Source organism: Colletotrichum truncatum (assembly GCF_014235925.2).
Source record: "Colletotrichum truncatum strain CMES1059 chromosome Unknown Contig_0010, whole genome shotgun sequence".
Classification (NCBI taxonomy): domain Eukaryota; kingdom Fungi; phylum Ascomycota; class Sordariomycetes; order Glomerellales; family Glomerellaceae; genus Colletotrichum; species Colletotrichum truncatum.
Genome location: NW_027222407.1, coordinates 1,460,008 through 1,708,241, shown reverse-complemented (window position 1 = coordinate 1,708,241; position 248,234 = coordinate 1,460,008). Strand labels below are relative to the sequence as shown.

At 50.0% G+C, this 248,234-nt stretch overlaps 70 protein-coding genes across 70 annotated transcripts; 39 read left to right on the top strand and 31 right to left on the bottom strand.

Moving 5' to 3' along the window:
- Positions 1 to 3,188: 3,188 nt before the first annotated feature.
- CTRU02_213910 (uncharacterized protein) lies at positions 3,189 to 4,035 on the bottom strand (the record flags this gene model as incomplete). The annotated part of the gene is made up of 4 exons (XM_036724466.2): positions 3,189 to 3,505; positions 3,553 to 3,669; positions 3,724 to 3,837; positions 3,921 to 4,035. 4 exons carry the CDS (start codon positions 4,033 to 4,035, stop codon positions 3,189 to 3,191), a joined length of 663 nt encoding a protein of 220 aa, XP_036583585.2.
- Positions 4,036 to 4,760: 725 nt separating this feature from the next.
- Positions 4,761 to 6,914, top strand: CTRU02_213908 (RNA recognition motif containing protein; the record flags this gene model as incomplete). Its single annotated transcript, XM_036724465.1, has 6 exons — positions 4,761 to 4,764; positions 4,839 to 4,895; positions 5,016 to 5,057; positions 5,217 to 5,306; positions 5,357 to 5,653; positions 5,710 to 6,914. 6 exons carry the CDS (start codon positions 4,761 to 4,763, stop codon positions 6,912 to 6,914), a joined length of 1,695 nt encoding a protein of 564 aa, XP_036583584.1.
- Positions 6,915 to 8,238: 1,324 nt separating this feature from the next.
- Positions 8,239 to 11,526, bottom strand: CTRU02_213909 (Ribosome assembly protein 1; the record flags this gene model as incomplete). Its single annotated transcript, XM_036724464.1, has 2 exons — positions 8,239 to 11,403; positions 11,464 to 11,526. The coding sequence occupies 2 exons, from the start codon at positions 11,524 to 11,526 to the stop codon at positions 8,239 to 8,241; spliced, it is 3,228 nt and encodes a 1,075-aa protein (XP_036583583.1).
- A 1,040-nt stretch (positions 11,527 to 12,566) lies between these two features.
- Positions 12,567 to 14,171, top strand: CTRU02_213907 (Eukaryotic translation initiation factor 3 subunit L; the record flags this gene model as incomplete). The annotated part of the gene is made up of 3 exons (XM_036724463.1): positions 12,567 to 12,878; positions 12,968 to 14,005; positions 14,088 to 14,171. 3 exons carry the CDS (start codon positions 12,567 to 12,569, stop codon positions 14,169 to 14,171), a joined length of 1,434 nt encoding a protein of 477 aa, XP_036583582.1.
- A 6,637-nt stretch (positions 14,172 to 20,808) lies between these two features.
- Positions 20,809 to 21,201, top strand: CTRU02_213906 (uncharacterized protein; the record flags this gene model as incomplete). Its single annotated transcript, XM_070206151.1, has 2 exons — positions 20,809 to 20,977; positions 21,029 to 21,201. The coding sequence occupies 2 exons, from the start codon at positions 20,809 to 20,811 to the stop codon at positions 21,199 to 21,201; spliced, it is 342 nt and encodes a 113-aa protein (XP_070060183.1).
- A 1,297-nt stretch (positions 21,202 to 22,498) lies between these two features.
- Positions 22,499 to 23,661, top strand: CTRU02_213905 (universal stress protein family domain protein; the record flags this gene model as incomplete). The annotated part of the gene is made up of 2 exons (XM_036724462.2): positions 22,499 to 22,912; positions 22,987 to 23,661. 2 exons carry the CDS (start codon positions 22,499 to 22,501, stop codon positions 23,659 to 23,661), a joined length of 1,089 nt encoding a protein of 362 aa, XP_036583581.2.
- Positions 23,662 to 24,416: 755 nt separating this feature from the next.
- CTRU02_213904 (Golgi pH regulator) lies at positions 24,417 to 26,042 on the top strand (the record flags this gene model as incomplete). Its single annotated transcript, XM_036724461.1, has 1 exon — positions 24,417 to 26,042. One exon carries the CDS (start codon positions 24,417 to 24,419, stop codon positions 26,040 to 26,042), a length of 1,626 nt encoding a protein of 541 aa, XP_036583580.1.
- A 371-nt stretch (positions 26,043 to 26,413) lies between these two features.
- Positions 26,414 to 27,858, bottom strand: CTRU02_213903 (peptidase M20 (amidohydrolase); the record flags this gene model as incomplete). Its single annotated transcript, XM_036724460.1, has 2 exons — positions 26,414 to 27,387; positions 27,489 to 27,858. 2 exons carry the CDS (start codon positions 27,856 to 27,858, stop codon positions 26,414 to 26,416), a joined length of 1,344 nt encoding a protein of 447 aa, XP_036583579.1.
- A 1,486-nt stretch (positions 27,859 to 29,344) lies between these two features.
- Positions 29,345 to 29,704, top strand: CTRU02_213902 (BTB/POZ domain-containing protein; the record flags this gene model as incomplete). Its single annotated transcript, XM_036724459.1, has 1 exon — positions 29,345 to 29,704. The coding sequence occupies one exon, from the start codon at positions 29,345 to 29,347 to the stop codon at positions 29,702 to 29,704; it is 360 nt and encodes a 119-aa protein (XP_036583578.1).
- A 589-nt stretch (positions 29,705 to 30,293) lies between these two features.
- CTRU02_213901 (AT hook motif family protein) lies at positions 30,294 to 31,526 on the top strand (the record flags this gene model as incomplete). The annotated part of the gene is made up of 2 exons (XM_036724458.1): positions 30,294 to 30,599; positions 30,684 to 31,526. 2 exons carry the CDS (start codon positions 30,294 to 30,296, stop codon positions 31,524 to 31,526), a joined length of 1,149 nt encoding a protein of 382 aa, XP_036583577.1.
- A 1,184-nt stretch (positions 31,527 to 32,710) lies between these two features.
- On the top strand, positions 32,711 to 34,439 carry CTRU02_213900 (allantoate permease; the record flags this gene model as incomplete). The annotated part of the gene is made up of 3 exons (XM_070206150.1): positions 32,711 to 32,919; positions 32,970 to 33,879; positions 33,933 to 34,439. 3 exons carry the CDS (start codon positions 32,711 to 32,713, stop codon positions 34,437 to 34,439), a joined length of 1,626 nt encoding a protein of 541 aa, XP_070060182.1.
- Positions 34,440 to 35,065: 626 nt separating this feature from the next.
- Positions 35,066 to 35,923, bottom strand: CTRU02_213899 (fungal cellulose binding domain-containing protein; the record flags this gene model as incomplete). The annotated part of the gene is made up of 1 exon (XM_036724456.1): positions 35,066 to 35,923. One exon carries the CDS (start codon positions 35,921 to 35,923, stop codon positions 35,066 to 35,068), a length of 858 nt encoding a protein of 285 aa, XP_036583575.1.
- Positions 35,924 to 42,335: 6,412 nt separating this feature from the next.
- Positions 42,336 to 46,534, bottom strand: CTRU02_213898 (ABC drug exporter; the record flags this gene model as incomplete). Its single annotated transcript, XM_036724454.1, has 2 exons — positions 42,336 to 43,712; positions 43,775 to 46,534. 2 exons carry the CDS (start codon positions 46,532 to 46,534, stop codon positions 42,336 to 42,338), a joined length of 4,137 nt encoding a protein of 1,378 aa, XP_036583573.1.
- A 1,203-nt stretch (positions 46,535 to 47,737) lies between these two features.
- CTRU02_213897 (C6 transcription factor) lies at positions 47,738 to 49,164 on the bottom strand (the record flags this gene model as incomplete). The annotated part of the gene is made up of 2 exons (XM_036724453.2): positions 47,738 to 48,859; positions 48,934 to 49,164. 2 exons carry the CDS (start codon positions 49,162 to 49,164, stop codon positions 47,738 to 47,740), a joined length of 1,353 nt encoding a protein of 450 aa, XP_036583572.2.
- Positions 49,165 to 50,683: 1,519 nt separating this feature from the next.
- Positions 50,684 to 52,837, bottom strand: CTRU02_213896 (uncharacterized protein; the record flags this gene model as incomplete). Its single annotated transcript, XM_036724452.1, has 1 exon — positions 50,684 to 52,837. One exon carries the CDS (start codon positions 52,835 to 52,837, stop codon positions 50,684 to 50,686), a length of 2,154 nt encoding a protein of 717 aa, XP_036583571.1.
- Positions 52,838 to 54,992: 2,155 nt separating this feature from the next.
- Positions 54,993 to 55,305, bottom strand: CTRU02_213895 (uncharacterized protein; the record flags this gene model as incomplete). Its single annotated transcript, XM_036724451.2, has 2 exons — positions 54,993 to 55,091; positions 55,144 to 55,305. Coding segments are annotated over 2 exons (261 nt in total), but the record flags the coding sequence as incomplete, so codon positions are not given.
- A 1,623-nt stretch (positions 55,306 to 56,928) lies between these two features.
- Positions 56,929 to 59,768, bottom strand: CTRU02_213894 (pectate lyase; the record flags this gene model as incomplete). Its single annotated transcript, XM_036724450.2, has 6 exons — positions 56,929 to 57,702; positions 57,757 to 57,857; positions 57,920 to 58,199; positions 58,261 to 58,627; positions 58,687 to 58,810; positions 58,865 to 59,768. 6 exons carry the CDS (start codon positions 59,766 to 59,768, stop codon positions 56,929 to 56,931), a joined length of 2,550 nt encoding a protein of 849 aa, XP_036583569.2.
- Positions 59,769 to 62,875: 3,107 nt separating this feature from the next.
- Positions 62,876 to 65,590, bottom strand: CTRU02_213893 (uncharacterized protein; the record flags this gene model as incomplete). Its single annotated transcript, XM_070206149.1, has 1 exon — positions 62,876 to 65,590. One exon carries the CDS (start codon positions 65,588 to 65,590, stop codon positions 62,876 to 62,878), a length of 2,715 nt encoding a protein of 904 aa, XP_070060181.1.
- Positions 65,591 to 67,877: 2,287 nt separating this feature from the next.
- Positions 67,878 to 68,842, top strand: CTRU02_213892 (uncharacterized protein; the record flags this gene model as incomplete). Its single annotated transcript, XM_070206148.1, has 2 exons — positions 67,878 to 68,749; positions 68,806 to 68,842. 2 exons carry the CDS (start codon positions 67,878 to 67,880, stop codon positions 68,840 to 68,842), a joined length of 909 nt encoding a protein of 302 aa, XP_070060180.1.
- Positions 68,843 to 72,749: 3,907 nt separating this feature from the next.
- On the top strand, positions 72,750 to 73,650 carry CTRU02_213891 (uncharacterized protein; the record flags this gene model as incomplete). Its single annotated transcript, XM_070206147.1, has 3 exons — positions 72,750 to 72,755; positions 73,150 to 73,194; positions 73,402 to 73,650. The coding sequence occupies 3 exons, from the start codon at positions 72,750 to 72,752 to the stop codon at positions 73,648 to 73,650; spliced, it is 300 nt and encodes a 99-aa protein (XP_070060179.1).
- Positions 73,651 to 73,779: 129 nt separating this feature from the next.
- Positions 73,780 to 76,719, bottom strand: CTRU02_213890 (uncharacterized protein; the record flags this gene model as incomplete). Its single annotated transcript, XM_070206146.1, has 3 exons — positions 73,780 to 75,994; positions 76,064 to 76,164; positions 76,285 to 76,719. 3 exons carry the CDS (start codon positions 76,717 to 76,719, stop codon positions 73,780 to 73,782), a joined length of 2,751 nt encoding a protein of 916 aa, XP_070060178.1.
- Positions 76,720 to 76,931: 212 nt separating this feature from the next.
- On the bottom strand, positions 76,932 to 77,042 carry CTRU02_213889 (uncharacterized protein; the record flags this gene model as incomplete). The annotated part of the gene is made up of 1 exon (XM_070206145.1): positions 76,932 to 77,042. One exon carries the CDS (start codon positions 77,040 to 77,042, stop codon positions 76,932 to 76,934), a length of 111 nt encoding a protein of 36 aa, XP_070060177.1.
- An 8,311-nt stretch (positions 77,043 to 85,353) lies between these two features.
- CTRU02_213888 (cytochrome p450) lies at positions 85,354 to 86,925 on the top strand (the record flags this gene model as incomplete). The annotated part of the gene is made up of 1 exon (XM_036731145.1): positions 85,354 to 86,925. One exon carries the CDS (start codon positions 85,354 to 85,356, stop codon positions 86,923 to 86,925), a length of 1,572 nt encoding a protein of 523 aa, XP_036577230.1.
- A 400-nt stretch (positions 86,926 to 87,325) lies between these two features.
- On the bottom strand, positions 87,326 to 89,630 carry CTRU02_213887 (fungal specific transcription factor; the record flags this gene model as incomplete). Its single annotated transcript, XM_036731144.2, has 7 exons — positions 87,326 to 87,847; positions 87,909 to 88,364; positions 88,426 to 88,715; positions 88,796 to 89,187; positions 89,270 to 89,385; positions 89,454 to 89,477; positions 89,595 to 89,630. 7 exons carry the CDS (start codon positions 89,628 to 89,630, stop codon positions 87,326 to 87,328), a joined length of 1,836 nt encoding a protein of 611 aa, XP_036577229.2.
- Positions 89,631 to 90,525: 895 nt separating this feature from the next.
- CTRU02_213886 (ABC multidrug transporter) lies at positions 90,526 to 95,265 on the top strand (the record flags this gene model as incomplete). The annotated part of the gene is made up of 6 exons (XM_036731143.2): positions 90,526 to 91,643; positions 91,676 to 93,206; positions 93,272 to 94,210; positions 94,254 to 94,493; positions 94,553 to 94,782; positions 94,839 to 95,265. The coding sequence occupies 6 exons, from the start codon at positions 90,526 to 90,528 to the stop codon at positions 95,263 to 95,265; spliced, it is 4,485 nt and encodes a 1,494-aa protein (XP_036577228.2).
- A 1,716-nt stretch (positions 95,266 to 96,981) lies between these two features.
- On the top strand, positions 96,982 to 98,623 carry CTRU02_213885 (cytochrome P450; the record flags this gene model as incomplete). Its single annotated transcript, XM_036731142.1, has 3 exons — positions 96,982 to 98,068; positions 98,144 to 98,407; positions 98,466 to 98,623. The coding sequence occupies 3 exons, from the start codon at positions 96,982 to 96,984 to the stop codon at positions 98,621 to 98,623; spliced, it is 1,509 nt and encodes a 502-aa protein (XP_036577227.1).
- Positions 98,624 to 101,170: 2,547 nt separating this feature from the next.
- On the top strand, positions 101,171 to 103,135 carry CTRU02_213884 (TPR repeat-containing protein; the record flags this gene model as incomplete). Its single annotated transcript, XM_036731141.1, has 1 exon — positions 101,171 to 103,135. One exon carries the CDS (start codon positions 101,171 to 101,173, stop codon positions 103,133 to 103,135), a length of 1,965 nt encoding a protein of 654 aa, XP_036577226.1.
- Positions 103,136 to 103,781: 646 nt separating this feature from the next.
- CTRU02_213883 (glutathionylspermidine synthase) lies at positions 103,782 to 105,200 on the bottom strand (the record flags this gene model as incomplete). Its single annotated transcript, XM_036731140.1, has 1 exon — positions 103,782 to 105,200. The coding sequence occupies one exon, from the start codon at positions 105,198 to 105,200 to the stop codon at positions 103,782 to 103,784; it is 1,419 nt and encodes a 472-aa protein (XP_036577225.1).
- Positions 105,201 to 107,121: 1,921 nt separating this feature from the next.
- CTRU02_213882 (uncharacterized protein) lies at positions 107,122 to 107,517 on the top strand (the record flags this gene model as incomplete). Its single annotated transcript, XM_036731139.1, has 1 exon — positions 107,122 to 107,517. The coding sequence occupies one exon, from the start codon at positions 107,122 to 107,124 to the stop codon at positions 107,515 to 107,517; it is 396 nt and encodes a 131-aa protein (XP_036577224.1).
- Positions 107,518 to 108,109: 592 nt separating this feature from the next.
- Positions 108,110 to 109,183, bottom strand: CTRU02_213881 (transcriptional regulatory protein ume6-like protein; the record flags this gene model as incomplete). The annotated part of the gene is made up of 1 exon (XM_036731138.1): positions 108,110 to 109,183. The coding sequence occupies one exon, from the start codon at positions 109,181 to 109,183 to the stop codon at positions 108,110 to 108,112; it is 1,074 nt and encodes a 357-aa protein (XP_036577223.1).
- A 1,058-nt stretch (positions 109,184 to 110,241) lies between these two features.
- Positions 110,242 to 111,424, top strand: CTRU02_213880 (isoflavone reductase; the record flags this gene model as incomplete). The annotated part of the gene is made up of 4 exons (XM_070206144.1): positions 110,242 to 110,316; positions 110,374 to 110,649; positions 110,716 to 111,063; positions 111,134 to 111,424. 4 exons carry the CDS (start codon positions 110,242 to 110,244, stop codon positions 111,422 to 111,424), a joined length of 990 nt encoding a protein of 329 aa, XP_070060176.1.
- A 1,441-nt stretch (positions 111,425 to 112,865) lies between these two features.
- Positions 112,866 to 113,606, top strand: CTRU02_213879 (uncharacterized protein; the record flags this gene model as incomplete). The annotated part of the gene is made up of 1 exon (XM_036731136.1): positions 112,866 to 113,606. The coding sequence occupies one exon, from the start codon at positions 112,866 to 112,868 to the stop codon at positions 113,604 to 113,606; it is 741 nt and encodes a 246-aa protein (XP_036577221.1).
- Positions 113,607 to 113,871: 265 nt separating this feature from the next.
- Positions 113,872 to 119,064, bottom strand: CTRU02_213878 (ABC transporter; the record flags this gene model as incomplete). Its single annotated transcript, XM_036731135.1, has 13 exons — positions 113,872 to 114,088; positions 114,147 to 114,608; positions 114,669 to 115,284; positions 115,343 to 115,407; positions 115,468 to 115,518; positions 115,582 to 115,777; positions 115,847 to 116,206; positions 116,261 to 116,423; positions 116,503 to 117,269; positions 117,337 to 117,570; positions 117,644 to 118,144; positions 118,233 to 118,776; positions 118,855 to 119,064. The coding sequence occupies 13 exons, from the start codon at positions 119,062 to 119,064 to the stop codon at positions 113,872 to 113,874; spliced, it is 4,386 nt and encodes a 1,461-aa protein (XP_036577220.1).
- Positions 119,065 to 119,952: 888 nt separating this feature from the next.
- CTRU02_213877 (uncharacterized protein) lies at positions 119,953 to 120,945 on the bottom strand (the record flags this gene model as incomplete). Its single annotated transcript, XM_036731134.1, has 4 exons — positions 119,953 to 120,273; positions 120,365 to 120,492; positions 120,547 to 120,651; positions 120,723 to 120,945. The coding sequence occupies 4 exons, from the start codon at positions 120,943 to 120,945 to the stop codon at positions 119,953 to 119,955; spliced, it is 777 nt and encodes a 258-aa protein (XP_036577219.1).
- Positions 120,946 to 122,178: 1,233 nt separating this feature from the next.
- CTRU02_213876 (C6 transcription factor) lies at positions 122,179 to 124,361 on the top strand (the record flags this gene model as incomplete). Its single annotated transcript, XM_036731133.1, has 3 exons — positions 122,179 to 122,188; positions 122,248 to 123,359; positions 123,420 to 124,361. 3 exons carry the CDS (start codon positions 122,179 to 122,181, stop codon positions 124,359 to 124,361), a joined length of 2,064 nt encoding a protein of 687 aa, XP_036577218.1.
- Positions 124,362 to 124,934: 573 nt separating this feature from the next.
- CTRU02_213875 (uncharacterized protein) lies at positions 124,935 to 125,883 on the bottom strand (the record flags this gene model as incomplete). Its single annotated transcript, XM_036731132.1, has 4 exons — positions 124,935 to 125,228; positions 125,296 to 125,393; positions 125,461 to 125,553; positions 125,625 to 125,883. 4 exons carry the CDS (start codon positions 125,881 to 125,883, stop codon positions 124,935 to 124,937), a joined length of 744 nt encoding a protein of 247 aa, XP_036577217.1.
- A 558-nt stretch (positions 125,884 to 126,441) lies between these two features.
- Positions 126,442 to 127,576, top strand: CTRU02_213874 (uncharacterized protein; the record flags this gene model as incomplete). Its single annotated transcript, XM_036731131.1, has 5 exons — positions 126,442 to 126,742; positions 126,802 to 126,945; positions 127,009 to 127,130; positions 127,196 to 127,286; positions 127,344 to 127,576. 5 exons carry the CDS (start codon positions 126,442 to 126,444, stop codon positions 127,574 to 127,576), a joined length of 891 nt encoding a protein of 296 aa, XP_036577216.1.
- An 813-nt stretch (positions 127,577 to 128,389) lies between these two features.
- Positions 128,390 to 128,962, top strand: CTRU02_213873 (uncharacterized protein; the record flags this gene model as incomplete). The annotated part of the gene is made up of 2 exons (XM_070206143.1): positions 128,390 to 128,885; positions 128,955 to 128,962. The coding sequence occupies 2 exons, from the start codon at positions 128,390 to 128,392 to the stop codon at positions 128,960 to 128,962; spliced, it is 504 nt and encodes a 167-aa protein (XP_070060175.1).
- Positions 128,963 to 129,657: 695 nt separating this feature from the next.
- On the top strand, positions 129,658 to 130,692 carry CTRU02_213872 (zinc-binding dehydrogenase family superfamily; the record flags this gene model as incomplete). Its single annotated transcript, XM_036731130.2, has 1 exon — positions 129,658 to 130,692. One exon carries the CDS (start codon positions 129,658 to 129,660, stop codon positions 130,690 to 130,692), a length of 1,035 nt encoding a protein of 344 aa, XP_036577215.2.
- A 7,137-nt stretch (positions 130,693 to 137,829) lies between these two features.
- On the top strand, positions 137,830 to 138,198 carry CTRU02_213871 (uncharacterized protein; the record flags this gene model as incomplete). The annotated part of the gene is made up of 1 exon (XM_036731129.1): positions 137,830 to 138,198. One exon carries the CDS (start codon positions 137,830 to 137,832, stop codon positions 138,196 to 138,198), a length of 369 nt encoding a protein of 122 aa, XP_036577214.1.
- Positions 138,199 to 138,261: 63 nt separating this feature from the next.
- On the top strand, positions 138,262 to 138,528 carry CTRU02_213870 (uncharacterized protein; the record flags this gene model as incomplete). Its single annotated transcript, XM_036731128.1, has 1 exon — positions 138,262 to 138,528. One exon carries the CDS (start codon positions 138,262 to 138,264, stop codon positions 138,526 to 138,528), a length of 267 nt encoding a protein of 88 aa, XP_036577213.1.
- Positions 138,529 to 140,000: 1,472 nt separating this feature from the next.
- CTRU02_213869 (maltose permease) lies at positions 140,001 to 141,968 on the top strand (the record flags this gene model as incomplete). Its single annotated transcript, XM_036731127.1, has 5 exons — positions 140,001 to 140,255; positions 140,348 to 140,602; positions 140,685 to 140,933; positions 141,007 to 141,319; positions 141,388 to 141,968. The coding sequence occupies 5 exons, from the start codon at positions 140,001 to 140,003 to the stop codon at positions 141,966 to 141,968; spliced, it is 1,653 nt and encodes a 550-aa protein (XP_036577212.1).
- A 1,283-nt stretch (positions 141,969 to 143,251) lies between these two features.
- On the top strand, positions 143,252 to 144,211 carry CTRU02_213868 (isoflavone reductase; the record flags this gene model as incomplete). The annotated part of the gene is made up of 1 exon (XM_036731126.1): positions 143,252 to 144,211. One exon carries the CDS (start codon positions 143,252 to 143,254, stop codon positions 144,209 to 144,211), a length of 960 nt encoding a protein of 319 aa, XP_036577211.1.
- A 5,245-nt stretch (positions 144,212 to 149,456) lies between these two features.
- Positions 149,457 to 150,506, top strand: CTRU02_213867 (pectate lyase D 3; the record flags this gene model as incomplete). Its single annotated transcript, XM_070206142.1, has 2 exons — positions 149,457 to 150,270; positions 150,334 to 150,506. The coding sequence occupies 2 exons, from the start codon at positions 149,457 to 149,459 to the stop codon at positions 150,504 to 150,506; spliced, it is 987 nt and encodes a 328-aa protein (XP_070060174.1).
- Positions 150,507 to 150,832: 326 nt separating this feature from the next.
- Positions 150,833 to 153,244, bottom strand: CTRU02_213866 (heterokaryon incompatibility protein; the record flags this gene model as incomplete). Its single annotated transcript, XM_036731125.1, has 1 exon — positions 150,833 to 153,244. The coding sequence occupies one exon, from the start codon at positions 153,242 to 153,244 to the stop codon at positions 150,833 to 150,835; it is 2,412 nt and encodes an 803-aa protein (XP_036577209.1).
- Positions 153,245 to 154,313: 1,069 nt separating this feature from the next.
- CTRU02_213865 (uncharacterized protein) lies at positions 154,314 to 154,802 on the top strand (the record flags this gene model as incomplete). The annotated part of the gene is made up of 1 exon (XM_036731123.1): positions 154,314 to 154,802. One exon carries the CDS (start codon positions 154,314 to 154,316, stop codon positions 154,800 to 154,802), a length of 489 nt encoding a protein of 162 aa, XP_036577208.1.
- A 3,530-nt stretch (positions 154,803 to 158,332) lies between these two features.
- On the bottom strand, positions 158,333 to 158,692 carry CTRU02_213864 (uncharacterized protein; the record flags this gene model as incomplete). Its single annotated transcript, XM_036731122.1, has 1 exon — positions 158,333 to 158,692. One exon carries the CDS (start codon positions 158,690 to 158,692, stop codon positions 158,333 to 158,335), a length of 360 nt encoding a protein of 119 aa, XP_036577207.1.
- A 2,139-nt stretch (positions 158,693 to 160,831) lies between these two features.
- Positions 160,832 to 160,966, top strand: CTRU02_213863 (uncharacterized protein; the record flags this gene model as incomplete). Its single annotated transcript, XM_070206141.1, has 1 exon — positions 160,832 to 160,966. One exon carries the CDS (start codon positions 160,832 to 160,834, stop codon positions 160,964 to 160,966), a length of 135 nt encoding a protein of 44 aa, XP_070060173.1.
- A 2,919-nt stretch (positions 160,967 to 163,885) lies between these two features.
- CTRU02_213862 (microtubule associated protein) lies at positions 163,886 to 166,424 on the top strand (the record flags this gene model as incomplete). Its single annotated transcript, XM_036731120.1, has 3 exons — positions 163,886 to 163,996; positions 164,055 to 164,307; positions 164,365 to 166,424. 3 exons carry the CDS (start codon positions 163,886 to 163,888, stop codon positions 166,422 to 166,424), a joined length of 2,424 nt encoding a protein of 807 aa, XP_036577205.1.
- Positions 166,425 to 168,316: 1,892 nt separating this feature from the next.
- CTRU02_213861 (Increased rDNA silencing protein 4) lies at positions 168,317 to 170,605 on the top strand (the record flags this gene model as incomplete). The annotated part of the gene is made up of 1 exon (XM_036731119.1): positions 168,317 to 170,605. One exon carries the CDS (start codon positions 168,317 to 168,319, stop codon positions 170,603 to 170,605), a length of 2,289 nt encoding a protein of 762 aa, XP_036577204.1.
- Positions 170,606 to 171,545: 940 nt separating this feature from the next.
- Positions 171,546 to 172,151, top strand: CTRU02_213860 (uncharacterized protein; the record flags this gene model as incomplete). Its single annotated transcript, XM_036731118.1, has 1 exon — positions 171,546 to 172,151. The coding sequence occupies one exon, from the start codon at positions 171,546 to 171,548 to the stop codon at positions 172,149 to 172,151; it is 606 nt and encodes a 201-aa protein (XP_036577203.1).
- Positions 172,152 to 172,330: 179 nt separating this feature from the next.
- CTRU02_213859 (uncharacterized protein) lies at positions 172,331 to 175,146 on the bottom strand (the record flags this gene model as incomplete). The annotated part of the gene is made up of 3 exons (XM_036731117.1): positions 172,331 to 172,976; positions 173,049 to 173,162; positions 173,225 to 175,146. The coding sequence occupies 3 exons, from the start codon at positions 175,144 to 175,146 to the stop codon at positions 172,331 to 172,333; spliced, it is 2,682 nt and encodes an 893-aa protein (XP_036577202.1).
- Positions 175,147 to 176,377: 1,231 nt separating this feature from the next.
- Positions 176,378 to 177,931, top strand: CTRU02_213858 (xylosidase arabinosidase; the record flags this gene model as incomplete). The annotated part of the gene is made up of 1 exon (XM_036731116.1): positions 176,378 to 177,931. One exon carries the CDS (start codon positions 176,378 to 176,380, stop codon positions 177,929 to 177,931), a length of 1,554 nt encoding a protein of 517 aa, XP_036577201.1.
- Positions 177,932 to 178,781: 850 nt separating this feature from the next.
- CTRU02_213857 (ArcA-like protein) lies at positions 178,782 to 179,421 on the top strand (the record flags this gene model as incomplete). Its single annotated transcript, XM_036731115.1, has 2 exons — positions 178,782 to 178,880; positions 178,912 to 179,421. 2 exons carry the CDS (start codon positions 178,782 to 178,784, stop codon positions 179,419 to 179,421), a joined length of 609 nt encoding a protein of 202 aa, XP_036577200.1.
- A 2,734-nt stretch (positions 179,422 to 182,155) lies between these two features.
- CTRU02_213856 (homocitrate synthase) lies at positions 182,156 to 183,810 on the bottom strand (the record flags this gene model as incomplete). Its single annotated transcript, XM_036731114.1, has 6 exons — positions 182,156 to 182,255; positions 182,311 to 182,788; positions 182,871 to 183,157; positions 183,226 to 183,299; positions 183,363 to 183,469; positions 183,630 to 183,810. The coding sequence occupies 6 exons, from the start codon at positions 183,808 to 183,810 to the stop codon at positions 182,156 to 182,158; spliced, it is 1,227 nt and encodes a 408-aa protein (XP_036577199.1).
- A 4,105-nt stretch (positions 183,811 to 187,915) lies between these two features.
- On the top strand, positions 187,916 to 189,089 carry CTRU02_213855 (4-hydroxybenzoate octaprenyltransferase; the record flags this gene model as incomplete). The annotated part of the gene is made up of 3 exons (XM_036731113.1): positions 187,916 to 188,093; positions 188,155 to 188,449; positions 188,516 to 189,089. 3 exons carry the CDS (start codon positions 187,916 to 187,918, stop codon positions 189,087 to 189,089), a joined length of 1,047 nt encoding a protein of 348 aa, XP_036577198.1.
- Positions 189,090 to 189,619: 530 nt separating this feature from the next.
- Positions 189,620 to 190,525, bottom strand: CTRU02_213854 (o-methyltransferase domain protein; the record flags this gene model as incomplete). Its single annotated transcript, XM_036731112.1, has 1 exon — positions 189,620 to 190,525. The coding sequence occupies one exon, from the start codon at positions 190,523 to 190,525 to the stop codon at positions 189,620 to 189,622; it is 906 nt and encodes a 301-aa protein (XP_036577197.1).
- Positions 190,526 to 191,760: 1,235 nt separating this feature from the next.
- On the bottom strand, positions 191,761 to 193,152 carry CTRU02_213853 (peptidase family m28; the record flags this gene model as incomplete). Its single annotated transcript, XM_036731111.1, has 2 exons — positions 191,761 to 192,692; positions 192,765 to 193,152. 2 exons carry the CDS (start codon positions 193,150 to 193,152, stop codon positions 191,761 to 191,763), a joined length of 1,320 nt encoding a protein of 439 aa, XP_036577196.1.
- Positions 193,153 to 194,439: 1,287 nt separating this feature from the next.
- CTRU02_213852 (ww domain-containing oxidoreductase) lies at positions 194,440 to 195,474 on the top strand (the record flags this gene model as incomplete). The annotated part of the gene is made up of 1 exon (XM_036731110.1): positions 194,440 to 195,474. The coding sequence occupies one exon, from the start codon at positions 194,440 to 194,442 to the stop codon at positions 195,472 to 195,474; it is 1,035 nt and encodes a 344-aa protein (XP_036577195.1).
- A 1,173-nt stretch (positions 195,475 to 196,647) lies between these two features.
- CTRU02_213851 (subtilisin-like serine protease pr1c) lies at positions 196,648 to 200,560 on the bottom strand (the record flags this gene model as incomplete). The annotated part of the gene is made up of 11 exons (XM_070206140.1): positions 196,648 to 197,586; positions 197,637 to 197,821; positions 197,876 to 198,300; positions 198,352 to 198,491; positions 198,541 to 198,620; positions 198,670 to 198,875; positions 199,241 to 199,297; positions 199,356 to 199,492; positions 199,549 to 199,673; positions 199,722 to 200,472; positions 200,528 to 200,560. 11 exons carry the CDS (start codon positions 200,558 to 200,560, stop codon positions 196,648 to 196,650), a joined length of 3,078 nt encoding a protein of 1,025 aa, XP_070060172.1.
- Positions 200,561 to 206,186: 5,626 nt separating this feature from the next.
- Positions 206,187 to 209,153, top strand: CTRU02_213850 (serine endopeptidase; the record flags this gene model as incomplete). The annotated part of the gene is made up of 5 exons (XM_036731108.1): positions 206,187 to 206,684; positions 206,747 to 207,078; positions 207,160 to 208,380; positions 208,431 to 208,655; positions 208,718 to 209,153. The coding sequence occupies 5 exons, from the start codon at positions 206,187 to 206,189 to the stop codon at positions 209,151 to 209,153; spliced, it is 2,712 nt and encodes a 903-aa protein (XP_036577193.1).
- Positions 209,154 to 213,734: 4,581 nt separating this feature from the next.
- On the bottom strand, positions 213,735 to 214,206 carry CTRU02_213849 (DUF636 domain protein; the record flags this gene model as incomplete). The annotated part of the gene is made up of 2 exons (XM_036731107.1): positions 213,735 to 214,076; positions 214,141 to 214,206. The coding sequence occupies 2 exons, from the start codon at positions 214,204 to 214,206 to the stop codon at positions 213,735 to 213,737; spliced, it is 408 nt and encodes a 135-aa protein (XP_036577192.1).
- A 1,801-nt stretch (positions 214,207 to 216,007) lies between these two features.
- On the bottom strand, positions 216,008 to 217,240 carry CTRU02_213848 (aromatic prenyltransferase (TdiB protein); the record flags this gene model as incomplete). Its single annotated transcript, XM_036731106.1, has 1 exon — positions 216,008 to 217,240. One exon carries the CDS (start codon positions 217,238 to 217,240, stop codon positions 216,008 to 216,010), a length of 1,233 nt encoding a protein of 410 aa, XP_036577191.1.
- A 1,192-nt stretch (positions 217,241 to 218,432) lies between these two features.
- On the top strand, positions 218,433 to 220,556 carry CTRU02_213847 (FAD binding domain-containing protein; the record flags this gene model as incomplete). Its single annotated transcript, XM_036731105.1, has 5 exons — positions 218,433 to 219,173; positions 219,235 to 219,360; positions 219,424 to 219,875; positions 219,959 to 220,110; positions 220,174 to 220,556. The coding sequence occupies 5 exons, from the start codon at positions 218,433 to 218,435 to the stop codon at positions 220,554 to 220,556; spliced, it is 1,854 nt and encodes a 617-aa protein (XP_036577190.1).
- A 521-nt stretch (positions 220,557 to 221,077) lies between these two features.
- Positions 221,078 to 222,106, bottom strand: CTRU02_213846 (zinc-dependent acohol dehydrogenase (reticulon-4-interacting protein 1); the record flags this gene model as incomplete). The annotated part of the gene is made up of 1 exon (XM_036731104.1): positions 221,078 to 222,106. One exon carries the CDS (start codon positions 222,104 to 222,106, stop codon positions 221,078 to 221,080), a length of 1,029 nt encoding a protein of 342 aa, XP_036577189.1.
- A 1,414-nt stretch (positions 222,107 to 223,520) lies between these two features.
- On the bottom strand, positions 223,521 to 224,725 carry CTRU02_213845 (tetrahydroxynaphthalene reductase; the record flags this gene model as incomplete). The annotated part of the gene is made up of 3 exons (XM_036731103.1): positions 223,521 to 223,786; positions 224,016 to 224,486; positions 224,617 to 224,725. 3 exons carry the CDS (start codon positions 224,723 to 224,725, stop codon positions 223,521 to 223,523), a joined length of 846 nt encoding a protein of 281 aa, XP_036577188.1.
- Positions 224,726 to 225,473: 748 nt separating this feature from the next.
- On the top strand, positions 225,474 to 225,835 carry CTRU02_213844 (uncharacterized protein; the record flags this gene model as incomplete). The annotated part of the gene is made up of 2 exons (XM_036731102.1): positions 225,474 to 225,668; positions 225,728 to 225,835. 2 exons carry the CDS (start codon positions 225,474 to 225,476, stop codon positions 225,833 to 225,835), a joined length of 303 nt encoding a protein of 100 aa, XP_036577187.1.
- A 629-nt stretch (positions 225,836 to 226,464) lies between these two features.
- CTRU02_213843 (polyketide synthase) lies at positions 226,465 to 230,234 on the bottom strand (the record flags this gene model as incomplete). The annotated part of the gene is made up of 4 exons (XM_036731101.1): positions 226,465 to 226,611; positions 226,688 to 228,466; positions 228,545 to 228,799; positions 228,867 to 230,234. 4 exons carry the CDS (start codon positions 230,232 to 230,234, stop codon positions 226,465 to 226,467), a joined length of 3,549 nt encoding a protein of 1,182 aa, XP_036577186.1.
- A 1,732-nt stretch (positions 230,235 to 231,966) lies between these two features.
- CTRU02_213842 (benzoate 4-monooxygenase cytochrome) lies at positions 231,967 to 233,619 on the top strand (the record flags this gene model as incomplete). The annotated part of the gene is made up of 3 exons (XM_036731100.1): positions 231,967 to 232,032; positions 232,104 to 233,379; positions 233,438 to 233,619. The coding sequence occupies 3 exons, from the start codon at positions 231,967 to 231,969 to the stop codon at positions 233,617 to 233,619; spliced, it is 1,524 nt and encodes a 507-aa protein (XP_036577185.1).
- Positions 233,620 to 235,467: 1,848 nt separating this feature from the next.
- Positions 235,468 to 247,583, bottom strand: CTRU02_213841 (AMP-binding enzyme; the record flags this gene model as incomplete). Its single annotated transcript, XM_070206139.1, has 6 exons — positions 235,468 to 238,403; positions 238,456 to 240,237; positions 240,295 to 243,255; positions 243,309 to 245,724; positions 245,782 to 247,077; positions 247,134 to 247,583. 6 exons carry the CDS (start codon positions 247,581 to 247,583, stop codon positions 235,468 to 235,470), a joined length of 11,841 nt encoding a protein of 3,946 aa, XP_070060171.1.
- Between the last annotated feature and the right edge of the window lie 651 nt (positions 247,584 to 248,234).

Sequence of the window (248,234 nt, the reverse complement as noted above, 5' to 3'; positions counted from 1 at the left end):
TTAGAAGCTCGGCTTATCGGAGATGCACTTGCTGCAGAACGAGTGACGCAACGTCAGCCAGGAATTTGTTGGATTGACGAAATGGGAGGAGAGATGCCGTCTAAGCCCTTGTCTGGTCTTGGGTGACTTCTGGGCGTGGCAGCTTCCCACACACACACTCTCTCTCACACACCACCTGAAGGTTCCAGTCGCCAGTGGAATATATATCCTTGCAGGGTTCGAGTATATAGCTTCTGTAGTACAGGTAAGGGATGGTTGAGACGTGGTCGTTTTTTTACGTAGTAACGGAGATAGGTAATAAACAAAATAATAGTAACGATGATGACGGATACTAGTAAGGCGGGTTGATAGAGCCAGCAAACAACACGGCACCCTTTTGGTTTGAATAACAAATGAGTTAGCAGAAAGTCTAGAGGGATGGATGATTTTGATTGGTAAGACAAGTTCTGTCCAGACCGGGCTAATACAATGAGAGGAACAGGATAGAGCGGCGACGGTGCAGGGCGGCCTGGTTAGCAAAGGAGACGGCCGGAGCTGCGGAATCCAGGAACAGGGCACCTGGGAATTTTGGCGGGTGGAAATGAACATCACCAAAACCCACTCTGGCCAGGGGGGGTGGGATGGTTAGGGTACTTTGACCGTAGCTGCAAATTGCATCCAATATTCAGGTACCCTTAGATGACAGCCGGAGCATGGCTATTCAACACATCAATTAGATTCCCACCCCCAGGAATGTTCCTCGCTTCCCGGCTAGTTCCGGCAGATACAGCGTGCCATTGGCCAACTGGCTCCCCCCAACACTGGGGGGGTAGGTATTAATTCATCCACTGTTTTTGTTATAATCCCGCTACTAATTACTTGCCGCCACAGATTCAGATCAATTGCTTGCATCAGAGGGGAGGGGAGGGGCCGTGCTTCCTCGCTGATTCATCGCGCTTGTGCATTGTTGGGGCGCCCGTACGGAGTACGATACCACCTGTAGCGCCGAAGCTAGGGCTGGTCTAACGCTTTAGCACGTGCAGTAACCGCCTCTAATCTCCAGCTTGCTCAGCCACTTCGCCCATGGGGTCCCTGTTCGATATCGTCATTCCGGACTTTTCGAACTGAACACCAGCCTCCGACGTGAGACTCAGACCTGTGCGACCTCGACCCCAACATGTTTAAATTATTATTATTTTTTCCAGGTCAGATAAGCATTGTCGGTCCCTGAATGCGCAAGGGCCTCACAACGGTCTTTTCTTTTCAGGATCCTTTGGAGAAGAAGGAACGAGTTGCGGCCCCTCGTGGTTCAACAAGGATCCTGATGCCTCACATCTGAATGTCGCTTTTCAAGACCCCTAAAGCACTACTGGTGTGCGTAGATTCGTGTTGATCTCTGCTGCCAAGCCATTGCCATCATCCATGTAGCTTACCACCTATGCAAACCGGAAGTTATTCCATCCGTGAGCGATCCACCAACCCTAGCTGGACGTCAAGGTGAGAATTAGAGTACGACAGGGTCCAACTGTGAACGAAACACGTGGTGAACCAGACTACTCACCGAGTCATGCCCTCAGTCGCAGAGTTCACTGGCAACGATGTGCTCTTGATTTAATTCGGCGGGGATAATGTGCTGTTATTCCACTGTGTGAAGTTCATTTCCAATTTTTATTAGGGTGTAGATCGCTCGACTGAGGAGTAATGATTTGAACTCTCGAGAAAGAAATGCGGCATGTTACTACTGCATCTATCGCTCCTGGCAACTTGTCGCCATTACTAATGATCAAACCACCAAAAAGTTCATTTTGCTGCGTTAGATGTCGACAGGGTTCGGGCATATTTTGAGGAATGTGCAATCCCAACCAAAATTGTGAATGCACCACATGACCGGCACTCAACGAGTATTATCTGCCTTGTTATGGAAGATGATGTAATTGCATAAGATTACATGTCTGTTTCTCTTCAGCAGTTGATTATTTAGACGGAATATAATCTCTTTATAACTCATTAGACCTTCGTCTCGCAGTATTTATTGAGAGGAATCGAGTTGAAATTGTCAGTTCCATCGTCGGCTTCGCGACTGGCGGTGCTGGTAAGTAATGCTAGCGGGCCTTCGGATGTAAACAGTAGTCGAAAATCAGGGTACCTACATAAAAACGTTGGATTGAGAAAATGCGAAGACGACTTTCATCGTCTCGAAATGGTATTTATGGCGAGGTGATTCGGCAATGTGGCGCCATGCAAAGAACCCGCATATTTCAAGTGTAACTCTTCAAATTCAAGAGTGAGAGCACTATAATATGTTCGGATCCGTCTGTGGCAATCGTGTTGGTGAATGGGAACTCTCCAGCCCGAACCTAGACAAGCTGGTTGAGCCCAGTGTTCCATCTCAGCCTTCTGTCGAACCAATCTCCAGAAAGCTTTCTCGGAAACGCCTTTGAAGGATAAGTTCCAAGGCTGAAGAAGTGTTGCCGCAGTGTTTACTTTTTTGTGAACCTGCCACATCCGAGTGAGAGTTGTCTACTCTAGCAGGCATTTGGAAGTCCTTCCAACTAAGCAATGCCTACATGAAGAGGGCATTTCTTACGAAATGAGCACTGAATTGGTGCCCCCCGGAAGCTCTCCGTTTATCAGCGCAATTTGTATCTATCTAGACGTAATCATACTTAACCAGTCTTGCTTAGGATCTCGTTCAGCCTTGCTCCCGCCTTACAAAGTCTCATCTCCCTAATGTAGTTTCCACTATTTTGAAAACCACTTCTTCTTTGCCTCGAATTTATAGGGGATGACACAGCGATTGTAACCGAACAAGACTTCAAGCTGAATAACCGTTGCGTTTGTGAGTCTACAGCCACATCATCTCCAAGAAAAATTCCCAACAATACAACCGGGCTAGCAACACAACAGAAATGAGTGAAGCCGGCTTGTTGTCGGGTCGAAGCGATGCTGCATCACAGACCACGTAATAAATTATGCGGATATAAGGAGCTCCGCAGTGTTGTTCTAGCTCAGCTACCTCGTTCGAAACAAAGACAAAATAGCGTTAAGAGACAACGTTTGATAGGTTTCATAATGACAGCTAAAGTGGGTTGGCCATTTACAAGGTCACCATCGAGAGAGGCCAAAATCACATGATAGTATTGTACATTGTTGCTACATTTAATGTGGTATGATGATTATGTGTACATGTAGTTGAAACAGGTTTAAGCTTAGTTCCTAGAACTAACTTGCCTCGGTTCTGATTCCTGAGGTTCAAGGGGTGCGGCCGCCTTAGCAGCCCGCAGTTCGGCGATCTTGTCGTCGATCAAGGCAATCTCGGCATCAATTCTCAACATCTTTTCGTCAATCATCTCGCGATACTCATCGTCCGTGAGCTTCTTAAGAGGACTCCAACTCGATTGGAAGAAGCTCTTCTTTTCCTGCTTGACCTCCGAAGTGGTACCCTGCGTGCTGTTGATGATAGCTTGACCGGCCCCGCCAAGCAGTGAAAAGACAATAACTCCTGGAATGATGTTCTTCGGACCGCCTAGAACTTATCAGCAGTAGTACTCGGGGGAGATGAAACGCACTTACGGATGAGACCGCCGACCATTCCTGCAGTGCCTCCTGCCAAAGCACTTGCCTTGACTTTTGAAGAGTTTGAAAGCTGACCTTCATGGGTCCAATAACCAATCGCCGCTGATCTCGACACTGCGGATTGGTTAGCATTTTCATCTCAATAACAGGGAGACTGAAGGTACTTACGCCAGTAGGTGGAACCCAAAGCAAACCATTGGACACCTGACGCTATCGCGAACAAGGCTGGGGTCGAGTCACGAATAATGCCAGCGGCGATACCGCTAAACAGACCGGCAGTTCCTTCAAAAACAAGCGTAAGCAATTGTTATTCCGAAGCTACCTGGAGAGAGCATGAGAGCGAATCTCACAAACATATAACATACCAGTCACGGCGCCGACCTTCAGAGACGGCCCCAAGAGGTTGACGAGCTCAGGCGGCAGCAAACCTCGACGCTGTCGCCTCTTATCTACCGGATCGTCTCTCGCGTCATCTGCCATATTGTTTGTGGCGGCAGGTTGCAGGAAAACGACGTCCGAACAACAGGCGACAGCTCAAATCAAGGGGATGAGACGGGCTTCTGGAAGCTTTCCTCAAACAGCTGGCGATATGCATCAAACGAGATTGATGACAAACAAGCGAGAATGTTTCGTGCGGCTCAAAACATCGCTGACCGTGCGACCCCGATAGATGCAAATGCAGCATTTGTGGTCAAACAGCGGGCTGCCCCCTCCCCCAAGGCTCCGAAAGCCCCTCTCGCAAAACGGGATTGTTCAATCACGGGTTTTCCCGGCTCTATTGGCCCGTGCTTCTTTGGCGGGGCGCTAGGTGAAAAAAGTGAACTAGGCCACGGCGGGGCTAGTGCCTCCCACCTCCTGGCCACCTCGAGAAAATTGTCCAACCCTCACAAACTTTCGACCACCCTTCCTGCGCGGGTAAAACTTCACCTTTTTCCAAAGACTACCGCCCCAGCAGAACAAATATTAGCTGGGCCCTTGCCAGTCTATCGCGCTCCTCTGACGCATCGCCAATCGACCCCCTCGACTCCGGCGACCGAGATTCCCCCTCCTAGGCGGCATCTCACCTTGCAGAATATCCCTCGGATATCCCACCTCCGCACCACCACCGCACCCCTTGCGAACAGCCGCCTCGTTCGGCTACTACGAATCCCAGCCTCGCGCATCGATCCGAAGTCGTTGCGCGAAGCCGCCTTAACACCGCAATCATGGGTGAGCAGCTCTCAGTTCAGGACTATCCTGTCGCCTCCCACCCACCTGTGCCCGTGCTGACCATGTCGCCATAGCTCCCAAGAAGAAGGAACAGCAGAAGATGTCGCTTGGCGACTTCCTGCAGGACCAAAGTCAGTCACCTACCCCTTCATAGACTTATAATGTCCTCCGAGGATAGACCGATCGACTCTTTACTATATCGACTATCCATCATCGAATATTTGGGGGCATGGTCAACTAACGATTTGCAGGCTACGGAGGATCGTGGGCAGATGAGGTCGAAGATACTTACAGTGAGTTTTTTTTTTTTTTTCCTCCCCTCTTACCCCCTCAGCGCCGTCAATCACAATGCACCCAGGAATTTTGCTAACACTCACGCAGCCGGTATGCGACAAATTTCCGTCTTCAGATTCGATTTCAAGGCTCTTTCGCCAACTAATATTTGCGTTTAGGCACTCAGGCACTTCCTCCTCCCGAGCGAGCTGGCTACCGACCCACCGGAGGTGGTTGGGGCAGCAGTGGCGGCGACCGCCCCGAACGCAGTATGTCCGATCAACTACACATACGTCATACAACTTGCTAATAATTGTAGGGGACTACGGAGGCTACTCTTCCATCCGCGAGAACCTCCCCCAGACGCTTCCCGACAAGCCTCCCTATACCGCTCATCTTGGCAACCTGTCCTACGATGCCACCGTTGACACCGTCACTGAGTTCTTTGAGGGATGCAACATTATCAACGTCCGTATTATCGAGGATCGTGAGCAGCAGCGCCCCAAGGGTTTCGCCTACGCCGAATTCCAAGACGTTGAGGGCTTGAAGCAGGCCTTGACTCTGGATGGCCAGTCCTTCCAGGGCCGCGTTATCAGAATCAAGGTTGCCGATCCTCGTAAGCACTCATGGTAGATCCAACAAAGATCTAAATAGCAGCTAACCTAAATATAGCTCGTGGCGGCGACCGTGGTGAATCGACCCGCGACTTTGGCGACTGGACCCGCAAGGGCCCCCTTCCCGACCTCCCCGGACGTGGTGGAAACGACCGCCGCGGCTCTGACTTTGGTGAGCGCCGTGCCCCTCGCGAGCCCCGCGAGCCCCGTGAGGACGATGGCAAGGTCCGTGACTTCGGTAACTGGGAGCGCAGAGGCCCTCTTTCTCCTCTTCCCCAGGAAGAGTCCGGCCCCCGTGAGGGCCGTGAGGGCAGCCGTCCCCGTACTAATGATGGACCTCGTGAGTTCCGTAACCGCCGCGAGTCTCCTGCCGCCTGGGGTGAGGGCCAGCAGCCTCGCCAGGACTCCCGTCCTCCCCGCCCTGAGCGTGCTCCCACCGCCGCTGAGCAGGACAACCAGTGGAGAACCAAGATGCGTCCCGACGCTGCCGCCAAGTCTGGCAGCCAGTCCCGTGACGGCAGCGAGGCTCCTCCCTCTCCCGCCACTTCTGCCGCTGCCCCCGTTGGTCGCCCCAGGCTGAACCTCACCAAGCGTACCGTGTCTGAGGCCACAGACGTTTTGTCACCTTCCGCTACCGACTCCAAGGCCAGCCCCTTCGGTGCCGCTCGTCCCATTGACACTGCCGCGAAGGAGCGCCAGATCGAGGAGAAGAAACAGCAGCTGCTCAAGGAGAAGCGCGAGGCTGATGAGAAGGCTAAGGAGGAGCGCCGTTTGGCCAAGGAGGCTGCCGCTAAGGAGGCTGCTGATAAGGAGGCTGCCGACAAGGCCCAGGAGGAGGCTGCCAAGGCCAACAGCGAGAAGAAGGCTGCCGAGGAGGCTCCCAAGGAGGAATCTGAGCCGGCGAAGGAGGGCGCAGAGAGCAAGGCCGATGGCGCTTCCGATGCCCAGAAGGCCCAGCCCAAGGAGCCCCGTGAGAACGCCAAGTCTCGTGCCAACGAGAGCAACAACTGGAGATCGGCATCCTCTGGAGAAAGAGGCCCTCGTGGCCCCCCTACTGGACCTCGCCGTGGCGGTCCTGGCGGCCCTCGTGGTGGCCGGTTCGAGGGTGGTGCCCGCCCTCCCCGCTCCAACGGCGGGCCTGCCGCTTCTCAGCAGCCTTCCACCCCCGCCGCTGACGGCGAAGCTGCTCCCGTCGAAGACGATGGCTGGACTACGGTTCCCAACAAGAGCCGGCGCAACGTTGGCCCTCGTGGCACTGCCTAGAGGGCTACTGCGCCTCCAATCATCCTGCAGCGTCCAGCCGGGCCCGATGGGGCAGATTCCGCATATGTCGCTGAGAAGATGCGCCCGCTTGTCTACATGCCGGGCATAGACGAGATTGCTCGTCACATATACCCAGATGACTCCGCATACGATTCTGACGAACGATTTTACGCCACGAACCGCATACTTGGAGCTTGACGGGGGGCACGATTCTCCTACTTTTCCCCGATATTTTGCTTTCCTCTCATGCGAAGAAACCTGGCTTATTCGGATTGCTGAAGGAGAATACTCTTTCCTTTTAACTCGGCACCCTCAACAGTTCTTGCTCGGATTGCCCTGTCATCCCTAGGGCAACACACAAAACGGTCTCCCCGACTCTCAACGACTGGAGAAGGTGCGTACTCGCACGCATTCGTCGGAGTTTGCGAAGTGGTTACAAAAAGTATGGGCTCATGGATGTTGGAAGGGAAGGGGTCATGACCAAAATGTTGTTTTTTTTTCTCTTTATTTTTTCTCCTCTCTCCTTTGTCCTCTCCCTCTGCTGCGCTCAAAAGCTCGCCCAGGGTCTTCTCAACGAACCAGCAAAAAAGTCGATCCGCCAGGATTTTCTGCTCCTAGTGACACGAAAAGGAGCACCGAGAATTCACAAATCACAATCACAAGTTCTACTACTATCACGTTCTCGACTTCCTCTCCTCCAATCCTCCAATCTCTCTTCTCCCATCCCTTTGCGGAATGCGACTGGAAATGCAACGATAGAATCCCCCCCTCATGAACGGCTGTTCTTCGTTTGATGATATTCTCTCCACCTCCTCACTCTCCCTTGTTTCGTGGTTTTCCGCGAGGCTGTTTTTGAAATGACTTGTTTGCTCTCTTATTATTCATGTCTTTTTTTTTCCTTTTCTTTTTTCTCGCCCCTTCTCAATCCCTCTTGTCTCTCTTCCTCCTTCGATACCAAAAATTCATGCGAGCTGTAGCCTACTTCTTCTGGGCCCGGACTCTTTTGTTTCCCTCTTCTGCGAATGAAAAAAAAGAATGGACGGAAAACGATTGGCCTGGCGGGGCGCTGGTAGGCGACGAGTCATGTCGTCGATGGCGGGAGGTGCTGGGTTGAGGGACGGGCAACCGTAAGATGCAAATAGACGATAGGCAAGTCGAATGAAATAAATTAGTGCAAATATTTGTGTGTGTATATCCTCACCCTTTGTGATCTGTATCTCGGCCCTTCAATGTAAAAAGAAGAACAATAATAATGAGTTGACGTTTCTTTGCTTTACTATTCCTATTATGCTACCATGTATCCAAACAAAAGAAATGTCTGTTTTTACCTCTTCAGCGTCTTCTGCTTCTCCGCGTCTCTAGCCACATTGCGTCCCTCAACCAACAGTCCCTTCTTCCTACGCACGCCGTCCATGTACCTCTTGGCCACGTTCTCCTTATCCGCCAACTCGCCGAGGTCCTCGAGGTCGTCCTCGGTAAAGGGAACCCAGAAGGGATCCTCGTCCAGGACCTCGTAGCCCGCAAAGATCAGCTGCGGCTGCGCGGCGCCGCTCGTCCTCTTGCGCATCTCATCCGCGAAACCAAAGGACTCGGCGACGGGCAGGACGGACTGGATCGTGAAGAAGGGCGTGCCTTCCTTCATCGCCTCCGACAGCACGCGGCCGCGACGGCGGGTGAGCACGTCGTAGACGCGGCCGAGGACCTCTGTCGACGCCTGGATTTCGACGCTGTACATTGCGAGCATCAGGCGCGGCGACCAGTCGAGCATGCCGGAGCGCATGGACGCCGTGAAGGTCTTGATCACTTCTCCCGTCAACCGCGGCAGTCTGTCGCGGGCGGAAGGGTTGGGGTCGTCTTCGGTGGAGTGGATGACCACATCCTCGACGAAGACGGCGATGCCCTGGACCGGCTCGTGGCAGAGCGGGCCCTGCGCGGTGGCGAGCTGGAAGGCGTAGGGGATCTTGTCGGCGACGTGAGACGGCCGGAGAGCCTCGTCTGCTTGGGGAGCAGCGCGCTCGTCGCGGTCGGCTGCCGGGGAGAAGATCTTGGACAGGAGACCGTCCTTGGTTGCGTCGACGAGGATGTTGGGACCCGTGCGGCGCGGCCCAAAGGCAGCGATGCGGTCGACGGCGGATTTGAATGCCTCCTTGCCGCGGCCTGTCTCGAGGAGCGACTGGAGCTTGGTCTTGAACTCATCCAGGGACATGTTTGTAGCCGCAATCAGGTCCGTGTCGACTTCGATGTTTTCCTCATTATTAGCGGCGCCAGATTCGGCTGCGTCGTTGGTATCATCATCTACAGCGGCTTTGCGTTCCGAGTACATGCGCTTGATGACGTCGCCGTTCTTGAGGAGGAAGTCGGTCACGTCTGCGGGCAGGGGGCGGACTTGAAGGCGGATGGAGACCTGTTTGGAAGAGGTGGTGCCTACGACGACGCCACGGCCGAGCTCTTTGTTGACGGGAGGGCGCATTTCCTCCGCGCGGACGATAGTCTCGCGGTAAGGCACAATGGGGGCGCCGGCCTGGATGTCGCAGCGGGCGAAACGCTCCTTGAGATCGGTGAGACAGCGCTCGAGATGCAGTTCGCCAGCTGTCAGTATGACGTGCTCGCCGCTGCTAAGCTGCTCGTACTCGGCGCAGGGATCGGACTGGACGAGAAGCTGAAGGCCGTGGATCATCTTGTCAAGGTCGGCGGGGTTGACGGGCTCCAGGGCGACACGGACGATAGGCTTGCCTAGGGTGGCGACACCAGCAAGGTTGACGGCCCCCTCTAGCTGGCTGCATAGAGTGCCGTTCTTGAGGAGGTGGCCTTCGAGGCCGCCGATGCCGAAGACAACACCTGCTGGAACACTCTCGAGTGCTTCGAGGTTGCGGCCCATGAGCATGTACAGGGCGGTGACGGTGATTTGCGTCGGCTTGGGAGAAGCGTCCGGGTTCGCGGGAGACCACTTGGGCGGGATAACCCAGAGAGAGTCACCGACGGAGAGTGTGCCCGAGTACATTCGTGCAAAGCCGATGAGGTGTTCAGGATCAATCTCTTTTTCTTCTTGCTCGGGGGCGTAGTCATCCAGGTTGACGTCCTCGAGAGCCGACGTGAGTTCGTTAATGCCGTTTCCGCCTGATGCGGCAGCTGCTTGAGCGCGAGCCGCTTCCGCACGCTTCTTCCGTGCAAGCTCCTTTGCCTCTTCGGCACTCAGCTGGCCCCTTCGCTTGTTCTGGGGGAGTTCGCTCTCGGGGATGGAAACCATCTTGCTGACATATGCCACAACAGGGTCTGAAGCAGAGGTCTTAAATGACACCATGGAATCCTTAATTTTCGTGTCGACGGCTTCGGCTCCGGGGACGTTGGCCAACATCTCCGGCAGTCTTGCTGCTTGTGCAGCTGGGGGCGAGGGTAGAGACTCGACAACAGAGACCAAAAGTGCCGTAGACAGAGGGAGCCACGAAGCAAAGACGGTCGTCAGGAGAAGTCTGGGGTCGCGGGCACGCAAGATGTGCGGCGGGATGGTGAGTCCGAGGGACTTTGTAATCTTCTCCAACAGAGCCGGGTCCCCCTTTCCGTGGTCGCCACCGACAGTGGCCTGATAGACCGTCCAAATAGGCTCCAGTACGAGCTGAACAAACATGGGCTTCAGGTTTCTCCCCTTGAGATGCTTTTGGCCCAGAATCTTCTTGGTCTTGGGGTCTAGGTAAAAGCTTCCCCACAAGACCTTTTCCATGATGCCCCTCTTGATACCGAGCTTCTTCTCGTACAAGCCTGCGAATTGGCGGACAGTGAAGGCCCATCCATCAATGGCACTGCTAAAAATGACGTTGTTCTTCTCCGGCGCGAAGTACAAATCTTCGTCGTCCCTTTCTTCGAATTGTAACTCTCCTGACTCGGTCATCTGCTCGACACCGGCCTCCTTGGCAGCCGTGGCCTGGACACGCTCCTCCATCCGCTCTCTCCAGTTGAGGTCCTCTTCCATGCGCTCACCCTGGAAAAAACTACCTAGTACCGCGTTGACTTGTTCGAGAATCTTGCTCAGATGGGTGTAAGCCTCATTTGGAGACATTTTGAGCTCAGTGACCAGTCTGTCGATCTTGTTGATGACAAGAAGCGGCTTCAGCTTCTCAGTCCATGTCTGTCGCAAAACCGTGACGGTCTGACTGCAAACACCCTCAACCGCATCGACCAGAACGACGGCGCCGTCACAAAGACGGGAGGCGGTAGAGACTTCACTGCTGAAATCAATGTGGCCGGGTGAGTCGATGAGGTTGATGAGGTACTCTTTCGGTTCCGGGGCGGCTTCCGGGGCCGATCTTCTCAGCATGGAGAAATAGAGTGAGATAGCGGAAGACTCCATGGTGATGCCTCGCAGCTGTTCGTCGGGTCGCGAATCCAGGTAACGAATCTTGCCGGCAAGTTTGGGTGAGATGATGCCGTTTGTCGCCAGCAGCGCATCTGTCAGTGACGTCTTGCCATGGTCGACATGGGCCAGGATGCAAATCTAGCCAGGACCGTCAGCTATGTTAACAATGGAAGATGGTGATGGTAGGGTAGGACTTACATTCCGGACATCCGCCGAGTGCCTTTGCAGGCTGCCCAGCTTCTCAGGTGTGACGACAGGCATGATGGGCAGGATTTAAGAGAAGGGTGAGATGAGGGGGGGTAAGGGGGGGTGAGATAACAAGAAGAGAGAATGGGTATCAAAGATTTAGGGACAGAAAGCAATAGAGTGTGAATGAGACTGTGAAATGAAGTAGGAAGAGAGAAAGGCGCGTATGCGTATGTATACACCTCTACGGGTTTATGCGGCGCAGGAGGTTGAAGTAGGGTGACTTGTCCGAGCAAGGATGTCGACCAGTTCACTTTTTGAGGATGATGTTTGACGACTAATTGGGCATGGCCTGTGACTAATAGGCTGGCCCGAACTGGGATTCAAACGAGTTCGAGTAACCTGGGTAAAGGCCGTTGATTCGCTACTTTTGTCTGATTGAATCTTTTGCGTGGGACACGATGACTCTTTTTTCTTTTTTTTTTCTTTCTGGTTTATAATGCAGGTCGAAGGGATGGATATGTGGTTGTGGAATGACCTTAGAACAAGCGTAGATTGCTAAGAGTGTGCTCTGCCGAGAAATGACGAAGATACTATAGTGTATGTATCATATGCACCCCTCTGGAACGGCCTTTTTTTTTCTTCTTTTTCCTTCCCTTTGAGTGGCTGTGAATCAAGGTCAAAATGCTGTGTGTTGGAGCAGCTGCAATTACCTCAGCACAGTCGCCTCTTTCCCGCTTGTACCCCGCCACAACCCCGCCAAAACACCGGTTAGACGCATTTGCCGCGCTAGTGCATTCTACCCAGTGGACCGCTCTATCGAGGATGGCTGCAAACCCTACTCAATTTTCCCACACTTAGGAAAGAATATCGCCGGCCGTGCCTGTGCTGAGAAGTGTGTATCCGAGAAGAGAAAATTTCCCACACCCCACCCCTCCTTCAGCCGACGAACAAGCGATCGACCGGAAACCCGACCGCCCATCTGTCCTCAACCTTTGCGACGTTGACGACAACACCAGCGCCTTTCCTTCTCGGTTCTCCGATCAATTTCTTTTTTTCCTTCTCCCTCTATTTCTTCTGGTGGAACCGGAAGAAACCCACAAGCGGCAGACACCATGAGCGGCTACCAGAACGGCGAGCGGCCCGTCCGCCTCGACGATGACAGCGATGTCGAGGAGGAGGCCCTCGTCAACGACTACAAGGAGCAGGTCCAGTACGAGGACGGCATCGGTGAGGACCTCGAGCAGACCAACTCCCTCAGCTTGGCTCAGCAGACCGACGACATCCAGTCGCGTCTTGCCGCCGCCGCCCAGCCCCTCGACTTCTCCGCACCTCTCGATGTCAAGTTCCAGAGCTACGACTCCTACTGCAGCCTGTTCCACTTCATCCTGAACAGCGAGGGTCCCGTCGACCTTGAGCCCCCTTCTGTATGTTGTCTCAACTTGATGCCGTGTGATCTTGCGCCGAGCATCGAGCTATTTTGAGAGCTACCCTTAAGCTAACCTTGGCGCGATAGTACTACTGGGCTTGGGATGTCATCGATGAGTTCATCTACCAGTTCAACTCCTTCTCCTCCTACCGCATGCGCATCGCTCGCCAGGCTTCCAACGAGGAGGAGATGCAGGTCCTGAAAGACAACCCGAACACCTGGGGTTGCTACAGCGTCCTCAACGTCCTCTACTCGCTCATCCAGCGCTCCCAGATCACCGAGCAGCTGGCCGCCATGCGCCGTAACGAGGACCCCATGGCCGTCGCTGGCGAGTACGGCTCCAAGAACCTGTACCGCATGCTCGGCTACTTCTCCATTATCGGCCTGCTGCGTGTCCACTGCTTGTTGGGTGACTTCAGCCTCGCCCTCAAGACGCTCGACGACATCGAGCTCAACAAGAAGGCCATGTTCGCTCGCGTCATGGCCGCCCACTTCACGACGTACTACTACGTCGGCTTCTCCTACATGATGATGCACCGCTACGCCGATGCCATCCGCATGTTCAACCACATCTTGGTCTACGTCTCCCGTACCAAGAACTTCCAGAAGAACGCCCAGTACGACTCCATCACCAAGAAGAACGACCAGATGTACGCCCTCATCGCCATCTGCGTTGCCTTCCACCCCACCCGTCTCGACGACACCATCCACTCCGCGCTGCGCGAGAAGTACGGTGACCAGCTCCTCAAGCTCCAGCGCGGTGGCCCCGAGTCCCTGCCCATCTTCGAGGAGCTCTTCCGCGCCGCCTGCCCCAAGTTCATCTCTCCCGTCCCCCCCGACTTTGAGAACCCCGAGTCCAACATCGACCCTGTCGAGCACCACCTCGCCATCTTCATGGACGAGGTCAAGACCAACATGTGGAGCCCTACCGTCAAGTCCTACCTCCGCCTCTACACCACCATGGACCTTAACAAGCTGGCTGGCTTCCTTGAGGTCAAGCCTGACGAGCTCCGCTCGTGGCTTCTTGTCAACAAGCAGCGCACCAAGCAGCTGCGCTGGACCGACGGCAGCCTGTTGGACGGCGACCTGGTCAACGTCAGCGACCTGGACTACGCCATGCAGGGTGTAAGTATTCCCTTGATGAATAGCTACAAGAGCTTCACATATGACATGATTATACTGGACGATTGGCTAATTAAATCTGCAGGATCTGATCCACATCTCCGAGGCCAAGGTCGGACGCAAGCTGGTGGACTGGTACCTCCGCAACCTGTCCCGCACATACGCTTGAGTGTGATTGGCAAAGAACTATGGCCCTATACCACCAGGAGGCAAGGTGATGTGCAGCTGGCTAAAGAAGCAAGGGAGGTTCGCAAAAGGAGTGCTCGAGGAGGCAGGGTGTTTGTATCTACCAGACCTGCCGTTGGAGGGGGGGAAACCAACTCTCTGTCACTGACGACACTTGTGGTCGAGGCAGATGACGGGAGAGAGAGAGAGAGAGTTGACAAAAAGAGAACTTTTATGGGAAGAAAAAACGAGGAAGGCCCGGAGATGGGAATGCTCGCATTGTTACGGCGTTCAGGCGTCTTTTGCTTCCTGGAACACTGGACCTGGTTGGCTGGGGGCGGGATGAAGTGAACCAAAGGGAATAATTAGAATTGAAGAAGAGTATGATCGATGTCCATTTTCCGAAGCATTCGAGGCCTCAGGAAACCGAAAGAAGGGAGAAGAGCGAGCGACAGAGAGAGAGATACGTGCCGCAAGCGAAGGCGAAGCAGCACAAGGGTGGGGGATGGAAACCTTCGGTCACCGTCCCCCCAAGCGTCCCCCTATGGAAAAAAAGGAAACAAGATAAAGAACTTGGATCTTGGAGCCTGGCGCCGCACAGCTGGGTAGGGGGTTTGTCCCGATCTGGGTTGCTTTTTTTGCAACAACCACCACCACCAACCCCCAGTTTGCAGCCGGGTAACGGTCCATAGAGAAAGTCAAGTCAAAATGTTTGGTCAAGAATCTTATTGTCCCCCCCCCCAAAAGCCGTCGCTAAAGAGAATGTCTGGATATGAAGATAAAAGATTGCCAAGCTTACGCCGTGTACTCTGAATCCCCAAAACCCCATTTGCCTGAATCGCAATTTCTTGTGCAACTCAAAGAAGCCAAGCCCTCTATGTCTAGGTAAGGTTGCAGTTCTCCTGCTTCAACATGTGCTTCTGAAGATGGCCGGGGACATTTTCCCACAAGACAGTCCAGACCCCGCGTTTGGTACATACCTAGTATCCGTCCGAGGCGGCTGAGCGAGCTGAAGTGAGCGCGCGGGAAGTGAGGAGGATAGACCTAGGGTTTGTCCTTGTGGCGGTAGTAAGGGGTCATCCTTGTCCAGGTTTCAGGAATCTGTTTGTATTGGGGGGGCGGAGGCTGAGTGAGATCTATCCGCTCATAGACAGATCCCCCTTCCCCCATTGCGCCACTCATCGCGGCTTGCCGCCTTTTGTGATTTGTATGATGGAACGCATCCCGCATGCCCGATGTCCGTGACGGCGAAGCGGAGTCCGCGGGGGAGATGCTTCCCCTTCTGGCATTGTGTCCGTCCTTACGCCCATCGGTAGGCCGGGGAAATCGTCGGGAAGGACGGGTTGGTCCGCGTGGGAGAGGAAAGAAAATTGGAGTATTGTAATTCCCAGATCACTATTTCCTGGTAGCATGTGCTACTCGCGCGAGGCTAGCGGTTTAATGTTGGACGGTGTCTCACGTTATTCTTCCCTAGTCTGCCCTAAATCTGCGCTCCTGTGTCTTGGCTAGGCTTCCCACGAGTCATATCATGCCATGCATGTGTGCGTGTGTCTGTTCCTCTTGTTCGTTGGAATATGCCAAGAAAGTTGGTTGAAGTGTGTTGTGAGAAACAACGACGCAGATCACGGGCGCACTTGACGTCGTCTTCCTGGATCGACCTGCAGCTCTGTCGACTGGGATGCTGGCACAGCTGATTGATGGCAGATGAGCATGTCGCTCGGCTATTGCAGGTGCATCGGCATGCAAGTCCGGCAAGCGCACAAGATTACGTTTGGACTTACGCAAGCGATCACAGAATTGAGATGAGGTTGCAGATGTGCACAATCTCTGGACTTGGCCGACAGGAGGCTTTGCTTCTGGATGGCTCCCGGCTGTAAGTTAGATAGGCAAAAGCTGCACGAAAGAAGCAGGTGAGGGAGGGAGAGACCGAGCTGGACGAGTGGCTGACTGCATGCCACAAGCAAACGTGAAAAAATATGCGTCAGGGGCCACTCTGTTAGATATTATTCAACATCTGCTGGCACTGTAGCTGCCATCCGAAGACACGATGATGTGGGTGCCATGGCTAGGCCATCCCAACTGCTCAGTCCGAAACTGGCGTAAAATTGACAAGTAACTAAGCAATGACACCGTTATAGCATGCTCGGGGCTGCGAGCTCTGTCAGTCGCTGTCGATTACAGCCGTAGGGGGCTGATTTGAATATGTATCTGGATGCCAAGTATCAAAGACGGCATTTTTGTTTTAAACGCCAACCGAGGTGAGATTTGATAGATGTCAAGCAGCCATGGGTCTCCATTACCCTCGTGGCTCAGATAAGAGATTTGGCTGGTCACTCGATTGGACGCTGATTGGAACCTTGCTCTGTTTGTTTCGGTGAGTCTGCACGGCGCACACGGCGCAGATTGTCTTGAAGGGTAGCTTGTCGGTGAAAGGTGGTACAGCAAGGGTGACAGCACTATCGATGACAAGGAATATGGCCGGAAAATCGGGACGAATGTCTGGGCGGAGCGGTGGGCTGCGAATGGCATCATTGCAACAGGAAATGGTCGCCGAATGGCGTGGAATGCTGAATGATGGGCACCATGGTCATCCTCTTGCATGGGCTGCCTCCAAACCGCTTGTGCCTGCCGGCTTGGCTTTGTGTCTTCGGAACACACTTCTACTGATTTTGCATGCTGCTTTTCTTGGGCACTCGTTGTTGTCTCGTCTTCAAATGACAGCGTAGTCTAGCGGGTTCCCCTCAATTGAACCCCAGTAACCAAGACGGCTCCTTGCAACGTTGATGGGTCCAAGCCAAGAGATTTGCGCGCCGAACAAGAGGGTGAGGGAGGGAGCCGCGGCGCCCACTTTAGTCCCTCAGGCCCTGCCTGACTTCAGGTCACACACCTGGAAGAAAAAAAAAAAAAGGTATGAAAAAGACCAAAAAAAGGAAGAGACCCCAGGGATAGCGGAGCAACAACATTGAGAGATATGGTTGTCTTGGCTTAGGCCTGGAGATTGGGCACAAAGTGTGGATTGGATGGGCAAGCTTGCGAGGTTGGTAACGGGGCTCATCAGCAAAACATGCCGGCTCATTAACGAGACGGAAATGAAAAGAAGCAAGGTTCGAATTGCGAGCCAGAGGAAACGGTTTAGGGCGGCGCGCACACCGACTCCAGCTTGCTGCAAGATATGAGGTAGACGGCAACTTTTTCCTCCATCCTAGGAGACGGGAAAGATGGTTAAGTGGTTTGCCAAGAAATATTGGTGGTTAATGAGTGGACAAGTAGTTAAGATGGAGGGGTGAGATTCACGATGAGTCGAGCAAGGGCTGCGAAGGGAACAGTCTTACAACTCTTAGCATCTGAAGGGCCGTCTGGGCAGACGTGGGAGTGCGTCAGTTTAATGCGATGTAGAATGCGCTGGTATAGCGATGGTTCTTGGTGTCTTGTACAAACCATTGGCGAAGAGGATTCTCTGGAGGTTTAGGGGCCCCGCCGACGGCGAAAATCAGCTTGGCACATCATACTGCCGCGTGCCGCCGCCTACGTTGGTGGGATTTTGGGGTTTCGGAGGTTTGTCAGACGGAAAGTATGGGAATGTGGTATGTTAGTGAGAAGGCTTGCTGTTTGAATGATGAGAGGTGGCGGTAAGTTGTGCGTAATGTGTCCCCTCCTAAGGTGTATCCATATTTGACGAGGGTACTTTTGAGGGGGCCTGCGGCATGCTGTTTGCTAAGAAAGAAAAGAAAAAAAAAATAGTTGGAGGCCCCTAACGCGATCTTCGATTCGTATTCTTAGACGTCAGGATCACTGATGATGGAAGTATTGTCGGAGGGACTGCACACACCCGCATGCCAACGCGGCCATGTCATGTCATGTCATGTCATTGCAGACCAGGGCGAGGCGTGACAGCAAGCACGGGCTCTCTCAACAGCGCATCTGGCGCCGGCGAAGTTCGTCCGTTGGAATCGAGTCGAGTCAGGATTTTAGTCAAGTCGTGTTTGTCGAGATAGGGTGTTAGTGTGCAAAATGTGCAGCAGTCCAGCCTCGAGAGAACAGGGATCGGGTGACTGCAGGTGCTGGGGAATGGGCCCCGAGAAGCTTGAAGATGAAGCAGATGTGTAATTAGAGGCGTTTAGAGGCATTAGAGCTTCTGGAGACAGGTGGGCATGATTGGGCTCGGTACTTGGTTGGTCTTGGCGAGTTTTACGTGGTATTTTCAGTAATTTTTGGGGCTCCTAAGAGTGTGCGGAGCTGGCGAGGTAGTCAAAGGGTTGCAGGGTCTCTGGTACGTTTGGTGTTGTCGTTTGGTGAGATTCTGCTGACTTGGGGAGCAAGGATAGACTAGCGTCATGGCTCTGATAACGGCTTAAGAGAAAGAAAGTAAAAGCATGCCGAAAATTGCGAAAATAGGAGGAAAAAGAAGAGGAAGACGAAGAAAGAAAACATACATGCACCCAGATCCCAAGTCTTGTGGTAGGAAGAGAAAACCGTAGTTTGGTGGGCAGCCCGCCATGCCGTTCCTTCTTAGTGGGAGTTGGAACTCAAATGTCCGCCAGCACAATTTTGGTGCGGCAGGTGCAGGAGGTACCGCAAGTGGCTGTAAGTGGTCCTAGCTCCCTCTCAGCTGCACCCTACTTGCCTTTAGCAGATGAAGTTACTTGGTGCCACACCCGCTTTGCAGCCAAGAGAAAGTACCTCTCTTTCCCCATGCCGTTCCTTCCAGTAGAGATATTACACGTCCGGAGTACACAAAGTGCCTTCCCTCTCCATATGCCTATGTATACTTTCTTCAAGGCGACTTTTTCAAAGGAAGTTGCTCTAGCTTCTTGTCATTTCCTTCCCACATAGATATTCGTGTTATGCACACACACACACACCAGCTACGGATACATTTCTTAGTGGACACCAGACTTGAGGCAACCGACACAGCACAGGATTAAGGTCTTGAATTAGTGTGCGCAGTACGTACTCCTCCGTCTCACCCCTGCCTTTTCTCCCCCGTCAATACCCAGTGCATGCTTCCCGAGCCCCTCCTCTCCACTCTTCCGCCGTCATCCCTCACCCCTTCCCCTTTCAGCACCCTGTTTGCTTGTGCCCCTCTGCCCTCCACCATGCCGACCCAAGCCAGGCCCAGACGAGGGCATCTTTTACCCATGTTTGCGCCTGAGCTACTGATGCTGCTGTTGTTGCTGGTGCTGCTTGCATGTTGTGCGTCACATTTCAAGATGTGTGCCCTCCTCCAGAGTAAATGTCCCTGCATCCGTACTCCGTACTTAGATAGAGAGACATCCTCCCCATGTGAAAGCTCTCTGCCTCGCCTTGCCTCATACCTTGTTGCGTGTCTCCAACCCAAGACGGCTATATATGCTTTTTTTCTTCTTTTTGCCCATAGGCGATGCATGCCCAGACTTTCCAACCCCATTCTTGAGCTTCTTCTTTTCTTAATTGTCTTATCCTCTCCCCATTCCACGAGTCCCACGTCTGTTCTCCCCCGCAGCCAAGATACTGGACTCATTCCGCCGTATTTCCGCCACGAATTTGGTCTCCTTTTGGTCTCTTGGCCATCATTCCTGAGTAAACGGTACCTCGATCCGTCTCGCAAGGGCCAGACTCAGCTTTCTGTCCGGCGCGCCACCAGCTCACACCATCAGAGGAACTCCCATCCCGGTCAACGGCGCTGCCCAGACGTCAGCTGCTCCCCCGACCCGGCCTGATACCACAAAGTCAGAACAGCCTCATGGGCCTATCCTGAGCCCTCTCGGTCTTTAGAGTAGCGCTACTACTGCCACTCCACACCCCGACCCTTGAGAAACCCCATCTCCCCTATCGACAGTTATCATCTTCGGGGCTTTCTGCGCCCTGTGAGGCCCCGCCAGCCTTGGCATAACCGCCTCCTGCACCCACCAAACCGCTTCCATAAAAGAAAGACCTCCTCGACGACGAGCGCGCGAGCCCACGATACCCTGCCCCCGTCAGTTTTGCTTAATCATCGCTACCGGCTGTTGCCTTTTGAGATTACCTTTCCAATCAACATATACTACGTCCAAGGTTTCTCGCACATGGCGAGTGAGCAGGCAAACACCACGTCAAAGTTCACCTGAATCAGCATCATCCGTGCCAACAACCACAAACCTACCACCCAATCCATACCCTCGTACCTGTCCCGGCCGTTGTACCTTACCCAGCCTACGCAAGGAGGAACCGCTCTGACCTTCTCCGTTCGATCACAAGCTTCAGTCGACAGACGCCCCTTTTCCATCTTTAGATCGTGTAGTCAGTCCACCATCAACTATCTCTCCGCCCCCAAAACACCATTCGAGCATTTGCCTTTTATCCTTTCAACCGTCGCAAGGCAGTCTTGTCCTGCGTCCTCCAGCACTCTCCCCCACGACTTAGAAGACCTGCAACCTTGGCATCGATAATCACTGGCCGCGACTTGTTGCCTCGAGTCCTCATGCTGATTAGATTTCCATAGCTTTTGTGAGGCCCATCCGATGAAGCCATCGGAAAACTGGCGTAACGTATTCTTGCTTCCGCGAAGCGCCAAGAAGAAGAATCAGAAGAACACAAAAGACAGCCCGTCGCCGCCGCCGCAGAAAGTGTCCCTACCCAAACCTCCTCGTATACAGCAAACGCAGATTCCCCGCCGACACACCATGTCGGATCCTGGTTCCCTCTCGACACTCCGGGTTCAAAGCCCCGATTCCGACATCTCGCCGAAGACGCCGGTGCAGCCAGCAGATAAGACCAAAGCGGACTACTTCTCCATTGAGAGGCAAAGAAAAGAGGAGGAAAATAAGGCGGGAGACACAGAGCAGTTAAGCCGTGCTACGACGCTGTCGAGCTTTGCAAGTCCGTCGCTTGAGAGCACAGCAGGGAGCTTTTCAGCCGAATCATCGAGGACCGAATCGTACGCAGAACGGCACAGGGGGTCGTCGATATCGTCGCTGACGTTTGCACCGCTTCGTAATCCTTCGCTACCGCAGGGTTCTCAGAAGAGAACGGATAAGGAGCGTATCAGGGCATCATCACCTCCGCATGAAAGGTAAGCGCAATCATCTTTCTTGGTTCGTCAAGTGTCGCATTTTCGTTGCTGGCTTGTCTGTGAGGAAATATGCCTTGAAATCCTCATTGGCAAAGTGCCCATGTTGAGCCTCCAAGTCAGGGGCAAGGCCAGGCCATTTGTATGTTTATACATACACAAACGTCGCCGGCAAACTCGGATGCACCAGCTGCAGTGTGGCTCGGGTGCAAGTCTGATTTATACGCGTATGCTGCATCACCTACCTTGCTTGTTTAATATGCCTCACGTCTTTCGTGGCCGCTCTCCCAGTCGAGCTCTTCCAGTCATTAGAAAACGTGGCTGGCCACCCAGTAATATCCAGCTTCTCCCGCGATATTCCCGCAGCCTAAGTCGCCCAGATTCTATCAGACGACAGATGATTAAAGAACCACGATTGGGCATATCGGGTGCCGCCGACATGTATCCACTTGGAGACTTCTAACAGTCCATGGAGCCGGATTGGGTTCGGATGCGGGGGAGGATGCTTCAGCCCGCCATTTGATTGCTGCAAAGGTCAGGGACACAGATGCTGACACCAGTCTCTGGGGCTGGGTCGGAATGGTGGGGTTGGGGGACATGGCCGCCACCACCGCCGGCGGACTGTCAATCACCCGGCCCTTAGTAATGACGGCGTCACTTACAAAGACCCCTTTTCTTTTGGTATGAAGCATCGTTTGGGGGCTGTCTTTGTCATTGCCAGGCACAAACGAGACGGTACCGTGGCAGCAAAGAGCAAAAGGAATTCACAAAGAGAGGGGATATGGTCTCCTTCGTTTCGACCAATTTCCTGGACACATCAGCCAGCAGCACCAATGTTGCAATTTTCCTCCATCACACGACACAACAGGAACCCCCGTCAGCGGAGGAAGCGCTGTAATTCGTTGGAGTAGGCCATCGCCTACCCCACTACCCCGCCGCATGCGCCTGTGCCTCTTCGTTTACCCTCTGCAAAGGGAACCAAGATGGCACCAAAGTCGCTCATCCCACAGCCACCCCTAGCCCAAACTGGACTGCAACCTGGAGGAGTCCCGCTGAAGGACTGCTGCCACTGTCACTGTTGTGGCACTCATTACCTTACCTATCCAGCCATTTCCCTACTTGTTGGCTGCCTCTTGACGAAAACACATCAACCACAATTTTTTTGCTACCTTGGCCAGTCGCCTCGTCTGCCTTGACTCTCCTCAACTCTTTTTGTTTTTTTGCTTCTGCCTCTTTGGTCAATATCCTGACCACCCTCTTTCCGGGCTTTACCGTCCTTACGCGCTGATCCTGTACATTACTTAATGGCAACGCTAACTCAAAACCCCGCGCCGGACAGGTTCCAATCACATGTCGCTTTCGATAACCTCCCGCTGGGTGAGGCGACTAAGAACAACACGCCCTCACTGACACTGAATGTCAGGCATAAGGGATATCAGGCTCAGAGAAGATCGCGCACTTTTATGGTCGGCGTTGACGAGCACGCCTATTCTGATTATGCATTGCAATGGCTGCTCGACGAGCTTGTCGACGATGGTGACGAGATAGTATGTGTGCGCGTCATCGAGAAGGAGCTGCGCACTAGCGACCCCAAGGCATACCAAGACGATGCCCAAAATGTCATGAACTCGATTCTCAGGCGCAATGGCGCAAACCGCGCCATCAGTATTGTACTGGAATACGCTTGTGGCAAACTGCACTCGACCTTCCAGAAGCTGGTGAGTGCTCATGACGCATCATGCTTGGCAAACCGTGTGGAGCACGTTGTGGCTAACAACACTTGCGATTCTAGATCCAAATGTACCAACCTGCGATGCTCATCGTCGGCACTCGTGGCAGATCACTCGGAGGTCTTCAAGGGCTGGTCAACACCCGCAACTCATTCTCCAAATACTGCCTGCAGTACTCGCCGGTGCCGGTGGTTGTTGTCCGTCCGACCGAGAAGCGGGAGAAGAAGAAGAATAAGAGACAAAACGACTCGGAACGGCAAACATACGTCAGGATGCTTTCGGCTACGGGAGGCAAGCACGAAGCCGACAGCGAGCGAAGCAGCATGTACGAGGTGGAGATTCGGAACACGGCGGACGAGGAGGCACACCAAGTCGCCAAGGCGCTGGGGCTGCCGGCCGCTTTCGATCCTACCATTAAGCCAATCGACCCCAACTCGTTTCTGCAGCCGAGGGGCTACAGCTTGTCGCAGACGACGTCTGCGGCATCCGGAAAAGCACCACCAAGCACGGCTGGCGATAGTGAGGACGACGACGATGAGGAAGAGGACGAGTTTGAGGTCATGTCGGGTGACCAACTCATCAACTCGAACCAAAAGGAGAAACTCCATAAGATGGAGGTTGGCGAAGCTGCTGCTCTCTTACAGCAGAACCGGAAGGACAGTCTCGACTCTTCTGGCAATGCAGACGATGACGAGGATGACGAGTCGAAGGAGTCGCGGACCAGTAGCGCTAGTTAATGCTACCAGCAGCGACAGGGAAACGGCGGTGATTGCGGTCGCATGAGTGGTAGGCCCTCAAAGACGCACACATGCATTATCTTATGGGACGGCGTTTTTGGTTGCCAGCGTGGGCAGAGTATCGTTTAAATGGGAGCATGCCTTTTACGAAGGGCACGGGAATGCATGCACCTATGTTTACCCCGGTTTCGTATAAGCATATAGCGACAGTCGCGCTCCCTACTTATTGTGCCCGCGGGTTGATACCCAAATTAAAAAGACAGAAATGATTACGAACCCTTCCCCACATATATATGCCCCTCTCGTGATGTTGCTCACTAAGTGACGTGCATACCAAGATGCTATTTACATCTTGACACACGGGAGTGAGTCTCCCGTCACCACCCATTGGCCTTTTCGTCTCATATTGCGGGGGCGGACGATGTGGCTCGTGCCCTTGGTGGGGTGGCTGGAGCTCGAGCTGAGGCCAGGTTGGCGTGGCTGAGGCGGGTCACTTCCGACACAGGGTGACGAGTACCGGTACGGTACCTATAACGATTTGCAGCTGTAGTTGCAACGGTTGTCCGTTCAAGTCAACCACATACCAAACGATGTCGAAGCCAGCCCTGCTGATTCCGCGTTGAGCACTTTCCTTTCATCACCATACTGTTGCGATCTAGGATGCATCTGTCGCCAAAGAATTGTAACAACTACCACCGCCGCCACCATATGCCTTTTCGATCCCGTACGAGCCACGACCCGCCAAGCCGCCCCAGATGCCCTGGTTCAGCTCCTCCTCCTGCGACGAGACCGCTTGCGCCGCTGTAGATCCCAATGCGCCGTCCACTCTGAGTCTTCTGCTCTCGTTGCTGCCGTTCATCATCACTTTTGTGGCTGTTGCTACTGTTGCGAACCGGACGATTTTCCCAAAACTTGCAAAGGTGCACGATGCGAATGACGGCGAGGACCATTTCCTCCCGTCGCACGCGCCGCCTAGCCTGCGACAGGCGCACGCCGAACACGGACAAAAGAGCACCAGACGGAGGATCGCCGCGGTGGTTTTCTGCGTGACGGTTGGCCTGGCTGCGGTGCTGGGCGAGTTGATACTTAGCGAAATCTCGGATGCTGTCAGTCCCAGGGCGAGAGAGGTGGCGTTGCGCTTCACGGTGCCGACGCTGCTCGTCCTGCTCGTCGGTGTTATACCCTTCCTGGAGATACAGAGCCTGGTGTCGGGCTTCGGGTGGAAGTTTCAGAGGAACAGCAAGGGCAGGATACCGAGGTTCGCATGGAGCGTGCAGATGCTTGCGTTTGCAGGGTGGTTGTTCGCTTTCTGGAGCCTAGGGAGCGCAGTCGGCCTCGACAAGACGACGACTGCCGGCGGAGGTATACTACGTGCTTGCCTTGAGAGGATCGGGGTCATCGGGATATCACTGATGGCGATGCTGAGCGGGTTCGCGGCGGTTTCGAGCCCTTGGCATACTCTCGGCACTGTTTCGGAACGAAGAAAGAGACCGGTCACGGAGACGGATGTGTCGAGGAAACAGGCCGGCTTGGACGCAACAAACGAGATGCTGTTGACCAAGCGACACCGTCTGCAGGCGCTGGAGCGCAAGGCTGCAGAGTCGCAGGCCGCGGCTTCCAGCTCGGGCGGCTTCATGGGCAAGATGCTAGGTGCCGTGCGCGGCATGGGTGGTGAAGAGGCCGAGATGAAGGCGCTTAGGTTGGAGATTGCGGGACTCGAGACAATGGAGGCGAACCTCAACTCTTCGCTAGGCATGATGCGCTCGCGTCAGGCTGCCGATGCCCGCGCCGCGACGCCACTGGGCAAGATACTGGCCGTCCCGCATTACATCTTCAGCCTGTACTGTCTATACCGCATTCTTGCCACGACGCTCGCAACACTGCGAAGGGCATACTACCCGGCCGCGAGCTTCAGCTCCTCTGACCCCATCAACCGGTTTTTGGGTCTGCTGGCGCGACACTGGGACCCGAAACTGGATCAGATTGCCTGGGCGAGGCAGATCAGTTTCCTCTTGTCTGGCGTCATCCTCGCGGCCAGCGCCAATAGCGTCCTGCAGACGTTTCACATCTTTTCCAAGTGGATGCCGGGCCTGTTGTACCAGGCACAGGCGAATCTTGCGCTGCTGATCGGGCAGATTGCGGCCGTCTACGTCATCAGCGCGGCGCTGCTACTTCGTAGCAACCTGCCTAGGGAGATGGGGAGTGCCGTCGGCGACGCGCTCGAGGGCGCACTCGAGCCGCGGTTCGTGGATTGGTGGTTTGAGGGGTGGTTCTTGATGAGCTGCGCCGTCACGGGTATTGGTGTGTGGATCTCGAGAAAGATCGGGACGGAGGAGTGGGATGATTATGCGGCTGAGGAGATGGGACCCAAGAGGATGTAGAGGGTTTTTGTAAAGAATACCACGACTGAAGGGGCTCATCAATGGCAACGGGAGGCCATGCCTGGAAGATTCGAGGGATGTTTTGATACGCAAATGTGTGAATACGGCTAGCGGAGTTGGGTGTGTATTTTTTAGCGACTAGGGATATCACGGGACCTTGTGCCAATATGACTGGAGTTTCATTTAGACAGATTCGAGCCTTGTTGGTGAGTTGATCGTGATGAGAGCGTCTTCGGGATCTTCTTTCACCACAGAACGATTTCAATATCAAAATATACTGGTTTTGTTTTCTTTAGGCATTTACTCGGACAGAATCGTACATGTCGTTATATGCACCCTCGACATTTCCTTTCACGCTCTCCCCCTCGCCCCTATTTGCCCACATCCTTCTTCCATGCCTTCTTCACCTCCTCCAACATCCCCTTCTGTGTGTAAATATCAACCGCAACAGCAGCCAGCGCCTTGCCCACCTTCAAACTAATCTCGAATGCCTCCCTCGTCCCCGCCGCCTCCGCGAACTCGGGGTTGTGCGGGCCCTGCCCGCCCTTGCCCGGCGGAATCCTGAACCCGGCGCTCAGGCTCGGCATGGCATAGCTGATGTCGCCCTGGTCCGTACTCGCCATCGTCCGCCCGCGGATCTCGTCGACGTCCGCATCCACGGGGATCGTCCCGTCCCCGGGCGACCTGGCCAGCGCGTTCCAGTGCTCCGTGTAGCTCCGTCCCAGCACGCGGTTCGGCACGTGGTCCATGTAGCTCCCGCCCTGCGTGATCTTGAGCTTGGCGCCGGTGGCCTCGGCTCCCGCTCTGAAGCACGCTTCGACCTTGGCCACGAGCTCCCTGAGCCGCGGCCGCGTGTCGGACCGCACGACGAACTGGCCTGCCGCGTACGCGTGGATGATGTTCGGGCGCGCGCCGCCGTTCGTGATGTTCCCCTGGATCACGTCGCCCGGCATCGTCTGCTGTCTCAGCACGGAGATGGCGTTGTACGAGGTGATGAGCGCGTCGAGGGCGTTGATGCCCAGCCACGGGTTCGCCGCGGCGTGCGCTTCGCGGCCGAAGAATTCCACCTTGAACGCCGTGTACGCCGACGTCCTCATGAGCGCCGTGTCGGCGACGATGCCCGGGTGGGAGATTAGATTGAGGTCCACGCCGTGCGCCGAGTACGCTCCGGCTTTGAGGAGGCGGATTTTGCCGCCGCCGCCTTCTTCGGCCGGGGTGCCGAAGAGGACGATTTTACCCGGGAGAGAGTGGCGTTTGAGCATCGCGGCGGATGCGAGCGCGCCGGCGACGGAGGCCGAGGCGATGAGGTTGTGCCCGCAGGCGTGGCCGATGCCGGGGAGGCAGTCTTTTTGGGGGTTCTTCACGTCAGCTTATTCCTTCGCCCCGAATTCAAGAACAACTATGAACGGCCGTGAACGAGACGTGAGAGATGCGGAACACACTCACCCATTTCGGCATTGAACGAGACCGTGGGCCCCTTCTTCCCGCTATCCCACAGCGCGACCCAGGCCGTCTTCATCCCGTACGCGGACGGCGTCACCTTCCAGCCCTCTCGGCCCCGCATGAAGGAGGTCAGCGCATCGTGCGCGATGAACTCCTTGTACCCCAGCTCAGGATTGTCGTGTATCTTTTTGTTGACGGGCCACAGCGCTTCTGCAAAGTCTGATACGATTGAGTTGATCTCATCGAGATAGGATGAGTACGTCGTGGGGTGGCAGTCCGAGTGTGAGATGAGGATGAAGTCGTCATCGTCGTCAAAGTCGTCGAAGTCCATTGTGAGATGCTTGCGATTCCGATGAGAATCCAATGGGGCCATTTTTGGTGAGCGTGAGCGTTGAGGATGACTTTGAGCGGTATGGGCGAGAGGTGAGGTTACCTAGGGTAGGTAGTGAAGGATGATGCGACATGGATAAGAGAGGTTGGCCCTGCTTGATGGGGCAGTGTAACCGTTGCCCCCCGAGCGGAGGAGCTCCGACCACCGGCCGGTTATCTCTCCCCCGGGGGGGCCAGCAGCTTGCGGAGTGCCATGTGGTCTCTACTGCCCACTTGGGTTAGCGCAATCGCTGTTGTAAATCAATGCGGCGCTATGTCTACATGTGGTAAGGTAATGAACGCAGACGGATCTGTTTGTAATGGTATGCACGCCCAGGCTTTTTTTTTACGATGACGATGATCACGATGATAAAGATAATCGAGCGGTGAAAAAGGTTCGCAATGGTGTCTTGTCTCGGACTTTTTTTTTTTTAAAAAGAAAAGTAAGCAGGTTACACAGACCGATGACCAAACTGACGTAAAGGTATCGGATCGTAAGATATTAATAAAGGAATAAACCAATCAGCCATGACGGCCCACAGCGACGGGTATTAGTATCTCGGACTGCCTGCATGTTGTTACGGTGAGGCTTTGATCTCGCATCCACCTGGCGAAGGGTACTGCGGCCGGAGGATCCATCTGGAAGGAAAAGAATGCAGTGCATTTGCCTATGGGAGGTTTTTTTACGATTGCTACCGTTGTGGTTTAGAGCTCCTGCATCGATCCTCATATGGAATGATGGCATTGGAGGGACAATGGTTTTCCTAAAGGGGAAGTTAGAAGTAGTCTCATCAACGCTCACTCAGAGCTCGGACCGGGGTTCGATGTGCGAGCTTGGCGCAGGGTTATAAAAAAAAAATTGTCCATAGCCTTGAGGTTGGAATTATCTTCTTCTTTGTTCATTTTGAAGGCCATGGTTTGCTTTTTGACTTTGATTAATTGATGCTTTCAAGAGTCTTGTTGGGGACAGATGAAAGAAAATGCAGATCTTGGGGTCAGTACTGCGACATCTGGCCAAGGTGGAAACCAAACCGTACTCTGTGAATCTCGTAAAGGGTCTCGAGAGGTATGTATACCGTTTATAAATACCGGGTCGCGTGCTGGAAGTTGATGGGTGGTCGGCCAAGTGGAGGTTAATCTTGCGTAGGTATTTTGATAGCCCAGAATACTCCGACGTCACGATCCAATGTCGTTCGAGAAACTTTTACGCCCATCGGATCGTCCTCGCCAGCCAGTCCGCCTTCTTCGCCAAGGCATTCCCAGATACTGATGTCCTTTCTGCAGCAGTAACAGGCGAGCCGGCGGTTCTCGGAAACGGGGACGGAGTAAGGAGACTCGTGCCGGGGAGCCAGCAGATACTCAACATGCACGATGAGAGCCCCCGAGTTGTCGAGGGGATCCTGTGTTTCATGTACCATGCCGACTACAGAGATGTATGGCTTGCAGATGGCACGTCACCGCCATCTGATGCTGTTGTTTTCAACTTACAGATGCTCGCTGCCGCGGACAAGTATGAGTTGCCGTCGCTGAAGCGGTACGCTGCGCAAAAGTTGAAAGCTTCGGCGGATGAGTTTTGGGATACGGAAGGGTTTACGAAGGCGATATTCCAGGCGTATGCGCCGAAGTCGAACGTTGATGATCTGGCGAAGAGGGTCTTGGTTAGAGTCGCGGCAAAGCATTCACCCGAGTTAAGCGAAAGGTCAGGGTTCCAGCAGCTGTTGGACAGATTGGGAAAGTTTAATACCGAGTTTACCGAAGCGATGGTCAAAAAAGAAGGGGATGAAAGTGGGCATTTACCATGTCTGTATTGTGGGTTTGTTAGTGAGGCATGTAAGTGCTCGAACATCTAGTCCAGCTAGCTCTATTTCATGATACCAATATGCACACTGTGGAACTATATTAGCTTCTATCTCCTTTGGGTTTACCTGTTGACTTTTGGAGTCAGCTCCGAATCACTTTACTTTGTGAATGCTCATTTCCTTCTTAAAATTCTGTATGTGGAGTTGTTTAAGGCGCCAATTGGTGTAGGCTGGGCTTCAAATCCTACATGGACTATTAATACAAGGGAATCTGCCAGGGTGTGCTGGCTCGATTGGTACTACAAGGTCACTACGATAGATAGAATCTGTGTTGTCAGCAAGGTGAGTGGGTAGCGGTGTAACTAGAGTTACATCCGACCACGGGTACGATGTAGGTAGTTGATCGATCTCAGGTGATAGTGTGAGTACTTATGCGTGAGTATGCAAAACATGGCGATGCGGGGCAATTATGCTCCTCCCTCATGAACCTTAAACGCGTCAAAGACGCGTATGCAGTCCGCAGGGAGAGCGCCCTCCCTTTCTTGCCTCCTACAATGCTCGTGGCTGGCCACTTTAGCATCACTCACCGCATTTAATCACTTAATAGTCACCTCGCCTTAAAGCCACGAAGACCGTCGAGATGGGGGACCGACCTGAACCACCAGTTCTACATCGCGGTGGCTTCCAGCTGTGCGGTGGCCAGATCACGGTGGAGGGCATCAATCGCGTCGAAGGCTCCAAGTTAAACCATTTGCTGAATCCCGATCCCGGGAAATACACGTCCAAAGAAGATCGAGATGCTTTTAATGAGGAGATTATATGGTTGCGCAACCAACCGAAAGGATTCTACGCCGCCCAGTTAAGATTTTACGGTATCAAGTTCTTGGAGTCAGACGTAGAGTCTATGCTCCAGACTTTACTGAGTGACGCTGCAAAGAAGGGTAAAGTAGGTATCCCAGTTATTCTTCCAAATCTGATTCTCGGAACCATGGGATATTCCCAAACCAATACTTACCGAATATTTCATTAGTGTAATCGAATGCCGAGACCAATCGTTTGCCTACATAGCACCATGCGTCGAGACTATAAACGTCTGCGGCAGGCATGGGAAAGAGAGGTTGAGGCCTGGGATACTTCAGGGATGCTAGCACCAAAAGCACAGCAGCGTGGCTTACCCGCAAACAAAAAAGGCGCTGCTCTCAAGAACAAACCGGCACCCCCGTTCGACATCGGGCAATGCAAGGGGTCCTACGTGATGAAATGCAATGCAGTGATGCATGGTTTTGATGTTTCACCCAAACAGCCGCTTACCCTGAACATAACCGTCGGCAAAGATGGCCTGCTCATTGCTGCGTATGATTTTGGGATGATTGAGGGTACAATGATTCTAAGTCTATCGGAAGAGAAATTAGACTCCGTGGTGGAACTCGATTCAGCCCCAGAAGATCGGGAAGAAGACTCTGACGAATACCCCGACTATTCTTCGGATGACGAGGAACATCGACCAGGGCAAAAGACTTTGAAAGAAACAGCAGCGTTGAAGAAACGAGCCGCAGGTAGCTTAAGTGGCCAAAGACTCGCGAAAAGATCAAAGAGAATGACACCTTCACTTTCTCGCCGGGTGTATTACAGGCTCCGAGGACGCGAAACGGGAGAAGGCGAAATCCTGTACGAAACCTCGTCAGGCCACCTCGATTTTCTCGATGCGGAGGGTAAGCAGTTTGCCGGTCTGGCTTATGAGTTCCCCTACATTGGAAAGAATGTCGAGTTTAGGGGCTCTAAGGTATCGGACGTGCCACTCAAAAAGCCTGAACCATGGGGCAGTTTCTCCGAACAAGCTTATGAATATGCTAATGTTGCAAGGTGGCACTGAATTATAGGTAGTTGGTTGTTCTAGTGTCTCTCTGTATTTTTGTAATGGTCGTTTTATGAAACAAGGAGACTTTGTATAATTAGCAATTGACTGCTTGAACTTGGAATCTGTCACATGTGGGTGGTGTGTCATGGGCTACAGGTTCCCAAATCCCGGCTTCCGTCTTTCTCAACTTTGTATAGGTACACAAGCATATGCCATCTGCTTTCATGGTCGGCCATCTCCCATTGAGACCAGTTCTTCCAACAGTTGTTAGGCTATGACCTTTAACCACGTTATAAAGGCAAATGAGATAATTGGGTTCGTCAAAAAACTTGGCTGGCCGAGTGTAACTGGTGCCACCCACAGCACAGCACTGTACTGGTTTTCAAGAAGCTGGTCGCAAACTGGCCTCAGAGTGAATTGTCTTTACTGACCAAGGACCAAACTTGATCACCATCGGTCAACAAGGAATGGAAGGAGCTCGACTAGATCTATGCAGAAATTATGCAAACTGTAGTCCCATTCCAAGCTTAAGGCGGCGATCGCTCAGATAGAAATGGGCGTGCTCCGTACCCCACACAAGATACCTACCCGATAGTGGATTCCATTCCTTGCCTCGACATCCCCGCAGTTACGTCCCAGCGCTCCGGTTACGCTGGAGACCATGTTGAGTTTTCCGAGGGCAGGATAACCTAAACTTCGGCCTCATAAGGAGGTTTGAGCTATGGAGAGATATCTCCACCAAGTTGAAATGTCGAGTATGGTATCTAGAAGGCGGTCTGCATCTCGGATCAGTAAGGGCCGTAACCGCCAGAACTTGAAGTATGTCTCGTGCCACTACAGCCAGCCTATGCCAGTCTGGTCAAGTGCCAAGTTACTACTTGAAGGATGAGTGACAAACACAATCTCTCATATCTAATCCTACCAACTTCATTTGCCGCTGACAATTTCTGGTGGGGTTGTTCGGAGAAGGAAATGACCTGAGATAAGACCATTGGATGAAAAACAATTGCCGATGGTCGGATGTCCCCCGATATCAGTTCCCCACAATCCTTGCACTTACTACCTTTCGACGTTCATAAAGCAGAAGAAATCTCTCAAAATGTGACTCAAGGAAGAATGCTTGATTGCGTCTTATTTAAATGTCAGAAAAGCCTTATTGAAAGAAAACTGGAGCTGACAAATAAACTGCTCAATCCGAAATGACAGCCACCGAAAAACCGGTCTCCGACCCCGAGAAGCGGGCCGCCGCCTCTGCCGACCCGACCATCGGCCCCTCCCCGGCTGAGGATGACCCGATCTCTAAGCACCACATCACTGATGAGACTGGTGACCTCGCCGCCTCCGCTCTCAATTCCGCTCCACTTTCAGAGGCCGAATCCAAAGCAGTGCTTCGAAAAATAGACTACAGGTAGTTTGGTAGTCAAGCCAGGAACTGTTCGGCTGCTTACACGCTTCCAGAATTCTGCCATTCTTGTGCATCACCTATGCTCTGCAGTTCATCGACAAAACCTCGTTGGGTTACAGTTCGGTCTACGGCATCATCCCCGATAACAAGCTTGTCGGCCAGCAGTATAGTTGGGCGAGCAGCATCTTCTATTTCGGATATCTGGTTGCGGAATATCCCGGCGTTGCGGTGCTGCAGCGCTTCCCAGTCGCCAAGTTCCTGGGCGTAAACATCATTCTCTGGGGGATGATTCTGATGACCACCGCAGCATGTAGCTCTTTCGCCGGCTTGGCCAGCGTGAGATTCCTCCTTGGTATGACCGAGGCAACCATCTCACCCGGCTTCGTTGCGGTAACGGGAATGTGGTGGTCGCGTCAGGAGCAGGCTGGCCGTTCCGCACTGTGGATATCGTTTCTCGGCGTTGGAAGTTTCATCGGCACGCTGCTGGCCTTTGGCATCGGGCACATCACCGGCTCATTATCGCCATGGAAGTACATCTTCCTCATCTTGGGTGCCATGACAGTTGTCTGGGGTGTCGTGTTCACCATCTTTGTGCCTGACGGCCCTGCCAAGGTGAAGTGGTTGACAGAGCACGAAAAGATTGTTGCAGTGCAACGCGTCGCAGAGAACAAGACCGGCACAGGCCGAAGCAGGAACTTTGTCATGGCTCAGGTTGTTGAGGCAGCAAAGGACCCTGCCGTCATTTTGCTAGGGCTCATCTCGTTTGTCAATGCCATTGCTTCGGGGGGTCTCGCTTTTGGATCGTTGATTATCCAGGGACTCGGATTTAACCCCCTGCAGACGACGCTTATGAACCTCCCGCTCTCTACGGTCCAGGCTATCGCACAACTTGGCGCTGGGTTTTTAAGCAGCAAAATCACCAGTTCCAGGTTGCATGTTGGCACAGTCGCCATGATCCCACCGGTATGATACACAGGCCTCACGCGCAGCACGGATGAAGACTGACAGTACCCCAGATTGTTGGCACATGCCTAATCAACCAGCTTCACTTGGACAACAAATGGGGTCGCCTTGTCGGTGTCTGGCTGCTCGGCTCCTACCCCGTCGGCTTCATGGTGATCCTCGGTCTGCTGTCGACAAACATTGCGGGTAGCACAAAGCGATCAGTGGCCTCGGGATGGGTTTTTGTCTGCTATTGCGTCGGGCAAATTGCAGGCCCGCAGTTCTTCAAAAGTACCGAAGCACCGGCATACCACAATGGTATTGTGGCCATGCTTTGCGGCTTCATCCTTAATCTAGTTATGAACCAGATTCTTCGGTTTATTTATGTTCGAGAAAACAAGAAGCGAGACAAGCTTCTTGAAGGCAAGTCTGAAGAGGAGATTGCAGAAATGCAACGAGAAGGAGAAGTATTTGGTTTTGAGGACGTGACGGACAAGGAAAATGTGAGTCGCACCATCGACCAGCTCTACCCAGTAAGAATACTAACGGAAGCCAAGCCCATGTTCCGATACGTGCTTTGAGTTGTACCTGAGTTCGAATGGAGCCTCGACTCATGTGGCGGATTACTCAGTCTCACTCCATCAAAGAAAGGACCTCGCCTGGTCTGCAATGTCGATCAGAGTTTCATGCTTGGCCAGGAGATTTGCTGCGAAGGTAGAATGGCGTTGGTGAATGTTTTTAGGCCGTGGGTATTAAATTCAAGAACCTGCATAGTGGAGCAGAAGTTAGCTTTCGTTCTCGTTTTCGTTCTCGACTCGAATGCGGCACCCAGTTTGCGAATAATTACGTTGGGGATTTGACTATTCTCCCAACACTCTTACATCATCTTTCAACATCATATGCGCACTAGATTTTGATACAAAATCTAAAATCATCTTCGTCACGGGAAACAATTTGTGTGTGAAGTACGAAATCAATTCGAATCTTATTTGCATCCGCTGTTTCCAGCAGCGAACTATGTACATTTGAAGTATACCTTGTCAACACCAACTTCCAGGTTGCATACCATTGTCGTCAGTAGCCAGAGAAGCACCTTAGAAATGGCTCGGAAGTGTTAAATAACCTAGTGTCAGAGTGGTGGGTTGCCTTTCTGAAAAGAGTAAGCCAACATCCACTCGTAGCCAAGCCGGCCGAAAATGCCGACTATTTAGTTCTTGTTGCAGGCAGGAGCCGAAGAGGCGCCTCCGTTGCCAGAAGTGGCCTTGGAAGATGAGCTACCACCGCCAACGGTCGCAGTCTTGTCGCCGCCAGATCCGTTGGCGCTGCCGCGGATGGTTCCACCGGGAATGACATCGGGGCCGGGAGCCTTGGGGTAAGAAGTCGCGCTGCCCCAAAGGCTGAAGTTGACGGGGGCATCAGACTGCTTGTAGACGCCAGGAATCTTGGTAGCGGTGCCAGGCATGCTGGTGGCGCTGTTGCCAGTGACCTCAACCTGGGCGCAGGCATAGTAAAACTCAGCCTGGCCGTCGTGGGCACCGTGGAGGCCAATGTGCTCGCCGCGAACGAGGTACTGGCCGTTGGGGATGGTGGAGGGAACGGTGAACCAAACGTTGTCCTCGCCATAGCTGCACCAAGCGCCGGAGCGAAGGAGCTCGGGGTTTCCAGATTTGCAGAGAAGAGACTGGTGGACCTTGTACCAGTTGCTGCCCTTGTCAGTCTTGGCGTTGCTCACAGGGCTCATATAGACCTGGGAGGGTCCGGGGTGAAGCATGCCAGTGCCGCCGAAAGCCTGCTTAAGACCGATCTTGTCTCCAGCCTTGACGGTCATGACCATAGGGGCGCCCGTGGCCTGCTTGTTGCAGGTAAAGTCGGCGTCGTTGGGAGAGATGGAGCCAGAGGGGATGTTCTTGAACTTGGTGGGCATGTAACCATTCTGGTGCTTGCGAATGTAGGTGTTGTCACCGCCCTTCTGAGCGCCGTTGACAAGGAGCTTGTCGAAGGTGTAATGGGCAGAGGCCGAGGACAGCAGGCCGAGGACGGCGGAAAGAACGACGGTGGTCTTCATTTTGTTGGTTGAAGGTAAAGTGAAAGAATGAAACGACTTCAAGTCGAACGAGTGAATGATACAATTCAAAGGAATGGAAGGAGAAGTAAAGAGTGTCAGGAAACTGATGCCGAAGTGAATTGTTCTCTAGCTACCTTGAAGATGCTGGCTTTGATGTTCCTTAAATACGCCGATAGCAGCCATCGACACCTCCTATCCAGGGCTTGAATGACAGCTTCAAGATGCCCCTATCCTTCATCTAGATACCACAGCTTTCTCCAGAATTCCCAGTGGAGTCACTTTCATCGACATGTTTCCTTCTTTCGTCTTGCTATGTTCGACATAAATTGTTTGCAGGATCTAAGACGCCAAGCGGCAAGCAGTGGACATGGAGTAGAAGCCCCTCTCGCACCTTCATTACCCTTTTCGTAGCCGCTGTTTGTGGAGCAGGACAGGGGCGTCAGCATGTAGCTGTAGCCGCCCTTGGAAGGATGTGTTCTAGGCTCTGATTGTGTAGAGCAGGGTGTGCTCATTTAGGAAAGGACGCAAAGGTCCCTAGTAGTCAATAAGTTGCATTCTCTCTTTTCACAGGAGTCTGTATAAAATGAAATGAAAACAAAAGAAGGCAGTAGTGATGATATTGGTCCTAGTACTGATTTGTTAGTAGATGACATTTAGATTTACAGTGTACCTCGGATAGAACGTCTTACTCTTACACTGGTCATAAGACGCTTGTGGATCTTCTCTTTAGGGCATTGGCCAGCCGATCTTAGTCAATCTCCTTATAGCCTCATCGGGATGTTCCAGACTGTGGCGTACCTTACGCCCCTGGCGTCTATATTCGTTAGCATGGTATGCCTGTGGATGTAGGTGGGATGACAAACAGGTTAATCATCCACAGTAGTCCGACGGCTTCGTACCCCCTTGCTTAACAGTAAAACGTCGATGAAGCCGTCCCACCAATTATTGAGCATGAAGTCGTTGTTCAATATGAATAACCACATCGTCACTGATGATAGAACCATTTGCAAAACAGTCACGGCTGAGCCCACAGCAATGACCACTTCGTTTACGGCAGGAAAACCTATTTTGATATAAGGTAAGTGGTGAAACAGGAGCTTTTGATACCAACATCAGTGAACTCTCTTATTGATGAGAAACCACACTGTGATGGCTCTGAGGCATTTGGATACTTCATTCGAAGTCTATCTCAATCACATTTGACCCAAAATAAGCTCTTCATCAGAGTACCTTAGCCTACAATATCCACGGCAAGCCATTTCCGTAGCCGAGCAATTCGCTGTTCGCGCCCAAGACAAAGCTCAATGGAGATTATCGTTTATTCTTATTAGCAAACCAATGAAGCCCTAGCACCGGTATCATAGATGTGCTAAACGTTATGTTCTTGGCGACCATACTTCTTTAGCACTTGCATTGATCCCTTAATTACTCCGTAGCCCTTGTGGAGCAGTAGGCTGTAGTACTGTGGCGTCGCGGCCGAACCGACAACATGGTTAGGGGCTATAAGCCGAGTAGACGAAGCGTATTCGGGGACGTTGCCGACATGCGAGCTTTTCGCACAGTTCGGGAAAAGCCTTTTGACAAGAGCGGACCAGGCGCCACAGGCCTCACTCTTCTGAAACGTAAAGGTGCGACACTGTGTTTCTTTTCGATCTTTCTGTAGCCATAAATGACAAGACGTAAACGCTAGCGATCGTCGTGCTAATACACGCTCCTATAGCTTTAGCGCATTTCCATTACCTTGTTCTTTCTTGCAAACCCACAAACCTAACATCATGCTATCTCACCACATAGAAAGGACATCATGAAGTTACTCTACTGCCATAAGATTTACTCACTTATAATTGTTAGCGAATGAAAAAGCTCAAGGTGATTTCGGACCTTTTTCTCCCCCTTTTCCTCGCTATCTCTCTCAAACTTATGAAGAGAGAACACATAGAATTTAAGCCGAGCTTTCAAGGTTTCGACATAAAGGAAACTATCCGGCAATCTCTGCCATCGCTGAGTTCCATCGATGCCAACTTTACTGGGTATGACTACATGCCATGCCGTCTAATAATTTTCAGTTAAGCAGACGCAAGTAACTTTACGTAAAAATAGGCAAAAGTGACGGATGCTTCCGAGAGGCGAACGCCTCGGATGAGCTCGACAAATTCCGACTATTAGAACCTCGGCGTACTGATATGAGCCCATGCATCGACTACGGATGCCAGGGCTCTCCACGTTTTTTCCCGTTCCAGCTCCAAATAATTGATCTTATAACAAGCTCCCACAAATCAGCACAAGAGACTATCCTGGTGCGATGTGGGATCAAGGATCAAAACGAATGTCTACTTGAAGCCCGATCTGCTGGTAAATGTCTTGCGATCCCTAATGAGAAGGACACAAATCTCCGCTACCAAAATCGGGGTTGGGATCCGCACCGGAGTTATACTTGGACGGAGATTTTCGTCGAGCGTCGGGGAGTTGCAAGCCCCTTGCAAGACTTGCAAGACAGGGATCATGGATGAACCACTTAGCAACTGCCAGTTATTGATGACCTGCCAAGTCATTTCCCAGGGGTCGGGAAATCGGAAAACTGGAGCAGCACATGAATGAACTGGTGGCCTCTAACGCATCAATAACTTTCACATCAAAACGAGTAACCAATTACGCTTATCCTTAGGCGGAGCTAGCTTGTGACCCCGGGCCCTGGTTGAGAGAAAAAGAAAAAAAATAAGAAATAAAGGTTACAAACCTCTGCAGCTTTGAATGTGGCGCGATTCCACACGGAGACTGGGGGCTGGGACCTTTGAATCAATAGGCCTGTTTCTTTGCACTAAAAAGATGCTTTAGTACCTGACCGTGTGGTAAAGCATGTGGAGAATTGATAAGGCATATTCTAGGGAACTTTTGACGAATTACTGATCCACTGCCTACTACGTAGAGGGGTTGATTCATCTGAAGTAGCTTGCTCGACCACCAAAGGCAAAGCCCCCGATAGTTCATCTCAATATTTCTAGAAAAAATTCCATCATTTCTAAATTTAGGAAATCAAGCTGTTTCTGCTTTTCACCTTGCTGTATTCATACATGGAGATAGAGTTCATGGTGAAAGGGTGGCGTTTTCAATGCTTTGTGAGCAGCATTCGTGCCATCCGGAATCCTCCTGTATTTTCAGTTCAGTAAACACCATGTGTGAATTGAAACAGGTTGATAGCCCAGGGCAGAAGAAAATGTCATTTTCTTTCGTTTAAGGACAAAATGCAACGGGTTACAATATTGGAACTATTCTGTATCAAGGTAATCCGAGCGAAGCAAACTAGGAAACCAGCATGACCCAGCTATTTGTGACAGGCTTTCAGTCAATGTCGCACCATTGTGGTTTTTGGAAGAGTAAAGACCATTCTTTCAATGTTCTAGACTGGGGAGAAAAAAAGCTTTGACTCCCTTCTAAACGAGCTTGACACTAAAGCCCCATAGCTTCAAAGGCAACATCTTGATAATGACGGGTTATGGCGGCCTTAAACAATCCTAGGGGTTTCGTCGATTCTGGTTCAACATGGGCCGCTGTACGGGGTTGGAATACACCTTGTGGAGGAGCCAAAGGCCAAAGGCTCCCATAGCGTGTCTGGCCGTTGAGTGCACGTCTCTGGCGCCCACATGCCATAACTAACTCCTAACTTTAACGATCCGCCCGCTACTCTGTCAGCGTCTGTTGGAATCAAGAGGTGGGCTGAAGGAGAGTTCGAATGGGGCCAGCGCGGGCAGACAAGCGGTCAATCGAATGCTCCATGATCATAACGATATCTTCGTCAATGTCTATGAGCGGCGTTCCCACCCTGCATTACTCAGATCTAGCTCCGGGCCAGTTCCGGTTCAGGGGTAATTCGCCAGTTCGGCGTGGAGTAAAGGAAGGCTGGCATGCATCGCATATTGAGAAAGCTAGACCGCAATCGGACTGATTCCGGATTCGACTGGCGCACAGCATAGTTTACAGTATTTGCCAGCGAAATCCACCCGAAACTAGCGTCCACAACATGATAGCAGTTTCATCAGTCGCCAGAGGCTGCCAATCCCGGGCCTCGACTATTCTGTTCGGGATACTCAGAGTACCAAGGCGCTTACAAGTTAGCGTAGCATCTATGACGGGGTTGTAATGCGTTGTGCGCCATACGTATATGGTAAAAATGTCTCGGTGTTCATCTCGCGCTTCTGGGTAGGTAGATTGATGGTAGTATAATCAGACTGCAGGGGTATTAAGAGAAACCCCCTGGAAACAACGGCGAAATCGTCGGCGATTATAACTCATGCTGTCTAAAATTGCATATTAAGGGTGAGAAAAGGATGGAGATAGAGGCGGTGATGATGCAAGTGGCTTTGGCGTGGATTTAGCCGGACTGCAAACGAGTTAGCAACCCACAATCAGTCTCTGTTGCCGCGTGTAGGTGAACATAGTGATTCACAGGGGATGGCTGTATCTGAATCGAGATCATGTGAGTAAACTTGGAAATTTTGAACTGGGAACAGGGTGAAGCATGCTTCGACAGCGAAGTTGCAGATTTTCAAATTCTTCGCCATCAATACTGTCAGGCATTTACCTTAGCCTCCCATTTTGGCTCTATCAGGCTGTTGCTTGATGCAGTCATTAAATTTTGGACAATTTTATGAGACCATAGAATGCAAGAAATAGCGCAGAAAGTATAAAGCATTTCGTTTGTGAAACAGCTGGTCTACTTTCATCATGAGTAGAGTTAAGCAAACCGGGATACGTCTGATCCTGAAAAGGAATGATCGGACACAGTCACACAGTCAAGGTTGACTTAACGCCAAAAGCAAGATCCAGGGGCTGATCCATGGGTCGTCGCAATGTCGGATGAAGGGGCAAAACATGCGTTCGCCTTGCTTGTTCAGCTTTGCCATGTTGCGGTCTGTGTGTGCACTGATCGCAAGCAATTGCCAACTCAGACCTGAAAAATTTTACGATTCTCGAGCTGAGCTGCTGCCAGTGCTACATCTCCGCTTGCGAGGAACAGGCAGGCCAGACTTCCAAATCTTGTGACGCCCTTGCAATGTTGTGGTTCCTGAAACTGGGTCTGCTGAGGCTTATCATGGACTGTGGCCGCCGGGAATGACAAAACTAGTAGTCATCAGCCATTGATTTGTTGCCCCGTATTCGGCATGGTTACCCAATAGATGTGTAAAGGATTTGACTCAGGGACACACCGCCTAGACTTCAGCGATGACAGTATCGCTGCTACGGAAGCACAGGTTCCTCCCGTCTATATTGGATTACCGCAAAACAAGTTCAAAGCCCTGTCGCCGTCCTTTCAACCCAGTTGTTTGATAAAATTGCGCTTGCAGCCCACTCGAAAAGACCTGTGATTTGTTACCTTGTAACAAGCGGTAATGGAATCACCCGCTCGGAGGTTTGGACAGCTTTCTCTCCACGGAAAAAGAATACCACGAGCCCATACGATGCGTCTCTTTACCCCTTGGAAGCTGGCCGTAGAAGGTTTACGGGTTGCTTCAAATGGAGTTTGTCACAGCTAACCTTACCTACTTGTGGCTAACGATCATTATCATGAAATCTTTGGCGACGCAGTGAATCGATCAGCCAAAGCTATGGGCGAACTCGCCGACTTCTCATCCAGATCTTGGTGTTCGCTTGCTTGCTGTAGGTACTTGAGCATTGGTAGGTAGGCTTGATCATCGCTACTTTGTTGCTCATCTTATACTGCTGCATATAAATTACCTTTTGAGAAGGCTGAATCAGCTTGTGCAATATCGCGGACGGGAATTCCCTGAAGGATCATGCTATTCGTTCCCAGGGCAATACACATGCGCAAAGTCAATCTGGAAATCGACCTTAGCGACGTAGTCAAGTCTATCAAGGACGCCGACTTGCTGGTCAAGCTGGCTTCTACCCAAATGGACGGAACGCCCTCCAGTAAGGAGCGCCCAGAAGCAACTCTGTAACAGTAATGGCACGGAGATCAAAGCCTGTTACCGGGCACACTCGGCTGCCCGGTCTAGGTGCTTCGAATCCCGCCCCTGTGGTGAACACTCTTTGCTCACAAACTGTCCAAATGGCGGGCTCCTCTAACACCGACTCAGTGCGACTGAAAGTACGGTGACAGATAGGGCCGACGTACGGCGGTGCATTGCTTAAGCGCCTAGAAGACGGCCGATTTTTGCCGGCCATAGCCCTCCATCATCCACTAGCAAAAGTCTTTGGCCATGTCCCCGAGCTTGACGATCTTGTCCCAGAAGGCCGGCCAATATCAGTTTATCAATAGTTGACTGAGGCATAGGTTTAATGGTAAAGTCTGCTTGAGATTATTTATCAATTTGTTGGGTTATCACCTCTCAAGGCTGGATGTCAATGTGCTGTGCCGCAGCAAGACATGCTTGGCTAAACTCCGACGCCCTGTCTACACCCATCTGTATTTGATACGCGAGAGCCAGGTTACAAACCAGATTAACAAAAAGTTGACGATACACCAGCCCAAGAAAACTGACCAATCTCTCCAGCGATCCGAGTAGAAGTATTCAAGCGTTGCAGTGTAGTCGTCTCCAGTAGTGTACTTGCAGTAGTCACAGAGATCAGTACCGTTGGGATTCAAGGCGTAGCCGGCACTCGTCAAAAGGAAAGAGGCCGCATATTCGTAGCACGTCTCCCCGGGCGGAGGGACGAAGCGCGCCAGGTCTTCCGGCGCACACATGACTTTGACGCCATTCATAGCCGTCGAGATTGACGCTCCGAAGTAGTATCTCATGGGGTCAACCCAGAAGAGCCAAGGCCGGTAAAAGTCGTTCATGCCACTGTGCGGCTGGAGCATGCCGGAGAACATGAAAAGAAGAACCCAGAAGAGCGAGTTTGCGTAGCCGGCTAGGGTCCGTGTGCCGAAGAGCGAAGGCATCAAGAAGCTGAAGCCTATGCAGAACAGCGACAGCAGGAGGTAGCAGAAGTAGCTGAAGCCTGCCTGCGACGTCGCAGCCGGGAATCCAATGGTCCAATAGTTGCAAAAGAAGACCAGCGTCCATAGCACCGCGGTCCAAGGGATTTCGATGGCAATGAGCGCAAATAGTAGTGCCTTGTAATCGTAGATACCGTTCCGTTCGCGCCCCTCAAAGATTGCCCAACGGTCAAACCATACGGCGTGATAATCTGCCGCGATGACGGGGATGATCCAAGCGATGAGAGTGATGCTAACTGCGCGATTCTGCAACGACGTGATATCGGTCTTGGCTTGAAAAAAGGAGAACAACAACACTAAAGAGTGGAATACGGCCTTGGTGAAACGACTTGCGTTGTAAGGGCCGTGGCGCCAGATCGTTCTGGCATGGCGGACTGTGACGGCATAGATTTGCTTCCTCAGAGGTCGGGCATATGCACTTTGCCCCGAAGACTCCTCACCGGTCTTAATGGACGCCGACAGCTGCTCGAGCTCACGGATACGTTGCCGCAGGTTGATAGCATCCTGAGAATCCTTCCAAGTTTGCGCCCAGTCGCGGCCTCCAGGCTTTTGACTCATAGCCGAGATGATGAACTCTGCCGGGTTCTCATTGTCACTTATGTGGTGTCCATATTGGGCGAAGTACTGGGTCAGCTTCTTACAACCATTCCCAGTCTCCCCGAAATAGACTGTCTTACCACCGGGGGCAAGGAGCAGAACGTGGTCAAACATCTCGAAGATGACACCCGACGGTTGATGGATTGTGCAAACGATAGGAATTCCCTCGGCGGCAATGCGTCGCAGAAACGAGACAATAGAGTACGCGGCTTGACTGTCAAGCCCGGACGTGGGCTGTACGGTGAGGTTTCCGTCAGTAAAGCTATTGCAACAAGAGTCCGAGGAAAGTAACTTACTTCGTCAAGAAACAGCAGTGCTGACGGCCGCGCAGCCAGTTCGACGCCAATGGTGACTCGCTTTCTCTCCTCGACACCAAGCTTGCCGTCCCCGGCCTCTCCAATAATTGCATCCGCAATGGATTCCAGCTCCAACAGCCTAATGATGTATTCGACGTACTCCATCTTCTCAGTATCAGGGACATCAGCGGGCTGGCGTAGGCTGGCAGAGAACTGGAGTGCTTCTCTCACGGTGGACAGTGGCTCGTGGATATCTTGCTGCATGCAGAAGCCACAAGATCGTGCAAAAGCAGGCGTGATGCCCCGCGAGTTCATCTGCATTTGTCCCTCGACATGCCCCTGACTTTTTCGCTGGGAGAGCACATCAAGAAGTGTCGTTTTCCCTGCGCCTGAGGCGCCCATCAAGGCGGTGAGCTGACCACTTTGCACGTAACCGTTGACATTGTCGAGTAGACACTTTGGTTTACCGTCGACATTGACAGTGTACTTGATATCCTTGAATGTGAAAACGTTGCATTTCCCATCCTTTGGCAGAGGTCTGTCCGCTGTAAGAGTTTTTCCGCCATCAGAATCAGAAGCGGGGTCGATACCGCGCTCATCTGAATTCTCTTGTTTCTCCGCGTCTGTCTCGCAGTTTCTTGGAGCGGTCCCATTGATGTGGGCTTTTGCGCCAGACTTGAAGACAGCACCGGAAGCGTTGCCTTTGCTCCGTGTCATGATGGTGAGGCCAACACCGGCGAGGATAGTGTAGATGGCCCACATGGCGATCATGATACCTAAGTTGCGCCACAGGTTTGCGTGTTCGTACCCGTAGACCTCGCGGAGGTAATAAGAGCCAGAGGTTGTGGAAGTACCTGGTTCAGCGCCGGGAAGGGGGCAACCTTGGTACGCAAGCTGTTCAAAGGAAGGGCCAGAAGGGACCATCTCATTCGGCTCGCAGTGAAGCTCAAGATGCTCAAACTCGTTGGTCATAAGAGCCTCCAGTGCGTAGGGAGATGGGGAGATACGGCGGATCCAGGAGCTCCATGCCAGCATGGTAGGCCATGTAGGAGCGTATCCGGCCCACGCCAGTGTCAACGGAGTTCCGCAGCCGCTCATGAGGAAGGCGATGCTGACGTTCGGCGCCCAAGCACCGAGCATTCGGAACATAGCTGTGTGGGAACTGTAATAAACGAAAAGAAACACCTCAAAGATCCAGAACTGGGCGGCAGTTCTTCCTAGTCCTATCAAGAAGTAGTACAGACAGCTGAACAAAATAGTCCGCAAGAAAACCATTGGGATCCCTCCAATTGTTTCGGTTATGACGTAGGCTACCGGATGAATCAAGCCCAGCTTTTGCTGTCTTGACAAGATATCTCTCGCCTCAACAGTCGCTCCAACTTCTGTCAGAGCATTGAGAAGGAAGTAGATGAAAGGGAAGAATACCGCACAGGAACGAACGTAGACACCAGTCGCCGTGGAGGGGATGTCATAGAATGACGAGCCGCAGAGGAGGGCATTAACGATGCATAGAACGAGAATGATGTAGAAGGACAAACGATTGCTCCACTGCAAGCGAAAGTATCTATGTAAAGAAACGTAGACCTGCTTTCGAAGCGATGAAACGATTGATCTGAAGATGCGATATTGGTAGACCGTCCGCGAGACTTCCTGTCGAAAAGCCGCCGTTGCCGGCGAGTTTGCGACTGTATTCTTGTAGCGTTCAATCTCTTCCAAGTTTTCCGCGTATAAATCACAGGATCTGAAGGCTGTTGCTAGGGAATCTGGATCGAGATACAACGGGCCAGAGTAGTCGGTGCGAATTCGACGCTCTTTGGGTGACGTGACTGCCGTGAGAAACTCGGGTGTGGTTTGCCGATGGAGATGTTCGAAGCCAAGGCTCTCAAAGTACGGCTTTGCTCGAGCAACGGGGCCAAAAAATATCATTCGGCCTTGGTATAGGACGAGGACCTTGTCAAAGCAGTCCTGGTACATCGACTCGGACGTCTGATAGAGGCTGACAATATTCGTCATGCCAACAGCCTTGGACAGCTGCTTGAGCATGGCAAGAAATTCAAATGCAGAAGAGCTGTCAAGGCCGCGGATAGCGTCGTCCCAGCAGACGACGGAGGGATTGGCCGAAAGGACCTCTGCCAGGGATATTCTCTTGCGTTCACCCCCAGAAACACCTCGGACGAAGGAGTTGCCAACAATTGTCTCAGCAGTATGCCGTATCCCCAGGGACCTAAGAATGCTATCTGTCATCTGACTCGAGAACTCATGGTCTGATCTATTGCTTGTGTTGGGGTTGCGAAGTCGGAGGGCGAAGTCCAATGTGTCTTTAACCTTTAGGTGAGGAATGTGTATGTCCTCAGGCCCGTTGTAGACAACTTCAGACTGGAGATCCGAAGACAGGTTCTCTGAAAGAATGGAAGCGTATTGAATATTCCCCTCGACTTTCGTGAATTCACGGCACTGGTTGGCAAGGATTTTGAGCGTTGAGGAACATCCGGCTCCTGGGTTGCCCAGCACGAGGGCTGTCTCGCCAGGGAACAAGACGCCGGTGATATCTTGGACAATGGGTGTAAACATTGCCTTTCGGTTCCCTGCGAACTGTCTGACTATTTCAACCGGCCAGGTGGCGAGCTTGAAGAGGAGGTGTCCGGTGTCGTCAATCTGGTGCTGCGTCCGCGGGGATCCTGTTGCTGTGACATGCTCGAAGAGAACACCAAGCCCACGCCATTCAGTGCGATAAAGAGGTAGATTCTCCTTGGGTTCCATTGAAAACGTTTTCCCTCGACACTGGTGAAGAAGTTTCCAACCGCAGGCTCTGTTTGTTGCAGTTGACGAACCGCTTTCCTGTCAGTCAGCACAAACTTGTCCGCGCAGGTTTCGTCAGAATATCGAATATGTTTTGAATCGGGGTTCAGTGTTACGATTGAAATAAATGATTGTACGTGAGGTTAAACTGCGATTTAATGAGGCAGGTAACTTTGAGAGTTGATTCTTGAAGCTATAAGTACAGGCTCAAGAGAGCCCTGCTTAGCTATCATCATGGATCTAGAAGCTCTTGCTTTGTAAACGCGGAAATATGGCGAGTCATAATTCTGGAGCGTTCATTGGCGTGAAGCTGGTGTTTGCTATGTTGTCCAGTCAGAGCTTTCGTGAATGATGACGGCCAGCTTTGGATTCGGAATTGTGCAACTAATTCCGCCCCACCTGCGGACTGATGGCATCGTGATAGTGCAGTCTGATGCCGTCCGCAGTGGGGCGGACTTAGGAGAGGAGACCCGTCCCGGGAACGGATCGCCGAGTTTTGCCATTGACACTGAATTACGTACAGGAGCATGGTAGTACCTAGAAGAAATGACAATGGAGTAGACGGCGTGTACCCTACCAATACTTGTGAACTCCCTTGGCATAGACATGTTTCTGGGAGGAATCTTACTTAGCGTAAGGCGGAAAATATTTGCCGCTTCCACCTTGTTTTGAACAAGCTTTGTGGGCGCTTGGCCACACCATGCATGCCCTGTTGCTTAGCAATACTGAAAGTAGTATTCTAACAGGCTTAGCTGAAAGAACAATCCAGCATCCAGGCCTTTAGACAGAATCCTGGTAATAGCGATTACCAGATTCATGAGCTTTTATTTGTGCTGATTTACTCTGTTCTCTTAAGCATGATCTCTGTCCCGACGTTGCTCCAGGTTCATCTAGAATATCGCTGAATACATATACACAGTCCAATGAGAAAAAAAAAAAACCATTATACAATTCAAAGAATGTGGCTTCCAAAATTTCCAAGAAAAGCATCACCATCTGCCACAGGTGGCAAAAAGGACCAGGTCCGAATATTCTGGACGATTGAGTCTTGCTCGCTTGCAGGGACCCCTGTTTGATTCTGGTGCGGACTGTTGATTAAACGTCGTGGATCAATAGTTAGCATGTGTATGTGCACAGAGAGAAAGTTTACCTGGCGCAACTTCCCTAATAGCTTGAGACATAGCTGATGGCTGAAGAAAGGGACGTGGTTGACTGGCATGGCAGGACAAGAACAAGGAGGAATGAGAAAATGACAATGACGTACCGGAGCCAAGGAAACTCAGCCGTGAACTCGTCGCATGCATCAGTAGCACCGAAACCCGTAGAGCAGAAGAGGACGTTCTTAGCCATTTGCATAATGTCGCTGCTAAGTGTCTTGCCGGTTGTTGGGGCGAAGTGCTTCATGCCATCCAGGCATTGGATAGCTTGTTCCACGGACGAGAAAGTGTCCTTGGCATGGAGAGGTGTTGTAGCCGGGTCGAGGACTTCGTACAGCAGAGTGATACAGGCGGCGATGATGTAAATGGCAAGCGATCCATCCGAGCGAGCGTCAGGCTGACGTGTAGATAGGCTTTCGTGCGCAAGGGTTATGATACCCTTGGCTGATTTTCTCGAGATATCAATAGAGGATTGTAGTTGGATGCTCCCCGGTATGTTTGATTGAGCCTCCGATATAGACGAAAAATACGTCGTGAAAATTAATGCTGGCCGATGAACGAGCATTCTCATAAACTGGTGTACCATTCCAATATGAAGCCGCTGAAGCTCTTGCCAATCGGTCCCAACCGGTGCCTCGAGTTTTTGAAAATCGAGATAAGCTGGCAAGTTGTTCTTGATGTTCTCAAGGGCCAACTCGCAGCCGTGAATGTTGGTTTCCATGAGGAGGTCTCTGGCGTCGGAAACCTTCTGGACTGAGTATATGCCTGACATGACACAGTCAGAAACGTGGCCCAGCTTCGCCATTATTCCAACAAAGCTCCAGTCTGTGATGCGTCCACAGGGCGGTATATCCTCAATATAGGTTGAACTGCTACTTGCACGAGAACCTTCGGGGTATGGGGTGTCAATATCTTCGTCTCGAAGACTTGATGGTCGACCGACAATCAACGCTGAAGTTCTTTCCATGATATAAGTCATCCAGAAAGCGAGCCTGAACTGCTCTTTCTTTATTCCAGGGCCCGCAATGACTGCAGCTCTATTCAATCCCAAGGCGATGCAGGTACGAGAAGCGCAGCCCACGTAAAAGAATGTATCATTGAACCGGTGTTCATGTAGCGCATACATAGCCTGGGCGATTGGTCAGCAGCTGCATTACAATTAAGTGAGACAGAGAAACGTGAGTTTGCAATGTGGAAAGCTACCTTCAATAAGAGGAGATGGACAAGTTGGAGAGACGGTTCTCTCATTGCATTGATGGGTATTTCTATAGCTTCTGAAAAGTGATGGGCCCAATACGCTGCAAGACGCAGGCCATCTTGACCAATGACAGGACAAACACGGGCGCCAACAGCAAGGGCAGTAAAAACGATTTCTTTACTCCATGAAGGGGGTGCCTCCATCGGCAACTCCCACAATCGAGCCCACTGTGCCATCGTCTCAGGGTAGGAAAGTATCGGAATTTGAGGATGTACGACCTTGAAGTAGTTGCGTAGAAATTGATCTCCAAGTTGCCGAGGAATGAAAGCACTGAGATTGGAGTGCCTAGAAGGACTGTCGGGCGCAGAGAAAAAGAAACGCTCTAGTTTCCAAGCTCGAATACCTGGAGGCACAGCTTCATCGGTTTCAACTCCGCTGCTTGAATGGGGTTGTTTATTAAGTCGCTCATAAGCCCGCTGAATGAAAGCCGGAAGAGACGAGGGACCTGGTGATCAGATGTTTTAGAGCAGGAGTACCGCTGAGGTCAGAGGCCATGTGTTTGCGAGTTTGTCACGCACCGTAGAATTGAAACGATGTCTTCGAGTTCGAGACGCCTATGCCTGCCTGGAGCTGAGTGTGCCAACCCAGTAGCTGTAGAGAATATGTTGCATTCTCTTGCGCAGGCAACATAGTATTCGGAGGCGTGCAGGGACGCGATGTTCGAGGCTGCTTGGGTAGAGCGCGAAACCGTGGGCGTAAGCGAGGAGGCCCGGGTCGGTAGATGCAAGACTCTTTATGATGGAAGCAGCTAGAGCAGGGCTGCGTGCCTTCACAACGTATCTTTCGACGTCTACACCTCTCGCAGGCTCGTGCAATTCGTGAGATTGTCGTTGAGCTGTCGTCCAAACTACCGGCGCCCCCAGACAGTGGACCCATAGACGTTGGTGATGTGGAAGAGTGTGATATCTGGCTGTCGGCCTGCTGTGACTCGCCTGAAGACATCCTTACCATTACTTCTGCAATGAGACGTTGAAGAAAGGATTGTGCTATCAAAGCTAGGGCACTCGGGCAGAATATTAATTTGAGTCTGAAATGTGTATTAAGTCTCAAGAGAGCATTACTAATCAGATAGCAACGGGTAGGTGGGCCAACTATTCGCTCCTTGTAGCACGATTATGTTCCCGGCCGTAGAATCGATTTTAGGTCGATAACTACAGCGCACGTAGTGACCATCTGGTTTAGCAATGTCTTGATGTTTAATCATTATAAACTTGATTGAATCAATTGCCATCACCTAGCAATGAAATTCAAAACATAAAATAGATGTTGGGATCACAGAATTACCCGTTAAGTGGGGAACTTTCAGTGGGACAAAACTAGTGTGTATTATTGCACGTACCATGACTGGGAATATTCCAGTTGGTCGCCGAACTTGGACGAATCCGCTTTGACCGAAGTTCCGGCTATTACAACAATACCTTCAAGCTTTGCCAAGATGTAATAGCCTCCAGAGTATCACCATGAACATTATCGGCTTTCTAATCCAACGATCAGTTGATTCTAGCGGAATGAGCTCTACTTAGGGCGCTTCCTTATAACTTCAACCCATTTTGACCTTTAGTCCACGCGGTCTAGCGTCTCATGGCCATAAAGGGGCGGAATCAACAACATCTTTAGTCAATGATTTTTCCTGAGCCTAAAACGACTATCGATTCTTCCTCAAATACTTTACTAGGTGTAATACTGTAACCTACTTTAGCCTAGAACGAGTTCCACATCCTGGAGGTCCAGTCTTTCCCAAGCGTCCTTCTGCACCCTGCCACACCCTTTTCGGTATGCGATCGAGTCTACCCAAGAGACCCAGAGGACCAAGTAGAAATCTTTCGTCTCGTCATGTCCATGTGCTCCAATTTCTATTTCTCTGGAGATAGCCACCAACTCTATCAGCGTTCCTTTTGAATCTTCCGAGATTAAATCACTGTCCTTATTACTCTGTAGCGTCATGTATCCTATTTGCGATCCGAGAGCATTATGAAGGGTCACTCGATGGACTTCATACTTAAGGCCTCCAGTTTGAACAATGCCCGGACGGTATCTTTTAGCCCTGAGCCATGATCGCTTGGTTGAGCATGAGATAAAAGGAGACTGCGGCGGAGTGACGTAAGGTGATGCCTCGGTAACTTTGGCGATTGGAATGGGATAATTGAACTTCTGTTCCCAGTCTCCATATGTGAACATATAATCGTGTGGAGCGTAAGGAGATGTTGCCTTTGTGCCACTGACATTCGCAGTCCATCCCTCCGACAACGTCGGGTTCATATGCTTGTACATATCGCGCCTGCTAAACCACGTTGGCTTTATGTGCAGCTTGGGTCCGCTGTGAGGCTTCTCACTAGCAAACCAATTCGTGATTGGTATGGTTTCCTTATTACGGTGCCAATATGAAAACCCTTCCTGGTGCCAATTAATGCCCACCTCACCGCGCCAGCCAATCCATGACCAGGAGGGTAACCTGGAGGAAGACACCTTGTGATGAGCGTGACCTGAGTCGATACGGCGTTGCAAGTTCCCAATCCCGAAGGGAGAACGGTTCCAGGCTAAAGCTGCGTCGAAGAACATGACGGGCAAGCCATAGAGAAATCCGCCCTCAAATGTGCGGCTGAGTATGGCGAGAAGGCCAGAGATTCCTGGGAGAGCATCTTCCTCGAAGGTGAATTGCCTCTTGTTGTATTTTCCGATTATAGTATTCAATGAGGCAAGGTCGGGGTACCCGCTTAGGATACTGCGAATGGGTGCAGCTAAAAAGTTGGGACTATCATCACTGCCCACTGCCGGCAGTGAAACATCTTCATACCATACGTCTTTCTGGCATTCCCAAGTGAGCTGCTTGTTCCGAAAAACAAGCCTCCGTTTTGACATCATATACTCCTGAAAGGTCCAACCGCGTTCAGAGTAAGGTGAGCTGGACAACATCGCAGAGACTCCAGTTGTCGATCTGCTCAGTGCTATTTGGTGATTTCCAGCAAAAGGGATGACTTTTTGTTCAATATCACGGGATTCAGAGGTGTCAGGGACTCCGATGAGGCCACTTCTGCTGTCTCCGTCCGCTCCAACAATCGTGAATACTGCCGTTGCGTAAATAGCAGCCATCATGACCAAATGCGCCGAAATCTGTTCTGGGTCGTCTTGAGTGATACATATGGCATCGACCCAGAGATACCGCTCGTCCATGTTACGTGTAAGGTGCATTGCGTGTCTCACGATCGGGGAGAGGGACGCAGAAACTTCCGGATCGACGAAAGAGCCCCGCTCTTGTAGCTTGGAGAGATCACCTTGGTGCGTTTTGAAGTCGTTGAAACTGCCCCATCGGTAGCTTAGTGCCACGTATGGGAGTTCACTTGTACCCGGTACAAGACAGTTGGTTGTAGTATCAATCAGCCACGCTGGCACAGCCGGCGCGACGAGGAAAGGATTGTCGCATTCTGACCCGTGGTGTGAATGGCATCGTGCTTTCCACTGACGAGCCAGGTCTAGATTCACCCATTTGGGATCCAGCGGAAGGCCACGGCCCGGATGGTTCAGGAGCGTTTCGTCTTGCAGAAGCGTCATTAGCCAACCCATGTGATTGTGCGGCTGTCCAAAGCGTTCTGATGATCCACTCGCCCGTACATCTACGAAAGCCGGATGCTCGCGATGCATACTAAGCACACCTGTCGCGGTTGTCTGGACTTCCCCGTTAACGAGGTCCCCTCTGATGAAGTCGATAAATCCTGAGTGTCCTTCACAACTCGTATCTGAAAGTAGGATGTCAAGGCCGTCGAATCGATCCTGTCCATCTCCCCGCACAAATACGTTGAGTATACGTGAGCAGATATCACAAGCTGGCGACATTGAATTAAATTCCTTCATCTTCCTTCATTTAGGTATCCCCAAGAAATCCGCGCAAATCACTGGACGTCTTGATTATGTGGTTCCGTAATGGTAATCAGACAAAGTATTAGTTAGAGGAGAGGACGTCGTCTATGTTCAGTGGCGCTCAACTGTGCGGGCGCGATCAGCATTTCCATTTGCTCGCGCTTATGTAGACAGGTCCTAGCTCATTGTGTAAGGTGATGACAAGCCCATGTGTCTCCACTAAGAATACAACCCAAGGCTATATTTATAGCCAGACTTGATGGAGGCAAAACCCTGATTGGCAGTGATGTGAGGGGCAGAGAGGGGGTAAAGTAAGCATAGAAATCGATACGGAACGAAACCACTCCGCCAAATAACTCAAGCCGTTGTAGCGTCTCATAACCAGGTAACCGCCGCCGCTCTAAGTATACTCATTGTGTCCTGGGAGCCGTGGCACTGCCTTGTTAGCGAAATCGTGCTATGGAATCATATGGGAGTTTGCTCCGATTATGTCTAGTGTATGGGGCCGTAGTAATGCTGTCGAAGCCAGCATCGGATGCCTTCAGCTGAGATCGCGTACCTTTTACTGCGGTAAGCTATCTGGTCCCGTGTATTCTGACGGAATAGCTACTATAACAGCAATTTCGGGGTGCCGAAATAACTGGTTAGGGCAGCCTGTCCTCAGCAGAAGCAGCATGTCCCGAGCTATATTGATATGACACGAGCTAAATTCTATCGCTATTCAGCGTGATTCCGGATAATATTGACGCCTTTAATCGAATTCATCTTAGATTCGGATTCCACAGTTTTCACATTGTTTTCCAGCTGAAGTTGGCATGTGAAGAAAGGGCTATGCTCTGTCTTGTTTCAACGTTTTCATCGCGGGTACAGTTGCAGGTCTTTTAATGAACCTAAGGCATGGCAGAACTGCGGGGATTTTATAGGGAATTTCCCTCGTTGCGAGTATCTAATGGGCAGTCCAATTTATCTGGGAAGGAGCACCAGTAATCTGTTACATATGATCGAAGAGATTAGAGGTTGTTTCGAATGTCCGATAGCAGAGATTGATGCTTGGGAAGAAGACTTTGTTTGGGGTTTGTAGACTGGCAGAGCTCCTTCCCTGTACGTAACACGTAACTTCCTGGAAAGCTCTTGTGAGCAATACTTAGTTAGGTCAGGCTGAAATAGGAAGATTCCAAGCCTGTTGTCAGTGAGAATATCGGGCCTGGGGAGTTTGGGGATGTGGGGATGCCCTATAACCTTGCATGTTCTCCTAATTGAAAGCTCATTAGTCAAGACTTTCGTCATGAGGATAGGGTATATTCTTTATTTTAAAATTTGGTATAAAGCGAGCATGTTGTCGTCATATGTACCGTCTTGATCTTGGATGTAGTCTAACACGCTTAGTCCGAGGAACCGTGAGTGTGATATCTTTGCTTTCGATGCATTTCGATGCACTTAGATGCATATATGCGTTTTCTATTACTATCTGGACGGTACAATGTTGCCATTATTTACTATTTGGAAAGAAGGTGCGAGGTCTACCGAAAATAATCAAAGCACATGTCTCTGAGATCTTCATTGATTCCTTGTTCCTGAATAGCAGTGAGCACAGTGTATAGCCATGATTTTACGTATATGTCTTAAGATATGCAGCTGTTTCCCATGAGGCATTCTCAGAGATTAGCCATAAGTATAAGCACTATTAAGCATGTCACAGTAAATTCTCCTCCTTTCCACTGGGTCATCGCTTAAACATTTACTACTATCTTTGGCTGAGCGGAAAGGAAGCTTCTAGAAAACTCTTCCACGTGGACTATGTGGCTAGAATTAGGCGTACATACACCGGTTGAGTTGATACAGGAGAAGTACACAAAACCAAGAGTAATGAATCAACCTTGTCAAACGATTTTTTAGCCTTTTGGTAGGCTCTAAGAATTTGAAAGCAGCCATTGCGTATTTAGTCTTATTTCTATCACAAGGAAGAATTCTAGAAATCGAGTTTCCATAAACAAGCAGCATTCTAAAACTCTAGTTCAATAACACGGGTCCACAGCCTCAGAACTCTGTCATGTTGTCCAATGCTTCTTATATGCGGAGACCTTTCTTCAGAGAACGAAGGAAAGGGGAAAAGAGACAAATATCTCCTACTTCATCAACTCATATCAAGTTACTGACCAACCCAACCGCATGTTCCGTGCAGGTGGCAGTGGTTAACGAAGTCTCGGGCTCGGGTGTGGTGCGGAGTACCATCCTCAACAATAACACACTTGAGGCAAGTGTTAGCTTAAACATGACCGTGCAGACAGGTCAATATTTACCTTAAGATCGCCGTTTCGGTTAACAAGATACCCACGCCCCGCGCACCCGCTTCTCGTGCCAGCATCGTCCGGAATTACAACCCCATTCCTCAGATCTGTGCAGTCACAGTCTACCTCCTGGCCCGGGTCAGGGAGCTGTGCAGCAACAGCAGTAGCCGATATTCTGATTGTGTAAGTAACAATTTAACATTGAGTCGTATTGAATCACCTACAAAGCTAGTGCAATAGTAGTGAAAGAGACCATCTTTACTTTTGACAAGAGAATACTTGTTGGATGATGATTGATAAAATGGCTTTTTTTTGATGGAGAATTCTTTGGAAACTGTAGGTATCGTTTGTAGCGGCCTGCTATCCTTTATACTTCTGCAATTTGTTCCTACCCTATTGAGCAGTGCTTATAACGAGGCTGTTGACAATATTCAGGAACGAGGCGTCGAGGTCGGGACAGGGCGCCTAACTTGCAAGACTTGAATGATAGGAACTCTAAAGAAAAGCTTATCCTATTATTTTCTTTTTCCCGCGTTACACCTGATCACAAATTAATTAATCGCGATGATCGCAAATTTTTCGCTGCTTGCATTTCTTGAATAGCCGCATCAACGGCACACGACGGACATCATTCAAGTAAATTAAGGTTTCGGATTTCCCGAGCGTCAGGTGAGGAAAAACTGGTACCACAACTTGCTAAGCGGTCAAAAGAAACAACATCACTCGCGAAGAAGTGCCTTAGGTTGGCCTATTTTGTTTCAAATGGAATACCTAGATTAAACCTATGTGTAACTACGATAAATCCTGACTCAAAGATTATGTTATTCCTTGGTTGGGTCCATTGAGACTTGCACTCACGCTGGTTGTATGATCACCATCGGGGTTTTTCTTATGCCCCCGATTGCCGGCACTGGCAGACTTTCTCCGACCCGCCCAAATTGAAATTGGGCCTTGAACTCTAAGTCTGAATTTTAGCGAGAGTTGCATCATTTACTGCGGTGAACGAGGCATTAACCTGCCACAAGATGGAGAGTGCTCATCATATCCTAGCTCTGCAGATAGAAATAAGGTAGAAAGCAAGGCATGTCCAAAATTAGGGGCGGTTCTGAAAGTTGGGAACCGGAAGGCACCGGGGTTGTGTAACTTAGTCAAGAACTGATCGACATCATAGAGACAATGACCTTGAGAAATCTTTTCAATGTAGTAGATTGCATTCTCTGTCTCCCTTGTCTTCGTGTCACCACCAGAGGAGCAGGACTTAGCCGCGTTTGTCAACAATTTAGCGATGAATTACACGATATATACTGTGTATACAAATTTGGAAGCACCTAACGATTCTTTTTAATTTGAATGATTGATCCCAAGTTGCTATAAACCTCGCCTCTTTCTCTTACCAAGGTACTCAAATTCGCCGCAGTCACACTCGCTGCAAGTGAACACACAACCAATGCCACGATAATCACCACACCACAGCCGAACCCGACGCTACTGTTCCGGGGAATCTACAACTCTTCTCACGAAGCCTTGACTATGTTGCTCAAAACGACATCGTGCAAGCTGGCACGCTGTGATATCCGTGTATTTGAATGGTCAGGCGGCAGGGGTACAGCGGATGTAATATTATTGACTTTCCACAACTGCCTCTTTCGAACATGGCTTGGAGGATGAATATTTAAATCAAAAAATCTCTTGATTGCCTCGAGCAGCTGCTCATGAGGTGATAATATTTGCGTTTGCTAAAATGTTCAGAAGAGAAAAAAAAAATTGAAAGAGGCTGGAAGTTCCAAGGGCACGCCTCTAAGCAGTCTCCGCGTCATCAAAGATGGCAACGCCAAACTTCCTCGTCCACGAGCTGCCTTCACTATCCTTAATACTGACGTCGAGGGACTCAACACCCTTCTCCGCTCCGGCCTCGTATGTCGCCTTAGTTCCAGAGACGGTAACCTTACCCTTTGTTGCACCTGCGACGGTGAAGGTAGGGTTCTTGAAGCCCAACGCCAAAGCAGCAAGATCAATCTCTACCGACTTGGAGGGGGACACAAAGGCGTGCGGATCAGCCATGAAATTGAGGTATCCTTCAATAGGAGTGTAGCCGTCGCCGCCGGTGGAGCCATCCCACCAGTCAGCAATGCCGTCTCCATTGGCGTCCCAGGTCGCCGAGCGCTTGGCCTCAGGGAAGCTCTCAAGGCCACCAGCGTCCTTCGGGTCGTCGATGAGACCCTTCTTACCGGACACAGAGCCGGTGTACTTGGCGGTGCCTGTCAGCGTCTCGTTAATGATGCGAGTATCATGCTCATCCCGGACTGGCTGGCTGACACCAGAGTCTGACAGGACGCGCTTGTAGGCCTCAGTTGAGAGCTGAGTGTCCACGTGGGGCTCGAAAAATGGCTTATCGAAGAACCTCTGGTAGGTCGGTGCGGGGGAGAAGGAAACCGCGGCGTAGCATGCAATTTTGGTCTTGATGGAGGTGCCGTCTCCAGGAGGGTACTGAACCGAGTCCTGGTCGAAAACACCGAACATGGAGTTGCCCGCGCAGTGGTACTGCTGCATACCGGGCATGTTATCCTCGTACTTCAGAAGGTCAGTTTCATCAGGTAACCGGGTATGTGGAGAAGTTTAGCTCACTGTAGCCTTCAAAGTGTAGGTGAGGGTGCTGGCAGGACCAGGCTTGTAGTAGTTACCAACGAAGTTGACCTTCTTGGCTCCGCCATCGGTCACACGGCCGCCTTGGGGAAAATAGGTGTTAGTCTGAACATTCTCTACACATAAACTGGCGAGTAATATTTACCAAAGTTGTAGACGACGTTGTTGCGAATATCAAGTTGGCCAGCAAAAGCAGCGTTGTCGTCAACGCCACCTCCCATGCTCCAGCTTCGGCCCTCAGCGTGAGCGAGGAGGTTGTGGTGGAAAGAGCCAACATCACCGCCAATAGTAGCGCTGTATCCGTGGGCTGTGCCCGCGGGGTAGTTCTTGTGACCGGCAACGTTCAAAGGCTCTGAGATCATGTTTCGCTGGAAGCTAATGTTCCAGGCCGATCGCGAGCTAAACGCCTCATCGATAGTCCAACCCTGGTTGACTGTGTTAGATTCCAACCCTTCCCATCAATCCTCAAATTCACAAGGGACGTACCATAGAGCAACGGTCAAAAATGCAGTGGTTTGAGCCTTGCATACCCATACCATCGATAGTCTGCCCGGAAACCTTACCCGGGCGAACTCGTACATGACGGAAAATGACGTCGGACGCGCCAGTAAGACCGAGAGGGAAACCTTGGATCACGATACCCTTTCCAGGAGCTGTCTGGCCGGCAACAGTGATGTATTGGTCGTTAACGGACATGCGGGAGGTTGTGGTGATGACGCCAGCAACGTCAAAGACGACGATGCGGGGACCCTTAGCGACGGTCAGAGCATAGCGAAGAGTGCCCTCATCGTTGGTATCCTCAAGGCTAGTCACCTTGATGACCTTGCCACCACGACCACCACGAGCGAGACGACTAGCATTTCCGTTAGCATCAATCAAATGAGCTATGGCACCCGTAAAGGAGAAACTTACCCCCAACCCTCGGCACCGGGGAAGGCCAACTGTGCCACGCGGAACATGAAGACGCGACCAGTGTAAGTTGCGTCGCCAGACACAACATCAACGCGCCAGTAAAACGTGTCAAGGGTGTTGAGTCCTTCATTCAGTTTAGTATCGGAATTCAAAGTTGACATCTCGAAGGAAAACATACCAGTCAAAGTAGCCTCGGTCTCGGTGGCACCCTCAACAACGCTCTTGAGCTCGGTAGGAGATGTGCCAAGGAAAACGTTGTATTTGACGCCGGCCGCCGAAGCAGGGGCGCGCCAGGAAGCCTTGAAGCTCTTCTCGCCGTCTACCTCGATGCGCTCGTCGCGATGCTTCGGTGTGGGGAAGCTGATCTGGTTCTTAATCTCCGGGCTGTCGACCTCGAAGCCGTTGATGAACGCGCGCTGGTCAGCGCCTTTAGGCGTATAGACCACCTTCACCTCCTGGGTTGAAGAGGTAACCTCAAAAGTCACGTATGACGTCGCGGCCTCCCAGATGTTGTCGACACGAGAAGATTGGTTGAAGCCAGTGTGAGCGCTTTCGCCGTCAACGGTGATATCAAGAGTTGCCGTGCTGTCAAGCTTGTCCCAGGCGTTGTGCCATGTCAACAGGCTGTGCTTTCCTGCAGCGAGACCCTTGATAGAGAGTGTGAGTGCGGCTCCATCCTTTGTTGAGGTGCTGATGCCCTGGTTTACAACTCGCTCTCCGAGAGAAGAGAGAAAACGCGTGTACTGGTACTTGTAATAATTGCCAGAAAGCTCAGCATTGTTTCCGGCAGTGAGAATAAAAGAAACACCATTATCAACTGTGAGGTTAGAGGTCGATGCCCCGGGGATGGTCCACGTGGTGTAGTCGGAATCAGCGAGATTTCGGACGTTGGCCGGATTAAGTCGGACACGAATAGGAGCGGCGGTAGGCAACTCGGAGCCCGGGGGCGCGGAAGCCTCGGGGACGCGGGAGGTGATCAATGTGGTCGGGGCTGGGCTACCTGTCCCGTTGGTCCCCGATTCCTGAGCTACAGAAGCCGTTGCGAGCGCAGCCGCCGCGAGGGCCTTGAAGAAGCCCTTCATCATAAAAGATAGAGAGCTAGGTGGAAAAGACAGACAGGGTGAAACGAATGAAACGAACAAGCGATGAAAAGCCAGGGCGACATGCGACGACAGGCGATGGGCGCGCGGGGAAGCCAATATGTAGGCGAGACTTAACCTCCGTCTTCGACCATAGCTGCCCCGAACCCACTTCCAAAGATCCGTTCATAAACAGATTCGCAGTAAAAAAAGGCTGATCGCACTCTTCTTTCGCACCATGTCCTGACGCATCTCATTCCCGATTGAAGGCAAATAGATGGAGTGTGGGCGGCAATGATGAGACGATGCACTAAACTCTTCTTGGCCTGCACGACGGGGAAATTCTGCACTGCCTGATTCCACGAGTAGGGGTTAGACCTATCGCCAATAGCAGTTAAATTCCATCTTGCGCCGGATATAGTATGTAAATGTTGCGGAAACTGGCAGGGTGACTCGCTGGGTTTGGGTGACATTTAAGCCCAATACGGCAAGTCGGGGAGAAGCTGCACGTCAACCCTGTTGCATGTCTGCCAGGAGGGGAAATTGAAGGGGTTTGTGAACGTGGAGACTCCCTGTCCGATCTGTGGTCCTGGCACGGATATGTGACAAGAACAAGTAACGTTTAGAGAGGGCGCCTAGAGTGGGTCGAACGAATAGCGTTCGCTGTCATCCGTATTGCAAAGTTCGTATAAGTAGATGAACGAATAGAGAGAATTGCTCCAACATTTTTAAAGGGGAAGGTGTACAATATAGACAGAAAGCGAGTGCTAGACAACATCTAGGAGAGATCGACAGACTGAGATAGCCATGACACATTTAGTTCGATGCAATCAATCTCCAGAGTGCAGCTCCAGTCTTTTGACCACTTAATCAAAGCTAACATACGGTTTCAATACCATCATTCTCTTCCCATCTCCGCAATCGTTGAAGTCTGGTAAGGACGCCACAGATTGTTGAAGACGTCATTGCAGCTCCATCATTCATTGCAATGTTGCTCGATAGTCTTTTTTAAACATTTTCCTGTGGAACTGTGGTGGGTAAGGCAATTATGCGCAAAAGCCGTCCGAACTCTCAAAAATGGAGAGAAACTACTGTTGTCAGCCGAGGCCGCTTACCAATACTTATGTTGCGTAGGGTCTTGCTCAAGCTGCAAACGCTCACCACTGCAGCACAGTTTAGCCATACGTCTCTACTATGAGCTGTTCTAAATCGGTAACCTCATGATACTATTCCCACTGCAGGCTAGCTTCGGAGAGAATCTCAGTGGAGCTAGAGCTGGTGGGGCGAACAAGGGCTCAGTTAATATTCTATGGTAACTGGGTCTCGTAAAGTACTTAATTCCGGATCATTTTTCTTCTTGTACTCACTACGTTACAAGCTGGCGATGGATACGAGTTATACACATAAGCAGGACTACTCCTTTCCTCTGAATCCTTCGCGATTCTTCTAAGGTCTTAAGAGGTACCACGTCTTGTGTGAGATCTTCCTTCCGAGCTGAAATCAATGTCTGTGATCTATAAGGGGATGGGACTTGCCCAATCTGTTGGTAAGAAGAATTTGTGCCATTCGACATGGTAGACTTCTCGAAGGCGGCTTGAATGCTACCCTGTAATTAGCGATGATCTCTTGAATTGTCTTACCCTATCATACTTTACAGGACTCTATTGACGTGTTGCAGCAAATCAACCCAAACACTTGATTGCACGTATAGCCCAAGTACACGATGGTTTGCTCAAAAGTCCATAAACCTTTTCTAAACCATTACAAAAAAGAAGTAGATCTCTTTGCTAGTCACTTCGTGGTATTTTTTTGATAACATGAAACCGATTCAAAGCCAGGAACACCTAATGACAATCAATATTTTTTTTCTTGGGTATGAGTTGTTATGCTTGTTTGGGGCCTTAATATCTAGCCTATGGGTTGACAAGAATGGAGTTGCATATGCCCATCACTTTCACATTCTTAATGCTTCAACTTTGGACAAGTTACGATTGAAGTGAGAATCAACGATCCGTGTCTTAATATTCAGAATGGTACAGATTGGGGTATGCTACGAAGCTGCTCCTCCAGCCTATCTTTCTGAGTTACAACACCAACACGTCCATCTGCTATGTTCGACATGGTAGTATATAACGTAATATCATCTTGCAAGGCAGAATCATGCTCCCACAGACAACTTTAAATTCATGGATGGTGGATACTTTAGCCGCTCGCCGACCCGCATCTCCCAAGGTTAGGGCGCAGCCGTGATTGGTCTAAGCTTTGTTCATACAAGCGTCATTTCAAGGAAAACTTAACTTGATAACATATCTGGCATCCAACCAAGTCGATGGGAGTTGCTCGTGTCTATTCATGTGTCCATAATCTCCAATGTGTTTTGCTCTTGGCCCGTCTCAGCAAGTAAACCCCAGAATACCGACTTTCGTCATTCATGGAGGCTATAGCCAGTGCAAGACAGTTATCTCAGCGGCTCTACTGGGCTCCGTCATGACATGAGTGCTCTGACTATTGTCGAAGCAAAAGTCAGGCCATAGCATCAGCAATTGAACGGATAAGTCGGTTGAGATACTCAAACTAACAAACTTATTAACCCCATAAAAAGCAAAGGCCATTAATATAATATAGTGAAAGATAATAACGGAGTGGAGGAAGGAAATTGAGGCTAAAATAACATACAAGTATTACATGACTCGCCATAATTCTAATCCGCGCGATTTCAGCTGACAGATCTCTTTTACTCTCTGAATGCAACCAATGTTGTCGGAGGTGTAGGTTTCACAGGGGGTGAAACAGGGGGTGAAACGGAATTCCGTTCGTCAATAACAAATAACAGTAAATTGGTTCTAATCGATGGTTCATGATGATAGTTGAAAGTGGTGTTGTTGACTAGAAGGTGGGGATATTCCCCCTTGGCCTGTCACGTGGGTCTGGGAGGCTTGGGCCTCTCAGCCTGGCGGGCGTGTGGCTGGAAGTGCCACACGGCTCCGTATTCCAACTATCGCAACACTGGAAACTCTCTTTTTATGGTGTTGAAGCGGTTGGAATACGTTGTCCCTATACAGTTCCGTCTCCTCGTCAATTCGGCCTCCTATCCCTACTTTCTCCCGTAGTTACGGTCTTGTTACCCATCCCTCCATACGTATCGTTATCGTGTTGCTATCAACGAATCTCTCGAGGGCTCGATTTGGTTTGCTCTTCGTGAGGGCATCAGCAGGGTTGTCTTCGCCGTTAATCCAACGAATTTCTTGTAGTTCTCGTCTTTCGTACGATTGTCTCAACGCCATGATATCGATCATGAGTCGCTTTTCTTTGGTAGTGCCCAGCTTCACGAGACACTCGTACAGCGAATAAGAATCGGTACAGACAACTGTCTGAATCGTTGGTAGGTTGAGGTGGTCAGTGATTGTCGCCAGGGTTGTGGCGAGGGCGTAGGCCATATCGACGCCAGCGACCATCCCGTAGATCTCTGACGCTAATACGCTGCGGGTGACTCGTTTACTCTTCGTAGAGCTGTAATGAACGAGGTTACCGTGAATCGTGAATTCTCCGTTGTTGCTGTCAGAGGAAGTGTCGTTGGCTAGGATGATCAGAAACCCTAATTGGGAGGAGAGGTCGTGGTTATTAGCGAACGACCCGTCAACGAAAACGAATAGCTTGGCTGTTGTAAGGTCGAGTGGGATAAACGTTATTCCTCGGTTAGGCGATTCTATTTGCCATCGAATCCGTTGATTCAGTGCTTTTATCGCTTCTGGCGAGGGGTCTTGGTGTTGGGCAGCAGTGGATAAATCGAAACAGGCCTCGGGTTGGCAAATTGACGCGATGTACGCCCCTCTGGCGCGTTGTTCGACATATTGCTGTTTTGGGTTGGGTTTAGTAGTCTCAATACATCGTAACTTCTTGGCTTGTCCCTTTTGCCTCAAATTGATCGAATTGTCGGTTGACAGCGCGATTATCCCTCCGTTGAATTGGAGGGGTTCGTCAATTGTGAGGATATTCTTCGCTTTTGCCGTAAAAGCCGCTTTTTCTAACTGTTCGTCTTCTAATTGTGAGAACGCCTTGTCTGACAAACCGAGGGTATCGTCGGTTTGCATGCCGATACAGCCAAAGTGTGGATTTTCGGTAGATGAGATCAATAGGCATGGATCGTACGAAGAAGTAACCATCTGGAGATTCTCTCTGTGATGCTTGTGATACGTTGCCCACCAGTGGGTTCCAGCTTCTGCGATTCCGTACAGAGGCTTCACAACCTCCATAATGGTCCCTTTTGGGTACTGGTCTTGAATTTGCTTCGGTGGGTAGGCGAGAATAGTACGATTGAGCCTTGTGGAGGATTGAACGTAGGCTTGTGTGATATCTCGAAGCCATAGTTGTTTCCCTTCTCGTAGGAGTGACGGGGTAATTGACAGAATTAGCCGTTGACTCGCCCGCTGAATCGTTGGCGATTGGGTCAATATAGCCTTCTTGCCATCGTCGGCGTAACCCTGTATTACAAGTCTCGATTTCTCGTAGGGTTCGGTTGTTTTACCCTTGACTTCGTTGACGATACGAGATCGGAAGATTCGTACGTTCTGGTGCCTTCTCTTATTGAACTGGGTGAATTTGAACACTCCTCTAGCGATGAGGCTGTTGATCTCTTGTTTAGTTGACTGTTCGAACGGTTCGCCTGGTGTAGTAATAACACCTTCTCGTCGTAGTTTGATTGCTAATTCTTCGTCTGCTTGCTCCTTAATCGATAGGAATATTTGTTGATAATCCGGGTCATCGTTGAATTCCTCTGTGAAGTGGGCGATTGGCAGTGGTCTCTTCCGGGGTCTGCCCGGGCGTCTTCTCGGTGGCTCCGGTGCCTCTTGCGGTTCGTCCGGTTCACTGCCTCCGCCGGCGACGATAATTTCGTCGCGTACTACTTCCTGCTGCGGTATCTCAGCTTCGGGTTCTTCTTCTTCTGGCGCGGCGATGGAATTAGGTGGTTGATCGGGATCTTCGTAGTATGGTTTGACTACGGTAGACCGGAAGGTCTTCGGACCACGTGGCGTATCGACAGTACAGGTTTCGCCGTTTATGGCTGCTAAAGTAAACGGTCCGGTCCAGCCCTTCTTTTCGCGTACATCGTACATATCGCCGCTGTATTTCATATCGTCGGGGTATAGTTTCGCGAATTCTGTTAATTGCTTTCCGATACGGTCTGTTGACTCGTATGGTTGGAAGTCTGTTAACGGAGAGACCGTGGGATGTGGCGGTCGGTACGGTAGTTGCCACTGTTGTTGTTCTTGTGGAGGAGGTGGCTGTAGGGTTGGTTCGACTCTTCCTCCTGTGCTGTTGGCTACTGTTGCCGGTCTCGTGATCTCTTCGTGGAATTCGGGGTCTTTTATCAGAGCCTTCAGGTTGCGATATCTCTTGACGCCTTGTTCGAGTTCTTGGGGTGACCAGTAGTGGAATTCTTCCTTTTTGAGGGCTAATGCCACGTTTTTCGAGATTTTCTTGCCATCCATTTCGACGTAGACGCCGTTACCGATTAAATAGTCTCTGAAGAATCGTAGGATTGGGGGAGGTACGTTCTGGAAGTCTTCTTCTGACCAGTCGGCGAAATCGGGAGAAACTTCGTTCCATAGCTCGAGGCCCGTGAGATTCCTCTTCTCATAGGTCTCAAGTAGGAAACCCATATAGGAACCCAGTTGCTGTGGGCTAGCGTTTGTAAGGTCGATTGCCCAGTTGCCCCATACTGCTGGATCGATCATACTTTCGATTCTCTGTGGGATGGGGACTGTTGATTGGCTTTTGGCAGTGACGCCGCTCGCGGGCGATCCTTCTCGTGAATTTCGCTCCATTCTGACAGTATAAAAGGATTACTTCTGTTTAGAATCTTGAATTCTAATCCTCAACAGCGTCAGCTGCGATTGGTGCAAGATGCAGGCCTGGAAGTGGGAGTCAAAAGACGATTCGGGATATTACGATTCTAAGGGGAAAGAATCGTGAAATCGGGGATTTTCGTCGGTTCGTCGTTTGTTTCCGTCGGCGCCGTTCTCGCTGATGTTCTCGAGGGGTGTGAGGGTATACACAGGTCTCGAATTGGTAGGGAGAGAGTTCTACCGTAGATTCTCTCGTGAATCTCTCTTTCTCGCTTCGGGCTTCGCTCCTCACTGTTGGGAAGTTTAGAATCTAGCGGACAGTTGGCCTTATGACGCCCACAACCACGTGCGTTTCTCCTAAGCCGCAGCCTCGGAGGCGTATACGTATAGCTGTATAGGCGGATTACCGCCGGTAGTCTCCGCTCGCCTTTCGGCGTGTTCTTCTTCTAGTGGGGAGGTCTCTTGTGGCAGGCGCCTCGCGGTTGGCACCTCGTCTGGGGATTTATTGAGAAACTAGCGGGCGCCTCGTGATTGGCACCGCGCGTGGGGGATAGTTGTAGTTGGGGAAGTTGTTATCCCTTGTGGGATTCGTGAATCTTCGCCCTTGTGGCGTGAAGAGGTTGGAGGACCGTCGATTCGGTAGGTCTCTTCTTCTGGTGATTGAAAACGCGTGATGGAACGCTCTTGCCAGCGATAATTGGCTGCGATTAACCTTATCCCGCCTAGGGTGAGCGTAGCAGTCCCTAGGTTACTCGAATAATCGGATTGCTGGTAGATTCGAGGAAAAGAAGCTTTCTTCTGCTGGTTTCCGTAGATCCCAGTTACTCTCGCTTCTTCTCTCGTTAGCACGAAATCCCTACTTTTACCTGGGCTTGGGTATCCAGTTCAAGAAGTCGTCTCTTCTGGTGTTGACCTTGCTGATCTGCGGTTTGTCCGTAGCAGAGTGGTAATTGTGAAGTTAACCAAATTAATGGCAACTGTGAGGTTTACCACTGATCAGTGTAGGTTTCACAGGGGGTGAAACAGGGGGTGAAACGGAATTCCGTTCGTCAATAACAAATAACAGTAAATTGGTTCTAATCGATGGTTCATGATGATAGTTGAAAGTGGTGTTGTTGACTAGAAGGTGGGGATATTCCCCCTTGGCCTGTCACGTGGGTCTGGGAGGCTTGGGCCTCTCAGCCTGGCGGGCGTGTGGCTGGAAGTGCCACACGACTCCGTATTCCAACTATCGCAATACTGGAAACTCTCTTTTTATAGTGTTAAAGCGGTTAGAATACGTTATCCCTATATAGTTCCGTCTCCTCGTCAATTCGGCCTCCTATCCCTACTTTCTCTCGTAGTTACGGTCTTGTTACCTATCCCTCTATACGTATCGTTATCGTATTGCTATTAACAAATCTCTCGAAGGCTTAATTTGGTTTGCTCTTCGTAAAGGTATTAGCAAGGTTGTCTTCGCTATTAATCTAACGAATTTCTTATAGTTCTCATCTTTCGTACGATTGTCTTAATACTATGATATCGATTATAAGTCGCTTTTCTTTAGTAGTACCTAGCTTTACGAGATACTTATATAGCGAATAAGAATCGGTATAGATAACTATCTAAATCGTTAGTAGGTTAAGGTAGTTAGTAATTATCGCTAGGGTTATAGCAAGGGCGTAGGCTATATTGACGCTAGCGACTATCTCGTAGATCTCTAACGCTAATACGCTACGGGTAACTCGTTTACTCTTCGTAAAGCTATAATAAATAAGGTTATTGTAAATTGTGAATTCTCTGTTATTACTATTAGAGGAAGTATCGTTAGCTAGGATAATTAGAAACCCTAATTAAGAGGAGAAATCGTAGTTATTAGCAAACAACTTGTTAACGAAAACAAATAGCTTAGCTATTGTCACAGTTCTATTAGACACAACAGCAGGGATGCCACAGTTATGGGGCTGCCAGTGTGGCTGCCAGTGGGGCTGCCACACGTGGGGCGATACTGTCGCCCTAGACCGCCCTATAGGTATATTAGACCACCTGTTCGCTAGACCTAGGATAGACCTAACCTAATAGACAACAATGACTAGAACGACTTATTAACTGTGACAAGTGGTAGCACAACCTACTTTGCGATCCCTCGCGACCTCATAGTTAATTTTTCAGCATGGGCAAATAAGCTACTTTTTTCAATCCGTTGAGAAACACCAGACCGTGGCCAATCCGCCCGCACCAGGCTAATTCTGCTGCTAACGCTGCTGCTAACGCCGACGCCGCCAATATGCGCGCACCAGCTATACTATTCGCCTCCCCTCAAGACCCTACGCGAGACCATCACCCCTCGTACCGTCAACGCCGTTATCCCTCTACGCCTACGCCAGCGTGGGACCCAACGGTATGGCCGTCAATTGACGACCTCAAGGCTATCCAGACCCGCCAACAGCGCCCAGAGCCCTGCCGGAAGTGTAGCGCTAGATTCCCCAGCAAGAACGCTCTCTTCCGCCACGTCTATGCCAATAGCTGTGGAAGCCAGTTTCGCTGTCGCATCTGCTATAGCGATTTCACATCTCGCAACGCCCTATTCCGACACCTACAACAGGGCTGCCAGCCCTCAGCCTGTAGGGCTAGAATCCCACAGCAGGAGACTGCTAAGACTGCCGAGATTACTGAGACTGCCGAGACTGCCGAGACTGCCGAGACTACTGCCGAGACTACTGCCGAGACTGCCGAGACTACTGCCGAGACTGCCGAGACTACTGCCGAGACTACTGCCGAGACTGCCGAGACTACTGCCGAGACTACTGCCGAGACTGCCGAGACTGCCGAGACTACTGCCGAGACTACTGCCGAGACTGCCGAGACTACTACCGAGACTACTGCCGAGACTACTGCCGAGACTGCCGAGACTACTGCCGAGACTGCCGGCCAGACCATAGAAGTTATAGAACGGGCTTCTGCGCCGTTTCTACAGACCCTCTTCAACGCCGCTAAGCATGCCCATATCTATACCGAAATTAGCCTCTGTATGACTATGCTACAGTCCCAACGACAACAACAGCAACTGCTTTTCCTACCAGACCCAGGGAGAAGATTCGCAGCCATAACGAACATTCAGCAACGATACGGAGTATTCTGGCCCGACGCCGACAGCAAGTACGGCAGGGAGCCTATATTCTATGACCAACAGACACTATGCTACCGAGACGTAGATCTATGGCTCTTAGCAATTGGAAGGAAAATCGTTAATCCATACGCTCGAGACGAAGTCCTCCGAGAATGGCAGAGCCTACTCAGAGGTAAAGCACTCAGCTGGTGGGAATATCACCTTAGGCCCGTGGAAAGGAACCGGTATAGGGCCCTAGGATGGTACGGCCTACAGAAGGGACTAAGTGCCCGCTTTGGGCCAACCCAACTAGTTAATTACAGCCAGCCAGCCAGCCAGCCAGACAGTTACGCCCAGCCAGACAGTTACGCCCAGCCAGTTAATTACAGCCAGCCAGCCAGCCAGCCAGACAGTTACGCCCAGCCAGTTAATTACAGCCAGCCAGCCAGCCAGCCAGACAGTTACGCCCAGCTAGTTAATTACAGCCAGCCAGCCAGCCAGCCAGACAGTTACGCCCAGCTAGTTAATTACAGCCAGCCAGCCAGCCAGCCAGACAGTTACGCCCAGCCAGACAGTTACGCCCAGCCAGTTAATTACAGCCAGCCTTAGGCATACCCCCCTATTACGCCTCGCACTAATAGAGGCCTAAGGAAGTCATGTTATTAAGCCGTTTAAAGTCATGTTTAGGCAGCCGAAACGATCGGGACGATCGTCTTTTTCGGGACGGGCACCTGTCACAGTTCTATTAGACACAACAGCAGGGATGCCACAGTTATGGGGCTGCCAGTGTGGCTGCCAGTGGGGCTGCCACACGTGGGGCGATACTGTCGCCCTAGACCGCCCTATAGGTATATTAGACCACCTATTCGCTAGACCTAGGATAGACCTAACCTAATAGACAACAATGACTAGAACGACTTATTAACTGTGACAGCTATTATAAGGTCGAGTAGGATAAACGTTATTCCTCGGTTAGGCAATTCTATTTACTATCGAATCTGTTAATTTAGTACTTTTATCGCTTCTAGCGAAGGGTCTTAGTATTAGGCAGTAGTAGATAAATCGAAACAAGCCTTAGGTTAGCAAATTAACGCGATGTACGCCCTTCTAGCGCGTTGTTCGACATATTGCTATTTTAGGTTAGGTTTAGTAGTCTTAATATATCGTAACTTCTTAGCTTATCCTTTTTGCCTTAAATTAATCGAATTATTGGTTAATAGCGCGATTATCTCTCTATTAAATTAGAAGGGTTTGTTAATTATAAGGATATTCTTCGCTTTTGCTATAAAAGCTGCTTTTTCTAACTATTCGTCTTCTAATTATAAGAACGCTTTGTCTAACAAACCAAGGGTATTATCGGTTTGCATATTGATATAGCTAAAGTATAGATTTTTAGTAGATAAGATTAATAAGCATAGATCGTACGAAGAAGTAACTATCTAGAGATTCTCTCTATAATACTTATAATACGTTGCCTACTAGTAGGTTCTAGCTTCTACGATTCCGTATAAAGGCTTTATAACCTTTATAATAGTCCCTTTTAGGTACTAGTCTTAAATTTACATCGGTAGGTAGGCGAGAATAGTATGATTAAGCCTTATAGAGGATTAAACATAGGCTTATATAATATCTCGAAGCTATAGTTATTTCCCTTCTCGTAGGAGTAACAAGGTAATTAATAAAATTAGCTATTAACTTGCTTGCTAAATCGTTAGCGATTAAGTTAATATAGCCTTCTTACTATCGTTAGCATAACCCTATATTATAAGTCTCGATTTCTCGTAAGGTTTAGTTATTTTACCCTTAACTTCGTTAACGATACAAGATCGGAAGATTCGTACGTTCTAATACCTTTTCTTATTAAACTAAGTAAATTTAAATATTCTTCTAGCGATAAGGCTATTAATCTCTTATTTAGTTAACTATTCGAACGGTTTGCTTAGTATAGTAATAATACCTTCTCGTCGTAGTTTGATTACTAATTCTTCGTCTACTTACTCCTTAATCGATAGGAATATTTATTAATAATCTAGGTTATCGTTAAATTCCTTTATAAAGTAGGCGATTAATAGTAGTCTCTTCCGGGGTCTACCCGGGCGTCTTCTTAGTAGCTCCAGTGCCTCTTGCAGTTCGTCTGGTTTACTACCTCCGCTAGCGACGATAATTTCGTCGCGTACTACTTCCTACTACGGTATCTTAGCTTCAGGTTCTTCTTCTTCTAGCATAGCGATAGAATTAAGTAGTTAATCGGGATCTTTATAATATAGTTTAACTATAGTAGACTAGAAGGTCTTCGGACTATATAGCGTATCGATAGTATAGGTTTCGCTATTTATAGCTACTAAAGTAAACGGTCTAGTCTAGCCTTTCTTTTCGCGCTATACTTATACTTACAACCATAGTAGTAAATTAACAATTAGCCTTGTATTAAGGCTATTATAGGTAGCGATAGCTTCTACTACCTATCGCCTTGTGTAAAGTTTATATACTTCGCTTGTCGCCTTCTTAATCGCTTTCGCCTACCTTATAACTTCGGGAGATAGCGGCGAATCGTTAGTAATTCGTAAGTATAAGCCGAATACTAAAAGTATTAGTACTATTCCGTTCAGGCTAGTAGTATCGTTAACTATTTTAACTACTATTTAAAGTATTGATTCTAGCATAATTATTAGGTCTTCTACTTTAATAATTTCGTACGCCTTTCTTAGAGGTATATAGTATCGTTTAACTTTCCTAATACTATTATAGGCTTTTATAGGAATTTCCTTGATTTTAATTACTATTCCTCTCGCCGCGTTTCGGAATTCTATTAAGCAGAAGTTTGTTCTAGCGTCGGTAACTAGCTAGTCTAGGGGTCTTTGATATATATCTATCTAGTAGAGGCGTAAGGCTTCCTAAGTAGCTTTCGTAGAAATATCCTTAAGGAACTAGGCGGCGTTAAACGCCGTAGCGGTATCGACGACGTAAAGGACCGGTTTATTACCTTCAAGGTATATTATGTTGGCGATAACCTTATAGTTAAATTCGTAATCGTCTCGTAACGTGAATTTAAACCGTGATAGCGCTAGTATATGTATTTAGTATCGATAGTAGACTTTCGATAGTTGCTTAATTACCGTAATTTTAATTAGGTAGCTAGCCTTTTAAAGCACTTTATATAATCGTTAAATAGATAGGTATCCGAAGCGATAGTAAACCTATCGTAATTTAGCGTTTGTAAGGTAGTTCTAGACGAGTAGTTTCTCCTTATTAAGTAATAACTATAGGTAGCCTTATTTACGAATAATAGGTACGACCTTGTTTCTTTAGATAAAGGTATTCGTAACGTTGTTAAAATAGACTTTTAATCGGTCTATATCTCCTAGGCATATAAGGAAGGGAGTATTAGTCTTAATAACGTGAAATTTAACGCTTCTAAACGGCGTTAGCACTTTAGTAGTCCCTATAGACTCTAGTAGTATCCTATCGCCGAATTTTACTATAACGCTGCTAGCCGCCTTAGTATTTAACGTAATTCCTTCGTAAATTTGTTATAAGGCTACGAATTGTAGGTAGCTAGCGGTTGAGAATCCTGCTGCGCCCGAGTCGGGCATGATCCCTTAGAAGTTCTAGGCAGAGTAGCGTCCCTCGAGTATAAATTACGAAGGTAGCTTTTTTAGTTCTAGTTAGTTACGGAAGAGGTCTTCTTTCGTAATAGCATAGCAGGTTAACTAGTCTGTTAAGATCGTAGCGATCCTATTGCTATTAATTACTATTATTGTTGAATGGGCTCTCTGTACGATCGTACTGTCATAAATGTAGGGTGAACCAAAGATTCTATTTTCCGTGATTACCTTTCCTAACTAGATGTTGCCTTCCGTACGAACAGATATATCTCTGTCCATACCTAGACACGAGTCGTGCATGACAGGTAATAAACCATGATCCCTTCCTCAGACATTTAGGTGTTACAGGTGCTAGTCATGCCACCTATACACCCCTTTGCCTGTGACAGCCTTGTCGTACGGTCATGTGATTATCGTTATTCCAACACTCACAACTTTTCTTTTTATGACCGTACGTGCCTATCCTTTGTCCAATTAGGTTGCGCTATTCCAGTTCGTAATAGCTTTACTTGATTAATATGTGTCGTAAGGGTGAATGTAGGAAGTCGTCTCGTACGCCTTCCTCTCTTGTCGGTTGAGTAAGTCGCGTGTCCTACGTGCCTTCCTCTATTGCTTCACCTCACTTTTTCTTGTTTTTTTTTTTTTTTTTTTTTTTTCTGCCTACTTAGGCAGAGCTTTCCGTATTGAAATGATAAAAACGCGTCTTTTCTTCTTTTCCTCTTACTTACCTTTTCTCCTCTTCGTACACCACTTCTTCTCTCTTCTCTTCGTACGTTGAACAATCATTCTCATTCAACGCTTTTTTTTTTTTTTTTTCCCTTTTATGTTTTCTAACCATGGTCTAGAACGATGAACGTAATGCTCTTGCCCTGCCGTCGCACGACATTGAAGTGCGTATGACTAGCAACATGAGCGTTCAAGAGTTCGTCGCCTCTATCATACGACGCTCTAGTTACTTCATCGCGATCATCATTCAGTCTCGAGGTCGTACGATGCCTGCTTGCGCCAGCAAGTGTGCGACCTCTGGCTCTCCTCGATTCCGGGAGTGTGTTCGTCTCAGGACCCTCTCTGATGGCTCGTGTGCGGAATGCGTCTAGCAGTCGCACGGCGCTCGTTGCTCTCACCGTGGTCAGGAGGATGGTTCGTCCGATTCGTCTGGTGGTAGCAACCATTCCGACAACGATGATGATGATGAGTCTCCCCGTCGCTCTAACTATCGGAAGCCGTACGCCCGTGGCGCTCGCCAGCCCGACCGTACGCCTGGTCGCAAGCTTGGTCGTGGTGTCGGCACCTCTGGCAGCTTCCTTGGCTCTTCTCACAACCCGCAGCTGATTGAGAAGGAGTAATTGGGGGATTGGTTCATTCGTACGGTGGTTATCTATGATCTCAAGGGTCCGGCTCTCATAGACTAACATCTGGTGGTGGATCTTGGTATTGGGGTTTTCGTACGATAGTAAAATCGCACGAGTTGATTGTCATTCGTCTTTTCCCCCAAGTCTATCCACGTACGCTTCGATTCTTATCCTGAGCTTGCTTGTCGTAATTAACTGCTCGAGCGCTGAATTTGGTGACTTCTTTGTGAAAGCATCTGCTGGATTGTCTTTGCCATCGATCCATCTCACTTCTGAGATTTCTTTCTTCTCGTACGACTCCCTCAGGCTCATGATATCGATCATAAGTCTTTTCTCATCAGTAGTTCCTAGTCGTACGAGGCATTCATACAGAGATCTTGAGTCTGTACAAATCACGACTGGAATTCCTGGGAGGTTGAGCGTACGAAGAATCCGGTTCAAGGTACTGCTTAACGATATGCCACTGTCAAAGCCTGTAGTCATTCCGTATAGTTCGCTAGCTAGTACGCTTCGAGTCACTCGTTTGCATTTCGTTGAGCTCCAGTGGATAATATTTCCATTGATCTCAAAGTCTGTCGTCGTACGAGCTGTTTCCTCTGCAAGTACGATAACAAATCCAAGCTGTGATGAAAGGTCTGTATTATTTGCAAATGATCCGTCTGTGAAGATATACATCTTTGTTCGTACGAAGTCGAGTGGAATATATTTAAGACCTCGATCAGGGTTGTCTATTTGCCATTGAAGTCGTACGTTCAGAGCTTCAATGTCCTCTTTACTTGGTTCTTTGATCTGAGCTGCGACTGCTAAATCGTACGATGCCTCTGGCTGGCATATTGAAGCAAGGTATGCGCCCCTTGCCCGCTGCGAAACGTACTGTTGTCGTGCATCAAGTGCATCTATCTCTATAGTATTGAGCTGCTTAACTTGTCCTTTCTGTAAGAAAGTAAAGTAGTCTTCGTACGACTGAATCCTGCCGCCATTGAAATCTACTTCTTGGTTATGTGATAGGATTGTTTTCGGCTTCGCACGAAGGCCCTTCTTCTCCAATTGTTCCTCTTCCCGTACGGAGAAACTTGCTGTTGCGAAACTCATTGTATCGTCTGTTTGCATTGCCGTGATACCAAAGTCGTCTGCTCCTGTCGTAGTATAAAGGAGGCATGGGTCGTACGTTGACTCTATCATTCCAAGGTCCTCCTTGTGGTGTGTAGCGTACGTCTTATACCAGTAAAGACCTGATTCTGCTAATCCGTAGAGCGGCTTCACGATATGTAGGAGTGTTCTTTCTGGGTATTTACCCTCGAGTTCCCTGGGAAGTCGTGCGATAATTGTTCTTTTTAATGGATCGTCCGATTGGGTATATGCCTGCGTAATATCCCTGAGTTCTCCTTGACACTTGAAGTCTCGTACGAGGGTAGGTCCAAGGGCGAGGAGTAGTCTCTGACTCATCCTCTGGATCGTTGGTGCCTGTGTAAGGATTTCCTCCTTTTCCTGGTCACCATATCCTTGGATTACTAGTCTTGACTTTTCGTACGGCTTCGTGGTTTTGTTTTTGATTTCTCTAACCATTCGTGTACGAAAGATCCGTATGTTGGAGTGTTTGTCTGGGTCGTACCGAATAAAGGTAAAGACTCCCTGGTTGATTAACGCGTCGATCTCAATCCTATCCGACTCTTCGTACGGTAATCCTGGTGTTGTGATTATGTTGTCAAGTCGGAGTTTTACTGCTAACTCGTAGTTGTCTTTCTCTTTCTGAGTGAGAAAATGTCTTGGGGATTGTCGTACGGCCCTTCTTTGACCCTTCTTTGGCCGTCCTCTTTTCCTTGGTTGTGGTTGAGGGATTTGCCGTGCGACGTCTGGTTCAGACTCTTCCTGGGGTTGTGTATCGTCCCTATAGTATGGTTTGACGTGTGTCGCCCGAAACTGTGTAGGTCCGTTTATCATGTTCACAGTTACATTATGTCCCTCAATCCCCTGTACTTCGTACGGTCCGGTCCATCCCTTGTTTTCTCTCCATACCATGACTTCGCTCTGGATAGGGAGGGATAAGACTTGTTGAATATTAGGACCGTTCCTTGTATTGATCGCACGGTTGATCTCAACCTCTGCGCGGATGCCTTGAAGTAACTTCCTTGCCTTCTGGGCGGCTTCTGCCCGTTGTACGATTTCTGGTGATGGTGGTGAATCCTTGTTAATACGTGGATAAGTACCGAATACCAGAAGTGTTGGTACGATTCCGTACGGTCCAGCTGTATCGTTTAACGCTTTGATAGCCATCTGTAGGATTGTCTCATCGTCTGTATTATGACTGAGTTCGGTATGAAGGATATCGTACGCTCGCCTTAAGGGAGCGTGAGCTCTCTCGACTTTGCCGACTGCCCAGTGTGCTTCTACTGGCATCTCATCGCACGTAATACCCATAATTTCGGCATGTTTGCGGAATTCAGTAGATGCGAAGTTTGTCCCCGGATCGTGTACGATATGGTCTGGTGGACCGACATAGGTGTTAATCCAACATTTGGTTAACGCATTCCATGTGTCTCGTGCGGAAAGGGATTTTAGGAATGTTGCTCCTTGAAAGCTTGTTTCCGTATCGATCACATGTAAGGCATTTTTGTCCTTCAGTCGTACGACATCTACCACGATTTCGTAATTGAAATAGCTCTCGTCCTTAAGGGAGAACTTAAATCTCCTTGGAGCTGGATCGTGCGACTGGCAGTTGTGACAGAACTTCTGGACCTTTTCTAAAATCGACTGGCTAATATCGTCGTGTCCAGCGTTTTTCAGAAGTTGGTATAGTCGTTCCGTACGAGGATGTCCAAATCGTCTATGTAAACGCCTTAGTTGTACCTCCGTAAAGAAAATACTTGACTCTCTTTTGCTGAGATTGAAAAAAGCATGGCCCCATTTGCGTACGACTGGAATATGTTTCCCATCTCGTCGTACGATAACATTCGCAATGTTGTTGAAGTATGCCTTTAGTCTATCTGCATCTTTTAAAGAGAATAAGAATGGCGTAGCTGACTCGAAGATATGGTACTTCACTCGTCCGATTGGATTCTCCATGATGATAGTCCCGATTGATGTGTTTAAGCGTCCGTCTCCGAATCGTACGTAGACCGACCCTGGTTTCCAGGATACTTTTGCTTGTGGGTTTTCCCTGAGGTATGCTATGACCTGTGACTTGCCGACTGTAGAAACTTTCGCTGCACCTGTGTCCCAAAGTTCCCCTTGGTAAACTGATGTATATGGGTCTTGTAGTACGAATTGAGTTGCTTCTACTGTCTTTGGAGCTGAGAAAATGTCTTCCCCTGTCGTACGGTGGAAGAATGCTGCTGAAGTAAGGAAAATTGAAACCTCCTCGTCTCCAGTATCATCATCGTCACCATCAGAAATATTTTCAACAGGGTTATCTCCCTCTACTTCTTGTAGATATGCTGTAAAATCATCGTACGGCTCCTGGTGGAGTGTATAACATGCTTGTAGGTATTGGTCTCTTGCATATTTGCGTTCCTCATCAGAATGGTTTGTCGACCAACAGCCTGTCTTCTTACAGATGAAGCATCTTTTGCTTGTGTTCGTACGGGTAGGTTTTCCTTGGGATATGTTCCCTTGGTCTTGTCTTTCGTACGTCTGTCCTTGAGGTCTTCGGTAGGGTTGTTGCTTATGTCTGCTTCTCTGGTTGGAATTATACCGCCTATCGACAAAGTTAATGTCGTACGATATTGTCTTCCTATCGATTGCAACTTGTAGCGAGGCTCGTAAGTTAGAGAATAGCTCCTCACATGTCTGGTCAGACTTGTGATTACTGAGGGCGTTCTCTAGCTCTGGTACGCCTCGGCATGCCTGGATAACTTGCGTGCGAAGCATAATTTCTCCTTGGAATCCTGTACCTAGTGCTCGTTGTACGAGAGATAACTTATCAAATAATGCTTCGAGGACCTCGATCGGTTTCTTGTCTGGTTCCTCACGTTTAACTCGTACGAAAGATAATGTTGTCCAATCTGTATAGTAGAGATTGTGGTTGATGTCTGTATTGAAATGTGCATCTAGCATCTTGTAAATCTCGTCCCACCTCTTTGTTGGCCCGATATGGTGGAGGTAGAATTCCTCCGCACGATCGGCTAAGATGTCTGGAAACACGGCATGGTATTGGTCCTCTGTTATTCGCAATCGTCTGCAGAAGCTGATGAAAATCTTGGCCTTGTCATACAGGATATCGTACGGTTTGCCAGTATAGTTCCTCTCTTTCTTCCATCCCTTCTGAAAGACCGCAATCGTGCTTGGTTCGCACGGTCCATTCTGGACTATGCGTCGTGGTGGAAGATCGTAAATACTGTTTGCTGTATAGATACTTGTTGTACGATCCTGTATCTGTGGGAAGCTCTCGATCTCCTGGGTATATCTTGCCCCTGGGGGTAGATTCTGTGTGCTTGATTGATCTCGAGTATTTGACTTCCTGCTTGCTCGTTCGGTATCGTACGAAGGTTCGATTGACTCTATCGCTGGTTCAGCTAAAGTCTGACGTGTAGTTGTCTCTGGGGTTCGGACCGGTGTGCGTGTAATAATGTTCGTACGGCTTGATGTTCTTGTCTGGGAATTATCCCGGTCGTCCGTAGAATCGAATCCTTTTGCTATGTCTGAGACTATATCGACTAATTGTTCTGAAACCGTCCTTGATTTAGGTAGTTGAAAGCCTTTTAGTTTAAGTAGTCGTGCGAACTCGGTTTTGTACGTCCGGTTAACTAAGTCCCATTGGTATGGCGACCATTGATGGAAGTCCTCGTACAATTTCGTAGTAAGTACTTCCTGTGGAGGGTCTAGGTGTATGATTTCCATCATTACGTAGCCGACGTATGTTGTTAATTGTTTCTCCGAAGGTCCTGTTTCGATATCGACTAAGTCTCCCCAGTATTTCGGATCTGTAGACTTCTTCCATATACTAATAGGAATAGTACTCTTTGCACTCATGTCTTCGTACGTGACCTCATAGTCATTTTCCTCCTCCTGGAGGAGGTCTTGCTGTACGATATCAGGTTCTCCTGATGTCGTCATGTTGGCAACCGTTTCGTATCGTACGGTATCTAGTTGGATGGTTGTTGAAATGTGCCGTTGCGCACACTATTTGCTAAAGTATTGCACGATAGGATTCTTGTCCGGTTACGACTCACCGCAGCGACAACAAGAATCTGTCTCGTACGATATTATAACAAACCGTCTTCTCAGGCTAGTTGTCCGGTTACGACTCACCGCAGCGACAACAACTAGGCTAAGGCTCTTAGCACAAGAGATTTCCTAGCGTGACCCCTTAGGTATTCTTTCGAATTTCTCGCCTCGTACTTGCGTACGAGACTACCCGGTAGCCCGGCCGTAAAACCTCGATCTTGTCTCTTCACTCTTGCTAATCTGTGATCGCACGATGCAATCACTCGTGACTGCCAAGCAATCACTGATCAGTGTTGAATGGGCTCTCTGTACGATCGTACTGTCATAAATGTAGGGTGAACCAAAGATTCTATTTTCCGTGATTACCTTTCCTAACTAGATGTTGCCTTCCGTACGAACAGATATATCTCTGTCCATACCTAGACACGAGTCGTGCATGACAGGTAATAAACCATGATCCCTTCCTCAGACATTTAGGTGTTACAGGTGCTAGTCATGCCACCTATACACCCCTTTGCCTGTGACAGCCTTGTCGTACGGTCATGTGATTATCGTTATTCCAACAATTATAGTAAAATAGGCGGTTACCTAGAATTGACTATCGCTGCCGGTCTCTTCCTCTTTGTTACTTTCACTAGTTTGTTCGGTTATATAGTAGTATTGCTAGGGGTCTTCGGCAGTAGGTTATAAGTCTAACCCGTCGAAACCCTCGTATTAGACAAGAAATTAGCTATATGCTAGAAGTAACGTATCCTAGGCATATTAGGTAGTTTTAAACTTCTTGTATGCTTTTCGTCTCTTTTCTATAGTATGTTTAGTTAACTAGCAGTTAGGTTTTCTATATACGTAGTACTTCTTAGGCGTTAGTAGTAATAAGGGTTTATTACGGCTTCTTCCTCGTAATAATCGACTTCGTAATAAACGACTATATCGTAAATAACGCCTTCGACCGTTAAAAGTTCTATCGGTCTAGTACTGCTTTAGTAGGTTGGCTACTATGTTGAATTGTTATTAGTTAAGACGGGTAGCTGTCTCGATCGACGAGATTAATTGGCTACGAAGTCCTTCGTACGTCTTAGCCGGTATAAATAACGCTATTATATACTTTAGAATATCTCTATAAGCATATAGAAGTTAGGTATAGAGGGATCGGTCGTTATGATCTTATTATAGTAAACCAGGCTAAATCTTGCTTAATTTATTATATAGTATATTAAAATACTCCGATTTAGTCTTTCTAGGGTTATCGCGAATGATTTAGGAAAGAGTAGTTATATTCTACTATGTAACGTATGCTTATTACCTTTCCCTAGTCTCGAAGTATGATTTTAATTAGTTGATTATAGTCTCGAAGTTAGGTTATAAGTTAATTACTTTAATCGAGGCGTAAAAGTAGGTTTTAGCTATTCCTTTTAGTATTAGGGGAAGTGCCTTGTTATATTAGGAGGTATGAATTCCTAGCATTCTATAGTAATCTACGAATACTAGCATCTTCTTTTCGAGTACATCGTATATATCGCCGCTATATTTTATATCGTTAGGGTATAGTTTCGCGAATTCTGTTAATTACTTTCCGATACGGTTTATTAACTCGTATAGTTAGAAGTCTATTAACGGAGAGACCGTAGGATATAGCGGTCGGTACGGTAGTTGCTACTATTATTATTCTTATAGAGGAGGTAGCTATAGGGTTGGTTCGACTCTTCCTCTTATGCTGTTAGCTACTATTGCCAGTCTCGTGATCTCTTCGTAGAATTTAGGGTCTTTTATTAAAGCCTTCAGGTTACGATATCTCTTAACGCCTTATTCGAGTTCTTAAGGTAACTAATAGTAGAATTCTTCCTTTTTAAAGGCTAATGCTATGTTTTTCAAGATTTTCTTACTATCTATTTCGACGTAGACGCTGTTACTAATTAAATAGTTTCTAAAGAATCGTAGGATTAGGGGAGGTACGTTCTAGAAGTCTTCTTCTAACTAGTCGGCGAAATCGGGAGAAACTTCGTTCTATAGCTTAAGGCTTATAAGATTCCTCTTCTTATAGGTCTTAAGTAGGAAACCTATATAGGAACCTAGTTACTATAGGCTAGCGTTTATAAGGTCGATTGCCTAGTTGCTTTATACTACTAGATCGATTATACTTTCGATTCTTTATAAGATAAGGACTGTTAATTAGCTTTTAGTAGTAACGCTGCTTATAAGCGATCCTTCTTATAAATTTCGCTTTATTTTAATAATATAAAAGGATTACTTTTATTTAAAATCTTAAATTCTAATCCTTAATAGCGTTAGTTACGATTAATATAAGATATAAGCCTAGAAGTAGGAGTTAAAAGACGATTCGGGATATTACGATTTTAAGGGGAAAGAATCGTAAAATCGGGGATTTTCGTCGGTTCGTTGTTTATTTCCGTTAGCGCCGTTCTTGCTAATATTCTCGAAGGGTATAAGGGTATATATAGGTCTCGAATTAGTAAGGAGAGAGTTCTACCGTAGATTCTCTCGTAAATCTCTCTTTCTTGCTTTAAGCTTCGCTTCTTACTATTAGGAAGTTTAGAATCTAGTAGATAGTTAGCCTTATAACGCTTATAACTATATATGTTTCTCCTAAGCCGTAGCCTCGGAGGCGTATATATATAGCTATATAAGCGGATTACCGCCGGTAGTTTCTACTTGCCTTTCGGCGTATTCTTCTTCTAGTAGGGAGGTCTCTTATAGCAAGCGCCTTGCGGTTAGCACTTTATCTAGGGATTTATTAAGAAACTAGCAGGCGCTTCGTAATTAGCACCGCGCGTAGGGGATAGTTATAGTTAGGGAAGTTATTATCCTTTATAAGATTTGTAAATCTTCGCCTTTATAACGTAAAGAAGTTAGAAGACCGTCGATTTGGTAGGTCTCTTCTTCTAGTAATTAAAAACGCGTGATGGAACGCTTTTGCTAGCGATAATTAGCTACAATTAACCTTATCCTGCCTAGGGTAAGCATAGTAGTCCCTAGGTTACTCGAATAATCGGATTACTAGTAGATTCGAGGAAAAGAAGCTTTCTTTTATTAGTTTCCGTAGATCCTAGTTACTTTCGCTTCTTCTCTCGTTAGTACGAAATCCCTACTTTTACCTAGGCTTAGGTATCTAGTTTAAGAAGTCGTCTCTTCTAGTATTAACCTTGCTAATCTACGGTTTGTCCGTAGTAGAGTAGTAACTATAAAGTTAACTAAATTAATAGCAACTATAAGGTTTACTACTGATTAGTATAGGTTTTACAGGGGGTGAAACGGAATTCCGTTCGTTAAATAACAAATAATAGTAAATTAGTTCTAATCGATAGTTCATAATAGTTGAAAGTAGTATTATTAACTAGAAGGTAGGGATATTCCCCCTTGGCCTGTTACGTGGGTCTAGGAGGCTTGGGCCTCTCAGCCTGGCAGGCGTGTGGCTGGAAGTGCTACACGACTCCGTATTCCAACTATCGCAACAGCTTCCAAGTTAGAATCGAAAAGGAGGGCTTTCCAAATTAGCCTTCAGCAGAACTATGCTGTAGTGAAGTAGTTCGTTCTGGACGATAGGGCTTCTGCATTTAAAGATGGCTCCACTGCCAATGGTAACAGTTGCATTTTGGTTGGTTGCGGTGTCAGGTTAGCCAAACAGTCTTTCAATTGTCAGTCTGAAGGATATTACAAGCCTTTCTGAGTCTACAACCGCATTTACTCTTCTGACCAAAGGAGTTGATACAATCTAAAATGCTGAGCTAGTCGTGTTTTGTAGAGTTTCTGAGACATTTCTTCGGAAATATGGCTCTCCAAGCTATGAAAGATCACTGCTGAGCCCTGGAGACGCTGCTGAAAGCGCAAGAGGTAGTTTCCGAGACATTGGAACACGCATAATTACGTGATGATAGCGAATTCTGATGCTGTGTCACTGTGCTATGGCTTTTTGTCCTTTGGGGCAGCGCTGGCTACTCGCTGGCGTTCTTCATATATTATCAATATGTGGCAGAAAAGATGTATCGAGGCTTACTTCAATTTACGATTTCCATGGTTACTATGTTACTGTCCGTTCATTTGCGGCCGGTTGGAAGTATCTTTGTCCTTAATTCGTAAGCCATCCCTGATATAGAGAAATGGCCTGGTAGAAAATTGGTTATAAGAAAGAAAATGACGCTATCGGTATTGCTGGCGTAGCCAGGGAGTCTACTGCTGCAAGATTTGCAGCGTCAACGGGCGTTTTGTGGAAACTACATCACTCACTCGTAAAATGCCAGACAGAACCTTTTATGATGCCTTTTTGTTGTGCCGTATTTGTTTACGTCTTGATTAGATGGACGTGGTATGCTTGTGACGAAACGTAAAAGACAACAGATGAATAAATCGAGACAAAAGGCCAACATATACCACTCAAAATAACTGAAAACCAACCACAGCGCCTTATACTCCTTGCCATTTGGTCGACCACCTGTGCTGTTTTTTGATTGTACCGCCGTCTCTCATTTGGTCTTTACATCGGGTGTCAAAAGCGGATGCGGTCTTGGCCCAGGGCTTGGTTGCTCGTGTTTGATTGGAGTCTGGGCTTCCTTCTTCATGTCAATCAAAATCTGCGTAATCTTTTGCAAACGCTCGTCGATTCGATCGATTTTGTCTCTACTTTTGCACCAATGGTTGTTAGTACGTTAAAAAAAAAAACAGTGAAACACTTTTTGGGCTACTCAACAGCACAACATGGTCACTTACTACTCTGGAGATATTAACACTCTCTGTGCGTGAGTTTTGTGTTGTAGGTGAAGTTTTCGCTCACAAGCTACCCCTGACTGTTGGCAGCCTGTACATGGGGAGCCTTTGCTGCAACGGATCTAGAAAGGAGATTAGTAAATTATTGATCGAAATAACCATAGTTGTGCGTTCGAGTAGCTATTAGGAACGTTGGGTGACACAAGAGGTGGCTGTGCAATGGCTTAAGCTGAAGCATCAGAGATAAACCGACCTTTCGGGAGCGGCACAAATCGCACTAATGTGTTGATTAGTATCAAAATTTAGTGTACGCATGGCTTTTGGCTCGTCGATTAGCTACTTAGTTGGTGCTTACCGAACGAAGCCCCGGTGACCGGGACTCGGCCTCCGCGTTCTCCACCTTCAGTTGGTTCATGTTAAACCAGCTTCGTAGCGTTTTCGAAGAATCAACGGACGGAGAAGGACAGAGAATTGGCCCGAAGGGACTGAATATACCAGCTGTCCAGAGACCGATTCTGAGTTAATAGATATCGACGGTCATATGGGTTGTGCCAAGTAAAAGAATACCGCATTAGTCTTCCCGCGCGTGGATTCGTGATCCTGTCATGTGGCGCTTCCGGGGCTGTCGGCGCCCGCGCATTCCGAACGCGAGCCGAGAGTCGTATAGTTTATGTACCAATTGATTAAATCACTAGTTAAATTCAAGACCAAGAGGTTGCCCAGAAACATGCGTCTACTACGTAAGGAGTGATAGGCCAATCTACTGTTTCTCCAGGCTCCGCGGATACACAACCCGGTTATACGGGGCCCAATAACAACCAAAGACGGTCCCTAAATTGAGTTGCACGATTCATGTTTGTTTGGAGTTAGAGAATGGATGGGGCGACACTGTCAATAAGAGCTGACATTGAAGGCTTGAGTTTTCGGTTCTAAGCATGTGTGAACTTTTTAGTATACCTACGTAACAAACAGTCCCAATCAACCCCGGAGAGAGCAGGTACTGAAGAGAACGAGATGACTGAAATCAGAGTCAGACTGTAAGGAAGCTAACAGCGGATCCCGGACCGTCCGGAGGCCGAAGTAGCGGGACTCCGCGGGCGTGTGGGGAATGTGGGTTACAACTGTTAAGATCCCGGCCTGCCGCGGACCCGGGGAAATGGTAAGACACGGCCAGAACATGGGGAGGCGCAAATGTAATAAATAGTTTACGACTGCCATCGATTCTTCTGGCCAAAACATGTTTTTTTTTTTTTTGTCATATTGGGACCAAACTAGGTCCGGTCCACCGCATGGAGCTTGGGCTGAAATATTGACTCCTCACAACACAAAGCTCCTATACTGGCAGCCTGGGTAGAACAAAGAAGCTTGGACCTCATTCTCTACAGAACCCTCTGCTGTGCCCCCTTGGCACAGCTACCACTTCTGTGTATGGAGAGACATCTGTATGGTTTCTTTGTCAACTCTTGCAACTTCATGATTACCATGGAATAATGCGTTGCCAGACATGACTCGGACATACCACGCTAAGTCACTTCGCAATGGCTTTGGCAGGGCTGAATGTGAAAAGACCCTCTCTTATTGGTATCCGGCAATAATGAGTGGGGGGAAATCGATAGCAGAGGGCTGCTATGATGTGGGGTTTGTCACAGGACAAAGAAGTGCCGGGAGACAAAAGGTGCTGAAGAGTTTGTTATGAAAGCAATTCCCCGAGGTGATCTTCGCCAGGACAAGCTTGTCAAAACTGGGATATTGAAACATGTTCCATTAAGCATTCTGATCGTCGTCGCCAACTGTGTAACGAAAATTCCCGACAGAATGGTTCTCTACTCGGGTGTCGTAGATCCATTCCTGGCAGCAGCAGCAGCCATCTTCCTCGGCATCATCGTCACAGTTCTGAGGTCGAAGAGACAACAAATCCCGCCCGGAACGATCCTCCCGCCGGGGCCGAAAACGAAGCCCCTCATTGGCAATCTCCTTTCCATCCCGCCGGTTCACTCATGGCTCGCCTTTCACGAACTCATCAAGGAGCACGGTCCCATCGTCAGACTCTCAATCCCGGGCCAAGAGCACGTCCTCCTCGGAACCGAGACTGCCGCCAACGACCTCCTCCGCCAGCGCGGCAACACCTATAGTGACCGCCACCATGCTCCCGCCTCATCGCATCTGCTTACTGACGACCATATGCTGTTGTTGCTTCCATACGACGAGCGATGGCGCAAGTATCGAAAGTTTCTGCACCAGGTGACCATGTCGCCTGTCGCACCGCATTATGAGACTGAGCAGAGGATCGAGGCCGTACGGTTATTGCGCGATTTGATCCGCGACCCCCACGACTACGAAGCCCTCTTTGAGCGTTTTAGCGTCGGTATAGGCATGAGGTTAATCTACGGCTTGCGCCTCGAGAGCGGGCATGATCGCGACGCCAGGATGATTCTGGATATTGTTCACGAACTCGAGCGCGCCGGCTCCCCCGGCGCGTATTTGGTCGACCTTTTCCCGTCACTAATGTATATCCCAGAGTGGCTAGCACCTTGGAAAAAGTACCTTCGGGCACGGAGGCGACGCGACGAAGACTTTTTCCAGGAGCTCATTGATCGGAGCAAGGCCCCTTCCTGGGCTCGGGTTTGGATGGACACCAAAGAGCAATGGGGACTCACGCGACGTGAAGCCAACTGGATGCTTGGGTCCGTCTTTCAGGCCGCCGCGACAACATCAGGCTCTGCTCTCGCGTCATTCGTGCTTTGCATGATGCGGAATCCCGGTTGGTTCGAGAAGCTGCAGAAAGAAGTCGACTCGGCCGTTGGGTCTGATAGATTGCCGACTTTCACCGATATCCCTCAACTCCCTCTTGTCAGAGCATGTGTCAAGGAGACTTTGAGGTACTACCCAATCACTGCAGGCGGATTTCCTCATCGCCTGACGGAGGACGACACATACAACGGGTATTTCCTCAAGAAGGGTACCGTGGTGCACGCAGTGCAGTGGGCCATCCAGCGGGACCCGGAGCTCTACCCGGATCCCGAAACTTTCAATCCAGACCGCTGGCTGCATCCATCATTTCCCACTTACAAAGAGCCTCTTACGGTCTATCCAAATTTGCAGAACTTCTCTGCCTTTGGCCACGGTCGACGTATATGCCAGGGAATTAATATTGCCGAGAGGAGTCTAAACCTCAAGATTGCGTTGCTGGCTTGGGGGTGTAACATTAATAGGGCCAAGGATGGCGACGGCAATGAGATCATACCGCCTCTTTATAACTTTGTTGAAGGGTTCAACGTCCAGCCTAAGAAATTCGATTTTGATCTCAAGCCAAGAAGTCTGGAGCGGGCGGAGTTGATAGAGAAGGCTTATGAGCAATCACTAAAGGAAGACCCCCTGCTTCGGTAGATTATCAGTGTTTTCCTACGAAATCACTTAATACAGTACGCGTTGAAAGCATTACATACAAGTCAGTGAGGTTGTCTTATGCTATTAAAATCGGACAAGATGATGATGTACCTCGGCTTTAAGAAGGGTATCAGGACGATACAAGTGGATAATCAAAGCTGCTCCAACCAGTGTTACGGACCTCAAGTCTCCGAATCACATTAGTTTGAATTATTAAACTTGAAAAACAACAATACAGTAACTCAATGAATAGCCGATCTATACCCCCTTTTTCCACATCCGATTGTGCCATACCGTGGTTCGCCTTGTCCCTGATAGTACAAAATGGCCAGTGGGTGTGTCAATAGAGTCTAGATCATCGCCTCATGAACCATACAATTAAAGTAGTTTACAAGCTCTCTCACATGCTTATGCCGACGCCAAGCATAGGAGTAGCCGCATTTGTTCCCGGCTCATTGATCCGTTTTTTCAGCTCGATGCTCAGGCTCTGAATGGCCCTGATTAACGGCACAAAGTCTCTCTCGCTCCTCGATGATATAGCCATCGCTTCTCCCAGTCGTTCAAGTAACTCAACGTCTTCGATATGAGCTCGTATGTCAGATGAGTGTATCACGCTACTCATCAGACACGCGTACGCGACGTAGAGGCGGTACATTCCGAACAAGACGCAAATCGCCTCTGGAAATGGGTTCTTGATGAGAACGAATTGGACAGCGGATAGGAGACGGCGCGAGGCGTCCACAGCAAGCGGCGAATCGGGGACGTCAGAGTCCGACATGACAGGCTGCGGTGAGTTGGATCGGAGGATCGAAAGCTTGCGCAGCATGAAAATGATGTAGGTGTAGCCCATCAGGACCACGTCGGTAGCCATCCAGGCCTCGCTTTTGCTTCCGGTATTCATCGTCTTTCGGTACCATTCATCCTAGCAAGAGCCCATGTCAGTGATATCGAGTGGAATTTTAGGGGAAGCTTGGTGGACTTACGATTCTCCATTCTTCGAACAGCTCAAAGACTTCCCGACATAGCTCTTCGGTCTTACGCCGAATGTCGTCGTCGCTGCTGTTGGTATTTTCCAGTGCTTGGAAGAATCTGGACACTATGAAGGTGAAACGTGACCCAATGATGAATGTCATAGTTGGGACGGCGTTCATATCCGGTGTTGCGTTCATTGACAGCCAAGGAAGATTAACCTTCCAGGAATTTAGGTTCGACGTGATATATGGCGGCTTGTTGAAGAGGAGTCTGTAGAAAAAGTCCATCTGTATCATTTCCCAGAACCCTTTTCGGTCATTGTCCAGTGTGGATTGGTCGACCAGAGCTGTGCTGGTCGTTGGGTTGGCGTCAAGGTTATGAAGGTTGAGTTTTTGGGCGTATTCACAAGCATAGGTGTACATTCGCCAGCTTAGCTCCTCATCAAAACATTCTGCGGCTGCGCGACACTAGTTTTAATTCATGTTAGTAAGCTAGCTCTGCAAAATAAAAGTGTGTTTTCGAGTTTACCATGAATACAGCTGCGATAAAATCCGTCGTTGTCCCTGTCGCTTCGCGTTGCCACAGGGGAAGAGAGCGGAGGCAACAGAGATACAACATGCGTACGTATTGTATTCCGTCGGCGCTGCCCTCGAATGTCGCTCCGAGAGCGCATCCATGATAGAGAACCCCAAAGTACACAACAAGAATTGCAGGGTCAAGATGAACATGCGGGAGTTCGAGAAGGTCGGGGATTAACTTGATAAGCTTGAGGTTTATCAGACTGACAAACATCTCCGTATGCATGTGCGTGAAGTAGTCTGGCGGCCGTATCAGTCAAATGCTGCAACATGGGGTAGATAGGAAAGTTGAGGGGTCATATTCGAAGTTGGATACTCACTTTCAATCCATTGCTTGCTCAGATCTGATGGAATCTTGACGTTTTCAGTAATGGCAGCAGTGGATATGCTCTGTAACCTCAGTCGTTGCACCTGATCGACGGCATCTTTAAGGATGGCGGCCGTATCAATCTCGGGCGTTGCGCTAGGTGTAGCAATCGACGTCCATGGAGATGTCGCAGCTCCACCAGCGGCACTGGAGGGACAAGGAGAAGGGACATTTGACGGTGTGCTCTGAGACACCGATGCATGCTGATGACCTATAGAATCAGGGGCGGGAACAGGGGGTACATCTCGAGTACCGAGTGGTTGGGTCGCGTTAGGAAGCGTGGTGCAGTGCTTCTCAACTCGCTGTAGCCGCTCAAGGATGGTGGATAGGGCGTCATCGGTTGTTCTAGAAGCCGACGATGACGGAGTTTGAGCCAGGGATCTCTGACCACACAACTGTAAAGAAGGGCTGCAGGGGCGGAGCTTACGATAGGCGGTCCGTCAGAGTCCGAGTTATTTTCCTTTTCACCCTTTGGGGATAAACACATTCTATGCCATGCGATTTGCATCTGTCGCAACTTGGCATCACCCGGCTGCACCGAACCTGTTTGTGTTGAAGAGATTGTAAGACAAGGCAACGTCAATACCTCTGTAAGTGAAATGTTTACTTACCTTTCTATGTTTACATTTTCTGCACTATAAACGTGTATTTGAAAGCCAATATCAGCCGCAAGTCAACAATACGGAATAAGTAACACCAGTTGCCAGAATGAGGAGGTCGGGCGATGGGCATTGGCAATCTCCGCTACATACCGAAAGCGGGTTCAGCTGTGCTGATTGATCCGCCATGGCTGACTAGTCTCTCTGGAGGTTTGGAGGGCGGAGAATTGGTCTCAAGGACAAGCGAATGCTGAGACTGCAAAGATTGAGGGGGGAATTGCAAAGGACAAATACACTATGTCAAGGCCCGCGACCAAACCCACCTGAGCCGCTCTATCCCACCATAGTTCAAAGAGTCTGGGACACAATATGATTTAATTCTCAAAGTCAAATTTGCTGTCCCTGATTGGCTTGGCAAAGGTGGATGTGACCTGCGCAAACCCGCGCAAGACCGTGCTACGGGGCCCGCGGACAGCTTAGAACGGAGTCCCGAGAACGCCGCCTGCTGGGCGGATGAGGAAAAGCTAATCCTCCGAAGACCAGAGATGATGTAATGATTCTATAGCCCAGCCGTTCGTAGCTGTCACCAGCTGGCCAAAAAGCCAAGGCAAGCCACATCAGCAACTTGAATCGTGGCTAGCTTCGATGTTCCAGATCGACATTAGCGAACTTAGTATGGGGATCTTGGCAGAGTCCGAATCTATGTTTCATAGGGCTGAAGTTCTCTTTAAAAACTTCTTAAGCGGACTTTCGGACTCTCAGCAACCGAACGTCCGTTACACTTAGCACCATCAACCAAGAAAAAAAATACTGTTGTTGGCAACAGACATTCAAGATGATTGTTAATCAAAAGATAAGCTCTTTGAGCAATTTGAATAAATACATATCCCACAGTCATCTCAAAGTTAAGATGGTACTCTTCTTCCTTACCGTTTCTAGGCAGTTCGGTTTCAACCGATGATTGTGCCACATTACTACATTGGACTCATTTTATACCACATCGTTATTTTTGTATTCAAAACTTTATCATTTTTCAAGTCTGTTCGTCTTGTGTCATCTGGTCTGAGCGACCTCTCCACTCGAAATGCGGTCTGACAGCGACACGGAGACAGAGAACGGCGCTCTGCCTCTCCCTGCTACAAACGAGAAGCAGCAGCAGCAGCAGCAGCAGCAGCGCCCGAATTCGGGATCGGCAACGACCATCGTAGAGAAAGAATGGGCAAAACACGATAGCAACGCCGAAAGCGAAGAGAGGATGAACGACGAGGTTCAACAGCTTGCTCGGCGACTTACTACGCAATCCCACGGTCCTCCAGGTTCTTTATTTCCCGTACCTGCTGAGGGCCCTTTGAATCCTAGTAGCGCGTCATTCAACGCCAGGAAGTGGGCAAAGGCGTTCTACGATATCCGGACAGATACCTCTGAAGGAAACCCACCCAAGACGACCGGCATCGCTTTCAAGAATCTCAATGTCTACGGTTTTGGCACGTCAACTGATTACCAGAAGAGCGTGGGCAATGTCTTCTTCGAGACGGCATCTCTCGTCAAAAAGCTCATGGGTGCCAAAGAGCAACGTATTGATATTCTTCATGACCTCGAGGGCGTTGTTCATGGCGGCGAGATGCTAGCTGTCCTGGGCCCACCTGGATCTGGATGTTCGACACTGTTGCGAACTGTCGCTGGAGAAACTCACGGGTTTCACATTAGCGACGACGCGACGATCAATTACCAGGGCATCCACCCCAAGCAGATGCGTACGGCGTTCAGAGGTGAGGCAATTTATACTGCCGAAGTCGACGATCACTTCCCCCATATGACAGTCGGTGACACGCTCTACTTTGCGGCACGGGCCAGATGCCCCAAAAACGTCCCTGAAGGTATCACGAAGCGGGAGTATGCCGAGCATCTTCGCGATGTTATGATGGCTATGTTTGGTATTTCGCATACTAAGAACACTCGCGTGGGTAATGACTTCGTCCGTGGTGTCAGTGGCGGTGAGAGGAAGAGAGTCACCATTGCGGAGGCGGCGTTGAGTTATTCTCCCTTGCAGTGTTGGGACAACAGTACCAGAGGTCTTGACAGTGCCAATGCTCTTGAGTTCTGTCGAACCCTGAGAACTCAAGCAGATGTCATGGGCAGCACATCTTGCGTTGCCATCTATCAAGCATCTCAAGATGCGTATGACGTAAGTCTATCCAATCCGTAAAAGGAACTTTCAACCCTAACAAGATCAAGGTGTTTGACAAAGTGATCGTTCTTTACGAGGGGCGACAGATTTTCTTCGGCAAGACCGGTGAAGCCAGGGCTTACTTTGAGGGACTCGGCTTCGTCTGCCCAGAACAGCAAACAACGGCCGATTTCCTTACTTCAATGACCAGCCACCAAGAACGCATCATTCGCCCAGGATGGGAAGGCAAGACACCGCGTAGCCCCGACGAGTTCGCCAAGGCCTGGAAAGCTAGTCAAAACCGTGTGCGTCTGATGGAAGAAGTCGAAGACTACCTCCAACAACACCCCTTTGGTGGCGAGCACTTCCAAAAGTTCCTCGAGTCTCGCCGTATTGATCAGTCCAAGTCGCAGCGCGCCAAGTCCCCATTCACGCTTTCTTACATGGAGCAGATGAAGCTGACCCTCTGGCGTAACTGGGTGTTGCTTAAGGGCGACCCTAGCATGACGTTAACGATGCTCATCACCAACATCTTCGAAGCCCTAATCGTCAGCAGTCTGTTCTATAACCTGCCCGCAAACACATCTAGTTTCTTCCGCCGCGGTATTCTTCTGTTTTTCATCGTCATTATCAATGCTTTCGGAAGCATCCTCGAGATCATGACGCTGTACGCGAAGCGCAAGATTGTGGAGAAGCATTCTCGCTACGCCTTGTACCATCCATCTGCAGAAGCCCTTTCAGCCATGATTGTCGACTTGCCCTATAAGATCGTCAACGCCATCCTGATGAACACAACTCTCTACTTCATGGGCAATCTGCGTAGGGAGCCTGGCCCCTTCTTCTTCTTCCTACTCATCTCTTTCACGATGACATTGACAATGTCGATGATGTTCCGCCTCATTGGCTCCGTTACAAAGTCAATTGCCCAAGCACTTGCTCCGGCGTCCATTATCCTGCTTCTCATCGCGTTATATACTGGTTTCGCTATCCCGCCGCAGTACATGCAAGACTGGATTGGCTGGGTCCGGTGGCTCAACCCGGTTTACTACGGCCTTGAGAGCGTCATGCTCAGCGAGTTCGTTGGTCGCGATTTCGCCTGCTCCAATTTCGTGCCAATGGGGCCTGGCTACGACTCCGTTGCTGCGAACGAGAGGGTTTGCTCTACAGCTGGATCTGTCCCGGGCCAAGACATGGTCAGTGGTACCACTTACCTCGCCACGTCTTATGGCTTTAAAAACGCCCATCGGTGGAGGAACTTTGGCGTCTTGATCGCATACATGATTCTTTTCATGGGGCTTCACTTGATCGCCACTGAGTACATTGCTTCTGAGCGCTCCAAAGGCGAGGTTTTGGTCTTCAGCCGCAAGGAGATGAGCAGGCGTCGCAAGCGGGGCGTTGCCGACGTCGAAACCGGCGCGGTTGGTAGGGCTCAGCAAAGCAGCGGCAGCGAATCTGACAGTGTGGCTGGAATGGAGAAGCAGACATCCGTTTTCCACTGGAAGGATGTATGCTATGACATCAAGATTAAGGGTGAGCCCCGGCGAATTCTGGACCATGTTGATGGTTGGGTCAAGCCTGGCACTCTGACTGCTTTGATGGTACGTTTTCCTTCCACGAGGCACTGCAACCCGTGGAAACATGGTCAACTAACTTGAGATGATAGGGAGTTTCTGGGGCTGGAAAAACTACTCTACTCGACGTTCTAGCTACTCGTGTCACAATGGGCGTCATCACAGGCGATATGCTGGTTAACGGCCAACCTCGCGACGATTCCTTCCAACGGAAAACAGGCTACGTTCAGCAGCAAGATCTTCATCTTCATACCTCAACCGTCCGCGAGGCCCTCACCTTCAGCGCTCTCCTCCGACAACCGGCTACTTACTCTCGTGAGGAAAAGCTCGCCTATGTGGATACTGTGATTGGCCTTCTCGGAATGGAAGAGTACTCGGATGCCGTTATCGGTGTTCCTGGAGAGGGTCTCAATGTTGAGCAGAGGAAAAGACTCACCATCGGCGTCGAGCTCGCGGCTCGTCCTCAGCTCTTGCTGTTCCTCGACGAACCCACTTCAGGACTCGACAGCCAGACCTCGTGGTCTATTTGCGATCTCATGGAGAAATTGACAAAGAACGGACAAGCAATCTTGTGCACCATCCATCAGCCTTCAGCGATGCTCTTCCAGCGGTTCGATCGACTTTTGCTTCTTGCAAAGGGAGGCAGGACCGTATATTTCGGCGAGATTGGAAAGAACTCGCAGGTTCTAGTCGATTATTTTGTTCGTAACGGCGCTCCGGAATGCCCTCCCGGGACCAACCCGGCAGAGTACATGCTTGAAGTCATCGGTGCCGCGCCCGGTGCCCACACCGACATCGACTGGCCTGCCGTCTGGCGGCAGACGCCCGAGTACCAAGGTGTTCAGGACGAACTAACTCGGTTGAGTGCTGGTCGCCCGGCCCAGGGGCATCAGAGTGAGGATACGTCCAGCCATGCGGAATTCGCGGCTGGTTTAAGTACTCAATTCATGGAGGTCACGAAGCGTGTCTTTCAGCAATACTGGCGCAGCCCTGGTTATATCTACTCCAAGGGTGTTTTGACCTTTGGCGCTGTAAGTTCATCAGAAATGTTGTATATGCTGTTTAAACTAACCGGACCAGGCCCTTTTCATCGGCCTTTCTTTCCTAAACGCGGAAAATACCCAGAGAGGCCTGCAGAACCAAATGTTTGGCGTCTTCATTTTCCTCACAATCTTCAGTCAAGTCGTTGAACAAATCATGCCCATCTTTGTTTCCCAGCGTACCATGTACGAAGCCCGCGAAAGACCTTCCAAGACGTACTCATGGAAGGCGTTCATGGTTGCCAACATTCTGGTGGAGATGGCTTGGAATTCGGTAAGGGACATCCCAAAACGATATCAACAGCTAGAAACTATACTGACGAGATATACTAGCTCGCTTCCGTCTTCTGCTTCGTCTGCTGGTACTTCCCCATCGGCCTGTATCGCAACGCCTACCCCACAGACTCCGTTGACTCCCGCGGTATCACCATGTTCCTCATCGTCTGGGCTTTCTTCATTTTCGCCGGCACCTTCGCCCACATGGTGATCGCTGGTCTTCCGAATGAAGAAATCGCAGGTGGAATCGTCAACCTTTTCGCAATCATGATGTTCCTATTCTGCGGGTACGTCCCCCTCTCGACCCAAACTCATGAAAATTTCCAACTGACAAACCTCACAGCATCCTCGCGGGACCGGACACCCTCCCCGGCTTCTGGATCTTCATGTACCGCGTCAACCCTTTCACCTACGTCGTCGAGGGTTTCCTCGGAACATCCCTCGCCAACGCCCCGGTCCACTGCGCCTCGAACGAGTTTGTACGGTTCAGCGCCCCGAGCGGACAGACCTGCGGCGCGTACATGGCGAACTACATCTCCGCCGCTGGAGGCTACCTGTCCGACCCGGATGCGGGCAACGGCACCGAGTGCAGCTACTGTGCCATGTCCGAGACCAACACGTTCCTGAAGAGCATCAACGTCGATTTTGGAAACCGGTGGCGCGATTTCGGGTTGCTGTGGGTGTACTGCATTTTCAACATTGCCGCTGCCGCCTTGATTTACTGGCTGGTGCGGATGCCGAAGAAGACGAGCAAGGCGAAGAAGGAGTAGAGAGTACTAACTATTGAGAATGGTGTTTTCTCATATAATATTGCACGGGTTATGGAGGGAACCTGCCAGTGTAGATTCCATACATATTTGGTGGCATGGTCCTCGTTAATAAAATCATAGACAGAATGCTCAATTTATAGACTGTAGATATTAGTCGTTGTTTCCTTTCTTCGGGCACTCTCTGAAGTTGCTCCGCACCAATTTTTATCTTGTATGCTACGTACAATCACTGCAAATAATGACAATTGGCGTCTTATTTGACTCATCACCGACTAGTCCGGATATTTGAACATCCTTCATCAGTGTCATTGAGCATACCTTTTCTGCCTAACTAACAGGAGTACCGCACTTTGGGGAAAATCCAGCCAAGTGCCACGGTTGGAACAACACGCAGCAACAAAATCAGCATATCGCTATCTGGTCTTTTCTTCCGTCATCGACTTACCGTCAGGTGTTACCTCTCAATGCCCCGTACGGAGAAACAATCTTCAACGCCAAACAGGATCGAGATTAAAGCACGAACACGCTGTCCTGTAGAAACCAAGAAACCACACCACAAGCATGACGTTTCCTGTATTAAACAAAACACCAACTCACGTGTACACTGTCGTCAGTTCGACCTTGAGGCCTGAAGATATCATCAACAAGGCAGCAACGTCCAATCCAACCCCCCCAAACCAAGGAGACAAAAAGCCCCAAGCAATGCCACACCATGCAGCTTATTCTTCTGTCGAATTCTTCGGCCTCGGTGTTCCAACGCCAGCTCCGCCATATAACACGTCATTTAAGATGACAAGAAGGCGCACATCTCACCCTGGCGGCTGCCAGACAAGACAATTTCTTCAGTTCGGCCCGAGGCGATCCCGGCGAGACATTGGCAGTGTCGATCTGATCGAGCTGGTTTCTGAAGAAGTCTCGCAATATGAGTAGACTCATCCAGGGGAGGCGTAAATCATCGATATCAAATTTCACACAGTCGTAAACCGCATGCTGACGTTATACAGCGTAACATGAACCAACGCTCGCCTTCAACCCCCCCATGTTTCACCAGAACGAACAAGTCCCCCTCGGCACCACGCAACAAACGCCACGACTGGAATAATATAGTTTGAATTGCCCAGAATCAGTCATTTGAAGAGGAAAAAAAAAAAAAAAATCTCAGCCCCCAATAACCCATTGAGATGTCGGCAGCTTACACCATTTCAAGTGCCAGGGGACACACCATTGACGGCGGCGGCGGCGTCCAAACAAGGCAAAGCCCTAGACATGCGTGTCAGCAGCCGGTCCTGGCTGCCAGCCACTTCAACGCCCTGTCGTAACTCAACCTAACTAAGTACACGGATACCAGGGATACATATCAAAAGGATTGTGAACTTGGGGTCCGGCAAGGGAGACACAGAATCAGGGCGATGGTATTTGCAAGTCACACTGTCGGCTGTTTAGTCTCGTTCCGTCAGGATGACCTTACAAGCAGAACAATCTAGGATAGACAAAGACGTGACCTCGGCGCTGAGACTCAAAGGCGACTGCGTAGGTATACACACACACACACACATATATATATATATATAAAATGGCGCTCATTTAAAGAAGGAGACTTGGCAAGGAGAATCAGTTCTGATCAGTCTTTTATCGCGTCACCTACAACCTGTCTTTTCACACTTGCCACTACCTTATTTCCCCCTCGAAGAACTGTCCTGGTATCGCCAGCACGACATGTTTCTCACGATTTGTGCTGCCGTGGTGGTGGCTTACTACATCGTCAAACACGCCCTCACGAAATTCCACAGACGAAGGTTGGCCAGAGAACACGGCTGTCTCCCGCCACAAAACCAGTCCATAGGCGGCGACCCCATCATCGGCCTCTCTCTCGTTCTCGAAACCGTCCGTCGCGCGAGGCAGAACGAGTATCTCCGACTCGGCCATGAGCGGTTCCGCAAATTTGGCACGACGTACGTCAACAAGCGCCTGCTTTACGAGACGGTGAGCACAATCGACCCGGAGAACGTCAAAGAGGTTCTCGGCACGAGCTTCCAGGACTTTGAGATGCCGGCTATCCGTGTAAAGGCTCTGGCACCATTTCTAGGCGACGGCATCTTCACGACGGATGGTCCGCAGTGGGCGCACTCGCGGAGCCTCATGCGGCCCATCTTCACGAAGCACAACATCGCGCCGCAGTTGGGGCGCTTCGAGGTACATGTGGAGCGGCTACTCCATCATATACCCAACAACGGAGCGACGGTCGACCTGAGACGGTTGTTTTTCAACCTGACGCTGGATGTTGCGACTGAGTTTGTATTGGGGCGGAGTACAAATACTTTAGACCCGCAAAGCGCGACGGAGGCTGAAGGCCAGTTTGCAAATGACTACATGAGGTGCTGCGAAGAAGCGGCGCGGGTGATACAAATGGGACCGTTTTATAGCTTCTCGTCAAGCAACTCTGTGGCTCAAGAGCGTGATCGAGCGTGGAGTTACGCATACAAATACGTCGACGAAGTGATGGCGATGCGGAGCAAGGAGAAAGACGTGGAAGAGGGCGGTGGCAGCATGGGGTATAATTTCCTTACGGAGTTGGCCAAGGAGACTGATAACCGTGAGACGCTCAGGGACCAGGTCATGAACATACTCATCGCGAGCCGAGACACAACGGCGGCGCTGTTGGGGAATTTGTTCTTCATGCTGGCACGTCATCCTAAGGCGTACGCAAAGTTACGTGAGGAGGTGACGGCGATCGTGGGTAACGATCTGCCTAGCGAAGCACATATCAGGGAGCTAACTTGGCTTCGGTATTGCATCAATGAATGTAAGCTCCCCACTCTTTCCGGCGGCTCATCCGGGAGGGAAAGCTCTCGCCTGTTCACATTCTGACTCGAGATAGCACTGCGGTTGCACCCGCCCATCCCGGCCAACACACGTCAGGCAACACGCGACGTCAGGCTTCCGGTCGGGGGTGGTACGGACGGCAGAGCGCCGTTGCTGGTCAAGGCAGGAACAAATGTCTTGATGAGCGTGTTCAGCATGCACCGGAGAGAAGACGTGTTTGGGGCCGAGCCGGAGGAATTTCGGCCCCAACGGTGGAACGGTTTGCGACCCGGGTGGGCGTATCTGCCGTTCAACGGTGGCGCGAGAAAGTGTCTTGGGCGTAAGCATCGATGACCGTTGTGTCCCGGCAACGTAGCTTGCTAACGAGTGACGGGCAGAACAATTCGCGATAACGGAGGCATCGTATGTCATAGTCCGGCTGGCGCAAACATTCACAGAGATCGAGCCACGGGATAGCCGGCCATTCACCGAGGACTATTCGATTGCATTGTTTTCCAAGCACGGAGTGCAAGTGGGATTGAAGCGCGGAGGATAACGTCCTGAGAGCAAGAAGGTATGCGTTTTGACTGACTGACTGCCTCAGAAGCCATGATTAGTGAGTAGCTCATCTAAAGACAGGTAGGGATAGGAGCTTAAGCACGTATACCACGGATTCGTAGCAAGTCGGAGTTTGTTTTAGTTTGGTCGGGCGTCGGCGCTGTGGCCGGGGGGTTTGTTGAAAGTAGACGTCATCCCAGCCAAACCGAGAGATTTGTATGCATGTCTGAGCACCAAATTCGACTCGTATTGGATAAAGAGAATGTTTGTGTCGGGGTTTAGTCAGTTTGTCTCATGTGGTGGTCGGTGGTTTGTGTACTAGTGGTGATGTAGTACATTTGTGTAGGTACTGGGGGGGGCAAAAGAGAAAAGAAGGAATTGTCGAGCAGGGGATCCATAGGGAATCCTTTTTTTTTTTTTTTTTTTTTTTTTTTGGCTCAGTCGGGGCACAACCGCAGTGGACGGCCACAGCATATACGGGCCGTAGGGAAGGCAGTGCAGGGTCGGGAATGCGCTCAGTCTCACCATGATCAAAACCCCCCTTCGATGGGTGTTTCAGGTCAGGTTCCTTCTGGAATGCGTCGTGCAGCTGGACATGACACTAATCCAGTTGGTCCCCTGAGAATAAGCAACACCGCTTCTTTAGGAGTGCTTTTCTTTGCTGGGTCTATAGCATGGTTGGTCCAGCTGATGTGGTCTGGGCTGGCTGTCTGTATCTGTCAGACACACTTATGTGTGTATGTGTATATGTATATTATAATAAATATATATTTGCTGCAAAGACTTGCACCTTGCATTATTGGAATGCCAAGCACACGCTGCATGTACAATAAAGACAAGATCGATAATGTAGTGCAGTGTAGCTTGATAATGACAGGGAAGGGAGGCAGGGGCGATGCAGACAGGGCAGGGAGCGACTGCCGGAAGTTATTTCGCCTGACTGGAGAGGGAGGCACGGGGCGCCTTAGTGTGCAATAGCGCCGTAGGCCTGCCATACTCAGTAAGTGAGGTCTGCAGCTGCTCTTTCTTAGCTAAGCCATACAAGACAAGACCAGGCAGGAATTGACCTGCAACCCTCAACCCCAAGCGATAAGAACGGTCCCTTTTGGCGCTCAGCGCTCAGGGAGGGGGAAGGAGCTGGAGGTCAGTGTTTGGCTAGCAGCCAATGCCCCACTTTCGTCATCTCGGCCAATTGAATGCTTCAACTACACAATAAGAGGTATCTTCTGTTGCTGTTATTGTCCATTTTGCAAGGCGTCTCCCTGGTCAACCCAAGGGGGATTGCTAGATTGACACAACCATTGCATATGGTTTTGGGGAAATCTACAGATTCTATTCTCTAAACTGCATAAGGTAACATCCGTCAATTCTCAATGGTCCATTCTTTGGCAGGCACAGCTCAAGCTATCCTCCGCCTCCAAACCCAAGTGCTTATCCCCATCCTATTCCATCAGTCCATCCATCCATCCATCCATCCATCCCTCACCATCACCACCACACAACACACCACCCAATCGTTCCGTTGCCATGCCCGTCCTTCCACTGGCAACTACCGCTTGCCGCTAGGGCTGCTGTTGATTGGGCGTCGGATGCCATCGACTTGCTGCACGACCACTGGCACGTCCGGATCTGCAAGCCAAGTGCCTCGAACTGACTGGGCCGCACCGCGTGGTACATGCACCCTGTTTTGGCGCCCTAGCCAACCAGCCCCTCCCCCTACTTCATGTTATGTACTTCGTGGCCACCATTCTATGGTAGCTCACTCGAGTATTCTGTTAATGTCTTTGGCTCAAGCAAGAGAGGCAAGAAGAGGAAAAAAAAACAAGGAGAAGGACCAGGAAAAAAAAAAAAAAAACACAGATCAGGGAAGATCGCACACCTTTCTGAGCTGCAGCCTGCAGGAGTAAGCTCCGTCCTACCGCCCTACCGCTGGCTGCTGTCTCTCTCTCTCCTCTCTCTCATTGCCTTGGCTCGCCTTGTTTTCTAGTACGTCTCCTAACAAGCCATCTTCTCCGAGGTCTCAAATCTACCACTTTGAAGCCCGTTGTCCGCTTCCTGACTAGCCATTCAACGGTCTTGTGGTGGCCCTCGACGAGGCCATCTGTCTGTCTCACGCCCACACTCTCTCCTTCATCTTTTCATCCATCCATTCTGTTTTTCTTACATTCCGTTCCGACTGGCAACGAAAGCTTGGGACTGGCTGGGCTTGGCTGATCAGGGAGGGTCGGCCACTGGGTCTGGTCTGGTCGGTCGGGGTCTTCTCATCATCTCTCATCAAATTTTGACTCACTTTCATCTCTGCACCCCCATTTCGAACGGTCGGCTTCTTTTGTCATCTCCATCTTCTATTTCGGCGTCTTTTGGTTTCACTCGCGATACTCCCACGTCAACTTTTCCCGACAAACACAATCGCCGGCGACCTCCCCCATCTCAAGGATCCCAACCATAGACCACCCAGGCACCACCCCCGACGACAGAACCCCACGAGGGCGATCTCCCCACTACAACCCCGACGCGGTGAGCCTGCCCAGCGACCCCATCCGCCATGCGCCTCAACAGGGCCCCGCGGTGGAGGGCGGCGAGCCGCAACTCCGACAAGGCCACCGTCCTTACCCTGTTGGGCATTGCCGAAGTCCTCAAGATACGCGGCAAATGGTCCATGGCTCTGCGCCTGGGCAACTTCGCCCTCCAACGCTCCCGCGGCCTGGGCACACTGACCGAAGGCCTCGCATTGCTGAGTGTCGGCCACGCATATCGCAATCAGACCCCTGAGGACTGGATCTCGGCCCAGCATCATTTGCGCATGGCCAAGCTCCTTCTCGAGGGTCTGCCGACAACCGAGGATCAGACCTTCTATCTCATGCGCGCCGTCCTGCTTCTTGGTGACACACTTGTCCGCCGCGAGGATATGGGTGACATTGCCGAAGCTGAGGAGCTGGCGCACTTGGCGGATCGTCTACTACGCAAGAGTCGTGAGCGCCCCGGTAAGACGTTTCGCTGGACGCTTTTCACGGGCTCCTGGCGTGACTTCTGTCTGCACTCCATGGTCGAGTTGGGCGAGATATACTATTATACAAGCCGGTGGGCTGAGGGGGAGAAGCTGCTGCGTGAGCTGGTCCCCACTTTGGTGAAGAGGAGGGGCAAACGCCATGTCACAACCATTGAGGCGCAACGAGACCTGGCAAGCATGTTGGTGAACCAAGACAAGTATGAAGAAGCCGAGATGGCGTATCGTGTTGCGCGGGATTGGAATGAGGACGTTCCCGTCTTCGGTCACGAGGAAAAGGCTGCAATCGACTACAACATCGCCATGTGTCTTTCTGAGCGCGGAAGGGACAGGGAGGCCAGGGATGAGATTGCGAGTATGGATTTGGCCGCCGACCTACTACACTACGCCAATGGTGAATGGACACTCAAACTGGCACGGCTGACGAGTTTGCGATTGAAAAGGTATGAAGAGGTAATCGGGCTATGCCGCAGGTTTCAACGGGTCCTCGATGAGCACAGAGCGAGGTTCGGAATATGCAGCCCCGTAACGTTACGGAATATGGAGGACCACGTCACCGCACTTAAGGCTCTTCGCAGATGGGACGAGGCCATCGTCATCCTCCGCGACATGTGCCGGCGCGAAGCGGGCGACGTAGCACGCGTAGTCGAGCAGACGCTTGAGACGCGCCTCAACCTTGCGCATACCCTCCGTCATGCCGGCCACTATGAAGAAGCGGCATATGAGTATCGCAAGTGCCTCGAGATCGAACGAGCAGCAGCCGACGACTACAAAGACGAAGCCCAAATCCGAAATATCCTCAAGTACCTGGCATACCTGTACGAGCTGGCCGGGGACAAGATGAATGCCTTGATCGCTTATGCGCAGCTGCAGAGGGAGTATTGGGGCCGGCCGAGTCAGCACCGTAATTTCATCAAGTACGAGTGGTGTCGTGGAAAGATGTTCATGCTGCAGGGGAGATGGGAGCACGCGCTTAAAATGCTGCTCAGCGCGCTGGCGGTTAAGAGGGGTGTGGAGACGGCGGTCTCTATAATAAGTGGCCTGCCGATAGAGGCCGTCCACGCGATGCATCCAGGGCGGAGGTCCATGGCACCGATACAGCCTGTGTTGGAAATTGCCGACAAACAGCAGGACATCGTGGAAAAGGCTGAGCCCGATGGTCAAGTGGAAGTAAAGGAAGTCGACGTCGACGAAGAGGAGGCGGACCTAGCATGGGACGAAGTCGACTGGTGGGAAGAAGTCATCAAGGACGCGGTCGACTCCGTGAGGCTGGAGCAGCCGTTCCAGGCTTGCGTCCCTCTCGACGAGGCGGACTCCGAGGTGGACGACGACGAAGTGCGCGAGACGGTCGATGCCGTGTTGACGACGAAAAGCGCGTTTCCCACCGTGCCTGCCGGCGACGAGTGGTCGCAGCCGCAGTGGCCGAGGCTGCCGGATACGTACGAGGAGCTGGTCGGCCAGCAGCGGAGGGTGACGGAGGAGAGTAGGCCGTGGGTTCCTTAGAACGATTTAATGATTGCATGGGGCACTTTATGGTTGTTTATGGTTTCTGTTTATTATATAGGGGTGTCCCGATGTGTCAATATGAAGACTTGATACCAATTTACAAAGACGCTTGTTAAACGAGGTGACTACACTGTGTTCCCGCATGCTCTGTCGAAAAAGTAAACGACAAGTTGCACACAACAAGCTCCGAAATTACTTAGAATTTTGCTTTGCTCCAGTCAGAATTACTGAGGTTTTTTTTTTTTTTTTTTTTTTTTTTTTTTTTTTTTTTTTTCACACAGAGTTCGTCAAGTGTAGAAGGGAGGTATCGGTCCCTTCTAGGCCCCACTTGCCGGGTGTGTGGCCGGTTGGCCGGCCGGGCGGACCACAGGGCCCAGTATTCTACTATCTCAACAATCTACAACAAATAGCGTAATGTGACGATAGTGTCAAGGCTCACCGAGCACGCCGAGCGAGGTGTGTTTACGTAAGCAATATTAAACGCACACCGTAGACGGATGAGTATGTGCTTTCTCCCATACATGCCCTATTTCTAAGTTAAGCCACTCTTTTACACATTTTTGCTATGTGCCTAGTTCGTCACAGCACAATAAACGCAGAATGTACTTATTTCATTACTATAGCCTGACAGAACACTTTGCTCCTAGAGTATAATTTTCTTAATGTAGTTGATTATCTTATCCTCTTCCCTTTTCTCAAAAGAGTCAAAGAATGGCTCAACCCTCAAGTTTGCCTCAATCTCATCGTCACAAGGAGCCTTTGACCGAACATAATTTACCGGTACATCCTCGATCGAGTGTGGTATAAACACAGAGGCGTTGGTAGTAATCGGTGTCCCATCCTCGCGGATCCCCATGCCTGCAGGGTCACCATCCACGAACCACAACCCCAGCACGGGGTAGTACGAGCTGCTTTCTGCGTCCTTGAACTCGGGGAGCACAGCAAGCTCTTGTATGATGTACCCTTCTGCACCATATTGCCCTGTTGACGCATCTTGGATCACCTCGCCGTTCTTCTTCAGGACAACGTCGGCGCCCTCACGAGCGAAGATGGGCTTCCGCGCGTAGCTTGCCATCGTGGCAGGCGCCTCGTTCTCGAAGTAAGTGGGGAGAAGCCACTTGCCTCTGGGGTCATCCTTGAACATATCCCAAAGGACGGCGAAGATTGACTTGTTGCTCCACAGAAGCTTGTAGGGGGGCTCGATCCAGATCGTTCCGCCAACGTAGTTTCCGGCTTCATCGCGCATCCCGATATTTTCCATGTCTCTGAAGCACGCTTCTCCAAACTGCTCGTCCATCAAAAACTCCCACGGATATAACTTGAAGATGACGTCAATGTGATTTCCTTGCGTATCGTAGAAGCGACCATCCTGCTTGGATAGTGATATTTCTTCTATGGTAATGGCGTTGGTCATCCAGCCTGCTTTCTGGCACGTCTCCATCAACATCATGGCGTTCAAAGCATCCTCGCCTGTTGAATCCCCCTCCCCGATGGCGAAGTAAACAACAGGCTTGTGCCCGAGTTCACTGCTGATGAGCGTCAAGTTGCGATTCCAGCCATGGATAAGCTTCTCGGTGATGCTGTTGAACTGGTCACCACCACGTCCGGTTTGTTCCAACCAGAGCCATTGAATCGACGCGGCCTCGATGACCGAGGTCGGCGTGTCCGCGTTGAACTCGTAGAACTTTGGTGTTCGCAGTCTCGGGTCTGGATGGTCGAGACCTCCGAAGCAGACGTCGAAACGGCCATAGATACTGCCCCAGGCGGGCTCACGATTCCATGACTTTGTAATCTGTTCAAGACAGTATGCGGGCACCGCCATTTTGTTGGTGATCATGTCTGGATGTTCCACGAGGTAGTCTGCCGCTTCGCAACACATTGCGAATACGTCTCGAGCAGCCTCCTCAAGGAGATGGATCTCCGCGTTGGTAAAGGAGTAATAGCGGTCATCTGGCCAGTAGGGCTCCGATCCACCGGGGGCAACGAGGTCGGCGAAGACTAGGCCCTGGCTTTGCACAAGACGAGTGACATTGTGCCTTTTTTTGATGGGAATACGACGCATTACGGCTGACCGTTTTGCTTGATCTTGAAGGGGCCAGTGGAGTAGGTGTACGTTGTGTAGTTGGGCAGTTGAACTTCTATGGGAGGCTGGAGAACGAGGTTGATAATTGATTCATAATGGCAAACGTACATCTTTACCTGACTAGCCAGAGGGAGCCTTCTAAGTTTGACGACGCGGAAACCCTTCCTAACCCAATCCCGTATTGTTCAAATGCCGGTCGTTTCAGTTTTCGGTCTGCGGCAGTTATTTTCAGAGTTAACTAGATAACTCTTAGGACGACCCAATTGTACGAAGAGGTAGAGTCAATGCAGATCACTTCAGAAGGGTTTCCCCCGCGTCACGATAGTCAGGGGGGTCATATCTGAACGCTAGTCACAAATGACTCTATACGGCAGGGCAGACCCTTCTGACACGTCAATTGTAAGCTTGCCATATCTAATTTCCATCCACCCATTTCCTCTATTGCGGGGCAATATAATGAGAGGGTAATGTGCTTAACGTTGCTATTAGAACGGTATTATACCCCTATTCTCCAAACTATCCATCACTAGCCTTTTCTTGCCAACACAGCGCATCTAGTGCCTAGCTTATGGTTTCTTATTTAATGAAACTCGGTGGAAATTGCAACACCCTCTTGAGTTATAGTTAAGCGAATCTTCAGGAGTTTAGCCTACAGTTTCACAACACACATATCAAGCTCTGGATCGACATAGCAATTTCTTGATATTTTGGCGAGTATTCTTCCGATAATGAGAGCTAATCCAGGTTATTGAGAAGAGTTAACTTTTTAGTCATAAGAGATTACCCTTCAATAGTGCAGTTATTAGCACATGAGAATTCTCAACAAGTTTTCTATTATACCATCCAGGCCCGGTGGGCTACAGGTACATCTCCATGACGGGGAATAGCCACTCAAAGACTAGTCAAGGCTTTTTTCTTTATAAAACAAATTGTCTGATGAGCACTTCTAAGAGATTTACGTCTGAATAGCGTACCGTCATGTATCTCTTTCGTGAGAAGTAAAAGGTGGGTGTGAAATTCGGCACTATGTAACTGTAGTCTACCCGACCCCCAAGAGATACTTTCCTCATTCCTACACAAACCTTATGTTTCATTCTGTTAACCTTCTAATCTATTAAAAATACCGCTTATATTGCTTAATTGAATAGTCTTCTGTTTTTGAGTTAGCACTGAGTTTTAACAGATTTCAGCTTCTGTCAAAATTGAGTTGTTTCGCGTCCGTTTTAGTCAGTCTACATATCTCAAGATTAGCGCTTGTTCCACAGCGTCACAACTGCCGTAGCGGACTACTCCGTAGCAGACAATTCCAAACTTCATGTTCTATATGTCTATTTACTGTTTTTGTTAGCGTGTGTACTCTGGGTTGAGTCTGGATATCTCAATGTTAGTGCGTGACCAGCTTGATAGCAAAGAATCAGGGGAACAGGTAACGCAGAAAACAGCAGAAACAGCTCTACGTAGCACGTTGACTTCTTGTGCCGACTGTTTGTAACTTCATTGAAGCTGGCGTGAAAGTATATTCCCAATAACCCCTTTGGCGTGGGGATCTATGACGATGGTTCATACAGCTACTAGCGCTTGGTAGGCCGAAACAGAAGTATAGAAGACAAAAAATAAGTATCTCCGTACATAATTCTACGACTCAGGGTGAAATCAGATCAGTCATAATAACAGATTTTTCAACGGATCATGACTTTGTACGGCTGCTTGTCGCTTTTCAAAAACACTCATGAGGATGCATATTATCTGGGACGAGGTCGAGATGTATAAATAGAAGCCCCTAGCATCTGTTCTCCAAATGTTTTAACCCTTGGTATATTTATCGACTAAACTTTTAGCTGATACTATCATAATCTTTCATCACTAGCCTAAACCTTTATTAAAGAAAAACCCAAGAAGTATGAAGACTCAACACATCGCCCTCCCGGGTCTCCAAGCTGTAGCGGCCTCCTTTTTTGCTGCCACCGCCGAGGCAAAGGTCTATTGCACCGACAACGAAAGCAAAGTTGTCGCCGAAGCCAACTGCGATGGAACCCACCCAGCAAACACCTTCTTTCTCACCATGCACGAGGGTCAAGACCTCCAAATCGGCGACATCGTTGCCGAGGACAAGGTCGATTCGTCCGACCCTGCAGCTCGCCATGACGAGGGGTACCCCGAGTCTGGCCTCGTTCAAGGCGGGTTTGGACGCAGGTCTCCTCAGCGCACCTGTGATCCGTCAAAGGGGCACTGTGTTGTCGGCGGTGTTGGCAAGGGCTTCAAGGGCTTCGGGGGCGAAGGCGGAAACGGTGGCTAAAAGACCACATTTCACCTAAATATCCCCAAAATGGCGTCGCGGATAGTGAGAAATACTAATTGAAATTGAACGCTGCACTTGGCTCTCTAATACCGCGTATAATGTAACATCCCCGTACTCTAACTACTGCTTCCCAGCGGCGCGGCAGAGACTCAATCAGCTTCCGTATCCGTGTTTGGGGAATAGTTCTCCACGCCGCGAGTGAGTTGTGCTTCAAACAGATGAATATCTAGCGCTTTCTTCTTTTAAATTCAACGGGTCTAGGTACGGGCGACGCAGGTCATTCTTTATGATCCGTCACACATGCTCAATGGGGTTGAGATCGGGCGAATGTAGCGGCCATTCTAGCAAGGATATTTCTTGGCTTAACGACCACCCTGTTTTCTTTGCCGAGCTCTGAGTAGGCGCGTTAGCTTGGATAAAATGCTTCGTTTCTTCGGCAAATGGGAGGTATCCCTCTTGAATAAAATATTTTTCAATAAATACAAAAAGAGAAACAAAAATATCACATTTAAATTGAAAAGTTTAAAATTATAAATCTTGAAATATTCATTTGTCTAAAAAGAAAATTTGTTGTGTAATGATGAAGGCGTTATAATAATAGAGTCTTATATCCTAGTATAGTGAAACATCTGGACAAGTCTGAATACTCTTCATCTGTTTCTTGACTCTGCCATGTTCTTTCAATAATGTTAAATGCTGCCTGGATAGCACTAAAGGCTTTAAAATCACACATCATATCCATTATTTTGCGAACGGCTGGCCGTTGTTCTTTGCTAGCATAGATGCCAGTTACACAGAGTGGCCAGGCAAGCCAGCGCAGCCATGGAGACGAAGTGACGGCGCCAAAAGCCTGGATTGTCAGTTTCACGTTTGTGTCCAGCTCAAATGGCTTTGTGTCGTTATCTAACTTGACAGAAAGAAGATACGAGCGCGCGGCATAGATCCAAATTCGCGTCATTGGGAGCTTGTCCTTTGACGGAGCGCAAGAATCGCCTTTGGGAGAGACAGATTGATTGAGCAGCGACTCTAATGGCCGGGTATGTTGGGGGCTGTGTTTTGTGTAGAAACCTTGGCGTGGTTCATCAAGGCCGTTGTTTAGAATTCTCTCGAGCGAGGTAGCTCGGTAAATGAGCTCATCCTTTGACAACTTGCCACTTATCATCTGGTCTTTTTTCCACTGTGAAAGGATTGAAATGTCGCTTATAGCCAGCAGAACCCAGGTCTGGCACCCGGTAATCTCTTCTAGGTCTATGATAGGCTGCTGGGGTGAACCGCTACGTCGGAGCTCGCAGTGATACTGAAGTAGCTTCGCAGGTTGGTCAAGCACCGTGCTGGAGATAATATCGGCAACCAGTAAAAGACTAGAAAAGAAGCGGAATGCTCCCTGTTCGGTATTTAAAGCATCATCCGCACCCGGCCAGGTAGCGCGAGAGAGTTTGTCGAGAACGGTGGACATCTGTCTGGTTGAGCCAGTCTTGCCATGGTGCTCGAGAATTTGCTCAAATAGGTTAGTGGCGGCATTCAAATGTGCCGGCCAGTTTCCTGATGGCGTACTCATAAGTTCAAAACTAAGCTGCTGCATCATATTTGCCAACAAGTGCATGCTGCTTAAAAGACAGTTTCCGATCCCATTCTCGTGAAGTTGCTGTAAGTCGCGCTGCATACTTCCTAATGCGATGCTGGCGTGTGCATGGATTTCGTCCCGTGTTTTTAAGACGCAAGCTGTATGATCTGGGCTGGTATCGGCAGGAATAAGTAACAGGAAGAGCGACGAGATGGTAGCAACACTGCTCATGAACCCGCTATTCTTCACTGCTAAGGAAAGTAACCAAGTACGTCCTCCTTGGGTAATATATGGTCGGTAAAAGGGGAAAAGAACAGGGAAAATAAAGTCCATGTATATTGAAACAAAGGCCATCCCAGTCTCGAGTGGCATTGCTGTTGGTGGGATGATGATCTCCGATGATGGCTCGACCGATAACCCGTGAGCCTCTGCAACTATAGAAGTCTGAAGAGCATTGGGACTTTGCTTATGCGTACCAGAGTCTTGGCTGGCAGCGACCTTATCAGTGATTGCCTTCAGTTGAGCAATTTCGCGCCGGCGTCTTGCGCTTTTCTTGACTTGTGCCTTCAGGCGTGTTGCAGCTTCCAGTCGACGCTCTTCAGTTTCCATCCATTCCGGCTTTTCGGGGGAATAGTAACAATCTATTTCTAGTGCTGCGCAAGCGCCACAAGTTGGCAGCGACTCGTCGCATTTTTTGTGACGCAAGCGGCACGTCCAGCAGGTTGAGGGCTTCATGCCACCAATCCAGAGCTGATACGTTCTGATTAGGGCCTTGGATAATTTGTCTTGTTACTGAGAAATGGTTGGTGTTGGTGTGAAATGAAAGAAAACCCAGAATGTAAAGTCTCCCACTGTATTAAATCCCGCCCGGAAAGTTTCCCGCTCGGAAAAATCCCCGCTCGGAAAGGGATGAGCTGGGGACGGGGCTTGGGTGGATCTAGTCTAGTCCATCTCCACGCTTGCTTCAGTAAGTGAGAAGTCCTAAGGCGGCTATATTGCAGAAATGGAGTGATTACTATGAAAATGTAAGTAATGCATTCTTAGCTTGTCAAGTATAAAGAGAACCACAAACCTCCTCACAAAAGCAAGATACACAGCCTTTTCTTTCTAGCGATCCCAAAGACAAATTCCCCTCCCCTCTAGCTAAAAGTCTCAACATGAGGGTGGCAATACTTGGGGCCACAGGTCAAAACGGTTCGTCCATTGTTGATGGCCTGCTGGAATCGGCCGAAGCAAAATTCGTAAGTCTCACATCACATTTTGATAAGGTATTCCAAGACTCACATTAAAAGCAGGACATTAGTGCCCTTGTCCGACCTTCCTCACTCAAAAAGCCCAATGTCATCGCCCTGCAGGACAAAGGCATCAGCATAGTGCCATTTAACCTTGATGACCCTGAGGATCGTGTCACAGCCCGACTCAAAGGCATAGATGTCCTTATTGTCTGTTGCTTGCTTGATGAAAGGGTTCTTGCAAAGGCAGCCAAGAACGCAGGAGTGAAACGTTATGTTCCATGCTTCTATGCTACAGTCATGCCTCGAGGTGTCCAAACGTTGCGCGACAATGTAAGTAGTGCTCTTGAAACGCATACCTTCGGAATTAGAGAGCTGACCCATCATCCGGATGTGTAGAAGGAGGACATCCTTGATCACATTCAAAGGCTGCATCTTCCGTACACCGTTATCGATGTCGGTTGGTGGTATCAGATTAGTCTTCCGCGACTACCCTCTGGCCGCATTGATCGTAACCTGTTTCTCTACAATACTGCTATTGGAGGCAGTGGTGACGTGCTTTGCGCCAGGACTGATTCCCGAGACGTCGGCAAATACGTTGCTCGTATTATCGCAGACCCCAGAACTGTCAACCAGAAGGTCTTTGCCTATACGGACCTTCGCACTCAACATGAGCTCTATAATATGGTAGAGCAAATCAGTGGTGAGAAGATTGAAAGGAAATATGTATGTCTCCCTAACTCTCAAAAGGGGTTTCGATTCTATCTTTTCATCAAAATCAGTAAAGTAAACTGTTTACTAACTCTGTACTGCATAGCGTACCGCTGAGGCCATTGAAGATGGTATTGCTAGAACTAAGGATGATCCCTCCAAGATGATGGATTACTTCCAGTTTACCTACCAAAAGTCGTATGATATTATGGGGGAAAATACTCCTACATACGCCCGCTACCTCGGCTATCAAATTGGTAAAGACCTCTACCCTGATCTTGAGGGAATCTCCTTTGAATCGTTTTTCAAAGAGACGCTAGAGGTCGGCCTGAGGCCTATGTATGAGGAGTATGCTGATGTGATGCGGGCTTCCAGCTCTTTCATCTTTCAAGGATGAAGATTATTGGCTATTCTCACCTATAAATCAATTCTATACACTAGAGAGATAAGATAGAGTTAAGTCAAAATTGAATGAGATAGTAGTTTAGTTAGACTTGACCTATTTTTTTAAAATACATGTTTTCTCTTTTTTCATATATTTTTATTTTGTTGAATAGACTTTGGTAGACACTATTCAGGATCTATTAACACTTTCAAGAGCGTCGATAAGATGTCGTTTAACTAGCCTGTAAGATAGGGATCGTTTGATTCAGTATTAGCAGTGGTGTTATCTTTGTATCTCTTATTGTTACTACTTATACCCTTTAGTGTTGGTAGAAAAGGTAAGTAGACGAGGACTAGAATACTATCCTGGAGCTGTTTGCTCCATCCTGGCAGTCAGCGCCCGCAGCTAGTAACGTCTCAAAGAACATGTGTGCTAGAGTACGCATAATGTGAACAGTGGAAGCTGTGACTATGATAAGGTGTTAGTCGTCTGATGGGCTGTTGAACCCCGGTAAAGAGGAACTATCCCTTTGGTTCCAACATTTGTGGGAGACAACAGTCCCGGTTCGAAGCCGATAGAAGGCGAGAAGTAGGGAGCTTTACGATAGTGAAATAGTAGAAGTGACTTAGTATCGAAGGAAAGAGTTATTTTAAACAAGACAGCGTTGGATAGTAATTGAACTCATATACTTATGATAGCATAGCGCAGTCACTAAATAGTCGGTTGGTCCCAAGGACAACCTAAGTAGCACTTAAATAAAATGCATACTGGCTGAGATACACGTTCCAAACAGCCACACTCATTCATATTTCTATGGAATTTGAATCAACAGAGCAGGAAGTATTCCTTGCTTGAAGACCTTCATGCGGCGCTGACGTGTTGATCGCCAGAATCCACATTCTGATGAGGCACACTTGACGCTGTACCAATTTACAATAGCTCAAGCTCCTGATTGACAAAATCTCCGGTGTGTCTTCTCATGCACTCTATACAAGATAATCACAAAAACGCTTAGTACTCAATATGCAGTTGACAGAATGAGATTAGGTTGGCCCGAGTGGGATTTAGGAGTAGGTAACTCAGTCGCTTCGATCACACCAAGCCACTGGGAGGAGGGTTGATCAGCGAGCGAAATCTGCTACAGAAAACGTACCCACATAGCGCACTCAGCAGCGATATTGTCAAGCGGTAAGGGCGTGCCGCCGGTGACAAGTACCGGCTTCATCGGCGGCACGCCATTACATACATACAGCGGCGGCAAAAGCTGACAATTTGACGCCAACAACGATATGGTGCGGTTTTTGGTGGCCGGCCAGCTGGTGTATTGTCTCTTCCTATTAGACTCGTTTATTGAGCCTATGCTTCCTTCCGTCAAGCCCCTCACGTTCCGTCAAGCACATGCTGATTGCCGAATTGAATCTACCTTACTTGCCACCAGCCATTTGTTACCATCATGAAAAAATACTGGGATGTTATTTCATCAAAATTTGTTTTTAGACGATTGTCGTCTGTGAAGGCTTTGGATCAATCTTCATCAAACGATGATAACGATGAACAACTCGAACCCCTCATGGACGAAAATAAGCAACTCCCCCCTTCGAGTCACAAGAAACCTTCATCGCCGCGCCTGTTCGTGTTCTCGTTGCCGCTGCTAGCTTTGATTTTCATTGCATTTATCGCTTTGACCACAATCGTCGGACAAGTGCTTCGCAGAACGACAATGAGCGGTACACACCACGACGTGGGTCCGAAAGTTTTGATCAAGCCCTGCGGCAGCACCCCCCAAGAAGCTAGGGAGAAAGGATGCCATTTCGATGTCATCTCCTTTTGCTGGCTCCCAACGCAATGTTACGATTCAGACCTGTCGCGCGACTTCGACTTACAGAACCACCTGGAATGGTTCCTGGACCCTCACCGCACCCAGCCCTTGACCCACGAGCAAATCATGACGGGCGAGTACACTGGACTTTACGTCAACTGGGAGTACCATGTGCGGCACTGCACGGCGATGTGGAAGAAGATGCATCGGGCCATCTTACATGGAGATGGACATGGGGATAAGGCAATTGACGGCTACATAGGAGCGTACGAGCACACGAAGCACTGCGAGCACATGCTGTTGGCGGGGAGGAATATTGCGCCCGATATCATAAACACCCGAATCGCTGTGAAGTATCCCGATTGTGGCATTTGAGAAGTTCAAACGAGTTGTTAGTTATGATGGGATGGTATGGTAGATAAACAATGGAAACTTGCTGTAGATGGGAATTTAGCTCATCATTGTGGGATAAACAAATAACTGTATGAGCAAGCAGATAGTCTAGAACTCGTGATTCACAGGTGAGAAAGCTGAGTACATGGATAGTGTGTCTTTTTTGAAGTAGTGCTGGTCAAAATTGCTGTAATAAGAATTTGAATATCTACCTAATGTCTATCTGACTGCGAATTGAATGGCGCGGTCAGTTTGAATTCATCCTGTATAGCTCAGCAAACCGGGTGTCTGCTGCAATCAGCGCAGATGGTTCTCCAGCCTCTAATAGTTCGCCGTCACCAAACAGCGCCACTATGTCGTACTGCGAGACGTGCTTGAGCCTGTGCATCACAGCCAACACGGTGCAGTCACGGAATTCATTGTCAACGACATCCTGCAGGGCCACCTCGGTCTCAAAATCCACACTGATAATGTCAACGTCAGCAAAACCTCTATACGCAAAAACAAACTTCTGATGCTTACCTGCTCATCGCCTCGTCCAGAATCAAAAGCTTACATTGCCGAAGAATGGCCCTGGCCATGCAGAGAAGCTGCTTCTGACCGGCCGACCAAGCTTTGTCGTCCATCTCTGTGTCCAAGCCGCCTTGCTCTTGAACAAGCCTCGATAGGCCGACTCTTTCAAGGGCCTGGGTAATCTTTGCGTCATCGGAGACAAGGCCCAACGGGTCAATGTTGAATCGAATGGTCCCTGGCATGAGGAAGGGATCTTGGGAAACGACATTGACGCAAGACCGAAGCTCGGTTGGTATCAAAGTCGATATGTCAACACCGTCAATCTCAATTTTACCTTGCTTGACATCTGTCATCTGTAGTAGAGTGAGAATGAGCGACGTCTTGCCGCTGCCTGAGCGACCGCAAATAGCAACGTGTTTACCAGCCTCTACTGACAACGAGACTCCCTTGAGAACGGGTTCGGTGTCGGTACTAGAATAAATGTCAGTCATGAGAATTAAGGATATTTGGGGAAAACAAGTGTATATTCACCCATAAGACGCGACAATGTCGAAGAAGTTGACAGCACCGGCATGCGGCCAGTTCGCAGGTAGATGCCCCTTGCCGGTAGTTTGCTCCGTTTCGGTCTCCGCCACAAACCTTCTCACTCTTGCGACGGCCCCGATGCTGGACTCAAGCTTGGTCCAGCTTTGAATCATACGTGCCAGCACCTCACTAAAGCCGATAACCATGACAAGACTGACACCGACGCTTCCGGCACTGAATTTGTCGTGCCAGGTGACAACTACACACACGAGAATAACAGCGAGCGCAGCCACGACGACATTGAGAGAAAACGTGAGCCACGCCTGGATGCAGCTCTGAACATAGTTTGGCCTCTGGGACAAGTCGATATGGCCATAGTTACGATCCTGGTGCTGCGCTTGCCAGCCAAAGGCACGGATGGTCGCGCCGCCGGCCACGGACTCGGAGAAGTGGGTGTAGAGGGGAGCCTTTGCTTCGATTCCGAGAAGACGAACCTGGCGAGACGTCTGGAGGTAGAAGCGTTGCAGGAAATAGACCACGGTCCCGAGGAAAGGAAGGGTGATTCCGAGATATTGAGAGAAGACGGCGAGAATCACGAGTTTGATCACCGCAGATACAGCCGCTGTTTTCTCCGTTGTGAGTCACCGTGGCATGTTGATGTTGTAGACGGTAAAACTTACTAGAAGTGTAATTGACCAAGTTGGACGGTAGATCCATGTCTATAAGCTGCATGTCCTCGCTGAATCTGTAACTGGTTTAGTCTCTGAGTTCATTTTAATCCTAAAACAACAAATCATTAACCTACCTATTAAGAATTTCGCCATTGTCTGTTCTGGTTAAGAAACGGAATGATGCCCTGCCCGCGAGTGGTGTAACAGTTAGTCTTGCCCAAACTGCACGTATGTAGTAGTAGACTCACGCTAGAGTTGTTTTGAGAAGGTCGGAGTGCAAGTTGAGAGCCGTGTTAGTGATTATGTCCAGAAATGCAAACCAGGCAGCCAAAGAAGCTGCCACAGTGCCAAGGACGCCAAAGGCAGCGTAGACACCCATGTAGTATCCCACGCTCTTGTTGGGCTCGCTGGCATTGGCTTCAGACCACCACTTGACCCAGACGGCTAGTTGTCACACACACATCTGTCAGCGAATATTTCTCGTAGCATTATAATTCCAAGATTCGAACTTACTGGAGAACTCGGAGAAAAAGGTCCACATGATGACGGAGACAGTGTACAGGATTACCGCCTTCCAGCCGGCATTCTTCAAGTAGTACTCGTACACTGCCTTCTCCCCGTTCTTGCGTCGGATATCTGTGTGAAGCTTCTGGTTTTGATTATTGTCCTCGTCGGCTGACGTGATCGGCTTTTCCATGGAAGTTGCAGAATCATGAGGGTCCTGTATCTCCTCAACCACACCGTGAGGAGATAGCTTGAGCCCAAATCTACTGGTATAACCTTGACCTTGCATGAGGGATGTAGGGCTTCCAACTTCTTGTATTCTGCCTTCACTAAGGGAAATAATGATGTCGGCGATGGCCATAATTTTGTCTACAGTTATTAGCAAATCATGATGCCATGGGGGGAGGGGAAGTCGAAACTCACGGCTATGTGTTGCGATGATAACCGCTGCGTGCTGTTTACGCAAAAGACCATCGGTGCCAAGCAGACGCATTGAGACGTGGTCAGCCGTGTGGGCATCCATGCCGCTAAAAACATCATCGAGGACAACGACCTTCTTCCTGGAGTAGACGGCGCGGGCAAGAGCCTTTGGGAGAAAAAAAGTAAGTGGAATGTTAGCATGAAGGCCTACCATGGCGCTCGATTTGTATTGGGCAAGCACTTACGATGCGCTGCTTTTGGCCGCCACTGAGATTTACACCTTTGCTACCAACAAGCGTGTAGTCGCCCTTTTGTAGCGCTTGCAAATCCGCTTCGAGTCCGCAGGCTGAGACGACGGTATCATACCATTTCTGCTCGTAAAGTGTAACACCGAGTATGTTTTGCCTAATCGTCCCGTTCTCCAGCCACGGGGTCTGTGAACAATACGCTACTTGCTCTTTTTCTAGACAAGTTTTATTGCCTGACGTAGCAGCAGAAGAGATGGATATCATGTCCCCCAGTATAGCGCTGAGGAAAGATGACTTGCCGCTTCCCACAGGACCGATAATGACCGTCATCGCGTTACGAGCAATATCAACGGTCATGTCGTGGAGGACAGTCTGGTCCTTTTTCCAGCCAAAGCTGTTCCCTCTGAACGAGACAACGGGTAGCGGCGGGGCATTTGCTGGCTTTCTGTCGTCCTCGGTCGTCGTCAACGGAACAAGGCTGATATCAGTTCCTGACGGCGCGCTGGAGGTGCTACTTCGTCCATCAAGAGTCGCAGGTTGGTGACCGTAGTTGCAAAAGTCTTGGATGCGGTCGAAGCATGCGAGCGATTGGACAACCATCGGCAGCAGTTGTAGGAATGCGACAACGGGAGTGGTCAAAAGCCCAATCAATGCGATGGAGGTGAACGCTTGAGCAGGCAATAGCGTCTTGTGTTTCCAGTATACTGAGATTATGACATATACTGCGAAGGTGACAATGGGGGCGAGATTGATCGGCGTAAGTGCTGGAAATGGACGGCCTTATCAGAAACTAGACATGCCAAGAGAAAATGACAGAGACAGACAACTCACAGAGTATCAGAGTAGCCACAATTAGCTTCCGGAAAGACTTGGAGGTGTTGATCTCATCATTGCGAAGCCCCTGAATTGTATTCGACATGACATCTGTGAGTCCAAGCATCTTTACAGCCTTCATCTCGCCGAGCACAGTCGTCGTGATGCGGAGGCGTTCTTGGATCTTCTCGATCCATCGCATTTGCGCTGTTTTGCTGGCTACCGAAACCTTGGACATTGCAGCGATAAAAACTGAATAGAAAGTCTCTAGTCAGTGAACTTACCACGAGAGCTTTCCAACGGGATTTCTAAGCGCGTCACTTACTCAGTACAAGGACTATCGGTGCCAGGCAGGCGATAGATAACTGCAGCCCAAGGAGCCAGCTTGCAATAGCAATGTCAAGCAGCGAACCCCACAACAGATGGAACACGGACATGGAGCCAAAGATGCGTTCGACATCCGTACCCATCAGGGCTACCGCCGTGATATCTCCAGTGTCAACGTCTCTCGTATAGACCGCATTCTGGTAGATGAGCGCGATCAATCCCCCTCGAAGCCTAGTTGTAAAACGGACATTGTGGTACTGGTAGACCGAGTTGCTGACCGCGATACCCAGATACACTAGTGCCCAGGCGCCGATGAGGCCTCTACCGTAGCTCACGTCCGGGTTCTCTTTACTAACATAGGCCACAGTCGCGTTTATGAGAAATGGCTGCGCGAATGTGAAGACGGTCAAGCAGAGCCGGGGAATAACGGGAGCTAAGAAAGGCAAAAGGTAGCCCCAAAAGCAAGCTTTGAGAAGACTATGGCGACTTTGGTGGTCGTCTGATCAGTGCCCGATGGTCAGCAATGGTACGTCTAGTCATGTAAGAAGTGATAATTAGTGGGAAATACTAGAAAGTAAAAGACGTACATTTGTCCCAGGCGACAGCAAGGTCCCTATGGAGAAGGCGACTCTCCATGCTCGGATCGATCCTGGGCAAGTCGCTCAAAGATATCACTTTGGAGTACCCCAAATAGAAGGTCTTTGCCAACCACCAAAAGCAAGTCCTCGCCCAGAAGCCACTGCTCTGCTCGGGGATTGTGTTTTTAACGTCTGGGGCGTCATCAGATGCGGCAAGGATTTTCTTCGCCTCGATTGACTCTAGCATAAGCACCATTAATGTGAGAACTAACACGACTGTTGCGATGGCCGGCAAAGGGCCGCCAGAAGGGAGAAGCCATGCTGTTCGCACGCGGGCAATGCCAAGTATGATGGATGCCGAGAAATACAGGCTGAGTATGGTCGAGGGCCGAGGTGACCTCTGATGGTTCAGGACAGACAGCAGCAGAGCTGTAAGCGTAGCGACAAAGGCCAAGACATCGGCGGCGACCGATGCAGGACTCTGGAATGAAGGGGTTTTGGTACGCAGAGCTAGGAAAGCCAATTGTAGGGCAAGCAGGGCCGTCAAAGCCACCTTGAAAGTGGGCGCGCGTTAGCTAGAGCACACGCACGTTCGGCTTTTGTGCCGTCTTGATGAGGTGGCCGAACATACCAATTTGCTGGCCAAGAGCCTCGATCGAGTCGAGAAAGCAGTAGGCTGTCGAAGCAGCTGGGTGATTCTCGGCGGGGCGAGCAGGATAAACAATGCCGCCGGCAAGCAGGCGAAGAGAACATCCTCAAACTGCAGGGTGAAGTCGAAAGACCGACAGTTTGTGTGGACTCGTGGTCCAAATGCCCGGTCGCTGAAGGCCGGGCAGGACATGATGATGCTAATTCGTAGGATCAATGTCACTCATGGGGACCAGAACCACACAGTAAAACAGAAGAAAAAAAAAACCTAGACGTATGTGAGTGGTCTGACGTCTTGAAAATATCTCGAGGGGGTTTTGCGACGAGGTTCTGAGCCGTGACGCGTGTAGAGTGTGTGCCTGTCTGCTCCACGCTCCAAAGATCAGCGCACACAGCGGAGCCCAAGGGTGACAGCAACGTCGCGTGCCGCCTGATGTGCGACAAGGTGGTTTAGTAAAGATAGGTTACATAGTCTGAGAACAAGCATTCGCTGCTTGCGCCATCAGCAACGATAAGAGCGAACTCTCAGGGGGGGTCACCAACGGATATGGGCATCCGTAGTAAGCAGGGATGGCTGGTTTGCCTGGCAGCCCTGGATCACCCTGCAGCAGCTCCTTACCCGCTTCGGTAGGTCCTTAGAACGGGGTTGCGCAACCCCTGCTGCCGCCTGGGCGGAGGTTGATGCTTGTTACGTGGGGGAGCTTGTGAATCATTGACGAAACTGGGGAGGCTACAGGCGCAACTCCGATCCGGAGAGACTGAATGAACATAGGCTATTCGCTGCCGTTGGTTCACTTTCCCCTGGAATTACTATTATGATGGATATTGATCGGGGTTTGGCATTCTGGGTTCGACATTAATTGCTTATCTTGCAAAATCCCATGATTGGTCATCCGTCATTTGCCTGTACACAGTTGGATGTAATTCCACGTCACATTCAAGTTTGTGTGTTGGCCACAGTCTTATCTGACATAAGGCGTCTAACTATTTTCTCTTGTCTTTCGAGCAATCAAAAGCCCGCTAATTCAATGGTCAACGTCGGAACCCCGTCGTGATCCTGCCGATCAATTCCCTGTTTACCTTATGCTTCCCATCCCAGTCCGTCTCGCCTTGCCGTCTTCCCCGCATGGTTATGTTCTTGCTCGTGGCCTTGATGCTTGGCTCTCTCAAGCGAGAATTCAAGAAAGCCTTTCCACTTGTTTCTTTCCGCCCAGCCGGCCAGCGCGTCAAAGTCTTTGCAGGTGTGCGTGTCGAGGATGCCGTAGTCCTCGTAGTTCTCTGTCACTCCGAGCAGGAGATCAGCGTTGCACATCAGCGACTGGCGCAGTCTGTTGAAGCAGTGCAGTGAGTGCATATCCGCCGAGCTCGTGCTGTTAGACATGAACAGCTCTCGGAGACGTGTCTGTCGACAGACGATTGTTAGTTAGGAAGCCTAGCTCCGACCACGACCACGGCTCTTGCACGTCCTCGCGGGGTAGGGTTACAATGCTCACCAAGCAGTGCAGATTGTGGAAGGCTTCCACCTGATAAACAGATTTGCCCGTCATCCCCGGAGTGGGTGCCGAGGGGCGAAAGCCGTGCGCCTCGGCCCACTCGGTGCTAATCGACACGATGCCATATTCTGCGCCGGTAAGCTTACTTTGGCTCCACAAGGACGGTTATTATGTGGTCATACCCAAGTAGATTTTATCCCATATTTCCTTCTGGGAAATAATCGCCGGATCATATGTCTCGTCATTGATGAACACCCAAGTTTTATTGAAGTCGTTGAGCTCGAAGTCTGTGAGAGAGAGAAAGGGTTAGAACCAAGTAAACCATTGGCCAAAGGGTTGTCTGCAACAGGCGGCCTACAGTCATCCAGGGGGTGCGACCCCGGTCTTTTGGCCGTGTTTATGAGCGGAGGCACCCCTAAAAAGAGGAAGAGGTTGGCGAGCTCTAACGCCAACAGCCAGAACAAAAGTTGCCAGCGTTGTCCGTGTTCCCGAATCCCGAATCTGTTGCCCCTTGCCTGGGCACCGCAATCGCCGCCACCCGCAACAAGCGGCATCTGTTCAATCTCGTCTTTGCTGTCCATACCTGGCGAATGTGGTGATGGTGTGGTGGTGGTGGTGGTGTTTCTCTTTCGCGAAAAAGGATCTCGGAACAGTTCCACCACGACTTTGTTTGCTGTTCGATGGGGGCAAGACATTTTGTCTCTCCGGCATCCAGCGAGCTATTCGCGTCGCCATATCTGACATAACCAGATCCTATCGTCGCCGGCGTGTCGACCGCACAAACGTCACGGCGGCAGATCCCTCGTGTCGCCGTTGTGTGGGGTGTGCCACTACGCCACGCCAACTAAAGGGCGGCTAAGTATCACTGCACCCTACATGCATGCGTCGATCCCTGTCGCCATCAGTAAGGTAAAAGGTAAGACGAGTACCGAGAAGGAAGGTAATGTCTGGATACTCCATATCACTCCTCACCAACATAGCAATATAGCTCCAAGATGATCCTTACCGTGGGCCCCGCGTCGGGCCGTGCAGTCTTGGGTGTGGCTGTGGAGAATAGTCGGCGACCACTGCATGTCTGTCTCAACTCACCTCAGCCAAAAAAGGGCCTATTAGTAGATTATAGATTCAACATAAAGTCCCGGAATTAGTTGCCGGGTTTCTCACTAGATTGGTCGCCTCCTGTTGAAACCGTATGTGATTGGGGCAAACTACGAGCGGCTAAGAAAGCTCATTGATGATTTGGAAGACTCAGCAAGAAAGGCTTTCATCCCCTGTCTCTGGGGGGTGTACGAACGATCGGCCACGCGAATGCTGTTCGAGGTCAAGCAGAGGCGCCAGAAATTAATCCCCGGGCTGAAAACTGAAACTTTTTGTATACCAATTGCCGTTTACTGAACATGGCATATTGGTTTAGTCATCTGCATACAAGCTTGTCGAGGGAGTTCCGCCAAACTGCATCCTTTGCCCCTCAATGTAACCTACCCGGTGCCTGCTTAGTCGGTGATTGGAGATTCACCCTATCCAAATAATGCAAATAAAAAAGATTAGCAAAAGAACTGCACGCCTTGTGATAACAAAGAGAACCCGCTTCTGTGTCGCAGGCCCAAGTAGCTGTCTGCAGAGACTTGGTTATATTCAACTGCCTTGGCGATTTCTAGCCCATCAATGAACCGCCTTCAACTATCTCATCTCATTGAACGGGTTTGGGCTCATGGGCGGTTTTATTCGACCTTAGCCACACCCGTTAACACGGATCGGTTCATTGGGCATCTTGCTGGGGGGTTTTTTCAATATCGAAAATGAGATCTGCCAAGATGGCCACCAGTACGTCTGAAATCCAAGCTTAAGCCCCCCAAGAGGTTTCTTGGCTAATGTCCCGATAGAGCCTGCTGGCACAAGGAGCACTGACGGCTGTTGGACCTGTCGTCTGAGAAGAAAGAAGTGCGATGAGACCCCTCCGGTGTGCCAGACATGCACCAGCCTGGGCATAACATGCCACGGGTACGGGGTGCGACCCTCCTGGATGGATCGAGGACCCCTCGAGAAGGAAAAGGCGCAAAGCATCAAACTAGAGATAGCTCGCAATGGCATCAAAAGGAAGCGGCCCCGCTTGTTCAGCACAACGTCTGCAACTAGCGCTGAGGCAAGCTCCGGGACCGGGGCCGGGGCCGACAACAGCAACAGAGACGCTGCCCAGCTCGAGACGGCACTTTGCTTGTCGAAATACCTTCCCAATGGACTGCAAACCGTCATGAATGACGAATTTGATGATGACTTCAGCCTCTCCAGCATGGCAATGCACCACCAGACGACAACTGACACGATGATCGAACGGATGAGTGTCGTTGGACGGGAAATATCTCCATCAGAGGTCTTGTCGCCTGACGGCAGCGAGATGGACCGGTACTCTCTTCCTGTAGATCCTTTGCTTCACTTGGGCCACGGATGGGACAGTTCTGACTCTGCCTTCGACTACGAGGCGTGCATGCAAATGGGCTCCTTTCTTCCCATGGAGACACCCGCGTCTTTACCAGAAGTCCTCCACAGGGTCGGCCAGTCCGGGTCTTCGGACGCCCCGTCTTGCTACTCTGGCAGGTCATCTGGGACAAACAACAGCGGCTCAAGCACGACGTCCGGGGAGATTCCTCTGAGAGACGCAATCTCCCTGTCAAGTTACCTGGACGAGACACTCTCTGCCCAATTTCCCTTTCGTCGTTCCTCCGACGTCAGCTGCCGGCAGTGGCTCGAATTCTTACTCTTCAGTTCAAAGCACGTCCTCGGGGTTACATTGCTGCTGAGCAGAGCGCCTGACAGCGCGAGCGAGAACCCAGACTCAGCCCAGGAGAAGTGGAACGAAAACCAGGTTTTGCGAGCGATGGCTGTACTCAGATCCCTTCCGTCTGCAACCTCATCCTTATCCATGCTTGATGAGGAACTCAAGGCGTCTCATATTATCACAACATGCGCCTGTGTATTGCAGACAATATTTCTAGAGGTTTGCACGCCCCGTCGTTTTCACACTCGTGGCAAGACAATATAGCTGACAACGGATTAGGTTCATCTTGGTGGAACTTCGCAGTGGACTAGTTGTTTAGAGCAAGTAGCACCGTACATGCATGCACTCATCAACCTCGTCGTCTGTTCAGCAAACAATAGCAGCAACGATCTGAACACCACGGCAGAGAGTACAGTAGTCCTTCGGGTTCAGACGGCCGCAGCAAAGGCTTTGCTCGGCCAATTGGCCTGGTTTGACATCATCGGGCTTGTTTCCACCGGATGCGGGCCATCCCTCGGTACAAATCACCCTTTCCTACTAGATTCCAATGCATTTGATCTGAAAGAAACCTCGGGGTGCGAGAATTGGGTTGCAAAGTCTCTGTATGAGATCCACCTTCTTCGGAAGTGGAAAGCCGAGGAGGAAGATGCCCGCCGGTTGAGCATCATCAAGCTTGCCGAACGGGGAGCAACAATCATAGAGTTTCTGGGAAAGCACATTGCTGCAACCGATAACGATGAAGATGATGAAGATGATGATATGCTCTCTCCCAAAGAGCCACAGCCAAGGGCGATCGATAGCGACGCATCATCATCCTCGGCTGGACCCCTGGAGCAAGACATAAAAACAATCACCATGGCCTATGCTCGGGCCGCGGTTATCTATCTTCACGTCATCATCTCGGGGCCAAATCCTCTTTTGGAGGATATCCGGCGAGAGACCCCACGGCTTGTCAAGGACCTCAAAGAACTTACATCTGCAGGGCTGCTGGGTAATGCGTCGTTTCCTCTATGTGTAGCGGCTTGTTTTGGGGAGGATCAGGACTTCAACTTTTTTAAGCATTTTATTTCAACCAATCGGGGTACACGGCCAAAGCGTTTTGAGACTTGCGATAAGGCCGTCATGATTGCAGAGGAGTGTCGCAATCGACGACAAAATGGCAAAAGCTGTGACTGGGTAAGCCTGACGCAGGAGGTGGGCTGGAAATACTTGCTTGTGTAGACATTATAGACTCCTTGAAGAATACGATGAGCAGAGGTCTCATGCAAGTGGGACAATATAATCATTACAACCAAAGTCTTTCGAGCGCAGCCCGGAAGAGAGTTACTATCCCATCAAGTGCCGCTTAGATACGGAACCGCCCATCGATTTAAAGAGACTGAGCTACTCGGAGACCAGTCCACGCTTTCATTGACCAACCGAAGTAGATACGACTGCATAAGAGAGAAGAAAGAAAAAGGAAGAACGGATGTACTAAAAGCCTAAAGGCGCTCGATGGAACATTTGCAAATCAAGCCACGGACCAAAAGACGGGTACAAAAGGAGTTGAGAACGTGGATGTAAGGTGCATTGGAACACAACTAACCGTACATCTTACATTACTTTGGATTAATCACTTCTAAATCCACACAAAGTACAACCTTGTCCTTTCTTCTTTGGGAACTAAAAGCATCTAATAATCTACGTCAACGGTGATCTTGTGCTCTTTGACTGGTCTCTGAGTTCTACGCTTAAGAAATACCATGGTTGATGTTAATTTGGAATTCTCCGAATCTAATGTCAGAATCTTTCATCTCAGGCGAACTCGGATGCATAGTCCCAGATCTCATCCCAGTTCTTACACTCGTGCGGATAGTCCAATCCATCTACCACGGCACGTCCGGTATTCTCAGAGACGAACTCGAGTGATGTGTCCCCAGAGCACTGCACGGCTTGCCTCAGGTAATCGAAGCAGTGGGCAATGTGCCAAAGACCATGGATGGCCTGGTCGTAAGTTGGCGATGTCACATTCTCCGGCCACTTTTGCAGCAATGCCTTGGCGTCCACCTTTTCGTAGATAACCTCCCACATGAACTTGCGCAATGCGCCCTGTGGGGATGGAGAGTTAGCCTCAATTCAGGGAACACCACCGTGCATTGACTTGGGCCAAACCTACCAGGCAGTGCAGTTGATGGAACACCGAAAGTCCCGCAATCTTGTCGGGGAAATCGAAGCCATTGTTAGGTTCCAAGTTTATGAACCCGCGGCCGTTGGCTGAAACCAAAATAGTTAGCATCGATGCAGCAAATTTGTTTTTAATCACGGGGTGTCATGAACTTACGACCTGGCAAGGCTTCCCAAGCGGCATTGCTCTCTTCCGACGGTAGAGAGAGGAATAGGGGATCCAGCCTGAATGTCCGGACATGTTGCGAAACTGCAGACAGTCAGCAAATACTATGTTTAAATACCTATGGATAGGGCTGAGCTGCTGGCTCATGAACGCACATTGTGGGACTGGAGATGGAAGCAGGCGCTTAGGTCTTTGATGGGACCATATTCCAGAGTACAGAGCAACCAGAGACGCGAACAGCAAGAGGTTGACACCAAGAGAGATGAGGAGCCTTTTTCGTGACCGAGTCTTCTTTGCCAGCATCACAGCTTCAAGGCGCATCTCCGCCTCGGATTCGCTGTTATCCCCCTGCCTCAGAGACTCGTATGCGGACTCTTCGGTTTTAGTTTTTGACCAAGGAAAATAAGACGCCATGGTGTAAAATGTGAGCGAAAGGAAAACAAACTCTAGAGCAGTGTAGTTGAAAGGAAGGATGTTTGGGGTTTAACTTGGCAAGGAAAACAGTAAATCACTTGAAAAGTTCTTATTCTCGAAGATTTCTGTTAAAATCAGCTTCGCAATAAACACAGAAGCCACTGTGAGCATCTTCATGCAATATCTGATCACGCGTGACGCTTATTACCTGCCGCCGGCATGGGTCCCGCTCAATGTTTAGTGGTCGGGCCGCCGATGGCCGACACTCTGAATGCGGGACGTGGCGGCAAGCCGGCGGCAGGTAATAAGCGTGACGCCCAGACCGGGTACCTATGCTACGAAAGTGGAGGAGTTGCCGAAAACGCTTTTTTCAGCATCATACTGTTCCTGTTGTCGCTATACCAATGTCTACTCGTAGCATTCTTTCGCTTGGGCCTTTTCACATTTGCCTGTCATTTTTAGTGAATACGTGCTTGGGGCTTCATTTCATGTCGTCTGTTGTGTCCTCAGCCACCTAAGCAGAAATTACTGTACCGACGCTATACCCAACTACAAGATATGGAAAACAAAGCATTGAACCCGGCGTTGATTGTCTGGGAATTTCTCAGAAGTCAAATTGGTCCGAGGCCGGCTGGCTCTCACGGGCCCTACGGGAAAGTCTCTACGGAAGCAGATCTCGCTTCCCAAGAGACTCTGCTTGAGCACCAGGGGATCACAAACGATAGAAGTTCGATCAACTCGGATCTTTACAGGGGGTGTGTGTTGTCCGCGAAGTGCATGTTTTTCATCACGTACGTGTTGCTGGCATACTCCGTGTTTACTGCCAAGGGATCAGGTTTATGCGTCCTTGGAAACGAAGGTAAGTCTCAGCATCATCATCGATTCAAGTTTGCAAAACTAATTGAAAACCAATTTAAGCCATCTTCGATGATCCGCCTGTAGTTTACGAGAGTGTTCGATTCCAGCGTGCCGGCTTTCACGACCACCGTCACTACACTAATACCCAATACGAAGGACCTCCAAATCACCAGAACGAGGCTGCATGGGATCGTCTGTTAAGTGGTAAGTATTTCCGATTTAACAACACCTAAAAGATATCATGAGATCTAAGATTTATTACGTTAGCTGGCGTGGTTGCCATCTCAGAGCAGGAAAGCTCAAGAATCACGAACGGGACCGCTTCGGCAGTTGGAAACCCCAAGAAGCACATTGTGGAACTAGAAATGTTCCACCAGTTTCACTGCCTGGTAAGAATACGATTAATTATCTTTCTTCAAGAGAAAACACTGAGAATTGCTGACTTTCTCTATAGAAATGGCTCCGTGACCAGTTTTGGCATCTCAACGCAGTGGTCACAGCATCACATGAATTCGATGATTTTCCCCAGAGAGTGAACCATACTGGTACCAACATTCTATAAATCCTTTAAACAACAGCAATATTCTAACAAATGAACTCAGATCACTGCATTGACTACCTGAGACAGGTGATCATGTGCCATGGCGATATCACGCCCATCACGTTTGAGTGGATTCCAGAGATTGACGGATACATCGCCCACCACAGCACAGAACACATGTGCCGCAACTTCGACACCATATTTGATTGGTCTGTAAAGAGAAATACTACTGGTCTAGAAGCAGACGGAAAGCACCAAAACAAGGAATTGAAGCATGCAGAACATTTTGATTGATGCGTAGAATCAAGTGTAGCTTCCGAGTGTAGTCATGTACAAAATCGAAGCTTTCTTTAGTCTTGAGATATTTCGTAGCAAAAACCATATCTCAATGGTGACTATTAGTGGCGAAGAAAGTTAAAGATGGAGATTTTTGAAAATTGAACATTTCTAGGCATCTGCTTTGCCAGATTGTTGGATAAGCATTAACAATTAGTTTTGAGCCCTTAGCGTCCAGTTCGACTTCACAATCATCGTCTAGTAAATCTAGTTGTTCTCCTGGCATCCCCTCTGACTAAAAGGTGTCTTGAAAGTGAAATGCTCATGGAAATTCGACACGCAGGATAACTGATATGTGCTGTCGATGCCGCCCCTATCTCGGCGTCTCGCCCAACGTAGCTGAGACAGCAAGATATGTAAAGTTCAAATAGCCAATGATGTGCTCTTCATTACAGATTTGTTCTAAGCGTGACGCCAGCATCACGATGTGTGGAGCGATTTCTGCAGGTTAGCACTTATGCAAGCATGGAAGGTCTTGGGACAGATTAGTCCAGCGGCACGCTCGTCCGTTCTACCGATGGGCGACAATCATGGTGCTGATTCAGTTGCTTGTCGCCGGAAAGGTAGCGCCCGATTCTGTAGGTCTGGGTTGTTGATGGATGCATAGTTACCAGAAGACTGGCTATATTAGGAGTGATTCAATGACGGTTGGAATGACTTTGAACAGAAACAGCATCCAACAGAACAACAAGCTTCAGAAACCGACTACTCTCAAACACTTGTCTCCTGACCAAAAATCAACTTTATCTCGAAAAGTCCTCATCATCCAAAATGCAATTCTTCAAGCTTCTTGCTCTCTTCGCCGCCACGGCCGCTGCCGTCCCCGCCCCTGCTCCTGAGCCTCAGGCGTGCACCAAGGCAATTGAGGACGACGTCGCCAAGTCGGCGGAGGTCTACAAGCGATGTGGCTATAACTGGATCAAGCGCGGCGAGGACGGCCTTGCTGCCCGCCAGGCCTGCACTAAGGCGCTCGAAGAGTCTGTCGCCGAGATTTCCCAGAAGCACAAGCGATGTGGATACAACTGGATCAAGCGCGACGAGCTCGCCGTTCGCGAGCCCCTACCCCAGGCCTGCACTAAAGTGGCCGACGAGGCCACCGCCGAGGCTGAGACGCTCTACAAGCGATGCGGTTACAACTGGATCAAGCGCGGCGAGGAAGGTCTTGCTGCCCGCCAGGCTTGCACGACCGCGGTCGAGGAGGCCGTCGAGAACGCCTCTGAGAAGTTCAAGCGCTGCGGTTACAACTGGATCAAGCGTACCACTGCTGGTGAGGATTATCCCGCTGAACACTAAAGTGATCAAGAGAATGTATTGTGCTAACCTCGATTCTTACCAGAGAACTAAACTATCAGACACGGCAAACAGCGAGGGTGTCACACAATTCACAATGCCATGTAGAATGAACCCATTTTCAAACATATTGGCAGACTACAAGAAAGATTGGACTTGCCTTACTAGAGCACATATTGTCACGGAGTCAGCACTACTGCCAGTCAAATAGATAAATTGGTGTCACGACGTGAAATGGGGCATCTAGAACTTGTTGTCTAACCAAAGTGACAAGAAATGTTGACACTAGACTTACTTTGAATGTTGAATCGTCCATCAATTGACCAAATTTGGTAATCGCATCCTCAGGTGCCTTGCATGGTGACCCAAGTGAATGAACTATGCGTTCCATGATCGAAGAAGACTGATTTGTCAATTCTTCTTGGAGATGTGTCATTTGGTTGGGGATTGACTGGGTACCGGTTCAGCCCAACAGGATGCTGTTGGTCTTCCCATCACAGCAGCTTTCTTGGTGACATCCAACCGACAAGTTATTCCGCGCCATAGACGACCGGGTAAGTCGGCAACATGCCGGTGGTGGGACAAATAGGTAACTTCCAGTAAGGCCGCTATCTCCGTTGTTGTTTCCGGTTTAAAAGTACATTAATCTTCGGCCGACGCCATGCAGCGATTCCGGTACGTTGAAGTATCGTTTCAACAAAACCATCTTTACTACCTCGTATCCAGATCGAAACTCGCTCACCTTGATAATGGCCTCCCAAAACTACGCCGCCTGGCAAGTCGCTGCCAAAGCTCCCAGCCTGGAGGTGAAGGAGGCAGCTTACACCCAACCTGCTGCGTCTGAGATCCTAATCCGGAACTATGCTGTGGCTGTAAACCTCGTCGAACCAGCCCTGCAGACTCGAGGGCCGGACCTCTTCCAGTGGGTGACATACCCGCAAATCTTCGGAAATGACATTGCTGGCGAGGTTGTGGAGGTGGGACCCGGCGTTAACGCATTCAAGCCAGGAGACCGCGTAGTAGCCCACGCCCTCAACTTGACCAATAATAAGCCTTCTGAGGGGGGTTTCCAGCTGTTCACCATTGTATCAGACTTCATGGCCGCCCTCATCCCAGAGACCGTCTCGTTTGAGCAGGCGTCTGTCCTCCCGCTGGCCTTGTCGACTGCCTCATGCGCCCTGTATCAAGAAGACCAGCTGGCCCTTGACCTTCCTACTGTTCCTGCTCGGCCCAGCACCGGCAAGACCGTCCTCGTCTGGGGTGGCGCATCAAGTGTTGGATGCAATGCCATCCAACTTGCTGTTGCCTCTGGGTATGAGGTCATCACCGTAGCGTCGCCTCAGAACTTTGACCTGCTGAAGAAGTTGGGGGCAGCCAACGTTTTCGACTACCACGCCCCGGATGTTGTTGAGCAAATTCTCGGCGTTTTTGCCAACAAGGAATCTGCCGGAGGGTTGGCCATTGTGCCTGGCTCCGCCGGTCTTGTTGGAGAAGTCTTGGCTCGCTCATCCAAGGGTGTCAAGTTCGTCTCCAACATCTCTGCGCAGCCTGCGGACCTCCCCGATGGTGTCAAGTCAAACGTCGTCTTTGGAGGTTCTTTGCGTGAGAACGAGGTTGGCCGTGCGGTATATGCGGATTTCCTCGGCAAAGCCCTAGCAGCCGGATCCTTCACCTGCGCCCCCGAACCTCACGTCGTTGGCAAGGGTCTGGAGAGTCTGCAGACGGCCTTCGAAGCCGTCAGGGAGGGTGTATCGGCAAAGAAAGTGGTGGTAACCTTAGCTTGATGCAATTGAAACAACCTTTGGGCAAGATAAGCACAAGTCTCGGCCGTTCGTGCATTTCTGCGGTCATATCTAACTAGTAATGCTGCAATTAAATCTTAATTTGTTTGCCTAGCGTTCAAGTAAAAAAATCGTTATGTCATCGGAAAACTTCCTTCAATATAGTTGATACTGAATCCATTAGTGACTTGTGTTACGGAGTAAGGCATCCACTCCAGCGTGGGGCAACAAGTCATTAGACTTTGGACTTCTCTAGAGTACGTATAAGAGAGAGCCTTTTGTAGGAGCTTGATAGCAAATAGAAAGACATCAATGCCGAAGTAGGCCGAAAAGCTGTGACCCTCCATAAGTTGCAATAGCTCGTCTAGAGATTGAGCCTTTGTGGACTTTTGCCCCCATCAGCGTCGCTCTACACTTTCTCCGTCTAGAGTTCTAGCGATTATGTCTATTAAGAGCTTAGAGTATGTTTTTTTTCAATTGCAGGTAGGGCTTCACTATATACATACCCCCCTTAGCTGTTTATATGTATTTTGGTGATCCATCTGGCTGATGTTGCCGTTGTCAGTTAGGTATTGTCACAGACGGACCAGTCGCTTTTGTCATGTCGCTCTGATGATTTGGGATATCTGTTGCTGTCTAAATTAATTATGGCGCTGACATCGGATATAATCAATCAGATTACAGCATAACGTACCGTTCAGACAAAAGGAAGATAGCAGAGTGTCGCGCCAACTATGTATCAATTGGCCAGCTGCCAATGGTCATCATAACTGTGAGTGACCTTGGAGTATTTTAGACAGGGTCGACTTACTTACCTTACTCTGTTTGATTCTGTTGTTTAGCGATTGGTGTTCTCTGGACGTCAATAACTACCTGCAGAATGCGACTGATGTGTGTGGTGTGTCGTGCATGTCAGCATGTACCAACTTTTGGGACATCAATGCGTTGCACTAAAGAGGTTAGCTGGACAGAACCGTCGTGGCGTTGTGTCTTGTGGGGGAGCCCACAGCAAATATGTCTTGGAAGGCAGCATGAATAGCTGTAGGGAATTGTGTATAATGGTCCCTGTTGACATAGAGCAGTATCTTATCCACTGATTTACAGGGGTGGAGGGCTTTCCACCTTGATTGGAGACTATACGCATCGAACAACTTAGTGGGTTCACTTGAACTAATTCAACGGACTTGTGACCGGTTTTCAAACCTTTACTATCGAGCTGTGCATGCGTCGACGCCTGAAAATCCCATGTCTATGAAAACTGAATTCACTAGCTTGTTTAATGGGGTTTTTCCATGCCAGCTGTTGCGACAATGACCTGATGGTCCGTAACCAAGGACGGATCTCTTTCGGTTAAGCGACCGCCTTAGCCGCTCAGAAGCCAGCAGTAAAAATATTGATCCATACCTCTCCGGCCAAGAGACCAACTTCCTCGTTCACTATTACATAGGTTCTTCAAACCCCATTGTATAAAATTATGTATTCCACATAACCTTGCATTCAAGAGGTCCACTCTTCGGAGATGTGGCTCAAATATGTTGAAAATCCCTCAACGCTAGCAGATATGTTCTGAAGGATTCACTCGGCTCTTCTATCATTGGCATGAATCCTTTCGGGTATCCTTTTACCGACATCTACTCTTGGCAACTGTTGCCCGCCATCACAATAGTGATGCAAGGTTATTGACTCAGTAAATACCTGCCATACTAAAGCATTGAATTGGCTTCTCATCGCCGGCCTAGCAGTAATCACATTTCGCAAGCAATGTTATATCCAGCATCGCTTCCTGCAGCACATGTCAGAGCATTATGTAAAATGAAACCAAAGTCGGCAGTTGACCTCTTTGAGAAAGATTCATGGTATGATTCCAATTGAATCTGGCTGCTCTTCCGAGATGAACGACAGAAAGTCTCAATCGGGTTAAAGGGAAGCATTACGTTGCCACTCAGGTTTCATTTTTTTCTAGGCTACCGTTTAATGGAGGCGCGGTATTTGCCCCATGGAAGTAGACGATACGGTTGGCTACCTCGGATTGATGGTCTTAACTGCAGGATCTGATAAGATTAACCATCCAATGAAATTATCGCCTGATTATCGTCGGGACTAAGTGCGCCTCTATCCAGTGCTTTCTGCCAAGGGTTCAGCTGACCATAATGGCTAAGCGTGAGGGGTAACCTTCATGCCGGGAGGGGCCGATCCTCAACATGCCTTTCTCTTGTCTTTATAGAGTGGACCGTCGGTTCAGTATGGAGGCCACTAAGCATGTCCCTGGTTGAAATCTAACAGGGTATATACGCAGAGACTCACTCTTCGCCACCAAGGACCACCAAATAGATACCTACTAGACTCCAAACTATTAAAGACAACCTATTTCCCAGTGAGAGGAGAAATAAATTGTGCCATCAACCATCACATCATTGCTAGTTATCATTGCTAGTTATCTCATCTCAAGTTTCTTAACAGACTCTTAACTCATTCTCACCATGAAGTTCTTCTCTACTTTCTTCGCCCTTGCCTTGGCTTCCACCGCTATGGCTGCTGCCCTGCCCGGTGATGAGTCTAACCTCGTTTCCAGAGAGGCGTACGAGGCCCTTTTGGAACGCCAGAACAACCCTGGATGCTCCGCCTGCATTATCAGAATCCGCTGCTGCAACAACGTTTGCTCCGCCTGCTAAATTAGCAACTTTGCACTATCCCGTCTGCTAGACTAGTACAGTCTCTTGCTAATAAATACTAGCAGAGTAGGTAAGCAGACAAATACCCGATTCGTATTACTATGTCAGAAATGTATTAACTTTCAATCAAGACACGTGGCAAATCATTTACAAGAGTCACCTTGATTAGAGGAAGTAGAATGAGATATGGCTGAAGAACTAAAGCCATGCGTCATCATTGTGTCCCTTCTTGCACTGTCAACGCATTTAAGGGCCGAATCAATGCCTGAGCGCTTGACGAACTAGAATCTGCAGTTTGGATAAGCGCTCAACTGTAAACAAGACGAGGTTATGGGTTTAGGGCACAAGTGCAAGAATATAATAGCATAGCGATGAGTATTGAACAAAATAAAAAACTAGTTGCGTACTACCACATTGAGTGCTATTGAATTCTATTGTTACTATATCTCACATTACTACTTCTACTTATTAAACACGATACTACTCATGATATTCACAATATTTTACTATATGCTGCTTTAAGTTGTATTCGTAATAAGATTAAAGCTATAGTCAAGTCGGTGTAAGCAGAGTAGGCATGGTATCATCTTAATGGAGAATATTGAGTTGAATAGGGTCTCCGCTTCGAAGTAACTATCGTATCCCCATGCCTTCCCATATACAAATGTCCTACAACCGCCAAGTGCCCTATGGAGCCTATTATGCCTAACGAGTCGTAACAGATTAATTCTCCTTTGCTGTGAGAAGTGAGCTAGACCAGATTCACTCAGCATGTCACTGGGAACCTTCAAGGATGGCTGTATAAAAGCCTGTCTCACCTGAGTTACACCAATAGTCGTTGCTATCACTGTTTGCACGCTCTATGACGTGAGGCCTTCTCGCCTACGGGGGATACACAGACAAGGGGAACACATTGAATGATGCGGGAGTTGAGATGTTGAAAAAGTACTGGGTCTATAATGAATCAAAATCTAACGCTCTAGGTACAGGCATACTTTATTGGTTCTCATGCAATCGAGAGAACTCAGAAGATACTGTGAAGAGAATTCTTTTCCAACTTCCCGGACCCTATGCTTGCTTCCTGACAACTGTCATCATACAGAACAGCACACCACCGCGAGGACCACGTCGCATTCTGGTAAGAACATGTCAAGATTGCCAGTTGATGTTTATTGTGCGCCATCATCTTCTTTCATTGTCTCTTGCGTGAACAAAGTGAAGCCACAGTAGTCTCGATGCTACGAATTGAGTTAGGACTAAAGTGCCGCCACTTTGTCTCACGCCCCAAAGGCTCGCAGTCTAGACTTCTTCAGCGTCGAGATGTATATCACCCTAGCCGGAATCGGGGAAATGGTTTTCAGCTTCGCACAATCTGAATGTGCGCCATTCGAACCAAGATGAAGAAAGATTTATAGAGATTGAGTATAAAGTCAGCCCTGGTATTTCACCAGGTAGCGGGTCTTCGTCGACATATCTCCATACAGGCAACCATGGATGATCAACCTTATATCAACAAAGCCAACCGGCTTAAAGTCACAAAAGTCAACTACACATGCCAAGAGGTCCCCCAAAAGCCCCTTCCACCATTTGACGCGGAGCAGAGAACCCGTTCGCTTCTCATGCTGGGAATCGGCGTTACCTTCCTGCTTTCGGCTTGTGGTCTTTTTATTTCTATCATGACCTTAGCCAAAAAGCACGATTTTCTTACCGGCAAAAATGCCATTTTTGGCTCTGACTCGACTAAAGAAACAGCGGCTCTTCTCCTCAACATCTGCGTCACGATCTGCACTGAGATATTGGGGTATATACACTCCGTATCTTTGCGCTGGGCCTTGTACCATGAGGGCCGCCTCCAATTCAACTCCAACCTGCGCCTGTTCACCAGCGCCAAGCGATGCGCAGCGAACGCTTGGTATACTAACGCGCTATGGATATTGCTTGTGACGGTGTCATATAGCTCAGCTTCTCAAGTCCTCCTGCCCACCGAGAAGGGGTTCTCTCCAAGCTCAGAGGCTCTTGTCATTCTCTGCGCGGCGACTTTGTTTCAATGCGTTTTGGCCGTCTGGTGTATGGTGCCGTCCAAGTCCCGACGGATTCTCTCATACAATTCCAGCCCCCTCAACACAACTCTCGCCCTCCTCCACCATGGTTTAATACGTCCTAATACCCACGAAAAAGCTGCCCCACGCCGCCGTCAGATGCCGGCAAAAGAAGCAACCAAGGCCGTCAAGTGGATCATACGATTTTTTTGGGTCCTGACATTGGTTATCATTCTTTGGGGTGTCGTGATACTAATAATATGGCCTCGGGACAACTACGGCCCTCCAAATACCTCCTTTGACCTCCATAACATGAGAGAGGGCTTTTCGCCTTCCCAGTACTCAAAAAGCTATAGAGTGTATGACACTCTCTTTGGGCTTGGAATCATTACCTGTCTTCAGCTTGTCTACACGCTGGCCCTTCATATGGCTGAGCAGGCCGTTAATCTTTCTCGCGACGAGGCGGTCTGGCGTCGTGCTTCGGATTTATCGGCCGGCTCCAAAGGGGCTCCCATCAGTCAGAACTCGTTCAGAGCAATGCTGGCGACGTGGCAGGGCCCTGCCCTACTTGTGATTAAGCCTCTTAGTCATTGGCTGTTTGGTATAAGTATGTTCACTCAGAAAAACGGACACGTAGTCTTCCGCGCGGCGGCAATTCTCTGCCTTGCTGGGGCTAGTGTGGTATTCGCAAGTTTGGTAACGTTCCTCGGACTTAGAGAACCGAAAGGTCCACAGCCAGCGGCATGGGGTAATATCTTAAAGCTGGCAGGGTTTATAGACGATTGGGGCACAGTCGGCCACGGCGGGTTACTGTTCTGGGGCGACAAGGGAGTGGCGGACTCTACCGGCGTGCGCATCGCTGGCACTTCGGAATCGAAATCTAAAGTCAGCAAAATCAAAATGGCCGGGGTCTTGTACATTGGTGTTGGAGATGGTTCAGGATGATACCAACGCCAAATGGCTCGAAAGTGAAATGCTTATGTTTATACAGACGTATAGAAAGGCTAATCGATACATCTTATATAAACAGGTTTAACTAAGAACAATAGAATCATCTCAGACCCAGACGAGCTATTCATCATGTTTTTTATTACAGGGACGTCTGAATGATAACTACCGCCCCTCTTAAGCCGCGTTGGGAGTGTGGGCCAAGAACTCCTTGATGCTAATATCACTAAACAGATAGGGAATGGGAATTATACAGCTGCATGTCGAGAAACACTAGGATTCAAGAAACAAGGTTATAGCAAGCTTCATCACTCTCATCCCTGGGCCTGCAGTTGGGGGGTTGCAAATGTTGCAGTTGAGCTAGCGAGGCTTTGATACTCTTGTTGAGGTTGACCTAACTTTGTCTCAACTCTGAAGATACTAGCCTACAATCACTGGATACTAAACTTTTTTCACCCAAATTCGCATACGTTCGTCCATCGCCTTAGCTGCTCAGTCACTGCATTGCGACTTCGCCGTCGATGATATAAGAAAAAACCATAATGCCAGACCCAACTCTTCCTCGCTTCTTCATACAGCGAATTAACACAAAACTCGCAACGGAACGGTTCCTAACCAATCAAGAACTTCAACCCCTGCTAACTACCACCGCCAAAAAAAGATCGTCAACAGAGACTACCACAGCAACTGAAAATGCCCGAGGTAAAATGACCCAAGTGCGGTGGTCCCCACTACGGTGCGTCCTGCCCTGTCGTCAACCACCCTGATTCCCCAGTCAAGAAGTGAGAAAGACGGCTGTGGCGTTTTCTAGAAGGCATAGGTTAAAGAGGGTGCATATGCTGGCGTTGAGGGCGTCCGTTTCTGGATCGGTTGCAACCCTCCTTGTTACCCCAAATAATACCCCAACCCCAGAGCCTGCATGAGCTGCAGAGCGGCCCGCAAAGCTACCCTTGACTGCCGAGGCGGAAACACGGGATCCTTGGAAATAGTCATTGGAGCGATATCAAAATAATGAGTTTGCAACTTCACAGGTTTGATTGATTGATTGATTGATTCCTACACGGTTATGAAGCCGCTCTTATGCTAGCAGCTATGCCCGGAAAGCGGGGTTTGGCAGACAGCCGAAGCATCGACGATAAACCGCGACGCCCCACTTCGCCCTGTTGTTGGATCAGGACCAGCTGTCCCCAAGCTCCCACTATGCTATCTATTCTTGTGTGTTTATGCCCTCTGTTGAAGATTGTTGTCCTCCTGCCTGCTCTCTCGCTTGGTGTTGCCTTCTAGAATCCTTCTTTCGCGTCCTCCTACTTCGGTTCTGTTGGTGCTAGGCACCATGTCTGGTTCTGTATACCTATAGTCTCCCCCCAGCCCTCAGCTTCGTCTCTTTATCTTGTCCGCATCCTCTCAGACTCGCATGTGCTATATCTCAGTTGAATCTGTAAATCTTTTTGTTGCCTCATGCTGGGTTCCTATGTGGCTCTATGTTTCCATCTTTCGACCACCACCTCCATCCACCGCCTGGAGTCGGACTCAATCCGCAAAACACAATGCTCCAACCGCTTCGATTCGTCCGATTACTAAGTATGAGAGCTCGTACACAGATTCCGCAGACATTGTCATACGTTGAAGGGGCGACAATCCTTCTTCGCGGAGGGGGCGACAGGGGACCAATCTGTCTGCAAACTGTAGTATTTTGTGGCATCGATCGTAGCATGCCTGGTGTCTGGTGCTTTCTCTATGCAGGAGGTGATACCGTTCTGTCGGGCTTGTCGTCGTTGTTGTCGCGGGACGTTGCAAACTTTGTCGGGGGTGATAGGCGACCCATAACCTATCGGTGGCTGTGGTGTTGATGTTTGTTTGGGCTTGGTCGTTGTGCTCACGTGATAGCCCGTGACTCAACCGCGGTGGTGTCGATGGTGTTGTCTATTGACGTGTCATACTTTGTGGCTTGCTCTCGAATTTTTCGTGGTCAGAGCCCGCCCGCGGCCACGAGCAGGCTCTTTGGGAGCAGAATCAATGCCGAGGATGACATTATGCCCAAAGTGACCTCTGAGAGCGCGAGCGGGCGTGGTTTGATCAATTTGATGCTGTTTTCAAAAATTTCGTTCTCGCTGTTGTTGATGTTTTTGCAACTTCACAGGTCTGTTAGAGATATGAAGGGGACTTCTGGAGTATACTAAGTCACGTGGGGCAACACGTGGGCTTTAGAGAAAACAGTTTTGGTCCCCACTTTCACACTTTTGAAGATTTCTGTCAATCGGAACACCTCACAGAAAGGTGGTGCCTTAGTAACCATTGAATGTTCCACATAGCCGTTCGTCCGATTGAACACGAGCAATTAGCCTTCTATGCCTTCTCCGTTCTTCCAGTCAAATCCACTGCCAGAGTTCATCACCATTGGTTCTTTCTTTAAGCCTACGAATCACGTTTCCCCTCAGATGGATCAACTACGTATGTCCAACTTTTGTTAACCCTTTTGTTAGCAATCCGGGCCGAATTGCTGGTCATTCTACCCCATTGAGGGGTAACACAGTTTTGGATTCTGGGGCTGTTGGGGCGAGCCCCATCGCCCGATTCCTATTCAGCCCGGCGTCGGTTCATCTGTCGGCGAAGAAAGGGCCCTCGGATGGGGATCTCGAGTCTTTTTCAGGCACGCAAGCAGGCATGTTCACATGCTCCTCAGTAATCGTATCCAAGGCACAGTCTTACCCCGGACCGGGTATTGCGGGTGTCGACTTGTAGACCCCACAGAAAGCCGTCAAAATTTGGTGGTTTGACCAGCTAGAACCTTGGAGCCTGGAACTAAGTACTAGTACGCTTCAACGGAGTCCCGCAGTTCCAACGGCGGTTGCCGCATGTCTGTACCTCGGTAATTGACAGGACAAGGGGGTCTGGCCTTGATCTTCCAATCGAGTGACTGATGGACATGTCCATCTTGTTGGTGCTGGGGTGGCATCGTACAACGCAATAGTAGCGGTAAGTCACATTATTGAAACCCCAGTCTGATACCACTGTACTTTTGTCGTGAACACAAGTCAGTTCACGGCGATCTTTGTCCCGGTACACAAGACCCCTCGAATTGTACTTGTCGTCGTCTGAAGCGGCCATCGAGACTGTTGAACGCACTCTTATTTGCAACTATTACAGATGGCACGATAACTTTGACTGTTGAATATCCGAAAAAAACACAACCTACGTCATTGGCTCCTGTTCGGGAGTCTTCTCCGAGGGGATTTTTGCAAAGCGTGATAAATACCAGGGAATTCCTTAGGCGAAAGTTGAACTCTTCCCCGCCTCCGCACAACTAGAGAATTCCCACCTATGACAACCCCAGATGGCCCCCAGAAACAGCTGGGAAACCCCAGACACGAAGTAGATACGAGCAGGGCCGTTTTGATGACCCCATCCCCATCATCCCCCCATGCTAGGCGCACCAATGGAACTGGCGGCCAGTAAAAACACCCAGATCCACCATGTAGTTAGTATAAGATCAAAACCCCAACTCGCCATTCCTTGGGGCCAAGTCCTTGGCGGCGATTCTTGTTCACTTGGCCATCTCTTGGTGTCTTGGCTTTTTTCCTAAATCCTACTCTGGCCGAGCCAATCGCAGCGACAGCGACAGCGACAGTGAAGCTTCACGCCCGCTTCCAAGATGGCGGCAAATATTGAGTCCAGCGACGACGGCCACGCTGCCACTCGCGTCACCAGCAGGCACGAGGATGTTCTCGTCGACGACGAGAAGCATGTCGCCCACCACGTCGACCCCAACGCCAAAGTTTTGGCCGACTCGGATCTTATGAACGACGCTTTCGATGGCGAGAACGAGGAGCACGACCAGACCCTGTGGCAGGCCGTCAAGACTCACCCCAAAGCTTGTTTCTGGGCCTTCATCATGTGCTTCACCATTGTAAGCGGACATGCCTCCCTCCCTGTCCCCTGTTTTTTTCGGGCCGCTCCCGTCTGCAACGAAATTGCCGCTAACTCATGCATGTGCCATAGGTGATGGAGTCATTCGACATGTTCTTAAACGGTAATTTCGTGGCGCAGCAGGCCTTCCAAAAACGATACGGTGTTCCCGTTCCGGGAGGTTACGCCATCGAGACCAAGTGGCAGAGTGCGCTTTTCCAGGCCGGTCAATGCGGTGCTTTTGTTGGTGTCTTCTTGGCTGGCCCTGTCGTGAACCGTTTCGGCTACCGCATGGCTACCATGATTGCCCTGGTTCTCATGAATGCAACCATCTTCATTTCCTTTTTCGTAAGTCGTTATATTTGCCCCCCTCGCATGGCAATGTGGCGAAGAAAGAATCCATTTCGGCTGACCCGATCCCGCCATCCAGGCCAACTCGCTCGAGGTCCTTACCGTCGGACAAGCATTGGAGGGTGTCCCCTGGGGATTCTTCATTGCCATCGGCCCTGCCTACGCCTCTGAGATTGTCCCTCTCGCCCTTCGTGGTGCCTGCACGGCCACCCTGCAGATGAGTTGGTCGATTGGTTCCATCATTGTCGCCGGAGCTACTCTTGGCTACAACAAGCGAGACGACGAGTGGGCTTGGCGAGCACCTCTTGCCCTGCAATGGATCTTCCCGGTAAGCTCCCACGCCATCCTCCCCTACTCACGATTTGCCACCCGACGGGATCGCTAATCTTGAGTTTGTCCAGCTTCCGCTCATGGTTATCCTCTGGTTCGCTCCCGAGTCTCCCTGGTGGCTTATCCGTCGCGGACGCAAGGACGAGGCTCTTCGCTCCGCCAAACGTCTCGGCCCTACCGGCGGCACCATCGAGTATGCTCAGCGAAAGCTTGCCATGATTGAGCGTACCGTCGAGATCGAGGCCCAGATTGGCGGCAGCCCTACCCTTCTCGACCTCTTCAAGGGCGTTGATCTCAGACGTACCACCATCACCTGCTTGATGTACGCCTCGCAGAACTTCGCCGGTAACCTGATTGCCAACCAGGCCACTTTCTTCTTTGAGCGTAAGTTACTCCATTTCCCTTCTGTAAAAAGTCTTTCCATAATATAGGTGGCTGACCCCCACATTTAGAAGCCGGCATGTCCCACGACCGCGCGTTCGATCTCAACCTCATCAACTCCTGCCTCCAGCTCTTCGCCAACGGTCTCTCGTGGCCCCTCACCGCCTGGTTCGGCCGTCGTACCATCTACCTCTGGGGCACCGTCACCAACGTCACCCTGCTCATGATCCTCGGTATCTGCGCCTCCATCAAGCAGACCAGCGCCACCAACTACGCCCAGGCCGTCCTCGGAATCTTGATCTCCTTCGTCTTCGCCGGCACTCTCGGTCCCATCTCCTACACCATCATCGCCGAGACCTCCGCCGTCCGTCTCCGTGCCCTCAGCACCGCCGTCGGCCGCGCCGCCTACTACGTTGCCGAAATCCCCATGATCTACCTCGCCTCGCAGATGCTCAACCCCACCGGATGGAACCTCGCCGGAAAGTGCGGTTACGTCTGGGGAGGTACCGCCATCGTCTGCTGGGTCATGGCCTTCTTCTTCCTTCCTGAGCTCAAGCACCGCTCTTACCGTGAGACGGACATTCTGTTCAACCGCAGGATTCCCGCTCGCAAGTTCAAGACTACTGTCATCAAGGTGACGGATAACGAGTAAACGTCATAATGAATAGAATAGAGATGATGCGCTTGCGGATCTCTGCGAAATGTGTTTGAGGACGCAGAGAATTGTTTCATCTGATTAGATGCAGCTTCGCCTTTGAAAGGATCATGGCTTAGCCATCAAAGATTATAAAGTCATAGAATGGACGAGTACATGTATAGACATACTACTTTAGTTATAGATGTTTCTAATTGATGTACCATAGCTAAGAACTCGAAAGTTGAGTCTGGTAATTTCAAGTGACTGCCGAGAATTTAATGATACGGAAAATGCAGCTGCAAACTGGACTGGAAGCGCAACCAGGTCTATTTGACCTTACTTCCAAATTTATGTAACGATGAAGGGTTGCGCGGTGTCCAGAGATGATGGAAATATCTCGCTGTTTAAAGTTGTCCATGCTTCAGCTGCTGGTATTGTTGGAGCTCTTGGGCGTGTATACAACAGGCTGCGACTTTAATACCTGCGTCTCCAGCTTGTTTCAGCTATTTGACAGTTGATCTACAAAAGTGACTTGTATGAACAAAACAATAGCGTAATTTTCAGCCTTGGATGGGACTTACCTATTTAGCTTCATTGGCCCAAGGTTGACTTTCATACGAGAAATCCAACCACTTAATCTTTTAGAACTCCTATTATGTACTTTTCAAAGCTAAGGAAAGGAGTTAAGATCAAGTTCGCCAATGTGATAGACCAAAGTGAGTTGAACCGATATTTCTCAAAACCCGTATGACAGTTTCCCCTACTACCATGGAAGAAAGTACACAAACAAGAAGGGAGCAGCCCAAGCTCTGTAGTTGGAAGAAATTAAATATCTTGGCTCAAATTCTCCTTTTCAATCAAATGCATGGACGTTCAAGAAGAAATTATGCTCATCATTCAATGTCCGTCATACGATGAACCCTTTCGCTTACTACGAATGCCAGTTGGCTAGATTCAGGCCCACAATCCGCTAGCGATCTCATCCTTTGGCTGGTAGCAGCTCCACTAACAGCCGGATTTAACACTACCACCGTAGTATTACTACCCGTGGAGTTCCGTGGAAGGATACCACACACTTGCAAAACAACTTGATTATGTAGGCACTTGGCGCCAGTCACATGGCCAGATGCCGCCAAGTCCACGCACTAATGCCAGGATTATTTCAACATGACTGCCGGCATCATACGATTTCTCAATTCCAACTTCAGTACTATTTCTCGTTGGGTTGACAGGCTTACGAGTGATTCCGAAATACACTAAACTATCTCAAACGGCTTTGATTTCCCACAGCAAACAAAATGTCCATCCTCGTTCTAGGAGCCGGCGAGCTGGGCATCGCCATGCTCAAGGGCCTCATCTCACATCCGTCCCGCCCTCAGAATTCCAGTGTCACCGTCCTCATACGCCAAGTCACCAAAAAGTCTGGCAGTGAGGCCAAAAACAAGCAAATTGACGAAATCAAAGCGCTCGGGGTAGGAATCGAGTTTGCGGATATCGTTTTCAAAACCGTCCCGCAACTCGGAGATATTTTCCGCAAGTACGATACGATCATCAGCTGCCTGGGTTTCGTCGGCCCATCGGAGACCCAGCGACGTATCTGCGCGGCGGTGCTGAAGGTCAAAGTTCGGCGGTTCATTCCGTGGCAGTTCGGGGTCGACTACGACGTGATTGGTCGCGGAAGCCCGCAGCCGTTGTTCGACGAGCAGCTCGACGTCCGAGACATGCTCCGGTCCCAGAGCCATACAGAGTGGATTGTTCTGAGCACGGGACTGTTTACGAGTTTCTTGTTCGTCAAGGATTTTGGAGTTGTGGATTTTGAGCAGAAGAAGCTGAGGGCGCTGGGAAGTTGGGATGATGAAATCACGCTCACGGGGCCGGAAGATATCGCGAGAATGACGGCCGAGGTTTTGTTTGACCCGCGCGGGATTCCCGGAAATGGACGGAATGTGGTCTACATAGCTGGTGATACCGTTTCGTACGCCCGTATTGCGGAGTGTGTCGAGAAGAGGTTCCCGGAGGTGAAGTTTACGAGGGAAGAATGGAATCGGGAATTGCTGAAGGAGAATCTGGAGAAGGATGAATACAATAGATGGAGCCAATATCGCGCGATATTCGGCTCTGGAAAGGGGATCGCTTGGCCGCTGGAGGTCACCCTTAACTATGAACGCGGGATCCAGCTGACGGATCTGGAGACATGGTTGCGAAATATGGAAACACCGGATGTGTTGAAGGCTCAGAAGGCCTTAAAAGAGGAATGATAATGGGAAGCCTTCTGACATTAGATCAAAATGATGTCGGCCAGTTTTGGTATATTGTTTGTTCTTTTTGAAGCACAAATATCAAAGTCAAATTTCCAAACTCGGCATGTTGGAGTTGATGCATTATAATTATCCTATCAATTCGAACTGCCACAGATGTCAATTATTTCGTGTCTCGAGGTTTGTGCGTGCGTGGCTTCAGTAACATAAAATTTGCCAGTGACGGCCAGAGGGCACTGTGTTCCAGTTGGCTGAGTACGGCGTGGTGTCTTTCGAATGGAGTCGAAAAGTTTCGAAAGGTATCAAGTCTTTGCCTGGATTCCAACCAACGATATTTTGGGCTGCATTTCATCAGATACTTCTTCGATAAACAATTGCATTTACGACCATAGATGACTCTTCAAAACCTTAGATCAAAGACAAGCCGAAAACTTCAAAATACAAGAAACATCGAACCAGTTCCTACTTTGTAGCTATGTGGTTTTCCGGAGAGAATAGGATTATAAATACGATTGAATGTGAGCTAAGTATTGTGCATGTTGTTAACACATTTTTGATGAAACACAAAATGCTCTAGTTGGTTGACAAGTGAAGCAAGGAAAACGATGTCCCAACAAAACCTGGATAACCGGCACATATCACCCTTGACATCTAGGAGCTGTTGGGTAGATAGTTGAAACTCTCCTGTTAAGCTTAACCTTTGGTTGAAATCCACCAAATGGTTTGTCGTGCCGTTCTAGCCGGTGCAGCCTCGTTTTGACCTCAGCTTAAGAGCAGCCATAAAAAGAAGTTCGTCAGCTACATGTTTGTAAGAGTAATACACGACTAATGCCTTCAACGAATGGACCAAATAAAGAAGAAAAACAAGAATCCTCCCAAGGATGTACAGCCATATTTCAGTTCAACTCACACAGTGAGAGTATTGCAGATAGCCGAGTTGCGTACGGACTGGGCAGCGCGTCAACAGGAAGTGAAGAGACGAAGCAAATGTCGCAGAACTTTCAAAACTCGAGTCTCTGAAGCCAGTACCTCTGCATGATCATTAACCTGATTTGGTGGTTGGTGTGCCTTATCAATGACGTCTTGTTTACGCGCTGATATGCGACCAATGAATCGTGCATCATGATTGAGATCTTCTCAATAGAGATCACGAGATTTGGTCACATGATGCGAAGAAAATTTCTACACCGCATCGCATGCACAAGGATTTCCAAAAACAAGACAGAAAGCAACACAACTCATGAGAATAGTGGAGCGATTTTCCAGAAGAAGTAAGGTTGAACTGACCTCGCAAGACGAGAATATCGCACGCAACCCTTGAGGTCACCATAACAGAAGGCAGACGGTATACTGAAAGACTTCGCTTCAGCCAATTCCCGGTTCCTTTAGAAGAGCCTCTTCTCGCCTCAAACAGTCTGATATCAACTAAACCTCTTAGCAGTACCGTTATTGCACAGACAGGCACTTTCGCAGATTGGAGTTGATAGTGTCGCAGAATGAAATATCAAATCAAGTCATGTAGTAGAATGACGTGATTGACGCGATTCTCATAGCACACAATTTATATCAGCTCCATATTTAGCATGATTTTGCAAAACTATCGGGATCCGCAGTCAATGTTTAGGGAGAAAATCTGCGTGACACTGGAGAACGGATGCTGTTGGTGACATGGATTCCGAGACTACGTAAGCCAAATTTGTGTGAGGATCGCTCCTGTTCATTTGCCCCAGCGTGGTGAACAACGTATCAGAGGCACGAAAGACATCTATCTGAAGATCAGAACACTCTATTCAATTGCTGCGGAAGATTAATCAACAAGACATTGCCAAGGCGAATGCGGCAGCCTTGTAAAGCTGCGGAAGTAGAGCTGGGGGCTGTTCCGCTGGCTGCCGGACGCTCTGCGTTTGAGAGAGAGAGACGTTACTACCTGATTACCCCTGATTTTTCCTTAATACAAAACATGCCTGATAGGAAGCCGACGAAGGAAAAATACGTTCCATTGATCATTGGTTAGCAATAAACTATTAGGTAGTATGCTGAGAGGGTTTTGTGGTTCTTTCGAATTACAATTGGGTCTGAAAGGTCCAGGCCAACAGCTGTAGATCAGTGATCGTCGGACAAACATGGCCGACAGGGACTTCGCAGACATGACGAGAGCATTAAGTTTAATATTGGGCTGTACACGTGTTTGACGCACCGAGAGACTCGAATTGAGTTTGCGTGTGGTCTTGACTGTGTGTCGCACGGGACCAACTATGGCCATAGTTCAACTATTGGTGACATGGCCTTACTGACAGAGTTTCGGGCAAAAGAGCTTGTGTCATTTGCAGTGAAAACAACAAACCGTTTAATGTCAAGCACTGCGTCATGCTAAACACTTTTCTTTTCTGGTCGGATTTTCTGCCCCCTTTTTTTTGGCAGGTTGCCTCCAAGGCTCGGCGCCAAGGCATATTGGTATCAGCAAACAAGTCGAACGTGCAGAGCTCCCGTAGCTTTAAGCTTGGCTGTTTTACAAACCTGGCATGGCAAATTTTACCTTTTCAGATGGCTACCGAAAAGTTCATCGCATCTTGCAGTGAATCGTGCGAAGAGAACGAGCAGGCATCTAGGAATGCATAAACTGCAGGCCAGATTGTGCATCCTCATCAGAGCCGCAGACCAGATATGTCAAGATCACCCTGGCTGACTAGGGAACACTTGGATTTAATCACGGACTTTTTTTTCCCTTTTCGCCATACAAAATGTTGGAAAATGATGCGACACCCAATGACTGTAGGGTGATCCCAATATTTTCCATGCACGAGGCATGTGGCGCCGCCCACAGTCAACAACAATTGAGATGCTCGAGTCAGAATGAGGGTTAGTTCAACCGTAGCCTGAAGGCTTTACGGAAGTAGACCGCGTCGTGCAATGCCGTTACGCATATGAGTCTACCACATGATTCGCCGCCTCCCCTGGTCAGGAAGACAACGTAAAGGCCATTGATGTCATGTTACGAGCTGGCGGTGGCAACCAGAGCAATTCAAGCGGCATTGAACCTTCATACGTCCAAGACAAGTCGACAACGGCTAGACTATCGATTCAGCAGCATCCCGGCCACAATGTGATGTTCCACAAATGAAAACATCAGACGAAAAAGATTTCTCCCAGCGAGCCGACAACGACTAAGGATGCTGACGTCGCACCCACTTCGATCTTACGCACCATCTCCGGCAACTCTTGCAGGGCCAACCCAACCCTCTGTCAACAGAAAACAGCTTATGACGGGAGGCAAACCTGCAACAGCACACACAGTAAAGGAATGCTCGGCCCCCACCTTAAAAACTGCCGGGACGTCTCCGGTCTCTTGTAAATGACTCCCTGCGCAGCAAGTGGCCCAACCTCCGGAACGGTGGGTAGTTGGGCCGACCAACACACCGGTGGGCAGAAAATAAAAAAAAAAAAAAAAGCTGAGACTATGGATACCGGTCGACAGCTGCGCACAGATGGGATTACAATCGGGTTATTCGAAATTTTCAGCACAAATTTTTTCCATATTAACTCCTAATGGCCAGTGGCATGGCTCATAGAGACTGATGAGGCACCCCATAATAGGGGCCAATATATGACTGTATCACCCGTACGTTAGCTCGCCCGTTGCACACATCCTTGATGTATATGCGATGATCTATAGTTCACAGCGCACTGATGCTTGAGCTTTTCTGGTAAGCAGTGGTTATGATCTACCAAGGCTGCAGTTATTGATGTGACCACAAGGACAATATTTCCATGGCTCATGGACGATCAAAGTAGAATTCAGATGGAAAATCATTTAGCAAGGTGCCATTCCAAGTTATGCGGTGAACCCAATGCAACCGGATAAGTGATCGACAGGGCACCCAAAGTGACGTATCTTGAGAGCGCTGAGATCACAAAGCTCTCGAGCTGCAGTGTAACATGCGCCCGAGGGATACCATGCCACCATTTCCATCACGACATTTAGCGTGTATCTATTATTGACTTACTTTTCAACACTTGGCCGCTTGCGTCTAGCGCCCCCATTTCGCGTGGCCTCGACTGGTGACAGACGTGAAGGCAATATAGGCGCTGCGATTTCTTCGTCTGAGAAACTCTTGGCACTGCTTTGGAAAACTGGGGAGGGTGGAGATTCGCGATAGACAGGTTCATGATGGTTGGCCTGTTGTCGTGTTCGCATGTTTCGAAACGAGCTGCAAGGGGCGAGATAACATGGAGATGTGCCCCTGAGAGACCAGCACGGGGTAGTGGGCGGCAACATGGTGTGTCTGTGGGTGTGTGGGAGTGATGAAGAGCCAAGGGGTCTAGTGGGGGGGTGTTGTGAGTGACTGAGTGACAGACTCAATAGAGTCAAGTTCGTCGGAGGTATTGCGATGCTGGGGTGTGTGTGTGTGTGTGTACGTGGCTTAGCGGCTGTACAACAAACCAGCACAGCACAGGTTCCCAGGAACCCACACTCTTGAACTACCACTTTATTCAAGACCCGAGGTTTGTCTGTGTTCAAGCTTCGAAGCCAAGGAGATCGAATTAAAGGGCGGGCCTGGCTAGTCAGAGACGGGGGCCCCCGGTCGACCTGACCATACCAGAGTGGTCCATTCTCCTCTCCTTTGGGCAAAGACCTGCATACAAACAATCAAGTTGGGATGAGTCCATGTTCAACTCGGGAATCGCCTCCATTTCGAGAGTGGGCGCATACCGAGGGGATACAGGACTTCCCACTCTTGTCAGTTCACTGCCGTTGCCGCTAAGTCTGACAGGATCTCTTGGTGCGGCCCACATTACGGAAACATGGTGGATGTGTGGCTCTTGCGATCTTCACTACCTGCATCGACGCTTTCATTTCCTCCGCGTCGCTTCTTGATTGAGATCTGGGCGGCCGGTAGAGAAACTGGGTCTCCTGTGCTTGGACGATATTGAACCACTCCCAATTCTAGCCTGGACCCATTCGAGATGAGTGTCGGTAGTGTAACTCTACGGCAGACGTGGGCGTGGGAAGATACTGTGAACCTGGCATCACACTTCGATATAAGTAAGGCTTGACGTCCATCCCAAAAACATCCTTTTCTTCTCCCTCATTCCTTTCAACTCACGCTCTGTGCAGCATCCATTGTTCATTACACTCTTTCAAGCAGGCTTGAATCCTCTTTACACTCTCTCAAGTAGACAAGCCGGTTCTCCTCTCTCTCACACATCTCTCCCAATACCACCAACTCGTACACACATATCCAAGATGAAGTACTCATTCGTCGTCGCTCTCAGCACTATGGTGCTCGGCATCGCTGCCGCTCCCGCTCCCGCAGGCGCACCCCAGGCCATTGCCCGTGCCGAGCACGGCTACTTCGACTTCCTCCACCACGCTGCCCGCGCCGAGTCTGGAGACAAGCCCACCAAGACCAAGTCAGCGAAGAAGGCTCGCAAGACCAAGCACGCCAACAAGACTCGTCCCCCCGGATCCATCATCACTTCCCACCCCGGCAACCCGGGCAACGGCACTAACCCCCTGGTCGTCGGCCGCGCAGCTGGCAACGGCACCTCTGGCGGTAACATCCCCGCTGCTTCCGGCACCTCGGTTCTCAAGGCCGCTCAGACTGTTGCTGCCGGCAAGAGCTTCGACGGAGGTATGAAGATGTTTGACCGTGGCGTCTCCTGCACTGGCCAGGCTGAGGGCGGTGACTCCGACGCTGTCTTCATCCTCGAGAAGGGTGCCACGCTCTCCAACGTCATCATCGGCCCTAACCAGATCGAGGGTGTTCACTGCAACGGTGGCTGCACTCTTACCAACGTCTGGTGGTCTGCTGTCTGTGAGGATGCCTTCACCATCAAGAAGCAGGATGCCGGCGAGACCACCAAGATCACCGGCGGCGGTGCCTCCGGAGCCAGCGACAAGGTCCTTCAGCACAACGGCGCCGGTACCCTCTCCGTCTCTGGCTTCACCGTCTCTGATTTCGGCAAGCTTTACCGCAGCTGCGGCAACTGCAAGACCATGTCTGAGCGCCACGTCATCTTTGACGACATCAACGCCTCCTCCGGAAAGCTCCTTGCTGGTAAGTCCTTTAATCCTCTGTGGCCTCTTTATATAGCAGCAAAAGCTGACATCAAAACCCTAGGTATCAACTCCAACTACGGCGACACTGCCACCTTCACCAACATCGTTGCTTCCGGTGTCAAGGAGATCTGCACCACCTTCACCGGCAACGACTCCGGCGACGAGCCCACCGAAAATGGCTCGGGTCCCTCTGCTTCATGCAAGTACTCCGAGTCCGACATCAAGAGCTCTTAAAAAGCTCCGAATCAACCAGCGAGATCTGCTCGGGCACATTTTGGCCCCGGAAGAGAGATTCGCAAATGCCATATTCTGTGGAAAGGCACTAAAGGCTTGTTTACCTGTAGATATTCTTTTTCTTGTACATGCCCATATAGCGTGTGTATTTAGAATCAAAGCCCCGAGGGCAATTGCATGAATCGTGTTTTCGTACCGAGTGACTTCTTAACTTTGACTTTTCGTATCGGGGGACTCCTGATTTTAACTTTAATCTATAGTATACGTGCTTGTGGGTATCAACATGGGGCGACATTCATGGGGCAAAGCCTCCTTGTTCATCTGGATCAATGAAGTATGAACTTTGCCTCCTTCCTGTCCCCCAAACGTAATTCATCAACGGCTCTCCCGTACATGTACCCATGGAGGTAGGCATCGCCTACATATCGGTACTCGGAGCGGCAGCCTTCAGGGCGGAGTATAACCGGCGTGTTGCACCCGTATGGCACAACGACGACGTCGCCAATGGCCATAAAGCCGGAGCCGAGGCCCAGGAGACCTTGCTTCGTTGTGTAAAAGCACCGACCCATCATCCGTGAACCAAAGTGTTCCTGAAGAAACCTCCGACGAGCTTCAGGTTTTATGTCAACTTTTGCATCAATGTATCGCTCGAGCTCCCGGTCAAGCGGTAGATGCGGTAGCCGTTCCCTGATCAAGGATGCAAAGACATGGTAGCACGCCTTCACCCAGTCCGTCGACTTGGCCCACGCTCGCGGCACCTGGTTGAGGCATAGGGTTCTACAGAATATGTCCTGACACTCTATCGCATCCGCTTTATAGTAGCTCAGAAGGAGTGCCCTCCAATGGATAAAAGCCATGAGGTAGTCGGCCAGCGTGCAAAGAGTACCGACGGCGATGCCGTGGGCACTGATGGTATCGATTTGTATGCCACTGATTTCGAGTTTGTTCCGACGGTCGTCCTTGAATAAAAACTGAGCCTGCTTTCCTCCAGACGCCCAAAATGGGGGCGTGATATTCATGGCGCACATTGCCGACGTGTCCGGGATATGCGACCAGTCAGGAACCCAAGAAGGCAGACTCGCTGTGTTCGTGTGCAAGGGGTAATGGATGGATTCGCAGATGACATCTAGGCGGCCCGTGGTCCATACGAGAAAGTCGACAACGTTGGTATATATTTCCTTGACGGACAAGCTGTAATCAACTGTGAACTCGTTTCTGACATCTTCAGAGAGCAATCCGAGAATGCCAAACACCTTGTCCTTTGCATCCGAGGCAAGCTTCCGCCTGCAGGCACGCATGACCTCCAAGAGAGACTCTTCCCCAAAATGTACAAGTGATCGAACATCTGGAAGACTTCCAGGGCCCTGGTAAGCCAGGATCTGAGAGTATGTGAAATGGTTCTGGGACGCCCTGGCGTATGTTCTACCTTGCGAGTTACCAGGGAAGTAGTAATCCAAGTCGCCCTTGTGTCTCTGAAAAACACGGGATGCTTCCTTGTAAATGTCCCATGGGAGCTTGCTAGATCCGCAGTAGACGGTGACATCCTTTGCATTGAATACTTCCTGGACGACCCATAGTCTCTTCCAGTAGTCCCTCTCAAAGAGCGATACTGTTGCAGATACATCAGACTCATTGCTTTTGGTTGATAAAAGCTTCGTTATTCGGTTCGGTGATTCAGCTCTCTCGGCTACATCTTGAATGAATTCAGCCGCTGCTGCACTTCGGTCGCTTTCGGGACCCAGCCATATAGCCACGGACTGAGCTTTGCTGTAAATTTTGGTCATGAGTTGAACCTGCCTTGTCCTTTCGTCTCTGTTCTGCTGGTCGATACAGAGCGCATCCACCCAGACGGTAACAATTTCATTCTTTTGCCGTACCGCATCCAGAGCGCCGTGCAGGCTCACAGAGACGGGAATGTCTGCGCCTTCAAGCTCCAGACGCCTGGTATCTCCTGCATCTCCCCAAGCATATGATATAGCGATGTATCTGGGAGGACTTGAGATCGATGCATGAACCACCTCACATTTAATCTTGGACATCCGCGCAGGAAGCACCCTCACTAACCTAAACTCTGACTCGCCTAGCTCATTATATCGGTAAACTTTGTCGCCCAGTGTTCCCGTTCCAGATGAGGAAATCGATTTTTTAGATGCGGCCAAGGACGGTCTAGTCATTGCGGAAATTCCAGCATCAGAGCTTGGCCTGTCGTACCAGGAGCGTTTCTCCGTCGGGGGCTTGACTTCCGGAAATGAAGTTCCCAAGTCTTGCCTTTGCGGAACGAAAGACTGGCTGTGTCTCCCACTGACGTTTTTCGTGTTGCCGGCTGGGTCACGAATTCTGAGTGATGGGGGCTGGATGCCGTACAGACGTTCCTGGCCAGAGGCTGATAGATACGATGAGCCACCAACTGGTGGACTCACGGCACGCGATGGCCGTACATCTTGGGAAGAAAATCTCCGATTGTCGGTCCTAAGTGGAGGGGGAGATGGCACTCGGCTGTAGTACTGTGCGTCAACGGGACGGGCAAACTGTCGTGGAGGCGATGGCCTAGTTGGTTGCCCTGATGTAAGCAATGGCCTAGTTGGTTGCCCTGATGCAGGCGGGCCCGAATGGTCGAAATACACAGTCTTTTTCTTCTGTCGTGCTTCATCGTCGGAGTGGTAGCCCCGGTTTGGTCGAGGGGCAGATAAGTATTGGTATCCATCTGACGGTAAATAATCGTCGTATCTACCAGCCATAATTATGGCCTCTATGAGACAAATCGCTCCCAAAAATGAATAACGTAAAAAAAAACGTCGCGTCGCAAAATGAAACTGGAGGCGCGAATGATTATCACAGCAACAGAATTTGTTCAATGTCAGATTTTTTGACAAAGGGAGAGCTGAGCGGGGTGAGGGACAAACCATGAGCTCTTGTGCGGCTGATGAAGAGCAGCCAATAGTAGCCATAGCTGCTTGAGGGCTTGGCTGATTATCCTGCATGTAACTATAAAAGTGGCTATGTCACATGCATCCACATCCCAAGGTCCGCAAACCGTTGCAGCCTGCTCAGCCTGATCTGGTGTGGCAGGTTTATGTGAGAATGGTGCGAATGAATAGAGCTAATGCTTGTTTCCACAACTTTCATTTTCACCACCACTCTACTAATACTAAATCCAGAGCTGGGCGATGTGTTCGGCCGGTAATGCAAAGAGGTCCTCTTTTGTTTTCTCTTCAAACGTCAAAGAAGTATACAGCATATTATGAAGGAATCTACTTTAAGTAGACGACAATCCTCAGGCAATTTAGAATCCATCAACAAGCAGGTGAAGCTGACTGATGGGAAAGCTAGTAGGTTAGCAGCAATGAGTCTAGACCAGAGGGCGTTACAAGCTACTACATCACGGTGCATTAGTAGAAAGGCTCTTTTGACGTGAGCAGATTAGGTATACGAAGTTGGTAACTGGAGTAAACACGTGGTAACATAGAGACAGCTGGTCAGATCATTTCATAGGTACATTTGGCAAAATGGCTTGCAAATTATTGCTTATGTAACTTCACGTCGGCAGCCCCCGACAATTGTACATTGCCGCTACAGTGGATGTGGCTGCGACCGTGTAAGAATGCTGTAAGCCAAATTATCAGCATCCATCTTTTGGCATCGCCGCCGGTGTAAAGTGAGGGTACCCTTTAGCTAGGTTACGCCCACCACTAGCAGTCTCCTTGGGTACGTCACGCTTACATAAGCGATAATGAATTTTTGTGTGTGCAACTTCACGCCGAAACCCAATTTTTCTTCTCAATATCAAAACTCGATAGTCATAGCAAGATGGCAACTGCAAAGGCCACCAATGCAGCTCCGGCTGCGCCAGCCCTACCGCCAAATGTCTCAATTTTCACACCCAAAAAGTCCAGCGCAGCCGAAGCCCTGCTCAACGGAAGCATCTTCACCAGACTCACAGTCACCGACAAGACCGAGCCAGCACAAATATCGACAGCACTGACCAAGGCCAAGATTGACGAAAGCTTCTGCCTCACACACCACAATGTCATACTGATCTTTGACGAAGACCAGGAGACGCATCATGAACACTTTCGTCAAGTCTGTCTTGCGTTAAAGGATGCGGACATCGGCCTCAGCGTTGCGGGCTGTGTCCACGATGCTACGGAGGTCTTGCAGGCGGGCTTTCAACTGGACACGTTGAGCTCGGGATCGATTCTTGTCATTGACTTGATGGGTGGAGACGATGATGATTCGGATGATGAGGAGGCTAGTCTTGCAGCTTTGCTGAAAGGAGAGTCTGGCACGGCCATTTGAGGTGGCTTGCCATGCGCAGCATCGTAGGGAACCGGAACAGTGTCAATGAACTTACAGTGACACCCGTGTATTGCTGGATTAGCTGCGATCTAGCAAATGCCGAGAATCAGCAGCACAGATGAAGGGCTTCTGAGCAAGTGGTTTTGGTCTTGACTAGTTCATGCAAAGGGCGACTTGTAGGGGAAAGTTTAGTAAAGGCGGACGGCAATTCGTTAGCATTGAGACGGATAGAGTTGAAGGAAGATGATGGCGAAATCAGCAGGTCCGTCGCCTCAAGAACATGTAAGCGAGACCTGGCTGAGCTTGAAATTCTACTTTTGCAAGGAAACAATCGATGGATGAAGTGTTGGCTAGCTAGCTTGGCGGTACCTACATTGACAGGTTTAAGATTACCAATGAAAGACTTACACGTTTCAATAAACAACCCAGCCTGTGTTATGCCCTTGGTTATCAGGTGAAATTAAATATCTTGCGGATGTAATGTTACTGTCCTTTTTTATGTTATTTGTGTTGGAGTAGGCAGTTCAGCATGCAATATTGTGAGTTTGAGCGCTTGTGCTTGGAATACAACATGACAGGACGAAGGTGTTTTGTATGATGAAACTATTGCAAACGCCTGGTGGGTTGTCCTGGTATATTTGACTGGTATGTTCGGCGTCATAGCTAACAAGTGCTTCTACAAGCTGCCAAAGCACGAGTGACATCCTCGCAAAAGAAGGGAAGCCGGACTGCGTGGTCTCATTTTCATTGTTTGATTTCACGATTTCGTTTACTCTCTTTTGAGAAAAGGGCGAAAGACCAAGTGGCTTCAGTAGCAGAAGTCCTGCCTGCCAGCTCCATCTCAACGCCTGTCCCGTCTTATTATTTCCCGTGTCAACTGTTCGTAGGAGAAAATAGAATAGGTAAGAGCATGAGGGAACCGACCGTCCGCCATGAGGTCAAGTGGTTTGGGGGGTCTGTAAAACATCCATTTCATCAATTCAATCCTATTCTTTCACAGCCCAGGCGGCTGGGCAGTCTTCGCCTTAATAATCGCTAACCTCAAGCTCAACGGCACAGTCCCCAGCGAGATCTAAATCGGTCTTTGTTAATCAGACTAAGAAAATTAGCTTTAGCATAATAGTATGGAGAGAGATGGAATTACAGTGATGGCTTTGGTCACGATGGAATATTTTTGGATTAGATAATTGTGGTTAACGTCAACAGGCTGAGACACAATATTCGGGACAAGAAAATGCATCAACTAGCACTAGCAAGCTCAGAGTTCATGGACAACTTGGTATTCAAGCCTATAGGCTAAACCCTCCCACAGAATGGCCTCCACGACCAGTAGGTTAGTGAGGACCTTGATAACTCTGACCTATGCGAATGGAAATAGCCAAAGAGTCACATCTCCTTGTAAGTAGGATCATAAGGGACAGCTTACAAATTTATCAATTTCAGGATCGGTGATCTAATCCTCACGGAACTAACATTTGCTAAAGTCCATTTCCAACCTCAAAATAAACCAACCCGCTGGCCCATTACCTTTCCATCTCTTACCAGACTACATCGACACTGCCCAGCGATGAAAATTTTGGCTAACGTGACCTCTGGCGAGCTGATATTTCGCGTTGTTGGCCTGGAATGGTTGTGGCGACCCATCACTCACCTATGGGTTGTACTAAAAGTCTTCTTCAAACGCAACCTCATTATACTCGCACGCATTATCATTATGATCGCACACATTATCAATGTACTCGCACACTTTATTGTTACACTCGCACGCCCCATTCTCTCACAATTTCCCACGCATACCTTTCTCCCCCCTCCTGCGATGGATAGTGGCCACGCCACGCATCCCGGAACTCTTGGGAATCAAACCCAAAGACCAAGACTGCATAGCGATCGGCTCCCCGTGTAGCATCTGTCTGGTGGAGCTTCTCTTTTTCGTCATTCTACTCATCTTTGGCCTACATTATGCCATTTCCATCACAAAGTTGCCTTCATTTCAACGCAGTCTTGAGGCCTACGTTTTCATCTATTTTATAGGCGTAGGCGTTCCCGGCCTGTGGTTTGCTATGTTGTGGTGGACTTGTATTGTTGCTTGAGTTGCGTTGGACAGGCAGCGCACGTAGACATGAACTCTGGGAATCAATTATCGAGTAGGAGACACAATCTACCTCCTTTTTGCGACCTTTTAATGCCAAACTTCCGCCTCTTAGCCTGAGCAGGCCGATCTTGGAGGCAGGAAGAAGTCCTATGCATAACCTCACGAGCTTCTCACAAAATCTAACACAAAGTGATATTAGAACATGTACGGCTTGATAAACTGGAGAACGCATACCCGTGACAAGTTGGACACAATATTCTGAGGTTATTGTATCGTTAAGAAGATATTACATTATATTATGCGGCGAACCTACTATTATAATTAGCGACAACAAGATGGCATGATCGAAACTCATTTATCAACCCGAGATCACCCCTGCCTCAGGTCCCCATCTTTGTCGCTTCGCCTTGCATTGGGGATTTCGAAGAGATGGCATTGACTCCGAAGCCTCACGCTGACCAGCACGTAGCTTCGCCGAACATACTACTAAGCTCGTAAGTCACGCGTCGATAGTTTTGTTGGACTTGACAGCCGATTTCCTCCAATCTTGTAGCATCACTTATGCAACGATAACTTCGCTCGGGGCCTTCATCGCAGAGAGGCTTGCAGTTTGTGCTAGAGACGGACTTCCAACATGTTGCCTACCTATTCCTGCTCCTTCAACACTGTTCTCTTCTGCAGGGAGCACTGCCACTTGCCGCCTTTTAAACGGTTTTGTGTATCCACTGTTCGCAACATCGACCGCTGCGCCCTTGCTCAAATTATATAAAGATAGTTGACGCTCCGAGCGAAATCCCCGGGCTAGACATCACATCTTCCACAGGAAGAAGGCATATGTTTCCGCACATAAACAGCAGGTTTTATGCAAGGCTCTGACAAAAGGAAGAGAAATACTTCCCAAATTATGCGGCTTAGAAGATGCCGGGGTTTGCGGTGTCGCGTAAACGTTGCTCATGACGATGTCTGGAAGCAGCATTGGTCACCCTGTCCGACTTAGAAAACCAACTGCCAGCAATCTTTGTTGTGTCTTGGGTGTCGCTGACAGCCGGCCCGAGAGGGCTGTCATCCAGGGCTTAGAAAATGTTGTTTCTTGCTTGCATGGTTTAAGCTAAATTCCGGGGAAATGAAATGTCTTCAGTAACGATAACGGAAGGACCATTCTCGAGGTGCACATAACTAAAGGATTCACTGCGCCTGAATGCATCTCGAGTCCAGCAGTGAGTAACTATTAGTTCTTCTAATGTGGTAAATTTAAAATCGTGTCTTCGTTTCTTCGCAAAAAAAGGAAATAAAATTTCGTGACATGAAGCAAGGAAGACCAAGGAGTAGCAAAGTCGGCTGGCCAACTTGGGCTTTGGCTTCCGGGTTCGTAAAGTAGTAGCTGCATTTTGGTCAGAATCAGCAAATGAATTATGACGACCGTTGACTCACCTATTCATTAAATAAGATAGGTATCAAGTCTAAAAGGCTTGCCATAATAATCGCTCACAGCGCACGTTGAATGCGGGCCGAGTTCAAAGCAGCTGACTATTTGCGGGGTGCTGGGCTCGCTGGCCAAACAAAATTTCTTCTTGTCGTCGCTGTAGTTGTTAATGTTCAGGCCTGGGACTCTAGCTGCCGCAGCGCCCATCTCTAAGACCGTTTCGTATATGTTGCGTTGCTTGTTGAAATTAAAAGCGACGCTCTCGTCCAAGTTCTTGTTGTCTGCGATTGTGGCGCCCGTACATGCGCTCTGGGCAACAGCCGTCAGGGGGAGGCCGAGAAAAAGGCTCAGGGTTGCCAAAGTGGTTAACTGCATTTCGTGCTCGGTTGCGTGGATTGATGTTGTCCGGATTGTCGGTCGAACAAGAGCCACTGGGAGATATTTTGGAGTTTAGAACTGCTGGATATGCGGACTATTTCGTCGTTTGTATATAAGATTTGCCGTGATAAAGCTCGGTGCGGGTTGAGTTGAATTACACGCCGGACTCCTAAGTAATCATTCTGTGTCAGTGGTAGCTCGTCCGCTTGTTGATGCAGAGCCCTCAGTTTTCTGAAGGAGGAAACGGGTCCTGTAGCTACATATTCAGGATAATGAAATTCTGTTATTGGCCAAATATAGCTCAGCGCAAACTTTGTTCTGTCAGCGTTAGGCATTGATTAGTTTAACTCCAAGTTTACGGAGCATTATCCACGAGTCACGCCTACTGGAGCCGATCTTACCATGAAAGGAGGTGTCCATGGCATCATGGTTTGCAAGTCACAATAACGAACGACGATCATCCTAAAACGCGCAAGAAATAGAGGTGGCCCAGCTATTTGGACCCGCGTCCCATGCTGACAACGCGAAAAGTTTATGAGATTCATGGATAAAGTAGTGTGCGGGATACAGGCATGGCCAATGCAATTGCAAACCTGAACCCGAATACTGGATTTTCTAGTGCCAAGTGACCAACATCGGAGCTGATTAGTCCCCGATACGCCGTGCGAAGACGGATAATGCAATCTCACTAGAAATATGAACCAGTTTAAGAATCCATCTGCATCGCTATATTGTTATCGATTGCTTTCCATACCAGGCTAGTGGCGGATGTTGTGAAGTAGGGTCGTAAGTTGGTCGGTTGCTTGTTTGCCCACCATTTCGCTTTCCCCATTCCTGCTGCTTTCCAGCCACCAATTCTACTGATCTTATCAGTGTTTCGTTTTGTTTCATTCTCTGCGAGGATGATGGCCTCCTTTCACTGATACTTTAAGTACAGTTACGCTACCCTGTGCAAGGGTACTGTGCTGATTGCAGTTTGATCGTAGAGACGGTCTCAAAGAAACAGCTAGGGCTTTTGACAGGTATAGGTATTGGTTACTCTGATCAAATATGTATTTCTCGTTCTGAGTCAGCAAAGTCGTGACCGATGTCTCAACGATTGTATGGATTCATACCAGACATGTCTTGGGCCTGATCAAGCTTCTCTGTACGTGCTACTTCCTCTCCCGTAAGTTTACGATCTGTAATCATGGCAAGTAGTTAGGGCTCTGTTTAACCATTGGCCCTTTTAACTCTTTCTCTAGGATAGGCTACCCAGAGATTTTCCAGTTAAAGACCGTTTACCCAGACAACAAATTGTCAATATGGTTTTCACTTCGCTCACCTTGGGCATTTTCTTACGTATGGCGTCCATTGTGTGCCCTTGACCCCACTTGCTTCTCCCATGTGAATTCGTCCTGTTATCTAACAACAGCTGATTAAACAGAACTTTTCATAGAAACCTATTCTTTTATCAGGCCCAAATACCACGCAGACCTTGTCCATTAAGCACAGTATTGGAAAACAGAGAGCCAATAATAGAAAGTGGCGTGCAAAGCAAGATGCAAAGTAGTATCCCGCTTAGACCCACTATTTCTCGCGACGGCCGATGGGAGATGATCTTCATTTTGCTTCGGGAAAAACTGCATGAGCCCAGTATTGAAAAATGCCTTCAGATACCTACCTAGCCTTGAAGATATTTCACTGCCTGTCTATAATTGAAAAGACTCCAAAAGATTCAGTTGCCATCTTTTGATCCCGGGGACGGCTGGCGTCGGAACAGACTGGCCCTAAAAAGGAAGGTCATTACAGCGGGTAAACAATTGTTCCCCAAAGTTGTAAGTGGACAGGTAAACTCTGCAAGGGACCGATTCCTGCCAAAGTCCAAGAAAACACATCATTTACGACCGACTAGTGAATGTTGCGACGTTTGGTGATTTCTTCCTCAAATACTGATCGCCTGCCAAAAAAAAAAAAAAAAAACATCTTCTACCTCGCAAATTATGCCCGACAACTTTGGGGACGAAGGCCTCAGCACCGGCGCCAAGGCGGGTATCGGTATTGGCGTGTCGCTTGGCGTCATCGCGCTGGGGGCGGCAGCGTATTTTCACCGACGGCAAGCCAGGAAAGCGTAAGAGGCAGCGTCTGAAGAAGGGAATGAGTTTGGTGATGACCTCGCGGAAAAGGGAACGAAGAAGCAAAAGGCACCAGTTATCTGCGAAGGGGGGACGTGTAACAAGGTGCGGGTGGTCGGAGCGTAGATATACACAAGGCCAGGATGGAGATCACTAATGATTTTTTAAGTCTAATGTTAATGTACGTCTCACATTCCCGTCTTCGCAGCTACCGTCTAAACGCTGAAAACGATAGGAACTTTTGGTCTGCTGAGAGCATTGTGACCAGTCTCAGTCTGTCCGACTTGATGGGCTCAAGAGGGGTATTTCTCCCTTCTCCTGAATAGGCAATCAAGGGCTTGCACTATCGAGGTGTCTCAGGCCGTTCTCCAATGGTTGCAGGGTAGTTCTGCACCGGGTTGGAACTGGTCTAAGACAGGTTTCATACAGACGACAACGACAATGCCATTGTATGGGAAACGTTGAAACTCATTCATAATTAAATGTCATCAAAACAATGAAGAATCCACCTCAAACAGCAGGATCTGTTTGTCTCGTAGCCATGGGCGTAATACATGAAGAAATCGCTACCATTGCGGCATTTCTGTGTGACTGAATGGCGGAACACAGCATAAGGAACTGGAGTCAGTTGTTCAGCTGATTCTCTCATGAGAGAATATTGCTAGAAGCTTAAGGTGGGCGCATCGAATCTTTTATCATCTCCCATTGAATAGTCACTCAGACTGATCCAGGAACGATCATCAAAGGTTACCAGATAGAATATTCCGTGCAGCACCACTGTCTACCACGAGACATCAACAGATCAAGACGAGCAAAGAAGGCGTCAAAATGGGGCGTAAGAAGCCTGCCCACGTGCAGACGTGGAATAGTGTTCATTATTACTTACGGACGTAGGTGCAGATATACACAGGGATCATAATCCTATCGGTTGGGTACGGAATAATTATCGTAGAGTTTCTTCTTGGAGAGTGGGAGGGGGATGAATGCATGGCAGATGATGGCTCCCCCGGCAACAATGTCACACGGCAGGGCAGGGTGGTGCCGGATTGATGACGTCGTAGGAGAAGGGAAAAGCATGGATAAAAAAAAGGATGGCAGGAAGTATTCGACCCAGAAGCTTATTAGCGCGTCCGGCCTTAGCCGTGCCGGGTTGAGGTGTGTTGGAAGAGGGCAAAAGCAGCGGAGACAAAACCAGCTTTTTTGACGGGGTGGATTACGATGATTTTCAGCGGGAAGTCTGGGGGGGAAAAGGGAGGGAGCATGGGCCAGATGATCAATGGGGCGGCTCTCTATCTAGTCCGTTACCTTGGAGTAAACATGGTATTTGTGTGTTTTGTTATCCGTATCGTGGACTAGTACAGATTCCCAGCCTCAAAAAGGAGGGGCCAGCTGAGGGAGAAAAGACAATGCCTAGATCGCAAACTCCATGATGACAGGACAATGACTCAATAGAAAAAGAAGGAAACGAGAATAAGAAAGGAGGCTGGCCAATGGCAACATGCGAGTAATCGCCGACAACAATGCAGACAAAGCAAGGTTTGGGGCAAGGTTTGCGGCCGTCACCATGGTGAGAGCGTGAAGCTGCATCTCACCGCTGGGGGGGAAGCACGCGCCCACTGCGAAACGGGGCCAGGCAGGGGCTGGAGACATGGGATGGAAAAGAGCCGAGATGAGCAAAAGATGGAGTTTTCCTGGTTTTGTGCCATCTTTTTTTACTACAGAATTCCTACAAAACCTCGCGTCCAAGAGAACCCAAGAGAGAGGGATCCATCATGGTGCAGTAGACCAGCAGGAACAGCATCCATCGATTGCGTGTGCGTGCCTGTGTGCCTGTATATAGTGTACTAGTAAAGTGCTAGCATAGTTTTGGAGCCCATGCGATATGCGATGTGCATGCGATGCAAATGCGAGCCACTCGACTTACGGTCCAGGCTGGATATGACTTGCAGGACGGACACGCCTATTGGAGGCGATCCGGAAGCCTAGTCAACAAGGAATTGGCCAATGTAAACAAAGCGATGCGCGGGTCTCGGGCTTTAGGATGGGGCTATGGAGACTGCGCCTTCAGCTGTTTGTCCAAGTGTTTGCATACTGCAGCAGGCGATCGGAAAGGCGAAAGATGAGAGATTATAGAGCCTCATTGACTGCAGGAAGCACAGATGTTTTTTGACTCTGTCGCAATAGATTTTGTTTTATTTTATTGTTTGACGTATTATGGTTGTTGAATCACATGGGAGGTAAACATTCATAGACACACCCATAGCAACAAGACTCAACCAACCAACCAACGAGGTACCAGCCTCTTAACAATAATAGCCAAGCTTACCTAAGACGGATGGGCTGAAGGTGACAGGCAAGCGACAGGCCGCTAAAACATCCACCCCCCAAAGCCAATTGGTGAACCAATGGCGGGGTAGCTCTTTGCTGAAACCCACCACACGAGTTGTCTTTGCGGTTGGTCGTTGCCCCTGGCGACGGTCCACAACGTGAACAAGAACAGGCAAACCCGCTAAATCTGGCCCATGACAGTCACCGGCCACCCACTTTGTATCTTCACCATCATCCTCGATCTTTCCCCCCCTTCTTACCTTTTGTCTTTCTCTCTTTCCCCCCCCTTTTCTCACGCCTACCCACTACGACAGGAACGAAGGAAAGAACAAAAAGAGGCACTAATTGCAGTCTCTGACAATCCACAACTTCCAGGGAGACTGCACAGATACACATTCTCTACTCCGTCTCTCGTTTACATTATTTCTCTTGCGACCAGACGATGAACCTTGAGCCGCAAACTGCTCGGTGACAACTACTTCCCAGATCCTCCACCCCCCAGTCAAGATAAAGTAAACAAATCCGACCGGGGAAAAAATCCCGTCACTACGCCGCACCTAATTCCCCGCCTCGCGAATAGTATCATCCCCCAGCCTTTTGCGCTGTAACCCACTATTTTTTTTTTCACTCTATCCCGGCGTCCCCTTCCTAATCGATATTACTACCTCCGAGTCCTCCCCCTCCTACGACGTTGGTTTCTTTCTCCTCTTCTTTTTCAAGGTTTGCCGTTTTGTCGACATAATCCGCCATGGACACTAGTTACCTGTCCCAGCAGGTCAACACCATCATCGGCCAGCTACACGGCTTGTTCGATGAGATCGGCGTCCCTAACCATGATCGCGAGGCGCGCGAGGCAGACGTACGCTCCTACCCGGTCACCTGCTTTGCTTTTATGTGCTAACGTTCCCTCCCGGTAGCTCTTCGAGGCCCTCTCAAAGGCCCTGACCGACCAGGTCCGTCTGGTTACTGTTGAGAAGGAAGAGATGGTGGAGGAAGCTGAGCGCATGATCAACAACATTCGCCAGATGGAGGCTTCGATTAGCGGTCGCCGCGACCGCGATGGGGATGACATCAAGATCACATATCCCCTAATCAGGTGTTTAAAGGCTCTCAAGGAGAAGCACGCCCACGTTAGCAGATTGCACAAGGAGCGCTTCGCACAGGTCAAGAGTGAGTTGGCTCGGCAACCGCGACACCATCACTGGGCACACTAACTCTTCTCCCCAGAACTTGTCGAAGCTCTCGAGTCGTATTCGTCACACCTCGAACCTACCTTTGTCCAGATCCCCCTCCCCCCGACGGGACCGAACCAGTCCGTCCCTACGAATTTCGATCTGTCACCCGCCTACGTTGACAAGCTCGACAACGAATTTACGAGAGTCTATGAAGAGTACAGTCGCCGTGTCGCAACCGTTAAGGCCCTTTGCGAACACACCATCCAGCTCTGGGCTGAGCTAGGCACCCCCCAGGCCCAAACCGACGGCGCCATCGTCAAATATTACCGAGATGCGCCTGAGCAATTAGGTCTGCACCAGGAGGACATCGAGCGCCTCAGGGCCAAGCGCGACAAGTTGTCAGAGGAGAAGAAGAACCGGGAGAAGCGCCTCAAGGACCTGCGGGCCGCTGTGGAAGCTCTATGGGAGAAGCTCGAGGTCGACGTGGGAGAGAGGAAAGCCTTCCTCAACAGCAACCGAGGCTGTGGCGTCCGTCAGATTAACGAATTCGAGGACGAACTGGCCCGCCTCAACGAGCTCAAGCGACAGAACCTGCATCTCTTTGTTGAGGACGCCCGCTGCAAGCTGCAAGAGCTTTGGGATGCCCTCTACCTGTCTGAAGACGAGATGCTCGAGTTCACTCCTGCTTTTTCCGACGTATATAGCGATGCTCTCCTGGAAGCCCACGAGCGCGAAATTGCCCGTCTTGAAGTTCTCAAGGAGCAGCGCGCTCCTACTCTGGCACTCATCGACAGGCACAAGAGCCTCACCCACGACCGCGATGAGCTTGCAGCCTCCAGCCAGGATGCTTCTCGACTCATGATGCGCGGTCAAAAGGGCGAGAGGCGCGATCCCGGCAAGCTCCTCAGAGAAGAAAAGATGCGCAAGCGTATTGCCAAGGAGTTGCCCAAGGTCGCTGCCGACCTACGCCAAATCCTCGAGCGCTTCGAGGATGAGTATGGACGGCCATTCCTGGTCCATGGTGAGAGGTACCTGGATGTCGTGGACGCTGACGAGAGGCCGGCGCCTCCCCCACGATCTAAGACCCCCGGTGCTGGACAAATGGCCTCGGCGACAAAGCCGAGAGCTGGCCACGGCCGCGCAAATAGTGTCAGCGCTGTTATGAGACCACCTACCCGCCAGGGAGCCAAGACACCTGTTGCTCCCGCACCAACTACTAAACGCAGCGCGAACAACATGAATGCCGCATCCCAGGCCAGACCAGTCTCCGCCTACGCGAAGGCCCCGAGTAGCCCTCGCCCGGTGTCTTCTCTGGGCAGTCTCCACAACAACTACAGCACTCTCAGCAACCACGGTACCCTCACCAAGCCACCTGGTAGCCCATCGAGAATTCCGGCACGCGCACCGCTTACCAACCTAAAGTACGGCAACAACTCTCCTGAGAGAATGCAACGACCCGAGTCGCGAATTGATGCGTATGCCACAATACGTGGGGCCCCTCAACTTCGCGCTCCTCCTCCAAAGATGCGCGATCTCCACGCTATGGACTTGGAGACTCCTACCAACGCATACAAGTCGGCTGGTTTGGGCGGTAGCATCGTGCGGCAGGTCGAGCTGGAAGACGTCTATGACGACTGCCAGCAGCCGCGGCTCATGAGAGCCAACTCGACCCTCTCTCACACGTCGCACGCGTCGCATACTTCTCACAACTCGCATGCCTCGGCGTCATCACACCAGTCCCAAGGCTCCTCCCAGTACGAATACCACTCATCAACCATCCGGGCACAACCATCCTCGTACCCCCAGGGACAGTCGAGTCGCCAGATCTCCAACTCGTCAAACGGCTCAAGTAACGTGACGGGTTCTGAGAACTGGGAGACCTACGACGATGCCAGTGAGCCAGAACAGGACGCGACGGACACGTACTACGCCAAGGTGCGAGCGGCGCGGGGCAAGCGATTCGAGCCCGAGTCCGAACAACGGCCACCAGCAAACGACCCCAAGAGACAGCGTGGCTTCCCGCCGCAAACCCATGCTGGGCATGGGTATGCAGACGTTGAGGGAAACCGCATCATCTCGGGCAGCGAGTGGACGGACGAGGACGGATACTAAAAAGCCAGAATGATGATCAGCACACGAGCACCATGTCTTTTTCGTCTCTCGTTCACGCTCGTTTGGAATAAAATTTCTCAGCCTTTTGATGATTATGTCGGATGATTATGCCGCTCATGTCCGGAACGATCAATGTCGACTCAGGACGTATTGTCTTTTCAGCAACAAAAAAGGACGCCAAGGATCTCCCCCCAAAAAGCCCCAACCCCACAGACATTTGCATCTGCAGAATGAATACTGTGTCTTTTCTTTTTATCCTTTACACTTCGTCTTCTCTGTCGTTATTATTTTCCAAGGCTCCAGTTGCATATGGAGGGAGCGGAGGAAGGCGAGGAGCCCCGACGGGGTTTGATTCTCTTTTGTCTCTTCGGTACATGTTGATAACTTGGCCGCGAGGCTATTGTTTATTTTTCCGGAGGATTCGGGACCAAGCCGTTCATCTCTGTCATCGTGCAGAGCAGCTCCTCCAGGAGGAGTAGTTTGATGAAGGCCGTCCCTGTTGAACATACCCATTATTGAGGTATCCATGATACCTAATTGAAGGAAGGTAAGGGATGGAATAATCGGAGTTTGGTTCTGTGTTTTGGTCTTTCTTGTCGAGGGATGTCTCGGCAAAGAATCGGAGCGGACAACTGCTTTTGTTGTTTAGTTTTTTTTTTTTCCATCTTTATTCTTGGTCCTTGCTGGATTTTGTTGTCTTTTTTTTTTTCTGTTTCGTTTAAGCCAGTACGGAAGCATAAATAGGTATTCTTAAAGTAGTCAAAAAGAGGTGTATATATCACCTGTTCTTATATTTTTATTGTCCCATAGCAGAATTTGTGAAGCCGATGATGCCGACCGAGGATGATTAGAGTTGGCCATGTGAGTAGAAATGGGTGTAAGTGACGGAAAGGCCGGCAGAGGGAACTAAAACACCAAGACAAGCAGACCAAGATATCCCATGGAGGGGGGATTGTCGTCCCTCTGGGGCCTTTTAGAGCTGCCGCCATACCCTCCCTTAGTCAGGGCATGTTGATCCGCTATGACGCCGGTGATGTCGAGATCTTCGGTGGTGTTCCTTGATGATCTTTGGATTGACCGGATAGCTTCCCCCTCCCCCTCAAAACCAGGTAGGTCTCCAATAAATTTGCGTCATGGAAGGTTCCCCCACCCCTGGTCAGTGTGTTGATACTTACTCAGTATTACTTAGTGCAGTTTCCCCCTTAGTGCAGCATATTTTTGAAAGGGTTTGTGTATACTTATACAATGGCATTCACCGCCCACACCCCCCCTGTAACTCCAGGTGTCGGACACTGTCATGCCAGTGGGGGGGGTCTCTTCCCCAAATGTCTCAGCCTTATAGGCCTCTCGGATGCGCTGTGGATATCCACTGGGAACTGAGATACCATACATAGTAGGCATTGGATTATGTCTTTTCTCTTCTGCTACAGACAACTGGGGCGCAGGAGGGGTAGGGGATGTGACAGGTCACCGGGCCACCCGTTCATCTTGTTGTTTCCTCCCCCCCCCCCAAATCATCCCATCCCATCCTTCCCATCCCATCCGGTGGCCTCCACAGTGAAGCTAAGCTGGAAGCTCACTCAGCCGCGGAGGTGCGAACGTGACTTTATTTTTTTTCTCCCCTTCTTTTTTTCACCTCCTCACTGGGGCGCAGCTGAATGCGGTGTGTGTGTCCTTCTTTTTCTCTCCCAACCAACAATAGCCGCCGTCGAATATCTACAGCTCCTTTTAATTGAATCCTCCATCAATCGCTCATCTTCCATGATGATCGTGACATCGCGGAGTCACTAAACCATCACCAACACCATCGACATCTGCGATATACCTCCGATGACGATTAAGCTTGTACTCTCGTCAACCTCGACTCCTCCTCTTCCCGGTCGTCCATCACAATGATGATGAACAACCACCATCCGGCCGGCGGTGCCTCTGACGCCGCCGCGGCGTTAAAGGGCGCCAACCTCGCCTTCAGCAAGACGAAACCCAAGCCTATTCCTCCCCCGAAACCGACCACCGCTACTACTACTACGAATGCTGTTCGAGGAGGCAACCCCAGCCTTGCCGCCGCCTCCATCGCCGACCGCAGCCGCAGCACGAGCCCGATTCACCACCAGCATACAGGTACGAGCGTCGCCACGAGCAGTTTCGGCGGCGGAAGAGACGGCACGGCGGATATGAGGGACAGGTTATCGTCGTTCCTCGCATCTAGCCCGTCTACGTCTACAGCGTCACATTTGTCACCTCACACGAGACTGGATCCGAAGAGTCCGAGTTATATCGCTGCCGCGCTGGCCGCCTCGCGGAGCGCGTCTCCTACGCCGCAGCCCCCGTACGCGAGCCCCTCCGCGTTGACGCCCGCTCAGCTGAATCAGCTACAGCAGATGCAGCAGAGTGCCAGGGCTAGCGGGCGGAGGGGACGCAGGGGTAGCTCTGAAGAGGAGGAGGATAGTGTGAGCGGCAGATCGGGTATGCCTGATACCACGTCTATACCGGGCACAGGTCATTTGATTAGCATGTTTGAGAGGGATGACAACGTCGATCCTGTCAAGAGGAGCGGTGGGGATGTGCCCAGGGCAAATACCAAAGCGAGGGGGAGACCTGGGTTGAGGTCGCCGACGCCCGAGAGGGAGATGAGCCCTGCTCGAGCCAAGGCTGCGAGGATGGGCATTGAGGAAAAGGAGAAGCCTGTGATTAAACCGAGACCGATCACGCCTACGCCGGTGGAGAAAAAGTCGGAAGATGTAGTCACGCCGCGGGTTAAGAAACCTGTTCCGAAGCCTACGAAGCCCAGGCCGATTACGCCGGCGGCTGTTGAGCCGAAGAATGGAGATTTGGGGCCGCCTCAAGTGGACAAACCCGCGCCGAAGCCCGCAAAGCCGCCTTTGTCGCCGGCTAAGAAGCCGGTTCACAAGAGGGTAGAATCGGAGCAGGCGCCGCAGACGAAGAAACAGGATCGCGAGGGGCCGGCACTGCAGCCTGCTCCCGTCATCTCCGAGAAAAGGTCAATGAAGCATCTCGCGTCGGTGCCCATCACGCAGACCGAGGTCTCACAGTCCAAGATCCCTCCCGCTGCCCCCGAACCGCGGAGGTCACGGCCAAAGGTGCAACAGGCCCCGAGCTCACCGCCTGTGGTCCGCCGGGTCCAGACTGAGGTTGTTTCCCCTCAGCCGAAACGACCCGGCTCCAAGGCCAAGATCCGGCCGCCGACGCCCCCGCAGCCCCGGGGAACCGCTAGTAAAGCCAGGGAATCGGAAGCTCCGCCATTAACGAAGCCTAAAAGCATGGCATCGGTTTACGGCCAGGCCCCACTGCAAGAACCATTCTTGCCGCGTCCCGAGTCTGAACCCCGGCCCTCCACTTCCGATACAAGCTCGTCTAACGACACCTTTGTGTCGGCATCATCCGGTCTCACCGCTGTCCCTGACCCGATCCCGATTAAACAGCCTTCTCGCCAGACTCATTCGTCGCTCAGCACACCCAGTCGGTCATCCTTGAACAGCTCCCCCACCCGAAACACCCCGCGGCGCACCCCGGCGTCCTCATCCACGAGTCTGCCGCTCAATTCCCTCTCCAACGCAATCATGGCGGGCTCCCTCGCCGCGACACGCCTCACGCCCTCGAACACGGGCAACTCGGCGCTATCTCCGCCCCCGCTCCCCAACCGCACGAAATCCCCGCGGTTGCGCCAGACGCTCCGCCGTCCGCCGTCGAAATCCGACGACGAAGACGAGATTCGCAAAAAGAAGCACCAGCGCGCGAGCAACAAGCACTCACACGCCGAAGGTGCGCGCAAGCGCTGGCGCGACGAAATTACGCTCCGTGAGCGGCGCCGCTACGAGGCGGTCTGGGCGAGCAATCGCGGAGTCCTGCTCCCTTCGTTTGCGCCGCAGGCCATGCAGAACGGGACATCGCCGCCGGCGGCGGACGCCGTAGACTGCGTTGTCAATATCGTTGCGCGCGAGATCTGGCGTCGGTCACGGTTGCCGCAGGAGGAGCTCGCTGAAGTTTGGGATTTGGTTGATCGCGGACATAGGGGGATGCTGAACAAGCAGGAGTTTGTGGTTGGCATGTGGCTTATCGACCAGCGCCTGAGGGGGAGGAAGATACCGACGAGGGTGAGCGCCAGCGTGTGGGATTCCGCGCAGGGGGTCAAGGTGCTTTCGCCCAAGGCCAAGAAGTGATGATAAGGTGTAGATACGGGAATCTAGAGAGAGAGTTGTGTGTGGATATTGGTAGGGAGAAGATGGCATTGCGTTTAGCGTGCTTGCATTGATACCCATGTCGTGAATAACACTTGTCAATTTGCTATGAATACCTAGTGCCGTTTTTTTACTCGAACTCGGCATCGGATGAACGGACTTTACAGCGGAGTGTATGGCAAATTGTCTCATGTCAATTTAGGATTGCTCGTACGGCGGTAGCGTGTCACGGAAGGGCTGAAATTTGCGTACCCGGTATGTGTGTAAGCGTGTCAATTAAAGGCTGAGAGAGAGAGAGAGCCGTTGCGTCTGACGGAGCTAAACCCCGGTTTTCGCAAACGCACGTCATCCGGTCGCGCGGTGTATGACCGACCACCCCCGGCCCACCGATTAAAGCGGCATCTCCGCCTTCGGCGGGGTGGATACTGGGGGGGGGGTGGTGGGGCATGTCAAAAATGTAAAGTTTTGCGCCCTTTCAATGACTCGGGGGTCCACTAGCGCCCGCTGAGGCTTGAATTAGAGACGTGTTGTGTGTAGTTTTGCACCTGGTCGGGGGTGTGAATCCTCCCTTGGGGGTTACTGGATATCGCCTGGTTTAGCGTGATGTGGTGGGGGCTGCCTGTGAGGATTTCATTTCCTGGCCGGTGTTTAAGAACCGAGAAAATTTCGGAGCGGGTTCCTTTGATGGATATTTTATGGATGGTTACTTAAAGCTTCTTTACTTCGCATCGTTGTTAGACCGTGTACGATATCTTAGCATCTAATCAGATTGTCTATAAAGACTCTACGAGTTTTTTTTTAAAGTTGAAGATTAAGAATCCTAATACGACTTTCACTCAGTCTCTATCAACTCAGGAGTAATCAACACCTACCACGGGAAACACTCATCAGCCATCAAACATATATCTACAGCCCAGACAAAATGACTGTATCCGCCCCCAAACCAAACCTGTCCTTCCGCCCCGCCACCCCGGACGACGTCCCCCTGCTCCTCCCCCTCATCCGCTCCGCCTACCGCGGCTCCTCCTCCCGCAAGGGCTGGACGACGGAGGCAGACCTGCTGGACGACAAGCGCATCGACGCCGCCGGCGTTCTGGCCAAGATCCAGGAGCCCGAGGGCGTCATCCTCCTCGTGACGGACGACTCCGCGCCCCTCCCCGTCACCACCACCACCAACGAGACGGAGAAGCGCGAGACCGTCTCCCAGCCCGTCGCCTGCTGCGAGGTCCTCCGCAAGGGCGACGGCAACATGGCGTATTTCGGCCTCTTCGCCGTCAACCCGGACCTCCAGGCCGCCGGCATCGGCCGGAGGGTGTTGGAGTACGCCGAGAACTTCGCCAGGGAGAGGTGGGCCGTCCGGGGTATGGAGATGTGGGTTATTTGGACGCGCGAGGAGCTCATTTCGTGGTATGAGAGGAGGGGGTACAGGAGGACCGGGAAGACGGCCGAGTTCCCTTATGCGGAGCTTGTTGGGGGCGAGGCGCTGAGGGATGATTTGTACTTTGTTGTTTTGGAGAAGGATTTTTAGGCAGTGAAGACATGTATATGATTTTTGGCTGGAGGGAGTTTTTGCAAAAACATTGTTTTATAGAACACGACGAATTTATGAAAAGATGGTTTCTTATTACTACCGACATGTTCTGGTAGACGGTTCAATATGTTTCAACGGAGTCTCAAAAGAAAACACAACTACAACACATCCCCCACCTAAGCTGGACCAAGCTGGACAACCACACTCGCAGAGGACAAAGGCACCTGCCATCCCCCGCGCGCCTGGTTGATACCCGACGTCGTCACTCTAAAGTTACCCCCGCCGGCCGTCGACTCGACCCAGATGACGGCGCTCGCCGCCTTGGGCACGTTATCCAACTGCGACAGCGTAACGGAAATCGACCGCGACCCGGCGTCATAGCTGAACTCGCGGATGATGCCGGCGTCCACGGTGATGTACACGCCCAAGGGTCCGATGAACACCTTCCTACGCACGGCGTCCTTGGTCACGACGCTGACCGTGCTGCCGGAGGAGCTCAGCACGCCGCCGAACGCCACCAGTCCCACGTCCGCGTCCTGCGCCACGTACGTGCCGGACCCGAGCGCCAGGCCGAGGAACCCGGGGCCGTAGTCGCCGCTGATGCCGTCCCACTTCAGCGTGTCGGGCCACGAGTGGAAAGACGCCGCGGCGAAGCCGTCCTGGTTGATGTTGGACAGCGGGCCCGTCGTGCCGCCGTAGCCTGTGCGGATGAGGTACGTGTCCGTTGGCGAGGAGCGGAACGCGGAGAGCAGGACGAGCGCGTTGAGGCCGGAACCGTAGTGGTGGATCTGTCGCTCGATGCGGCGGAGTTTACCCCCGTAGCTGGTGGACCATTGTTAACCTCGCTTTTGCTTCCTCCCTCCTCACGGTTGTGGCATGGTGGAGAGGACTTACATGTTATCCCAGTAGCGGCGGGCGTTACCGTTCCAGCCCCAGTGGGGGACGGTCTGCATGAAACCGAGGACGCTGTTGACGGACTTGGTGACCGTGTTGGTGAAGCCAAAGTACCTGTAAAGTGTGTAAGTATCTTTTACCCTTGGCAATATATGAGAATAGCGGCAAACACTCACTTGGCCCAGTAGTAGACGCCCTCCTGGCCTGTCGAGTCCCACGCCATCTCGCTTCCGAACGGCACCTCTTCGTTGTTCCACTGCGTGGCGCGCGATCGCATGCTGTTCGACAACGTGTTGGCCTTGCTGGTCTGCCCCTCGCGGATCAAGTCGGTCAGAATCTCCCCAAACACCGTCTCGCCCATGAGGCCGACGCGGTTGTACCCGACGTCGTTCCGCATGCCCCTGATGACGGTGCTGTATGCCTGGTTGAGGTACCAGTCCCAGTTGTGGCTCCTGACGAGGTCCGGGTACGCCCTCGCGACGCGGTACAGCGACCAGTACGCGCCGGCGACGTGCACGTAGTTGTACGCGCGGTCGACGGAGTACGCCGCCGCCCTGTTCCAGGACGTCCAGCTCGTCCAGTCGATGCTGGTGCTGTATCTGTACGACGGGACGGCCGCGGGCTCGTAGAAGAAGATGCTCTTCCGCACGCCAAAGTCGGACGTCTGGATCGTCTTCCAGAGGACCTTGTCGACGAACTCCTCCAGCTTCGCGACTTCCGCGGCGTTGGGCTGGATGGCTTGCTTCATAAAGGCCGACAGATACGCGCCCGCGCCGCCCTCGTCGCTGAGTCCCGCGACCCATGCGCGCGAGTCCTGCGTGACGATGGACTTGGTCTCGTAGTCGTACGTCATGACCGATGATGCGCGTCCGAAGGGGTCCGACGTGTCGGTGAACCACTGAGCCGTCGTCAGGAAGTTGCCCAGGTTCGCTACGGTTTCCGTAGATGTCTTCGTGACGTAGTAGTGGATGGTCTGCACCTTGTTGTCGGCGTATGTTACCGTGAGACGGACGCGGCCCCACGCGTTGGCGGCGGGCGTGACGGTGTACCGGGTGCCGGAGACGAGGCTTACGGTGAGCGCCCCGGCGGGCTCGGAGGCGATGGACCTGACTCCGGACTGGGACTGCAGGAAGAGCTGGGCGGGCTCGCCACGGGGGATGATGTAGCCGGGAACGCCGACAGCAGTGGGCGTCCCGGTGCCTCTGACGGTGGCGTCGAGCTCACGCACACCGCCCTTCGCAACGGAGAAGCGCACGCCGAATTGGAGGGACTGGCCCGGCTGGAGTGTCCGGGACGAAGGCGCGTTCCAAGGGGTCTGGGCACGCCACTCGTTCTCCGCCCACGCCTTGCTGAGGACCTGCCACTCGTAGAAGCCCTCAAAAGTCTGGCTGCCGTAGTATGTACCGGGGTAGCTGCCCTCCCGGAGGTTGCGGTAGGCTTCAAGAGGCGTGTCGCCGAGAGGGGTCACAACAAGAGCAGCACCCGTGCCGCGGATAGGCGCAACGCGGATCTGTCCGGCGTGCATGCCGATGTACGGATCCGAGAGGGAGCAGAGGCGCTGCATGTCCGTGGCGTGACGGTCGGTGAAGATGCTGTTGAACTCGGCGGGGAAGCCCAGGCTGCCAATCTCGATTGCTGAAGACCCGGAGTTTTGGATCGTGAACCGCAGACCGAGATCTCCCGAGACGTCGAGCCACTCACGGGTGATGTTGAGCGGGCCGTTCGGCAGGGTGGGGCCGAGACGGGATGAGGCAAGGACGCCGGAGCCGGCCGTTACGGCCGTGACGGGCTGGCGGGCCGCTGCGGAGTCGCCGTTGGTCCATGTCGTGGTACCCGATTGGCGGTAACGGAAGGTGATATCACCCCAGTGGTACTGACCATTCCGGGCGCGCTGGGGAAGGTAATCGAAAGGGAGAAAGTCAAACGCATCTCCGGCGGGTTTGAGAGATGCAAGGACCTGGGCATTGCGGACGAGTTGGACGTTAAAGTTGCGGGTGTTAAGCGTGATGTAGCCGTTACCCAAACCCAAATTGTCCTGGCCCAGAACGCCAGAGACCAGGCCGGTGAGGACGAGGAAAGCTCCCACAGGTGAGATCATGGTGACTAGTGGGGTTAGTTAACCCTGCATGTGTCTTGATCTAAGAGGGATCCTGCTGGCTGGAGATCTTGGAAGAGAACTATCGTGAAGGGGAATGGATAACACCCCGTTTTATAGGCATCCGACGATGCAAGCGAGAGGCCTCAAAATACTACGTTATACCAGGCACGCATCATTACTTGCCGAGGACTGTTCGAGAACACAATGGTCGATAGGCGCTGACCGATCTCCGCCCTTGCAGATAATCAGTACAACATCGTGCCCGGCGTCCCTCCCGAACCCCTCATGCGACGGCGAAAGGATCTCCATCGCTTCTTTCGACCATAGAGGAAACATCACGCAAGCCAACGGTGAAATTTGCTCCCCGAGACTGATTGCCCTTTGGGTGCAAAACCGGGTAAGGCGGCCGAATGCTACGATCCATCGGACGGATGATCCGAGTCTCGTGGGGCTGGAATCGATATCAACATGTTCTCAGCCCGAACGGGAAGAATATAAGATAACATCAACTCAGCCGTCAACTAAGCAATCCTTCCACTGCATAGTCGCTTGCTTGTGTCGTGCAGAATGAAGTGCAAACGCGGGGTACGTCGGCCCATCCCCCGTGCGATGCAACCCTCGTTGCCGGACTCGATGCAAACGTGATTGGGCCGCAAATAGAGAGTTACACTTGACATCACTGAGGCTCCATTTCTCCACCGGGGGAATGAAAATCCACGGATGGTTACTCGCAGAGCAGGATCTCGTATAAGTCAAATGCATTTGAACTTGGCGGAGTCAATTTGACATTCCAGGGGGATGGGTGGGAGGAAGTAAAATAAAAGAAAACGTTGTGTTATTACTCTATTTCAGTTTTTAGGGAAAGTCGTTTATTCCAACCGAGTCTCATGGTTACCCCAGTTTAAGTGACTTTTAGGAGGATTGAACGTGCGCCTTAGCAGTTTGTATGTGAAGCTTTACCCCCTGACGGCCTGTTCTGGCGCAATTGTCAATTTATTCGTATCAGACACGAAATTATAGGAGAAAAAAGTGGATGCCCCTTTGTGAAGTCTATTCATGTTAAGGCTCTTATTTAAAAGACATTCAGCGCTCTCTGACAGGAGAAATTCTCCGAGCTTAGCCTCTCTGTCAACTAAGTCCAGGTCAAACTCAGTGACATAGTCATTCTTTCATTCAGACATTCTTTTTGTGTACATTCATTCGTTTCTTTTTCGCCCCCCCCATTCTTATCATGCTTGCCCACCTGGTGCGAGCGTGTCTCGCTACGTCGCTGCTGGTCCAGCCCCTGCATGCAAGTGTCATCCCTGCTCGCAGACAGTCCACCTCCATCACCTTCAAGTCTACCGGCAACCCCATCTTGGCCGACGGCTCCGTCTACTCCGCCGACCCGGCCCCGCTGGTCGTCAATGACACCCTCTACATTATCTCCGGCCGGGATGTCTCCGCCTCCTGGGACAACAGCTTCAACATGAACCAGTGGCAGATCTTCGAGTCCAAGAACCCTGACCCTGCCGGCGCCGAGTGGACCCTGCACAGTGATGTCGTTCAACCCGAGAATGTGTTCTCTTGGGCCCGCTCCGGCTTCGCCTATGCCAGTCAGATCGTCCAGGGCCCCGACGGCAAGTTCTACTTGTACGCTCCCGTTCAGCAGGCTAGCACCAGCTCCTCCGACCCCTTCGCCATTGGCGTCGCTGTCTCCGACAGCCCGATTGGCCCCTTCAAGGATGCCCACCCCAGCGGCCCCATCATCTCCCAGACCGTCCCGGCTCCCGGTAACGACATCCAGAACATCGACCCCACCGTCATGGTCGACACCGACGGCAAGGTGTACATTTACTTCGGCACCTTTGGTAGCCTCAAGGGCTACGAGCTCGACAAGGACATGGTCACCATCAAGGGTGAAGTCGTCAACGTCAACTCTCTGACCGGCTTCTTCGAAGCTCCCTGGCTCATGAAGCGCGACGACACCTACTACATGCTCTACGCCGCCAACAACGCTGGCGAAGACTCTCCCTGCACCCCCACCAGCTACCACGCCTGCCTCGCCTACGGCACCGCCGAGAGCCCTCTGGGCCCCTGGACCTTCCGCGGCGTTTTCGTCGACATTGTCTCCTCTACCACCTCCCACCCGGGAGCTTACAAGCTCAGCAACGGCGAATGGGGCCTGACCTACCACACGCGCGACGCCGTCGGCGGCACCCACTTCCGCCGCAGCGTCGCCATCGACAAGCTCACCTGGGACGACTCCGTCAAGCCCGCCGCCATCAACAAGGTCGTGCAGACCAAACGCCCCGCCGCCGCCAAGGAGCCTACCCGCAACGTCGCCCCCAAGGCCGTCGCTTCCGCTGACAAGGAGACCCCCATCCAGTACTGGATCAAGTCCATCAACGACGAGCGCGTCGAGGAGTCCCCGCTGCCCCCTGACTACTGGTCCTCTTACAACGCCGAGCAGTCCCCCCAGACCAACACCCTCACTCTCACTTGGGAAAAGGCTCAGGAGCTCAACGGCGCTGCCATCGCCTTCTTCGCTGACCAGCCTGCAGGCGCCAACGTCGGCGTCGCGCCCCCCGCCTCATGGAAGCTCGAGTACAAGGATGGCAACACGTGGAAGGCTGTCCAGGCTTCTGGTTCGTACCCTACTGAGGCCACAGATACCCCGGCCGAGGTCAAATTCTCTACCATCTCCACCACTGGTCTCAGGGCTATCTTGACGTCGTCTGGCAGTGGCCAGTTTGCCGGCGTTGCTGTCAAGGAGTTCTTCGCCTACGCTCCTAACGCGGCTTAAGTGAGTGGCGGCTATCGTCGGGACGAGATTGTACAATATTGATAGACGGATCATCGAGATAATTCTGTTTGTTCATATTAAAGCCTGTATATAAGATAGTCTCGACCGGTCTATATATGTCTGTGTAAACATGATGAATTTCATCATCACTTCATCCGGGACTGTGTATGCCAACTGATGCATTTTTTAGTAATGTTCTATATGTATATGTGACCTTGCGGCGAAGGTCTTCCATGCTAATTAGACGAGCCTACAGTGTCAAGGTATTTGGAAGTATCCCCAACGCGAACATAGAAGACGCCATCCAGTCTGATGTTGTTGAAACCAGGTTTCGGTTTCGCCAGTAGAGATACTTACACCAGAGAGCCTGTCACTCTTTCGTTGGCCCACTGGAGTAAAAGAAACACTGTTTACTTGAGCCCAAGAGAAACGGGGATTGTTATCATACTCTCGTCGGAGTACGACATGGCCTGCGTTGCGGTTTGTCATTTTATATGAGTACCTTATATCAAGCGCCGACCTAGAATCGCAAACCTTCGAGCAGCGTCACCTGCTTAGAAGCCAATCAGGGGTGCTGATATCTCATACTGGACCGGAAAACGGCACTTCTTAACTACAATTCTGTAGACCATAATCCATCTAGGCAACCACGCACAGTAGAGAAGTTAAGATTTCTTTTAAACTCCCCCATCCAGAAACGATCGTGAATTCTGCCTATTTCCCCGCTAAAGTTATCCACTACCCATGATGCTTAAAGCAACGGAAAACCACCATCACCAACATTAGCAACAGGAGCGAAAAGCCTCCAGACTCCGGGCATTCACCCTCACTCTAGACCTCGCATCCTACAATGTGCTTTGCCTGCCCTCGTCCCGATTCACATAATGCTCGTCCCAAGAGCGAGAAAAAGGGCAAGGATGAGGAAGAATTCTGTCCGCCACCACCACCGGTAATTTGTCGTCGAGAAAACGGTGGTTCAGCCTGCGCCGAGCCACGATAGCGCACCAACCTTCGCCGCCTGTAGAGTCGCAGAGACCACCCCCGACTCGGAAGCCGAGCTCCGGCCTCAACGTCCCCCGTTCGGCATTGTAGTGTACGATACAACGCACACTGCGCGTCCTTCCCGCAGCACTAGGCTTGCGCGTGCTCTTTTCGACCGCACCTACTGGGTTCGTAGCGTTCCACGCCACGAAGACGATCAGATCGAGGTCGTTACCCTGCCCTTACCTGAACCGTTCTTAGATGCCCAACGCGTAGATGCCTGTATCCGTCACCACGGGCAGGAGATTCAGAGTCGTCTCCTAATCCCCGATAAAGCCGAAGCAGCCTCGTGGTTCCTGCCAGAGCGGATCATGGATTGGCGATATACACGGAGGACCGTCGCAACTAACCTTTTTGACGATGATGGCGATGACGATGTCGAGGTGGCCTCTTGGGAAGAGTCGCTCGGGGAGGAAATTGGCATATCCTACAGAGACCTTAAAAGATAACGCCTATGGGGGCCATCTTGTTATCAAATGGCAACATCGTGACGATTTGTGGCCCTTACGATGTCTTCGAGAATGTCCGCCCGAGTCCCGCGTGGTCTGCAGCACCTGGGGATTTGTTGATTTTGGAAAGAGTTTCATGGACTTAGTTGATGCGGTTGGCCCATTCTATAACCACTTTGTGCCTGATGGGGTACTCAACTGGAAGGTTGAGGAAGCTAGAACTTAAAAGATGCCACGACGGATTATGCTGGCCCTCAAATTATATTTGGAGAGATATGGTAGCTCGAGCTGCCCGTGAACATAATTTGGCCCATCTCTCATTTGTCTTGTAGAGTTCCCCGAGCTTGTAAGACTGATTTCATGGTAAGACCCAGTTCGCTTATACTAGATTAGTAGGTTCTCGCCGATAACAGGGTCCAGATTGGCCTTTAATGGACATATATCTCAAATTAACATGAAGACAACTTGAGGTACATTATTCAAGAGCTCATTTGGTCATTTCTAGCCTTTCGAGGGTTTATACATGTTTAAGATCAGTTGAAATTATTTCAGGGGTGATCAACAAGTTGATTAATAAAGAGCCATAGAGAATCTGACCTCGACCTGGTTTTAGGTCAACCCACGACAAGTCCTATCTGAACGCCGCTCATGCCTCATATATGTCTTCTAATATGTTGTCCCAGTGGCTCAAAGCCATGGAGCTTCCAATCACAATCCCCGTGTGACGGGGCGTAACACACTAATGGCATTTATCGAGTGCAGCATTCATACTATGGTAAAGTTAGCGCGAGGAGAGACTATGAAATCCTATAAATATACCGTAAGTATGCAAAGGGTGTCCTTCTTAGGGTCTGTTGGGTTTGTCTGCGACAAACTGATCGTGTGGGCCTGCTGGCCTGGGCTGCATTTGGGTTCCTCATAATACTGATCACAAGAGACGCCGTTGGACATGCGGTGGGTAGTGGTCCAAGTTCCCCTGCACATGCCACGGCTGGGAGCTGCAGTCGTTAAGCCCGAGAAGCTGGCTAACATAACCGCCAAAACTTGAACGTGGGGAGAATCAAACAGCATCATGATGGTTGACTTGGGAAATTTTGAGAAATGTTCGGAAGGATTGGGGAACTTAAGTAACAACGGTTGCTCTCGGAGAGGAAACTTGGGCTTTATAGATTTGCTAGAACCATCTTGAAGGCTGAAGAAAAGCTACACAAGCACTACAGGGTGCTTTCACGTTCACATAGGTAGTAAATAGCTCAATTCAAATATACAAAGGGGGGAAATCATTTTCATGAAGCCTCGCCATGAAAAAAGCTTCAAGTGTCTACTTCGGGAAGGTACCTTAAGAAGTTAAATATACAACTGGAAGATTAACTATTATAGTGAAAGGTCCAGTCGTGTCTAAGGACTCGTTTGCCAACTTTAATAGTTGTCAGCATGGAAACCTAACAGGGGCCAAGTTGTGAAAGATTGGATGCCCCCGTCAATGCCGCTAGAAAACCATTTGCACAAGACATTTGACTAAGGATATTTTCGCCTGGTTAGCGAGTCACGCTGGATTAGCGCATTGGAAAACCTTTCAGGCTTAACTAGTTCGGCGACTACGCAAGAGAATATACCTGAGTTGATTAGTCTCAAAATTACTACCTAGGTTAATGTCACTCTTCTTTTATTAACCAAGGAATTAATCAGGTTGCTTTTGTGTGCACTAAGTTGAAAAACTCCAACACAGTCTACCTTGCCCACTAGACTTTCCGCACTGAATGAAAAAAAAAAAAAAAAACAACGACTGTATCCCTACTAGTTACAAGCCGTTGTTCCACTTTGCTTCCACTGAAGCGGGGTTTTCGAACCATTTATACATTCTGGAATTCCCACTGACGCGGTTGTCGCCAGCCGCACACTCGCAGCTAGTCTATCCACTAGTTCCCACAGCGCGCACTAAGTTCTTTCTAATGGAAGCATGCCAAGGCAGGGCATGCCACGGCTGACCCTGCAGTCCCGACATTGCTAGCGATAGGGGACTGGACTTAGGTGCAAGAACCTAGCTAGCTTTTATGAATCAGACAGGTCAAGGTAGGTCGAAATGTAGATTCCAGCGTTAGCAACTCCCACCGCCAATAGGCTTCCATTTCGTCTATACCACCACCAACAAAGCGCGTGGTCTGAGACAGCAAACAATGTCCCTTTTGTCACTGTTCCACAACTACATCAATCACCTCTTCAGCTAGCGGCCCAGTGCCTGGGTTTTACTTCTAAACCTGGGTACACGCATATGTCAACGCTCATAGAGCAGGCATCGTGGGCGCTTGTCCGCAACGCGCACCTGTTAATGGGCTCGTTGATCCGTCTAGATCCCATTTTATGTGTTGTTGAAAAGGTCTTAAAATAATATTCATACGCCATCTAGAAGAGATCATTGGGGTTCGGAGCACTAGTCATAGTCAGCGACGACTGGCGAACGCTCGGCGTTTTATTAAAATTCTTTTTTTTTTCTTTTTTCACTCTCCTTCTTCTTCCTTTTGCTTTTTTTAAAGTTCATTCTCTTAACTTAAGTAACGCGATACTCTTGCTGACTTAGTACATTACGTCCTGCATCTCTGTGTACCCAGGTACCTAGCTGGAGATCTCAATATCCCAGCAGACAGCAAAGTAAACACCTTATGAGCAAGAAGCACCTTGAGAACCAGACTTGTTATTCTCTGAGAGAATTACCCTAACCCTAACGTCCTTTTAATCATGTTTCCGAACGAGACGTATGAAAACTTCGAATGATGGAATCAACATCATTGATAGCAAGCGGCCGCACGTCAGCTAGTTCCTTGACCTTCATCGTACTGTGTGATATCACATCAGTAAATGAAATTTTCACATAAGATTGGGAAGACTCACACTAGCTCCATCTGGTCCTCAGGCATGTCTATGCCAAGTTGACTGATGCGGGCCTTGACGGCGTTGGAGCCCGTCAATCTTGAGGCGAAGTGAACGTATCTTGTCAGCCCAAAGTCCTCAGGCTTGATGATTTCGTAAATGCTTGGGTGACTCAAGATGCCCTTAGCATGGTCGCTAGTCTTGTGGGTGAAGGCGCAATATCCGGTGATGGGGTTGTTGAAGGGGGTATTGATCTGCACGGCCTCGGCGACCATGTCTTCGATCTCCTTGATCATGTGCAACTTGTACTTCCCCGTCACGTATTCGCGGTTGTTCACTATCATCCGCGCCATAAACCCACCCAGCGGTGTGATACCGTTGCGCTCACCAATCCCCAGTACCGTGACGTCAATATGTGTGGCACCGGCTTCAAGAGCACAGTAAGCATTCGCGGTCGCGCAGCCGGTGTCATCGTGAAAATGGGTTTCGATGTCGCATGCTGAATCAGGAGGATGAAGTTAGAGGCAGTCTCTTCATCTTTCCCTGGGAAAGAAATGGGGAAACTTTGGTGGATGACTCACAAACAACTCCTCGAAGGGTTCGTATCAAATCGTACACCTGGCGCGGATTGGCACAGCCTATCGTATCGGCAACGCCAACCCGGTTGACTCCGACCTTGTCAACTGTCTTGTAAACAGACAGTATGTCAACGAGGTTGGATCGGAACGAATCTTCGGTAGAGAACCGGACTTCAAGACCCTTCGACTTGACGAACTCGATGACTTCGATGGCCGACTTGATGATGTACGCTACATCCTTTCCGTGAGAGTGCTGTCGGAGCAGGGCTGACGTTCCCATCATTATGTTCCTGATAATTCCTCGTTCAGCGTTGTTCACTGGTTGCTGTGACACATCAAGAAGAGCTTCCTGCCTTACACTCCATCAACGCCGGTTTCTACGGCCACTCGTACATCATCCATATGGCATCGAACGTGGGTTAAGATCTTGGCCTGCAGTCCAAAACGTTAATAAAACATCAAATAGGTAAACAAAACTAACAGAAGGGTTTGTACCTTTAGGCCTAGTCTGCATATCGTCTCGCAGTCCTTGCGTGACTGTAAGGAAGCCACGGGAGATGTGAGCTCAATGTAGTCCACTCCGAACTCATCCAGTTTCTTGGCTCTATTGAAGTATTAGCGTCTAGCTACATGCACTGAATTCTTTTGTCAGGGCATGTACATCTTAATCTTGGTTTTTTGCCTCAAGTTAGCACTTTGAAGACCTCACCATCACGACGTGGCTCAACTGCATCGACTGATACTTGGAAGGCAGAAACATACCTGTATCGAAGAATGCATTAGCGAACTGTTCGCCCTCGCGGAGAGTGGTCTCGACGAGCTTGAAGTTCGACACGTTGCTGAGGAAGCTTTCGACTGGTCGGTTGTAAACTGCTCGCCGCGGCGGCTGTTCGGGAAATGTCTCCACGACTCTATGGCGACCATTCTCTTCAAAAGTAGCCATTGTGTGTTATTGGTTGCTTTTTGGACACTTTATGCGTAAACGATCGGTCAAGTGGGTTGTAATGCAAAGATGGATCGAAAGTGCATCCAGTGTGTCAATAACAGTTAGTAATGATGGTAATGAATTGGTTAAACCTAACTATGGCCTGGGGAAAGTCTCGAAGGGGGCCTTATATGCGATGAAGGAGCCATTTGTGACTCATTTGGGTTGTTCTCATTTACTTGTTCTTCCTGCTGTTGAAGGGACGTGAACGGAAATTTTTCCGTATGTGTCACTCAGGGATCTTGGCTGGGATGGACTCAGGGGTAACCGCCTGCAAACATAAGGCGCTGTAGTTCGGCCCAAGATTCCGTGGGGGGACTATGCGGGTTCCCCATGCCATTGATCATCGAAGGGCACGGAAATCTGGGTAAAACAAAACTTCCGACTAAGGATATGACTCAACCCCACGTCGGTGTACGGGAGATCTATGGGAAAACCATGGTACCGTCGCCAATTCCATTTTCCCTCCTGCAATGAACATCCTCAAGCAATACTTATGGCAATATCCCTGGTATGCGTGAACCCCCAATGCAATCGTACATTGGACATGGTGGTGGATGTCATATGGACGCTTGAAGTGGCCGCTTCAAGGGTTGACAGCCCATGTCATATACTATTTACAAGCTATATAAAAAGAGACAATACATCTTGGGGATTTCAGTTTCGGATAGTCCGAAAAGTCACTGCCAACAGAGACGTCACTTTCATGGTTCAGATACGCGTTTGGTCTCGCGATCAGCGTCACCGCCGTTCTGTAATTGGCCAATGGCTCTCATCTCTTCTCCATTTTTATTCGTTCTCGCATTTCCAAGCTCCGTGTATCCACACTAAACCTACTACCAAAGTACAAATGCTCTGAGTCATCGAGGTGTTATCGTCTTTACCCAGCTTTTAGACTCCTACTCCGAAGAATTTTGCGCTTAACGATGCTTATCTGGCCTAAGTACCTCAAGGCGTAGCAATCTAACTCATCTACTGTCGATTAGCATCACATACATGAAGTTAGGGGTACTGATTAATCAGATGCTGACAGTATGATTACTCTCAATAAAAAAAGGTACTGATCTTACGTTTAATCGTATTTTGAGAAACATCCTCCGTGAGTGGGCTAATTGCACCTGTACTGGAGTGGTAAATGACTGGATCTCGATCAATATTCTCTCTGAACCTGATAAAATAACACTTTGTGCTTGACAAGACTTGCTCCATCGGCAAGTCACCCTCATGGTTTCAGAAAGGCGTAGATAGCTCATGGCCATCTCTATTGAGATATTGCAAGCAATATCATCAAACTTTAGCTTGGGCGAGTCGACCCTATGGCATAATAACTCGCTTTTGCTGACATACCTAGCATGACATTGCGCGTAGAGATGTTACCCTCCACCAACTCCTTCTGCCTAGCTGGTATTCCCACCAAACCCTTGCGCTTTTCCACACGGTGTTGAAGATATCCCTTGTGTGAGTTTAGGGCGATGAAATCCACAACGGCCGGTTGGGGCCAGTAATCAGTCCGCCGGCGATGTAGACCGGGCCCTTCTATCTGAGTAGCTCTGAATCAAACTAAAGACGTCGAACTTTCTATTTCCCTAGGAGGCAAAGCTGTTGTTGGATAGCAGCAGCAGCAAACAGCCTCCTCGTTGGCTCAATCTAGCCAACTAAATCTGCCATGCAGCAGCGGTGGTATCAAACGATCAGTGAAAAGTCGTACCCATGATACTAAGAATCATTCAGAAAATTGGATATTCGAAATTGATTTCCAACTTTTGCATGCAAAGAGACTCTACTGATAAGTCGTAATTTGCCGACTGTTGATAAACTGTCGTTGACCACACACGCAATTGTTGGCTTTTGGCTCAGTTCACTCCCACGACTTTATTGAGCATTACTATCTATTTTAGTATTGGCCTACATGCAAGGTAAAACGGAACACCTAGGACTGCGCAATGGTGAATCAATCACAAGAGACTTAACAACAGCTTGTTGAAGGGGGCATTCATTTCATGGCCAACGTGGCAAAATACCTGCCATGCATTTCACTTTCTGCGAGTGTCAAGGAAGAAGCCCAGATTGCTATCCTTACTATGGTGGGCTGTCACTGCAGCCACCAAAAAGCTTTCTCGTGCGAGTTTAGAGAAATTCATGTGGCTCACATTGTAAATAGCCTGTCAAGCTTGACCCTTGTCGCCTGTCGCAAATCTGCCAATTCTCTTTAAAGAACATTCAGGCTCTCACTCCTTGTGGCATTGATTGGACACAACTACAGTTTTCAAGACTTTTGTAACAGTAATCCGCGATCTAAGCCAAGCAAGACTCTTGTATCATAGCAAAACCTACTAGCTACCAACTGCAAATCTGGTTTGCAAAGGGCAGTATCACCTTATATGGCTCCATTCTTTTTGTTCTTCCTATCGTAAATTTGGGGCTAAAATATAGACTATGCTTAAGTCATACAGGTTCTATGTTAGTCCCTGGCTTGAACAGCTTTCCCGAGCTTCAGCTTTCCCGAGCTTCCTCGCCAACAGTATTTATCTCAATCAATGCTGAATACGCATGGAGATTGGTACCGATGTTTGAAGTTTTCATTAATGTTTTTCCTGCATGGATATCGAGTCCACCAAATTTGCAAGCCTCTACCGCCAGATATCTCTAGCTGAAGATGAAATCTACACTGGAGAGAGCAAGTGGCTTGTGACGTCGCCCATAAAAGAGAAGTAGGTCTGGTTCGATCTTACATAAACCTCAAGTGAGCGAGATTAGAATCCTAGATGAAGAAAAAGCATTGCGGGTGGACCAAAGTAGATACTAGTACATACCGCCACTCGATCTTTGTTGCAAATCACGTGCTAGGCCAACCTCAATCCCAAATTATCTTTGCTCTCAGGAATCAATGTGGAAAGATCGGCACAGGCAGGCTTAGACGCACCAATTATGGTTCGCGCATAGGTCAACAGACGTCGTGGCCAGGTTAGTGCATGAACCTGATTTCCAATTTGATAACCTGCGTTAACCGGAACTCGAAACAACCGCTGCGGGGAAGGAATTTGCATAACCAGGTTTCTTGACCGATAGAAGGGGAACCAGCTTGGCCAGATCTCTTGAAGCATCTACGCTTGTTCTCGATTGCTTTCGCGGTGCTCTCAGGGACTGAAATTGAATGCACCGCAATATACGAACGTCATCTGTGATAAGAGGTAAAGTCATCTAACCGCTTGTTCTCACACCGCAATCCGTCTAAGGCTGTGGAGCCTGAGGCCCCCCAGATTACTTCACGGACCGCCACGTAAGGTGAGGCGGGTTTGGCTCAACTACAGTGCCAAGATCAATCTTCAACCGGGATGCTGCTAGTAGACAGGTGACGTGGGCGTGGAGCCGCCGAGCTAAAGACTGATGTGCACCGCTAGTTCCCGATCCACGATAGAACATAGATCGGTCAGGCCTGGATTCCTTTTTAGAGAATTCTAGAATATCCACTAGTGATAGTCAAGTAATCCATGCCAATTTTTGTTGCTCAAGCACGAAGATTCCAAGAGACAGATACTGGAACCGGGGGCAAAATCATCTCAAGTTAAGTAACGTTTTTTTTTTCTTGGATTTCAGAAGAAAAAAAGAACAGAGGGACAAAAATGCATAAGTTAAAAATCAGAACCTTTTGCTTTAGAAATAGAGCATGATCGTGTTCTTTGGCTGTTAGGCCGCCAGGGAAGCTGGGCACCATTCAAACGTGGGAAGTTGTCGTGAACCCACAGACGGTGCTAAGATGTCTTGTAGGCGGATCCCAGACACGGCAAAGCAAGAACCAGCGAACGCCAGCGTGTATCGTAAGGCAGTGTCCATGCATTCACAAACCTAATGGGCCAACCGACGTCACATCTGAAACAGCACAGATGAACGCGCGGAGCTGCCGCTCTCGCCGCGCTCGCCGCGAATATCAAGGCGTGCGGCCTCAGTTCAAGACTTGGGATTAAAGGCGGAGAATGAGTCCAGAAGCTTTCCATTTCGTTTACTTTTGATGGTCAGCTGCAAAACCACACATCGCCGACGGTCTTCCACTATTCATTATTACATGATCATGGACGCCATTCATCACGCCGTCAAACTGTGCCAGATTGCCTTGTCTGCCAAAAAGGTCCAAGGAATCAATTATGGGAAGCCAAGGCCCACACAAGTCACCTTGTTCTGGCATCTTGTAGTCCTTTCTCGGTACAACAAGTATACACCCCTCTTCACTACGTTTGCAGGAGGTATGTCTCTTGAATACCATGATCATGAGCAGTTTTGACTGAGCCAAAAAAAAAAAAACAGTATGGTCTGCATTATTAGCTGGCGCAACTGAGTTAGCCAACCCAGCCTCCACTATCCAGCCCTCGTTTGTCTTCAGACAGACGGCACTATGTTTCCTGTCTGCCTACCTCTTTTGTGGAGCGGGGATGGTATGGAACGATTATGTCGATCGTGAAATTGACGCGAAAGTTGCTCGGACCAAAGATCGACCTCTCGCAGCTGAGAAGATCACTGTAGTAGACGCCATGCTTTGGATGATCTTACAGTTGCTCATGTCTCTGGCAGTTGTTCACAAGATTCTTGACGGGAAGGATGTGTATGTTATTCCTGCATTTATTCGTCGTCGGGCATCAGATTATTTTGACACTAACTGATTTCTTAGCTGGAGGCACATGTTGCCTGTTATTGCGGCTTCTATCGTTTATCCGTATGGTAAACGTCCAAATGCCCGGCGACTACGCATTTACCCGCAGTATATCCTCGGCTTCACCATTGCTTGGCCCGCAATTTTAGGACGGGCATCAATCTATGGCCGGCAGGAGGCATTCGATGAGACCGTCAGCCAGTGTATCCCGCTCTGCACCATGGTCTTCTTCTGGATCATTTACTTGAATACGGCCTACAGCTATCAGGATATTATTGATGATCGGAAGATGAGGGTTAACTCATTCTACACAGTTGCTGGGCGACATTTTCACAGGTTCCTCGTGGCACTCGTCAGCCCGATCCTATTTTGTCTACCAATGTACCTGATCAGATTTCATTCGTTGTGGCTCTGGCTCAGTTGGATGGGTGTTTGGACTGCGACTTTTGTTAAGCAGCTATCTCAGTTCGACCCGAAGTGGCCAGCGAGCGGTGGAGGTATACACAAGAGCAACTTCATTCTTGGAATCTGGACGATTGTAGCCTGCACTGTGGAGGTGCTGCTGAATGATGTCCAGTCAGGTCTACTTTGATGTCCTGGGCCAAATCGTTAAACCTGATTTTTTGTTCTACTTGTATTTGTGGTTAGAGATACCAGTGACTGTTGAGATCAAAGGGAGTTGTATGGAACTGACGGCCTTATCACCAAGCCTTTGTGTCAGTGTACTGATTTTGGAGAATGTTATCAGATTTCACCAGCTACAAGCCGTGATTGATATGCGCTCATGTGTTCTTGCCCAGATATCTAGTGATTCATTTCATGTACCACAGATCTCATGCTAAAGGGCATGAATTATTGTCAAGACGCAAGGCAATTGTCGATGTTTCTGTATCTGTTTTGTGAGGCCGCTTTTTTCTGTACTTTTTTAAGCATCACATTGATTTGAGAACGAGGAGTTGGGAGTTCGAATATCTGATTATTTATGATTCCAGCTTGCTCCTACATATTACAAATATAATCACCTAAGTCGCAAAACTACAGACGTACCGGAGTACGTGTTTCTACACAAGAGATATAGCTACTAAAATAGTTGGGTGAACTTGTTGAGCGGTAAGAGTCCTCTCAGAATTCATATCCGTATCCACCAGCAATGCGTGCCGAAATATGGAACAGATCGATTAACCACCCAAAGAAGCCAAGAATCATGCCCATAAAGCCATACCGGAAAAGATCTGACATCAAGAAAATCTGATCTTTGAACCTGAGACCGGGGACTTCTTGCGCCAAGGACCTTGGATTGTCAAGGTAAGAGTAGAAACGCGTCCCCATGGTCTTGAATGGTGTTCTGAAGACGTAGTTTACGGTATAATACGTGATTGAGCCAATGGCATCGAAGCGAAGCTCCCCGTGGGCGCCATGTGACCGGAAATAGTTGACAATTCGCCGAACGAGACCGTTCAATTCGTCTTTGGTAAGATACGGAGTGAGTCCCTCAAAGAGAACCAGGACTGGTCTATCAGTCGGTATCTTGGCCTCACGAAGCCAAGTATCGCTGTGGATGTTGGGATGAATCAGACGGTACTCTCCCCCCTTTCCCGGATCTGGGTCGTTCATGACCTGTCGCCGCAGCTCGACCACGTCCTCCTTATCCGCGTCAATCCAAATTCTTCCTTCGCCCTGCCACTTGACCCGATGGCATCTTGAGTCCATTCCACAAGCGAGGTGGAGTATGGTGGCGGGTCCAGGGTTCCTGCGTAGAAACCTTTCCGTGCACACGTCCAGCATACGGGCGCGCATGGCTACAGGGCCTGCGAACAGGTCTTTGGGGCCCATGAAGGTGCGGTTGAAATCATAGCCCTGATCCCGAATCTGGGAGACAATTTCAAGGGCGTGCTGGTCGTTCAAAATCGGGTTGGAGGATTCGGCATCTTTGGCTCGGGCGAAGAGGGTGAGGAGGAGGGTCTCTTGTGCACCAGAGAGCTTCACTTTACCCTTGCTCAAAGCAGTAGTAGTCGTGGCTGAAGCCATGATGAGGGTTCTAAAAGACTGATTTTCTTGGTGAAGAGAAGCGGTACAGAATGTTTCCGCCGAGAAAAAGCTGTTTGATAAAAGGCAAGCAGGTACTGTCGTGTTAATAACCGGACGTGCCTCGGCATATATTCAAGGTCCAGCCAACGTGTACTCTAACTAGGTTACAATGTAGTGGCACGTGTGTTTGGAAAAACGCATTCTCCTTCGAAACTGCAGAACGATTCAAGCCGTCCGATCTCTGCCCTCGGTGTTGCGGTGGACCAAGACGTTATGGTTCCCCGACCATCAGATGCAGCGGCAAATAAGAAACTGTCATATGCAACGAAATCGTTTTCGGTATCGTAACGGCATTCGGTCAAGTCGCAGAAAGACCTTTTCCCCGCGGGTTCCGAGGATGGGGTTGTTAAATACGTGGATACCTCTGACCCGTGCACAACCGGACAACTCCATGGGTATAGTCAGTGACATCATTGTGTTAGGGACCTTAGACATGTTGTTTCTAACAGTCAGCGATCCTACAAGAGTTTTATTGTCAGGGGTAACGTGACTTTTATCCGGGTTTTGAGCCGGACACGAACTCGACTGCGTCCGTATCCGGGTTGCTATCGCCAACTTGGCAACTGACATGTTGTCGGTTTGATAGTTCGATCACAAGCACTTGATCACAGGCATATACCACGCCTGTCTCAGTCTCTGAGATTTTCGACTCACTTATGCAAATCAGCTCAGTCCACATCATGAGTTTCAGATCCCTAGACCGAGAACTTAGTACTGTGCATTTGGTACAGTTAACACAGCACAAGAGGTTTCTCCCATCTTTATCAAGGAAATTAAGATGATATGGCCCACTTATAAGCTCTCTACGTCTGCAGGAGTATATAGTTGCTTAATCGAATAGCTGAGGGGCAACTCTCAGTATTTCGAAGAAGCATAATTTTAGTGCGACATCGGTAATTCAGTTCCTCACATATGGACAAGTTAAGTCTCCTGAAATGGCGGTCAGACTCAAGGCTTTGGAGTCTAGGGGCGAATGTCATCCTGATTATTTAATTCTAGCACCGTAATTTTAATTCACTACAGTTGTTGGACTTCCTTCATTTAAATCACAACTGGCATTGCTCCTGCTTCTAACTGGTGGAAGGTGTGATATGAAGTTACTGTAACGGCTAAACGCAAGATTTACTGCTACTAGCATACATAGCGCACGTTTGATCATTGCGAATATTCTTGATTTACCTCCACTTGTTATCCCAGCCAGCCTGCTCAACAGCAAAAGCAATTGCCAGCTCAGAGAACCTTGCCATATGATCGAGGGAGAAGACTCCATATTCGTCGTCAACATCCATGGTATCCCTGTCGGTGTGAACATATGGGTCGAACTCGCCAGGGAAGCCGCCCGCGACGGGGTTACCCTCAGATGCAAAAGCAGCAGGAAACCCGAGCTTGGTGTAAGACATGTAGTCAGATCCAGCGCCAGGCATCAGCTCGTAGACGCTGGTTGTGATGTTGATGTACTGAGTGCTCAGGTCGGCCGCCCACTTAGTCAAGGGGGCATCCGCATCGGTCTTGATAAAGCCAATAGACTCAGTAGCGTTTCTCGCAATGAAGGCAGTCATGTCAAATTCCATCATCGCCCCGATATTCGCACCCTCCTTTTTCTTGTACGCTGCGACATCCTGGCTTCCCAGCAGGCCACCCTCCTCGGCGGCGTACCAGTGAAATTCAACCGGACCCTCCTTAGGAATATAACCGCTCGTCGCGAGTACGCGGAACGCCTCGAGAATGCTAACGGTGCCGGAACAATCGTCGTCGGCACCCGGTGCGGGCAGCAAGGGGAAGAGGTAGTTGGCGGAATCCTGGTGTGCGCCAATGATGGTCAGGGGTTTCGAGAAGTCGCGAACTTTGGGCTCGAAGCGGGCGATGATGGACGATTGGACAAACTCGTGAGTGAAGTACTCAAGAGAAATATGTGTGTGGTAGGGAGATTTGGCTATAATCTCAGCAATATGATCATGCAGCCACTGCGAGCTCTCCTCGCCAGTCGGACCGTCAAAATAGCGGTTATAATAGCTCGTCATGTGGGCGAGAACATCGTGCATCTCGGTTTTGTTGACTCTGGGGAAGAGGGGCTTCACGAGGGATTGATGGCTGATTTTGGGAAGATCTGAATGATACAAGTGGTCAGTAAACTGTTGCTTCGGCTGCCAGGCTCGAGGAGTGGAATAAAGTTCCTTACTAGCCTTGCCAGACCATGCGCCAACAGATTCGTCGGCATATAGGTCCTGGTGGTTGGTGATGTCGCGGAACTTCTTGCCCTTCTTCCGGAGACGGAGCTTGTCTCCTTCGGTCATCCATTGGGGCTTTTCCTCGCCGAACACATGGAGGAGACGGCGCTCGGCCAACTTGTCTGCCTTCTCCGGCTGCAGGGAGAGCAAAGCATCGACAGGGTCAGGGTGCGCCTTCAAGGCCGCGAGGATTGACTCGTCAACTTTGTGTGATCGCACGGGAGCTGTCGCATCGTTGTTCACTGAAGGTGCGATGACAAATTGGTCACTTGGGGAGCCCGCGGCAAGCTGTGAGGAGCCCAAGAGCAACAACAGCTTGGCCGATAAGGAAGATCGCATGATGGTGGTGCTGTTTGCTGGTATGGATGGTGTAGAAGAGTAAACAACGAGGTCTTGCTGATAATGTAAAGGAAGAAATGTGTGTAGGCACCCGAGCTTGATTGCTCAGCGATAAAGCATAAGCCTCGACGCGGTAACTAAGCTTGGAAGGTGGCGGCGTAGCGGCTATGATACCATAGGGCGCCGATAAGGACGTGATTGCAGGGGTCGCAAGATCCCTAGTCTCGGCGGAGTTGGGGGCTTTGGTCGTGCAACGTTTCCCCAGCAACATGATTGAGTTTCCCTCTGTAGCTGCAAACACTTGAAGGCCGTTTTATTCAGCTAATATTTCTGACAAGGTCTTAAAAACCAGCTCGGTTTTAAACCTAGGAATACCGCAATTGTAATTTTCCAGTGATAGCGAGGGCATTTGGTCTATCCAACCTTTGGGCCAAAGACTGTTGACCCATGACTGTATCAACCCAGACGGATATGATGTATGAAATGTCACTCAATTTCTACACAGTAATAGCATATTATCAAAGGTAAAAATAATTGTGAGAAACTTACCAAAGAAGAGTGAGCCAGGGCTAGATTCACTACCTACAAAGACACACCTGCTGCCACCTAAGCCAATATTTCTACTAGTAGAAGACCTGCAAACTTCCCGTCTTTCTTGAAATCATAATTGTGAGGGAGATGTAGAGTCTAGGGCCAGAGACTTAATACATCTCAAGTATCAAGCACAAACAATTATCTTTCCCTACTCCGAACTTAATGTCTCTCCTCTCGTATCTCTTTCCCTTCACATCACCTTCGGCTATATACAGCTGGTTCGTTTTGGTTCATTGTGTATACCGTGTAAGCCGCTCTTTTCATGCTAATGGCAGTCGAAGGCTGGATTACAGTATCCCACGTCTTGACCCTAAAGTTTGCAAATCAGGAATAAACCTCTGTGTGATGCACCCCTCCTCATGGCACGTGCATTGGGCGGTGCATACTATTCCCGAATGATGATCCTAGGCCGCGGGATTCGGATGTACTTCATTCAATACTTGGTCTCATCATAAAGTTTCTGGCGTGTGTCCTTCTTTTTCCTATTCGTGAGGATTAGGAATTTATTTCCGCAGTTCAAAGTTTAGTTCAGGTAGGATTATCTTCTCCTCACGATGAGATAATGAAACAGGTCAAGCTATAAGAACAAGCTCAAACGCAGACACAATCGTCTTCATCTGTACAGACATAGTTGTTCGGTTTCTACAAACATATTAGATACAAACTAGTTTTACCAAATCCATCAAATTCATCATGTCAAAGTACACTGCCGCCCATCAAAACCCCAAAGGTGCAGGTGATGCAAGACCCACAGCCATCAAAATCGTCGAAGACGAAGGCCTCGTCGGCAAACTCACAGACAAAATCATCTTGGTCACCGGTGCTAGCCAGGGAATCGGTATTGAGACAGCCCGCGCTCTTCATGCAACCGGCGCCACAGTTTACCTAGGGGTCAGAGATCTCACCCGTGGCCAACAGGCCATCGATGACATCAGATCATCCAACCCAACCAGCAAGGGTGGCCTACATCTACTCGAGGTATCTCTAGACTCGCTTGCCTCAGTACGCAAAGCGGCGAAGGAATTCTTTACTCAGAGCACCAAACTCAACATCCTCGTTCTCAACGCAGGCGCAATGTGCCATGTCAAATCCAAGACCGTCGATGGCTTCGAAACGACTTTCGGGACAAACCACCTGGGCCACTTTCTCCTGTTTCAGCTTCTTAAACCCGCCCTTCTCGCATCTTCTACTCCGGAGTTCCACTCCCGTGTTGTATGTGTCTCCTCACTGGCTCACCGCGCCAGTGAGATCCGCTTCGACGACTACAACTTCGACAGCGGAGACTACAACGAGGTTACCGCATACGGCCAGTCAAAGACTGCAAATATCTACCTTGCCAATGAAATTGAAAGACGTTACGGGAGCAATGGCCTTCATGCGTTGTCGCTGCACCCGGGTAGCATCGTCACAAATATAAATCGCCACCGTCTCGAGGACCGTGATGAGACTCTCAAGGCTATGCTGAGGGATCGATATGACGAGCTCGTGCGTACAATGAAGAGCAAGCCTCAGGGGGCAGCAACGACGGTGTATGCGGCGCTGAGCAAAGACTGGGAAGGAAAAGGGGGGAAGTATCTGAACGACTGCGTAGAGGCCGGGCCGGCTGATCCGAATAGTGCACCGTTGTCGCCAGACACGGGATATGCTTCATGGGCTTATGATGAAAAGAAAGCTGAGAGACTGTGGGCCGAGTCGAACAAGATGGTTGGCCTTGATGATGATGAGTAGATGTGGTATTATTACGTCAATGACTAGTTTGCTATCAAGAAATGATGTGAAGAATGAAGATATAATCTTCTACCGATAACTGTTCGCGGGCAGGAGCAAGCGTTTCCTTCACGTCACCACCTACTTGAGGGTGCGTATAGGTGAGGGGTTTACTTTCAGACTTCTGATATTTTCAGTATCCTCTCCTAACGCTTCAGTGTGAATTTGGCTTGCATCAGCGCTCCAATCAATGGGTAATGGTTAGGCAGGGAATTCAACCACTAATACGAAGTCGGTGATCGCTGGCTTTGGTAGTTACTGGCGTGATTGATTGGAGATTCGTAACGGTGACGTTCTTACGAAACAATGTCAACAACGTGAATCACCAGCTGCTCATAGTCTTATTAACATTGTTACGAATCACAGTAAATACAATAGACAGCTCCCGTTAAGTCTATTGCATGTAAAGTCTAAGCATCTAAAGCAGTAAAATAATCTCCTATTAAGTGTTTGCTAGATGTTCTATGCCTGACACCCCTAGTATCGGAAAGCGCACAAGAATGTTGCTTGGCAGATCAGGGAAGACTCAAGGAAACAGAATTGAGACCTTATCCAGGTCAAGATGAGTATTATTCATGATCTGCGGTTGTGCTGATGACTCTGCTAAGCTTGTCCCGTTCTTATGATAGTAGTGTTGACTCCTAGTTGTGCATAAGAAACTAGAAGTATTGTCTGCGATTCTGATAAGCATTCTATGTCTGAATATCTAGTAAACCCCAGAGTTGGACTTTTTGTCGCGAAAACATAGAATATGGTCGGCGACATATGTTGAGATCATGGTTCAATGACACTGAGCTCCTTATTATGGCTTTAGTATCTCATAAAATGGGTATTGACTTGCAAAGAACATTCAGAGATATATTGAATAGGAACATGTCGATATTTAGACAACGTAATTTGCTATCGGTCTAATACATCAGCTGGATTTACAGTGCTATTGTTTTATTCTCGTGATAACATTACTTAGGAACTGATATATATGTAAATGTGGTTTAAAACACTCAAGAATCCTCATAGCAACGTGATCAGTGTTGTAACTTTAATCTTGGAACCAGGCAGCTGGCGTTATGACACTAGCTGCTGCAGTCACTAGTGTGTGCTCATTGTCAAGTGGGCACTGGTGTTGAAGACTGTCTAACTTGGCACGGCGGTGTTGCTCCCAAAGCTAATGCTCGATGCTGTGATGCTAGGCCCCGAGGTACTCGTTACTTTCGTCGTGGACACGGCAGATGAGGTGGTAATGGCTGTCGAGGTCGAGCAAGCTGGATTATCGAGCACCGAGGCGAAGAAAGTCACCTCATAGCAGCCTTCATCGGTGGGTACCTGCGTAGAGACACGCACGAGTGGGCTGTTGCCGCCACACGCATAGAAAGTCTCACGGGCATTCGACTTGCACTCGAGCTTGCCACTACCCTCGGCAATATTGCACGTCAGGTAAGACCAAGGAGAATTTATACTGCTAGCCCTATACAGATAGATCAGGCTGTTGGCAATGGTATGCGCGGATGCCCAACGATCATTATCAACGCCAGGAAATCTGAACGCAACTTGACCCTCGTCGTTGATGGCTGCCTCGCTCGGGTTGACAGAGGTGCCGTCAGTGTCGATGCACAAGAAGTCATTATCGATGGCCACCTTGTACAGCGTTGGGCCGTTGCCGCGAGCTTGAATAGAGATGGGCCTTACATCCCCGCCACATGTCGCCAGGGGCGGCGGGACGGCGCTGGTTGTGGGCTCGGCACTGGTTGTGATGGAGACGGAGGTAGTGCTTGAGTTGCTCGGTTCCGCTGCCTTCATCGTGAACCACGGCGAGAGCTTCCACTGCCAGTCATCTAGCCTGCTGGGGTCTCCATAAGTGCGTAGAGTCCTCCCAAGCATTCTGTATTCTCCAGGAAGGACAGGACCACCGTGACTGTATGTCTGACCGGGGACGGCATATTGGCCGGACTCAATACGGGGATACTTGTAAACCGGGAAGTTGCTTTCGGCGCTGGCGGCGGAGCCATACCACTTATTTTGGCCTGGCACTGGTGGGTAGACCCAGTCGCTCGGCGTCCAGTCTCGAGCAACATACTGACATTCATTAGCACTCTCCGGAAGGACGCATCCTTAATGACACTAACATCAAAGCTGATCTCTTCCGTGGACCAGAGCACATTAAAGTACCCTAGCGGAACGGTACCGTATGGCTGAAGCACGTAGTGGTCACCATCCGCGAGCTGTCCCACTCCGTCGTAGTTTCTCATGAACAGAGGGGTTCCACGGTGCATTTCCCAAATATCGCACCAGTATAAAGAGCCCTTGATGCCTGCATTATGTTAAGTCAGTACAAGAACCATCTTGTAATGGATTAGGTCTTTACCCATATAGGTCACGCGGAGAGACTCCTTATCAGATGCAATCACGATTCCGCCGCCGTAAACAGGGAGTGTTGCGTTGCTTCCCACCGGCTCAGTGAACTGAATGGTGAGTTCCGATGTCGACCTTGGTCCTACTTTGATAGTCTCTGCAGAGAGAGAGACAGAGGCCTGGAAGTTCTTGTCCATCACTTCTGGCGGCTCGAGATTGGTCCAAGCATTGTTTTGCCTTTTGGGGTGCATTGTCGAGCCAGGTTCGTGGAAGATTCGGTACTCTACCTCTTTATCGCCACTGTTTGAGATTCTGATCACATGGGTGCTTTGGAAATGGTCGGTGTCGTTCAAGTTGATGTTGGCTGGTGAAACAGAAGTCTGGTAGTCCACCACCTTCACGGCATCGAGCAGACCTGCGCCGGCCATAGCAACGTTCCTAGGAAACGTTAGAGTAACTATTGACATGATGTGACAGCATTGATCTTACTCCTTGACTCCATTATTTTGATAGCCACCCACCGGGCTGCCACTGGCGATGATTCGTTCATGAGCCAAGCGGGCGCCGTCAGAGCCTAGGGTGGCACGTCCACCGCGTGAGGAGAAGTACAGCGCAGCCACACCGGCTACCTGATGGACAGTCATTGAATGGCCCGGTGATATTGGTAGCAATACTTACGTATGGGGTAGCCATGCTAGTTCCAGATAAGACCGCATATTTTCCCAGAGCCATAGGATATGTAGACAAGATGCCACCACCTGCACCACAAGTCAGAAAAGGTCATATAGAATAAAATGAAAGGCATACCTGGAGCAGAGATCTCTGGCTTCATGCGGGCGTCAAGGGTCGGACCCCATGATGAAAAGTTACTTATTGCGCCGCCACCATAAAAGTCAACAGGCACGGCAATCGGTTTTTCATTGGACACGAACTCATATGTCACGGAGACTCCACTCTTGTGCTTGTTCAAAAGCCATAATCCATCCTCGCGCGAGATGAGGGCAACTGCGAAGCTGAATCAGTGACAGATCGAAATGATGAAGGGAATGTGGTATGTGACTTACGATCTTGAGCCTGATTGGAGCCCTGGACTGGAATCTGAAGCGGGTACTCCCATGCCTTACCCTCACTATTATAGACAAAGAACCTGTTGCGATAGTTGGAATACGGAGTCGTGTGGCACTTCCAGCCACACGCCCGCCAGGCTGAGAGGCCCAAGCCTCCCAGACCCACGTGACAGGCCAAGGGGGAATATCCCCACCTTCTAGTCAACAACACCACTTTCAACTATCATGAACCATCGATTTAGAACCAATTTACTGTTATTTGTTATTTGACGAACGGAATTCCGTTTCACCCCCTGTGAAACCTACAGAACCACTTAACCTTGCCAAAGAGAATGATGTCCATTGTCCACCAGTTGCAATCACCACGGCTAAAATAAAATCAGCAAAATGTGGAGACTAAGTCGATCAAGAAAAGGCGAGACCTACGGCAGCAGTAGAATTTCGTCATCGGGGACCTTCGGAGCTGTGCTCCAGTCACAGGAGTCACGGGTTGTGTCATTGTAGAAGTGCGCCTTGACGGTTCCGTTGATTTTGAACTGGCTCTGCGACGCAGAGACGTATTTCTAGATAGAAAAATAATTAGCAGGGCAATCGTTTGAGGGGTCTTCAGATTACCTACAATCTCCCGGGAAGATCCATCACTTGCGTGTGCCACTACAGAGTGGCCGACCAAATCGGTGGCCGCGACACTACCGACAGTGGTAATCCCGAAGGCATTTCCAAGGTTGCTGGAGTAAAATGGGCCTGGGTTGAGTCAGTATGCGAGATCCATCTTGAACGAGGGAAACATACCGTTCTGGCCACTGTTACCAGCAGCTGCTGCGATGAATGTGCCAGCAGCTTGTATCTTGGACGCGACGATAGAGGTGGGAGTATAGGGGAAACCCTGAACCGATCCCAGAGAAGCGCTGATAATGTCGGCACCTTCATCGTGCGCGCGTAGAAAGGCGGCAATGATGTAGTCCTCTGAGGTGCTGGTTGAGCAGCCAAAAACCTTGTACATTCGAAGACGAGCATCGGGAGCAACACCAGGGTTATACCTATTGGTACTAGCGACGATACCAGATACGTGAGTGCCGTGGCCTTGGCAGTCCATGGGGTCCGCATCGGGCTGAGCAGCGACGTCCTTGCCGTTGTATGCGTCGCCCACAAGATCGTAGCCGCCCTCTACCTTGAAGCCGGGCCCGAAGCCGCCTCCAAGATCGGGGTGGTTGTAGTCAACACCACTGTCCACAAGTGCCACGACAACATCGCTGCCATTGATGCCTCTTGCATGAAGCTCATTGACCCTGGTCATAACATGCGGAGTCCACGGGGGGTTCTCACCCTCCTGGACAATTGCCTGTGTCTCGGGGATGGTGAAGATCCCAGCGGGCCAGACAGCCTGTACGCCAGTAATGTTCTCGACTTTCTTGACGGAGGTTGCATTCGTTTCTGGAAGTTCGAACGACATACCCCTGAATATCGCCGAATCGAAAGTGAGCACGGGCTGGGCGGTTGCGCCAACGGTCTCGCTGAATGAAGACATGACTCTTACCGTGTCCTGAAGAAAGACGTCAGGTTTGTACTTGGTACATGTAGAGAGGCGTTGAACTTACCATGGACCCATCGCGCTTGCGGAAACGCGACATTGCGGCATCGTCGAATTGAACGATGTATCTGTTCGTGAGAAACGATGGCTTCGTCGCACTCTCTACACCGGGTATGTTGCCATCAGGGAAGTCTCCTCTTCCTTGGGCGGCGGCTCCAACAAGCCAAAGGCAGGCCGCCGCAAACGAAACTAGTGAGATGAACCCCATGACCCAAGAATGCTACTTCGTCTGAGTCTGGCCTTGAGTAGGAGTAGGATTGACCAGAGTTTGAGCAACCCAGCCATGGTCTTATATGCGCACTTTCTTGGCCTTGACACGAACTGCCAGATTATCTTGGCACGGAATCATCATGCACAAATCACAAGCACTAAGCTCAATAGTCATCAGATTCCGGAAGCTGATAGCCACGTAAATGCAGTAAGCAGCTTATTGCCAAGTTATGGCCCCTGATTAAGTAGTGCAAAGCGGGTATTGGTCCACATAGTAGCGACACGGGATTCGCGAGCAGTAAACTAGCACAGGGGTCCAACAATGCACTCGATTCAGGGGTCCAAGCCACGCCATGCAATACATCTAATCTAATCTAATCAGATCTTTCCAATCATTGTAGTCCTTCTGAACCTGCTGGCTCTTCATGTTCGCGACGAGGCGCTGACGGCTTGTCGCTTCATAAGATACCTGTGATTATCCGTCTCACCCATCCTCACTGTAACAGGCTCCAGAGTGCACATTTTTTTTACTATCGATTAGATATCCCTTATATCCTTGCTCGCTGATGTTGACATTTCTTGCCAACATGATACTCATCTACTCACCCGGACACAGCTCATAAGAGCGCGCACACGCAGAGCCTTTGAAGCCTCCCCCACTCTAGGACCGTTCGTACCCATCTCAGTGGACCGCCCTCCGATTCTCGCAGGACAACGCTTGGTGAAGATTCTCGGTTGTCCTAGCCGTACTCCTCCTTCAGAGTTACCATATATAATTAGTGACTTTGTCCCACGGAACCATACTGGAGTACGAAAGATTATCAGCAGTATAGCTACGTCTCAATGTACCATTCTTCCGTGGAGCTTTTAGTAGCTAATATTTGATTATTAGAAACTAATATATCTTAAGGGCTGTATGTAGAGATTCTAATTCCCTACCTTAATGTGTCTTGCTATAAGGCTGTAAAGTATCATCTCATGAGTATGAACAAATGGCAGAAAACGGCAGTGCATCAACGATTTGGACGGATTCTCGCAGTATAGTGGAGATTCTTCGTGATGAGTTTCTAAGTTGCTTTTCTTGGAATTTGGTGGAATTATGGTGCAAAAAATAGAATCAGAAATTTGTGCTATCAACAGTTGGTGCCGTCCCTGAAGGTCAACGATCTGATTATTGTAACTCTGGAGGAGGTGTACTTCCAGCTTATCACAAAGTCCTCTACCATCAAGTGGAATTAGTCTCTCGGCGCTCGGCCGAGATCTCGGCAGGTCGCCTGAGTGGCGTCAACTAACGCCTTATTATGTGGGCGAAATCATCCACCCGCACGCTGCAGGTACATGTGGGTCTACATACAAGCTGATAGCTATTACTTGAGATCTGACACCACCCTGTATTAGGTATACAGTTATCCGCTGGCGCAGTCTGCATCAAGGACAACGCTTCTGCCTCGGTGTCAACCGGGAGGCAAAGCCCAAAGAAGGATCCGAGAAAAACCCTTCATGTTGCAAACATCTACTTCTTTTTTCCAGTTTTTTTGCCAAAGTCTCCACTATGGCCTTGCTTAATGCAAAAGAAGCAATGCACAAATCAGGCGATTCAATCGCATGAGTGATTTCCAATGTAAAGGCATCCCTGAAAGTAGTTGGGGGACTTCAAGTTGCATGCATTCCATGATCCTCCCAATTGGCTCGCGTATGCAGAACTGGGGAGTAGTAGCTCCTATTGATATAATAAAGATATCCACAACTCTACATCATGGACTATGGTCTCTCGTAATGTGTCTTATTTTGACCTGCATTTAGCCTATATATACCCCTGCTCTATAAAAGCCGCCCAACTGGATCCCTTGCTAAGTTTTCAAACCTAAATCACTCCGACCGAAAGTATACATCCCATAAGTGTAAGGGAATGTTAGATACAGCCGGATGCAATTTTCAAGCGATAACGATGTTGTCGTGATGGCTCCGGCTCTCCGGCCCCACTTTATGCGCCCCCTTCCGCGTAGTAACGTGGTAGATTCGCTCCGGCGACCGAGTTCTTAGACGATCTTCGCTACGCTCGCTTACTTAGGAAATACAAGTCATTTTGTTCCCAATTGAAGCCACTCATACCATAGCCTGCAACAACAGAGGATATGCATTTTCTAGTACATCAACACCAAGACAATGTAGTATCTAGAGAGCTAGTGGTTGAGGATGTGTTACTGAGGAAAGTGCTGGCTAAGCAGCTCAGGCTCCTTTGCTCTGAGGTGAAGCCACGGGGGCCATTTTTGAAGTTCCCTACTTTTTCATGAGTGACACCCCAAATTACTGCGACTTTGCATAAAACTGATAAGTGACTCAGTTATGCAGCAGCTTCGGCAGCTGCGGATGCTCGTCAATCCTTTTTTCCACCTTCCCATCGCGGAAGTGGCCCTGTTTGGACCTTTCGCACTAGACGGGATAGGCGGCATGGAAAAGACTCAACTAGCCCTTCTTCTTCAGTGAACCAAAAATCACCGGCAGCACACTCTGAATTGCTACAGTGACTTTTTTTTTTTTTTTTTTTAAGGTCCGTCACTTTCTCTCATGATCGCCGCTAGCTTGTATAGGCCTCACACGACAAAACTATCGAGGTTTAGAACACGACGTCAGGCTAGTGCCATCAAATATTAGAGGGCCACAGCGACTTGATCGGACTGATTGTTTACTCGCCAGCTTGCTGGCTATGTACAGGCCGCAGCCTTCAACCTTACCCTGTGCACTTTGCCCAACTGAGTGTAAGGCTACCAAGCCTCTGGCCTAACGCCTGGTGCATTTGGCTGTCCATAGGACGTCGAGTCCATGACCTTCAAGGGCGGCGACTCACACCTGAACGTAAGGTAGGCCATAAAGCTGGCATCGCTGTGGGATCCGTTGTGGGTGGTTTACTCCTTATTGGCGCGGCTGGATTCCTGTTCGTGCGCCGTCGACGCGCAGCAAACGCCAAGAAGGCCGTCCAGCCAGAGATGGTTGCCAAGATTCATTCAGGCTCCATGATCTCGAGTGAGGCATCTGTGTAATGTATTTCATAAAACACTCAAGACGTGAAGGGCAGCAAACGAGGGACCAAATTCAGTTGCTAGGAGCTGCTTGGGCCAACAGAAGACCTGTAGCTGCTAATAGTCATGATACATCTAGATGGCGAGAGATAGACGCGTTGATTGGGAACTTGGTCTTTTTTCCTTTTTTCTCCTATTCTTCTATTATCGGGAGCGCTCTTAGGAATTGTTTACGTATTTCGGCCCACTTAACTCAGCTCCAATGCGATGTAGATGGGTTTTCGACTCTATTGACAGGCGTCGGAGATGGTCTTCCGAATGTGCCAGCCTTCCTTTTGCAGGCTTTTCAATATACTTCATCGTTGTCCTCACTTCGCATACGCTGGCGCAGTCGGCGCAAGATTCGATGTAATTACAAAAGCCGCCATTAGCTGCTCTATTTATTCATCTGTTCTTCTGTCTGACATCTGGATACCATACAAGCTATCTTCAAGGCCACAATGCCATGGCTAGCAAACCTTACAGTAAGAGCGCCAGTTAACCGTAGTGCATTCCAAGGAAGACATGCGGTTCGAAAGCAAGATGGCTGCATCAAATTTGCTAACAACTTAATCATGTCGTGATAGTTGTGATGGATGGTAGCGGATATCTGGCCGTGTTATTGTATTCCCTTGACGTCCATGTCCAGCAAACACTGGCCATGGCTTGCGGCCGCAGTTGTGGCCGAGTAATCCTGCCTCTCTTGGTTTTTCAACTTATGAGGGTCTTTGTAGTTGCAAAAACCATGTATGGGTAAGCATCGAAGCTTATCCATCGTGCTAGCCGCCTAGATATCGAAACACGGGATTGAAAGTTGCTACGCAATGTTATGCCATATTCTCGCGTTCTTCACAAACTTGTTACTTAGATCGATACCTTATGGTGTATTTAGGACTCGTCGAACCTAGTCGGGTCATGTAAATTCATTTGCTCGAGCTACCATCATCAACAGCTCGTGACCATGACCCCTTGACGTGCTGGCGGTATGTGTCGTGACATCCCTATTCTTTGTGCTACCCGACGCATCTGAGAACTCGAAAGACCCCATATGCACGGTCTAAGAACGTTACTTCGGTGGACAACATCCGCTAACCATTTCAAGACGGTGTAGCCGACATCTCGGGGTTCCCGCGCTCCGACGAAGGGAGCCGCGGGTTTGCCCCCGGGGTCGCATGAGCAATCCTCGGCGGCTACTCCGGCGCTGCGGCGCTGGACGATACGCATTCGGAACGAAAGCCGAAGGGCAGTAGAGATATACGGCGTACCATAAGGTGATCGCAACCAAAGTAGACAAAATCGAACGAATCACCGCCGCGCAGCGGCCATGTTGTGAGTAAAACATGGGTTTGCAGCATAGCAGCAGGGGGTCTGGATTCTTGCCCGGGGGTTGTTATAGTGGCTTAGAAATCTAAAGGTTTACCGGGACCATTGATGTCAGTGTTCATCCGATTCTCGAGTGATAATCCCTGTGAGCTAAAATGGCTCAGTCAACATACATGCTTGTGGGTGCGCCAAGGCTTTTTCCATGATCAAAACTTCCCACTACATACGGTCACCAGGTTTTTCTCCCCAGTATATTCCATGTAAAAAGAAAAGCCTTGTCGAGAAGGTTCACTGACCTTTAAGGGCCTAACTCCACTAACAGTCATCGGGAACTTTTTACACCCGGTAGACATTCTATGTTGATTGGTAACTGGTAGAGGGGACTGTCGGCGCTGTGTTCCTTGCTTGGGGTGAAGGCCGAATATGCAGCGTATTCCTATGCAGGTCCCTCCACATCCGAAGCTCTTGCGCCAAAGCCAGCCTCCCTCTATCCTTTCCTTTTTTCCTATCGCAGTATAGGCTTTTGCATTGGTTTAGGGCATCCCTGTCGTTTAGGGTGTTTGCGGGTGGGAGCCGGCCCCACGCGCCACGGACAGGGACATGTGGATGAGGGTCAAGATGAGGTATCAGGGCCCTTTAGGTAATCATTACATCCTGCATGCGGACTTTAATTTCGAAGTCTAGTCTCTAAATGGATTTGAACTATAGCTAAACTAGGTATTCAATCTTTAGCCTTATGGACAATCAGATGATCTGATAAGATTATCTGAGCCACTGGTAGGCCCACTGGCGAGTGTAGGTCATTGGCAAATGGCCAATATCATCACCTCTCTTCGTAAAGTCATAAGATCCCTGGGCTAATGTCTTCGTCTGTGAATGCTCAAGATACTATTCACAGACTCCGCCCGAAGTGGCATTCCGATATCGCAATTGCAGAATGGGTGGCTGCACGCTGCGTTACTAGTTTGTTTCTGGCTCAAGCCGTGATGCATCAATAGTGTTTAAATAACACCATCAACCGCCCACATTGACGCATATGGCTGGCAAGATCTATAAGCTTTCTACACCATAATTATGAGAGGTCTTTGCGTTCTCGGTCTGTTTCTTTCCCTTACCGGGTCTAGTACCGCCTTACAGCGCCGCCAGGATGGCGCCATCAGGGATGACGAATCTTCAAAGGCCGTGAAAAGCCGGTTTATCTTCGAATTTGCCCCAGACGTCAACAGTAAGACCAACACTGACAAACTTGAGGCACAGCTGGCCGGCTCTAAAGTACACAAGGTATTCGATACAGGCATCTTCAAGGGTGCGAGCATCGACACTGAAGATGATGTCGACGTGTTGAAAGCCGCGGGCCAGCTGAGCGGCGTGATCAATGTTTGGCCTGCCCTTCAAGTGAAGCTCTCAGAGCCCTCATCGGATTCGTTGCCTCAGCTTTCTAACTTGGAGAGCGTCGGGGATTACAGTGTCCACCACATGACGGGGGTCGACAAATTGCATGAAGCCGGTATATTGGGAAAGGGTGCTGTTATTGCAATCGTGGACACGGGTATTGATTATAAGCACCCTGCAGTGAGTAATATCGCTCAGCCCGTCGAAGGCGTAAGGTTGCATGCTGACTTCGAAATATCTAGCTCGGCGGTGGGTTTGGCCCTGGTTTCAAAGTAGCCGGCGGCAGGGACTTCGTGGGTAATGGTAATTGGCCCCAGCAAGGAGAAAAAGAGCCAGATGACGATCCTATGGACCAGAAGGGCCACGGCACGCATGTCGCCGGCATTGCTGCGGGAAATCGGGGATGGTTCAAGGGCGTCGCTCCAGAGGCAACCATCCTTGCTTACAAGGTTTTCAGCAACAGCGGCCTAACTGACGAAGAGGTCCTCATCGAAGCGTTCATACAGGCATTTGAAGATGGCGCTGATGTTATTACCGCCAGTATTGGATGGGAATACAATTGGTCCAACAGCGCGTAAGTCTTGCTCTCTGCGTCGCTTGAGGCAGGGCTGAGAGCCTTCATCGGAGAGGAAAGTGACTAACGATCTATGCACAGCTGGGCTATGGTTGCTTCACGACTTGTCGAGCAAGGAGTGGTCTGCACTATCGCAACTGGCAATGACGGTCGTGTCGGTCCCTTCTACAGTTCCAGCGGCTCCAGCGGCAAGTATGTAACAGCTGTGGCATCGGTCGACCCCGACGTCATTGCAGCCATTCCCTTTACAGCCATCACCATCAAGGACGGAGTGGCTTCGGAAACCGTAGTTGGGTATCGTCCAGCCGCCTATGGCGGTGTCTTTGATCCAAAAATCAAGAACATGACAGTGTATCATATTCCAAAAGAGATGTGGACGGCCTGCTCTCGCCTACCACCTCAGCGCAATCTTTCTAATGTTGTGGTACTGACTTCACGATCGATCGAGTGCGATTACGGCTCGCAAACGTACTACATGCAGCTCCAGGGCGCTAAGGGCATTATCTTTTACAACAGTGACGAAAGAGAGCTCGAAGACCCGAGTGCCGTTGATGGTGTTAAGATTGGACATATCGACCAGCCTAGCGGCGAAGCTCTTGTCAAGGCGATCTCTGACGGTTCCACCATAGCTTTCAGCTTCCCTGAGTTTGGGGGATATGTCACGATGCATGAACCCACAGGGGGTGTGGCTAGTGTCTTCACATCATGGGGTCCCACCTTTGAACTTGAACAGAAGCCTGATATTGGGGCGCCCGGGCGGTCAATTGTAAGCACCTATCTCGACGGCGGCTGGAAGATGTTGAGCGGCACGTCCATGGCCACTCCGTACGTCGCTGGAGTTGCGGCTCTCTATGTGAGCAAACATGGGGGCCGCAAGCAACACGGTGCTGGTTTTGGAGTTCAGCTCACAGCCCGTCTTATTTCCTCTGGTAAGACGTTACCCTGGGCAGTTGGTTCCAGACACTTTGCGTCTACCGCAAAAGTAGGCAATGGCCTGATCAACGCCTGGAAGGTCGTTAATTATGATACTTCGCTCAGCTTTGCGAAGTGGCAGCTCAACGATACCAGGCACTTCAGCCGTTACCATGACGTTGATATTACCAACAATGGTGAAAAAGAGGTCACGTACTCATTTGAGCTGGAGCCTGCTGCTGGATTTATGGCCTTTGAGCGCAACCGTGACGTCTATCGCTACGCGCCTGGGGTTGCAGAAGGCATGCCAGAGCCGCGCCAGATGATTCCTGATGTAAGAATGCCAGCGGGTACCTTCAGCGTCAAGCCCGGACAGACGAGAAAGGCGGAGTATGTTACACTTAACTTTTGAAGCCGAAGTATGGCTAACGTAAAAGTAGATGGATTTTCACTCTGCCCACCGGCGATATCGACGACAAATCCCTGCCTGTGTACAGCGGTAAGATGCTCATCAAGGGTGACAACGGCGAGCAGCTCTCTGTACCTTACGTCGGTCTGGCTGGTGATCTGAAACGGTCCATCGGAAATCAGAATGACATATGGTGGTTGACTAAACCTCATTTTGTGACTGGTGTCGGGTGGACGCCCGTCAAAGACAAGCCAAAGTAAGTATCTTCCCACCCAGGTCCAGTGCTCATTATCACTCGTATGACTGACTACTTGGCAGCTGGACCTTTAATCTGGCCCTTGGAATACAAGACTTCCCCCGACTCTTGATGACTCCCACCTTCGGGACCCCTCTCATTCGATGGGATATCTACGAGGCCGAGTGGCAAGAACACAGATGGTCGTATCCTCCCGTGGTCGGGGAGAACGGCTTCATTGGAACCGCAACAACTTACCGAAACGCCGATAGCCTTGTACCTTTTGATCCAGAGTCTGAGAACGCGTCGGACGTAGTTCCGGCCGTGAAACAATGGCAGGTTCGGGACCACATGCGAGATTTCTGGTGGTTTGGACAACTCGCCAATGGGTCTCACATTATACCCGGCAACTACACGATGCGTGCTGCTATGCTGCTGCCGTTTGGGAACCCAAAGGCTTCTGACAACTGGGTTATTGTAGAGTCGCCTCAAATTCAAATTCTACCTAAGACGGCTTAATTTAACAGTACAAAGGATGTTTGGCTACGACTAGATGCCTTGTACTAGACTGCTTAGAGGGAGCTGTAAAAGAAAACTTTTATACCCAACTTATTCCTATTTATACTCTATGACTAGCTGGTATTTCTTCTTTATAATTACCTAAAAAGGCAGTAATCATTAGCGAATAGTTTCTAAATATATACTAACTATCTTATATAGTACTCTTATTTTACTTCCTCCTAGCTACCCACCGCATGTAATAGTTCTATGAGATGGTAGTATAAAACCTATTTCTACTTTATTACTTTATACAACTATTTCAACCTAACCCTTAACATTAGTACGCCTTGTTAGCCTATAACCTACGACCTGTTAAATAGTTTACAGCCTAACCTTCTATTAGCAGACCCATCGTCACTCAAAGCTGGTTGTAACAGCGTATGGTAATTTCAATGGAATGGTTGGTCTTCAATATGGTGAGTAGATGTGACCCCATTGAATCAATGGCTTGATTACTGTTCAGTGATGATTTGAAGAAATACTGTGTTATGTTCTATCGATAACTTTTCGTGAGCAGGAACGAAACCTTCCTTGACGTCACTAATCAGGTCAATACCATCAACTTAAGGGTGAGCATAGGTATTGAATATGCGTTATAGGCTTCTGTTGTTCTAGATATCATCTTCCAGTCTGAGAGTGGATTTAACTTGCATAATTCCAGTACTTGATGGGTTTCAGACCGTCATACTAGTATGGACTTCCGAACAGATATTGGCTAACGCAATGCTATGCATTATCGTGATGCAATTTTTCAAATTAGACAAGAATTCCATATACACTCATTTCTGCTTACTTCTTCGGAAGCGAGAGTAACTCTCTGAATGGTTCAATCATATGTCTATATGTTGGTCTTCAACTGAAGTTTTTTCGAGATCTCTTTCTTCTGAACCTGTAATGAGTTCCTGGGATCTGAATTGACAACCTCTGCATAGTATGAGATGATTTGATAGAAGAATGCTGATTGATGCACTTCACTTTCGCTGGTTGAATATCTCTGGATCTAATCTGGACGGGGTCATAGTGGAAAGATAGGATAAATAAGTTTTATAGAAATCCTCTGCTATTCTGGTTCTTTGACTATGGCCTAAACTGATGTTGAAGATGTTGTTGATCTTGCCCCTCCTCTGTGAGTGGCGATGTCCTTCCCACAAACAAAAGAGATGTCCTTCCGACAAAGAAAAGAAGAGAAAAGCCCGGATTAAATTCTCCCCAGAGGGAGTGTGACTAGGGAACCCATACGGTTGGTTGCCCATCCCACTACAGTACTTTGTTTAAAAAGAGAACTTAAGATATTCAACTAGTCAGTTATATCTATTATAGCCCTAATGCTCATTAAGATGAAACTAATTGTTTGTACAAGTAAAAAGTAACATAACAGTTAATTAAAACAATCTTAATAGTTGCTACAGCTACCTATAGATAGACTACCTAGAGTAGGGCCGAGATACAAGCCAAGCTAACTCCATTTCGAATTCTCCAGTAGGTGGATGGTGTCCACGTCCGTCTACAAGCCTATAGGTTGCAGCATCTGCTGATGAAATTCCAAGTACTAATGAATCAGTTGCCCTTGAAATAATTGTTCGTCTTAAGGGAGGGCCTCCTCGGCGACGTATGTGAGTTGAAGGCTGCTCCTTCGACTAGGTTTATCGCTCTAATGCGGATTATGGCGTGGACAAAGCCAAAGTGATCAGATATGGGAGTCTAGACTGTAGAAAGGTGCAAGTTACCGAACTTTAACTAAGAAGGAGGAAAACCTTCTAAAGTTAATATTGATTTCTGGCAATAGGGTATTAGTAACGTAATCTACTTAAACCTTTTCCCTTGCTATCTGCTTTAGGGGTATTTGTGAGAACACTTGTAGATCAACACTATTATCATTTGCAGCTCGTGCATTACTCTTGGGATCCACTCCCCCCTTCACCTGTGCCATTCCTTGCCTTCATATTAATCACTACGAATGACATATTTATCATCATCTATACTCTCAACCTATATTGAGCTTCTGGGAGCCAAGATGATAACAACCTATATAACTTGGCATACTTTAATGGAGATTACATGACTTATGCACTTTCTAGTCTATGCCCACGAAAGTGTTGCTACTCAGTTATCGCAAAGTCAGTTTCTTGTTTAAGTTGTAAAGCTGAGTGAGTATTGTTTGGGGTACCTATATAATTGACATCCACTCACTCAAACGTCACATACGACCATACCCATTGGAAAACTCGGGATCCCGTCCGCTCTCCCATAGATAAGCCAATGAGGGCCGGATTAGTAGTTGGGTCGGTGACGACCAGCGAATACCTGGTGTTGTATGTTTTTGAACTTTTGTCAACACGGCTTAACCACCTTTGTCTGGTCTTTCTTTTTCCATTTTCTTTTTGTGCTGCTGCGCGTTCACATGACAGAAAGGTTTGGGTATATCACAACTGCCGGAAATACCAATAAATACATTACTTGTCTTACAAAATGTTTCTCGGTGTCAGTGTCTTTTGATGGACACAACTTACTTATTCTCCAACCTACAATACTTTCTTTGAACTCGTGTATTGAGGGCTCTACTTGGACATAGTTTGCTTTGCATGAGAATCTCTCAGACGCGGTCATCTACTCTTCGGTGATTATTATTTTAAACAGCAAACGCTTCCATCGTCCCCGACCCATAAACTACAGACTTGGGCCCATAAATTATCGCGGCCAGCCTAATTCCTTACACAACTCGTTAGATACTCCAACAGTATTGGCTCGCATAATGCATTGAGGGCGAGTTTGAAACAGGATGACGGAATTACCAAAGTATGAAGTTCTGCTTTAAAAGCACTTGCCCGTGTAATATTCTGGAAATTGATGGCCCCCCATTAGTTTAGAATAGCAGAGCGTTAACATTCAATCCGCCTTTTCAGTTTCCGTGCCAAGTTTTGCTGGTAGACTACTAATCCATTCCAATGACTGGTACTAGAACGCGATACATCAACCGTTTTGAAAGAGTTGACCGCATCATCTCTGAGGCTGCCGAGATCACATGCGGTGCCATCAATTCACCGAGCATAAGATTGTAGGGTTGCGTTTAGGCCATGCGGTGTGTTATGGTCATAGGACACTTGCAACTTTGGTGTTAGTGATAGCCTACGGAAAATAAGGATTATCAAATTCTGGAATTCATGGCGTTACCTCCAATGCAAGATAAATGAGAGTCGACATTCAGGCCTCCGCCAATTTCTTAATAAGACGGTGCAGAACTGACTGGAACACGGCGACCCCTTTTAGCATACTGTAGCGACTTGGCCTGTGTCTTTTTAATAGACTTTCCCCATTCTTATATTCCTTTAGGAGCTCGGACGAGTCTGAAAGTGTGAGTATGGTATAGGATGGGGTTACCAATCGTAGGTCTGTAGTAATGGCGATGGACACCCGTGTTTCCGTTATTGGCTTTGCAATACTTACATGAAGCCCAGCAATTTGAATCTTGTGCCGGCAAAGAGACATTCCCTCAGGATGCTCGTCATATTCTGGTTCAGCGGCTGGCGTTGAGAAAAGTGATGGAAAAGGAAGGTGGAACTGTAGATGAGCCGCATTGTTCTTCACAAAGCACCACCTTGTCCATGGGATATTAGGCCACAGATCTGCATATGTTCTGATAAAAGCCATGGTGCATTTTGCCAGGGCTGGTGAATGAGCTCCATACCCAGAGACCGCTTGGGTGAACACAAGGGCAGTCAATGACACGTCCATGACGGGCTCCTGTGGACAAATCAGCCTGGAAGTATTAGTAGCGTGATCTCGCGGTAAAATAGGTCAGATCGCCTCACCAATTTCTCCCAGACATCTTGCAATATTCAGGGCCGTGAGCCAGTGACCCCTGATCAATGGAACCATCTTCTTCCTGATACTTCCAAAACACTCGCTCCGGCAATTGTTGCTGGTGTGAAAGCTCGTTCAAAACTATGCATGCAACCCTAGAAAAGCCCCAATCCCCTTCAAGGTGACCGGGGTCTCCGAGGATACAGGCAGGCATTCCACTTGGCCACTGCGTTAACAGCTTTTCTATATTTAGCTTGTCAAACCTTTGCCAAATAGCATTATTCGGGCCTTCTTCACTTTCCATCAAAGGCAATTCAACTCGTGAGATCATAGAACCATACAAGCCCAATGCCTGTAAGGAAAGAACGTTAGGTGGATTCAGGTCTAACGGCGGGCGCTCTCGGCGACACCCAAAACTACCCACGGGTCTAATATGGGCTACCCAAACTTGGGTACCCATGGGTAGTTTCCATTCCTAACTACGTGTTGCACTAAGTAAATATAGATTAGGAAATTGCTCCTGAAAAGTATTGTTTATATTACATACTTGAATATTTACCTACTAATAGATACTAACAGAAATAAGTAGAAGCCTTATTCAGCTATGTTGTTATTAGATAGTGTATTTATACCTATAGATATAAGGTATACTCCGATATACCTTCCTCCTATTTCTCTCCAGCCTATCTACAAGTACTCTTCCCGACTTAGGTTAGGTTACAGTAGAGTTTACTATCTTTAGTCCATCTCTTTCTTTTGATCGGCGTTGGGGATAGCGGACAGCCAGCCTAGTCTGCGAGAGACGAAGATTTCCGACATAGGATGAGGGTTGTTTTGGTCCTTCGAGTCATTGAAAGTTCCAGCTTTAAGGCACATAAGTCCTGGAGTTGCCGGGGTATTACTCCACAGAGTTACACCACAGTCACCACAGAAGTGATTTGTGACTAAATTTCCACTATTCGCAGTAGTTTTGAATGTCTTGGTTTCACCAGTAATTTTGACGGTATTTTGTGGGACCATCCAGTTGAAGCTAAACGCACTTCCAGATATTTTGCGACAATCATTGCAGTGACATACAACCTGTTTATAATGTTAGTTGTATGCTGAGTCCAAGAGCTTCAAAGAAGGATCAGATTAGTCTTACAGTGGCCAAGGGATCGCCTGAAATCTCGACCTTGATGTTGCCGCAAACACACTCACTGGTAGGCATGATGACGACTAGTTCGGACAGGTTGGTGAATCAGACAAGAGCAATAGGAGATTGGTCACAGAAAATGAGTTGATCTCGTCTACAGTAACTTGTAGTGAGCTTTGGGTGATTTCTTACCTTTTATAAACTTTTGAGAGCATTGTGTTATTATTAATGTTCAGTGTCTCTAGTGACTTTAGCATTAAACATGGTTGTGTGTTGCAAGCGAGACTGGGCCCTGGTTGGTTGGTCCAGTTGCGCCTTGACATGCGTATCCGACAGGTTATGTTTTGTTGAAGTGCCAGTGCATATTTAGACCTCAACTCAAATTGGCACACATCACGAGGGTAGCCAACCATTTGTTCGCCAACGTCCACAAAGGTTATCTCCTGATAAGATGGTGCCTAAACAAAGAGGCAATTCACGGCAGCGTGAAGCATTATGTGGGTGGTCTCATATGTCTTTATGGGTGTACTGACTCCACCGGAGGTAGTGTAGTTTTCATAGGTACTTTACATGACAGTCTAATCAATAAGAAGTTATTGTGGTGGTAGCTTTGCTCCATGAAACGATGAATTCAACTGTAAGATTCTGCGGGCAAACGGTGTTTTCGGGAAAACTAGACATCGTAATTGCAAGTAATTTACGAGCCAAATCTTCAGAACGTTGTCATTGAAGAAGGACTAGTGCTGCATACCATTTCATTTTCTTTTTTAACGCCTATAGTTCTTTAGTAATTTAAATGTATTTACATCTGCTAGCCTTTAGATATTGTTTGTAAATTAGAGTCGTACATTTTGTTACAAAGGCTTTAACTAATTGTTATGTTGTTCAAAGATTAATATACAGAATAACTGATTTTATTACTTGTAGCTCACTCACTATTAATATAAACCCACTTTTTATTAGCTACCTTTGATAACTAGGGTGTTACGACCCGTTGGACATGGTCGCCAACACGACCCCGCCTGGATCCCGGCGGCTAACGCAGGGCATATGTAACCCAGCCGGACAGGTGTAACCAGGGATCCTCGGAACGGAAGAACTATGGACAAGTCACGTGGCCTCGGGGATAACGCGGGGTAAGGACAACCCGGGCTGGATATGTTGGATATGTCAGATATCCAACCGATCCCCGGATATGTTGGATATGTCAAATATCCAACCGATCCCCGGATATGTTGGATATGTCAAATATCCAACATAGCCAAGATAAGGAGGACCGTTCAGGACTTGTATATAGGATGGACTCGAGCCGGGCTCGAGGACAGACTTCCATAGCTCTTCAGCAATCAACTTTGTGATTACCCTAACCGGTACTTTCAGCTATACCTAAGTGACGACTACTCTACGACTCTTGTTGAGGCCTTGACTGATCACCAAGACCTTTGAAGATCTACGATCTATTCGACCAGGACCACGGAACGACTGTTACTACTCTCAATCCCTGGCTTACTGTTAACACAAACCCACTGTCAGTTAGCTGGCCGTAACATAGGGATAGCCGATCTGTTATTCAAATCAGGTGACAAATCGTATATTCGAGTACGTCATTCCTTAGAAACATAGAAACACTACGCCCATGCCCAGAACCTACATCAAATAAGCAAGTAACACCTCACCCTCTCTGAAGGACCTAAATAAAGAAGCAGGGCACACTATACGAAGTGGCATGCGGCCCTTTCCGGGGCGAGTAATCGTACCCAAAGTAGGTCATCAATCCGTCTCCATCCATGTTTCTCTTCGGACTAGAGTGCAGAGAGTCATTCATGTTAGCAAAACCCGCAATCAGGTTAGGAAATCTCCATGAGTTGGTGTCAACCTACACGGAGTTGGCTGCCGCCTGACAGCCCTTCACATACGTCTCAGCAGCATCGCCCATCCCCAGCTCCTTCAAGATGGCCGCGAAGTTCGCCACGGCGCCCCAATCGCTGCTCTGGTAGTTACTCCACGGACAGTACGGCCTAACCCTTACGACCCCGTCCTTCAGGGCTTTCGACAGCGTAATCGCCACCACTATGCCCTTGTGGAACGTGGCTGGAGTTTTCGGCTTCTTGTCCTGCTCCTCTTTCAAGCCGTCCTCCTCATCGATGACGTGGTGCCACCAACGATCAATGTCGCCCAGCATCTGCCGCGTCTGCTCGTCATCCAGCCTTCCGCCCCGCGTGACAAAGTATTTCACGCACGCGCGGCTCACATTGTCGATGCGCACGTACACCTTGATCCGCGCCGTCGCCGGGTCGCAGCAGTCGATGCCAACCATGTCCACGAAGTGCGGGTACTTACACTCCTTCAGAAACTCCTCCAGCTGAAGGATCTGGCCCTCGAGCTCTTGACCGTACGGCTCCAGCCCGCGGATCGTCTCCACCGCGAGGTCGTCGGTCGACCGGCCCGTGGCAAAGTGCTTGAAAACGGGTAGAAAGTACGCCTTGAACAGCGCTCTGGAGCCTTCAAGATCGTACCCCAGGAACACCTGGCACGGGATCTTGACGTCTGCGTGCTGCTTCATGGCCTCCTTCGCGGCCGCCGCGTCGGCGTGGTGGCGGTGCATCATCCACGCGTCGCGGAACTGGCGGAACCATCGAAGGTCAACGTCGGGGGAGTGCTTCTCCACGAGGGGGAGCACCTCATCGTCAAGGTTGCTGGACCCGAAGGGATCTTCCTCCGTGCCGGCGCGGGCGCCCATCGGTTGGAAGATGTAGCGGATGCTGCTGCCCTTCGGGGTGAACTTCCATGACATTTCAAAAGGAGAGCCGGCTGGCTTGAGAGCGTGCTGCACGACCGACGGGGGACCGAAGGAGGGGATCACGACGTCCCGCAGAATGGTCAGGTGACCGGCAATGTCGCTGTCGGAGTAGCATCCGGACGCGTTCAACCAGGAGAGCATGAAGGGCGCGAAGTGATCCCACCAGAAGCGGTGGTCTGAGTTAGTGGGTGGGCTAGGAATGCTGACGCGCAGCAGCGCGTCACCGCTCAGGGGGGAGTGTCCTGGCCTACCCGCCGCCGAAAAGCCATGCTCGCCGGCGCGGCCTGGGACAGAGGCAGTGGCTTGCATTGCTGTGGTGCTCAACCAAGCTTAGGGTTGGGGTTTACTTTGGGTTTGCGTGTGGCGAAGCTGCGGTCACAAGGAGGAAGAAAGTGTCTGGAGACGATGTTGTAGTGAACGCAAGTGTTTGCAGAGCGCTCTCACTTGCGGAAAAGACGAGAAAGGGGTGTGACTAGGTCGGATTTTGAATGGGTTACAATACAAGATACAATATATAGACACGCCTGTGTGCAATTCCCGCCATTTTATAACCTGTTCGGTATAAGAGTACTACGGCCGCTCGCATACCTCCATCAACTCTCTCGGTCTGTCCCCAACGGGAAATCACTGATGCTATTAGAGCAAGGATCCCGCTTCTTGCAGTGCGAAAATATTCTACCCAGTATGGAAAACCGATGAGAAAGTAAAGCAATTCGCACTCACCCAGTACGATATCATGCCCAGGTTCTCTGATCCGATGCGAAACTGAGGTTCCCATTGCCTCTTGCCAAGCCGGCCAAACAAGAGTCTTTTCGCTTGCAAAACTTTGGGGGACACAGGGCCAAAATAGCCTCAAAGAAATAAACTCAACGTTTGACGACATCGCCAGCGGCAAGTTGGCCGCTTTTGTCATTATTCCGTAGGCCGAGGAATCTATCCACAGAGTTCACGGTATCCGAGGGGCAAAGCATATTCCAAGTAGCAAACTGCCAAGCTGCTGTCGTGCTTCTCTGGGGTCTACTAACTACCTAGAGATTGACCAGTCCATGTGTTGCCGTCAGCGACACCCGGGTTACGATAGCAAGGTTTCGTTAACGGTCTGCCAGGAGCCGTTCCTGCACTGGCGGGAAACTATATCACAAAGTCCAATAAGATTAAGTGCTCAAACTTAAGAGACATAGTAGTCGAGGAGTCGGTGATTCGGAGTAGCACGCGCGGACCTACCGACTGCTATTAGATGTGAAACATTCAGAATGAGACTAGAGGTGGCTTGCGACGAAGCGAGAAAAAACCCATGACACATTCGATTCTGTCCAGCAAAAGGCTGGGAGAGGATTTAGCATTTATAGACGCTGGGGAGCAGATAGCAAACAACCCTGCTTCAGTTGCCTTCCCAGACGGTGAATCACAACATATGCCATTGCTCCTGAGGACCATCAACAAGGTTCAACCATTTTAATTCAGATACTTCCAATAATTGCAAACAGTTCGCGGCGCCACAATGTCCGCCCCAACCGTCATCGCTTCCGACGGGCCACCGGCTGGCCCTCCCACCAAGTCGCTATCCACTCTCCTCCCTCCCCGGATTCTCCCCCCTGGCGTCGAGCAGGACTTGTTCCACGTCTTCGCCCAGCGGGTTGTTTCCGTCGTCGGGCCCTCCAACCTCGAGATCATCACCGCGGACACGCCGCTGGAGAATGACGACTTCGGCGAGACCTGCTTCAAGTACGACCGCTACCGGTCCGCCGACAACGAGGCTCTCTTGGTCGGCTGCGCCGTCGTGCACCCGCGGCACGTCTCCGACGTCAAGGCCGTGCTCGCGCTCTGCAACTCCTTCAAAGTCCCGCTGTGGCCCATCTCCGCCGGCCGAAACCTCGCGTACGGGGGCGCGGCCCCACGCGTGCCCGGCAGCCTTGTCATGCGGCTGGGAACGCACATGAACCGGATCCTCGAGGTCGACACGGCGCACTTTACCTGCGTGGTGGAACCCGGGGTGACGTACCAGCAGCTGCACGACCACTTGAAGGAGAGGGGGCTGCTGGACAAGGTCAGGCTGGACACGCCCGAGGTGCCTTGGGGGAGCATGATTGGGAACGCGCTGGACCGGGGCGGGGGCGCGACGCCGTACGGGGACCACTGGGGCACGCACTCCGGGATGGAGGTTGTGATGCCGGACGGGGACGTGGTGAGGACAGGGATGGGGGCGATGAGCAGCCCGGAGGGAAGACGGGAGGCGGCGGAGGTGAGAACGGCCCCGGACCGGACTGCTTTCTTTTAAGCCGGTGCTAACACTCAAGTATCAGGGCGTATCCCCCGAGGACCAGACGCCGAATTCGTGCTGGTCACTCTTCCCGTACGGTTTTGGGCCCATCAACGACGGGCTGTTCAGCCAGGGCAGCATCGGCATCGTCACCAAGATGGGCTTCTGGGTAAGCCAAAACCACCCCTCCCCCAAAATATGAGATGCACAATTACGGCTAACACACCCTTAGCTGATGCCCAGCTTCCCCGGCGTCACCCCATTCATGGTGACGTACGCCCGCGACGAAGATATCCAAGCCGCCGTCGAGATCGTTGGCAAGTTGCGAATGCACCACGTACTCGCACATGCCTGCTCCATCCGATACGTCACGCTCGACGGGGCCTTCTACTCGTCGCGAGCGACCTACACCGACTCGTCCAAGGACGTCATCTTGACCAGGGAAGAACTCGACGCCATGTGCGCGCGCAACAAGCTCGGCCGGTGGAACTTCACCGGATGTGTGTATGGCCCGCCCAAGATACGCGAGCTCACCATGCAGCTCATCCGCGAGGAGATCACCAAGCCGGAGGGCAGCAAGCTGTACACGTTGGAGGATAGGACGGAGAGGCCGAGTATGCTGCATGCACGGGCACCGAACATGGAGGGCCTGTGCAACACGGATCAGCAGAATTGGCTCAAGCAGTGAGTGGGCGGGCTCTCGTATTGTGTGCTTGGGGGTCTTGAGGAGAACCCGGAAACTGACGGCTGACAATGAAATCTAACAGGTGGATGCCCAACGCCGCCCACATCCTCTTCATGCCCGTGTCCCGCATCGACGGCGGCTCTGCGATGGAGCAGTTCAAGCTGGCCAAGAAGCTCTTTGCCGAGTACAAGATGGATTATTTCGGGCACATGGTTATGTACCACCGGGACATGCGTACGCTTCCATCTTCCATCGTCCCCCCTTGTCACCTCCCAGACACTGACACTCCGAGAACAGACAACGTCTCCTGCATCGTCTACGACTCCGAGGACGTTGCCATGCGGGGCCGTGCCTGGGCACTGGCCCGTCGCCTGATCGATGAGTGGCAGGCGCACGGCTGGGGTGAGATGCGCACGCACATCGGGCTGCACGACCAAGTGGCGGCGTCGTACGACTTCAATGATCGGGCGATGCTGCGGCTGAATGAGAAGGTGAAGTCAATTTTTGACCCGAACGGGATCATTGCGCCGGGTAAGAGCGGGATCTGGCCACAGGGATATGATAGGAGCAGGTGGCTGATGGGTAAGGAGTACATTCACGGGTTTCCTGGGGTGGAGGCGGATGTGTTCGAGAAGGCCAAGGCGGGTGCGCATGCGACGAACGGTAGCAAGTTGAAGTGATTATGTGTAGCGGATAGGGTGTTTAAAGAGCAGTTCGTGAGCAGTTCGTGAGAGGGTTCTCGCTCGTTTTGTGTACAGGAAACGTATTCATCTCGTTTATGTAGGGTGCAATTCTACTTGTTAGGCAATGTCCATGTCAAGTTCAACTTATCCCACCGGGTCTTCATTAACAGTGACTGAGTTAATGCAACTGCTAACTTGGTTAATACTTTTCTTTCTCTTCTAGCACCCAAGTCTACATATAGAGTAAACGCTTTATAGGTATGATAGGTATGAGTTCTGGGAACGAGACAGGAGATAGAAAGTATGTCTGTCTATGTCCAATTCTCGTGAACCATTTGTTCCTAATGGAGAGTGTCTTATACTTGAGTTGTTTCAACTTGTTATTTTTATTTAACAGTATCCCTATTACTCAACATCTCACAAAGACTGCGAAGGAACAAGGCGGCATCCGACGTACCAGACGCATTTGGTGGGCGCCGCATATAATCAGCAGTGAAATGACTGTGTCCAGCCAAAACCTACTTTGCATCCGGTCCCTTCACCACCAGACACCCCGTCGTCCTGCCGGTCCTCAACTTCTCATACGCCTTTGGGGCGTCTTCAAACTTGTACGTCTCCGACACCACCGCCCTGATGTCCCCGTCGGCCGCCCACCTCCCCAGCGTCACCAGATCCGCATGCTTTGTCTGCATCCCCATGAACTGCCACTTTCGGCTACCGCCCCCCAGCCGGGACGGCCGCAGAGCCCTCCCTGCCGTGCTCATCATGTCCCGCAGCGTCAGCCCCGCGCCCACCTGCACGAAGCGGCCCGCCGGCAAAAGGTACTCGTCGGCGGCCTTGTACAGGTCCGGCGGCTCGCGCCCGACGTTGTCCAGGGCGAGCTTGAACTTGGGGCCCTTGGCCTTGAGCGCCTCGCTGACGTCCACCTCGGTGTAGTCCAGCACCTCGTCCGCCCCCAACGAGCGACACAGCTCCGCGTTGCGCCCCGAGCAGCTGGCCACCACGCGACACCCCAGCGTGCGGGCGATCTGGATCGCGAACGTGCCCACCCCGCCGCTGCCGCCGTTGATGAAGACCCAGTCGCCCGGCGCGACGTGCGGGTTGATGGCTTGGTAGGCCGTCTGCGCCGCCACGCCCAGACAAGCTGCGCTGTCGAGCGTGAGCGCGCCCGCCGGGGACGGCACGGGCGCGCAGCCGTCTCGAGTGGCCACGACGTACTCGCCGAGCGAGCCGTGGCGCCTGGCCGGTGACGCCCAGCCGTAGACGGGCTGGCCGACGGTGAACTCGCCGGCGTCCCTGATGGCGTCGCCCAATCCGGTGATGGTGCCAGAAAAGTCGGTGCCGGGCGTGGCGGGCAGCGAGACGGCCAGCCGCCAGAGCAGGCCGAGCCCCTCGGGGAACTTGTAGTCGGCCGGGTTGGGCGACATGGCGTGGACCTTGACGAGAATGTCTTCGGGGCCGAGGGCAGGAGGCAGGGGAGCGTCGGCGACAAGGCGCATGCGGGCTTCCAGGCCGCCCGCGACAGAGTCGTAGAGCCAGGCCTGCATGGTGTTGATGTTGATGAGGGAAGGGGTGAGAATGGAATCAAGTTTGTTGCGGCGCAAGTTGGGAGCAAAGCTCAGCCCGGCGGAAGCAAGACGTGAGAATCTAGCAAAAGCTGTGAGGTTCACCTCTGCAGCGGACAAACATCTTGGGTGGGTGGTTCACGATGGGTATGTGCATGGCCACGCCCTAACAAGATAAGTCGGCACTCACCAGACAAACATCCAGCATCGGCAAATATGCCGTAACTGGAACCGTAACCGCACAGCTCGACTGATCTCACGGCACTGGCTCCGACATTCTTCGTTGCCGGCTGACGTATGTTTGAGCCCGGAGCTCGGAGCACTCATGGGCAAAACATACGCAACCGCCACACATCACACACACACACACACACACACACACACACACACACACACACACACACACACACACACACACACATACACACACACGCGCGCGCGCGCGCGCGCGCTTCCAAAGCTTGCACTTCCCCATCCTGCAGTCCGTCATCCCAAACTATAAAGGTGGTAGGGCTGCTCCGCCGTGCCGATCTGTAAACATCAGACAAACCTTACGTGAACCTCGACTCGTCCCAACACCTTTTGACGTTGTCAAACCGTCCCATGATACAGCACACCACCCGCCCAGACCGCCCAGAGCTTCGCCGACTCAGCCCTTCCCCCACATTGTATTACCTTTTCTCGAGTCTCACAGTAGCACCCTTCGGTTAACAATTCCGTCGTACCATTGTACCAGGCAAAAGTAAAACCCCTGTTCAAGTATCTCTCACTTGTGTTGGCAGTCCAGTACATTACCGGAATACCTGGCCGAGGGTGTTTACTCACCCTTGAGACTCTAGCACGCCCGGGCCGGTCACGGGCTCGGACGTGTCCGGCCGCAGACCTTGAACGATATTTCGTTGATTTCCAGTGTGCATGGATGTCGTTTGTTGGCTGCGCATTGTAAACAACTTCATGCAAGTCTGGTCTAACAGAGGCATCTTGTCAACTTGAAGTGGCAAACCTCACGAGCAACTCCCGCATCCTTCGGACTGCCCCCCTTCGCCAAGACATCCGCCGCGACCTGGCACGAAAGCAGATTGCCGGACGAGTGCCGGACCATGACACCGGCAGATACATGGGGGTTTTCGGCATCATTGTCTGAACACCAGAGAAAGTGAAGTAGAAGATGGGGTAGATGGAGCAGTTGTGGACGGAGGTGGGCAGAGAGGGATGGATGGAGGTGTTTTTTCACTGCACTTGACATGTACAATTTGACTCCCAGAAAACAGTAGTTGCCAGAGCTTTTCTTTTTTTGTGTGTGTATGTGGCAGATAGTGAATAACATGTGTCAACTATGGTCACATTCTATGGACACATAGAGTTTAACAGTCAAGGTGACGAGGTTTACGCGGTCCTACAGAGGTGCTCCGCCATCAATGCCGATTACTTTGCCGTTGATCCATCCCCCGTCGTGGCTCGCCAAGAAGCAAACCACGCGAGCCACATCAATCGGCAACCCAACCCGATGAAGCGGCGACATGGACGCCACGGCCTCATCGACCTGCGCGTCCGTCAATTTCTCTCCTCCGGGAATATACTTGCGCGCGTTCACGTGGTACATGTCGCTTTTGATGCCACCGGGGGCGACGCAGTTCACTGTGATCTTTTTGTCGGCGCAATCTGAGAACGTGCGAGGATCAGTAGCCGCGGCAGAGACGAAGGTTCTGAAGCAATAGGCAAGGAAACGACAGAGAATGAGAAAGAGTGATGAAGAGTGAGAAAAAAAAGAGAGAGAGAGAGAGGGGGGGGGGGGGGGGGAGAGAGAGAGACAGAGAGAGAAAATACAGGAGAAAGAGAACATATGCCATGCCACGCCATGTCGAGAACGTCAAAAGGCAAACAAACTCACCAACGGCCATCCCCCTCACCAATCCCTCCACTGCCGCCTTGCTCCCGTTGTATAACGCATGCCTCTTCACGCCCTTGGCCTGCGCCGTGATGCTACCCATCAGGATCAAGCGGCCCCCGTGTTCCAAAGCCTTGTACGCCTCCTGGGCAACGAAGAACTGGCCCCGCACGTTGAGCCCGAACACGCGGTCGAACTCCTCGGGAGCGACCTCGGACAGATGCCCGAAGGAGACCACCCCGCTGTTGGAAACGACAATGTCGAGCCTGCCAAACGCGGCCCGGGCCTCGGCGAAGAGACGGACGATTTGCGGGATGGACGAAACGTCGGCCTGGACGGCGACGGCTTGGGTCGGGACTGCGTGCAGCATGGAGACGACTTCGGCGGCGTGCGAGGCCGAGTGCGCGAAGTTGACGATGACGGACGCACCGCGGCGGCCGAGCTCGAGGGCGATTTCGCGGCCGATGCCGCGGCCTGCATCCCGAAGGGGTTGTCATCAGCCATGCTAGATTTCGTCTCGGGGGGACGGTTTTGTCCCCGAGGGAAGGGGGAAGAAGGAGTGTAAGCGGGGAGACGGGAAGGATTTCGGGGGAACGGGCCGTACCGGCTCCCGTCACTAGGGCGACTTTGCCCGTCAACGAGGCAGCTTCCGGGCCCAACGGGCCGGGGATCTCATCGTAATTCACAGTCGTAGAAGAGTCAATCTGAGCCATGTTGGTCAACAACAGTCGAGGACGGGTGGAATGGTTAGCAGTTCTGGGATAAGCGGAGAGCAAAAGGATGGGCTCTCGTGGTTGGGATATACGATGTACGTGGTACATACGCGAGCGGCTGCAGCGCGATACTCCGGCCTAGAAGAATCACAGCATTCTCCGACATCGATACCAAGCCTCCAATAATTACGCTAAACCAGACAACTGACAATTCACAAACCTTCGAGGAGAGAGCATCCCCTACGTCGAGAACGTTAGCGCACTTGTTTCAGCTGCTACCGTGACCCTTACTCCCACAGCAAGCTTCCGCTTCTCTTACTGCACTAGGAGTGCGATGCTCGCGAGATAATGACGCACAAGGCCATGTTTGTGAGTCGTTATGGAAACTAAATCTTGCGAGGTCCAGCTGTAGTCTGCAAGCGGCACTCGTGGTGGTGAATCAGAGAGAGCTAGGGCGTTCAGACCGGGCTCTTAGTCTGCAGTTGCGGAGGAAACGAACGGATGAGCCTATGAGGCTTGTAGGCACACCGAGGGGGTGAGAGTAGGACCGCGGCCGTGGTGCGAGAGCTTTTCCGACATCGAGATGGCACGAGGTTGGTGTCGAGGCCGGGCTTGCCGAGTCGCCTCGGCAAGTTTATGATGCATAACGGCGGTGATCCAACGCACAACCTCTGTAATGGTGTAGACCAAATAGCTTAACAAAAAGTCTTTTTTTATTTTTTAATTCGCTACACCCTTGTTCTCAGCCATGGTCCGTTCCCCCGTGAGCCTCCTCCTGATTCGAAGCATCACCACCACCACCACCACCAAGAACGGCATGGGCACAGTGACCGTACTGTACGACAAACACACCCTCCAGATCTCGACACCTTCAACTGAAGTGAGGAGGCGCAATCCCAGCTTCTGGGGTATTTTAAGCAGGGTTGTAGCAATACCCTTTTCGGTATGCTACTCGCCAGGGAGATATTCCGCGTTGCCGGACGAGATAGCTGGCCATGACAGGCCGACTGCTTTGCCACCTTACGGCCAACCACAATGAGCGAGGAGACCGGTATGGAACGGTACAAAGTCCACTACGACGAGGACGGCGACAGGGGTTTCGGATTGTAAAGATCTGGCACTTGGGTCTGCGTGCGAAATTCGTGATTGAGGTCGAGCTGACCGACTGAGGAGTTTGGTCTGGGTTATATTGGACGCAGGAGAATACAATGTTGGACGTGTTCCGTAGCAACGACGTGAGAAGAGTGCCCGTGGAACAAACACGGATAATAGATCTGAAGAAAGAATTCTTGAGTATCGTGCTGTCAGATGGTATCTTATGGGCACCATGGGCCCCGTTGTACGGTCTGCGTTAGGTGTATCTAAATATACGAAGAATACAACAACCATCTCTACAATTGTGATGCTCCTAACTCAGACCATCTGATTGGTCAGTTGATATGGTGTAGAGAAGTTATAGTCTCTCCCTAGCTCTAATGGCTCTCTACATCTTTTGTCAAGTCAAGGAGTGTAACTAGAGCAAAGAGTCTCCTTTTTAATGGATAGCATTGGCTGTATTCGGGATTTACGTACAGGCCCGTTGTGGATTCTGTAAAAGACGAACTTGTTCCTGATTGGATCTGGTCCTCGACGCGTTCCGCGTGTCTGTTTTCCAGGACATTATTAAGCATGATGGGAGTCTGTAGTACGAAATACGAAAAAGAGACCGAGAACGGAGAGGCGGGAAATCCATCTCAGTCTCAACAGGTCAATCCGTGACTATATCCTTCAGACCGTGAGCATGACGCATCACTCACTGGTCGTGCAGAGTCCATATATACCGGGTTCGCCACAGCTTGAAGCCCCTCTGCCACGAACGATGCTAGTTGCGATACGAACGGTTGTCTCTGTGAGGCCTCTTGGTCAGCACGGGGTCGAGCGATTCATGTGAGAAAGAAGTATGGGTAGGATTCGCAAGTTTACCATTAACGAAAAGTGATGCGCCCCGTCCACTTTGTGGCACACAATCTCCGCGCCAGGAAGAAGCTCCGCCCACCCGTTCGGCCCAAAGTCCGTCCTCTGCACCGTCAAGAACTTCATGCCCTCCGTATCATCCGGATGCGGCGGCAGCGGCGGCGCCCCCGGCCGATCCACCACGCTCTCCCCGGCCCAAATCACGTCCACCCTCAGCTCCTCCCCCGGAGACTTGGCCAGGGGCGTGGCACAATACTTCTCCAGCACCCCAATCGTCCCCTCAAAATGGGGGATCAACCAGGCCGGCACCGCGCCGCCGCCGCCACCGACCTTGCCCTCCCCCCAACCCCCCAAGATCCCCAAGCTCTCGCAGTACTCAAAGAAGTGCTTCGGCAGCCTGTCCATCCCGTCGAGAGGCACCGGCGCATCAATCAGTACCAGCCCCGCCACCCGGCACCCTCTCTCGCGCAGCATCTGTGCCGCCCGGAACGCCAGCGACCCGCCGGCGGACCAGCCGCCGAGCACGTATCCCCTGCGAGAAGAAGGCGGCTGCCGCCGGAGGATCTCGGGCAGGTAGCCCTCGCCCAGCAGCCGGTCGAGCGGCACGCGCGCCATGGCAGCTGTATCGCCGCGCAGAAACGGGCAGACGAGGCCGATGACGCAGACGTCGCGACCGACGTGCGGGAGGGAGGCGTACGAGGCGGCGCTGCCGGAACCGTCGGGCAAGAGAAAGAGGAGTGTGTGCGCGGTCTTGGGGAAGCCCTGGAGGACCACGGACTTGCACGGCGGGATGGGGATGTCCTGTGCGCCCCTGTCGGCGGTGCTTGGGAGGTCATCGAAGCTCCAGGGTGTCACGACGATGCCGTTTTTCGACGTCGCAGGCGATGCTTCCTCCGACCGGGCCTCCGCTGTGCTACTCGAGTCTTCACTTTTCCTACTCCGAGGGGCGCTCTGGCTCTGTGCTGAGGATGAAGACGGCCATTTCCTGCTCAGATCGTCCGGCGACACCGGGCTCGGCGGGAACACTCCCGGGCCGGCCCTCTCCCCCTTCGTCTCTATGCTCAGCGCCATCGTCCGCGGCTTCGGCGTCTGCATCGGACTCCATAACACGGCCGTCTGCGGCGTCCCGGGCGACGTGGCGGCTGTCTGTGGCGACCTGGGTGCCAGCGCAGAGGCCGTCCTGGTCTCCTGGCTCAGCAGACTGCTAAAAACGCGGCGTGGGAACGCGTGGACGGAATACTGCAGAAACGCAGCCACGATATTATCCTCCTGTAGCACGATAATATCGCCCACCCACTTCCGCGTCCGGTCCACCTGCTGCATACGCACGTATACTGTATACTCTTGCTTTATATCAATAGCCTCGAACAGGAACATCTCATCCCAACCGTGATTAATATACACGGTATGGGCTAGGTCGGTCGCGTCATCGAGATTAAGGCAGAACCCAGCCGGCTGGGTGAAGGCGTCTACTACGGCCGGGTTAGCAGTAAAGTCGCCGTGACTAGCAAGGTCGGCGGGGAAGCCGACGACGGCAGCGATCTCGTGCGTGCGCGGGTCGAGCACGAGAGATCGGACCAGCCGGTGGTTGCGGTGGAAATCAGCCAGGGAGGAGACTAGCCGGTAGGCCATGTCGCCCGAGATCCGCGTGGTGCCGGCGCGGGCACGCAGGGAGGACACGTTCATGCGGTGGGATTCGCCCGAGGAGTATTGTGAGAGGAGGGCCCGGACGGAGCCGTCGGTAATGCGGACGGTGCACTCGGCATGCTGTTGAGGCTTACCGGAAGGCTGTCATATACATCCACATCCGGTCAGACTCGGTGTATCAGAACGCTAACGGGAGATCAGGTAGTAGGGACAACTCACGCTCACGACGGCGAACTTGCACCGCGCGGACTGGGTAGGCCAGTCGGCTTGGGCGTGGCATTGCAGCAGCTGCGACCCCGGACCGTTGTCTCCAGCAACCAAGGCCTTGCTGACGCCCATGTCGGCAACGGTGACAAGGTAGTCCGGCGTATGATCCGGCCTCCCCGGCGCACCGAACGTGCGTTTGCTGTGGCGGGACCGCAGCTTCTGCACCATGTAATTGCCCAACGCCATGGCGATGTCGGCAAAGACGGACTAACGATCGTCCATGTCAGTGTCGCTTGTCTGTCGGCCTAGCTTGGGACCGTGGAGGCACACTCACCGGCGTACACAGCCGCTTCCCCTCTACCAGATGCCCCTGTACCGCTTCCCTCAGATCCAGCCTCGCCAGATCCGCCTCTGTGACCACGTACAGCCCGTCTCCCATCATCAATTCCATCTCCGTCACGACGCGGTGGACTGTCGTGCTCTCCAGACGGTGGCTTTTCAATGTGCGCGGTCTCCGCGGCCCCTTTTTGGCCTTCCTCAGCGCCACGGCGATGGATTGCTCTGCGGACGAAGCCATCGGGACAACATCCAGCAACGGGGTGCCGCGCTGATCCGTCTTGACATGCTCGCAAACCCATTGTAGCACGAGGTCCCAGCGAAGCGGTCGCTGAAGCATATCCTCGACGGCGGTGCGCATCAGCGAGGCGAAGTTGCCGGCTTCGTCCGGGGGCTTGCCTGCCGAGGCGGAAATCACCGTCAGTCGGGCGGGCTTGCTCGCCTCCGTCGGGCCCAGACACTCCAGCAAGTCGGCGACGTCCCCCTCCGTGTAGAGCGACGGACTGTGAAACGGCCCGAATATCGGTATCGGCGCCGCCCTTACCCCCGGCACCGCCAGCTCATCAGAGTCCACCAGCTCCGCCAGTGCCTCCGGCGGCCCCGACACGGTCACCGAGCTTGGCGTCCATGCGCTCACCCAGTACGACCTCATCCTCGCCGCCTTGGCTCTGCCGTTGGTCTGCTCCCCGTGCGCCCAGCTTCTTCTCGTACCCGCACCCTCGCCGCTCCCGGACTGCTCCAGGAAGACCCGCAACCCCTGGAGCGTCCGCTCCTCCGCCGTCGACACCGCCATGCTCCAGGACTGCTCGGTCCCTGACGCCGGCGCCACCTCCCGCGCCGCCCGTTCAACCATCAGGCCCACCCGGAAGGCCACCCGGACTGCCTCCACGCCCAGCGGGACCAGCTCCGCCAGGTCGGCGCTGCAGCCCACCGCTACGGCGGCCAGCGCGCCGGTGCAGGCACCCACGACGATTGCGTCTGCATAGTCTTTGGCTGACGAAGGGGGGCCGACATGCCGCATGAACAGCAGCACCTGGTACGCGACCAGCAGCGCCATGTCCAGAGGCAGGCAGCGGCGGGTATCGTCGCTGCGGAAACGCCACTTCGACAGCAGATCGGCCAGCGTGCCGGGGAGCCGTGCGTGGTCGGCCTTGGCAGGATCGATGAGCCGAGCCATGTCGTGCTGGAGGGCGATCTCGCAGCGGTGGATGAAGAGGGACATAGGGGACAAGGGATTAGGGGAAGGGGACTGGAAGGCTTCGTCATCCAGCAGGTGCCGGAGGTCGCGTTTGGGGACGGTGTAGGCTTGGTCGCCGAAGACGAAGAACGTAGGTGGCGGCTTGGAAAGAAAGGAGGAGAAGGCCATAGTGTTAGTTGTACTGGTGATGGTATCAGTTATCCTGAGTCTGTCGACTGTCTGCAGTTGAGCGATGTTCTGTTGTATCCATACGCAAGTTGCTATCGACACTTGCTGCGAACTTGTACTAGAACCAAGAGCGGCTCCTGTCGAGATGGTTAATAAAGCGTATCTCTTGTCATCTTACAGCGGCAAACCGAACTTACAGCCTCGCAAACTAGACTAGACTCGTACCTAAAAGCACCCCTTATTCAACATGATGCAGCATAGCTGCCTTGCAATATAACTAAAGTCGTACGTAAAATGCGAGGTCATACGTAATTCAATAACAGAATAACCCTCCTCTAATTACTATCATCAGTAGAGGAATCGTAGACACTAATTATTGTAATAACCTCATAAGGGTATTATCAACATAGTTGCACCATCTTCACAAATAGAGTTAAATAAGCGCTTGGAGAGTTTTAATTTTAATCTGAGTTGGTGGGCGAGGACTGTGCGAAGCTTAAAATGCAGACTTAAGTTGCCCATTGAGCGGAATGCCACACTCCTAGCTAGGCATGAGGTACAGAAATATGGTCGTGATGTGGATCAGCTCAATGTCGTTTTTTTGAGGCTGCCTATCGAGAAGGCTAGAGTTCTCCTGGCCTTGCAGCTGAATCCTGATACTGATTCCAGCCCGGCTCCCGGAAGGTGCTGGGGACCACCGTTCCGGCGGAATGCTCCGCGAGCTCCGGGAGCTCCGCGAAATGCATAACCTTCCGCCAGATGCTGGCAAAGAGCCTGGCTGGCGACGGGTGCCGGCTCTCCTACAGGGAGAGGTGGGCTTCGCGCCAGCCTACTCGCTGGGCCAAAAGCTTACCTGAGGCTCTGCAAGGACTACTACTATGTGTACACCACGGCCACCACCTCTTGGCCTCGCTTGAGTAGGGTTAAACTCAGATTTCAGCAACCACCAGTCTTTTTATTTACTTGTATCATACCATTGAGTCGTACTTGCGTCAATATAACCTTTTGTATCGCATATGAGAAACACCCAACGGTCAACGCTCATACCAAGCATGCCAATCAGAGGGGACCCTCGGGAAACTCGTTGCGAGAATCCGAGCGAGATATTGCCATCAACCACCCACACCGACGAACCTGTAAGAAAGTTTCGGTCAGCGCTTGTCTTGTAGCCGGATTTAGGTCCGATTCGCAGGGCGGAGTGCAATAGAGATCATCCTTTTTACTCAAAGTGTAACGACGTTCGCAGGGTACGTATAATTCAGGCGTTACACCAGATGAACTATAGTGGAATTTTTGATCAACGTTACTTAAAGTCTATTTTTTTATCTTTGGACTTTAAGTCTGTGAGCCGTTCGCCTCATAAGGTTTTCCTCGATTGCGTGTTAGTGGCTACGGAGTAGAGCCTTCTCATGTCTGCGTGTGGGCTGTGAACCTCGCACACCGGACGACCCCAAACGTTCCCCGGATGGCTACTCCGACTTGGCTGCTCAAATGGGATACTATAGCGACCATGGGATGCGCATCCACCTCGGTATGGTTTGTTGAAGACACTTCCAAGAGACTTTTTAGATCACTGAGGTATTCGTCTGATTTTATCAGGGGTTTCCAACTGAAGATGAGGCAATGTCAAGTTAGAGCCCCCGAGCTTATAAGTGATGTCCTCTCCTGCCAGGAGTACGGCAGTTATGGTATTTCTGATGGCTAAGAGTTTTCTTTCATCATCGTGCCAAAAATGGATTACATCAAAACAAACCCCCTTTATGTCGGAGGCGCGGTCTTATGTGTGGTGCTGGCTACAGTTCGTCATTCTGACAAACCCGCAACGTACGCATACGCATTGAGCGACCAGCAGCTGACAGAAAATATCAGTACGTTTATGCCGGCCTCTCAAGTCCCCTTTCTCACGTGCCGGGCCCGTGGTACACAAGATACACCACGCTGGTATCCACGTACTATGTCATTACTGCACACCACCCTAAATGGGTGCACTCACTACACGCGAAGTACGGCCCTATAGTTCGCTTCAGCCCGCACGAGGTTGACATCTCTGACCCGCCGACATGTCAACAAATCCATAGCATCAAGGGCGGGTTTCTAAAGTCGCCCTTCTACTCACTCCTCATTACTAACTCCTCAAATATCTTTAATGAGATCCGCGTGGAGACCCATCGTAAGTATAAGCGTCTCTTGTCTAACCCCATGTCCGAGACGGGTCTAAAGACATTCTTGCCTCGGATTGATAATAAGGTGCGCCTTACTGTTGAGTGTATCCGTGAGGAAAATGAGACTCGCGGTGCTGCGGATATTGCCAAGTGGTTCATGTTTTTATCGTTTGATATTATCGGCGACCTGGTTTTTGGTGAGGGATTTGGCCAGCTTGAGAGTGGTGTGGTGAGTAATGTCTGGCTCGTTTTAGCTTTCAGAAGTGAACTAATGAGGGGTTCTAAGGAAAACCAATCTGTCAACGACTTCAGCAGTCTCGGCTTTGTCGGTGGCCTACGCTCAATGTTCCCGACGATTTCCTGGTTGTCTCTATACCTGCCTATCCCCGTCTTCAGAAACGCCACTAAGATCCAGTACCGGACCTTTGACTACGCCCAAAGGGCGCTGGATCGCCATGCTAAGCGCGTTGAAGAGGTTGGTGAAGATGTAAAGCCGACCGTATTTTCCAAACTCTATACGGCCGGGGCCGCGGAGACCTGGACGCCAATTGAGGTCCGCGACAATGCCCAGCTTTTTATTGTTGGAGGCAGTGATACAACGGCCAACACGCTAATCTATCTCATATGGACGGTGTGCAAGATCCCGGACGTTAAGAAGAGGCTCCTCGAGGAGCTAGAAACACTATCGGAGGACTTTGGCTATGACGAACTCAAGGAGATGCTGTACTTGAACTGCGTTATCCAGGAGACTCTACGATTGTATACTACACTTCCCTGTGGACTGCCCAGAGTTGTTCCTGCCGGAGGCTCGAAACTTGCGGACTACTTTATCCCTGAGGGTATGACGGTCACGACGCAGGCGTACAGCTTGCACCGCGACGAAAACGCTTTCCCCAACCCGTATCAGTTTTATCCTGAGCGCTGGGAACACATCACTCAGGAAATGAAGGATTGCAATATGGCGTTCGGTAGAGGATCGAGGGGTAAGTGCTTATCTAATCCCTAAAGTAGAAGTTGCATAGTTCTGACGTTCAAGTCCAGCGTGCGTGGGAAGTTATTTGGCTTGGATCGAGCTTCGCTTGATCACTGCCCGATTTTTCCGCAACTTCCCTAATGCGACTGTCTCTGAGTTGGAGGGAATGTGTGACAAGGACATGGAGCCTGCCCTGCACTTCCTCATGGCACCTAGTGGTCACAGATGTTTGATTAAGCTCAATGGCTGAATCCTGTATATAATGTTCGCTTGAAACTATCAGGCTGGCTAGCATTGGCAGTAATTTCAAAAGACTCGATTGTCATCTTAACATACCAAATAGTGAAACAAACATATACCCTTGAAGTAAACAAGGTGTAAGTGTCTTTGCATAACGAGCTGAAGAATTGTTTTTATCTAGGCTAGTATTCTTTTTAATGTCTAGAGTTTTGAGTAGAAATTATTTAGGTACTGAAACAGGTGCTGGGCCCATGGCAAACTATGAACCACAACACACCCAACCTACACAAACTACTTAACTCTTGGGTAGCGCACGTAGGTAGCGAATTGCCAATTCGCAGCCACGGGCCCTGGAACAAAGGAAATAATGTTTTCCCGATAGCTGCCGGTATTCGCAGACCTAAACAGAAGAAACGAACAACGAAAAGGCCCTAGATTTAACTGTTCAATTGGGAATCCAATAATGAGGCTATTAATAAGTTTAGATTTTAAGGGTAGGTTCATAAGTTTGTTAACAGATTCCTAACTATAAACGATTAGAAATTAAGTATTAACCATTTGAGTTTCCTTCTTTTAAAGAGATTATTGATTAATCTCTATATTATTTAAGATTGTTTTAATAGCTAGTTTAAAGAAGTAGGGCTTTCTTTAAAACTTATTAAGGTAATAAAAGGTATAATAAAAGTTTTTATTATTCTATAAAATCTTTTCCTATAGAATAAGAAGTTACTTAAATAGCTATTCGAGGTGGTAGAAGTAGCAGAGAAGTCTTTACTTCTTACTAGAGTTAAAGACGAAGTTGCTAATTATATTTACGACAACATAGTCAAAAATTAGATTATTGACATGGCGGTTGCTTCTGAGAATTCGTTACATCTTCCTACTACTGGCGAAGTCAACTGCTGTGAATATAATAATGACATACGCTTTTAGAAACGAGTCTCCTACGAACTTGGGTCCAAAGGGCTGTAGCTTTTCTTCGTTCTATCACCGCTATTTCTGATACGACCACCTTTTACCAAACACGCATTTTCATGACAAGACCCGCCAAACTTCAATGTACAGCAACATACTGTTGAGGTCTCCAATCATGCATCAGCGGTCGGAAAGTGAGACGGCGAGCAGGATTCATATTAAGGAAATAGAGCTACCTTTCTCACCACAAAAGGCATAGGACAAGGCCTTGGATACTTTCGTTAACGCTCTTTTGCCTGGTACAACGATTTGAACAATCACTCAGTTCTGGCAGTTTTTTTTACTCACGTCTCTCGTCAATTCATTTATGACCGCTCTTTCAATTTTCGTCAAAGTCTTAGCGATGTTGGAGATATTTTGTGTACAGGCAGAGGTAGTCTTGGTTGCTTCATTGGAAAAATGACTGTGCTGTGGGCTTTAAGTTGAAGGCTGCTCCTTCAGCTGGGTTCGTGGCTCCAATGCGGATGATGGAGTTGGCAAAGCCTAAGTAACTGGATCTTGGAGCATAGACTACGGGATCGCAAGGTACCAAAATGCGACCAAAGTGGAGAGGACTTCTCTGGGAGTGACGTTCATTTCTGGCACTGGGGTCAACTATTTCATACCATCTGCTTTAGGGGTATTTTTAAAACTGCTTGTTGAGCAGCACCATTATCATTCACTGCAAGTGCCTTACTCTCGAGGGCTATCCTCCTCCTTCACCCACGCCTTTTCTCGCCTTTGGAATAATCATTTTCATTATGAATGGCATTTTGTTACAGCATTCATATGATACAGCGGGTGTGAGTCTCACATTGACTAGTCTAAACACGAACAAGACCCCAGCGACTTCATAGCATTGCAAGTAATCAAACCCAAATCTATTCAGAATACACTAGGTGTACTACGAGCCTTTTCTGTCTGGTACAAGTAACGGATACTTAACCGCCGCACCAAAAGCAACCTTCTTGAACCACTCACTCACGGTCTTCTGCAGCCCCACCTGCTCAGCTGCAGCTGTCCAGGTTTCTACGTCCAGGCTCTGGACCTTTGATGCTGGATCACTACGAATGAATTCTCCCATCTCTTCCATGGATAAGTTCCGTCTGCCGATCTGATGCCTGTAAACGATTCCTTGGGCCGGACCTTCCATAACTTCATGAACAAGTTTTTGGGCTATGTCTCCAGCCTCAACAAGATTCAATTGCCCCTGCAAACTAGGAAAAACGGGTACAGCCTGCAGAAGGCGTGAGTACTTGAGAAGATTTTGAAAGAGGTCAAACTGAGGGTCTTCGACGCGGTGAATGTTTGAGGGTCGGTGCACCCATACGGGGAGGCCGGTACGTTCGCTAACTCTTTCGAGAAATCTCTCGCTAGCCCATTTAGAAGCAGTGTAGCCATCTGAGTTGTCTGTAGGTGGCGGGAAAGGCGCGGCTGAGATCTCGTGGAATGTTTCCAGGCCAGTGTATAACGAAACGCCGGCCGTTGAGACGAAGTGGAAAGGTATTTGGCGTCTAAAGCTAAGAGCCTGACGAACTAGTTCCACAGTTGAGCCAAAATTGGCACTCTTGATGCTCCGATATGACTTCATGTGCGAGACATCTGCTCCATTGTGGATGATTGCATCTGCATCTGAAAACACTCTCTGAACTGCACTGTCGGAAAGGCCGAGTCGAGGGGCAGTAAGATCTCCCTCGTACACCTGAACCTTTCCAGAGGCCATGAACGGTTCAAGAGTATCTTTCTTGCGAACGGCAACGCAGTAGATGGTCGAAACCCTTTCGTCCCTGTTTAAGACGTGGAGTAGTGCTTTCCCCAAAAGTCCTGTTGCTCCCGTTAAGACAACAGACATAGTGGATTTGTTTTGCTGGGGAGTTTTGTCGGTTCGTTGCAGAAGGTTTCCTGAAAGGATGTTTTCAGGATCAGTCTCCATTTCCCAATCAATTTGCCCCTGTTCAACAAATTTCTGATCGACCAACAGGGCCATCTTGTCTAGAGTACTCGAGTCGAACAAAGCCACCAGTGGGAGATGGACTCCAAGTATTTCGCCAAGCTTCTTTTGCAATACGACAAGAAGAAGCGAGTTACCCCCAACATGGAAAAAGTCGGAGGATCTCAGAACCAAAGCGTCCGAACTAGATGGTAGCACCTGCAACCAGACATGCCGCAGTCGCAACTCAATCTCTGACCACGCATCGTTTTGTTCAGAAGTCGAAGCTTGAAGCTGGAAGTGAGTCCCGAAACCTTTCTCTGCTGCTACCCGGTCTATCTTTCCTGAGACACTTTTCGGAATTGATGCAACAGGCCGAATTATTCCAGGCTTCAAAGGTCGAGGTAAAGAGGCTCTTTGCAGAACACTATGAAGGAAGTCTTGTCGGAGGTGTTCAGGAAAGTTTTCGTCAAAAACTGCCAGAGCGACAAGCATATCGGAGACTGAACTGCCCTCCCTTTGCTCCAAAGCCTTGTGGTGGAATACCACTGTTTCAGCCAGCCTGCCTTCCCCTGCACGTAGAATGGCATCTTCGATATCGACGAGGTCAGCTCGATTGCCTCTGATTTTGATCTGTGTATCACCGGCAATTCTGCCTTCGACAATGAGTTGCCCGTCGGGAAGGATTCGACCGACGTCGCCAGTGCGGTGAGCGGATGTCCACCCCTGAGCTTCAAACTCTTTAGGGATATTCTTGTGTTGGAAGAATTTTTCTTGAGTAAGTGAGCTGTTTTCGAGGTATCCTACCGCAACTTTGGGACCTCCAACAAGTATCTCACCAGGCATGCCAATTGGCAGGGGTAGCAGATTTTCGTCAACGATGCAGATTGAGCAATTGGGAGCTGGAAATCCTGCCGGTATGCGACTTCCTGCGGGTTTCGAAGCGAGATCTTGATAAGGTAGTTCCCATCTTGTCGCGGAGCATGTTGTCTCAGTTGGGCCGTAGGCGTTATACACCTTCAGGCGCGGTGTTCCGAGTGATGCAAAGGCAGAAAGCAAGCTGGATGTGACCTGCTCTCCACCACACACTGCCCGACGCCAACTAGAGCGACCAAGGTCAGTGCCGGCAAAGTTTGTCCACGATAGATATTCTGAAGGTGTGGCACCAGTGAAGGTAATGCCATGCCTGCCCATAAGCCTGGTAATAAACGCAGCATCGCCACGATGGGCCCTCGGCACCATGTGCAACGATCCTCCGTAGGCGATGGCCGTAAATATTTGTGTTAAGGACATGTCAAATGTCAACGCACTTTGACACAAAACACGCTCTTTTTCAAAGTCGTAGCTTATTGAGGAGAATTCGACTTCGTGAACGAGGTTCTGGTGGGATAGGACAATGCCCTTCGGAGTGCCGGTGGACCCGCTTGTGTATAAAATTGCAGCCGGATCTTCAGGCTTGGTATGAAGTGTGCTTGGGGCTGCTTTTGGGCTTGTATTGACATCTTTGCAGGATGACACGTCGAGAACGGCCGTCTTGAAAGATTCAGCTGCCTCTAGGGACAGGCTATCCACAAGAACAAGACTCGGTCCGCAGTGTAACACGTTACTCTGGAGACGTGTCATAGGGCTGGCAAGGTCCAAAGGGAGATAAACACATCCAGCTTGCCATATAGCAAGTAAAGAGCACACCCAGTCTGCAGTTGGCTCCTGGAAGACCCCAACCACAGATCCGCGTGAGACTCCAAGCCCAAGAATGCCGCTCTTGATGGCGGCAATTCTGTCAGACATCTCTCTATAGGTTAGAATCGTACCATCACCCCCATTGATCGCAACACTGTCAGCATGATTAATCGAAATCTCAGCCACACGTTGAGCCAAAGTAGCAGGCCATCTTGTTGTTTTGATATCTCCTATTCCTTGTTAACCACTTATCCATTAATGAGTTCATCAACAACAACTTACCTTTTACCAAACTCATGTTTTTGAGTGAATCGAAGCTGAACAACGACGCTGAATCAATTTCTACGTTCTCAGCGTTAGGCTGCGCGAAGGACTCAACCAAATGCATGTAGCTCTTCATTAACAAGCCGCAATCTGCTTTACTGTAGAGGCTCTCTTGGACAGCTAGTCTGATGAACGTTTGCGAATTCTTAGAGTCGATGATATCTAGGCTCACATCGTAAGCAGCTCGTGCGCCTTGATAATAGCAAACATCGAGAACGCAATCGCCAAAACGCTGCGTCTCCTGTGCACCTTGTCGATAGTCGACGAAAGCCTGGAACACGGGGCTGTATTCTGCCGAGCGTGCGACCCCGAGTTTACTCAGCAGTAACCCGAAAGGAATGCCTGAGTGGGCCATGGCCTCTTGTGTTTTCTTCCGTGTATCACTTGCAACATCTCCGAATTTGTGCTGATGTGTTGATTTGAATCTTAGTGGCAACAGGTTGAGGTACATGCCAATGGAGTCAAGGGAATCATCGTCCAACCTATTACCGTCTGCAATACCGATGCAGAAATCGTCTACCTTGGCCATACGAGCAAGCATGATGCGAAAAACGGTTAGGTAGAAACAAAAATGTGTCACACCGAGCTGCCGACACTTTTCACGAACCATGGCAAAGACTGAAGGTTCTACCCGACTGTCGATCTCAATAGTGCGGTATTCTGTCAAGGGACGACGTCCATTTGCAGCGTTAGGAAGTTGCATGATCGGGAGCTCCCCGGAGAGATCAGAAAGCTCCGTCTCCCAGAAGTGAAGGGTGTCAGACCATTCTCCAGTGTCAGCCCTCAGACGCTGCCTTCGGGCAAAGTCCAGATATTGCAAAGGATGCTCAGACAAGGCTTCACCCCTGTAAATAGCTTCCAATTCCGCCAGAATGACTTGGAGACTGATTCCATCCATGTTGATGTGATGGAATCCTAGCAAGAGATGATGCTCAGTCGGGGAGCTAGATACGAGAACGATGCGGATAGTCTCTCCTCTGTGAAGCTGGTATGTATATCCGGCTAGGTCCTCGATGATAGCAGGCACCTCATCAACAGACGCAAAGACTTCCTCAAGATGCATTAGAGGGGTTTTCATCATCACTTGCGTGACCAAGCCGCCATTAGATTCCTGAATTGCTGTGCGGAGTCCTCCATGTCGCTCAGCAACGGTTTGAACGGCTATTGAAAGCTTGTTCACGTTCAAGGACCCAGTCAACTGATACGCTACTGTGTTGTTGAGCGTCGTAGGGTCTGACATGAGAGTATGAACGAACCAGAACATCTCTTGCCCAAATGAAAGAGGATAACGATCCAAATCCTGTTCAAAATCGTTGTCATCGCTGTAGGTAGGTGAAATACTGTGAGCTCTCCGTGCATCTACGTCGTCGTCTGGATCAAAGTCACTCGTTTGTTTTGAGGAGTCCGAGGCCGGTGATGAGATGGAACTTGAAGTGAATGTCGAGCTCTCAGGAGTTTTCTGATCCTCGGCGCCTAAGGAAGCCATTTCCAGACGTGGTACAATCTTTTTGTTGACTTTGGACAAGGCGAGGTCAATGATGCCCATGATAGTAATGCCGCCCATGATCTCAAGTGTTGAGATACTAATATCGAGGGCCTTGAGAAACCAGCTCCTCACTTCGACAGCTATTAAAGAATCAAAACCAAGCTGACTAGTGCTCGAACTAAGAAGTGCCGATTCCTTTTCCATCTGGGTAGCTGAAAGGCTCAAGATGCTCTGGAGCTTCTCAAGAAATGAACCTGAATGTACAAAATTAGTCATCCCTGAGTTTTCTTGCGATTGAGAGGAGATCTTACTTTTAATTGCGTCCTTGGCCTCCGTGACGGATGTAGCTGACATTAACTTTTCACGGGGGGTTTGTTGCGAATTGTTGTTGTTTCCCTTCCCTGAAAAAGTCTCGATGGGGCCGTGGATGATCAAATGAGATAGTCTAGGGTCGTCCGCCCAAAGGGGTTTGGTTGGGCTGTGAGCAGGGAATCGCTCGGCGCCAATAGTGATCTCGTGGTCCATGTTTGAATGACAAGGACTTGCCAAAATTGCCTCCGCAAACGCATGATGGAAGTCGTCCTCAGATATGCCCCTGAATCCGTTCTTTTGCAATTTCTCCCGCTGGGCCTGGCTGAGTTTATCAGATGCATAGCCAACCCCGACAACACGGCCGAGGTTGAGTACAGATGCGGGATTGCCCAGTTGCCTCCTCTGCAGAGCGAGACTTCTGACAAAAGAATTGGCTGCAGTATAGTTAGACTGTCCATGACTACCGAAAACGGCAGCAATGGAAGAGAAAAGAACCAAAAAATCCAATTGCTCATCATTCTCGATGAGAATCTTGTTCAAGTTGAGACTGCCATTGACCTTGGGTCTGGCAACTTTAGCCATCTTATCCGCATCCATGTCTCGTATAGACGCGTCATCTAGAACCATGGCACCTTGAGCAATCCCGGCAATTGGAGGAAGTGACTCTTTGATCTGCTTGTATGCTGCAGCAAGACTAGTCTTCTTCGTCGCATCACACGGAATTACTGTGACAGTGGCATCTTTCTCGTCGTTCATTGCCATAATCCAGTTCGAGTCAACATCGGGATTGCGGCTGCTCAGGACCAAGTTCCTCGCCCCTTTGCCGATAAGCCATTCGCTGAGCGACAGGCCCAAGCTACCGGTGAGACCCAGCAACCAGTATGTGCGGTCTGGTTTGATATATACCTGGGAATATGTTGGTACAACGCGTGCCATGGCATTGTGAATGCCGCCCCATTGAATAATCTTCCTATCTAGGTTAATCCTGTCTTCGCCGAAAGATCTCAGCGAAATGACGTCTAATGGCGAGGTTGGAATGCAGTGCGCAAGTTGGTAGGCATCTTCTAGCTGTCGGGATAATGAAACGACATCGTATGATGGATTAAAGTCATCATTTTTGTTGTCTGGGGTTACTCCTCTTGACTGGCCTCCGACGCCAAGGATTGGTCTTGAGTCGATAATGCAGGTAGACGGTGACAGGCACTCGCGAATAGTGGCACTGACTGAATCATCGAAGCGACCAGGCATAGACAGGTCCACGAAATAATCAATCGCCTTCCCAAGCTTGGCCCTCAAGATCCTTTTCGGCAATGATTGAGGTAGATAAATGGCCCCTTCTTCCAGAGATGTCGAAGTTGTAATAGTACGAATGCTCCGGCTTTTGGCGAGAGAAGTGACGGCCGAGATCAACTCTTTACTGGGATTGTGTAAGAGAAGGCGTTGATTATCATCAACAAAATCAAGCAAATATGTCGCTTGTAAAATAGAAGCCATTTGAGTTAGCAGGAGCGACGGGATGCAGTCTTCAGCAACACGTAAGACCGAACATTGAGATACTCTAACAGTTGAGGAGCAACTACGTGCCAGAGCCAGAACCAAGTTTTCACTGCCAACCAACTTTCCAAAGACAATGTACGCCTGGAAGAGTCCCGCGCCGCGTCTTCTGACAGGCACTGGAAATGCGGTGGAGTATTCGACTTTAAGATTGACGAATTTGGAGTGTGAGGAAACGCCTTTGTCGAAAGCGTAAAGTGCATCCTGTTCCAACCAACCATGTGGAGAAAGGCGGACAGAATCAACACCATTCTTGCGAGCGATGGGCCTTCGACTGGCATTGTACCTGTCATCTAGGGCGCGATTCGCCACCAAGCGTGGAATCAACAGATGTCCCTCTTTGTAAATAAGCTCACGCTCAAGAGACCACAGTGGCTGACTTGCAGAGCTTTCTCGGCTCAATTGAATGGCTGCCTCATATTCAAGCAAGTTCTCAGATATGACAAGTGCGTCTGGCATACTGCCATCTACAAAGTCAATTGATCTGAGGCGCGACTCTGGCGATTCCCAAAGGGCGGTGCGGAAGAAGCCGATAGTCATGTTGGCGCCCGGGCATGCGTCTTTCGCGTTCTGTGTAATCCAGACAGCCATGTTACAACATGCTAAGATATCCTTGAGGGCGCCGAGTCTTTTGTCAGTGATGTTCTCTATGACAGGCCCGTCAAGATCTGCAAGAGACAAAATCGTGGACCCCGAATGTTGTTCTTTGCTGAAGTCATCAAATGTCTGGATGCAGCGGACAGCCCTATAATGTGTCTCAAGACCTTCGTAAACCTTTATGACAAGTTGAGCAGTCGCTGCGGTTGCGCCTCCCACAATGACTAACTGGGGAAAAACGGACATATTTGTAAGAGGGTTGCGTAACAACTGCATTCTATCGTCTGTAGCCTGTGCAGATATAACTGAGAGAGGGAACGGGAGGCGGTCGAGATCCGGTGTGATGGAATCTATCTTCGAAAAACCACAGCGCTGAAGCAGTGAATCCCACTCCATTGGGCCGACACATGGCGAAAGCGATCGACCTTCGGCGTCACCAATCCACCACTGTGGAAGTGTTCCAAAGACAAATCCTAGTCGTATAGGATCGTTGTCCGTGATTTCTAACATTATGAGATAACCTCCCGGCTTAAGGAGCCTCCGAGCGTTTGAAAGTGTGTTCTCAAGGTTGGATGTGGCATGAAGCACTAGCGAGGCGACAACCAGATCGTAAGAATGGGCCTCGAAACCTTGAGCAACTACGTCGCATTCTGCATCGAGTTTCATAAAGTTCATCTTCTCAACGTAGTCTGAGAAGACATCACGTGCCTTCTCGAAGAATCCAATAGAAATATCTGTGAATGTGTAGGTCCCAAAGGTGGAGCCGATTTCCTCAAATATCGTCTTCGTTGCGCTTCCAGTACCCGCTCCTGTTCTCATATTAGTACATCGAAGTCTCGTCTGAGAGGGTCCCAGGACTTGCCTATTTCGAGAATGTTCATCGCTGGATATCTATGGGAAAGTTGCCCGACCATTCGAGCTAGATAAATGATGTAGCTTCGATTTGTCATTCCATGTGTGTAGTAATCGTCTAGGAGCCCGTCCCGTAGTAGATACTCAAGCATCGTACCGCCACTTAGTACGACTTGGGCAACGTTCTCTCCCACAGCCTCAATTACCTTCCTGTCTAGACTCTCTGGGTACCGCGTCTTTATTTCAGCAGCAACTTCAAATGTGTCCTGTAGCCACTCGCTCTTAACGTATGGATGGACACCAGATTCGACGAGTTTACGAACATGGGCTAAAAACCTGAAGTACAGATTCCAAGTGCCATGTTGACGTTGCGGGTGACTTTTTGGGACTGCTTTCTCAAGCTGCGTCATGTAGTAAAACGATAAGCGTTCAAGGTCTTCAGATAGCTTGAAGTCAGCTTCTGTTGCCCGCCCATCCCAGCAGACAGCTGGTGCGTTTGGAGAAGCTGGAGCCCAAGCGGTGCTGTAGAAGAGTTTTACATCATTTTCCGCTGTCGCTGGAGACAAGGGTGTACATTGAAGGCCTTCAATCTGCAAAAGTCTTTCTCCCTTTTGTGTGTAAAGATCAACATCACCACATAATCCTGCTTCCTCACGGTCAGGAATCAATGTGTCAAACTGAAGGTCCTGAGAGACTTTGCTGAGAGGCAAAGCTAGCGTAGCGTTCATGCGAAGTTTCTTAATTACTTTCGGGACATGAATAGTTGAAAGGCGGCCATCTTCCGGATGGCAATAGGCTAACAAAATTGTCTGGATTGCGGCATCTAGCGTGGCAGGATGCAACAGCATCTTTCCATCCGTCGTAGGAGAGATGGAACCACGTGCAGCGCTGAGCTTTCTTTCCGCATTCTTAATGGCACGAAAGCACCCAGTATATCCATAGCCTAGATTACCCCAAGCATCATAGAGGCGTTGGCTATCAATTGAGTTCATCAGCAAGTGTTTGCGATCAACAAGTGGATGAAAGTCAATCGGTGATGAGTCAACCTGCAGCGCGACAGCACATCTGGCTACCAGCGAAAGATTGTCGCCAGAGGTGGAGTACAATGAGAACGTTGCGGCAGTCTGAGTGCTGCTGTTGCGACGCACTTCTGTCATTGTACATATTGTTTCCACTCCACGACTGTCTTGTGGAATTAAGAGTGCCTGCAAAATCTTCAAGTCCGTTATCTCGATTTTCTGTACGACCTGGACCTGCGGATGCATTTTGCGAGCCGCTTCTATTGCCATACACAGGATTCCAGCTGCTGGAAAAATAGTTTGGCCTTGAACCTTGTGACCTGCAAGCCAAGGCATTTCTGACTCAAGGAGTATATTCCTCCATCTCATGTCCAAATCATTGCTGTCTGGAAGGGGATTGCCAAGTAAAGGATGGGTTGGATGTTGACGCGTGCGAAATGTTTTGGCGTAGCGCGACTCGTGCCAGTGTTCCATCTCATACCCCCAATGATACGTTGGTAATCTTTGGAGGGCCTTGCCTGCGACTCCGGACATAAGTTGGTTCACCTTAGCCAAGTTAAGGTCCAAACCAGCCTCCCAAAGCTGACCAAGACCATTGCGCATTGTGTGTATGCTCTCCTCTCCTCTTCTAAGCAGAGAAGCGTAGGGTACATCAATGTCTGGCCAGACGCTCAGCAATGTCTGTAATACAGGAGCTCGAAGAGCAGGGTGTGGGCCGACCTCTAACACAAGGTTAAAAGGACCAGCATTGTGGCAAGCCTTCTCTAAAGCGGGTGAAAATAGCACAGGATGTACTAAGTTATCGTTCCAGTAGTCCATCGAGAGCTGAAGGTTGCTAGCTTCTTGAACATTGACACTAGAGAACCATGGAGTTACCGTCTTCGGGTCAGGAGTAAAACCAGGAAGACTTCGTAGTGAGTTAAGGTACGCAGTTGAACAAGGATACATATGATGCGAGTGGTATGCTTTGTCGACCGACAGCCGCTTGGGATTCAGTGATCGAGCTCTTAAATCCTGTTCGGCTTCGATGATGGCATCTTGGTCCCCAGATAGAGTGACGCTGTTTGGAGAATTACTTGCTGCAACACAGAGCCGATCTTTGAATCTTGACTGCGCACAGAACAAAGAAGCGTCCGCATAAGACATGGAAACTGCTAACATGGCACCCTGTTGGCCAGTAGTGATGCCAGCCAAGTTGGTGTGCAAACCCCTGTAATATGCCGCAGCTAAGGCACACTCAGCTGTTATATATCCAGCAGCATAAGCAGCGGCGATCTCTCCAGAGGAGTGGCCTACGACAGCGCCGAAGCAAACTCCGGCCTCTAGAAGTATATCCACCAAGATAATCTGTGTTAACGTACAGAGCGGTTGTGACAGGGCTGCTTTCATCGTATCAGAAGCGCTGGGCTGAGAAAGACGAGTCAATAGCTGATCTACCATCGACCAGGTTGGTCAGTCACGGACAGGAATTAAGCTCATCAGAGCCTCTTCAAGTTCATGAGCCCTTTTTCGTGCCCATAACGAGTGTTGGAGAATCTCAGACATCATGCCAGGAAACTGGGCGCCTTGGCCGGTAAAGATGCCTAGGACTTTTGGGGGTTTCTGTGCTGGTGCTACTGCTTGTCGATCCCTACACTTTTCGGATAACTTAGATGAAAGTTCAGCAGGGGATGATGCTGATACGCTTGTTCTGTAGGCGAATGAGGATTTGTGGTACATGGAGACCAGCATGTCATGGAGGCTAACATCCAAATGTCCGTCCAGCCAGCGGCGGTAATCTTCAAGACCGCCGTAAAGCGAAGACTCACTCGTGGCCGAGAGGATGAAAGGCGTGAAGACTGGCGGTTCTTTTCCACGCTCATTGAACGTCAAATGTTCGTTCTCGAAGCTTTCAATTATGGCGTGTGAATTTGTACCACCGAACCCGAAACTGTTGACGCTAGCTCGTCGAGGCTGGCCATCGGGGAGTGTGGGCCACGGGAGAGCAGTGGTGGGCACCATCAGGTTGCGATAGAATTGTTCAATCTGAGGGTTCAACTTGTTGAAATGTTTGTTTGGAAATATCGTTTTTCTCTGTAAAGCGACAGTGGCCTTGATAACACCGGCCAGGCCAGCGGTTCCTTCTGTGTGGCCAATTACCGTCTTGACCGACCCGACGTAAAGCGGATTAACGTGTCTTTTCTCCTGTTCAGTCCCACCGCCAAACACGGAAGAGATGGCCTTCGCTTCGATGGGGTCACCGGCCGGAGTGCCGGTGCCATGAGCCTCAAAGTACTGACAACCATCTCTGATGGGGTCAAGGCCAGACTTTGCGTAAACACGACGGATAAGGGATGCTTGCGACTCTGCACTAGGGGTTGTGATGCCATTCGTCCGTCCGTCTTGGGAAACACCTGTTTCTCGTATGACGCATTCAATGTAGTCTCCGTCTGCTATTGCGTCGCTCAAACGTTTCAGCACCACAGCAGCTACGCCATCTCCCCTGGCGTAGCCATCCGCGTCTGCATCCCACATACGACTTTTACCCGTAGGCGAAAGCATGTTCAGGTTGCTTTCGGTAATGTACCACTCGGGTCCGAGAAGTAAGTTTGATCCACCGACGATGGCTAATTGCGTCTCTTGCAGTCGTAATGCTTGGACTGCCTGATGAAGTGCAACTAGGCTGGAGGAGCAAGCGGTGTCGATGGTCATAGATGGACCGCGCAGGTCCCATGTGTAAGATATCCTGTTAGCCATTATGCTACGACCCACGCCGGTAGCCTGGAGGTGTTATCAGCACCAGAATTCATGCAGTACACGAATGATATTGTGCTTACCTGATACCTGGGAGCGCTGTCGATATCACCCATTAACCTATTCTCGTAGTCTCCACACATCAAGCCGACATAAACAGCGGTGTCGGAGCCTTTCAATTGGCCAACAGGAATGTTCGCATTCTCTAACGCTTCATACGTTGTCTCAAGCAAGAGACGCTGCTGAGGGTCCATGGCCAAGGCTTCCATTGCCGTGATGTTGAAGAAGCCATTGTCGAAATTGCGTACATTTTCCCGAAGGAAATATGATTTTCGGACATTGGTGTTTCCATGTGCCTGCGGATTCAGGTTATAGAAGCCATCAATACTGAAACGTTCCTTTGGAATTTCTCGGGAAAGGTCTGGAGGGTCACTCAAGAGATCTCCGAGTTCCAAGACTGACGATGCTCCAGGGAAACGACAGGCAATGCCAACAATGGCAACTGGTTCGGTTTCAGTAGAGGCAGATGACATCTTTGCTTGAACACTGATGGATTCAAAACTTTAGTTAATGAGGCTAATCGAGAGGTTATCTGTAGGGATCGGAACACATTTATAACATTTAGAGATACAGTACACCTGTTTGATATGTCTCTCACTTCTCATAACCTTCAGCAGGATTGGGTTGTCCCATTAAATCCATGAGGTCTCAAACCAGTTCAACCTTTTGTAAAGCTAGTTCATGAACCACGGTACGTAGCGTAAGCCAGATAAAGACCGGTACGGGGAGGGATTTGAAGCCGAAAGTATCATACCTGTCCCGGTTGTTGACGTAGCAAATGTGACACGAATGAGTCGTGATTGACCCGTAAGCTCTGTAAAACAATTGAACCATCGATGTTATCTCGCGAAAAGAAAGTTTCTTAAAGTCGGTGGTTTTTGTATGATTGTCACCTGTAACAAAGTAAATAGTTACTAGTGAAACGTAAGGTTTGAATATCGAAATCACAGTCAGTGATTTTCACTCCATTGGCTGCTACATAACAATCGAAAGACAACACCGATGTGATTCTGAATACCTCCCTGAATTACCGCGAGAAAACGACCACAATGTACTTTGTGAAAAGATCCAAAACATCTGCGAAGCTTGAGTTAGATGCTTTAATTAAAGGAGCTTCGTGAAAT